The 250,300-nt window shown below is 37.7% G+C and overlaps 2 protein-coding genes and 1 long non-coding RNA gene across 5 annotated transcripts; 2 read left to right on the top strand and 1 right to left on the bottom strand.

Annotated features, from left to right (window-relative positions):
• Positions 1-14,975: 14,975 nt before the first annotated feature.
• On the top strand, positions 14,976-121,711 carry CERKL (ceramide kinase like). The gene is made up of 13 exons (XM_032479872.1): positions 14,976-15,213; positions 52,231-52,473; positions 89,070-89,201; positions 97,406-97,469; positions 103,223-103,365; positions 108,671-108,745; positions 109,515-109,692; positions 109,775-109,834; positions 110,419-110,444; positions 110,539-110,647; positions 113,311-113,407; positions 120,443-120,621; positions 121,457-121,711. The coding sequence occupies exons 1-13, from the start codon at positions 14,976-14,978 to the stop codon at positions 121,536-121,538; spliced, it is 1,626 nt and encodes a 541-aa protein (XP_032335763.1). The 3' UTR covers positions 121,539-121,711.
• Positions 121,712-122,877: 1,166 nt separating this feature from the next.
• ITGA4 (integrin subunit alpha 4) lies at positions 122,878-236,186 on the bottom strand. Of its 3 annotated transcripts, XM_006183035.3 has the most exons (29): positions 235,882-236,181; positions 196,747-198,234; positions 196,265-196,386; positions 179,494-179,600; positions 179,268-179,397; positions 176,897-176,964; positions 175,470-175,599; positions 174,037-174,122; positions 173,293-173,355; positions 173,065-173,202; positions 169,502-169,613; positions 162,769-162,863; positions 161,500-161,590; positions 160,838-160,883; positions 160,309-160,463; positions 157,081-157,235; positions 146,965-147,114; positions 144,923-144,999; positions 135,110-135,260; positions 134,830-134,925; positions 134,021-134,100; positions 133,540-133,629; positions 132,250-132,340; positions 129,752-129,859; positions 128,877-129,002; positions 128,116-128,235; positions 126,282-126,380; positions 125,801-125,920; positions 122,878-125,345 (listed from the first exon to the last, which is right to left on the bottom strand). In XM_006183035.3, the coding sequence occupies exons 2-29, from the start codon at positions 196,941-196,943 to the stop codon at positions 125,250-125,252; spliced, it is 3,099 nt and encodes a 1,032-aa protein (XP_006183097.1). In that variant the 5' UTR covers positions 196,944-198,234; positions 235,882-236,181; the 3' UTR covers positions 122,878-125,249. The 3 variants fall into 3 exon arrangements, 2 of the variants coding, with proteins under 2 accessions (XP_006183097.1, XP_032335753.1); XM_032479862.1 differs by lacking the exons at positions 196,747-198,234; positions 235,882-236,181 and having other exon boundaries at positions 179,494-179,653; positions 196,265-196,372; XR_004319971.1 differs by lacking the exons at positions 122,878-125,345; positions 125,801-125,920; positions 126,282-126,380; ... (12 more) ...; positions 160,838-160,883; positions 161,500-161,590 and having other exon boundaries at positions 173,301-173,355; positions 235,882-236,186.
• Positions 146,360-168,328, top strand: LOC116663691. The gene is made up of 3 exons (XR_004319972.1): positions 146,360-146,371; positions 149,635-149,640; positions 168,201-168,328. It is a non-coding gene; the product is annotated as an uncharacterized LOC116663691 (long non-coding RNA).
• Positions 236,187-250,300: the final 14,114 nt, after the last annotated feature.

Below are 250,300 nucleotides of genomic sequence, written 5' to 3'. Positions count from 1 at the left end.
CATTATTGTGCGATTTTCCCAGCTAACTTAGAGGTGGATTGATAGTGACAATAACCATCTTTTCCAATCCCCAGGTATGGAGAAATCCAGAAGGATGGATCTGTTTGGGAAATGACATCTGGAGATAACAGAATACGTTTCATCTCACATACATGAGGTAACTTGGTAACTGACTTTGCTGTTAACAAGATTAAAAGCTAACCCTGCTTTAGGTTTTAATGTCTTAAGGACAGACAGCCAGAAAGAGGGCTTCATACACTTACTAGGTCAGTGCTAAGTATTTTTCATTCATTCTTACATGCCATCATCAAAGCAGCCCCGTGCCTTATTTTACAGATAGAGAAACTGCAGAAAGCTGGGATACCTGGGTACTTCATTTCTGATTTCTTTTCTTCATTTAGATTCTAATTCAAATGTGACTTTCCTCAAAGAAACTTGTCCTGATTCCCATCTAAAGTAGTAATCACCTTCAACCCTCCTCCCCACCCAAATCACTATTATATCCCTCATCCTCCTTTTCAGAGCATTTATCTATCTGATGTTATCTTGCTTAATTATTTGTTAAGTTTCCTTTCTAAATTATCTACCTCCCTCGGTAGAATGTGGGTTTCACAAGAACAGGAACCTTGTCTTTTTTGTTTGTTGCTGTTTCTCCAGTACTTAGAAGACCTAGATCCTCAATAAATAGTAACATTCTAAAGGAATTAAGCCACACTCATCTGATGCCAAAGTCTGTTTCTTAACCACTATGCTACAAATCAAGTCAGTTGAGAATGGAGAGGGCCACAAATGAGCCTCAGCCCAGTGAAAGTTATAAGCATTAACTGTATAAAAAGAAAATAATTGAAATTAATTTCCTATGACACCCTGGCACCAAACTCCCCTCCCCTACTCCTTTTGAGGAGCAGTAATCATGAGTTATCAGCCATCTTTTCTTTTTATTGATATCAGTTGGTTAGATATAATTAGGAATTAGAATAAAAAGAAGAACTAAAACATTATGGGCTCTTTCAAGACCATGCCTTTTTTTTTTTTTAACACTTATTGATAACTTGAATGCATCCTACTTTTTCCCTTTCTGCTCATCATTCTTTCAGCAACTGTTCTCTTTTCATTGTTAGTGTTGTATAAAATCGTCTCAAACTTCCCTATTATCATTGGGAAGTTTAGATTACAGCAGATCAGAACTCATTATGACTATGTACTACAGCAATAAGTTTGAGAATTTGAGTAGCATTTGATAAATTAAAAAGTAAAAATAGACTACATATAGACAGATGATAGCACAGAAATAGAAATTCACAGTGTAAAACAGAGTACCTTATAGTCACAAGAATTGTTAAATGCATCTTCCTCCAAAGTACCAACTAGAGTAGAAAGGTTGTAAGTTTATGGGGAATATGATCTTCCTTGTCAATACAGCACAATTAAAGAAGAACGTAGAGATATTATTTTCAGCGACATCAGGTATTCCCCTTAGCACTACAAGTGAATTAAGAGGAGATCTGCTTAGGGAACAGAAGCATTGGGAGGATTAGTATTCTTGGAAACTGACTTAGAATAAAATTACTGAAAACTGAATAATAACTCATATCCTTTAAAATACTCGTATTTTTACACAGTATGTGTTATTGGTTGGGATAGATGTTGTTGAATTACCTAAACTATAATTTCTACTTTGGAATGTTCATTGTATAAATGTAGCAAATCAGTAAGATTTCTTTAGTGTTCTCTCTGGATGTCAGTTATGACATCAATGAAAGAGTATAATCATGATTATGAGAACAGTTAATTCCTTGCTGCTAGTATCACTAACAATTGTAGTGCATGTCTGCTCCTAGCGGGGCGTTATTAACTTCTAATGTGTGGTCTATTGCAAGTATAAGGCCAGGAAATGTTTATATCCAAGAATGAAGAGAAAAATATAGTAGGGTTCTACAAATGAGTCTTGGGATATTATCACTTGTTGCTATTTAACTGAATAATCTTTATTCCAGCCAATGATTAAATACACAAAAAACAGTAGTAAAAATGCTGTAAATTATAATTAGACTCTAAGTAGGAATAGCTATTAAAATATTGCTTTACTAAAAGAATTTCTTGGTTAACAGGGGCAAGGATACTTATTTAGATATTTTAAAATCCCAACATAGCATTTTGGATACAGCAACTCTGTTTCCTTGACTCTGACTAGCATATTAACAATGTTAAGAGATTTTTGCTTCTCAAGGTTTCATTTTTGTTTAACAATGCATTTATCATACTTAAAATATATTGTCAAGGAATATATATATATATATATATATATATATATATATATATATATATATCACTGGGTTGAATAGTACCCTCCCCCAATTCCCCAAAATTTATGTCCAGCCAGCACCTCAGAATGTGATTGCTTGGAATAGTGTCCAAATAATACATGTTAAGATGTAAAAAGTAAATTAATATGAGGTCATACTGGATTAGAATAGTCCTTATAAAAAGGGGACTGTTGTCCTAATAAGCAGAGGACAGAACATGCAGACACACAGACAACACAAAGGGAGCCTAAAGATACAGGCAGAGGTTAGAGTGACATGTCTATATGCCATGGGACTGTAAGAATTGCCAGCAACCACCAGAATCTATGAAAGGGGTATGGAACAGATTTTTCCCTCTGAGTCCCCAAGAAGGAACCAACTCTGCAGACACACTGATTTTGGACATCTGGTCTCTAGAACTGTGAGCAATACATTTCTGTTGTTTTCAGCCATCCAGTTTGTGATAATTTGTTATGGTGGTCCTAGGAAACTAACACATAGACTAAAGTATGCAATTAATTGAAATGTTAAATATACATAAATGTAGAAGAGTTCATTTAAATTCTTATAAAAATATTACCATGAAGCTTTAGTGACATAACATATAACTACCAGCATATCTTTGTTGGTACCATGTTTGATATTTAAACAAACTGACAAATAATAGCTATTTAATAAGCATCTAAATTATGTAAAAGTTTTATTGGTCTTTATTCGTGTGAATTAACTTAAACTGACATCTAGATTTAACGAAGTGTGAATAGGCACACCCGATAAACTAAGAGTGATTTTGTTTAAAAGCCTTATTGTAGAATTTATAAAGAGCATAGAATATAAAGTATTACTAATTCTTCATGTGAAAAAGGCTCTATTTATTCTATATGTGGAGCAGGATGTATACCAATGAGTAGACCTCTGAAAAAACAAATATACCATTTTCCCAGGTTACACAAACAACTCACTTCACATATAATTTTATGTTGTGTAAAATTACATAATTAAAAAAATTATTGTGGTCCAAGTGAATTTAAGTTCCATTATTTCTAAGTTATATACAGCCTTTAATTCTTTTTTCTGAGCTTAAAACCCAGAGGTTAAGACGCCATCCTTAGTTATATGGGGCAATATATATATCTCATTATTTGACTATTTCAATTGCTTAAAACCAGTTAGTGATTATTTCTCCTGAAGGTATTCAACTAATCCGAAGTTTTAGTTTATGTAGATCTGAGACTCTATCTTGTTTTTTTAATCTATTTCTTTTTCTTTTTGTTTTTGAACAGTTGGTACTTGTGTCTCTTACTCTCATTTTAATTTCCTGCTCACCCTTAGTCATGAAGACATGAGTAAGAAATAAACCTTTATTGTTTTAAACCACTAAGTTTTTTAAAACCACACCACAACTCTGCCTCTGCTGACTGATAAAGGTGTCAACTTATTAAGATAAAATGATATGCAAGAAGAGTTTACTGTGACTTTTGGAAAAGAGAAACATCCTTGGTTTATGTGGGAAGTATCAACAGAAATATGCGCTCCTCTTCTAACAAATGTGGTATGTGGATTAGAGGTCTGGAATGTAGCAGCCATTTGGCTACTTGGAAGAAAGAGAATGGAATAGAGGGACAGGCGTGGAGCAGAGAATGATACACTGCAGAAGGCAGGTTGAAGGAAGGGAGAGGACCTGATTCTTGCATTGTACCATTTGAGCCACTGGATCAGTTCTCTTCATAAGCTATCCCCACCTCTCAAATTAGGTTTAATTTTTTTATGCCAGTTTGAGATGGGTTTTCTGTCCCATAGGAGAATTGCTTAATTCAAAAAGAACTGTGCTTTTGCTGTTGCTTGGTCTTTTTTTATACATAAAGATGGAGAAAGCTGTCGATACAGTGAAGATGAAATTGAATAAGATGTAAGACGTGGGTGTATTTGATAGAGAAATTTGTTGGGCAGAGTGGAGGGTAGAATGTCTAGAACGTGGACAGTTCCTTTGGATAGGAGAGAGACTTCTTTCCACAGACAAGAGTCAGGGTAGAGGAAGGAAATTTCAAGAGTAAGAATTGGAGAGCAGTGAGGGTTTATTCTTACCAGGTTCTTTCATGTAAAGATGGAGGCATGATGACACTCTAGGTGAGAGGGAGTTGAAGGAGAAAACTGAAGATTTGGAAGAGCCTCTCCAGGAATAAGAATAGGCTCCATCAGGACTAATCAATACTAGCAGAGCAGGGCTTAGAGCCAAGTCAAGTTTGGAGACCACGATACTGTAGTAGTTTGTAGTAGCCTCAACCCATATGCTTCAGTGGAAATCTCTCAACAGCCCACACGCCAGAGTGGAAACAGAAGATAATCGAGGTTTTTATGGCATGGATAAAAGAGGTGAAGGTGCTAATTAGAGAGAAGCTGAAGTGATGTACCATAGAGCTCTGAAGAACAAAGAGTGAATCCAGCTGGTAGATGGGCAAAGATGGCCCTGACAACTCTGCTATGGCTTGGAAGATAGAAAGAGAACCAGATAAATTTGTGGATCTGGCAAAGGAGATTTTTGGCAGAATATTACAAGTGCTGATTGCCTTCTTTCAGGGTTTTACAAAAGAATAATAAGCAAACATAATTTAGAGGAAACAAAGGAGGCCCAGGACAGATATTCTGGCTAAAAAAAAAATACATATATATATATATATATATATATATATTCTAAAAGAAAAAAATAGCCTCAAAGCAAAGATGAAATGTAGGCTGCTTCCAGTTAAATGTGCTCTCAGGTCAAGCCCCAATCAAAAGTGTGGCTGGAAGAAACAGTTTACCTAGACAAAACTACTTATAAGAGCATTAGGAGCATTTTACACTAATACCCTGACTTTGAGTCCAAAGTAGAGAGGTGTCAATCTCAAAGAGATTTGTAGGAATGGCTTTTGTATAATATGACCTAATATGATTTTATATATATATATACACACACACACACAAATAATCACATATTGTATGTAGTATATATTTTATATTTATATATAATATATGTATATATATGAACTACATAAAGAAAGCTCACAACGTTTTCTTTGTGTAAAAGAAATACTTTGTGTCAAAATAACCAAAGGAGTTACATACATTTGGACTAAAAGAGAGAAACAGATAAAGATTAAAAGAAGACTCTGGACCCCCAACTATTTATGGATAGAAAAAAGGCTGAAAAACCACTCAGTTACCATCACGGGCTGTTTCCTGTTTAAAAGAAGAATGGTGTGGAGAGCAGAGCCAGAAGCCCAGAGGCTGGAGCTAAGAGCTGCCGAGAACAGCTCTCAGATGTGAGAACAGCAGAACTGGATGTGAGATAAGGAACATTCTCAGAGTGTGGGAACCAGTAACACACACCTGCTCGGACTTCAGAATTGCTCTGGGCCAGGGACTGCGATGTACTTTGCTCCCTGACCACCTCCCCCCAACTCCTTTTTGAATGGGAGCATCTATTGTGGTTATCCTCTGCCTGCCTCATCAATGTATGTTGATGCATGTAGGCAGATAACTTGTATTTTTAGTTCATAGTTTCCCAGAATAAGAGGAGCACAAACAAAGAACCTCATGAGATCCTGGACTTTGCATCTGATTTTATAATTAGATGAGATTTTGCAGGTCTTGAAAGGGAGTGAATGTATTTTACACGTAGGAGGGATGTTTACCATTGTGGCAAGAGGGAGGACTGGGTTGGACTGTCTGCTAAGGTGAACTCTGTTCCCATATACATACCCGTTTTCAGTGTGGCTGCTGCTTCTCCCATCAAATGGTGTATCTTGCTTCCCTTTCCCTTTGTGACTGGCTTTGACTGACAGCAAGTGGCAAAAGTGATGCTATGTCAGTTCCAGGTCTAGCCCTTAAAAGACCTGGAAGCTTCTTCTTTTGCTCTTTTGGGATTCAGCCTCATTTTAAAAAGCTTGTGCGACACAACTGAATGATGAGGAAACAAATATAAAGAGATGGACCCAGCTAGGCTCCAGCCATTCCAGCCATTCCAGCTGAGATGCCAGACAGGTAACTGAAGCCACCTTGGATGTTTCAGCCCAGCTGAGCTCCCAGCTAAATGTAGGAGTATCCAGTTGATACTCCATGGAGCAGAAGAACTACCCAGCTGAGTTCAGCCAACTCACAGAATCATAAGAAAAAACAATCATTGCTTTAAGACAGTGAGTTTGGAGCAGGGGGGGCTGTTTGCTATGCATAAATGATGTAGCCTGGAAGGAAAAGAAGACAGGATACTCTTAGTTGCCTGATCAACAGTCACCTGTGAATTCCTCCATGCTGAAAACACCTCCCCAGAGTCTCCTGGAAGCTAGAGCACAGGCACACTGCCCAATTCTAGTGAGTGGGACCTGAGAGGAAATCTGTTGGGTGGGCTGTTGGAAAACGTTTTCTTCTTTGGTAAAAATAGAAGTATGCAAATAGAAACTGCCCTTGCCACTTCTCTTCTTGCTCTTGGAAATTTAGGGGAGATAATATGATGCTTAGGGACCCTGAAGCCATCTGGGAGCCACCAGTGGGGTCCTCGTAGATACCTGGAGATAACGAAGTAAAAAGTTGAAAAGCCCCTGCTTTCTTAATGGGTAACCCAGAGCAGCCTGAATTTGGACCTCTGTTTATGTGAGAAGTAAAGTCATATTTTGAAAACACTTCTAGCTGGTTGTTCTATAACTTGTAAATGAGAGTCTTGTGGTAAAAGGGCAGGGGTAAAGAGCAGGACAGAGAGGAAAGATCTACTCACTGATTGTCACCAAAGTGCTGTCTATCTTGTCTAAAACACACAGAATCACCTGCTGTACCTGTTTAAAACACATTTCTAGGAATAGTTTAGTTACAGATTCAAAATCTCAGAGCATCCCTCAGAGTGGTAGGAACAGACTAGGAATTTTTCTTTAAAACAAACTAAAGCTTCTTAAGCACATCCAAGTTTGAAAAAAACAGGAAGCTGTGTTCAGAAAGCATGCTTTCTGAGTTTAAGCATTCAAGAAGTCTCCAAGGTCCACAGGAATGGGGGCCTGCAACAGAAGATAACATAGGTTGTTGGGATGGGTCTGTCATGGAAATTTGGGACTAGGGTGTTGTATAGGACACTGAAGTGCCCAAAATGGTAACAAAATGTGATGTAAAAGTCAAAGGCAGTGAACCCAGTCCCAAACTGTTTGATGGCCACAGGCAAGAGGCCTGACAGCCGTGGGCTATTTCCAGTATGGCCTCCTCTGTATGATGCCATTTTCACAGCTCTGATAGTATGAGCTCTAGAGAATGAGGACAGATTTCTGATTTAGTCTGTTTTGTGTATCTGGTTATATTAAATTTGAGACTGCACTACAACATTGCTAACAGATACTGTGAGAATGTTTCAAGCTCTCTTCTTGGTGGAAATACATTTCAAATTGTTTACACCAAGTTTTGTGAATATCAGTACCTACCTGTGAAGGGGCTTTAAAAACTTGAGGGAAAGGGAAGAAGGGCCTAATCTTCTTTCCTGTGTTACTTCTTGTCATTGTTTTTTGAGGAGATCGAGATCGCATGGTCTCTGTCATCCCACAGTCGTGTGAGTTTTGCTCTAGAACACAGCTGAGTGATTCATTTTAAACAGGTTTCAAAGTGAGTGCAAAAAACTGGCATGTGAAGAAAGTGTGATATTCTGACTTGCTGGGATTCTACATTTTTTTCTGTTTTCTCTGCAATTCTTGTAGGGACATGGAGCCCTCTACCTTTTAGAGCCTGGGTAGCAGGAACATTCTGACAAAATCCCCATTTAGCATGAGAGGGAAGCGGTGCCCTGAAACATTGACAATGTGCCCATCTAGCATCAGAAATGACTGAGAGATGGATACAACTAAAGCTCGCTTCACCCAAAATATATGTTGATGTGAAGAAATTGGTAAGTCATGAAGTTTTCTTTCTTTCTCACCCATGAGACATGATATGTTCGATAGTATCAGAAATTAATACTGGAACTCAATTAAAAAATTTAATTTATTCATTCATACACTCAACAAAGACATTTATTGAGCATCTATTACCCTAAAGGCTTTAGTATCCCATCTGATGGGTACCTTTCAATGAGGTACCCATCTGATGGGATAGGACAGACAGACAAGAAGTATGCAAATGAATCAATTACATAATTTTATTTAAAAAATTTTTATGATGGTTATAATTATTTCCATTGTTTCTTTTTTTGTATATATATATTTACTGAAGTACAGTCAGTTTGCAATGTTGTGTCAGTTTCTGGTGTACAGCATAATGCTTCAGTCATACATGAACATATATTTGTTTTCATATTCTTTTTCACTGTGAGTTACTACAAGTTATTGAATATAGTTCCTTCTGTTATGCAGTATGAACTTGTTGTTTATCTATTTTATATATATTAGTATCTACAAATCTCAAACTCCCAACCCCTTCCCACCTCCTACCCACCCGGTAACGATAAGTTTGTTTTCTATGTCTGTGAGTCTGTTTCTGTTTTGTAAATAAGTTCGTTTGTCTTTTTTTTTTTTTTTTGGATTCCACATATAAGTGATATCATATGGCATTTTTCTTTTTATTTCTGGCTTACTTCACTTAGAATGACAATCTCCAGGTCTATCCATGTTGCTGCAAATGACATTATTTTATTCTTTTTTATGGTGGAGTAGTATTCCATTGTATATATACCACAACTTCTTTATCTAGTCATCTGTCGATGGACATTTAGTTTGCTTCCATATTTTGGCTATTGTATATAGTGCTGCTATGAATGTTGGGATGCATGTTTCTTTTTGAATTAGAGTTCCCTCTGGATATATACCCAGAAGTGTAATTGCTGAATCATATGGTAAGTCTATTTTTAGTCTTTTGAGGAATCGCTATACTGTTTTGCATGATGGCTGCACCAAACTACATTCCTACCAACAGTGTAGGAGGGTTCCCTTTTCTCTACATCCTCTCCAGCATTTATTGCTTATGGACTTTTGAATGATGGCCACTCTGACTGGTGTGAAGTGATACGTCATTGTAGTTTTGGTTTGCATTTCTCTGATGACTAGTGATATTAAGCATTTTTTCGTGTGCCTATTGGCCATTTGTATATCTTTATTGGAGAACTGCTTATTTAGGTCTTCTGCCCATTTTTGGATTGGGTTATTTTTTTCTTATTAAGTTGTATGAGCTGTTTATATATTCTGGAAATTAAGCCTTTGTCAGTCACATCATTTGCAAATATTTTCTCCCATTCTGTAGGTTGTCTTTTTGTTTTGTTTATGGTTTCCTTTGCTGTGCAAAAGCTTTTAAGTTTAATTAGGTCCCATTTGTTTATTTTTGCTTTTATTTCTATTGCTGGGTTGATTGCCCTAGAGGAACATTGCTGAGATTTATGTCAGATAATGTTTTGCCTATGTTTTCTTCTAAGAGGTTTATAGTATCTTTTCTTATGTTTAAGTCTTTAAGCCATTTTGAGGGGTTTTTGTGTGTATGGTGTGAGGGAGTGTTCTAACTTCATTGATTTACATGCAGCTGTCCAGTTTTCCTAACACCATTTGCTGAAGAGACTGTCTTTAGTCCATTGTATATTCTTGTCTCCTGTGTCAAAGATTAATTGTCCAAAAATTTGTGGGTATATTTCTGGGATCTCTATTCTGTTCCATTGATCCACATGTCTGTTTTTGTACTAATATTGTGCTATTTTGATTATTATAGCTCTGTAGTATTGTCTGAAGTCTGGGAGGGTTATTCCTCCAGCTTCATTCTTTTTCTTCAGTATTGCTTTGGCAATTCTGGGTCTTATGTGATTCCATATAAATTTTAAGATTATTTGTTCTAGTTCTGTGAAAAATGTCCTGGGTAATTTGATAGGGATAGCATTAAATCTATAGATTGCTTTGAGTAGTATGGCCATTTTAATACTATTAACTCTTCTAATCCAAGAACATGGGATATCTTTCCATTTCTTTAAGTCATCTTTAAGTTCCTCAGTCAATGTTTTGTACTTTTCCATGTGTAATTCTTCAGTTACGTACTTTTAGATCATAGGAAGTGCAATGAAGAAAATAACACCGAGGAGGGGTCAACTTCTGATTGACAGACCAGGTAGGACCCTCTGAGATCAACATGAAATTGATCTGGGCACCACGCAAAGTTATGCCATGGTGAAAATTGTTCCAGGCAGAGTACACAATAACAGCAGAGGGCCTGAATGAGAAATGGACTTGGTTTCATTGAGAAATGGAAAGAAGGCCAGTCTGGTTAGACATAAGTATAGCAAGAATGGAAGAAAAATGATAGAAGCTAGGGTTTGAGCAGATGGGCAAGAGTTGTATCACATGGGGTCTCACAGGTCACGATAAGTGTTTGGATTTTATTCTACTTGCACTAAGCAGTCCTTACTAAAAATATTCTGTAAACTGGAGTTTGAAAAAGAACTGTTAACGGTAATTTGCTAACATGGGCACTTAATCATTTGTCACACAGACTTCAAACTTTGAAGCCAGCAGAGACTTCAGGAAATCAAAGGGAGTACATAGGATTATCCACTGGCCAAAGCTCAAGCATCAGACTTCCTTGTCCCCAGCCCTTGATGCAGTAGATCTGAATATATCTGTGACTGTAATTTCACCTGCCTCCAGTGTGGAGCTGAGAAGGGATCCCCGATTTCAGGACGCTGTTCCATCAGGCCTGCATCTCTGGGATTTGCCCAGATACTTAATGGCCTCCTGAAAACTATGTTAACAACAGCAGATGGTTTTTCAAGGTCTTCTGCTCAGACGTAAATTTCTAAAAAAAAAAAAAAAAAAATAGAGGTGGAGACTGTGTTTCTAGACAAATGCCTTCCAAACATAAAGCAACTATGTGCCTGTTAGGATTCTTTCTGTTCAGTGCTCTGAAAACAAATACTCAAGCTTTAGCCAAAGTAGGGAATGCATTGTTCTGGAAGCTCCCTGAACATTTCCAGAGAGCAATTTCCATGCATTAGTGTATTATTTATATGTATCATGGGATAATGGTTCCTCAGGATCTAGGGGGAAATACTATTGGAGTGCACTGGCATTATTGTTACAGATCATGTTACAGGAGTTCATTCTTTCAGATAGTTCTCGAGCACTTTCTGTGTGCTAGGCACTGTGCTACATAGTGAGAATTCAATGGGAAATGAGATAAATTTTCTATCATCACAGAACTTTTATTCTAACAACAATGATAACACTCATTGAGAGTTCCTTTTATTCCATCACTATTACTAAGTGCATTAACTCATTCCATGGGGAACATAGAGAACAAACAAATAAGGAGCTATAGAATAAGAGGTAATAATAAGGAATGTGAAGAAAATTCAGCTTATGGTAGAGAGATCAATGGTGGCCTGAAGATGTCTATGTCCTAATCCCTAGAACCTGTGACCATGTGACCTTACACAGCAAAGGGGACTGTGGGTGTAGTTAAGGATTATCCAGGCAGGCCCAATGTAGTCCCAAGGGTCTGTATAAGAGAGAAGAAAGAAGGATAAAGTCACAGAAGGTGAGAGGATGGAAGCAGAGAGAAGATGCTGTGCTGCTTTGAAGATGGAGGAAGGGACCACGAGCCAAGAAATATAAGCAACATCCAGAAGCTAGGAAAGGCAAGGACATGATTTCCCCCCTAGACCCTCCAGGAGGGATGCAGGCCTGCGGACACCTTGATTTCAGTCCAGAGGAACTGAGTTTGGACGTCTGACCTCCATGAATGTAAGATATTTGTGTTGTTTTAAGGCACTGTTTGTGGTGATCTATTACAGCAGCAATAGCAATAGGAAATGAACGCACAAGGTGACTGGATGGTGTGTGATGAAGACTGCTCAGAAACGGCCTCTTAAAGGAGGTGCTCTTCAAGCAGAAAAGTGAATGAAGGGAAGGAGGGAGCCATCTGGTTGCCTGGCTGGGAAAGCATCCCAACCAGAGGAAACAAGGCAAATGCTCTGAGAAGGGACTAGTCTCACTGTGTTTGAGGACTGATAAGAAAGCTTGTGTGAATGAGCAAGGGGAAAGGTGTTAGTAGGTGATGTTGGAGAGGTAGCCAGGGGCCAGGTTGCCTAGGGCCTCATGGCCTTGCTAAGCATTTCGAGTTTATTCCAAGAATGATGGGAAGTTGTAAGAAGGTTATGAGTGAGGAGTGATTTGATCTAGTTACTTCTACAAGGAGCAATGTAACTGCTGGGTGGAAAACAGACTCTGGGCTGGAGGCAGCAGAACAGGGGGAGGGGAAAGCAAAGAGATGCAGTGGGAGGCTTTTGAAGTTGTCCAGGTGAGAGGTGCGGACTAGCATGAGAACAGGCTGAAAGGAGTCTGTTTTGCAGGTGGAATTGACAGGATTTGCTAATGGATTGGATGTGAGGTATGAGACAAAGAGAGGAAACAGGGATGATGTCAAGGATTTTGATGATACCATTTGCTGAGATTTAGAACATTCTGGAAGGGACAGATTTCTGATAGCAAATCATGAGTTTAGTTTTAGATGTTATGTTTCAGATGGTTATTGGACAGCTGAGTAGCAATGTCAGGGAGGCAGCTGAACACAGTGTCTGAAGTTCAGGGGGGTGGTTGGGGCTGAACACATCACTTGACAAGCCCTGAATAGTATGTCAACCATGGCACTGATGCCTGTGTAGATGGATCCGGTGGCTAGAGCTCTGGGGCCTGCAACCTTTAGAGCACTGGAAGAGAGCAGCTCGTCAAAGGGAGAGAATGGAGCACAGCCATTACTTTCATCCTTGAAGGCAAGGCCAGTGTTTTTGGCTGTCTGGATGGACTGAAGCTTGAAAAATGGCAGCATGCCCCTTGCAAAGGTCCTAAGAAGTAGCCACAGCCTTGGCCTATTTGCCCTGGCTCTCAGTGAGCTTTTAAAATGCCAGTGAGCTCTAATTGTGTTGATTGCCTGGCAGCTGTGAATACAAGATACTGACTTCAGAACCACCACTCTTTCTACCCAGGGCACCAGCCTTCCCCACTAATGACTGCTGAACTGAGCCACCTGCATGGGGTTTAGCCGCAGCTTCACTTCTGCTTCAAGAAACTGCCCACTGCAGTCAGATTAAACCCAGGCTCTTCCCGCTTCGCCTGGAATTGGGTATTTGTTTTCAGAGCATTAAACAGTAAGAGTCCTCACTTAACTGGCACACGGGAGCTTTATGTCTGAAAGGGATTTGCCTGGACCTAAGGTCTCCATCCTAGGTTGTTTGAAACCCAAGTTTGAGCAGAGAACCTCGAGACACTCTTGCTCCCATCAACTCTTCTGTCTGACTTTGCCACGTGACCAGGGGCGAGGACAGCACATGAGGCGGCCGCCTGTCAGAAGCCATTAACACACTGGAACTAGATTTCCAACTCAATGAATTTCCTCTCCCTAACTTTTTCTCAATACAGTTATTCCAACCTTATATAAAATGAGGGCAGATTTTTAAAAAAAATAAAGTAAGAAAAAATAAGCCTGCTGATTTACTTCCCACTCTGCTCCTCTTCCCGAGAACTCACTTTCTTCCTTTCTCACCATCACAAGTGGTCAGCTCCCTGTTAATGCACTGCTTAAAGCAGTGATACTCAGCTCTGGCTGAACATTGCAATCACCTAGGGGAGCTTTAAAAATGCCTGAAGTCTGGTATCATCCCCAGAGATTCCAATTTAATTCTCTTCGAGTGTAGCCTGGGCATCTGGATTTTTAAAAACTCCCCAGGTAACTTTAATGGGCAATCATGATTGAGAACCACTGGTCTCCAGACTCTGTGCGTTCCAAATTAACAGCTAATTTCATGAATCTCAGCTATCAGGAGAAAACAAAGGATGAGTCCTCCTCCAGGGCTCTCTCCGTTTCCACGTAATGCTGCACTACAGCAGCAGCCTTCAGGAGAACAAGCCCTGATGCTTGTAATCTCGTTCCAGATCCAGGCAGAGACAAGACTGCAGAGGAGATATCTTGGGGGGAAAGTGGGGCCCTCAAAACTTACAGCTGGAGACAACTTCCTTTAATATTAAATTTGTTAAAACGAAAGTCTGTCTGTGTAAACTAGGGACTTTCCTTTGGCTTCCTCTCAGGGCTTTTGGAAATTGAGTTTTTCATTATCAGCTGCATAAGATCAACCAACTATTGAGGGCATGCAAACACGTTTATTAAGCACGACCTCCGCTCCCCAGGAGAGCTCTCTGGAAAGGTGGAAAAACATGCTTAGACCCTTGCAACTCAAAGTGTGTTCCAAGGACCATTGGCATCACCTGGGAGATCCCCAGAACTATAGGATTGGAGCCTCATCCAGACCTATCCAATTAGAATCTGCATTTTAACAAGATGCCCCGGGGGTGGGGGTGGAAGTCAAAGTTTGAGAAGAGCTGGCGTAAACATTGGCCGGTAACGCAGCGCGCAGAACCTCAAGGAACAGTAGCGACTAAGGCAGAGGGAGACTATTCCTCTTTCTGAACACGGGTGTTTTTGCGGTGAGTGGCGGAGACCGGAGGCGGGCGGGCCGGGGTGCCGGGCTAGAAGAGGGCGACCCCGCCCGCCCGCCCCGCCCCCCTCCTGGTTCCCTGTCCCGTGCGCGGTTGCTGTGGCAGCGCGGGACGCAGCTAGAGCCTTGGCTGCCGCAGCTTCTCGCTCCTCCTGCAAAGGTCTCTCCAGACCCCTGGCTGGGGCCCAGCCTGCGGCTCCGCCATGCCCCGGGGGAGGCGCGGCGGCCGAGTGAGCGCCCTGGAGGGCGGCTCAGAGGAAGAGGCGCCTTCGGCGGCGGACGCCGTGCCCTCTGTGCTGTGGGCGTCCCGGCGGCTACCAGGGACGGCGGCCGACCAGATTCTGCTCCGGGGCATCTTCGAGATTGGGAGGGACAGCTGCGACGTGGTGCTGAGCGAGCGGGCCCTGAGGTGGCGGCCCATCCAGCCCGAGAGCCCCACAGGTGAGTGGTCCCGGTGAGCCGGTCCTGCGCCTTCGCCTCCCGCGGCGTCTCCTCCCTCTCCCGGCCGCACACCTTCCTTCCCCGCGCCTTCCCTCCGCCCTCGGCGAGCTCCTCCTCTGCCCCAGGGCGTCCGGAAGCCGCCGCCCGCTCGCTCCCAACTGGGGAGAACTCGAGCCACCCCCCGGGGCCTCCCGCCACCTGCCGCTTTCCGCCCGGGATGTGACCCCGGGCCCAACGTCATACTCAGCTTCTGCTCTGCGACTCTGAAGGGAGAACTGAGCCCCAAAGGGGCTGTGTTTTCCAAACCCGGGAAAGTTACCTCCTCCTCCCCTCCAAGTTGAAGTTTTACTCCCTAAGCATCTGATGGTAACGCTGAATGTAAGCATTTTACATAAAATACCTACACGTGGGTTCTGAATCCAACTCTCATTTTGCTGACTTCTGAAAGTTTAACTCCAGTGCTTTGGAATCTCCGAACTTTTCCTTCCCTCACATTCCTTGCCGTTGTCTAAATCAAGTCTAACTCAGGCTCAGGCTAGAAACTTTGAATGTGTGTGTGATGTTGACTTTAGAATCATCATGCTGTTGATGTGCATTTGTCTTTTGACTTCAAATTTTATTTAGGAAGTGTTATAATTCTGTACCATAGAACTCTTTCCAGTCTTACTCTAGAGATGTTTTACGGGAAAACCTTGGGATGTGGTACACAGTCCCTTCTACATGCTAACTTATGAAATTAAACAAAAATGCCTTCCCCTGTTGGAAAACAAGAGGCAATGTGCTATTTTTATTAAAGAATAGAACAATGTCACTGTTTTAAGGTTTCTTATACAAAAATCTTAACAAAACTGATGAGTCAGGGGCCCAGCACTGGTGGTAAGTGGGAATTCGGCTTCTGCTGTGTGCTCCCAGCTCACTCACTCAACTTAGGCTACCTTTCATGAAAACCAAGGTGGAGTATTTTCTAGAAATTGAGTTAAAAGCTCGGGATGTGAACATAGAATTCTGTGTAATTTTTAAGTCAATTTGAATTTGGGGGACACAGAAGTTTACGATTAGAGTTTAAATTAGCCCACAGGGTCGATTTAACCTACAGTGAAGCTGAAATATTATAGCATTAAAATGAGACGTGCAGTGAGAGGTGTTTAAATCAGTGTTGCAGTCCTGGTACACAAAAAGTCAAATGCTGACAAAAAACAGAAAATGCTGTTTTGTATACTGAGTGGTGACTGGGGAAAAGTAGGCTTAATTAGCATTCCTGGCAGTAGAATTTTAAAAGACATTCTGACAGTTTATAATGCTAAAGGTTGCAAGTGTTGATCTTTGTTTAATTTTGCCCTGAAACCCTTTGGTTTTCTTCTCCTTCATCTAAGTGTACTGCTTTTTCTTTGTAAGAAACACCTGGTATGCAAACCACTTTGGGCCCTGAAAATTGGAGGTACAGAAGCCTAGCACCTCAGTAAGCACTTCTATTTTTAGAAGGAACCAAGAGATGTTTTACTTAGTAAAAAGAGTGGGAAAAGAAAAGGAGGTATTAAGAGATGATATGTTTAAATGAGAGAAATACTCTCTGATGTGGAGTTAGCTTAGATGTGAGTGGTGAAAGACAAATGAAATTGGCCCAGAAGATGGAGGAAAAGGTACACTAAGGTTACCATACCTGGGAGGACATGGTGTGTGAGGATGTAGTGGGGGGAGACCGTGTCTGTTGCGAGTTGGCCAGTGACTGGCTGTTCCAGGAATGGGTGGGGTTGGATCACAGGGCATTACTAGATCAAACATATGAGATGTTTATTTTTAGAGTGCTTTTAGGTTCACAGCAAAATAAAGCAGAAGGTACAGAGATTGCCCTCATACCTTCTGCCCCCACATAGGCATAGCCTTCCCCATTATCAACATTTCCTACCAAAGTGGTACCTTTGTTAAAACTAATGAACCTTACGTTGACAAATTATTATGACCCAGAGTCCATATTTACATTAGAGTTCACTCTTGGTGTTCTACATTCTATGGGTTTTGGCAAATTTATAGAGGAAACAACCTTGAAAAAAATGTACAATACACACACGTGTGTGTGAAGAGATTTCTTATGGGAATTGGAGATTATGGGAGTATGGAGGCTGAGATATGCCATCTGCAAACTGAAGAACTAGGAAAGTGGATGGTATAATTCAGACTAAATCTGGAGGCCTGAGCACCATGGGAATCGATGGTGTAGCTCCCAGAGATGGGATCTACGTAGGGAAAAGGGAAGATGGTCAGAACATCCATTTTGTTTGCTCTCAGCACCTTGAAGAGTGCCTGATATACAAACAATATTTGTTGCAGGAATGAATTTAACTGGTCTCATGAACTTTACAGTTTTGCCTGTTACATTGTAACCTGATGACTACACTGCTACTTAACAGTGACTTCTCATCACCTGTATGAGTATACCACTCCCCTTCTGTTAAAGCATTAGGACTCTTTAAAAAAAAAAAAAATTCTTAAGTTAATGTTGGCCCACTTCTCCATTGTGAGCATCATGGCCAGAAAGTTCCATCTTGCTCAGCTGCAGGATAGAAAAAGAAAGCTATCTGTGACCAGGGTATAGATTGACCGGGATGGTACCTCTGTAATGTAAATTGATACACAAAATGGCATCACCTGTTCAGAAAATATCTTCATTATTGCCTGCAGTGGTGCCTCATGATCTTTCTATTGGAATCTCAGATTACGGTCATTTTCCTTGTGGAATTAAACGAGTTTATTCATGTTAATTATCAAGTTAGCTGTCAGTGACCTAGGAAGGAGCAAAATCCTGAAGAAATGGGAGAGAAGTTAGGTGAATTTTTTAAGGCCAAATGAGAAAGATCAGGCAAGTCTGGGTCATTGGACCCTATCCAGGCAGAGCAGGTCTAGGGTGGTGGTGTTAGCTCCCAGGATGGTGGCAGGACTAGGGGCAAAGTATGAGAAATTGAGAAGAGAGCTCAGAAAGGGGACATGGGCAGATGCCATAGACCAATATGCATACTTTGTAATTGAGCCCTGAGCTTATCCTGTTACTGGATTATATATTTTCAGAGTTCAACATTTTCAAAATTATCACTGCTGGCCTGTTAGCATGGTTCTAAATCTAAACCAAGGACAAACTTCGAGGAACGTATGCTTACCAAGTAGAGAACTTCTTTTGGAAATGTTAGATAGGAGCAGAAGGTATGAGCATTTTTGTGCATCCCCAGAGCAGGATCTACTCACTGTACTGTGTGCCTGGGTTATGATATTTTCCCATAAGGGAAAAGCTTATGGGTAGGATTAGACTATATTAACCTCATATTTTAGTACATTTAAGAACGATAAATTTAGGGATCTCTGACAAGAATGCCAAATGCCTGCAAGTCTCTCTTTGCTATCTCACATTGGGCACTTTATCATTGACTAATGAACAGCACCTTTGAAGTATGGAAAGTACTGCAGGACCTTCTATAGCTTTTTACTCCAGCTGTCTGTAATCTCCCATCTGGTGTAGAAAAGCTTTCGGGAGTAGAGAGCACGGGACCTGACGTCTTGTTTCTGCAACTAATAGCAGTCTAACTGACTTAACCCCTCTGAGTTAGTTTTTTCTCCTGCAAAATGAGACATTTACATTATATGATCTCTAATAGTCATTAACTCTGAAGTTGCATCTTAAAGTACTGATTTTTGTAGGCTTCTGGTGTTAAGACATCTTAATAAGTAAGGTTTGAATAATCAATGGGGTCAACCTTAACAGTGTGCGTGGAGGAATTGTATTTTACAGCAGAAGCTTCACAGCCCTAGTGAATTAGTTCTAATTAGAACCATGTGGGAAATACAGGCCGAGTTCCTTGCTCCCCCTCCCCAGCTTCTACAGTATGAGAAGTGGCAGTCACCTCTGTATAAGTCTTGTCTTTGGAAAGGAAGAAACTGTTATCTGATAGAAAATTGTTGGTCAAGGCTAGTTGTAAGCAGAATTTTCATAATGGACAAAAGGACTAGCTTATCCTTTTTTCATTCTGCTTCCTCTACCCACTAACTGAATTTCAGGGCAAGGATTTTATGTTTGATTAGCATTAGAATATTGTTTTAATTATTAAAAATAAAGTGAGGATTTCAAGTCTTAATTATGGTTTACAGTTCTTTTATTTATAGACTTACTACCTGAAGTTACACAATTTCATGGTATGTTTTTTCCAAAAGGTTATTCTTACCACAACTTTGAGCTCAGCTGAATTAGAGCAGTAACCAAAAAATCTGGAAAAAACTGGACTTCCAAATAAGTTCTTGAAAATGTTTAAGAGAATGGTTTTCTTGTGCTTTAAGTTTACATAAACATTTATTTGCTGGAAACTTAAAAAGGTAATGTGGAAAAATGTGAAAATGAGAAAAAAACCAATCAATTTTAAAACAGGAGTTGTTGATTACGTGGGACTTAGCAGAGCTGGGGACATTCTAAGTATTAATCTGCCTAAGCTGTTTTGGAACAGATGTACGTGAAACAGATCCCACACTTCTGTTGTGTACATCCAAAGTGAGACATCTGTCGGTGGAGCGTATGGTTAGAAATAATGGAAGCAGGGGTTAACCCCCAAAATGACCTATTACTCATGTGAATTATTGAAGGACTAATTACTCAGTAGAACATTATGCTTTGATTCATCAATCTACATATTAAGAAGAAAATACTTCTTTAAAAAAATTAGTATGTTCCTAAGCTGTCACATTTGAAGGAATCTTTAAAAGATGGGTGTGAAAAATCAAGCTTACCAACTAACTGCATGTACTATTTATGAAGTTTGTAAATGCTTTGACAGGTCTGTTACCCTATTGTATAAATATTGCACAAAGCTCATATTATATAAATATTAGCTTTTTATTAAAGTGAATTGGTACACAGAAAAACAAATATATAATTGAATCTCTAAGCATGACTGGTTAAACCTTCTGTGAAGATGGAGTGCTCTGTATCCAAATTGTATGCTCTGTATCCAATATGGTTGCCACCAGCCACTTGTGGCTATTGAACACCTGAAATGCGGCTAGTGTGACCAAGGAACTGAATTTTTCATTTTATTTCATTGTGACTAATTTAATATGATAGCCACATGTGGCTAGGGGTGGTCACATTGAACAACATAGCTCTAAAACATGGATGGAAAGAGCTGAAAATATATATTCCCTTTATTCCCAGGCATTGATTTTCATCTTTATTTCTATGGGAAGGTACAGTTTTGGAGTAATCTAAACATAGGACTGATAAGAACATATAATCTGAGCTGCTGATTTAAAGATAAAACAACTGAGTCCAGAGATGCCAAAGGGGCAAAGCCCTTTAACATGTTTTCTGAGTAGAAAAAATGCTTTTGTTATTGTGAATTGGCTGATAGTAAATTGACGTCTCATCTGTAGAAATCATTCTTGTCCCTCATCATTATGATTTATTATTATTGAGACTGCAATTTGGCAAACAATCTATCTCTTACTATAGAAATAGTATATTCCAAATGATAACTGTCCTGGCCCGTGTATTCTGACCTCATGAAAGTCTGTATACTAGTGTTGTTATTAAATAACACCACGACCATGTGGCACCATCAAGTACTTTTTGAAATGAATCTACTTTTGTATCCCCTTCCTCTTGCTCCTCCTCTACATGGTGTGAGTATTTGGGGATGCAAATGGCACAGTAAGATCCTCCTAGAAGTGGGGCACAGTACTTGCATGGAAGCCAACGGGCATGCAAACTGAAAATCAGATGGGCTGGTAAGGTCAGGTTCAGTAAGCCAGAGAGGCTGGTCCAGATGCAACTGGTCAAAGCAGGAGGACCTGAAATGAACTGTGGAAGTCTGAACATTATGGAGCTAAAAGAACCAAAGCGCTACGGCAGTAGATGACGGGGGTCAACAGATAGGTTGGGTACACGGGATGCTATTGCCTACACTGTGCATTTTTGTATTTCTCTTTTTTAATTGAAGTCTAGTAGATTCACAACGTTGTGTTAATTTCTGGTGTACAGCACAGTGATTTGTTTATACACACGCACATTTATATATTCCTTTTCATATTCCTTTTCATTATAGGTCATTACAAGGTATTAAATATAGTTCCCTGTGCTATACAGTAGGACCTTGATGTTTATCTATATTTAGTAGTATCTACAAATCTCGAACTCCCAATTTATCCCTCACCATGCCCTTCCCCCGCTGGTTACCAAAAGTTTGTTTTCTATGTCTGTGAGTCTGTCTCTGTTTTGTAAATATGTTCATGCCTTTTTTTTTTTTTTTAAGACTGGACATTTTTGTGCCCTCTGTAATTTGGGACAGTGAACCATCCTTGTTTAAAGGGCCAGAGATATGGTAGATATAATTCATTGTGATCTCAGTACTAGAATACTTATTTTGTTTATTTTTTTGAAATATATTTTTATTGAAGTACAGTCAGTTTACAATGTGTCAGTTTCTCATGTACAGCACAATGCTTCAGTCACATAGGAACATACATACATATGTTCTCATATTCTTCTTCACCATAGGTTACTACAAGATATTGAATATGGTTTCCTGTACTATACCATATAAACTTGTTTGTCTGTTTTATATGTATATTAGTCAGTATCTGCAAATCTCAAGTCCCCAGTTTATCCCTTCTCACCCTCTTCCCTGCCTGGTAACCGTAAGTTTGTTTTCTATATCTGTGAGTCTGTTTCTGTTTTGTAAATAAGTTCATTTGTCTTTTTTTTTTTTTTTTTAGATTCCACATATAAGTGATATCATATGGTATATTTCTTTCTCTTTCTGGTTTACTTCACTTAGAATGACATTCTCCAGATTTATCCATGTGGCTGTAAATGGCATTATTTTATTATTTTTTTGGCTGGGTAGTATTCCATTGTATAAATATACTTCTCCTGGGCATATATCCAGAGGGAACCTTAATTCAAAAAGACATATGCACCCCAATGTTCATAGCAGCACTATTTACAATAGCCAAGACATGGAAACAACCTAAATGTCCATTGACAGATGACTGGATAGAATACTCCTTTTGAACCTTATTACTGATCCTGCCTAATCTCTTACTTGACTAGGTTATTAGATTACATTTCAAGTACTGACAGACCCACAAACATCAAAGTCCTCAACATAGGCCTCTCTAATTCTTCCATATGACTGTATCCCTGCCCAGGTTTTAGGAGTACCGTGCCAGTAATGGGGTAGTGTATGCTGAGTGAGTGAGTTCTAGTCGTGTGTGCAAATGGTGAGCAAAGGAAAGAAACTCTTAGTGGCCGTGGCTCTTTATATGTTCTTGGTTTTCCAAAATCAGTATGTGATGAAGTAAATGGGAAAGGAGGGAGGGAGATGGAGTTGGAAGGAAATGAAACTTTATGCTGACTTTTGGTGTGTGAACCAGAAGTCGAGGACCCTTAGTGTAATGGAAGACTGGATCCAGGGCAGGCAGCTGTGCATATGTAAGGAAACAGTTGGCATAGTGCTTTGGACTTTTGACAAGTCTACAGATAAGTCTAAAATAACATACTAGCAGGCATCAGGGAACTGCTGCGTACATTCCAAGATTTTCATCAGCAACAACCACCACTGCTGTTACATATCAGTGTCCAGTGTTTGAAAATAGAGAACGTTTATTGATGCTTACTCTGCTGCTGGGTCCTGTGCTAAGTATCTTATTTTGTTTAATCTTCCCAACAAGACTATGTAGTCCAGGTAGATTTTTCTTCCTGGGATCCAGAGATGTTAACTTCCCCAAGGCCATGCTAGTAATGGGCTTGTTGGGATTACAAGCCAAGTGGTCTGACTCCAGAGTCCACAGTGAACCCAGTAGGTCCTGCTGTTTCCTCTGTCAAATGAGGAAGAATTCCCCCAATGCCTCCAGGAGTCTGTCTGTCTGTAGTGTAGTATCATCGTCCAAACCATATATGGCTACAAAATCAAAACTACTAAATGAGCTATATTCTGGGAAGCATAACCTTTATTTGTGTCCCTTCTACCCCTTTCTTTTCTTCCTTTCATAGGTAAGTCTTCTAAATTTTTTTGGTTTATTCTTATATAAGCAAACATATACATACATTCTTCTCCTTACCCCACCCCTGCCACCTTTTTAAATGCATGGTACTATATACCACATATACTTTTTTCCACTTTGAGAACTTCATTGATGAACAGTATACCCAGTATATCATTCAATAGAGGTATGTATCGAGAGTCCTCTTTTCCATTTATATCTGCACAATAATCCATTGTGTACTATTGTTTATTGAACCACCTCTCTGTTGAAGGATTTGGATTGTTTCTAGTTATTTTTGCTATTGCAGAAAGTGGTATAATGAAAAACCTTATCATGTCTTTTTTTCCCTGGTGTGTTTTTGGGATAGATTCCTAGAATTGGGATTGTTGACTCAAAGAATAAATACCTATGTAATTTTTAAATAGACTTTTAGTGCAGTTTTAGATTGATAGCATAATTGAGTGAAAGGTACAGAGATTTCCCATCTATTTCCTGCATATAATTCTGCTAAATATTTCCAAATTCCCTCAAAAGGGTTGTGCTATTTTGTTTTTCTGTCATCGCTTTATGAGAACACGTGTTCCTGTGCAATTTCTCCAAAAGAGTATGTTGTCAGACTTTTTTTTTTTTAAACCAATCTGATAGATGAAAAATGGTATCTCAGCATACTTTTAATGTGTTTTTCTCATTAAATCATTCATATTTTTAGCTCATTTCTCCTAACATTAGGGGGCACCTGTTATGTGCTAGGGGACCTGATAGGTTCCAAGGATTCTACAATCAGTTTGACACAATTTCTGTTTCAAAGTATTCACAATCTGCAGGGAGACATACTAGCAAAATAACCAAGTGATCTATTTTATGTGCAGTTGAGGTATTACAGGGCACTATAAAGAACCATGGAAATGTAGCTAAAGGAGGAAATAATTTTGTTGGAGTCGGTAAAAGGAGAGGTCAGGGAAAGCTGCAGAGGATTGTGAGGGTAAACTTGAATGTGGGCCTTGAAGCATGATTAGGAGTTGGCAGTACAAAGGAATAGAGAAACCATTATAGGAAAATAGTATTTTGGAAAAAAACCTCAGGAAAGAATGCTTTGAGCTATGTGGACATTAAGATCATAGACTGTGGGGAGAGTGTATGTTTACACTGTAATCTTTACACAAAGATTACAGTGCTTTGTATACATCAGTAATTTGCATAGGGCCTTGAATATCATGCCAGGAAATTACCGTCTTAACCTGAGGGTTGAGTAAGGGGTAGCAAAGGCTGAGTGTCAGAGGATATCAAGTTTTTGTTTTTTAAAGTGAGTGAGTTTGGGTTTTAGAAAGACAGCCACGGGGGCAGGTTGGATTATAAATGGGCTCCACATTGAGGAGCCTTCAGCGGCTGGTGCACCAGAAGATCCAGGGGGCAGTGTGTATGTGGCAGGCAGAGTGAGGAGGTGAGGCTGGGTGCAGAGGAGTATTGTCAGAGTTAGAATCTGGAGGATGGGGGTTTGAGGGAAAAGGGAGGAAATAATGCTGCTGCTGAGATTTTTAGCTTGGACAATGGGATGGATGGTGGACATAGCTAAAATTGCTTATTTTGCTGATCTAAGAGTTATCTTACTTGAAATGTATTCTACCAAGCATCACATATGCCAGTGACTAGCAGAATATCCAAACAGAAGGGAAATTGAAAGCTTGAAAAATGCATAAGCTGGAGAAATTGCTTTGAAGGATTGTAAGTTGAACCCTCAAGTTTAAGATCTATGTTTTCCATGAGCCTCGGGCTCTCCTTCTGTGCCCTGTTTCTTATTAGGTTGGGGCTACTTTGGGTAAAAAAATAGTTGAAAGCTATTTTCAGAAAACATAGTTCATTAAATACTGGTAAAGTTAAAATCTTTGTACAACCATCATGTTTAGGTATTAATGAAATATTTTAAAAAATCAGTGAAAATAGTTTTAAATGGTAATTTTTATATGTAGAAAAATGATTTCTATATCATTTTAAACTCCAAAAACTCATATATTTATAAAATCTGTTTTTTGTCTAATGCAAATAATACATGTTCCAAATTAAACTTTTAACCTTCATCAATGTTATGAACACATAATTCAAAGTACTTTCTAGTGCTCATCTGTGCAGGAAGGATAAGATCAATGAAATTGAGCAACTGTTAGTGTATACTAGTTTCCTTATGCTTTAGGCATGTTTCCCTGTATTGAAAGTGTAAAGGCAAGATTGTATGTATGTTGTGATTTTCATTATACAGATGAAAACTTATCACAGTTAAAATCTTGGTGAATATAATGCATTTTTGAAGGCCCATTCATAGCCCACTTGTTTTAGATAATAAATACTTTAATGTGGATACGTTTTTGTCTTGAGATTTGATTTATAATATGCTCTTATTTTAAAAGTAGAATAAATTCTTTAAAAATATTTCCATTTCTTCTAATTAGCATTTTTAATATTTTATATTTCAGGGAAGAAATATCTTGATATTCTAGCTTCTGAATGAAAGACAGATCTGTCGTTCTCCAGGTTGTTTGAATGTTTTTACACTGGGAGAAAACCTGCTGTTATTGGGCTTCATGCCATGGAAACATCTTATGAGGAAGCCTAATTTTACTCAGATCTTCTCAGTACTTGAATTCTTTGTTAGGTACATGCCAGACTCACCTTGCATCCAGTTCATCTGCATGGGAAAATGTGTTCACTGAAATTCTAAGTGCTTTTTCAAATCTAACTCCTCAAGCACAGTATGAGTCCCAACAGCGCAAAGCTATGAAATGCCTTTTTGCTTTGACTTTTCAAACACGTTCATTCAGTAAAGTTTAATTAGCATTCATTGTGTACTTTGTATACTTTGGGGTGATGTGACTAGTAACAAAGGAATATTCTAGAAGATCTTAGACCTGTGAGGTTCAAGCTGATAATACACTTACTAAATTATGTGCTGCTTTACATTCAAATGATTCAGCAGTTATCTGTTGCTTTACTGAGTACACAACACCAGGTTGCAACCACTGATTTTGGAGTGGAGAATTCTTGGTCATAATCCTAAACTAACTAAATATTATCATTAGCTTTGAAAATAACAGCTATCTTCATTATTCTTGGGTAGATTGAAGAAAACCCATGCTGGAGTTCCCTATAAAAATTTTAGTGTTCTTATTTGGTTAATATTCTGCCTTTATAAAAGTCTCAATAAAATCAGTGAAATGCAAACTGAAAATTCAACATACTATCACGTCCAATTTACTGTTAAACAATATTATGCCCTGGATATAACCTTCTAATTTTATTTTTTCACCTTAATGAAAGCACTGGTCATTACTGCTGCCACTGATGCACTTTTGTCTGCACATACTGTTGCAACATAATGTGTTGTGCATGTGATACGGATATTACCATATTGCCATAAGGAGCTGCTATTATTTTAGACGCCAACTGATTCCATGATAGTGTCAGATTTCTTTAACATATGCTTATGTTTTTGTACAAATGACCCCAAGAAACATCTGCTAGTTTTGTGGTGGTATCTACTTTTTCTTTTTTTTTTTTTTTAGAATTTGACCTGGCAGTCCTTTTTTAATATGAATTTACAATATTTCACTAGAGAAGTCGCACTTTCTGGTTTTTATGCTATTGATATTAATTAGTAACATTTTGAGTCAGCTTTATGGCATAGTTCAGAAGGGAACTGTGCACATTATTTTTAAAATCTCTTTTCATTTTTAAAATCTCTTCATTATTGTGTCATTGATAACTTTGAAATAGGAAAGTGCCCTTTTAATGGATCCTTTGGGATCCAAAATTGTAGGTCCAAAACTGCTTTCTAATGGTTCTGAAATTACTCTTTTAATTTTAGCAGTTGTGCAGCAGTTGTGGTGTATCATTGGTCAGTTTGTATCTTTTGCCAATTGCTAATCTTCCATGGATGTGTAAGGACAGACAAAGGAAAAGGAAATGAAGTTTCAAAAAGTTGTTAAAAACTTGTAGGAAACATAAGCCATTGATTATATCATGGGTGGGATCCCTTGTTTTACTTGCTTTGTTATGAGTTTGAGGAAGAAGCAATGGTCACAGATTTCCATTGTCTGGCGTTTTCTTTCCTGTCTTCCTCTCTGTTTCCTCTAATTTCTTTCTTAAGAGGTAGCTACTTATTTCCTTGAATAGCAATATTTGTCCATGTTTTCCAGAGGAAAATATATAAATAGATCTTCCAACTCCTTTTATTACATCAGAGGACATTATCTCTAGAATTTTGCATATTACCTATGTACTTGATATCAACTCTAAACCGAATAAAGTAAAGATACATGAGGCATAGTCTTTAATCTCAGTATATACCTATGTTAAGATAATAACTAGAACAGCTTACTTTTGTTTTTTCTACTCATCTGCTCTCAGTGCATTAGCTGTTGGACTCCTTCAGACTCTAAGCGTGTCATCATTTATATCTCCATGCTTATTCAGTTCCCATTGCTGCTCTCAGCCTCTCTTTGTCCCTTGGGGGACTTATGTCATTAGGACAACCTTCTGTCCCCTGCTTGCCATCACTTGGCCGAAACTGAGCTGAGGCCTTTGCCAGGTACCTTACGTGCTGGACCTGCTGTGGTTCAGTTTGGGCCTCCATGATGTCTGTGTGCCTTCCATGCCAAAACTCAATTCTGTGAGGGTGACAGGATTACTGAAAGCTGTAGTTTTAGTGGTAAAACCCAAGTGAGGCTGTGTTGAGTAAATAGCTTTCTCTTAGGCCTGAAATAGGAGATCAGGGAGCCTCCATGTCCCTCGAGAAAGAGAGAGTTCCCTCAACCGTCTGGGCTCAACACTGAACCATTTAAGTGGGCTAGTGGGGCTGGACCCAAAGGGGTGTGTAATTTCCTCAAATTGTGGTTTAGTTTTCCTCTGTGTGTGATGGGAGTAGGACCAACTAAGGGAAGTCCCCAGTGAATTTACTTGCCTCTTGTAGGGCAGGCCATTTACTTTCAGTTGTGGCCTCCTACCCCTCTGAACCCCCTACCCTATCCAAGGCTTTGGAGTACGGTAGGGGCAGGAGAGGACATTCATGAAAAGGGTTTTCAGGTCCTGGGTACATGTGGAGTCATTTAAAGTATAAAGACTATTTAGCAGTTATTTTAATACTCACTACTGCATATACTCTTTGTTGGTGTTGGTTTTTAGTACAGGAAATTTTGTCTGTACTATTATGTTGGAGAGGAAGGGGGAATAAAATGAAATATATTTTCATCAACTTTGGTGTCTGGTATGATATCATGAACAGGTGGGCTCATAATTGTTTACTTGATGCTCTTTTTAAGAAGTCAGTTATATCATGGGAAATTGAAGAAAAGCAAAATTAATTTGTTGAAGCATTCTTTAGGAAATCTTGCATGCATGTTCACTAGAGAAAATGGGACTTCTCCCTTAAAGGACAAGGCTTTGTTTGTTTTTAATAAGACACACTCCTTATAATTAAAACAAAATCACAGTGTTAAGGGATTGCTGTTTTAAATAATTGGATTTCTTTCCTTTGTTTTCCTGATCCCTATATATGAGAATAAACCTAATGGTGTCTTAGGCTAATACATATTTCCAGATTAAATAGCTCTGTTAACCACTGAATTTTAATCATGCCTCTCAAAGTTTATGGATGATAATAGAGAAAATGATGTAATATCAGCAACTTATTTTAGATTTGGGAAAGGCAAAGATACAGAAACTGGTTAAGAACAGCAGGAGCTATGGACACCTACTTTTTAAATCATGTATTGAGCTTCACAATAATTCAAAAACATAAATGAGCTCGTTCTTTGCGTAATTTTCTTCAACATACTATATTTAGTGCTGTGTATTTTAAATTTAGGATAAATGCTTTCCTGAAATGTCATTTTAATGCCTGTAGATGGCTTAGCTTAAAAGGAGTTAGGGTTAAAATGATAGAGGAGAAAAGCAAAATGTAAATGTCTAGCACTATTGTGACTTTGAGAAAAATTCCCAGAATAAGCTCTGTTCTCCTTTCTCTCTCTTCTCTTTTTGGTCTCCGTACTCCAGAGCCCTTTTCTGAGACTCTTAAATCATGTGTGAGTCCAGGAGAGAACAAACATTAGGATGAGTGGTAAGAAGAGGGAACGTTTTGCTTGAGGCAAAATCTCCCTCCATATGGGACCTTCTTAAAACCCTCCCTTCAGCCCCTTAAATTAGAACTTGAGCTCCTAGGCAAAAGGGTGTGTTAGGAGCAGCGTTAGTAGGCGACGGGGTGATGGGGGAGTGATGTATAGAGGCCATTTTTCTAGTCACTTCTGGGCTTTGGGGAACCTTTTCAAACTGACCGGTTTCTCCACTTAATTCTGAGTCAGTCTTGACCCTTAACTTTTCAGGTGCAGCCATGCTGGGTCCTTCTGAATTTGGAAGCTCAAGGAGGCAGTGTTTCTAGTTCCAATGCAGACTTTTAAAGAACCAGTGGGAGCAAAAATATCAAGGACTTTTAAGAGATTTTCTGTTTGATCCTGCAGGAAGGCAACATGAAAAATACTGTAAATGGTACTTTCAAATCTTAAGTTCCTCAGTTACCTTCGTCTGTTGTTATTTCAGGGCTGGATTGCCTCCCTTACTATCCTGATGAATTCCCACCTAATAGTTCAGTGTGCTCCTAGTATGACTCGAGTATTCTAATTGATAATAAGATAAGCAATTCTTAAAGTTTTTTTCTCACTTTGGCGTTCAGTATTTTTCAGTGTTCACGTTTGGAAATACTGGAACAAAAGGGCAAAAAGGAAAATGATTAATTTCTCTGCCACATTTTGCTTGATGTGATAAGACAGCAGGTCACCTAGGGTAGAAAACTTAGAGATTCTAAAGGAGAAATGAAGCCGTAAGACAAGTTAAAGGAGGGTGGTGTCTTAGTCCGCTAGGGCTCCCGTAACAAACTACCACAGACAGGGCAGCTTAGACAAAAGTAATTGATTTGTTTCTGGAGTCACAGTTCTGGAGGCTAGAAGTCCAAGATTAAGGTGCTGTCAGAGTTTGTTTTCTTTTCTTTCTTAATTGAAATATAGTCAGTTTACAATATTGTGTCAATTTCTGGTATACAGCATAGTGATTCAGTTATACATATATATTCCTTTTCATGTTCTTTTTCATTATGGGCTATTACAAGATATTGAATATAGTTCTGTGCTTTACAGTAGGACCTCGTTATTTGCCTTATATAGAGTTGATTCCTGGTGAGGTCTCTCTGCCTCAGCCTGCAGAGGGCCACCTTTTCACTGTGCCCTCACATGGCCTTTCCTCTGTGCACGTGTAGAGAGAGAGCTCTCTGGTGTTTCCTCCTTTTTTTGTAAGGTCACCAGTCCTATCAGACTAGGGCACCACCCTTATAACCTAATTCAAAATTACTCCTTAAAGATCCAAATATAGTCACACTCAGGGAGTTAGAGCTTCAGCCTATGCATGTTGGGGAGACACAGTTTAGTCCAGAACAGGTGGATTTACTATAGTACTCCTTTAGCTACATCCTTTCCAATCCTGAAAGTGGGTTTTACCTCCTCCCCATCCAAACTGCTGTTAACAGTGAGGTGAGGTATTTTTGTTTGCTGCTTTTTGATTTTTAATATAGTTGTTAATATATGGTTGGTTATATATATAACACTAAGAAATAAGAATTGTTAGGAGAGTCAAGTGAGCTAGAACATTAAAATGATTTGGAAAGATTTTTAAAAAATGTTTTAAGTTGGTTTTCTCAACTCTAAATCTGTGTGAACTTGGAATATCTAATCAGTCTCAACGCAGCCCAGACAACAACCTTCGCTGCATAACAGCAGCAAGCACAGACCTCAAAGATGGTGAAATACATTTGAATACACCGATACTCATGAGTTTGCTTGTCCTAAAGTTTTCTGAAAATGTGATAAACTTATAACTTCATTTTTTTTTGTCTCTGACTACAAATGTTTGATGAGAGATGACCGTGTCTGATTTTTTTTTTTTTCACCCATTTACTAAGGGCTTATTTCAGGTTTCAATACTGACATCAGTGTTCACGTATCTTTGTGTCTTCCTGAAAAATATTATCAATAAATACCGCGCATATCTGGAAGTTCTTTAGGACTATCAAGTTGTTGGGCAACCTTAAAAGGCCTTGCAGAGAAGTGATTTGGGTTGATATTGCTCTGCTTTATTTAAGTCTGAACAAATCACTTTTGTGGTACAATCAAAATACTGACCTACATTTGAAAGTGCAATGCTTTTCTATCTGTTATCTAAATCCACTGTGCTGTAAAAGGGTGAAATACAGAAAAGAGGTCACCATTATTATCTTCTCTGTTGTCCTGGAGTATAGGTTTTTTCTTTTTTTGTTACATGATCTGCTTCTGAAAAATAAGTGAAGTAGAAACTTTGCTAAGATTCCTATATGAAATCATAGTAAACATAATCTCAGGATTATTGGGTAATATTGAAAAATGACATAATAACCATGTTAACATTTATCTAAATAAGGGCTAAAATGAGTTAATTCTATTTGAAATGTTTAAGTTAGAATTAACTTTTACTTTTGATAAATACTGCTTTAAAAATTTTTTTTTTACTGAGTCTTTACGCTTTTAATACTTCAACAAGTCTCCTAAAGTAGACATAGAAGCGTGTCCTTACCTTGCTTTGGTAAGCCTCTGAACATGCAAAGCAACAGATGTTATACCCAGTGTAATTATATGTATCCTGGAAACACATCTTTATAGAGTAGGATTGGTCCTTGGGAAAACAAAACTTTGGCAAACAAAGGGCATTAAATTGCTGATCTCAGCAGTAATTACCCACGATAGACTAGAATAATCTTGTATAGGTAGTAACTGCATGCATGTATTGAAAAAATAATGTAATTCTAAAATGCACTAAATGGAAAATGAACTTGTGTCAATTTTAGCTTATCCCCTTAAAGAGCAGAGAAATTCCTCAATTTTGTTTTTTAGGAAAGTTCTTTCAACAGCTTTTGTGAAAATGTTTCCAGGATTCCAAATCTGAAAATACTAAGGCTTTTGAGCTTGTCTCTATAGGTTACTACCTTTTTTTTTTTTTTTAATATAGTACCCACTGAAAATAGAGCGTTTTAAGCAAATGAACTGGTCCCTGATCTTCAAGCATCCTAGTAACTCACAGCATCCAGTTAATCTCAGAGAGAGCCACACTTAACTTGAACCAGCAGCTGCACTAAGCAGTGGTTTCTGTAATTTTGATCTCTTCATCCCAAGGGCATCTTAAAGCACCCTCTTCCCTCCTGCAATAGATCAAACAAAGCAGTTAATTAGGTTCGTATCATAGAAGGTCTAGAATTATCTTGAAGTCCCTTTGAGAACCACTGTATAAACTATTTCTTAAACAGGAAGCTATGAAGTTGTGGATCCTTTCAAAAATTTCTGAAGGTGATGGTGTTGGTTTTTGCAGTCAAAAGTTTTTAAAATGAGTCTGTTAATAGTCATGGTCTAAGCAGCAAGTTATCACCAAGATCATCTAAATGGAGAGTTGTTTACTTTTCCCCCCCACAAGAGGATTTTGAACACAAATGAAACCTTCAGGACAAGACATTCTAGTTTGAGAATATTCTGAAATGATTATACCATGGGTCTCATTTTATGTATCTTGGGTGATTAGCATGTGTTGTTGATGAGCTTACAGATATGCTATCACTTTGTCTCAAGTTCTTCGCAACTCCTTCACCTGTAAACTGTTGCTATGGCGTAGTTTTCATATCTGTTGAGAAGATAACCTGAAGATAATATATAGTTAAATGAGAGTTAGTGCCCAGCTCGGCAGGCACTTCAGCCTGATCTCTGCTCCCTGTGTTTGTATATACCATGCTATTTACAGTAAAAACTGGCTGCTTCCCTGCGTGGTGGGTGGCATGTTAAAGGAATATATGCATAGTAAGGTAATTTGGCAAATATGTTAAGAGAAGTTTTATTACTTAGTATTAGCTTTATACCTACTGGGAACTTGGAAAGTAACTGAGTTTCTGAATCCAATATTTCCTCTCTAGTCAATCATTCTTAGATGCTTAATAGAAGTTAGTGAAAGAAGGAAACAGTTGGAATAAAAAACTAGTTTCAGGCAGGGTAAAGACAACAGCTTTAAAATGTTGAGTTTCTTTCTGATTATACATAAGAAATATATTCATGGTAGGAATTCAGCTAATAGAAGTATGTAAAAGAAAACATAAACAAAAGCCCTTTTCGTAGAGGGAAATTCAGTTCTAATTTCGCCTTTTAATGCAGGACTATTTTTAAAAAGAGGGCTGTGGGACACATGAATGAATCTGAATCTCTGGAGAAGGTGTTCTGGGTGGAAACTAGAATGATGAAACAGACTGGGTGGTTGTTTCTTAAAATTTCCGATGGGTCCCTGTATCCTTCTGTGAAGCAATAATTTGGAGACAAGAAGCTAGTGATGTTCACATGATGGTGAGCTACCCAGTGTGCTTCCATTCCCCCGTATACCGAGAGCTGCAGGGAAAGGACCATATCTTATCATCCTTAAGTCTGCAATATTTAGGTCAGAAAACACCTAGCATATAGTATGCACTTAAATTTTGGAGCTAGATAGACTATTAATGAAAGATACAATTCTTGTCTCCACAATTTATAAAACAGTATGCTCTCCAAGCAATCTTCAGAATACACGGGGGGAAATGCCAGCTGTAAGAATGGTTCCTCGAAATGAAAAATCCAGTTATTCTAGTATCGCCATTTTATGTTGAAAGCTAGGGAAGATAAAATGGCTCCCAGCTCTGAGGGTCCTTATGCACCCGATCCTGGCTGGACATCCTTGATGCAAAGGGCGGAGCCAGATCCCAGCTTTGCTGAACATCAGAGGGTGACCTTAGTGGTACTGAGACTGAGCGACTCATCTCTGCCACCTTTGTCCTTCTCGGATTTCCTGGAAGGAGTTCACCTCTGAGCCCTCAAGGACTGCTTTCTTTTCTAACATGATTGTACCTGAAAGTATGAGACAGTAGCTGGAGCTCCTTTCTGAGGGGCATGTGTACTGTGTTAGGCTCATTAGGAGTGTCGATGCTCAGTAAGTTTGATAAATGGCCAGCATGTTTGAGAGATGGGAGAGGCCCCTCTGTAGAGCAGCCCTGTAGAAACCTGGCTGACCAGGCGTGTCCATGGTCCTGCACAGTCAGGCACGTGGCACCGGCTGGTTCCCGACCTGAGCCTGGATCTCAAGGGCTGTTGTTCTCTCCCTCATGTGCCTCCTCAAACCTCTTTTCTGTTCATGTGACTCCACTGCTTTGGTTTTCTTGATTTTTGTCTTTATATCACTATTCACTTCTACTTCTGCAGTTTCTCTTTCACTGTTTTTCTTACTCCTCACTGTTTCCCCATTTTGAACATTCAGAGATCCTTCAAGAAAAATAAAATAACAGGAGAGGAGAGTTAACCACCAGTAGAATGAGATATTATAATAGTAACTTCTTATTACTGAGAGTGGTTGAAGGATGGGTTTCTGGAGTCATACTATCTGTTAGAATTTGGGCTTTGCCACTTCCTACGTGACTGTGGGACAAGCAATTTAAGCTCTCAGCTTCTCTCTCCTTGCCCCCACTACCCGTCTGTAAAATGGGACATAGAAATTGTACCCAGTTGATAGTGCTATGAAGTTTTAGTGATGATATAAATCTCAACCTCTTTGCACTAGCCTAGAATGGAATTTTTGTCTATTACTAATATTTATTAAACAACTATTATATCATTTTAGAGTTGAAAGAAACTTTCAATTACATTGAATTGTCAGATACTATCATTTCTCACCTAGAGTATTATATAAATTTCTTACTAGTCTCTCTGTCTCTAACCATGTCCCCTGTCAGTCTGTTCTCTATGTATCAGATAGAATGTTACTTTATATGTCAGATCACATCTTTCTTATGCTCAGAAACTTCCAGTGATTTCAGGCTAAAATCTGAAGTCCTTTCTGTAGCTGATGTACCCCTTCATGGTCTACCTGCCTCCAGCCTTACTGTTCTCATGTCTTACCCTCCTCCTTTCTAACTCCAACCCCATCTTGCTGTTTCTTGAATACACCAATGATACTCTTGTCACAGGGCCTTTACTCTTACTGTTCCCTTTGTTCAGAAACGTTTGGAACCAGCTGTATGAAAATTCAGTTATTTACTGCTTTTAGAAAGCCAGTATGGGGCATGTGTTACATGCGCACGTTAACACCCACAACTAGCCTCAGGTAGCATCGCATGTTCCAACATTAATATTTCTGAATGAGACATGAGGAATATCCATGCTAAGTGTCATAAATAAAGACTTAAAATCTCATTGTCAGTTCAGGTCCAGTTTTGGGGGCAAAATGAGGTCAGCACAGGTTTTGCTGCCAAAAGATTTGAGAAAAAAATGTACAATTTTCAGGGTTTTGGGATTTTGAAATTGCCGATGAGGGATGCTGGATCTGTAACTACGTGGCTTGCTCCCTTATTCCTCCCCCCACCGCCCCAGTCTTCATTCAATGATCATTAGGGAGTCAGGGAGGAGCTCTATCTAAAAGGCTTTTCTCTCGTAGAGCAAGTCTGGTGTGTGGAAGGTGTCCAGTTAACAATTATTGAAAGAAGGAATGATGCTTAAATCATTTTTCACTCAGTTATGTGTTGTTTAGAAGACAGTGTGACCAGTTTAAGAATAGTTAACTATTATCAAAAACAAAGTACTATTTGATAAGTGATAATTGACTCAAACTCATATTAGTATTTGGAATATCAGAAGTACTTAGTGGATGAGTCATCTGCTGACACAGAACCCATTACCTACTTTAGTGCCTGGTAGCCTCATCAGTTGGACTCTGTTTCATTGATCTGTTATTGATTTGGCTTGTAACTTCAATTCAGTCTTTAGTATAATTTTGTCCTTTTTTGATCATCCTGTGTCTTAGAGTATTTGCACACAGTTGATCAAGGATATTGCCACTATTTAAATGTAAGTTAAATTTAAAATTTTAATACTTATATCCATTTTAAGTATCATGTATACAATGGAAAATAAAAGTGCAAAACTTCCATTAAAATCACCTGAAATTTTGACACTCATTTTTATCCCTTACATAAATGAACTTATTTCTCTCTAAAGAAAATGTGAGTAATGAAGTGCTGTAGTGATATTTGTCTTAAGTTTTGGTCGAGTATCCACAGTCGAGTTGGGCATAAGTAGGAATTATTGTGGTACCACTTTTCCCAGTGGTTCTCCAGCAAGAAAGATTTTCTCCTTTCAGAACTGAATCATTTTTCTCTTCTTTCGAGCTTTGCGACCATGATTTTATTTAAATTGCTAATCTGTTTTGAAGGATACATAATAAATTGCTTAACATTTGTACTCAAATTTGTAATTTGTAGAACAATTTCAGAACATTTGAAAAATTAAATTTAAGAAAATGGAAGTGTTACTAGAATTTTACCGTATTTTAACAAATTGGCTTCTGATCTACAGACTGAAATCCTTCTTCAGTCATGAATTTTTATTGCTTTTCTCTCATAGACTAGATAGAGCAGATGTGATTTTACTTTTTAATTCACATTATGGGGAGAGCGTTCTCTGGAGTTTTATGGAAAGGGTTTTATTTATTATGGTAGTAATAACTTCAGTTGCATGAGAAGATGCTCTTTTAAATAGAAATGGTTACTGACTTACACCCTTAAACTTAGCAAACATGCCTTTAAGTAGTCAGTATTTTTGAAGGTCTTTCTGTCTGATCACAGTGGCTTATATTCAACAGTTCTAGTAAATGAAATAAACATGGATGCCTCTTGTGCCGCAGAGGCACAGGTGGACATCTTGGTGGCAAGCCTCATGCGGTGTGACACATGGCACAGCCCAACATGGGGGCAGAGATCATGCAGCTTGAGCTAGGAGTCCTCTTATGGAGACTTCGCTGTAGATTTGTGTTTTTCTGTGGAACAGACATTATTCAAGACATTTGCATAGTGTGGCATTTGGTTTTCATTAAGCGTTTCTTATAATTTCTTTCAAATAGTTAAGACCTGATCAGTACAACTCATTTAGAAGCCAAAGTTCCTTCACTATCTATATAAATGATATTTTTGACTCTGTCCTTTATAATGTTGGCACCCTGTGCATATTAGATGTAATCAGGGCTGAAAGGAAACTTGAATCCATCTGGAAGCAATAAACTTTTCTGAAAGACTGCACAGTGTTATTTAATCCTGTGACTTCTTACTGTGAGTGAAATTAAGGTTTGATGCAGTTGTGTCACATCGTATTGATATCAAATTTATCTTTCTAAAAAAATAGTGACAGTAGTCTTACAGCACAGGGAGAAGATGGCTTGCTGTAATCCTGTAAGCTATTTTGCTTTGATTACATGTTGTATGGTGTAACTAAATATACAATATACTTGATCTAAAATGTTTAAATTTTCTCAACCTTTCACATCATCAGGTCATACTTTCCTACCTTTACCTTTAATTTTGGCCTCTTATCATAGCACTAATTATGTGGTAAAACTTATATTATGAAAGGCATGGAGAAGAGACTTATTTTAAAACTCCTTCTCATTGAGAACATGCTTGAATAAGTATCGTATATGTAGAACATCAAGGACAAATGTGGAGCTTATTTTCATGTCAGACTCTTTAAATCAGTTTAAGGCTTTTTAATAAAAAATTAACTTCTTCCAATTTCTACTCTAAAATGGCTTTTAAAATTTGCCAAATATGTAGGTAGAAGATCATATTTTGTAGGAATAGGAGCCTAAATGATATCAACTGACTAGCAGAATTTGTAGTTTTTGTATGTGTGTGTTTATTAAGATGTAATTTTTTTTTTTACATTTTTCCCAAGTCCAGCTGAAAATAAATTTTAAAGTTAGGATATTTGACTACATTTTATTGGTAACTTCAATTTAATATTTCTTTCTTAGTGAATCAATTCTCACTAGATTTACTTAGCTAGAGTTATTTAATGCCAAAAACAAAACAGAAACCAAATAGGTTTGTCAAGTATATGCTTTTAATGGTGGAATTGAAATAAAGGTCCATACCTCCCACGTGCCTAACATATTAAAAATAAACACAAACTTTGCTTTGAAAGTTTTTAAGTTGGATTTTTTAAATAAAACCATGGTCAGCTATATTAAAATTATTACTTTTCTTTTGTCTCCATTAAGTTCAGGCCTGCAAATCCTCATCAAATAAATAAATAGAGGTTTACAGGTATTTTTAGAGTATCTCAAATGTGCATTTTTAATTGAAGTGTAAGTGACATGTAACATGAGTTTTACATGTACAGCATAATTCAATATTTGTGTATATTGTAAAACAATCACCATAGTGACTCTAGTTAATATCCATCACTGTAAGTTACAAAGTCTTAATTTTTGCAATGAGAACTTGTAAGATCTATTCTCCTAGCAGCTTTCAAATATGTGGGATAAGATATTAACTATAGTCCCTGTTCTGTACATTATATCCCAGGACTTATTTTAAAACTCGAAGTTCTTACCTTTGGACCTTCCTCACCCAGTTTGCCCTCCCTACCCTATCCCTTGCCTCTGGCAACCACCAATCCATTCTCTGCCTATAAACTTTTATTTTATTTTTTCTAAAGATTCTACATACAAGTGCGATCATGTGGTAATTGTTTTTCTTTGTCTGACATTTCACTTAGCATAATGCCCTCAAGGTTCCATCCATGTTATCCCAAATTGCAAGATTCTTTTTTTGTGTGGCTGGATAATATTCCACTGTGTGTGTGTGAGTGAGACATTTTCTGTATCCATTCATCCATCGTTGGACACTTAGATTGTTTTCATATTTTGGCCATTGTGAACATATTTGTATTTGTTTTAAGGTTACTTTTGCATGCTCAGTATATGTTGCTTCTGGCAGTTCCTCTTTACTCTCCCCCACTGCTCCCTCCACACACACAAACATAGTGATTCCTTGACTACAGGTGTGCCATTTATGGCATCAGGAAGGTGGACTGATGATATGATATGTTCAGGTGTCCTGTAGGCTGAGTAGGTGAATTTCTTCTAGTCTATTTCTGGATGGTCAGGATTGTGGTATTCTGTTCTAGCTGTCTTAGCTCCTCAGATGAACTTTTTCCTTTCTGGTACTAAGATCTGTCTTCCTCAAGTAAAAATTAGTACTTCCTTTAGTCTTTCATGTCACAGTTCTGCGTCTTTCCAACAATATAGATCTGCATGTGCAAAGTTCAGATACCCTAGACTTAGAGTAGCTATTCTGAATATATTTTTTTTTTTTTTGGCTTCTTAGGAGCAAATAATGACAGTCTTCAAGGTAAAATTGAGTGGAGGTGGTAAAAAACTGAGCCTTTTAGTGTCTGCAGTAGCAGAACCCTTTAGATTACCTGGAGGGCTGTGTGATAACTTCACTGAGACAACTGCGAGGTGATGGGGGATGGGACCTGCATAGGTAGGGCATTGATTTCTAGTAATGGCGGAGGTGAAAGGAAAGTCATTGTGATTGTCCTTGAGGTCTGCAGAAGAAAAGAGCAGCATGGAGTAAACTTGGGCTGTGAGATACAGGGCCTGAGACATTGGCAATAGAAGCCAGCACCGTGGCTTACATCTAGTCCTGTTTCCAGTCCAGCAAGTTCCAGGCCATGAAAGATGAAGAGCTCCTTAAACTTGTTCTCATAGAAACAGTTGTTCATGGATATTGTTACATTAATATTAGCAATTTAATGTCCACAGGGAAGTGCCTGTGATGTTAGGTGTTCAAATGTGTTAAAAAAATAAACTTTGGGATTTACCCTAAACTATCTTATCTTTCTCTAATGTCTCCTCCATCACTGTTTTTTAATCCACCACTTAATTAGTGTGGGGAAAAATATATATGTAACTTAAGTTCTTAAAAGGCTTTAAGGACCTTTGGGCCTTCATCTCTGTTAAGTTAGGAACTTCTGACATGTGACTAAATTTCAACTGAATAGTACTGGACTGTAGGAGTTCAGAGGGACTGGAAAATAAAGGATGTTTCTTGGAGAGGCTAAATGTACTTTGACAGATGGTTAATGTTTGAAAAGACTAGAGTCAAGAAGGCCTTCCATTTGCTGGGAAATGAAGGAACAAAGGTTCAGAGGTTGAAATGCATACACTGATTTAGATATCATCTGGTTGATGGTAAATACAGGCAATTACAAACTTTTATTGGAAGCCTCGCCTGTGTTTGAAGCATCGAGCTAGGTGCTGGGATACAGAGATTACAGATGAGGACGACGAAGATACTATTGCAGTGAATTGCTGAGAAACCAGAAGAAGGAAGACCAGTAACCATACTTCTGAGGTTCATGGGGAATCTTCACAAAGGTCAGCTAGCAGGATATATATGAACTGTAGATCGTATATGAACTGATACACATAACTGAACTGATAATTCCAAAAAAGACTAGATTGAAAGATTAAGATGAATCAATTAAAGGTATATGTTCTGTTGGTGCCATTCTCAGGGACTCCCCATTTATAAATGTTTTCCCTGAGGAATAGAGATAGAGATGGACATATAAAATGACAGATGGAGGCAAATATATAAATAGATGGTAAAATCAAGGACTATATAGTGCTTTTGCTGAAGTGAAAATGACAAAACCTGATCAATTGCATGATAAAATCATGCTACAGAATATGAAATACAGAATATGAAGTTTTGAACTGTTTATTTCACTAGGTTTTAGATGTAATAGGGACTTGTTGCATAGACAGTCTAAAATTTCATGATAAAATCTTGGTTATTTGATACAAGTCATGAAAGATAAAATCCAGGAATCATGCCATCTTCAGGCTGCATTTTCTTAAGGTTAGGCCTGTCTTCACAACACTACAGATAAACCAGGGGTTCCTGAGCTTTTTGGTCTTGGGGACCCCTTTATAGTCTTCAGTTATTGAAAACCAGAAAGAGCTTTTGTTTATGTAAATTATACTTATTCATATTTATTGTATTGGACATTTAAAATATTTACCCTTTAAAAATAACAGTAATAAATCCATTGCACTTTAACATAAATAGTATTTGTACTAAAAGTAACTATTTTCCAAAGTGATAAAAATGTCACTTTCTTAAATATTTTACGTTTTGCAAGTCTCTTTTTAAAGGAAACGGCCTTCTTAAATAGAAGGCTTAACAAGAGACAGCTGAAACCTCAAGATGGCTTTTGCATTGTTTGTTGTGAATCTTATTTCGGTTAAAGTGATGAGGAAACTCCAGTTTCACACAGATGTGTATTTAGAAAAGGAAAAGCATTTTAACAATGTTTCCAGGTAATTGTGGGATATCCTTCTTTGATCCTGTGGTAAAACTTGGTAAGTGCTAATTTCTTAACTGTTAGTTACAATGAAGGATATGAAAACATATTGATTAACTTTTTGTAGTCCACTTATTGAAAATTTGTTGGTCTGTCTTGTATTTTGAATGAATCTTTCATTATGCATGATTTTATAACATCCTGCTTTGACTGTTTGGAAAATTTGGTCTCCTGAGTTATATAGAACTTCCAAATGTTGACACATTTTATTATATAATATTAAAAAATACACAAATTAACATCACTGTAAATCTCATCAGAAAATTCTGTAAGTATTGAGAAGCTGTCAAGCTCACTGTAGCAGATACAAGTTTTACAAAATTCTAATTTTTCTTTGAAAGCTGGAATTTTATCCTTGATAACATTCTCAGCTGTTTTTCTTGAATGACTGGCTCACTTTGCTCAATTCCAGGGAACACTGGCTAAATGCTCATGTCTGAATATCATAGTCTGTTAGTCCATCTTTCAAGCAAAAATGGTCTTCCACAAAAACCAGCCAGTCACAACACAAATGGTGTCAGTGCTTTTCCTGGAGGGAACCATCACTTTGATTTGTAGTGGAAATGCATTGTGTACATTCCTATTTCATCCCATAAAATATTAAAAAAATACACTAAAGGGTAGAGATTTTCTAAAAAATTGAAGTGTTATTGCTTTGTCAAGGACAGTTAAGTGAAACTATTTTTTTAAACTGTGAGTTTGAGGTGATGAAGAATGGAACAATTATTAGTGAAATTTGGTGTCACTGCCTTGATTCACGCCGACACCAGGGGTTTTAACCACTATTGCCTTTGCTCCATTTGTTCAAATGTCAGCATGGTGAAAAGAGACAACATCTTTAGCATTATTATAAAAATCATTTTTTCCTATATACCTTCTGAGACAACACATTGAGAACTGCTAAAGAAGGTGTTTTGGCTTAAATATCTAAATGAGTGAATTTGCCAATTTCTCCTCATTGTTTGATAAAACAACAGAATAAGTAGAGAGATACTTTTACTAATGGTAGAAATTCAGGGAAAAAACTGATTTCTTAAGAGTTTGCTAAGATATTTGAAACATGAATAAATTCTGTATTAAGAAAAAAACTTTAGAACAGAAGATAGTCTATGATCGGAAGTCAGCCTAAATTTTCAATTGCACTGTTATTTAAAATACTGATTTTATGTAGTGTTTATGATTAATTAAACATTAATTTAAAATTGTTGATATCACTTTGTGTCATAGGTCTTAAATATTGTTTTGAATAAAGGATTACATATTTATTATCTCTATTTCAAGTCATCAAGCCAAAGAGTAATATTTAATTTTTTTGACTGATTAGTTCATTTTGGACTTCATGCAAAAGTACCTTCAGTTGCTTAAGTTCTTAAGAAAAGTATCTAAGCTGTTTACATGTGCTAGAAATAACCAAGTGGGAAAAATTGCAGATAGAAATTGAACATTAATTTTTTATTTGGTGTGATAAAAATAAGACTTTTGGGTATTGAAGTGACAATTTATCTCTGCCTCTCTACATCTCTTTGTAAATGATAAGTTTAAAATTTCCTCTATAATTGTTTTACTAGATGAGAATTCTTTCTTGTCCTTCTTGATATGCATATGTATTTAGGAACTTCAACTTTTCTGCTAACAAATTTTAGGTCATAATTCTTAAGGATAGTAATGCATTGGGATGGTTTGTCAGTAAATTACTAGAGCAGCCCTATTTGTTTAAACCCTGGTTTAACCTGATTATTAACAATTAAATTGTGTTTTCTTCTTACAATTAAAGTGTATTCAAATTTATTGGTCCCTTGCTTCACAGATTTATCTCAGTATGTGGTGTATTCAAACAGAATTTTGTATTTTTAATGAGGGGATTAGATAAGTAATTCTGAAGAGCCAAAAAAAAAAATTGTTAGACATCACATTGCTTAACCATCTAATATACCGTAAGTGTGTGTCTACACTATGTTGTAGGAGCCATCTATCAGGCAGGCTTGTTTTTCAGACAGTATTTTAAAGGGTGGACATGTGCAGGAACTGTGAGCACAATTAGCGCCAAGCAGATAAATCCAGCTCTAATCCTGTTTACGGTCTGCATCAGACAGATGTGCCAAGATTGATTTAGACAAGCCCTGGGCTTACAGTAATATTTTTAAAAGTGCCATTCACTGTTCTATTTTTGTTAAACCTTTGCTAAATATTCTTAAGTGTTGTTGGTTTTACTCCCCTTGTTAACTGCTGTAACCTACTTTAAGCAGGTCCTGCTTTGCTCTCATGGTGATGGGGTAACCTGCCAGGAGAGGTTATCTTTATTCCCTGTAATTAAATTGACTTTTCCCCCCAAGAAAATACAACAATAGGAAGTGGGTGCTGAATTAAATAAATAGCATGATATCCAATAGATGTATGCTTAAATCCCGTGCTGGAACAGATGGTCCCCAGCATCTCTGTAAGTAATGTGAGAGGACAGTTAATGTTCTGAAACAACCAGCTATAACCAATATGATACTAATGAACCAATAGATTCCAAATAATAGACCACATGCCACAAAGAAAAATTATGTATCGTCTGTAAGGTTTTAATTCTTATAACCTGAGAAAAAGTATCTATAGATGATTTTCATCTTTTTATCTACTATGATCAGATGTTAATTTATGCATAAAGTTTTACTTCACATTTTTCACCAATAAAGGTATGTTTGAACATTAAATAAAATGAAAGTTATATTTAAAATACATGCCCCCAAAGTATGTTTTATTTTTTAACTCATCTTCTGCATACTGTTTGTTAGGTTGTGCATGGAAATGTGGCTTTTGCATATAATTTTGAAAACATGGGTTTATTCATGGCAGAAACTAGTTAAACTCTAACAGAGGTGGCTAGCTTGGGGATCAAAGTGGCTCTCTTGCAGATGAAAATTAAGCAGAGATGAAAAACCTAAATGTATTTTAGCATTTATAAATTTATAATAGTTTATAAAGCAAAAGCAGTATTCTTCTGATTCACAGAAAAGAGAGTCTGAATCATTCTTAAGGTACTACTTATAAAGGGGTGTTGATAAATGGTCAATTTTTATAGACTCCCCCAAATAATAGTCTGCTCTCTGAATGTGATTTATTTTCTTTTTGCCTCTTTAATCATGTTTCTCTTAAATATTTGTGTTCTGAGTGTCCTGAAGAGTGTTTTTTTGGTGTGGGAGTTGAGGAAGAAACAACGATCTCCTTAGATTTTCAGATAATCCTCTCAGATGATCTCCAGAAGCTTCAGCCTTCACTGGGAGTTAGCATGAGGGCTTTCCACCTAGAAACCTGAGGAACCTCTTTCGAGTATTGGAAACCAATGTCTTGCTGCCCCGCAGAGCCAGCTGGTCCCTGCTTGTATCTTAAGAACTTCAAAAACAAAACAAAGACATAGACAAGCACCATCAAATCTGTTGATGTATTAAACAATATTTAGACAGTTCCAAGCTATTAAATAAAAACATGTTAAATTCAAGTTCACAGAATTCTAACAAGTTTGATTCCTAAAGACCACATTCAGAATAAGAAAGCAGTGGTCTATAAAACTATCATAGAGACATCTTCACATACATTAGAAAGCAAGTGAATCCTGTGATGAGAGAACTGGGCAGATTTACTCATGTAATGTCAATGATCACCACTGCAGAAATGAATAAAAGACCAGAATTTCTATAAAGGAAATTGGCACCTGAGAGATTTATGTAGCTGCTAAGGAAAACAGAACTCAAGAACATTTGCATAGTGTTAGAAATTTGTAAAACAAACCAAAACTATCACAGATCAGTTATCTTTATTTTCATTTCCAATAAAAAACATGTTCTAAATCTGTAGTTCTTTCTCTTAGTTTCCTCTTGTCACACTGGCAAAGAGATCATTCATGGGAAAACCCCAAATTTGCATCTGTGGGCACATGTGGGAAAAGAGATTGGAGGCCTGGGCAGGGAAAGCAGGAAATAGCACTCATTTACAGGAATTTTCAGAATTTTCACTTCTGTCAGCTCTGGGTTGCTACAGTGTAACCTTCCATTTCCTTGAAGGTCACCTTGAAGTTTCGGATGAAATACAGTTGACCCGTGAACGACACAGATTTGAACTGTGTGGGTTCACATATTTTTTTCAATACTAAATAGTGGGTAGTTGGTTGCATCCTTGGATGTGGAACCATGAATACAGGGAACAGCAGAAATGGAGGGCCAACTTAAATTATATGCGGTTTTTTGACAGCACTGAGGATGCATCCCTAATCCCTGAGTTTAAGGATCTCAGTTAATCGGCACATTGGTTGTTTTGCTGTTTTCCTAGGGACTAGTTAGAGACGCAACAGTGGTTTGCCTACTGCTTTATGTTTGACTAGAATAAAAAACAGGTCCAGAAATTCAGATGAGAGTGTGTTTACTTGGAGAAGGTACTTCTGTGAATGTTAGTAAAACCAGCCAAAGTGCTTGGATTTGAATCTTGAATCTGACCCTACCAGATGTATGACCAAGGACAACTCACTGAAATTCTCTGGCCTGAATTCCTTCTCTTTTAGGAAGAAGCATCCATGTAGGGTCAGTGTGGGGATTAAATGAGATAATAAATATAAAGTGCTTAGGGCAATGTCTGGCATTTATAGCACGTGCTCATTAAATATTAGCTACCTTTACTTTTTAGGAAGTGGAATTTTTAAAGTTTAAATGAGTAATGTGATCAGGAACCATTTTAGGATGAGCAAAGGAAACAATCTTTTTCAATTAATTACAGAAATATTTCCATCATAGTAAAATTAGAAATGCATATACGCAAACTCACAGTCTCTCCTTCCAAGTTTTCATATGCATCTTCATACATATGTGCATGTGGAAATATGCTCCACATACATTATGTATTCAATAAATATGTACAAAACAGTAATGGAAATGTGGTGCACTGTTTTAGACACTTTTCTTGTCAGATTTCTACATTTTAATGGCTGAATGGCATTCTGGTATATGAATGTGCTTTATTTTCCAGAACCAATACTCTGTTATTACACATTTAGGTTTCCAAGTTGCACTCAAATAATGCTTGGGTAAGCATTCTTCTAGCTAAATTGTGCATATTATTTATTCCCTTAGGGTAGATTCCTGGAAGTAAATTGCTGGATCAAAAATATGCATATTTTAAAGTATTTTCCCTTCTCTACATTAAAAAAATATAAAATGTAATGCTGATTACAGGAAGGGAGGTTTATAAGAAACAATTAATTTTATTCTCCCTCGTATCTCTTTTTTAATAGGTAACACAAGTTTGTTGTGCATTTTCCACTTGAGGTTTTTTCTCCTTTTGATGAAAGTGAGATCAAATCCCTTAGATTACTTTTTAGCTTGTTTTTATTTAACTTATTCATACCTCTTAACATGAATGTCTTTCTAGATCAGAACACAGAGATCTAACTTGCTCATTTATGAGTTGCAAAAGATTATCATTAAAATATTCTCCTACTGCAGAACATGAATATTGCTTCAGATATTTTTGCTGTTATAAATACTGCTGCAATTAACATTTTGAAATCTTTTGATACATATTCCCAACTTGTTCGCCAGCAGTTACCATTTTTGCATTCCCGCCAGCGCTGGGATGGTTTCCTTTTCCTGCACCATCATTGAACGTTATTTTTGATCTTGTGCCAACCTAAAAGGCAAAAAATGGTATCTTGTTGTTTTAATTTGCATTTCTTTGATTACTAATTAGATTGAACTTTCTCATATGTTCATTGGTCAATTTGCATTTCTTCTTTTGTAAAATGCCTGCCTTGGGTCTTTTATGTACTTTTCCACTAAAGCGTTTCTTTTCTTGATTATTTAACTGTCATATGTTGCAGATATTTCTGCCCAGTTGGCCTTTGCTAGTGACATCTATTTATGGGTCTTTAGGACTTTATAGGCATTAAATAACTTTTAGGTTAAGAATCTCATTCTCTATATGTCTGCTTTACTGCCATGCTTATGGCTTTACTAATTTATGATTATATAAAGTTTTTTCTAATCTAGGAATATTGATGTATATTATGAAGTAGAGATCTAGTTTTTTCTTTCTAAAAGATGAACCAGTTCTAAATCACCTTTTACGGAACATTTCCCACTGAACTTGGATACCGCCATTATCACTTAAGTGACTTTTAAAATATGTACAAGTGTTTCTCTGGACCATTCATTTAGCTATCTCTAGATGTTTTAATTATTATAGTTTTACAAAATATTATTTTATCTGACTGGGTATGTACTCCCACTCATTACTGTACATTTAAAACATTTTCTTCATTAGTAGTTTTACTCCCAGAAAATTTGCAAATTATTTAATTAGGTTCCTTGCCCCTTACATCAAAGAAAATACCATTGAGATTTTGATTGGGACTGCATTATAAGTAGTTATTAATAATGAGAATACTGGCATAAAAATATGTAATCTTGGAACTTGATACACCTTCATGTATTCACTTCTTTGTCTCTCAGTTCATTTTGAATGGCCTTTTCCACCCAAACAAGTCCAGCATCATTCTGCTGAATTTGTTCCTCGATAATAATTTGCATGAGATCTTTGTCCCCATTATGCCTTTTCCCTAGGTATTGATACATTTGTAACCAGCTTTATTACTGGGTATTCTTACTAGTTCTGATGATTTTAAGTTGATTCTTTTGGATTCTGTAAATACATTATGATGCTATATCTATAGACAGTTACAGTGTCAGCTCCCCTTCTTACCCCTTCCAGCACCAGCTGTTTTTAAATTTCGTTTTCATGATGGATAACAGTGGCCAGAATGTCCAGTATAATTGGGAATAGTTAAAGTGATAATAGGTATTCTTGCCCTGTTTTCAGAAATTCTTCCAATTTTCGCTAAGTTGGATCTTTCCTACTTGTTTAGTGTCTTCAAAATTGCAATTTACAAGTGGTTCTAAGTAGGAATAACCATTCAATTGTTTACTGCCAAAGTAAAGCACACAAGGTAAAGAATGCACACTATAATACAAGACTTTGAGTGAAAAGAGTATATTTCATCCCTTTCAATTTTTTCCCCCCCAGTCATCCCCCCCTCCCTGCTTTGGAGCTCTTACTTGTTGTATGTTTGGCTACATAAATAATTAAATGATATGAGATATGAGGTCACAATGAATATTATAAATTATAAGATAACTTCCTAGAAGAAGTTATTTGTGACATATATCCTACATATATAATAACTACTTTTAAGAATATTTGAAGGACTCCTACTAATTAGTGAGAACTAGACAAGCAGTCAAATAGAAATAGGGAAACACATGGGTAGGGGAAACTTTTAAGAAATACCAATGAAAAATAAAAGATGTTCAACTTTTGCTGGACTAATTGATTTGGGGGAAGGTACTCACAGATATAATCAAGAATATACATTCCTTTGTGGCAGGTAAGTGACACGACTTAACTGTACACATTCAGCCGTATGAAGCAGACACCCAGCAGCACCCCGATAAGGAACTGCACCTTCTTTACAGTTTACGCGGCACCATTTACCATACAGGCGTTACCTACCACGGGGTGAGCCTGTTTCATTTCATTCTTGAAGGTGGAGGAAGGATGTAAGATCTCCCTGGCCCCTCTCAATTGTTTAGAGACTCTGGCCATATGCCTGCTTACTCAGAAGGTGCAAATAACGTGTAATAAGCTCACCAGGTACAGGTATCTTACCAATGACTTATTGTGAAAGAGCTTGGTTTCCCTTGTATATAATACCTACTGTCCAGCTTTTAGTTTCTAATACACTCTTCCCTAAAATGAACCAGGGCACTCCTGGAGGAATCCAGATGAGCTCGAAACACTATGCTGTGATTAGAAAGAAAGGTTATTTGGAAAGACATCTGCAGGTTGTAACAAAGGAGGCAGATTGGAAGGAACTCTCACCATTCAGTCTCTCTGTCAATTTGGAGTATTCAAATGGGAACAAGAATTTTAGTTAATTGAAAAGTTGAGTCATAAAAGATCATAACTGCATTCTCTGGTCAAAGGGAGCAAATAATCTAAAATATGCTTAAGCCGCATTTTCAAAGTGTGGTCTAGGACCCATTCAGGGAGTTAGTGAGGTCCAAGCTGTTTTTGTAATATTACTAAGAACTTATTTGCTATTTTCACTTTCATTCTCTCCCTGGGGTCCAGTGGAACTTTCCGGAGGCTGAGCCTTGATGGCTGATGAAGTGTGTGCTTTAAAAAAGTGTTTAAAAAAGTCTCAGTTTTAATGTCTAATATAGTAAATATCAATAGATATAACCTACATAAGCAAAAGTTATTTTAAAAAGCTTTAAAGCTTTAAGAATGTACATGAGTTCTGAGACCAAAGAGTTTGAGAGCCATTGGACTGGAGAAAAGTCCATCTTACCAACACAGGTTAATCCATTAGTACTTACAGAGACAAGGTGGGTTGACGCATTCTGTTCATGAAGGCATGTGGGACATTTTGGCTTATGATGATACAGTATTTTCACTCTGTTGATTAGTTTAAGTGATGATTGTGGGAACAGTGATGATTGTTTTGTTTTCTAGAACATGTAGATGTTTCCCTTTGAATTGATATTTTGGGGTTATTGATTCCTAGGTCAGTGGGTGACAACAGAAGTAGACACTACACAGATCTGAAGCCTGAGCTTTCTGAGTAAATGACAGGCATGGCAAATTGCCTTTGGGTTCATCCCTATCCCACCACTATAAACTATAAACACTGAAGAGAAGAAACTCTTTCTTCTTCAGTGGTGCATGTGCTTTGTGAGCTATGGGGCTGTCCTTTGAAAAATGTTTGGGAGAGGCCTAAAACCTCCATGAGAATGTTAAAAAGGAACTTCTTAAAGCACCTGAAAGTTTTTGCACCAATCTGAGAATAGCATTGTACCTGCTTAAGGGTAAAGGAAGCTGAGGGATAAATTAGGAGTTTGGGATTAACAGATAGACACTACTATATATAAAACAGATAAACAACAAGGACCAACTGTAAAGCACCAGGAACTATATTCAGTTTCTGTAATAAGCTATAATGGAAAAGAATCTGAAAATATATGTATATAGATATGTATGTACATGTATAACTGAACTGCTTTGCTGTACACCTGAAACTAACATTGTAAATCAACTACACTTCAGTACAAAATAAAATTTTAAAAAAAGAGTTAAGGGAGCTGAGAGAGGGCCTCTGCTTTCCGGGTCTGTTTTAACACTCATATCATTTCTGCCTCTGTTGATTTCTTTCTCTCCACTCATGGGTCATATTTTTCTGCCTTTTTAACGTGTGTAGTGATTTTTGATTGAATGAGAGAGACCCGGAATTTTACCATGTAGAGTTGCTGAATACTTCTGTATTCTTGTAAATATTCTTAAGGTCTGTTCTAGGATGTTGTTAAGCTCCTTGGAAACAGTTGAATTCTTTTGAGGTTTGCTTTTAAGCTTTGTTAGGTGGAATCAGAGCAGCCTTTGGTCTGCTCACTAATGAGACAATACTGTTCTAAGTACTCTCCCCAGTGCCCCATGAATTTCATTATTTTTCCACCTTGGCTGGTAGAAACACCTGTGTGATCACTGAGCATTGTTTTCTCTAACCCTTTGGGTAGTTCTTTCCCTGGCCTCACGCATACACTGATACAAACTCAACTGAAGATCCAGGGGCAAATCTATGGAGTCCTCTCTCTGTGCAGCTCCCTTTTCTATAGAATTTGCCCAGTGAACTATAGCTATCTTGGCTTTCCTGGACCCCTCAATCCTCCTCAACTCAGGGAGATAACCAGGCTCCACCGGGGTTCCCCTACCTGCTCTGTGGCCTGGGGACCCTCTCCAGGCAGTCAGCTGGTAGTCAGTCATACGGCTTCTATGACAGGGATCACTGTCCTGTGCTATCTGATGTCCCATGTCTGAAGACTGATGTTTCATCTCTCTGATGTCCCCATTTAGATGTTTCAGGTGAAAACCAGTCCTTGTTATTCCATGATGGCCAGAGTGGAAGTTTTGAAAGTACTTTTTTAAAAGTATAAAGCACTTCTACTTTGAGAGTCAGTTGAGATGGTCCTTTATCATAACAACAAATATTTTCTGACCTGTGGTTAGATAGAACCAGTAAAATATCATGCCATTATAAAATAAAAGTCTGACTATGGTAGGATTCAGGTGTATCTTTCTTTTTAGATTGGCAGGAATTCAAATTGTTTTCTATTAAGAGTAATCATACTCTATTTCCTTTTTGCACACATGTTACTTTACCTTGAACATACATTTTCTTTCCATTACTTGTTGCCTTCAACAGCTTGCCATAAACTCACTTCTGTTAGTGAATTCTATTCTATCACTTTACTCTGTCCCTATAATTACCAGGGAGCCTCTTGCGTGATACTGATTTATTATTACTGAAATATTGCTCTGTTCATGTTCTTGGAATTCTTCATACACTGAATATTCTCAGATTCTAAATGTCTGAGGGTTTGTGTGTCAGGGACTCTTCCATTTTTCTATTTTTTCATTTTTGGGAAAATAGACCTAATTTTTCTTTTTTCCCATCTCATACAGGGCTTGATCTAAAGCATAATCAGTTAAAAATACAAATGATAAATATTTTCTGGGTTTTTACTATTTATTATTCATTCATATAAGGTATAGACATAATGGTTTTTTATTGGAAATTTTAACTTTTCAGGTGATTCCAAGGATGGTTTTCTACATAAAGAAGAATGTCTTGAATTAAAGGACATATTCTCTGTCAAGCTGAAACGGCGTTATTCAGTTCAACAGCAGAGAAGTGGCACTTTATTAGGAATCACACTCTTCATATGTTTGAAAAAGGAACAAAATAAATTAAAGGATTCAACGCTCGATCTCATTAATTTAAGTGAAGACCACTGTGATGTATGGTTTAGACAATTCAAGAAAATTTTGGCAGGTAAGTACTCCTTATGGAAATTTTTAATGAGTCTGGTTTCCTTGATGTAGGTTATTAATTTGAATATGATATTGTATTTTTCAATATGGTAACCCTTGATTATATTGAAGTCATTTGCTTCCATTCGTAGATTGTTTTTATCATAAAAGGGTGTTGAATTTTGTCATGTGTTTTTTTTCCTACATCAATTGAAATAATCATATGATTTCCTCCCCTCTTCATTCTTTTAATTTGGTGTATTACATTGATTAATTTTCACATGTTGAACTATTCTTCCATTCCAGGGATAAATCCCACTTGGTCATGGTATATAGTTCTTTTAACATTTTATTAAATCTGGTTTGCTAGTGTTTTGTTGAGGATTTTAACATCAATGTTCATTAAGAGATATTTGTATGTAGTTTTCTTTCTCCACGTAGTGTCTTTGTCTGGCTTTGGTTATCAAGATAATGCTGGCCTCAGAATGGCTTAGAAAGTAACTGTTGAATGACCACTTCCGTAAAGAATCTTTGATAATCTGGATTGAAACAGTTCTTAAATAATTTCGTTCACTTGAGAGTGTTTTTGGAGGCATATTTATTTTTCTGTTAATGTTTCTTTTTAGCTTATCTTAGAATTTATTTTTCTTCCAGCTTCACATTGATGGCAAGTGCATATATGTACTGGGCAGCTTGAAAATAACAGTTTTTTGAAAATAATACTTAAGTTGTCTTTTTCAGAATTTTTTTCTCATAGATTTGTAGATCTTGCCTTTTTTTTTTTTTTTTTTTCTTTTTGGCCATTTCTTCCTGTTTGCCATATTGATCAGGGTAGAAACAGCTGGTGTAGCTGATGCACAGCTTGGAGTAAGATGACTCAGGAAAGATGGGTGCCAAGCAAAGAGCAGGCATGTGGTGATGTTAGAAATTTTCAGGCCAGGAATCATTGACCAAGAAGATTGAGGACCCAAGTTGGTCAAGGGCAGCCAGCTGATATGGTTATATGCACAGAAGATGAGCTTAAGTGACCTATTAAAACTAGGAGACCCTGTTACTAAATGGTGCCATTCTTCCCCATTATCCCCTTGGGGACCTTCAAGGAGACTTTATTCTTTCAAGAAAGCAGGAAACTATAGCAGACAGTTTGGTTCATATTTCCGGAAGCATAAGAGAATATATATATTTAACTAAAAGCATTCCACTTTAACAGTGGGTCTTTTTCCAGTGTTCTCATTTTTTTAAATTCATGTGAGAAGAGATAAAAGAAGTTAAAATAAAAAATGAAAAACTAATTGAATTGAATTTCCTTACGTGGACAGATGTTCATGGGACTTGCATGGTCTATAAAATAAGAATGAGTCATTTTATTAGGAGAGGCAAAGCTCTTCACTGAAGGTCTGAGGAAATCTCCCGCGGGGCTTATGAAGGGCTAGCTGGGTGATGTGAGGGACAACTTGTGCACTATATCTCACCCATAAAACCAACAGCAAGTCAGCAGGAGGCATCACAACAAAGCTTAATTTAGTAAAAGCAATTTTATAGGAGTAGAGGGACTTATCCAAACACACACAGACATGCACACACACATACCACAAAAATATTGTCCAAATATTTTTTAGTTTAATGAATGATGTTTGGTTTGATCCAAGATTAAATCTAGACAAATTACAGAGATGAATAAATTACATATTTTTTAGGCTATCATCCCCTGGGAATGTTACTTTTTGTATCTTTGTTTTTGGTAACAGTTAGAGGTAGTAAAATATGTGAGGTCATATTCTCCAGCATGGCCCTGGAGGACAGAGCCATTTTGCTGATGAAAAGCAAATAGATTGGCTTTTGAAATCAACCAGCGCAAACAAACAGGGTGGAAATCATCTAATGAAAATGAAGGAACCTAAACAAGATGGTCTGAATGAATGACTGCTTCATTTCTGCCCCCAAGTGGACTTGGACTCAACAGGTCCTATAGGAGGAGCCAACTCCTTGTCCCCTCCTGCCCCACAGAGACAGTTCTGGGTCAGTTTCATCAGACACAAATGCGTGCTCTTTGTAAGACACCAAAGCTCTCTACCAAATGCTATATTATGCTGACACTTCCTTTTTAAGGTTGCAGTCTTAGAACATTCTTTTTGATATTTCTTCTACTTTCAAATTCGTGTAATCTAGGTGTTCATTAAAGTGCTTGTCATCTGAGGGTCAAACATAATTGGCTTAAGGCTCTTTCTGTAAGTGGAGACGGCCTGTGTCTTCCCCAGTCTTTCTGGGGTGAGGGTGAGTGCTTCTTCTTCTTTGGTTCTGATTTCTACAGAGTTGGATGCATTTGTGGATTATCCTTCTGCCTCACATCCATTGTGCCTATTCTGTACTATATGTACTGCATTAGGTTTGGCAGATAGTGATTGCTGGTTTCCAAAGTTTTTTTAAAAAGTCCCTAACCAAGGAATTTGTGTTTGAAACAGATCTGATTTAATTAATTTCAGGAGTGATAGATAGCAGTTTATATCACAAAAATAGAAATAACTTACATTTCAATTTTAGACATCACTATTTTAAGTCCAAAGATCTTGCTTTTAACTGGTTCTGTGGCAAAACAGTGGATTTTTAAAAAATTTTTTTCATTGATTAAATTTGAATGTTGTCTTTAATCAGCAAATGGATTTTTTTCCTGCCAGCCTCTTACACCTTTTTTCTCCTTTATTCTTCTATTAAGACAAACATGAAGAAGATATTAAAAGCCTCAACTTGTTGGTCTTTTAGTCGAATTAGTCTAATAATTATAATTTTAGAATATTTGGATATTAAGTATCATTTTCAAATGTGCACACTTACATTTTAAATTGGAGCAATGAGTAAGATGTGATGAATTTTTGAGAAAAGAACAATTTGGCAGCACTGGAAGGAAGAAGATGCCAACTCTCAAAACTTAGTTTTAAGACATTGGCAAAGAGTGACCAGATTTAAAAGGGTTTATAAATGTAAAAAAGGAGTCCTAGAACTGTTTTTTTTTTTTTAATTTAAAAATAAGTCCTTTTACATTCCAATTTTTAATAACACAGTTGAACATAGTATCTTTTTTATTCTTAGTAATAGTAAAGTCAGCATAGCTTGATTGACTAGTGGGCAATATAAGTTAATTCATGTAACACATGTTTTGGATCAGGCACTGTGTTAAATGCTGGAAATACAAAATCGAATGCAATGTAATCCTGTATAGAACCCTCTTGCCCTGAGAGACAGACAAGAAAACTTATATTACAAGTGTGGTCACGGCCACAATGAAGAAATGAACAAATTAATAGGCATCAAAATCGTTGATCATGATTCAGAGATTTAAATCTTTAAAAATGTAATTGATTAAGGCTGAAATGTAGTCACTGATAATCCTAATAGGTAGTCATTGTGGTGACAGTCATTTAACAGTCTTTCCTGCTTTTTTTTTTTATACCTGTGATACAAACATAAACATGCATGACCTTTAAATATAGCATGGGTGTACGCTGGATACATTAATTTTTATTCAATTAAAGTATGATCTAGTTTCTGCATATTTGAGTTTCCTAGAAATGGTCAATTGCAAGCTTCTCTGGACCCTGAACCAACCTTTTATCTAGATGCTACAATCTCCACTTTAAAGCATATTCATAGGCTTTCTGACAGGTATGCCATTTGGAGAACAAAACAAAGTACCCTAAAGTGACTTAGGGCCACTTGAAACTGAAAGATTTTTGTGAGTTGAAATGGTTGGTCTTCAGTGGAGGACTTAGGAGAAGGGTGTGAAAGTGAAGATTTAAAAAAAAATCCGAAGCCTTATGCCCACGTAACTTGAAGAATGATGTCATAAAGAGAGTGAAATCAGGGCACTGGTTGATTTGAAGGAAAGATGTTCTGCTGTAGACACATTTGGCATATCTTACAACATCCTGTTGGAGATGTTCAGGAGGTTGGCATTTTAAGAGGCGTACGTGAAGAGGTGAAGAAGAGCTGATGTGATGGGAAAGACGAACGATTACAAGGAAGTAGTATAGAGTTAAAAAAAAAAAAAAGGCAGAGGGCTAAATAGAAAATCTTAATACTCATAGATTAAGATAGGCAGAGAAGACAAAATCCAGAACTACAAAATAGAAGGAATGATTAAAAAAAAAACAAAAAAAAAAACCTTTCTATCATAGGACCATTGAATTTTGTTGTTATATTTAGATTTTGCTCATTTATTTGTTATATTTAATAGTAACCCAGAGACAGTTGACAAAGGCATTTTTAGACCAATTGGGTTGAGTTACTTCTGATATTGTATTTTTCTACTTCATTTCTAAATGCTAATTTTATGAAGTAGGCAAATACAAGTGAACCACAGTTATTTAATGTTTTGTCCTTATAAAGTTGCCTGTTCTTAGCTTAGTGAAGTGAAACAGCCTTACTCAGTTTTCAGCTGAAAAATAAAAAAATAAAATAAAAAATTTACTTAAATATTTGGCTTTTATTCCAAAGAAGGGTACTTTTTCTTAGTTCCCCAAAGATGTCATATCTGTTTTTCCTGTGATGATAATGTTGGTTTTCATAGGATCCTTTCCTTAACAGTAAAAACTAGGGCTTATAAACCCAATGTTTAATATTTATGTTGTCTTTTATAAGAAAATCATGGTGAAATACATTTTGGGGTTTAAAAAAATCCAAGCTATATCATCGATCATATTATCATGAACCAGGTAGAATTTTTCTTAGCTGGAGAACAGAATGATGTGACATTTTGCTTGGATATGCTGCCAAATGATGTACTTATAAGGAAAAATAAACTAGAAATCAACATTAACATGGTTATCTTAGCAAGAGCATTTGTTATATGTCAAAAGTATGATAGCTTCAGACATTTCATTGTGCACTATTTCAATTGGCAACACTTGTCTCCTTGGGGACAAATTATTTTCTGCAAGGACATTATGTTTGAAGTATGGGTAGTTTTTCTTTTGAATCACAGAAAAAAAAGATTTAAGGTTTTGTTTTATGAGCAGTTGAGCGGGACAAAAATTATGCATGTCACATTTGAATATATTTTTACTATCTATATATTGAAATAATGTAGAAACTGATTAAATATCACCTCATTTACATATAAGTATCGAAGTCCAATCCCATGTGAAGTACTCTGTCCAACAAAGATTATGTGATGTGTGCCTTCTATAGTGGTTTTAAACTGGCCTTGTCGGTTGTCACCACCCCATCCCCAGGAGTTGACTCACTGGATGGACTCCATACCTGTCATTCACTCTTGAGGGAGTGTAGCCCCTAATTCATACATTTTATATTTAGTAGTACTGAGTAAAGCTTTGTTTGAAGAAAGCTTCCAGTATACACTCAGTATGGCAACCAAAAATTTTGAGTGTCCATATAATTTTATTCTTTTCCATAGAAGTTATTTATTAAATATTTAAATGTATTTTACTTTTGTAAAACTTCATAAAATATTGACTATAAGTCAATTTGCAAATAAGAAAAATATTTTATCAAATCAGATATTGAAATTGAGTCAAAAAATAAATTTAATTCAAAAATTTGGTTTTCTTTCCTCGAACTTTCTTTTGCTTTCTAAGCTGGGTAGTCAGAGGAAAACCATGAAATTAAACAAGTTTTTATTAAATTCTTAATGGCTATAATAGTGCTGCTTAGCTTTTCAAAGGATATTAACATTAAACTTTTTAAAGCCAAACCTCCAGTTTAATGAAATTTGTAGCTGAAAATATAAATGTATGGAAGCATCATTACTATGCAAAATTAATAAAAAGTAGGGAAAAAACACTATTTATCTTGAACCCAGAGAGTGCCAGTTTGACATTTTGAGCCACTTGCATTCCAGCAATTAACAGTGTGAAAAATAACCAGGAGTAAGAGTCTATGGGCATGACAAACTCTAGGAGAAGATCCCTGAGAACTGCACATAATAGAACAAGCAGAGAATATGAAATGTGTAAATTCAAAATGATTAAACAAGAGAAATTGAAAACATAGAAGAATAGGGTGCTACAAAAAAAAGAAAGATAGCATTTTTGTTATATGTGGGAATTTCATTAAAAAAAATGGAACCCTCTTTAGAACTTACTATTCCTGAGTGTGAAAATTCAGAGGTTTTGATTAAATGGGTCTGGATGGACCTGAGCATGAGCTTCCTTGAGAAGTCTCTTCGGTGATTTGAATGTGTTGCCAGGGCCAAAAACCACAAATGTCGAAGATTTGAGCAATATAGGTTTAATTTGGAACACATGTAAAACTCTGTACTCCACACTTACCGAAGTATCTCTGCAATGATTAATTCTGGCTATATTCTAGATTCTTGTTACATTAAATATTCTTAAAAGTTAGCTAATACCCTTTCTGAGTCGTGTAAGGTTATCACTTATTTTCCAAGAGCATTACCTTGGGCCTGGTTCACAAGAGCCTGGTGAAGACTAACCAAGGCATGCCAAGAGTTTGTCTTGTTCCTTCAAGTTTCTTTCGGACTAGCATCAACTCTACCTCAGAGCCATGACTCCTTCAGCTGAAGGCAAGGCTAGTTAAGAAAATATGCTGATTTTACTTGGGATGATTGACACAAGGCCAGCTTCCCAAGGGCTTCTCACAGTCCTCTGTAGCATTTTTGTCCTAAGGGAGGGACATATTTTGTATATAATTGATTATAATTATGTTTAAAAACAAGTAATTGATATAGAAGAATATTATATTTCTGCATCAGTCATTATAGACTACCCTGAGAAAAGAAATTAGGAGGTATACTTGGTATACTTATTCTCAAGTTATTTCCTATCTATTTCTAATTCTTTTGCTATGTAAAAGTCCTTTTGACTATGTCTTTCGTGTAACAAAATTTCTTCTTGGGAGAAAGAAAATTAGGTGTGCTTTGTCACGTTTTATCATGTTGATTATACTGAAAAGCTAAATAAGGCCTTCCCTAAATATCGTCAGTAAAATGCGGAATTAAGTTTTCGTGCTGTTAAATAAATTAGTTAATATTTCTCCCTTTACTGATTTATAGAGGTTATTATTTTAAAAGTTTAAATCTTAAGATAATAGCTGACATTTATTAAGCATTTATTATATACCACTCTTGTAAGCAATTTTAGTAATTATCTCATTAAATCCTCATAATAATAGCACCAAGAACTACAAATATATCCTCATGTGAAAGAGGGGAATGATATTACTTGTTTTATGACTTGTTGTGAGGTTTGAGGAATTGAAATAATGCATGACTTAGCGAGGAGTAGAATTAAGTAAATTATTTTTATTATTATACTTATCTTAGTTCATACATGAGAAAACAAAGGCTTAAATAGTTTAAAAGTTTGCTAGTCGAGGTTATACAGCTAGTATGTGATGGAGGAGTTGAGAACAAATCCATATCTACCTGAATCTGAAATGTGAAGGCTTAACTGATGTGGTATTGCCTATCAGGTCAGTGTTATGTATGCTCTGCAGTTCTTAAGTATGTTGTATTTACCGTACAGTTTAGACTCTATCCTGAAAAAAGGACTGCAAACACTTTTCTTGTTAGGAAGGAGCTACCTTGTCTTGTTTGAAGATTATCCCTTTCTAGACTTTTCTAAGCATGATGACTCAGAACTCTGGAGTGGCAATATTACGATGCATTTCTCAGTTCTTAGAAAATTTCCTCCTCATGACCTTCACCATTATTAATTGAGATTTCTTGAATGTCTTGGAATGGTTTGGGAATGCACTATGAAAAAGATGGCAAACAGTTCTTTTTATTAGCCTAAAGGACTTTTTAAAACACATATAAACACAGTGGTTTGTGACTGATTTCCAGGCTTTGTTTACCAGAGTGTCCTAAATAAATCACAAGTACTATAAGCCTACAGGAGAGATTAAAAGTTGCATCAATCATTAGCTGAGAGTGTAATGGATTGTCATTTAACAACTTTTTCACTGGGAAGAAATGAAGTAAAAAGTAATAAAGCAGCATTCTCACAGTATGCATAACTAGGAAAGACATAATATTGTGACAAATTATTATTAAGCCCCCTGGTATTCATTAGACTACCATTAATGGTAATGAAATTGTGTGGTATTTATATAGATATTATATGTAACTCCAGGAATTTTATTATAATCTTACATGAATATATTTGTTGCTTTTGGAGGCAGGTAGGTGGATATTTGCAGTGACTACATGCTGAAGCACTGAGATAATGTTTTTGAAATCAACCATTCTCTCTCTTTACTTATCATCATTAGAGAGGAAAAAAATCTATTTTTATTTTTATTCATTGTAAAAAAACCTTAAGTGGAACATTATGTATCTTGAAAAAGTGCAATTCTACTAGTTACACATTGTAGTTGTTTTTTTAATGCAAAGGGAGGAGGTGGGCCCAGATGAAGCTGCTTGTGTAGTCGGGTTCCTGGGCTCTGCGGCATCTAATGCTGGGCCGTGTTCTCTGGTCCCTCCATGCCTGCCCATGTGCCAAGTCAGTGGCACAGCTAGGAACTTCCATCTGTTTGGAGTGCGCCTCATCCCTTGTTTGCACAGTAAGGTCCATTTTGCAATTTCAAAGCCTGACGTAACCACCAAATCCTCTGCAAAGCTGAATGACCCAGCAAAATCAGGCACTTCCTCTTTGAGCACTTTTCCTACCTCTGTTAGAACTCACTGTCACTCCCATTCTGATTGTTGGCTTTTATAGATGATAGCTTGTTAGACTGTGAGTGCTCTTGAGCACAGAGATTTTTTAAAGTATGTAGAGTAGGGTTTTACATGTGGTCAGTACTCTGTTAATGTTTGTTGCTGTTTTTATCTCTAAACAGTGACTAGCTCAGTCAAGGTTGGTGAAGTGAACTGAATATATTGCTTATTTAGTATGTGTTAGGCATTGTCCTAGCTGCTTTTAACATAAACCAGCTCATTGAATCTTTATCACAACACTTTAGAAGTGGTCAAGATTTTTTTTTTAATTCCCACAAATAGCTAAGGAAATAGAACTCAGAGAGATGGATTGACTCCTGGGTCATGCAATTAATGGACAGTGGTGGAATGAGGTTCACACTCATGCTTTTCTGTTTTTTTAAACTAAGCCACACTGCCTCCCAATAGAAAGATTTGAAATATATATATATATATACACACACACACACACACACACACTTAATAAATATTTTAAAGAACAGTATTAGTTTCTTGAAAGGCAGCGTGTAACTATGTTATGTATTTGGACTAAATATGTTATAGTCGAGTGTATGTTTTTTTTTTTTTTTTTAAGTCTGTGGCAGCCCTGGGAAGGATAACATCAATGAGTCTTATGGCTTGAAGAACTTCTGGAAGATGAGAAGCTGATGTAGTCGGTTAGCCAGGAAAGCCAGGTTGTGCCAAAACCTTGGTATTAGCAAAGGAGAGGATCCCTTTCAAATCTTAGGGGACAGGGCTTTTCTGTTTCCCAGCTTTGGAGCAGCAAGTCTGGAAGGCTCAAATAGTCTGACAGGATACATGCCCAACTTTTATCAGTGATTTTCTTTCTAGAAGGAAAGGAAGTTGTCTTTCTTTAGAAACTTCTGATTTGTCTGAATACCCTATCAAAATTTAAAATTTCCATTTTGCAATACATAGTCAAAAGATTTTCAAGTTCAAACACCACAAATTATTGTTTTGAGACTTCCTAAACTGCTCACCACAGAGACTAGTAAATCTGTCAGAAATAAAGTGACCTAGTCCCAACCAACAAGTTGCGTGGAAAGGGTGGTCACCCTAGGATAGCATGGCTGGTTCTCTCTTTATTCTCTTTTTACTTAAATGAGTGGAAAATCGACCACTGCTGAATTTATAAATGAGTTATGACCCGTGGGATTTTTATTTGGATAATCTGGGTTTGGTTCCTAGTTTTGCTGCTAACTTAGATGTGTACCTTATCTTCATGTCTTCTCAGCTTTTGACTTTCTGTTAAATGAAATCAGTGATGCCAGTCTTGCTATAGTATTGTTATACTTAAATCTGTAACGTGTGTCAAACAGTGGGCACTCAATAAAGGGTAGCTCTTCTTACTGTCACATAGCTCTCCAAGTTATTGTTGCTCTTGTTTAGAATTCACAGTTCCAGACCCTTCAGCACCATGTTTAAGCATCATCTTTGCAGAGGGGAGAGGGGAACTGTCAGTTCCCTAATAGAATATATACTAATACACTAATAGAGTTCATCATTATCACCATCATCACCGTGATTTCTTGGTGCACCGAGGATTGTACCAAGTGTTTCACATATACCAGCTTATGTTAATTTTAACAACATACCTTAGACAGTAGTATTACCATTACCGTTTTTCAAATGGGGTAAAGGAGATGGGGTAGTAAATGTGCACAAGGTCACATACCTAACGTTGTGGAACTGGGATTCAGACTTGGGCAGTTTGGCTGTTTTGCCAGCCCATGTTCTCAGCCCACCATATTATCCTGGCACTCTAAAAGTTAGAAGGCATATTCCAAAGTCTGTAATGTTGCTTCAAAGGGAATCTGATTTTAACCTGGTGACATCTGTTAGCTGCTATTTTGGTATATTGGTCAGATCTGCTATCCTTATAACGCCTTTCCTGGCTGTGTATGTAATTGAGCATCAAATATATAAAAACTCAAAAGGTGGTGGATGCCAAAAAAATATTTATTTATGGTTAATACATATGGTATCTGTGTTCTGTATGGTTAAGGGATGGTTGGTTCTAAAATATCATCCAATATTTGGCTTTTAGTTAAAACAGTAAGCTCTGTTTATGTTAATGTTATATAATTGTTAACATATTTTTGTCGTTGACTGGTATATCTGTAAGTAATGCTTTAAATTGATCTGGCAATTTTAGATCTGTCAGGCCCAGGAGATGAGAAAAAAAATTTAGTTTTTGTCATGGTATCAGCTGAATTGTGGGCATGTGAGAGAGAGAGAGAAAAATACGACCCTATATGACCCCGATTTCTTGCATTGGTGGGTGTGAGTGCCTGAAACTGAAATAAAGGAGCAGGTTTAGGAAGAAAGATAATCAGTTTCCTTTTATGCAAATTGAGTTTCCTTTGAGATACAGCGGTGAAGACATTTTGAGGAGCCCCTTAAAGCTGGCTCCTATCTTCTTTCAACCTGCTTCCATCAATTTTGGAGTATTTCTTCACTTTTTGGCACAACAGGCTATACCAGGCTTTACTGTGCCCTCCTTACCCCAGCCCTGGAATGAGCCACTTCTCTGAGCAGTTGTGGTTCCTTTTGGTGGGGAATGGTACTGAGAAACCAAAATCTGGGTGCTAGGTGTGCACATTGCTCTTTAGGATGTCATAACAGCTAGGCTCTTGGAACAGACAGAGGTACGAAATATTGATTAGAAATCAGGACTTTATATTTATAACTCTAATTCTAATCCAATCCCATTGGCGAATTCCTTATTTCTCTCCTTTCCATATCCGTATCTCACTTCCATAGTAAGAATTCTGACTCCCAATGACAGCAGCACATTTTCCCATTACACAGTCGTATAATATACACGAAATAGTTTCAGAATAACTGCAATTATACCACTGTGAAAAGTAAACCTACCAAAATGAGTTCAAGATTTGTTGGCAGTTCCTTTTTTGGCCCCTAGATTGAAGGTATATATTTCAAGTACTGTGTTCAAAAGTAATATGGATTAGCTTTTCCCCCTTCATAATAGGTATGTTATTCATTGGAAATACTGTTGGCTTTTGTTTGCTTCTGTTTGTATTCAGTTTGGGTTTTTTTTTTCCCCTGCACCTTCATTGATTATATTTTAAATGTGTAGAATATAAACATGTTTCCAAAAGGAAAAAATGCTCCTTCAGGGTCCTTTTCACCTCCTTCATCTTTTTTGGGGGGTAATTAGGTTTATTTATTTATTTATTTGTTTATTTTTTTTTAACAGAGGTACTGGGGACTGAACCCAGGACCTTGTGCATGCCAGGCACACACTCTACCACTGAGCTAGATCATCCCCCAGACCTCCTTCACCTTATGGGTAACCAATTCCATTGATTTCTGGTTTATATTACTTACATTTCTTTTTGCAAAATTACCAGATGTATGTATCTTTTAAAATTTTCTTTTTTACACAAAAAGTAATATACAATATAAACTTTTCTGTACTTTGCTTTTTTCACTTTAACTACATATACTGAAAATCACTCCATATTACTTCATAGAGATCTTTATTTTCTTTAAACATGTATGAAACTCTATTGTGTGGTCTGTATTATATTTTTTTGTATGTATATTTTCACTGAAGTATAGTCAGTTTACAATGTGTCAATTTCTGGTGTATAGCATAATGTTTCAGTCATATATGAGCATACATATATTCATTTTCATATTCTTTTTTACCATAAGTTACAGGATATTGAATATAGTTCCCTGTACTATACAGTATGAACTTGTTTATCTATTATATATGTATTAGTTAGTATTTGCAAATCTTGAACTCCCAATTTATCCCTTCCCACCCTCTACCCCTGGTAATGACAAGTTTGTTTTCTATGTCTGTGAGTCTGTTTCTGTTTTGCAAATAAGTTCATTTGTCTTTTTTTTTTTTTTTTTTTTTAGATTCCACGTCTAAGTAATATCATATGGTATTTTTCTTTCTTTTTATGGCTTACTTCACTTAGAATGACACTCTCCAGATCTGTCCATGTTGCTGCAAATGACATTATTTTATTTTTTATGGCTGAGTAGTATTCCATTGTATAAATATACCACAACTTCTTTATCCAGCAATCTGTTGATGAACATTTAGGTTGTTCCCATGTCTTGGCTATTGTAAATAGTGCTGCAATGAACATTGGGGTGCATGTATCTTTTTGAATTATGTTCCCTCTGGATATATGCCCAGGAGTGGGATTGCTAGATCATATGATAAGTCTATTTCTTGTCTTTAGAGGAATCTCCATACTATTTTCCATAATGACTGCACCAAACTACATTCCTACCAACAGTATAGGAGGGTTCCCTTTTCTCTACACCCTCTCCAGCGTTTATTGTTTGTAGACTTTTGAATGATAGCCATTCTGACTGGTGTGAGGTGATACCTCATTGTAGTTTTGATTTACATTTCTCTGATAATTAGTGATGTTGAGCATTTTTTCATGTGCCTATTGGCCATTTGTATGTCTTCATTGGAGAATTGCTTGTTTAGGTCTTGTGCCCATTTTTGGATCGGATTTTTTTTTTTTTTGTTATTAAGTTGTATGAGCTGTTTATATATTCTGGAAATTAAGCCCTTGTCAGTCTCATCTTTTGCAAATATTTTCTCCCCTTCTGTAGGTTGTCTTTTTGTTTTGCTTGTGGTTTCCTTTGCTGTGCAAAAGCTTGTAAGTTTAATTAGGTCCCATTTGTTTATTTTTGCTTTTATTTCTGTTGCCTGGGTAGATTGCCCTAGAGGAACATTGCTGAGATTTATGTCAGAGAATGTTTTGCCTATGTTTTCTTCTAAGAGGTTTATAGTGTCTTATGTGTAAGTCTTCAAGCCATTTTGAGTTTATTTTTATGTATGGTGTAAAGGAGTATTCTAACTTCATTGATTTACGTGTGGCTGTCCAGTTTTTCCAACACCATTTGCTGAAGTCTCTTTACTGTCTTTACTCCATTGTATATTTTTGCCTCCTTTGTCAAAGATTAGTTGACTAAAAGTTTGTGGGTTCATATCTGGGCTCTCTATTCCGTTCCATAGATCCATATGTCTGTTGTTGTTTTTTTAAGCACTACCATGCTATTTTAATTACTGTAGCTCTGTAGTATAGTCTGTAGTCTGGGAGTGTTGTTCCTCCAGCTTCATTCTTTTTCTTCAGTAACACTTTGGCAATTCTGGGTCTTTTGTGATTCCATATAAATTTTAGGATTATTTGTTCTGTGAAAAATGTCCTGGATAATTTGATAGGGATAGCATTAAATCTGTAGATTGCTTTGGGTAGTATGGCCATTTTAACAATATTAATTATTCCAATCCAAGAACATGGGATATCTTTTCATTTCTTTAAGTCATCTTTAATTTCCTTAGTCAATGTCTTGTAGTTCTCTACATATAAGTCTTTCACTTCCTTGGTCAGATTTATTCCTAAGTATTTTAATTTTTTGGATGCAGTTTTAAAAGGGATTCTTTATTTACTTTCCTTTTCTGATATTTTGTTGTTAGTGTAAAGAAATGCCACTGATTTCTGTATGTTAATCTTGTATCCCTCTATCTTGCTGAATTCTTTTATCAGCTCTAGTAGTTTTTGTGTGGAGCTTTTAGGGTTTTCTATATATAGTATCATGTCATCTGCATATAATGACAATTTTACTCTTCTCTTCCAGTTTGGATCCCTTTTATTTCTTTCTCTTGCTTGATTGCTGTGAGTGGGACTTCCAATACTGTATTGAATAGAAGTGGTGAGAGTGGGCATCCTGTCTTGTTCATATTTTAGCAGGAAGGCTTTCAACTTCTCACCATTGAGTACTATGCTGGCTGTAGTTTTGTCATAAATAGCTGTTATTATGTTGAGATATGTTCCCTCTATACCCACTTTGGTTAGAGTTTTTATCATAATTGTGTGTTGAATTTTATCAAATGCTTTTCCTGCATCTATTGAAATGATCATGTGATTTTTGTCCTTTTCTCTTGTTGATGTGGTGTATCACATTGATTGATTTGTGTATGTTGAACCATCCTTGTGTCCCTGGGATGAACCCAACTTGATCATGGTGTATAATCTTTTTTAATGTGTTCTTGGATTCTGTTTACTAATATTTTGTTGAGTGTACTATATTTTATTCAATACCTTTGCATATTTAGGCATTTTGATTGTTTCTAATATTTATAATCACAAATAATACTTTATGTACAAAATTATGTATTGCAGCATCGAGAAGACTTCTGGATTGGTGGGTAGGTACATGTGTAGATTTGTTAGATATTGATAAGTTCCCTTCCATAGGATTTGTACATTTTTCATGTTTACCAGCAATGTTTGAAAGTGTGTTTCCACACAACTTCACTAACAAACTGTACTTCCATACTTTAGAAATTTTCCAGTGTGTTAGGTGAGTTGTTTTATGTCAGTATAGTTTTAATTGGCATTTTTAAAATTATGAGTAAAGTTGAGTACCTTATCATATGTCTAAGGGCCATTTTTTATATTTTGTGAATTGTCTTTATATCATTTGCCTATTTTTCTCCTATACTTTTGGTCTTTTTTTCCCCTCAATTTTTGAAAGTTCTTTATATATTAGGGGTATTAGCCCTTTTCTTGATATATATTGCAAATATTTTCCCCCTGATACACAGTTTTTCTCTTGACTTAAAAACTTTGAATCACAAAATCACTTTATTTTAAAATTTTTATGTACTTAAATTTGCCACTGTTTCTTTATGCATCTGGTATTTGGATCATAGTAGAAAGTATTTCTTTATACACAGGTTACAGAGGAAATCATCGATGTTTTCTTCTAATACTTGCATAGCTTAATTTTAGACCTCTAATCCATTTGGGGTTTATTTTGTGTGTAGTATACAATGGACCTTATCCTTTTTTTCCAAATAGTTTTTCAGTTGTCCCAACACCATTTACTTGGATCTATTTCTGGGCTTTCTGTTCCATTGGTCTATCTATTCACATGCCAATGTTTTATTTAAAGAGGCTTTATAGTATGTTTCAGTATTTGGTGGGATTAGTTCCTCTTTTTGATCTTTTTTTTTTTTCATTTTTCATACCCTTTTTTGCAGGTTAATTTTAGATATATATTTTAGTATCAACTTATTTAGACCTAGAAAAAATGATATTTTTATTGAGAGCACATTACATTTATCAGTAAACTTAAAAAGAATGCACATCTTGGATCAGAACTTGTATGGCAAAATTCAGTTTCAGGTAGCTGCCATGGTGTTCCAAAATGGTAATCCCAAAGCCGAATCAATTTTGATGGAGAGTTTCCCTCAGAATTCTTTCTCAGTTTTCTTAGACTGAACTGTTAAGCTTTTGAAAACATGTTGTTATTATCATTTATAATGCAGGACTAATTTTATATAAGTATGACGTTCCTGAATCTTTTCCTAAGCCCAAATGTGCACTTTCTTATAAAATCCATTTTTAGTAAGAACTCTGCTAAATCAGTTAATCTAGAATTCACCCACCCTCAATATCTGATCAGGTTTCTCATCTTCCTGATTATATCTAATCACCCTGTCCAGCCTTCAACAAAGAATTCTTTTAGGTGGATTTGGCCAGAATACTCTTTACCTCTGATGTTTCCTCTTAGTAATTTTGCACCCACTGACCACTATCTTGCTCCTTGGCTATAAATTCCCAGTTTCCCATGCTGTATTCGAAAATAAACCTGGTTTAATGCTGAGGTCTCTTTCCTACTATTATAATAGTTCTGAATAAAATCTGTTTTACCACTTCCACTACAGTTTAGGTCAGGTTTTTCTTTGACAACATATATAATAATACATGAAATTTTTCAAGAATCTTCATTTTACAGTGGGACATGTGTTATTGGAATGTAGATCTTCCTGGGTTTATGATTATGGTTATGTCCTGATAAATCCATTATAAGTTGAAAATATCATTAGGTCGAAAATGCATTTAATACTTGTAACCTACTGAACATCATAGCTTAGCTTAGCCTTCCTTAAACATGGTCAGAACACTTACATTAGCCTAGAGTTGGGCAAAATTATCTAACATAAGGCCTATTTTAAAATGAAGTGTTGACTATCTCATGTAATTCATTGAATACTGTATTGAAGGTAAAAAAACAGAATGGTTGTACAGGTACAGAATGGCTGTAAGTCTATCATTGTTCACCCTTATAATCATGTAGCTGACTGGGAAAGAGAGAGTTTTACCACATATTTGTAGTCTGGGAAAAGATAAAAATTCAAAATAGCTTCAACTGAATGTGTGTCACTTTCATAACATCATAAAGACAAAAATCGTAAGTTGAGCCATTGTAAGTCAGGCTGTGCTAAAGACGGTGATTTCTTTTTTGAAGCCCTGCAGATAACTAAAAAGTCTCTTAAAAGTCATGCCTATATTATATATGATCCAGAGATGATACTTTTAAAAAGCTTTCTAACTGATAAAATCCACTGAATTAAAAAATACTCACAACAAGGCAGTTCAAGATGGTAGCAAGGAAGATCTTAAACTCACCTCTTCCTCTAGACAAAAAATCTAAAACTCCATTTGGAATTATTTCCTCTGAAAAGACCTGAAAACTAGATTAATATCACCTCACAAAAAAGGGTAAAAGGGCTGCATCGATACAGGAGAGGCAGAGACAGTCTTGCCAAAACCCCAACCCAGATGCAGCAACCCACATTTGTCAGGGATCTCACAACTATGAAACTTGTCGCTGAGGACTGAGTGCTTGCACTCTACATCAGGCAGAGCACTGGAGAGATGAGCCACCAAAACATCTGGCCTTGGAAATCGATGGGGAAGATGTCCAGGAGAATCATAGAACAGTAGAGAATGGAGAACCTGCTCTTCAGGGGCTTGCAGGCAGACTCAGAGACTGATGCAAAAGCATCAGTTTGAAAATTGCCTAAACCACATGTGGAGAACAATCTTAAAGCATCTACTGGTGAGCGGAAGGCTCTTGGGACTCTTCCCACCAGAGCTGTTGGGCGCACACAGCTCACACAGGGGATGCCTCTTGAGCACCTGGCTCCCGTGGATGGGAGACTGAACTTCTGGGCCCCGTGGATTATCTCCTACACAAGGCCACTCCTTCAAGACTGGGAGAAGTAGCTGTTTTGCCTAAGGCAAAGAAACAAACACAGAGAGTCGGGCAGAATGAGGAGACAGAGGAGTATGTTCCAAAAGAAAGGACAGGACAAGACCTCAGAAAAAGATCTTAAAGAAACAGATATCAGGAATCTACCTGATAAAGAGTTCAAGGTCATGGCTATAAAGATACTCACCGAACTCTGGAGAAGAATAGATAAACACAGTGAGAACTTTAACAAAGAGGTAGAAAACATAAGAAAGTACCAAACAGAAATGACAGAGATAAAGAATACCATACCTGAACTGAAACCTACACTAGAGGTGTTCAACAGCAGACTGGGTGAAGCAGAAGAACAGAACAGAAAGCCGAAGCAATGGAACTCACCCAGAAAGAGCAAATCATATATCCAATAAGTGGTTAATGTCCAAAATATATAAGGAACTCACACTACTTAATAACAAAAAACAATCTGATTTAGAAATGGGTTGAATAAACTTTTTTTTTTTAAAAAGAAGACATATAGATGGCCAACAAGCAAAGAAAAATGCTCAACATCATTAATAATCAGAGAAATGCAAATCAAGTCAACAAGATACCACCTCATACCTGTAGGAATGGCTATTATCAAAGAGACAAATAACAAGTGTTGGCAAGTATGTGGAAAAAAGGGAACCCTCATCCACTGTTGATAGGAATGTAAATGATGCAACCACTATGGAAAACAGTGTGAAGATTCCTCAAAAAATTAAGAATAGAACTATTATATGATCCAGCAATTCCACTATTACATTGATTCAAAGAAAACAAAAATAGTAACTTGAAAACATGTATGTCTCCATATGTTCATTGCATCATTATTTACCATAGCCAAGACTTGGAAACAACCTAAGTGTCCATTGATGGATAAATGGCTAAAAATGTGGCTTATGTATACAATCAAATATTACTCAGTCATAAAAACAATGCAATCTAGCCCTTTGCAGCAACATAGATGGACCTTGAGGGCATTATGCTAAGTTAGTTGGCGTAAGAAATACTGCAGATTTACTTATGTGTGGAATCTAAAAAAATCATACAAAACAAACCAAAATCCAGAGAGGAAGGGTATGGGAGGTGAGGTGAAATGGGTATAGGTGATTGAGAGGTACAAACTTTCCATTATAAAATAAATAAGTTATGGCGATAAAATGTTCAGCATGGAGACTACGTTCGGTAATATTGTATTGACTCTGTATGCTGAGTATGGTAAGTAGACACTGCAGTGATCATTTTGCAATACATACAAATGTCAAATCACTTTGTATGCATAAAACTAATATAAAATTATATAGCAATTTGTATAAATTATATGTATGCACAATTCAATGGAAAAATAAAAAGTGTTTTCTAACATTTTCATAATGTCATAGTTTGTAAAGGATTAAATGTAGAATTATTTCATCAAATTGGATTTTCATAAAGTTAGTCATATTTAAAGGCTAATGATTTTAACGAACTCTGTGGTCAACATCTAAGCAGAGTAGGGAAAGTAATTTTTCCTGGAGCCAGTAACATGTATTTCTTTTCAGTGTGGGTTTTTAACCGGGGAAAGTGATAGGGTGACCAAAACAAATAAAAATTCATTTTACTAGGATTATTATAAAAAAAACTGGTAAAAATAAATGAATGGTATGTTTTGTTGAATTTTCTTTCTTTTTCTCTCTTTTGCTCTCCTTTCTGTTGGCTCACTCTGACTCTACATAGCCTTAACTCCTTCATTATTTAAATACTGAAATATTGAGGTGATTATTTCTGGAAGCAGGTGATTCTTTCTGCTAATTGCTGCTCAGTCCATCTCAACTGTTAGAGATGTCACTTTGGTGGGAGGCACGTGCCTTTAGAAGTTACTGAGCTTGTTTGTTACTTTGAGTAGACTGGAATGTTGAGGTTGTTTTCACTGATATGTGTAAAGATGCGTATCAGTAAGCTTTTCCTGATAAAGTGAAATTTATGCATTTTAATATAAATCACCTAATATAGAATATTTCCAACTCTGAGCACTGCTGGGTAGCTGTCAAATCTTATGTGTGGAAGGTTTTTACCATCACTGTTACACATTAACTGGGCATGGTTTAATATTAATAGCTCCTGAGAATTGTGGCTAACGGAGATCTTTATTTCCTATGTTTGGGTTTTTGACTTACAACAGTTTGGTTGCTTTTCTGTATAAAGTGGTTGTGAGTATACACAAGACTATGACAAGGTTCTGGGCTCTTAACTTTGATGAACACCGTGCCATTTCCATCATGCTGCACTCAAAACAGCACAGATGTGAATCTGGGTGTGGCGTCCCCACCGCTCTCATGAGCCTTTGTTTGGAGAACACCCTGATTAACCCCCACCCTTCATGGTTCATTGACTCACTGATAGATCAAGTTTAAACTAGTACATATTAGCACATTTGTTACTAACAGAAGAACAGTTGGCCATTCTGTTTTCCATTGCTGGTTCATTGCAAACTGGCGTGCTAAAAAGGTCTATACTCTAGAGTATACTCCAGAGCGTGCAGGGGGAGGTTACCAAAGGACTGAGAACCAAGTCAGTTGCATATTAATGTTGAATCAGATCTATATTTTATTCTTGGATTATCTTTTGGGGGGATGCTTTTACTATCATAAAGTTATGAATAAATGATAATGATCACTTTCAGATTCATTTTTTCCAAGGAGTTCAGGGGATTTTATGTGTCTTGATGCAGCTTCCAGCTGTCATATTAAACAGTTTGGATGAGAGAAGTGCAAGGTCGTGACTGCCCTTTGCTTTGCATCATCTTATTCTAAAAATGTTTTTCAGAGTTCTTTGTAGCCAGTAATTTAAATAAATTTTTACAATGAACAATATTTCTATATTACATGAAAATTTTATTTTTTGGACAAGAGATCTAGGATGCATGTCTATTTTCTCACAAAAATTACACTGTCTTCTTTTTCTTTAACTACTTGTCAATAAATAAATTAAATTTCATAAACTACAGAGAATGTCCTCCTCTTTCTTACCTTCCCAACCTAGTTTTCAAAGCCTCAAATTCCTTTCTTATGGTTATAGTCGTTTTCATGAAAGATAGGTTTCCTGACTCATTTTGTAGTCTCACCTGGCGAATTTTGTGTTGGCTTCATCTTTGCTTACTGGTGCCATCCCCATGGCTACCTGCTTCCTTGTATCATCCTTTCTCTTGTGAGATGATGGAGCATAAATGTCCTTATGGGTGGGGTTGAGGGACAGCTCTCCGAGTCCAGCGTAGGATGAGACAATTGGGTTTGCTTTTCAAGACCAGCTAGTGCTATGCAGATTCAAGGCAGTTTCTTCCAAGGCCTACTTTCTGACTGTACAATAACTGATGATTTGTTTCTGGAAGACAAACTGGTTTATTTTTAATTCTGAGCAAAAGGGTCGGTATTTATTTTCAGTGTTGCTATAAATTTAATTTAGAAAAGATTTTACCAGCTCTTAAATATAATTCTTTTACTGGTTTTAAATTTGTATATATAGGAAGTAAATAGGAGCTAGGGATTGAATTATTTTTGATTTTTAAAAGCTTAACTTCGCAGCAGTAAGAGGTTGTTAGCCTTTTCATGATAAATGTTTCTTTCAAAGGATTTAGATGTCTGTTGCAAAGCCTACTTTTGATCAATCTTTGGTTCTTTGAGAAGTGTTTGCCTTCACCTTTTTGTTTTATTTTAGGAATTAATATAAGTAGTTACATTTATGAATTTACATCACAGTAACTTAAAAAGGAAAGGTTTTTGCTTAAATGCTTGCTCTTTTGCAATGTTGATCTTTTGTTTAATGCAATTGAAATTATAGTTTTATATTTTTTCTTTAATTTTTGGCTTATTTTAAAAAAATATTAATTGTGTATATATATATAATGAATATATGTATATACATGCATACAATTGTGTGCCAGGTACTATTCTAGGGACTAGTAATATAGCAAAAGCAAAACCACAGAGTCTTTGACCTCAAGTAACTTATTCTAGTGGTAATAGGGTATCTTAGTCTGTTTGGGATGATATAACAAAGTACCATAGATAGGGTGGCTTATAAACAAGAGAAATTTCTTTCCCACAGACTAGGAGGCTTGAAGTCAGAGCTCAGGGTGCCATCATGGTCAGACCCTCTTGTGTCTTCACAAGGCAGAGAGAGAGCTAGAGAAGGGTAGAGCTATAGCTCAGTGGTAGAGCACATGCTTAGCATGCATGAGTTTCTGGGTTCAAGCCCTAGTACCTCCACTGAAAAAAAAAAAAATTAAAAAGAGCTAGAGAGCTCTCTGGGATCTCTTTTATACAAGTACTAATCCAGTTCATAAAGACTCCACCTCCATCACCTAATTACCTCCCAAAGGCCCCACGTCCTAATACCTCACATTGGGGACTAGGATGTCAACATGTAAATTTGGGAGGGGACACAGATATTTAATTCATAAGAAGAGGGAATTGAAAAAATCAAATAAATATATTTCTATGATGTCAAATGGGATGAAAGTACTTGCTGTTGTACACAGGTTGTCAAGGAAGACTTCATGGGCTGTGAAGTTTTAGAAGAGAGCTGTAAGTAACGGGGAGCCATGTGTATATGGAAGGGTAAGGTGTTCTAAGCAGAGGAAACAGTAAGTGCAAAAGGATGAGCAAGAAAGTCATGTGCAGAGTAGAGTCAGCAGGGAGCAAAGTAATTGGAAAGGAGGTCACAGAGGTGGCTGCAGGTAGAGCATGAAGGGTTGTACAAGTTTTGTATGATTTTTAACTTTTATTCTGAGAAAAATGGGGTGAGCATTTGGGAGTTTTAAGCAGAAGAGTGACATGATATGACTTACTTTCAGAATGGCTACTGTGGCTGCCAAGTAGAGAGCAGGTTATGTGGGTGGGTGAGAGGATTGCCGCAGGAGACCAATTAAGTGGAAATTGTCAAATCCAGGCAAGAGACAGTGGCTTCAGTCGGGGTAGGAGCAGCAGAGTGCTATGAAGTGGTCGGACTTTGGATTTGTTTTTGAAGATAAAGCTGGCTGGATTTATGACTTAGTAGATATGGGGGATATTGAAAGAAAAAGTCAAGGATGACACCAAGATATATTTTTACTCTATGATGAAAAAAATCAAACATATAGGTGGCCATTGTAATGTTTTTATATTTTCTCTATTTCTGTTACCTAGATTCTAGAGTTCTTAACATTTTCCAGAGTGGCTTCAAACATTTTATTCTGTCAGTGTATTTTAAAGTAAATAACAAACAAACATGATATTTTCCCCAGAAATAGTTCAATATACATCTCTAAAGACAGAAATTTTACAAATAACTGAATATCACTATTCTGCCAATGAATGAACCATAGTTGCTTATTATTATCTGATACCTGAAATTTCCCCCATTTTCCAAAATGTCTTTTACAGCTGATTTGTATCAACCAGTGTCCAATCAAGGGTCACTCACTGAATTATACAAATTTAAACTACAACACTATGACATTCCTCTCTTCATCTGTTTTTATTCTCCCTGACATTGAATTATGGAAGAGACTGGATTATTTGTCCTTCAGACATTTTAATATTCATGAGGAACCCTAAGCCCCTTTAAACATGGATTATTGGCCGCTGCTCTGATTGGCCTCTGCTTTAGATATTCTGATTCAGTGGATCTGGTGTGGGCTTTTCTCATGAGCTGCTGGGCGATGCTGGGCTGTCTGACACACACTTTGAGCAGTACTGCTATACTCCTATCTGTTTGCTTCTTGAGAGTATCATTTAACTTGTTCTTCTATTCCCTGTATTTCCCATAAACTGGATTTTCAATCTAAAGGCTTAATTAAATTCATATTGTAAATTCTGGGCAAGAATACTTCATAAGTGGTACTGTGCACTTTTATAATCTCAGGAGGTACATAATGTCTGATCCGCCACTATTAATGAGGCCTAGATGGCTTCTCCAAGGCTAAGATTAATCCCTGAGTCAAGGAGGTAAAAGCTTGATCCTTCCATTGTAATGTCTCTATGTGAAACTAGTAGATCATTTGTTGGGTGGTACTAAGGGACCAGGGGAATGTCTAGTCCTTGGTAAATATTTCATCTAATGGTTTTAATGCACATTGATTATCCTTGTCTGAACTTATTATTTAAATAGAAGGAGATCATGAGGGTTTTCCAATTCACTCATTCTTCCTAAATAAGTGATACTCTTTAAAAAAAAAAAAATGATGTTGCTTCTGCAAGTAGTACTGTTTGGTTACCCAGAAGTATAGTACATATGAGGAAGGCAGGATAAATGCTTAATTAGTTATTTTTAATGACCAGTTTTCAAAGTAAAGTGAAGTTTCTGACTGGAGCAAGTGGAAGGATAAAGTTTTCATTTAGTAAGATGGGGAAGTTGGTGGGTAGATAGACCAGGTTTGGTGAGGAAAATCAGAATTTCAGTTTTGAGTACTTATATTTGAGATGTCTGTTAAACATCTTTATTGATCAGAGATCAGTTGATACAAATCAGATTACATTAGCTATTTTAAATTGAAAGCTGTTTTATACAGATAATGCTATTAAAGGACTAGGGGAGAAAGTTCTAGTACATTGAATGTGCTGACGTCCTACCACTGTTGCTGCATTACTTTTTTTTTTTTTTATCTTCACCCAACATACATGGCCTCATGAGACGTTTTCTATGACCAGTAAACTAAGGGAAATAAATGGGGCCTATTTAGAGAGAGCTCTGCATGATACAGTAGAAATAAGCTCCTGAAGCATCACATCCCTACTTGAGTGTTTCTAAAAAACAGCAGGGAAGGGAGATCCTTCTGGTGGACAAACAGCTGATACTAGTTGTTAAGGATTGATAGCTGGAGGGATTGATGTATCTCAAAGCATGGGCAGTGAGTAAGAGCTTGGCCAAATAGCTGGAGGAAAAAGATGAAAATTGGTGACAAGGATGTATAAAGGAAAAGTATATGGGTGGCTTCCCCAGAATAAGAAAAGAAGATGAGATTTGTGTTTCAGGTAAATGTTCACCAAAAAGAATTTATTCTGCAAGAGGAAATCAGGTAGGCAAGATGTCCCATTCTGTAGATGTTAGCAACTTTTCAGAGCAACCCCAGGGCTTGTACAATGAACATATAAACAAAGTGGCCTTAAGGCAGGAATGAGAAAAATACAGGGGTTTACCTAGGCTGATTTGACCACCACCATTGCCAAGTACTCTACATGCAAACAGGTCACCCTTGAGCCCTGGATAAACCCCACATCCCAGAGCAACTAGTCAATCACTTGGTGGTAGGCTGATTACATTGGATCCGCTGCTTTGTGATAGGTCAGTGGCTTGGCTTTATTGCTATGAGCGCTTACTTTTTTTTTTTTTTTTTACCTTTTTCTATTGAATAATAGTTATTTTACAATGTTGTGTCAAATTCTAGTGTACAGCACAATTTTTCAGTCATACACGAACATATATATATTCATTGTCACATTTTTTTTCCCTATAGGCTACCACAAGATCTTGTATATTTTTACCTGTGCTATAAAGTATAATCTTGTTTATCTATTCTACATTTTGAAATCCCAGTGTGTCCCTTCCCACTCCCCGCCCCCTTGGCAACCACAAGTTTGTATTCTATGTCTATGAGTCTGTTTCTGTTTTGTATTTGTTTTTTTTGTTTGTTCACTGTTTTTTTAGATTCCTCATATAAGCGATCTCGTATGGTATTTTTCTTTCTCTTTCTGGCTTACTTCACTTAGAGTGACTTTCTCCAGGAGCATCCATGTTGCTGCAAATGGCGTTATGTTGTCAGTTTTTGTGGCTGAATAGTATTCCATTGTGTAAATATACCACATTTTCTTTATTCAGTCATCTGTGGGTGGACATCTAGGCTGCTTCCATGTCTTGGCTATTGTAAATAGTGCTGCTATGAACATTGGGGTGCAGGTGTCATTTTGAAGTAGGGTTCCTTCTGGATATATGCCCAGGAGTGGGATTCCTGGGTCATGGTAAGTCTATTCCTAGTCTTTTGAAGAATTTCCACACTGTTTTCCACAGTGGCTTTCCTTGCTTCCCTCTCCTACTCTTAATGATTTAGATGTCTTCTTTTACAATTTTGTGTTTATTCTTTTTGTAATTCATGGAAGTTATCTCCTTTCCAGTTATGAGTTTCTCATTTTTGTAGCATCCTGCTTCTTTTCTATTTAGAGTAGACCTGTCAATATTTCTTTTAGCATGGGTTTAGTGTTGCTAAACTCTTAGTTTTTGCTTGTCTGTGAAGTTCTTTATCTCTCCTTCTATTCTAAAGGATAGCCTTGCTGGATAGAGTATCCTAGGCTGCATCTTTTTTTCATTCAGGACTTTAAATATATCTTGCCACTCCCTTCTGGCCTGTGGTGTTTGTGTAGAGACATCAGCTGAGAGCCTTATGAGGGTTCCCTTGAAACTCACTCTTTGTTTTTCTCTTGCAGCTTTTAGAATCATTTCTTTATCCTTGACTCTGGCCATCTTGATTATAATATGTCTTGGTGTGGGTCTGTTTAGGTTCTTCCTGTTTGGGACCCTCTGAGCTTCCTGTACTTGGATATCTGATTCTTTCTTTAGGTTTTGGAATTTTTCAGTCATGATTTCTTCCAGTACCTTTTCAGTCCCCTTTGTTCTTTCTTCCCCTTCTGGAATCCCTACTATGCTTAGATTGGCATGCTTTATATTATCCCATAGGTCCCTTATATTGTTTTCATTGTTTTTTATTTGCTTTTCTCTCAGCTGTTCTGATTGGGTGCTTTCTGTTGTCCTGTCTTCTAGGTCACTTATTCATTCCTCTGCATTATCTAGCCTGCTTTGTACAGCCCTTAGGTTAGCTCTCATCTCAGCAAATGAGTTTGCTAATTCTATTTGGTTCTTCTTTATAGCTTCTGTTTCATTTTTGACATATTTTATATCTCTAAACACTATTTCTTTTAGTTCCTTCAGTACTTTGATCAGTCCTGTTTTGAAATCTTGATCTAGTAGGCCATCAATGTCTATTTCCATGATAGTGCTTTCAGGGGATTTCTCTTGATCTTTTAATTGGGAGTGGTTCCTCTGCTTCTTCATATTGCTCATATCTCTCTGGCACCGTGGCTTAAGGAATATCAGTTATCTAGTTCTCCTGGAGACGGCGTGCTCTTAATGATTTTATCGAGAGGTCTTTGTGTCTTCGCCCTGTTTCGTGAACTCAGCTTGCTGTTTTCAGAGGCCCTCTGTTGGTGCCCTCGTCTGTGCTGCTCCCAGTGGCTGTCAGCTAGCAGATTGTGCCCCCTCCTAACACTGGGTCAGGAGCTGAGCTCTTACCTGGTGGGTGGGTGGGTCACTCCCCCTCCCAATGCTGCAGTTAGATGCTGCGCTCTGGGGAGGCAGGTGGGCGGATTGTGCCCCCTCCCAGCACCGTGGTCAGGTGCTGCGTTCCTGCCAGGAAGGTGGGTGGCCGCTATGAACGCTTACTTCTGATACGGATTTGCACTTCCTGTCTGCCATGTTTCTGCCACCACTACCATTGGTGGCCCTGCTAAATGCCTTGTTCAATGAATTTACGTCCTATACAATACTGCTTTTGATCAAGGGACTCATTTACATACAAAAAAGTGAGACAATTGGCTGACAAGTATGGGATTTGCTAGTCTACCTTGTTTCCTATTGAATTTCATTGAATTCCACCTGGGAGACTGAGTCTTGTGATATTAAAGTAGTTTGTAGTTCATGAACAGAATACATGGATCTGTAGACCGATGAGTGGAGATAGAAATGTCATCTCTTACCTTCATCTCTTGTGACCCATTCATAATATTTCTTGCTTCTGGCCTCTATACCTTTGAACTCTGTTGATTTAGAGCTGTATTTAGTATAGGAGAAGAATACTTTCATATGGGAATGTGGCAATGGTTCAGTGGAATTGGACGTTGACAGCTACCCGGCCACATTATTGGTTCATGTGACTAGGAACCAACAAATGAAAAAATAATAATAATGAAATTGCTATGCTTGCAAAGGTGATTAATTCTGATTATCAGGGGGAAATAGTGCTATTGCTACTACTCAGTAGCAGGACAATGTCCAGAATCCAGCCTGCAACCTGGGCTGCCTCTTAGGAGCAGGATAAAATGGAGGAATATGTTGTTTAGGAAAATAAAAATGGCCAAACTGACTCCAGAAGACACAGAATATGTAAGCAGACTAATTACCGCCAAAGAAACAAATTTTTTTTTATTTCTGAAATAAGCTCCAACTCTGACATTTTCCAAAGGATATATACTGTATCTTTAAGGAACAGAAAACTTCCATACTATTTAAACAATTCTGGAGCCTAGGAAAAGAAGGAAAACTCCTAGATGTTATTTATAGAGTTGGCGTGAAATTAATACCAACATCTGATTATGAATTCCAAAAAAGGAAAAGTATAGATTGATTTTACTTATGAATGTCAAGAAACCTTTAATATTATAAGAATAGATGGCTGTGTTATCAACATGATTATTATATATGTCATTTTAAAGCCTACATGGAGAAACATGTGAGGGCGTCCCATTAATTCCTGAAACTGACAAGAGTTGTTAGCACTGTCAGTCACATTCTTCTGGTGGAACCCACCAGTGCAAGTAGACTAGAGAAGAAAATTTGTATGACAGTTGGAAAGGGGAAAGTGAAATTACCATTATTTGAAGATGAAATAATTATTAGCCTGGAAAATCCAAGAGGATAAAGGAAAAATCTCTGATGAACAATAAGAGAATTAAATGCTAGGTGTAGAAATCAATAGTTTTGATATATATAGTCAATAGCTCATTAAAAGGTAGAATCAGGAACTTTTGACACAGCAGATAAAAAAGATGAAAAACCTAGAACTGCCCAGCATTTATCTTAAAAATATTTAACATGGTACTGAGGGACACAGGAGACTTACTATGGAAAAGCATACCCTATTTCTATAAAGAAAGACTGAATCTCATAGAAGTGTTATTGCCCTTAAGATAATTTATATATAATGTAATCCCAATAAAATACCAGAAGAATTTTTTCACACTAGACAAACTGATTTTAAAGATTATGTATAAAAATAGACATGGAAACTCTTAAAAGTAATAAGGAAGGCAAGACAAACTCTACCAGCTATTAAGTCATAAAATAAAAGTAATATTTAAAACACTATGGTACTGATGTGAATAAATCAATAGACCTCAGAGAGAAGAAATCCAAACACATCCAGAAAGTTAGTATATCAAAAGGTGGCATTTGAAACCTGTGGGAGAAAGATGGATTATCCAGAGAATGCTGCTAGGACAGATAGCCATCTGGAAAAACGTAAACTCCCAATACCTTCTATCCATATAAATTTCAGGTAGGATTAAATAAAATAGGAACTTGAGACCATAAGATTATTAGAAAAATATAGGGTTTTGAGTCACAAAAGGGAACTTTAAATATGACATAAAACCCAGAAGCTGTAAAAGAAATGATGGATAAATTCAACTATAGGTACATAAAAGTGAAAACTTTTGGCATAGAGAAAACAGCATAAATAAAATCAAAGACTAATTGACACACTGTACTTGTAACTCACATAACATAGTACTTGTAACTCAAACAAATGTTGGTTTTCTTACTGTATGAAGCACTGCTACCATTAATGTACCATTAATGTGACAAAGGCAATATAAAGGAAGAATTGGCTAGTGATATAAACTGACAGTTCTTGGAAAAATAAAAGTAGCTCTTTTAACATTTGCAAAGTTTCTCAGCCTCTTTCATAATAAGAGAAATGTAAATTGAAAGTAGAATGTGCAATTTTCACCTCAGATTGTCAAAGATCAAAAAGTTTGAAAATATCCTGGGTTTACAAGGGTATAAGAAAACAGACATTCTAAGTTCCTGGTCGAGTGTAAATTGGTAGCAATAATAATAGGTAACTAATTGAGTGCTTACTATGTGCCATGCACTTTTCCAAGCACTGTATGTTTCCTTATTTAATCATCACAATTACCTTTGTGAGGACTCTTATCCCCATATCACAGATGAGGAAATTGAGGAACAGAGAAGTTAAGTAATAACCCAAAGTCACGCAGTTGGCAAATGGAGGAGCCAAGATTTAAGACCAATTACTTTTACTGTAGCATTTACCTTTTTTTTTTTTAATCACAACTCTAAATTGTTTATATGGCAAGTAATTTGGTCATATACACTCTCAAGGTGCATACCCTTTGATTCAGTGATTCTGCTTCTAGAAGTTTGTACTGCAGTTTTATGTAAATAGATGCAAAATGACATTCATTGCAGCATTATTTGTAGTAAAAGAAGATTGAAAACAACCTAAATACTCATCCCCAGGGAACTAATTAATTACATTTGAGTTTCATCTATACAAAGAAAACTAGGTAGCTTTAAATCAAGATGCCTGTTCTTGAGATGGTACTCTATGTAGGGATATGGAATCGTCTCCAAAACATTACAAAAGGAAAAGCAAGGTACAGAATAGTGGGTAGGGTTGCTGCTGTCTGTGTGAAAATCCATAGAACATATGCATACATGTTTATATATGCATAGAATAGAGTCTCAAAGTGATACCAGTGTTTGTCCCCCAGGAATGGAACTGGATATCAGGGAATGAGCTGAATAAGGAGATTTTGAATTCTGCACAATGGTGTATTTTAATCTGTACAGAATACAACTCTGTATGCGGTTCTCAGATGTAGAACGTTTGCACTGAGGTCACTTGGTGCAGAGTGTGACCTAGTGCCTTAGGCAGACCTAGTTTCAGACACCAACATTGGCTAGTTGACTCAGAGGGAAAGGGGCTTCATAGCAACTCTAGCTCTGGGCAACTTCGCTTCTTAATTTTGACATTGGCTTGAGGGAAGACAATCCATGGAGCTCCATGTGCTCGCCATAGATTTCACTCACCGCCGCCCTACCCTCAAACCCCGCCTCCTTCTGCACACAGTTCGTGTCTCTTGCACACCGTGTCACTGCCTCAGGTCCTTCATCACCTGGACTCCCATCCCTCTAACGCTCTTTCTGTACCTGACACCATCTCCCCTCCTCCTGAACTCCAGACACCATTTTATTTGGTCTTATAGAGTGAATGATTCATCATTAGCAAAAATCTGTATTTTCAACCACTTTTCCAAGTGTTCCTCTCACCTTTTGCTCTGGTAGGAAGACACAGCTCTTCAGGAGCTTTAGCTTCCCTCACAGTCCTCTTAAGTGGTAGTCGTTTCTTCTGCTGTGCATTTGCTGCAACTGGTCCTGGAGGTGTTGTCAGAGTCTTGATGTCTTCCTTGTATCTCACTGCTATTTGGGGACCATTTTCTCAGTGTACTCTCTGAAAAATTCTCAGCACTGTTCAGCTCAATCCACCAGACACCAGCAGCCAGCCCTACTTGCTGCATCCTTCTCCCAGTCCTTGAAGACTTTAGCTCCTGTCTCGTTGTCACTCCCTCCAACACTACTGCTGTCATACTTCTATGTGTTTTTTGTAGATTTCTGTTTTTTACCTCCTTCAGAGATCTTGACCTGTACTTCACTTTCCCCATAATCATAATTTTAGCATAGTGGTTCTCAAAGTGTGGTCACTGGACCAACGTTATCAGCATCACCTGGGAACTAGTTATAAATATGAATTCTGAGATCCCACCCACACTACTGAGTCCAGAACTCTGGGCCTGGGACCCAGAAATCTGTGTTTTAAGAAGCCCTTCCTGTGATTCTGACAAGTATGGAAGTTCATCAGATCTTGGTCATGTCGTTAATGATAACTCTCTGTTCCAGTTTCAAGCATCCTATCCTCCTTGTGGCTACTGCTTTCTGTCTTCCCAGATCACCAGATCAACTCTCCCAACTCCTAAAATCCTTCCATCCCACTAGGCCCACAGTTCACTGGTTTTGCCACTTTTTCACTAGTCCTTACCTCTGAGTCCTCACTTTCCCTTATTCAGCCACACGTATGACTCCACTTTGTTCTCTTTCACATACCATATCCAAAGAGTAAACAAATCCTGTCCATGCTTCCTTTAAACTATATCTAAATATATTCAAAATACATTTTAAAGTTGCTAAGAAAGTAGATCTTAAAAGTTCTCATCACAAGAGGAAAAAATTATGACCCTATGGTGAAAGATGGTACCTAGACTTTTTGGGGTGATCATTTCACAATGGATACCAATGTCAGTCATTATATTGTATACCTGAAACTGATACAATGGTGTATGTCAAGTATACTTCAATAAGGAGATCTAGAATCTGACTTTTCTCACAACGTCCACTGCAACCCGCCAGTCTAAGCACAGTGATTTCCCACCTACAATATTGCAGCCATTCTTGCTTTGCCGGCCCTTACCCTCCTGCCTTTACTTTCCATACAGCAGCTGCAGTGGTCCTTTGAACACCTAAGGTTATGTTGCTTCACTGCTGAAAATTCTCCATGTTGCTTATCTTGCTCATAACAAAAGCCAAAGTCCTTGTAGATGCTTGCTAGGCTCCCGGTGATCTGACCTTCTCTGGCCAGAAAGTCCCTTCTATCTTTGCCTTCCTTCTCTCTCGCTGCTGACCTTCATTTTTAGCTTTAGAACTTTTTAACCACTTAACATGCTCTGAATTCTCCTGTCTGTTTCTTCTCCTACCACGGGCATGGAGGCTTCATGAAGACAGAAGCTGTTCTTGTTCGTGGATAGAGCCTCAGCTTCTAGAACCTGCCAGCAGTTACTTGTGAATAAATGAGTGGATGTCATTGTTATCTGTATGGCCCAAAGCTAACCCTGCCCTCGTGCTCATTCATCAAAAGTTTGATCATCTGTTTCATGCCCTGCACTAAGGACAGAAGAAGAACCGAGAGTTTCCAGTCTAATATGGAAGAACAAATTATAAATAGATATAAAATTACAACAGGGTACAAATCAAGATTGGCAAGTGTATGGGCTTGTAAGAGCAAATGATAAGGGGGGAATGACCTAGCTGAAGTCACAAAGCCAAGAGGCCATGGTAGGCTTTCCCAAGAGAATGACGACTGAGGTGAGATCAAAACAAAGAGAAGAGGTTAATTGGGTAAAGTGGCAGAAAGTGTAGGTGGCAGACAAAGAGGAGAGCAGGTGCAAGGGCACTGTGGTAGAAGGAACATAGAAGTTCAAGAGACTGAATAGAATAGGAACTGGCTGAGGAGGGAGCATGGAAGGAGAGGAGGTTGGAGCCTTTTTAATTATATCTCTTCATTCCACCTAATTAAGAACATCAAAAAAAAAAAAAACCCTTCTTTATTCAAAAGAAATCCCCATTCTGATCTCTAAATTGGTATCAAATTACTACCTAATGTATATTTGCTTAGACTCTAGCTTTATAATCATCATATTAAGTGTATTTAAAAGCAAAAGGGAAATGAGAAAATGAATATGTGCTCTGGTAAAAAAAGAAAAATTAGCTTTGTTGACTTATGTTTAAAAAGTCCTTGATTTACCAGAATGTCTAAGGAATAGGAATTTCTGGTTCATTTAGCTTTCACTGCTATTATTAACTGAGGCTTAAAAATAAAATTATTTTGCTTAAATCATTTTAGAAAGTCTTCAAAAATAATTTGAGCCCTTTTCCTGCCTTATTAAGCAAATTGTGTCACAAAGTTGGATGGCACATGTAGCTGCACTTTCGTGCAGATACGTGTAAAATCTACAAGCCTTGAATTACAATGTGATTATCCTCACAACCCCCAAATGACTGTTTCTCATTTCCATAAACTCCTATTCCTCCACAGTCATCATATAGGAAGAGGGGGAAATAAAAGTTGGTTTTTTGATAACTTTTGGGGACTGCCATTTGGTTCCTAGACACCTTTCTTACTGGGTCTGTCCCTGCTGGAGAAATGCAGGTGGATATCCCACAAAATTTACCAGATGAGGTAAACTTAATTCAGATATTTAGCCTGACTCGTGGACTCTGGGGTTTAGAATGAGTTTATTGTCCTCCTCATGTTTCAATAAAAGTGAGCCCTAGATTTATCAGCTTCGTCCTTCCTGGTTAAAGGACAATAATACTGTCCTTCATCGCAGTTTTGTTCTGACCTGATCCAGAATCACAAACAGCATTTAGCTGTCATTCTTTAGTGGCCTCTAATCTAGAGCAGTTCCTCAGCTTTTCTTTGTCTTTCATAGCTTTGACATTTTTGAAAAGTTTAAGGCAGTTCTTTTAAGAATGCCCCTCGCTTGGGTTTGTCTGAGCGTTTCATCACGTTAGGTCCATGCTATGCACTCCGGGCACAGGATGTCATGTGTGTCCTCAGGGCTGTGTATCGTGTACACAGGTGTCCATTTGTATCCCCCAGGCTGGTGTTAACCTTGATGGCTTCACTGTGGAGGTGTCTGCCAGACTTCCCTACTGTAAATACTGTTTTTTTTTTTTACCTTCAGCAAATAGAGTAATAGGGAGGGACAGAGTTTAAGAATAAGTCAAAATTTTATTCCCCAAACTGACTGTCACCGATGGTTTTAGCATCCATGGCTGCCACTTGCCTGAATCCATCATATGATGATGGTTGAAAATAGTGATTTTCTAACTGTCTTTTCCCCCAATTTATTAGTTGCTATCCTACTGTAAAACAGTTTTTCCCTCTCCCCCTTTATTTACATGTGTATTTTGTGTCAGTGTGGCTCACAGAGTTGGGTTTTTTAAAAAGTCAGTGTGGCATGCGTGATGCGTTACTGTCTCGTCCATTCCGTGTTGTCGCACCTTGGCCTGTGGAAGTCCTGAGACACTGGGTCTTTTATCAGAGTTTTTTTGTGTCAATGATATGAAAAATGGATAATAGAGATACGTAGAGGAACATGGGAGCAGGAAGCCAGGGAGGGGAATTTGCTGGTGATTAGGAAAGGCTTCAGTGAGGGAGCAGCATTTGAAGTGAGCTTTGAAGAAGTGGTGGGATTTCCACAGGAAGGCCTGGCCGACCTGCTGTCTGGCCAGTCATGCAGCTGACCTGGACCTGCCGGGGAGGGTGAGATGGAGCAGAAGACCCTCTGCACTTAGTTCGCTTCGAGCGTTTGCTGGGCTGCTCTCACTGCTTAGAACTTCCTCCCTGGCCTTAGCTCTGCTGGTTTGCTAAGGGGAGGATGAAGTGTGAGGAAGAGGGAAGTCTAAGCAGTGAACACAGCATGAGCCCAAAGCCGCACTCACAAACTCCCTTCTCCATGAGCCCTTTCCGGATCCCTCATGAGAATTAACCGCCCTCCTCTTGTGCGTTCCTGTGGCACTTTGTGCCTCTGTGTTAACAAACCTGTTCTTTGTCTTGTGCTGTTTTTATTTGTGGCAACACCTTCCTGCTTTAAAGCCTGACCCACATGTTAATCACTTTTTCCCTCTTCCCAGTGCTCGGCACACATGCTCAATAAATATTTCTTGAGTATGAATGAGAGAGGAAGGAGAAAGGGTAGGTTGGAGTTGGTTGGGGTGGGGGGCTCTGGAGGTCATTTTCAGAGGTTCGGGTTTGCTCCGCGGGCAGTGATGAGCCCCGGGGCTGTGGACCAGTGCTGGGCTGATGGGAGCTGGGATGTCTGAGGATGCGTTCGAAGCAGGGCTGCAGGGTGCTTGTGGGTGGCCCTGGAGAACCCCAAGCCGGAGGGCAATAGTCAGGAAGCTAGTGGCTACTACCTCTTGAATCTGGGCACTCATTTGAATGTAAGGATTGGAAAAAAGGAAGGAGTTGATCATGGCTTTGAGGTTTCAAAACGGGGTGACTGGGAGACTGGCCGAGGCCTCTTACCAAAATGGGAGCCCAGGGCCAGTTACAGAAGAGGTGAGGAGTTCAGTGTCCTCCCATCTCTTCTTCAGCAAAACCTTTCCCTGAATTCAAAACAATCTGTGCTGTTGAAAAAAATTTTTTATTATATCAAATGCAGTAAGAAATCAAATATTGTCTCGAGGCATAAAGACTGACTTGGGTGTAATGGACATTTGTCTTTTGGCTTTAGTAACGGTTTCATTAAAAATGGATGTCAGTAACTGCTTTTTTAACCTTGAAGCGTGGCCCTGTGAGAGCAGCTTACCATGAAAGAAATGGTCGTCAGCTTCCTTCTGGCTCCTCCGTCCCTCCTGCCCCTTCCTAACAACGGAAAATTGGCTGTGCACCTGCTCCAGCTAAGCCCTAAGTGATAAGCATCTTGCAAGCCCAGAAAATTGTAGTATCAAATCTCAGCCCCAACTGTGAGGCAGCACTATCCCCGAATCCCCGCTGAGAGGCGTCACTTTCCCAATTCCCGAGGGAAGAGTTCTTTCTCCCTTGGCCCCTTTTCAGGCTTGAACTCCGACCTGAACCCTCTTTTTAGCTCCCGGCATGCATCATTCTGGGTGCTGGCCCTGACCCCACCCTGCACACTCTCCTCCGCCCTGGGCTCATCAGCAGGGCAGCCCTGGGTAGCACCGGGGTCACTAGAGTGCCCCATTCCAATAATGAGCATATTTATCCAAGGACAGGAAATGGACTTTTCTGTTTGTTACAGTCCATTGCTTTTTCTCCAGAAACAAATGCTACAGGAATATTTGATATATTATCAGTGGTTTGGTAAATAGACATAAACGTTGCCTAATATTCAGAGTTGCTTCCAGTCACACCTTCCTTCATAAATTAAATGCTTTGTTTTCACTTGTGACTTACTCTAAGAGGGATATTTCTATTTCACTGCTAGGAAATGTGAAATGTTTTAAAATAATGCCATATTCATGAGAGCTCTTACAAGAATTTCAAATAAAAATAGCAAATACTAATTAAATAAGTGTACACCATTCTCCTGGGACTTAGCGTCTGGTTTCAGAGGGAAAGAAAAAGGGCTGACAGAGACTTTATATATTTTGTCTTTATATTTTCCTCTTAGGCTTTTCAAACAGACCAAAGTCATTGAAAATACTCCTTAACCCCCAAAGCCACAAAAAAGAAGCTGCCCAGGTCTATTATGAGAAGGTTGAACCACTGTTAAAGATTTCAGGAATAAAGACCGATGTAACAAGTAAGTATTTTCAGAACATCATTTTGTCATTAAAAAGAATCATACTTAAGGAAGCAAAATAACCTTGAATTTGTTCTTAAGCCAAATTTAGGAAGCTACTTGTAATATCTAACGCTTGTTGATGTGATTCTATAACCCACTGCAACCAGCCGCAGGATTATAATTATTTTTTTCTTATTTAAATTGTGTTTTTATCAGCATATCAGTGTTTTCTCTTTGGACCTTCCCTCAGACTTAAAAAATCTTTAGGAACTATTTTTAAGGGGCCTGCACACTTTTTAATACCATCATTGAGATGTTTGCTATTTGTATGTTATCTCTGCAGTTCAGCAAGCAATTGATTTTTGCTCACTTGAATGTTTGATGTCTTTCCATGGACTCCTTCATTACGTGGTTTTTGTTCTGACTCTGACCCCTGCTGGTTCGGTCAAAACTAAGCACTTAACTGCTAATTTTAGATGAGTTTTGAGAAGCCGGAAGCTTAAATTATTCGTCTAAAATAAAGGAAGGTCCTTAGGTTTGTGCCCAGGAAAATAGAAATTTGCTAATGCTAAAGTTAACAGAAAGAGGATTAGTAAAATTCTTTTCAACTTTTAAAATTTGGTGACCAAATTCTTTTGTTTCCTTGAGACTTAATTTCCCCACGAGGGGTAGGGTGAGAAGGAGGGTTGGTTCTCTTGTGAATCAAACGCTCAGTTTTTCTGGTTTTGTTTCTGTGTAGCTTCACTAACCATGAAAATTTGCAGTAAATTTTAATTGATGAAGAACATTGCATAGTAAGTACTCAGGATGCAATGCCAGCGTGCACTTGGAATCTCCTAGTCCCAGTTACAAATTCCTGGGGAAGGGATTCAGAGTGACCTGGCTTTGCTCAGCTGTAACCAAGGGAGATGAGTTTCACAATGTAAATAAGGTTTGTAAACCTACATCTCAAGCCTTAATGGATGGGATAGAAGGAAGACTTTAAAAAAAAGAAAAAAAAAAAAAAAAAGAAAAAAAGCTTTGTGGAAAAGTCACCCACCCCAAAAGGCATCTACCACGATGGAGGTTCTAAAGAAACTACCACAAAAAACTCATGAGGAGTTTCTGAATTTAAAAAAAAAATGTGGTGAAGGAGGTAATCTTTCATCTTGGTAGCTTTTGGCTTACTTGGAGGTGATTTATAAGAAAAAGAAACAATTCAGAACTATTATTCCTTTCCACTGAAGATTTTCAAGGATTGGTAGAAGGAAAAGTTTGAAATTGATATTAGGGTGAGACAATTAAAAGTTGAGAAAACTTACTGGCCAACTCAATAATGCTTCCTTATTTTGTTTCATTGATTTAATATCCAGAACACTGTTATGTGGATATTACTGTATATCATTCAGTTCAAGAATCTCATGTTGAAATGCTTTGTGTTCAACACTCTGCAAGATGCTAGACAGATGAGCTCTACTACCTACTCTTGAGTGACCCTTAATTTATTGGGGATTAAGGTAGATATTTAAAGTAGATGTAATTGGGGTATACATAAAAGAATTATGGATATACATAAATGAATTATATATAAAAATATGATATTAATTTTGATCAGGAGACTGAAGAAAAGGATTTGAACTGGGCAGTTTTGGAGAGTCAGAGAGGGCAGACAGTGGTGTCCTGTGCATGAGTAGGAAAAGAAAAGAGGCAAGGAGGCAAGCTAGCAATGCATACAAGTGGGGTGTGTCTGTGTCCGCTGAGTCCACAGTATTTTGGTAGTTCTTTCAGAACGTTGACTTCATCTTAAAGTGGTCTTTCCTGTCATCATAAAATGGTTGCCAGTGAATTTGATTTTTCTTTATTCAAATCTAGTAGGAAAGGGAGAGGTGTGTGTATGTGAGAGATTCAACATGTTTTGATCCTGAACAAGCATTTACATTTCTTCCTTTCAGTTTGACTGTCCTAATAGAGCGTGTATGCCCCACCTAGAGCACTCAGTCTCTTAAGCATCAAGATCCTTCCTGTGGGCTGAGGGTGAGACCCCCTTCTCCCAAAGGCTGAGGATACTTGAGCCGAATTTGAGAAGGCTCCCAAAAACGTGCACAAGGGGAAGTCTGAGTGTCCAGATTAAGGATGGATGTTGATACTTCACTCAGGAGTTTACTCGTCACGCATTGATCCTGAGTTGCTGTATGTTTTTTATCATGGTGCTGTAATCTAGATTAGCAAAGATGATTATGTCATCAGAATAAAGATTAAAAAAGAAGAGGGAGAGACGGGAGAAAAGGAAACCCATTAGTGAGGCCCGAACTAAGGTAGAGGAACGACAGGAATGTGCTTTCTTCCTTAAAACAATTGTATTGGAGAGAAAAAATATTCTGTTCTAGGGCTTTTCTCCCCCTAAATTTTTAGTTGTTGTTAAATATTATATTTAGTTTAACATAAAGTAAAATTAGAATATTACATAAAAGCAAATTTAGAATTTATTTATATATTTGTGCAGAATGGCTAATTATTAGCTGCCTAACACTCCTCCTACAGGCAAAATTATAAAATTGCATCTTTTGCTTTTAAAACCATTTTAGTATGTGTATTGGCTAAATATTTATTTGATTTTATGTGAAGGACTGAATAAACATGTGGATACCTGAAAAGTTTTAGAATCTCTGCCTGTCTCACGGTGTAGTTTTGTAGTTTGAATAAGATAATATATTTAAAACTACTGTGTATTTTATAAAGTGCTACAGAAAGATGGTTGTAATGCTGTGCATTTCAGTTTCATAAATTATGTAATAATAAGATTCAATTCAAACTTTGAAAGAAAAGTATCTCTTATGAAAGAGTAAAGCAGAAAGAGTACATATTTTCTGCATGTCCTATATGGCCATTGTTTTAACAAACCTTGTGTGCATTGCTGAGCCCACATGGAATATGAATTATATAATAAATTTTGTATGTTGATGAATTATTTAAGAGATAGTGCTGTATAAATGAGGCATGATTTGAAATATTATAGCTATATGTATACATTATAAAGTAATTTTTCTATACATTTCTTTTAAAAATGAATAGCAACTCTTAATCTGGGGGAAGGTTATGGCTCTGGTGGTAGAGCACATGCTTAGCATACACCTTTATGTGATGTCCCTACTCCCTGTCAGTAGCTCCACTAGAGGCAGGCAGAGATGCTTCAGGCTCAAGCTCTTGAAGGAATATGAGCTCTTCTTTCATCAAAATACTATAGCAAGGTGAGTGTGTAGCTCAGTGGTAGAGCACAGGCTTAGCATGCACAAGGTCCTGGGTTCAATCCCCAGTACCTCCTCTAAAAATAAACAATTAAATAAATCTAGTTACCTCCTCCCCCCAAGTTAATTAATTAATTAATTAAACTCTAATCTGATTAAAAAATGGACAGAGAATCTGAGTAGACATTTTCCCAGATTAGACGTGCACATGGCCAATAGCTACAGGAAAGGTGCTCAACATTACTAACCATCAGAGAAATGCAAATCAGATCACAGTGAGCTATTACCTCACACCTGTTGGAATGGCTACTTTCAGAAAGGCAAGAAATAACAAGTGTTTCTAAGACTGAGAAGAGAGAGCCCTCCTGCCTTGTTGATGAGAATGTAAATTGGTGCAGCCACTGTGGAAAACAGTATTAGTTTCCCCTCCAAATTAAAAGTAGAATTACCATTTGATCTAGCAATTCCATTTCTGGGTGTTTATCCAAAGGAAACAAAAACACTAACTCAAAAAGATAACAGTACCCCTATGTTCACTGCAGCATTATTTACAATAGCCAAGACATGGAATCAACCTAAGTGACCATCAGTGGATGAATGGATAAAGAAGATGTAGTATGTATACACTACAGAATACTATTCAGCCATAAAAAGAAGGAAATCCTGCCATTTGGGAGAATATAAATGGACCTTGAGGACATTAGACTAAGTAAAATAAGTCAGAGAAAGATAAATGCCATATAATCTCACTTATATGTGAAATATTTTTAAAAATCCCCCCAAACAAGCCAAAAAAAAAAAAAAACCCACAGAACATGTGGATACAAAGAACAGATTTCCAAATGTGTGGGGGGATGGGGCGGTGAAATGACTGAAGGGTGTCAAAAGATACAAACTTCTAGTTTGAAAAAAAGAATCTCAGCACATGAATAAAAAGATACTTCTTTCATGTTGGTGAGTGGTCATTACTCTCAATGTAGTATCTCTTTTCTAGTAATGGTATCAGAAAAACTCTGGAAGAACCTAGAAAGAAGAGTTATTTTTTCCTAATAACTTGGTATGTGAATGGAAGAGCATGAATGGTAAGCCAATGCTGGCCTGTGATAGCATTTGCTTCTCTTCCTCCCAGAGCAAAGCAGGCTTGAGGAATTACACCATCAAAGGTGTGGGAGGAATTTTGAAACACCATGGATCCCCAGAATAATTCATAAAACAAAGTGAAAAAGTCAAGGCAGCAGAGAAATTAAACTGGAAAGAACTTGCCAGGCCATCTAGTTCAGTGTCCCTCATGTGGTGGAGAACATGCGTGTGGCACTCCCCCAGATGAACACCCAGCATCGGCTTGGGCACCCTGTGGTTGAGTCAGTGAGTGTCGATTCTGGACAATACTGATAGACATTCTTGACTTCAGTTGGGGGTCACAGGGCTCTTGTCCGTATTAAAAAAGGGCACTTCCTTGTGCTGACTTACAAAAAGGCGCCCTTTTTCCTGGGCTATTGCAGCTCAAGGTCACGTAGCATGTTGAATAGGAGTATTGGCTGGATTGCAAACCTACCTGCCCCTTTGGCCAAATGCCTTTGTGCAAGACATAAACTGCATAGAGAACTTGTAAGCTGATGTTTGCCTCCTTATGATTTTCAGAATTAATGTTATCTTTTATAGCGATACAAAATAAATGAAATAAATCTATTCCATCTTGTGTATAAGAGCATTGAAGTATTTGAAAATAGATCATCATTTCTGTCCTTGATCTCTCTTGTTCAAGACAGGTAATTCTCCTCCATCAGTCTTTGTAGTAACAAAGCTGCTAGACGTTATCATGTTCATTGTCACAGTCAAAGACACTTCTCTGAATGTAGCCTTGGTCTCTGCCAGCTCAAGGCCCATGAGAGTGCCTGGTCACCAGATAATTTTACCTCCTGTCGGACTCTGGGCAGTTGTCAAAGTGGGATTTGTTACCACTTTTTTTTTTTTTCATTCTTCTAGGATCATGTGTTTAACTTTTGATGCTTTTACCAAATCTGCTCCTTCAGTTCTTCGCCTTTGGCTCTTTATGTCTCTGCTTGAAGCTTTCCCTTCCATGAAGATGCCTCTTGTAGCTCTGATGTCACTCAGCAGAAAGCTAGGTGACTTGATAAAACTATATTAAGAAAGATGCTATTTGGCAGAGGCATTACTCCCTTTCAGTTTTACCTATTTTTTATATTGTTATTGTAATCTACATTTTAACAAAAATCTAGGTAGTAAATGTTCATGAATCATATGCAGCTGGAAAGAGAGAATTCTGGGTGAAAAGTTTTTTGTGTTGTCTCTTGAGTAACTATGGATTTTTATGACTAATGCCATTTCTAGTACTAAGATGTCAGTCAGGGAGTTGGAACTTTATCCTGGGGATGAAGAGTAGTTATCAGTGGTGTTTCTGTAGGGAGGTGATAAAATTAAATACATGCCTGAGGAAGGTTATTCCGTCTAGAGTGGGATAACGGTTTGGAAGGAGACTGGAGGAGAGACTGGTGTAGCTTCACATTAAGGATGGTGGAGACTAGATTTAGGGCATTGGCTTGAGGACTGTTGGGATGCTGCAGCATAATTAAAAGACAAAAACAAATGGCTTTGGGCATGGCATGGCTGTGGAGAGTAAAGGAAAGGGATACTCTGGGAAGAAGAAATTTTCCTGCCTTGGGTACTGGGGAGTGGATGATGCAACACAAAAAGAACAATATAACTGAGAAGCAATATATTGGAAGGTGGAAATGATGGATTCTATTTTGAACTTACTAAGTTTGAAGTACCCAAAGGACAGGAAAGAAAATGACATCTCAGTCTCTTATCCTGTTACAGAATTTTATCATGAGACCAAGAAATGTTTCCTTATGTCGAAATCAAAATTCATCGGATTTTACTCCAGCCTGTTTCCTTATCAATATTCAGTATCAATCTCAAGATATTACCCTCCTCCAGTATTGTCTTTCTAAGGAAGTAATATTTAAACTAAAGGTTGAGATGGGTGGGGGATCCCAGCAGTGAGAAATGTGTGTTCCCAGAGTTATAAACAATGAAAACTCCAAATTTCCTGTTTGAATGGGATGTCAATCTCATTGGGAAAGTGGGAAAGGAAAGTAGATGAAAGAAGAGGCTAGTAACTTTCTTCTGAAACTGCATCTGCCTAGCAGCCCAGTCTTGACGTTTATTTGAAGTGGGATGACTAGAATCTGGCTCTTTCTGCTCCTAATAACATCCTGTCTAAACACATATTTTGATTCCTTCTACTCCTTCTAAATAGTAGTTCAGATTACTCTCTGTCCTTTTCCCCTATGTTATTTTTCTTTACGATCACTTATTACTACTTTATATCGAGCATTGATTTTTTTAAAAATTAGTGTATATTTTCTGTTTCCAAGTGTAACCTCCCTGAGGCCAAGCCAAGGACTTCTATTCATTGTCCTGATATATTGTGGTCAGGTTTCTTTCATCTTTTCTCTTGTTCTACATCACTCATTTTATTGAACTTTTACAATGTCACATAAAAAAAAAAAGACTGTTCTTAGATAATTTGTATCAGCGTATAGTCACAGTCCACCAGCAGGATGAAATGAAAAATATTATTTCAAACTTTTCCTAAATAAAAATAGCATTCAGCTGCAACATACTTTTAAAGCTGATTTTGTTTGAGATTTGAAAAGCTTTACCAATGTAAGCATTGGTATAAAAGAAAGACTTGATAAACTGATTCTCAGCATAAATATTTCTCCCTAATAGCCTTAATTATTTTTAATGTGTGTTTGTCAGACATTTTATTATTGTGCTTTCTAAGGTTGCAACGACTTGCTGAAGTTAGAGATGAATGATCAACACACAATCATTTATGATAACTTAACCTTCTAAGTTTATTAATATTAATCTTTTATATTTCCTTTTCTTGTAGCTTTCTTCTGATTAGAATTTAATATAGAGAATTTTATTCATGTGAACGCTAACCATATTTGAATAAGCTGTGCGAAAATTACAATGTAGTACTGCTGGATACAGAATGATTCTTTTAGACACCAAGACTAATAATTTTTAACAATATCTAAAAACATTGTAGGAAAAGCCTGAACCATGCTGGCACCAAGGACAGACAGGCATGAAAGATTAATGTAATCTTGCATATCATGATGCACATTCTTACACAAAAAATCCATCTGCAGTGTCATGTCAGTCAGCAGAAATCTTTGATGGGTGGATACAGCTGGGCTGTCTCTTCTGGCAGAGCTGCCCTAGAAAATGCTAAATGTGGTTGGGAAGCTTGGTGCCATCTGCAGCGTGCCAGTTTATCCTGTCTTCACTGGCATTTGCAAGACTGCGTAGGGCATCATGACTGGGGAGATGACGATAGGGAGTGACAGATTCATTTCCTTGGAGAATCTGGGCTCTGGTGGACCAGTGTGCCACCCTCCTCCTTGACATTGGGTCTGTTATCATTGTTGTTGGCTTTGCTTCACATTTTCGTGTCCAACTCCTCTTTTTAGTCTAGCAGTTCCTGATACACATTCTTCTAGTATGTAAATCTTACACTAACCTTTCAGCTAATTTATTCATGTAAGGTTGCCAAAGCGATTTAACATTGACTATTTGATGCCAGCTAATATGCCTTATTTTCAAAATACTGCTGCTCCTCGGCTTCTGATTTAAAGGAAATGTGTCTTATTTCGGGGACACTAAACAGACAGGCACCAAGATAAATTTTCTAACTGCTCTATGTGGGATATCCCCAAATGACTTATGTAGTTGGAACAAATATATGACCCTCTTTTACATAAAGCGGTAAAACACATCAGGCAAGTAACACTTAATCCTCTTTCCCATGATTAAAATAAAAATATCCAAGAATAAATGTTGTTTTACGACCTGACCATATGTTTATCATATTATTTAGCCAAACTAAATTAAAAAGTGTAGATCATTTGTTTAAAACTTTCACCCTTTTCTGTTTTTTTTGTTTTTTTTTTTTAATAGTAACCGAATATGAAGGACATGCTCTGTCACTGCTAAAAGAATGTGAACTACAGGGATTTGATGGGTAGGTTCTGTTATTAATCTAGATTTGTCGTATAGCTTATGTTATTAAATGTTTTCATTAGTCTTTAGCCACATATTTGGGACCTATAATTTTTAAATATTTTCTTTCTTTCTTCCCTTTCTTTACTTTCTTTTCTTTCCTTTTTCTTTCCTTTTTCTTTCCTTTCTTTCTTTTTTCTTTTCTTTCTTTCTTTCTTTTCTTTCTTTCTCTTTTTGTATTATTTATTTTATTTTGGTTGGGGGTAGAGGTAATTAGGCTTATTTATTTTTAGAGGAGATACTGGGGATTGAACCCAGGACCCCATGCATGCTGAGCTTGCGCTCAACCACTTGAGCGAGCCCCTCCCCACTTTTAAAATATTTGTGGTGTATGTAATTAGGCTCTGTTTCATTCATATCTGTGTAATAACAATTATTGATAGTGATAATACATCATGGTTGTCTACCTACCTCTCAGGATTGGGCATAGGAGAGCAAAAGGAGGAATTTAAATATAAATACTGGGAAATCACAATGTATTATCTTATACTAACCTAATGTGCGTACATTTGCATCTGTAGTCCTTAATTCTTGGCTTTAACCATGTGAGTATCTAGAAAAGCATTGATGGAAGATATTATATTGGTCATATGGCATAACTATACTATGATTCTCTTCTGCAAATTTATTGATAGTGTTAGTAGCTACCCACTGGTTAATTTGGACATGACTGACTGAGGGTAAATGCGTTATAAAAACAAATATATTCAGAATGAATGAAAGATGCTAATTTTACTTATCTTCTATAACTTAGTGGCTACCAAATAAGTATTTATTCACAGTAGGCTTTAGAAACTGTTGTTTGCAATACATTGCTAGAGTGTGTAGAAATTGTTCACTGGTATGCAACATTAGAAACAAGGCAAGTGACATATACCTTAATTGACATTTTAAAAAATGAGGTGAATCAATTTGCTAAAGTGCCAGATTGATGTGCAAGACTAAAAGCATATTCTTTTAGGGAAGGTTTTTTGCAAGGGTGAATATTTCAGAATTTTAAAAGGTGGCAGGTATGTGAATTGTTTATGTCCCATGTGGATGGGCAGGGGTGTTGGGGGACAACAGACTCTCAGTATCAGGAAGGGTAGCTGGGTCTTTCAATTGAAGTGAAAGGCTTTACTCTTCCCAAAGAACTATTAGAATGTTTTAGCAAGGAAAGTGATGTGATCAAAATGGAGCATTAGCAGGGTTGTTTTTCAGAAATGCTTAATTTTTGGGGGGAGGGGGTGACAAAAAATTATTGGACAAAGAATAAAGTTTGATAAGTAAAACATAATTTTTGAAAAAGAAATGTAATTGAGAGGAGTAAATCTAGATGGAATGTTATATAAATATCGAGCATGAAGAACATGAGGTAGGAAATCACTTTAGAGTTTTATACTTAGAGCTGGACAGTTTGATTAATAGGCTACATTTAAGAGATTATCTTGTAAGCATACAGTTTAAGAAAAGTAATTGGGGGGATTATGCCTACCAGCTACTCACCTTAATATGCTGCATGGTCCTGAAACACAGTTTACGAGTATACAAGAGTCGTGGCATTGCAAGAAGTCCTTGCTTCAAAACATAATTATACAAAGAATAACAGATATTATAGGTGTTAGACCTGGTCTTGCACATGAGCATTATGAAGTATTCCAATAAAGGTGGTATCTGTAAGTGAGTTCTGTTGGTAATTATACTATGCAAAGATCAAGAAGAACTTTGCAGAATGAAGAAAGACTATTGTGTAAGTGCAGTAGAGTAATATTTTCCTCTTTACCTGAACATGCTCAGTTCTTGTTCCTGCCACACAGCAGGGATTGTTATGTTGCATTGTGGCACTACAAGATATATAGATCCTTTAGTTATCACCGACATTTTTTTTAACCAAAGAGTTTGTCCTAACCTTTATGTGAATTGGGTTCCTGTGATTTAACAGTTTCTAAACTCCATGGCATGCTGTTTTACTTAGGATTTATAATAATTTAAAACTTCTATTGAAAGTCATCTAAGATCCTTAAAATAGCGCATTTACTGTTTTGAGCCTGGTCTTTCCAGTAGGAGCCCAGTGGTGGTTGGGATAACTATCTTAATAAAATGGTCATTTTAAGTCACTCTACTTAGAATGACATAGAGAGGTGTATGAGTAGAACAATGGAAATATCGTTTCTGTAGGCACTTCCCAAGAGCAATTCTCTAACAAGCAGAATTGTTTGAAAATAGAAGGTGCTACATTCGCGACTGCCCTATTTCTGAACCTGTTCAAAGAGTGGCTATAGGAGCGTTCTTTGAGAAATAGATACAAAAGACTTACGGATGGGATAGGGTAACCCCAAGATGCTACAGCATTTTTTTTTAATGATAGTACTGGGGATTGAACCCAGGACCTTGTGCATGCTAAGCATGTTCTCTTCCACTAAGCTATACACCCTCCTCGCTGTAGTATTTTGATGAAGGAAGAGCTCATGTTCTTTCAAGAGCTTGAGCCTGAAGCGTCTCTGCCTGCCTCTAGTGGAGCTGCTGATAGGGAGTGGTAAGAACATCACTTAAAGGTTTCTAGACACAGACAAGAGGGGTTAAGATCCAAGAAAAATTCTATTGGTATTATTCAGTAATGCAAAATGATTTAATAAATAATGTTTAAGAAGTGTTATTTGCTAAGATTTTGGAGTCTTTTTAATGAGTTGCATATGTTTGTGTGAAGACACATTGGGACATATTCCCAACGCCAACAGGAACAGTGCATCAGCACTCACAACAGCTGGTGTGAAGCTCCAGTGTGTTCTAGCAGACACTCTCAGACGGGCTGCTGGAGCCTGAAGGAGCATCTATCTCCATACTGTCCCCTCTTTATACTGGGCCTGAGGAAGAAGTTTTGTAAAGGCAAAAGAAAGAGTAATATTGGGTGCATAGACGTGAAGCAGTAACAGTGGGATTTATAAGTGTGAAGATGATTAAGCTAATCTGTAGCTCTAATGCAATTATAAATTTATTAATATTTTCCCCTTTTGTTTCACAGTGTTTTTTATTTTAGTTTGAATTACAGTTTATTTCTTTTAATTTCATCGTTAGCTAGACCCATGAGAATCTAGACATTATTTGGCTTACACTGACGTTTTATCACCACTGTGATATCTGTATTACTAAAGTTAAAAAAAAAAAGTATCTCTTTTCAGAAAAGAAAAAATTTAAGTCAAAAATCCAGTAACACATTAAACATTTCGGTCATGATATTGGTTGATAGGCAGTTACACAAACACCCATTTAAAATGTTTTTTTATCACTTTTTATAAAGAGAAATAAGATAATTGTCCCCCAGTTGTACTTTTCTAGATAGAAAAGTTCTACTTGGCATCATTACAAGGAGTTTACTTATTCTCAAAACACAGGGTGTATCACATGCAAAAGTTTTATGTTTTAGGGTAACTCTTAAGTGTGATTAGATTGACTCATTATAAAAAGTTGTTTTTTTTTTTTTTTTGCCTTGTTATATCCAGGCTTTTATGATATGTTTTATTAAGTATATTCCCTAGGTTGAGTAACTGTACCTGGAGATGATCTGAATGATATAGTAGTTGTCAACATAAATAAATATGTTCCTAACTCATTTAATTCCACCGTGATTCTTCTGGTAAACTGATTTCCTAAATAAGAAAACTCTCAGAAGTCTGTTTTCATTAGGTTTATATATAGGAAAGGAGTATAATATATCAAATAGTAGTGTAATTTCTAAGGCCAAATTTTTTGTTTCGAAATCTCATTCTGTAACTTACTATGGGATGACCTTGGGAAAGTTGTTTAATCTTTTTATGTCTTAGTTTTCTAATCTGTAAATTGGGAGTAAAAGTGTTGCATAGTTATTGTTCAAATTAAATGTTAATACCTGGAGAGTGCTGAGAACAGTGTCTGGTGCATGGGAACCATTCTCTACATGTTACTTTACTGTTATGATCTTTTATAGTTTCAAAATATTTAACATAGGATGTGTCATGACAAAATTTCAAAGGTTTTGTAGCAGAACATGTTCATGAAAAGGCCATGTCTCCTGACTCTTGCATGAGTTACCAGGTACACAGTGCTACAACTGGGTGCAGGATGCCAGGGGTCAAATGTCACCATACTGTATGGTAGAGGCAAGTTCTTTGTGCTAAGTTAGATGCTATGTTTGATGACTTTATGTGCTCCTTTTAGGTCACACACACCTCAGCAGATAGAAGGCATGGGTCTGGGAGTTATAAATAAGTTCATAGACTGTTTGGAGATCTGCTCATAGAGGTCTTTGAAATCATAAAGATAGGGTTCGAATCAAACCTTGGCTTCTCCATTTTTAAGATGGGGCTAAGGCCTACTTCACAGAATTCTGGGGATTTAATGGAAAAGAGCCCATGTATCACCTGACGTGAAGTTGGTCCTCAGTGGATAGAATCACTTTGCTCTGCATCAGTGGCCATGTAGTTGGCCCCTGGAATCAGTTAGGACATGAAATAATACCCCTAGCCAAAAATGACCTGGGTCATAGCCCATACCCTGGAGTTTCTTCTAATGAGGAGGGGTCTGGATCACCCGGGCTACGTGCAGCCATTGGGCTGAAGCCCAGTGAGGGGCAGGGGCTGGAAGGCTGAGAGCAAGGTGGAGAGGGAACTGATGCGAAAAGTCTTCTCAGCCTCTGGATTCACCAACTTCTGGAGCTTCCTAAACTTAGGGAGCCAGTAACCCCTGCTGATTCTGGCCCATAGGCTGCTTTGTTTGGCACATAGAGTTTTTAAATATATTGAATGCTAGTTGCTAGTATTTATAAACTAGGAGACTTATCCCCAAACCAGGATCTGTGGCTTCTCTAGAAAAACCAGAAGCGGTGGTCCCCTAAGCCTGCCGCCTGGACACTGGGCATGGGTGGGGGCTGAGATGCTCCCTCCCTCAGATGGAGCAGATTCTTCCTTTCCTGCTGGGCCTTGGGGGTCTTGGGTTGTGACACCTGCTCTCAATACCACAAAATCTCTTCCTTTTGGTAAATTGATGAGATTTTGATACTTAAGATTATTTTGCATCGTTTAAATATGAATGATGATGAGAAAACATCTGGTATCTTGTATTACTTCCATGGCTTCCGACCACTCCTATAGTATACTTATCATGAGGTCTTAAGAAAATATTAGCAGTACTGACGAGGGTCAAAGGGTAGTAACGCTGCTCTTAAAATGCAGTATTGCAGTAACGTTCAGGAGATGAAAACCAGTTCAGGTGTGCAACGACCATTCATATACTCGTGATAATTAGCAGTTCCTTAAATTAAAGCTTCATATTTTACATGATTTTTATTGCTGTTCTTTCAGAGCTATATTGAAAATTAGCAGGATTTTATGACTTTGGCTTGTGTTAGTTAAATGAATTACAAGGACTATTATTAACATAAACAAAATGAGAATAATATGCTTTGGGATATTAACAGAGCAAAATTCAGGTCAGATGTGAATTAACGTGCTCAAGTGTTTTAATGCCTCCTAACCCACTTAAAAATACTGTGTCTCTGGGGTAGCATGTAGGTATTATATTTGTGAAGTAAACTTTATCAGTGCAGTGCTGGTATCTTCTCATCCATACTAAAATGTTTGAAGGTGTGTGTAATGACGCGCATAGAATATATAAGATTAATATTTTAAAGTCTAAATTTCACAAATTATTACCAATTTTGCTAATGTTTTGCATTGTTTCGCTCAATTTCTTCTTTTCCAGTGTTGTCTGTGTTGGTGGAGATGGGTTCACCAGTGAAGTAGCCCATGCCTTGCTTCTTAGAGCCCAGAAGAACGCTGGGGTGGAGACAGACAGCATCCTGACTCCTGTCCCAGCTCGACCTCCACTGGGTGTGATACCAGCAGGCAAGGAAGGGGCCACGGATTTGCTAAATGGACGCTCTCCCCAGTCTTTCCCTGTTTTTCTTTCAACCCTAGACAGTGTCACGCAGAGTTAAACACAGACTTTGAGTCAGGAAGACCCATTCTTGGCATCTCTGCTAAGCACATGTGAGTCTTTGGACAAGTTATTGAATTTCTTTGAGCCTTATTTTTCTAATCTGTAAAAGCGAGATAACACTCGCTTTTCATTACATTCACTTCATATGTTCACTTCATTACAAGGTTATTATAGTGTTGAATTAGGTAGTATATGTGCAGGGTTTAACACATAGTTGAGCAAACAATAAATGAGACTATTATTCTACCTTCCTATATAAAGGTCTAATGATCACACAGTCCCAGATAGGAGATTTCCAAACAGGGCCACTCCAGTCAAGCTGCTTATGACTTCATATGAGGTAGAGTGTGGTAAGTCAGCTCCCTTAATTGAAGTACAGACGGATGACTTGGAGAATGCAGCAAGGCTCCATTCTGACTGCTGTCTCCCCGGCAGCTAGAACAGGACCTGTCACAGTGAACACCCAGTAAAGCGGAATGAATAAATGCAAGGAAGACATTATGGAGTAAATACCACATGAAGTAGACTTAGAAATAGGTAGGATCCCCTGAAAGATGAGAATGAGTTCTTTTCTTGGCTGCAAAAATAATAAGGGCAAAAGGCAGGAATGTTGAGGAATTGAAAACAGGCCATCTGCTTGGTGATATTGGTGTCAAATAGGCCCAAGCTGCGGTGGCTCCTGGATGCCGCAGGAAGAGGTCTGAATAGCACTTGATAAATAGTAAAGGGAAACGGGCGGTTTCAAGCAAGGGAGCCACCTGCTGGGAGTCTGTGCAAGGAAGATTCCTGATTAGGGGAAGGAAGTAAGAGTGGAGGTCGGAGCCAGGGAGAGGAGCTGGAGCAACACTGGGATCCAGGAAAGATGACAGCATCTTTTGCACGTTTCTTATGTTACAAAGTCACTCCTCCCAAATTATTATTTAAACAAACAATAGTGGAGGAAAGTGATTATTTCTTTTCATTTTAAAACATCACACATTATTATCCCTATAAGAAAAACAGAAACAATTACAGTTGACCCTTTAACAGCATGGGGGTTAAATCCGCCTGCAATTTATAGTTGGCCCTCCGTTTTCCTCTGCATCCGTGAATTCCACCAACTGGGGACCATGAAGTGCTGTGGTATTTACAACTGGAAAATACCCATGTATAAGTGGACCCACTCAGTTTGAACCCGTGTGGTTCCAGGGTCAACTGTGTTCTTTCCTGTGAAAATAGAAAATGGTGGGCAAGGTTAAAAAGAAATCAACATTCTATCCATTTGATAACCACAGCTATTTAGGGTGGATTTCAGTGTGTTTAGTATTATTAATTGACAAAGAACAAAAGGTCTATTAGTGCCCTTTTAGAGTAAAAAGTCTTTCACAAAAGCAAGAACTTAAAAGTAGAGGGAGATTCGAATATGTCCTGATAATTGTATAACTTACTGAGAAAAATCTGCTAGAAAAACAAAATGCATCAAGTCAAAAAGATGCATTTGGGGCCACACTTCGACCTTTCAGTGTCATTTTAGTAGCGCTGTCTGTAATGGTGGAACTTTCTCAACATTTCCCTCCATGCAAAGTGGATGTGCTTGGGTCACTGTTTGTTTCCCTTAGTACTTACACCCCTGAGGTCACTCATCAACTGCAGTGCATCAGATGTGGAAAGATAGGTGTCCTCACAGGTGTGCATTTGATGTAACGTGAATAGTTAGCTATAATAATTGCTGGCTATGCTGACTTTTTAATATGTAGCTCAGATTTTATAAAGGAATAACACTGAGTTTTATTATCATTGTATTTTTTAAGCGTATATCTGATTTTGAAACTATTTTTTCTATGCAGAGGCTGTGTAGAAATGCCATTTGAATACATTTCATTGAGAAGATACAGCATGTTGCCAAAACTTTGGTGGTTGTACAGGAGTTCCAGCTTATGGATTTCATCTCATAGAGGGAGGAAGTCACATGCAGGATGTATTTCATGTGAGGACTCTGTGCCTGGTCAGGGCTTTGATGGAGAATGGGAACAAGAGCTAGGCAGGAAGTTTCTAAGCTGAGCACAGATGACAGTCTGCCTTTAAAACCATTTGCCTCCTGGAGAGAGACACCCAGAGGGAGAGTGTTTAGTAAATTACTCCACTGAGCCAACAGACCAAGCCGCTGAATTATGGTCAGACTCAAATGGATCAGATGTGGGGAAGCCTGTATTTGAACTGCTGGCCATTAGCAATAGCGTTTGTTGCTATGGGAACTGGTGCTAAGGAACTGTACAGAGACATTCCAGTTAGAGGGTTGGGGGGAGGATAGAGAAAAAAAGCTGAGAGGACATAAAAATAAAAAAACAATCCAGCTGTTGTAAAACAAGGCTCAAGCCACATACTGATGACTGGGAACCATATATTCCTATAGAATTCACATAAATAAATTCATGCTTTCCAATCAATTTGAGGAGAATAAAATATTGCCAAGGGACTGTTAATTTCTCTGATATTCCAGGCAAAGAACCAGAGTGTAGGTGCAGTTTTCATGAGCATTTTAGATATGCTTGAGTAGGAAGTCATTACATCACATTTATCTGTTTGGATGTGGGAGACATTAACAGCCTTATGAATATTCATGGTGTCTGGTTAATTAAGTTAATTGTTTTGCAGAAGTGCTTGCACTTCCAAGGACAATTTTTTTCCTTTTTTTTTTTTTGCCTCTAGTTTCTGTCCAGTTCTTCCATCCGTAATGCTTTACATGAACTGCTACTTCTGTCCTCACTCAATGGATGTGGCACATTTTAGCAGGTTTGGGGAGGGGGCGGTGAACAGAGTTTCTGGGACTGTTAAGAAAAATAACTTTTCAGGCTAATTAAAATGTTTACCTCGAGGTAGAACATTTATAGCTTTGGTGAGAATGCTAAAATTACAGTTTTTATTTATGTGAGCAGCACGTTCTTTTGGCATGTAAGTATCTTTTTGGATGAATCTTTTTTTTTTTGCAGGAAATTGTACTCTTTTAGATGAGTCAAATGAAAATATGGAGCAATCTCTAGTTTCATAATTTTGCATCTACTTTCCTTGTGAACGTTCCCTTTTTAAATCAGAGTATAAAAACGTTCTTCAGATGAAGGTAGAGGTTAAGCAGGGTAGAAGATAACTCAAATGATTTTCTGACTTCTGGTCATGCCTGTCGTCACTGCCCAGGTCAATGGAATGAAAGAAAAGTTGCAAAGCCTGAGAAGATGTAAAAATCAAAAAGCAGTCTCCAGCGTTCTAAGTGGATTTGTGCTTGGGCATACTTGGCATACGTCAAACTCACAGGGAACAAACAGTCTTTATTTTCTTGAGTCATGATATGTGTCATTCTCTATTGCACATGACAACATGATATTATGTTTTTTAATAACCTTTCTTGAGGTTTGCTTTTATGGTCTTCTCCTAATTACCCATAGTAATGGAGGCAGTGTATTTCATGGAGTGCTGTAATCCATCGATAATCCGAAATACCTCCCTCTAATTATGTGGCCTCCTTCAGAACCTCTACCATAAATCTGACTTGGAAGCAGAACAGATTGATTTGTTTTCTCTTGTTTTCCCCACCCTTTCCAGATTAATTAGCAGTGAGATGGCCAGAGGGCAGGCTGTAAAGGGTCAAAGGATGATTGGAAAGGCCTAGGTAATTGACTCCTCATAAAGACCCACTGAGGAACAGGTTTCTGGACCACTTGTTCTCAGACTTTAGGGTGCATACGAATCACTGGGAGAACTTGCTGAGATGTGGGAACCTGTGCCCTGCTCCCAGCCATTCCTTCTCTATAGGTTGGAGATGGAACCCCAAAATTTGCCTTTTTAACAATTTCCCAGGTAATGTTGACGCTGCTGATCCTTGAACGACATGTTCTGGAGGAGGGGCTCTCCAAGTTCCTGTGCATATGCATAATCTGAGGATCTTATAAAATGCAGACTGTGACTTGTTAGGTCTGGAGTGGGGCCTGAGAATCAACCATGTGATAAACACCGATGTGTGGTCATTGCTGCTAGACTGGGCGACATGCTCTGAGTAACGCGTCAGAGCATAACTACCTTCTGATAAATCACTTAAAACCAGTTTACCAGTTGATTAAGGTGGACATTTCTTTGCATCGATAACATTAGAGGTCTGGAAATCATTACTGCTGAGACAGGTACCTCATGATTATTATTGTTTTAATGACAGACAGCCTTGCTTGATAATGGCTGAGTTGCCTCAGCTTCTCCAGCTGAGCAACCCAAGCACACATCAGTTCAAAGTGACAGAAATCAAGGGGATCACTTACGACCACACAGGAACGTTCCTAATGTGCAAATCCAGGGGACTAGCCGTTGCCTTGATAGCTACAGTGCACAGTACGTCCCTGCTTTCACAGCCCTCGGCTGTCCCTGGACTTACATCAAGAAGGATTGTAGCTTCTTAATTTTAAATCCTTTTTACCTCCCGGGAATGGCATGGGCTAACTGCTACTTTCCCCTTGGAAAGCAGGCCTTTACCCCAGGATTTCAGACACACAAGTTAAAGGCGCCTGACTTGAGAGAGCTCTTTCTCTGTGTAATCTGGTGGGGAAGATCCACGTGGATCTTAGATTCTCCCAATGACTATGGAAATCAGAAATCTATAATGTCTCAATACAGATTCTCATACTGTGGCAAATACCATGGAATTAAATATTTTCTTCATCTAGGATATCCTTTTTCAGGTAATAGAGGAGATCTCCGTCTGGTTGAGAGCTTTAAAATGTATTTAAAGCATATCTTTTGAACTATATAGTGATTTTTTTTACTTTCTCCTTAGTTATTGGTTGGGTTTTTTTTTTTCTTCATATTTATGTATTTGTTTCTGCTCTCCAGAGCCATCCTTCTGCTGCTGGTGCTCATTTGGTAAAAAAAGTTAGAAGCCTATTCATCAGAGTTGGATGGAGCAGACTTTGATATAGCTAGCACTTTTTCAGGTAGACAATAGACATTCATGATGGAAGAAGCTGTGAGCAAGTAAATACTATAAATTGTTTCCCAATTTTTAAGCATATTTAAAGATTAAATAATAATTCAGTGGTCAATGAACATCCATCATGTGAACAAAAACTTATAAACTTCCATTTAATTTTTCATCTGAACATTACATGGTGACATCGCTATAAAGTAAGAGCAAATGGTTAATTTAAAACATTTGTTACACTGATCATACATGTTTTAAAATTGATTTGACAGGATCCACGAACGTATTGGCACATTCTCTTCACGGAATCCCTCATGTGGTAACTGCAACTTTGCACATTATAATGGGTAAGAATTCTTCTAAAGGAGTTCATGTTTTATAAGGGAGTTTCTGTTTATATAAGGACAGCTCTTTTATTTCTGTCAAACTTGTCTAAGACAGATTCTTTGTCTCTCAAAGCAGAGGAATATTTGACTAAAAACCAAAAGTCAATTAGACAAAGCTTCCGTCTCTGGACTGCTAATCTTTTCAGAATACAGGTGCCATAAAGAGTAGTAAATGGAATTTTACCGTAATCTTGATAGAAAAAAATAATGATTAAGATCACAATTTTACAACCAGATCAAGAACACCCATTTATACTGTTGAAATATATCAGACACTGTTGTTTGTACCAAAACTCTAGGGCTAGTTATTAAAAGAAAGAAAAAATGCACAAGAAAAAATTTTTCAGGCAGTGTACTTCCACTAGACCTTTTATTATCTCAGCTGATGTAGAGAATTTACATTCAAATAAATGCAATGAAAAACTACTGCTAAATCTAAGTGTACTTTACATATGTACTTCACTTCTTTAACTGTGTTTTGCATAAAATAGCAAGAAGCTGCAAAATTTACTGTTTTGTGTTTCTTCCCATAGTACCTGAAAAAGTTCCAAATTGCAAACGGAATAGTTGTCGGTAAAGAGAGTTGAAGAGAAAGCGGGTTACTTATTATAGTATAAAGTTGCTTGACATTTTCTTCTGTAAAGAAATAAACATGCTTTTCTATGTTTGCCATTTTGACAACTGGCCTACTGTGTTTTCTGGCTGACTCATATTCAATATACTATTCAAGGGCACATACAACAGGTCGATGTCTGCACGTTCAGCACCACTGGCAAGTTTCTTCGCTTTGGGTTCTCAGCCATGTTTGGGTTTGGTGGAAGAGCTCTGGCTCTGGCAGAAAAACATCGATGGATGCCCCCTAACCAACGGAAGGATTTTGCTATAATTAAGGCACTGGCAAAACTTAAGTAAGTCTTTTTCTTTTTTCCAACGAAAAATTTCATATCCCAGAGTCAATGACTGCTAGTAACAAATTTCATTACATTTTAGGCCGGAGGACTGTGAAATATCATTTTTACCATTTAACAGCTCTCAGGATTTAGAAGAAAGGTAAGTTAAAAGCTCAAAGTAATACAGGTGTCTATATCGTTTTTTTTTAAAGCATAAAAGTTTGATATAAACAATTTATTAGACTTGTGATCTTTTGTTGTTATTCTGTCATGTTAGTGAAGAATATAGAATCACAAAGACCTACAGATTCTATTAGTCCATGTAGTTTGGTGTCCGTCTTCAGAAGTAACTATTCACTCCCTCCCTTCCTCCCTCCCTCCATCCATCCACCCAATGTCTATTTACTGAGTGCCTGCTATATGCCAGGTACTTTTTGGATCCAAAGAGCCAAAATGCAAACAAATAAACAAAACTCATAATTTTTGCCCTCATGAGAATTTCTAGCGTGTAATAAAAATATTAAAGCCACACAAAGGAAGTGCTCTAGTCTTTATAAACAAAATTGAAAATCATTGTTACTGATGATGCTACCTTTCAATGAATCAATACGTGATAAAGTAACAGAATTGTTCACATAGTTTACTGTTTAATCTAATGTTGGGTTCTCTAATTTTCTCATATTTAGTGGATGCTGTTTTTTGTGTGATGTGTTTTGTGTCTTTGTTTTGTTTTCTTACTTTTAGGAGGGCACAGGGATTTCCCAAATCGGGTGAGTTTGAAATGACCTCCTTGAGAACTGAGCCAGGCTCTTGTGACACTTTGCTCTGGGGACGGAGAGTGACGACCACTTCCGTTGCCTTTAGGCTGTGATGCTCAGTGGCAAATGATCCAGGGTCAGTTCTTGAATGTCAGCATCATGGCAATTCCATGCCTGTGTTCAGTGGCACCTAGGGGCTTGGCACCTAACACCAGGTTAGTAAGTGTTTTTATTGAATCATTGATACTTTGCTATGAATCACGTTTATCTTTCAGAATACCCTGGCTAACTCTTGGCTAGTTAGAATATTATCAATTTTGACTATATAATATTAGACATTCTGAAGGATTTGTCATCAGAGTAGCCTGAGAAGAACTGTTAAGCTGGAAAAGTGATCAGTTGATTTTTTTTAATGTCATTGAGGCTAAAATAATATGCCTTGGGTTTTATTGACATCACTTAATTGTGGTACTTTCTCCCTCTTTGCTTGCTTTATTTATTTGTTTATTTACCAGTCATTGAGACCATTATCTTTAATTCTAGTATCTTAAATGAGTTTCTCTGCCTTCCAATTTTAGTACAGACATAAACAACCTTAGCATGAATGGCATGTATGTGTGTATATGTGATACCTTTAATCAAAAGAAATATTTTAGTTATATTTGCTGTGCATAGTCATACATATGAATCTACTACCCACGTTTTCATGAGGCTTTTTCTACATCATTTTGTCCACAAGAGGTAGATATTCCATCTTTTGCACATTTTTTTCAAGCAATTGTCCATTATTGGTCTGAAAATCTTTCTCCCTTTCCTGTGGAGCACAGAAGAAAGGGTCATGCATGTTGTGTAATACAGTCACATTTTCCCCAGAAGTGGAATAAAAGAATGACTTATGGACATACTTTGGCAATTTATAACATCATTTTAATGATTAGTTTCAACTTCCCTGCAAAATATTTAACCTGAAGGATTAACAGCTGGCAAAGGGATTGATTTAAAATATTCTCCCTGGCAATTGATAGGAAGGTAAGAAAGAGGAAAATATCCACGTTTAGACAAGAGGAGAAACTACAGACTTTGACATTAAAAATCCAGATGTCAGGGTCCTTGTTAATTATCTCTAGTGCTGAAGCTCGAAGGGAGTATTTTGAAGCTTGTGTGATTTAGAAATTGAGCATGATTGCTTCCTCCCTACACCCTCAGAAATCCTAGCTTGCTGTGTGCCTCCCCCATGTAGTCTCCCCCACGGAAAGTGAAGAGCTGGGAAGCCACTGAGAGCTGTGGTCCACAAGTCTGGGCACACTGCTGCTCTAGCCCTCCCCCATCGCTGACCCTCCCACTGGCTCAAGGACCTTCATGGGAGGTAGTCCCGCTCTTCTGGGAGCACTTGCTTCTTGCCTCCTTCAAAGCTGCTCCAGACATTTTTCAGCTGGCCTGGAATTCCCCTGCTGAAGCTCCAGGTTCAATCAGCCTTGATGAATTTTTCAGAGAAGGACGATTAGTTAGAGATTTCTTCTGTGGACTGTAATCACACATGCCATTTTTGCAAAGGCCTTTCTGTTGAGCGAACCCTGACCAAAGATACTCAGAGATTTATCATCTGAACAGTTCAGGAAAAGTGCACAGGAGTTTCAACTTTCTGCTTCATTTATTTTTTCATGATAAAGTATAATTTACTTCAGAATACCTCAGTGCAAGTTGCTGATAGGAGCTAATATGTTTATATTCTAATTTTTCTAAAATTAAATGCATTAATATGTGTAAAATATTTATAACAGTGCCAGTACGTAGGGTGTGTTTCAACTACTAAAAAGTATTGAAAAGTGGACATATGAAAATGCTTTTCATTACAAGTGAAAATTAAATAATTTTTTAAAAAATGAAGGACACACAACACACTAATGTTTTGATACTGTTTATTTCCAGTCAGGAAGAGGTGGCATAATGGGTAAAAGGACCACTGGACCTGGGATTCAGAGCTCTGGATCAGGGTCTGATCATTTTTTTCTCTGAACAAATCACTTCAACTCGGGGGCTGCTTTCCTTCTACAGACATTGAGTGAATGACTGGATAGTCTCCAAGGTCCCTTACAGCTCGAACCTGAGCTTCCCTAAGATTTAAAGAGCTCTTTTGTATGTCATTGTTGTTATTCTTGGAATAACTACCTTTGCACTGAAATTGAGCCTAGAAGTCATTTGCACATATTTCTGCAAACTGCCTTCTAAAGCTCGATGCATCTGTGAGTGGCTTTTTGGCACTAAATCACACCTCCAAATTTACAGTCTCTTACATTGAACCAAACAGGCAAGATTAAAATGTTCAGCCATTTAACTGGACATGTGTGGGAGCATTCCCTCCAGTTCATCCATCCGAGGACCACTTTGATTTGTCTGTTTTCCTGTGTCACTTAGCCCTGCCCATAAATAAATATGTAAATCATGCTTTAGATTTTAAAAAGTGTTGTTGAACTAGTTGTTATGCCATTTGTATTTATTACCTATTTTACAATATGTCTTAAAAAACATACATGATTTCCCATTTAGAATCCCTAAGCAAATACAGTGGGTTTCAAATTATGTCTTGATATGTGAATAGGATGCCTGATGATTCATTTTTTAAAAAGCCCTTGATGCCAGGGCTTGCTGAAAAGGAAGTCAATTGTTTAATAAAATGAATTCAAAAGGCTGTGCCATTTAAAAAAAATAACACAGCAAGATAGGATTTAAGAATTTTAGGTAAATTTAATGTGGTGATGATTTTATCTAACTTGCCTAAAACTTCTAGTAAACATTGTTTGTTAGAAAGAATAAGAGTAATTTCTGATGCAATCTCTTAATAAACTTCTTCATATCAAATGCAAATATTTACTTTCAGATTAAACAATGGAAGTATGGCTCTTATAATTGCCCGGAACACTTCTCGACCAGAATTTATAAAACACTTGAAAAGATACGCAAATGTCAAAAATCAGGTAGAGTAAATCATTTGTGTTACTTATGTGCAAATCTATTAGTCATGGGGAGAGAGATGCTCCCTGAGTTGACACAAGTCCTGCCTCAGAAGAAAGCTTTATTCTCTTCTGAATCTTTTAATTTTTTTTCCAATTTGTGTTTTCTTCAACTTTTGAACAATATCCACAACAAGTATTAATGTAGACTGGCCTTTTTTGAATTGTGGGTTGGTGGTAACATACATTTTGTATATGTGTTTGCACAAAGGGAAAATAGAAAACATAGGGTTATATTGAAATATGAAGGGAATTAAGGATAAAATTATGTATTTGGTTCTATTCAGAAAAAAGATGAATAAAATCTGAAATTTTTAGCCTCCTTGATTTTATGGCAACAGATTCTCTAAAGTTATGACCTTTGGATTTCCCTTTCATTTGAGATCTGTTTACTTACATTGATGGAAACAGCTTTGCTGATGATATATATTTTAAAATATACCACTTTTGTATAAACATCATTTATTTTATTCTAAACTAGAATTGTGGTGTTTGTGGAGATAGAGAAAATTGTATTTCCACTTAAGGGATTTGTTTTAAAGAGAAGCTATAGCCTTTATAAGCCATATGCTTTCAGCAGATATTTTGACCCAGTTATTAGGAAACTGATCCAGAAATATGTGACTTTCTGAAATTATATGAGTCTTGAAGTATGTAGTATGCTTGAAAAACCTTATCATCTCACACCTTCTGAAAGATATAAAATTGTGCCTGGATGTAGTTGGGAGAGAAGGGATGGGAGGAGGAGTGTAAATCCAGCCAGTGACCAGCAGCTGAGTCTTGCTTACACAGGGAGCCATTGCAAGGCTTCCATTTTGGCTTTTTTTTTTTTTTTTTTTTTAATCAGTTTATACTTTCTAAGGCAGTCCTCCTGCAGTGCCAGTTCTCTTCTGCCTACAACAGGATTTCATCAGTGTCTACTGAGCAACCAACTGAATGAAATGTTTAGGAAATTATATCATAAAAATGAGATCTAGTCCTATTTTCCTGAAATTTAAATCTCTAAGGAGACAAAGAGAAAAGTAAATATAATGTAGGTTGTGAGCCTAAGTAGTAACTTAATGTATGTGTATCTGGAGAAATACAGTGATTTATTGATTTTTTTAACTGAAGTATAGAGTTGAGTTACAATGTTAGGTTAATTTCTGGTGTACAGCATAGTGATTCAGTTTTGCATATGTGTTCATATATGCATACACACATTTTTTCACATATTCTTTTCCATTATAGGCCATTACAAGGTATTGACTATAGTTCCCTGTGCTATACAGTAGGACCTTGTTGTTTATTTTATATATAGTAGTTAGTATCTGCAAATCTCGAACTCCCAATTTATCCCTCCTCACCCCCTTCTCTCCCTGGTAACCATAAGTTTGTACTCTGTGTCTGTGAGTCTGTCTGTTTTGTAAATAAGTTCATTTGTTTCCCTTTTTTTAAGATTCCACATATAAATGATACCATATGACATTCTTCTTTCTCTTTCTGGCTCACTTCACTTCAGATGATGATCTCAAGGTCCATCCATGTTACTGCAATGGCATTATTTCATTCTTTTTTTATGGCTGAGTAATATTCTAGAGTGTGTGTATAAAAAACAACTTCTTTATCCAGTCATCTGTCAATGGACATTTAGGTTGTTTCCATGTCTTGGCTATTGTAAATAGTGCTGGTATGAACATTGGGGTACATACATGTGTCTTTTCCAATTAGAGTTTGGTCTGGATATATGCCCAGGAGTGGGATTGCTGGCTCATAAGGTAAATCTATTTCAGTTTTTTAAAGGAATCTCCATACTGTTTTCCATAATGGCTGCACCAAACTACATTCCCACCAATACTGTAGGAGGGTTCCCTTTTCTCCACACCTTCTCCAGCATTTATCATTTGTGGGTGTTTTAATGATGCCCATTCTGACTGGTGTGAGGTGATATTTCATTGTAGTTTTGTTTTGCATTTCCCTGATAATTAGCAATATTGAGCATTTTTTCATGTGCCTATTGGCCATTTATGTGTCTTCACTGAAGAAGTGTTTGTTTAGGTCTTCTGCCCATTTTTGGATTGGGTTGTTTGTTTTTTTGTTATTGACTTGTATGAGCTGTTTGTATGTTCTGAATATTAAACCCTTGTCAGTCGCATCATTTGCAAATATTTTCTCTCATTCTGTAGGTTGTCTTTCCATTTATTTATGGTTTCCTTTGGTGTGCAAATGCTTATAAGTTTAATTAGGTCCCATTTATTTATTTTTGCTTTTATTTCTGTTGCCTCAGTAGACTGCCCTAGGAGAATGTTGATACAATTTATGTCAGAGAATATTTTGCCTGTGTTCTTTTCCAGGAGGTTTGTAGTGTCTTGTCTTTAAGCCATTTTGAGTTTATTTTTTTATGATATGAGGGAGTGTTCTAATTTCATTGACTTAAACATGGCTGTCCAGCTTTCCCAAGACCACTTGTTGAAGAGACTGTCTTTTCTCCATTGTATATTCTTATCTCCTTTGTTGAAGATTAATTTACTGTAAGTGTGTAGGTTTATTTCTGGGCTCTCGATTCTGTTCCATGGATCCATATGTCTGTTTTTGTGCCAATACCATGTGGTTTTGATTACTGTAGCTTGGTAGTATTGTCTGAAGTCTGGGAGGGTTATTCCTCTAGCTTATTCTTTTTCTTCAGTATTGCTTTGGCAATTCTGGCTCTTTTGTGATTCCATATAAATTTTAGGATTACTTGTTCTAATTCTGTGAAAAATGTTCTGGGTAATTTGATAGGGATTGTGTTAAATCTGTAGATTGCTTTGGGTAGTATGGCCATTTTAACAATATTAATTCTTCCATCCAAGAGCATGGGATATCTTTCTATTTCTTTAGTGATTTATTGATTTTTTTAAAAGAATATATGCTTTTTCAGATGTTGATAATTTTGTTTGCAACTTTATTATTTTTCTTAATCCAAAAGCAATACATGTTTATTGTTTATTTCTAAGTCAGAAAATAGAAACAAAATAATGTAAAAAGCACTCAAAATTCTATACTCCAAGAGATAATGAGTGTCATTACCTTGGTATAAATGTTTCCCAATCTTTTTCAATTAAATAAATATGAGAACTTAAGGGAGTAAGAACCTTAAGCAACTTACCCTGAGAAGCTGTATATTTATTTTAGGGAGGAACCAGTTGCACAGATTACTTACAGAAGTACTCTTTTGGAATTGCCTAAGTGGCAAATGTCTTAGGTAATTTTTTTAGACATTCTTTTTTCAATATGAAAGTAGCTATCTTCTGATTTAAAAAGTAACAGATGCTTACAATGAAAATAAAGACAAAGACATAGTAGTGCACATAATTCTTTATCTATAGGAAAATAACTTTTTTCAAAAGGAGACCATGTTACGCATGATATAACATTCTTATTTACTCAACCAGTCATACCTTTTGATACAAAAACTATTGCCTCTGTGTGTTTGAGTGTATGTGTGTGTATGTGTAGGTCGTTAAACTTAACTGATTGACTTAGCTCTTTCCAAAAATTAAAATCCATGCTATTGCTCTATAATTTTTTTGCAAAGAAATTCTAAAATGTTTTCCATAATGGTATATATTAATAATAACTGGATTTTGGGGAGAGGGTATAGCTTAGTGGTAGAGCGTGTACTTAGCATGCATGAGGTCCTGGGGTCAATCCCCAGTACCTCCATTAAAATAAATAAACAAAGCTAATTACCTCCCCCCTAAAAAACATAAAATAAAAACAAAACAAAAAAATTAAAAAAAAGAATAATTGGATTGATTCTCAAGGTGACTGCTTTCAAGCAATGTTAATTTGATACATTTGTTTAAAAATTATAGACATACACATATACATATACATGTAGTCTCTCCTTCATGGTGACATTTTTCAAAAATGTAAATTGATATAAATGATACAATACTATAAAGACGGGATAAATGTAAGATCATATAATCTAGTGTCTATTAGTAGCAGTTCTGGTATCCAGGAAGGGAAATGCAACACTTCAACCTAAGGAGAGCAACAACCTAGGTCTCTGAACCATCTTTACCAGGCTGAACTGAATTGAATGTTCATGTATGTTAACAAACGTAGAACATCTTAAAAACCATCATTTGTAGGTGACTCATCTTGCCTTCCCCATCTCTGCAAAACATATAGAAGGTTAAAATTATTCTTCAAGTCCTTTCAACTCCATCCTGCAGCAGGCTTTTGTTTTCTGTTTATACATTTCTACGTTCACTTTGACCGTCATTTTTGGTAGGGAGTTTAAAACCCTGAAGTGTTCTTGCTTCCCAGAGATTTGTTTGCAGTCTTCTTGTCTTCTCATGATACCTTTTTGTGGGTGATTTCATTGCCTCCCACTGCTTGAAGTACTATCTGAACTTTGCACACTACCAGGGGTTCTGCATTCTCGTCTGATCTGCGGGACTGCTGTGCCTTCCTGTGTGCTGAGAAGGTTAAACTCACAGGCATCTTGAGTCCAGCATGTCCGTTGTTTCCCTGACTGCCTTTCCCCCTGATGGTGCTCCTTCCGTATCTCTCCACACTGGGCAGTGGCACTGCTCTCCACCCATCCTGGAGTTACTCAGGGTCCCTCTCACTCCCTCATTCTTCACAACCAGTCCAGCAGTTAATTCAACCTTAATCCTTTCTTGCTTACAACAGCCTCCTTTTGGTCCTGCTGTTCTCTGATCTTGTTTTCCACATTTCCTTCTAGAGGGGTTTTTCTGAAACACATATCTGCCATAACAAATATCACAGACTGGATGGCTTAAGCAGCAGAAATTTATTTTCTCACAGTTCTGACGGCCAGAAATCTGAGACAGTGTCGGTAGTTTTGGTTTCTCCTAAGGCCTCTCCGCCTTATGGCTATGTCCTCACTTGGTCTTTTCTCTGTCCATGAACGTCCCTGGGGTCTCTCTGTGTCCCAGTCTCCTCTTATGAGGACAGCAGTCATACTGGATTGGGCCCACGCTAAAAACCTCATTTAACTTATTCTTCTAAAGACCTTATCTCCAAATACAGTTACATTCTGAGGTACGGGGGTTAGGACTTCAACATATAAACTGGGGAGGGAGGACACAGTTCAGCCCATAATACCATATATTGTCTGTTTTTTAAAATCATGTATAGGCATTTATATATTCTGCAAAGCAAATGCCAGAATACCAGTCCTGCCATCAATACCACCCTATGTTGAATGTTCTATAGTTTCTTGATCATGTCTCTGTACTCTTGGTTTCCTCTCTCCAGAGCTTCCTCCCTTCTCCTCCTAATTCTTCTGTGTCCTTTAAGACTCAGCTCAAGGGGGCAGTTCACCCAGCATCCTGAGCCTGTTGGCCTTTTCTCATTTCTCTCATTTAACTCTGCACTTACACCACCATGGTCCTTACCTCTATCCCAGTTTTAACTGTTTACTGCTCTTCCTCGTGCCTCAAACACACCCTCACATGTGATACCAAGCTCTTGGCTTCCCTGAAGTCCCATCTCACAATGTCTGTGGCTTCATAGGAATATATTTGCATAGATGGATGGATGGAGCTACATTTTGTGAAGTGTGCACGTGAAAACTGGTGAGGTAAGACAGTAGATTTCCTGGGGAAGGCCATCACTCCCTGACATTCCTTGACTTCAGGTGCATCACTCTAGTCTCTGATGCTGCCATTACAAGACGTTCTCCCCGAGTGTCTGTCTTCCCGTAGCATTCTTCTCCCTTCCAAGGACACCAGTCCTGGTGGATTATAGCCCACCCTAATGATCTCATCTTCACTTGATTATATCTGCAAAGGCCCTGTTTCCAAATAAGGTGACATTCACATGCACTAAGAGTAAGGACTTCTAGAAATCTTTATGGGGGTCACAATTTAACCCATAATAGCCAATGATCATTGATTCATTTAAAATAGATTATTTTTACAATGAATGATGATGTAAAAATTTTTTATAAGTGCACAGTGTGACGGGCGGCCCCAAAGCCTCACACCTGAGATGGGACGTCTAATGCAGCAACTGTTATGCAGCTTTAGAGAGAGCTTTGCTGCTTCCACAGAGAGTTGCTTGGAGCCTCGCAACTCGGTATTTCATTCAGAACCGCTTATACGATGGCGTAACTCAGTATAATCCTCCATGTGCCCCGGTGCATTATAAATGGTAAAATCTGCTGGACCTTGGTTTCTATGTAAAATAAGGGGATTGGGGGAAATACTAGTTTTCTGTCAACTGTCAAGTAAAATTCTGCACTTCATTGAGGTTTATATGTGAAAGAAGGGGAAAAGCATGTAGATAACACATTTGGAATAAACCTCGTGACATTTATCTGAAAACTGAAATAGATGAGTGTTTGTGAACTTCTACTAACAAGTTATTTGACTGCCTTTTCTTAATCATTTCAGGGAACATGTATTTTTTCACTATAGTTTCTCCTTAGGCAAATAAGAAACACTGAAGAGGACTTGGCACCATTTTAGAGTGGTCAGTAAACAAATCCAGTTATCTTGTAACTTGTTCACCTTCCAAGTGAGGACGAGGCAGGCCAAGCACCTGTAAAAACCACATTGGATGGACTTTCTCTTTTCACCTTTATAAGTTTAGTTCTTTCTAATTAAATTCCAAACATGACTCTTACTCCAGAGTTTGCTTTACATCAGCTTAACTGGTTGACAGTAATAAAGTCAGTGGACTATATAAATGTTCTATATCAACAGACCAGTATTAAAGATTTTAGTCTTTAATTGGAAATGATTGTATGCAATCTCATAGAAATACACTATTTGCCATAAAACAAGTTTGCCAGCTGCTAGATCTAAATGAGCTGGGAAAGCTTCAGAAAATGGGCTCCTTCTTCCAAAGAAACTGGAACTAATTAGAGTTCCAAAGCTTAACAAACGTCAGCATGCATGTTGAGATTTACTTGCAAGAGAGAACACAGTGAACTTTCTTAGTTTGCACTGCAGTTAGGGATAAAGCAAATACCAGGATTATTTGCATTTATTTTTTTAGTTCAATTTTCCATTTGTTGAGACTTACACTGTTGAAGAAGTAAAAGTTTACCCCAAGAGTAATAGCAGTCGGCACAATCCAGAGGAAGAGGACGGACCACGTGGACGTGCCTCAGGAAACAGTTTTCCTTGGAATATAGATGGTGACTTAATGGAAGTTGCATCAGAGGTCCATGTTAGGTAAGTCTTAATTATTTCACCACCTTATATGCCTATCAGTAAACACAAAACTAAGAATATAATGGAAGCCACCTTGTAAATTTATCAGGCAGGGAGTTGGCTAATTTTTTAAAATTTGTAATTCAGGGAAGCATAAAAAGACACATGTACAATTTTAGTGAAGTATAACTTTGTATTTATTCACCCACTGTTACACAGAACCAAAGCATTTTCTTTGGATGTGACTCTCTGCATTGGCGTTGTGACTTACTTTTTCATAAACGATGCAGATAATGTATGTCTACAGTTTCCATTTTGAAATTTAAAACTGGATTAAAATCTTAAACCCTCTGAAGCTGTCTGCATAGCAGATGGTTACAATTTAATCCCCCTGTCTTTTAAATTTTCCTTTTAACCCTAGCAAATATTATAACACTTTGTGTTCAGCAGGTTGCTTTTATCAAGACTTTCCAAAGCATTCAACTTACTTCACATAAGAATAATTTTACATATTTATTAACAAGAGCAACTGGTAATAAACAGGCTTGGGAACAAGCAAGCTCATTGTTGGTTAAGCATTAGGACTCAGTGGGTAGAGGCAGAGTGTAGGGGGCTCTCTGGGTAGCCCACTAGATGTGAGCTTTCTACAGGCACAAATGACAGGACTTTACAGTAATTACTGCTGCTGATTTAGCAGACCTCACACTTTTCTAGATGGCGGCCCTGCCATGAATATATGTTTGTTGGCTATTATTAGATTTGCATTTGGTATTGTGCACCACACTTGATAGGTGTATGTGTGAAAAAAAATATAGGTTGATGAAATAATCATGCATATTATTTATATTCTTTATAGAGTACACCCAAGACTTATCAATCTTTATGGAGGAAGCATGGAAGAGATGAATGATTCCAAAGTAACATGTAATTGTTTATAAAGGTAATGTGCAAACTAGAATTTTAATATGAAGGGATAGTCATGTTTAAACATTTATGTATATATATTTGTATTGAAGTATAGTCAAGTTTACAACGTTGTGTCAAATTCCAGTGTAGAGCACAATTTTTCAGTTATACATGAACATACATATATTCCTTGTCACATTTTTTTTCACTGTGAGCTACCACAAGATCTTGTATATATTTCCCTGTGCTATGCAGTATAATCTTGTTTATCTATTCTACATTTTGAAATCCCAGTCTGTCCCTTCCTACCCCCAACCCCTTGGCAACCACAAGTTTGTATTCTATGTCTATGAGTCTGTTTCTGTTTTGTTTTGTCTTTTTTTTAAAGATTCTGCATATGAGCGATCTCATATGGTATTTTTCTTTTCTCTTTCTGGCTTACTTCACTTAGAATGACATTATCCAGGAAAATCCTTGTTGCTGCAAATGGCGTTATGTTGTCAGTTTTTATGGCTGAATAGTATTCCATTGTATAAATATACCCGTTCTTCTTTATCCAGTCACCTGTTGATGGACATTTAGGCTGTTTCCATGTCTTGCCTATTGTAAATAGTGCTGCTATGAACATTGGGGTGCAGGTGTCTTTCTGAAGTAGGGTTCCTTCTGGATATATGCCCAGGAGTGGGATTCCTGGGTCATATGGTAAGTCTATTCCTAGTCTTTTGAGGAATCTCCATGCTGTTTTCCACAGTGGCTGCACCAAACTGCATTCCCAGTAGCAGTGTAAGAGGGTTCCCTTTTCTCCAGTATTTGTCATTTGTGGACTTCTGAATGATGGCCATTCTGGCTGGTGTGAGGTGATACATCATCGTAGTTTTGACTTGCATTTTTCTGATAATTAGTGATGTTGAGCATTTCTTCATGTGCCTAAGTCATATGAGCTGCTTATATATTCTGGAGATCAGGCCTTTGTAAGTTTCATTAGGTCCCATTTGTTTGTTCTTGCTTTTATTTCTATTGCTTGGGTAGACAGCTTCTTTATCCAGTCAGTCATCTGTTGATGGACATTTAGGTTGTTTCCATGTCTTGGCTATTGTAAATAGTGCTGCTATGAACATTGGGGTGTAGGTGTCATTTTGAATTAAGGTTTCCTCTGGATATATGCCCAGGAGTGGGATTGCTGGATCATACGGTAAGTCTATTTTTACTCTTTTGAAGAATCTCCATACTAAACATATTTTAATAAGATAATTTTTCCTATTTTTAAAAGAAATTAAAATTGTTTCCTATTTTTAAAAGAAATTAAAATTGCTATTTTTGATGTTACTTAAAAATTAGCTTCTATGGCTTTTAAGAAAACAAGACATGAAATATACAAAAAAGAATTTTATTCTGGTTTTTGGAAGGTATTACTGGAATGGAAAGTAAATTTTAAGTATATTAATTCCAAAGTGAAATAATTTGGGTTGTTTTTCTGAATTTGAGTCCAATAATTCTGTGTTACATTTCCTGTAGCCTGCTGTACAGCCCAGAGTTCACATAAGAATGTCCTGGATTTCCTGATGAGGTGCCTAATCATGTGAGACTAAATTTCACAATGACACAGCTAAGAAATGACATAACCAGAAATAGAGAGTACTATTTTTTCAAAATCTATTAATTAGACTACTTGCCATAAACAAAAGAAAAAAGGTAGATTATTTTTAAGTTATTGGTACCAGTTGTGTGAATAGTCTGTGGATGTTGAAAACAGGGTTTTGAAATTCATAATACACATAAACTATGCAAAACATCTGACTGGTTAGAACCCGGCCCAATAGGGAGCTGTGTTCCTCTTGGTTCTAGAGGTCATGTCATCTGACCATTATAAAACACTGTTTTCAGTGGACTCAGTACCACCTGAAATACTGTCATTTCTCATAGGAAAGAAGCAAATTTAAATATCCTCGGGGATCATCTTGAAAGCAATTCTAAATTTCGATTTGATTTTCCACCAATGATCCCCGACATTTTCTTGAAAGAACTACTTGTTTTTCATAACAAAAAAAAGCATCCCTTAAATTGCAATTAATTTCTCTTGGTAGACACCTAGTTCAGGAGGTTTGCTGCTCAAACGTCTTCACAAGTTTCTGTGCATTTCTCTAGCCACCAGTTTGTGACTAGACAACTTAGCGGGATTAGGTGGTCTGGGGAAGACAGCTGTTGGCAGAGAACTCGTCTAACAAAATAAAATCCTTGACCACAGTAGTAAAGACTGCGCTCTAAGTTACCTATTTAATCACTTCCTATAACAGGTTTTGAAAATTTGACCACAACCATCTTCCAAAGACAAACAGGGACAAAACAGATGAAATTATATCCTGCAGTTATCAGCATTTAGTTCATATGTATGAATAAATATTACAAAAATGACTATTTGCAAATGAAAAGACATTTAACGACAAATTATTTTACATCCAGAAAGAAACAGCTACATCATAAAAAAAAATCTAAGATCAACAAAAAACTTAAATGTTTCACTTATCACTAAAACATGGAAATTCTGTCACATTTATCAGATACCAGATAAATCTGTATTTTCCAATTTAAATTTGTGAATTTTGCTTCTATTGCCATACAGAAGAGAATGCTCTTATAAACCTAGTAAAAAGATGTATCACACATTTGAGAAGAAAAGGGTTACACCCTGATAAGAATTTGTACATTTGCTTAATTTGACAGTATTTTAAACAGGATCTAATTTGTATGACATATTGGCCCTTCAATATCATCTTTGCAGAGCTTTGATTTTTAAACATCATTAGTGAGGTACAGTTTTCATATTTTACATATATCAGTGTATTTATATTTCAGATAGTGCAACATTTAAGCTGTTTTAGAATATAAATTTGACTAAAGATGGGTTTTTAAAGTTTAATCCTTGGTACCCTTCCCCTGATAATACAGAAGGACTAGTGGATTTATACCTATATAAACATATATTCTTTTAAAAATTTATGTATATATTTACAGAAAGAAAAAAAGCCATAGCTGTATAAACAATAATTATCCAGACATCACCCCATTAAGCTCAAACCAGTGTATAAGTTCAGTCTGAAGACTGCCCATAATGTTCATAAACAGCTGGATAAATATGGTTGTTGAGCAAAGCCCACAGGAAATTACAAATCAATGTCTGTAAGGCTAAACTCTGCTTTAAAATGATAACAGTCCTCTTCTATTCATCAGAAACTTTGGGAACAGTTCTTTGAAAAATTCTGCTAAATATTTCTAGAGACCCTAATCCAACAAGTCTCAAAAATGTATTACAAATGAAGCATTACCTATTCAGCGGAATTTACTTTAGCAAAGCAACAAGCATATATATATATGGTAAATGACACCTATTTCAAGATTTCTCCAGTGGAGTCGTTTACTTCCTCAACATGATTTTAATGCAGGTCCACTTTCATTTCAGGATCTCTTCAAGGGATTACTTATCTTTAATAAACTGTATGTGTTAGTGTCTTTCCATTTAAGAGCTGAACGATTAGATGTATTAAAATCTTACCTTTGCAGTTATTTTCTCTCCAAGAATAATTGCTTGGTTTTCCATTTGCATTTAGACATAATATGTCACAAGGTCATGAGTAAAAAATGTATGTAGAAGTCTGAGCAAAATTCATGGTTTCTTGTAAACAATGTCTACTAATTTCTTTACTCTAACCTGAGGCTTATTAATTCTCTCAGTTTGAAAGACGTCTTCAGTCATCTTTATCATTTTTACTGTTAATGTAACTCCAACTGTCTCTTCTGTTTTCTTGTAGGATGGATTTGTACTGTCTTTTAAAGAAGCCAGCCTGAAAATAGCATTGCATAGTCACTAATGTATAGTTAGGAACATATTATACATCAAAGTGTAGTCAGCAAAAATATAGAAAATACTGGGTTACAGAACATTTTTTTGTTACTGCAGGACTTCCCAGTGATATACACATACTTCAAAACTGACATTCAACAAAAATGCTGTTTTCCAAATTTTTAAGACAGAACATCTTTTAAAACTAGTGTTATAGTTTGACCATTGGTTGAAAATAAGTAGTATTTAAGTAGGCATATTTTTCTAGAGAGACTTTGGTACTGAAGTTGGGAGAAATAAGAGATCAGTACTATATATCCACAGAAGAATTTTAAAAATTAACATTAATAATACTGAAATGCTTAAGTCTAATAATGTAGGAGTCACAAATTGGCTCTGAGAAAATCAAGAATGGCCTTCTGAGTGGTTAAACAGTGGTAATTATTAAAGGCTTACCTTCCACATAACATACGAAATCAATAAAAGTAGAATAAGTCCAAGTATCAAGCTGCTTACAATAATCGCTATAGTGAAATGGCGTTTGGGTCTTTGATGATGCAGTCCTTCCAGCAGAACCTACATACACACATACATAAAGGGCCAGCACTTTAAAAACTTTGCTCCTATTTCTGTTGAGGCCCCTCCGTGATCCCCGATAGTACGAAGAAAACCCATCCCATTCTCTTGCTGGTCTAACACAACACTAGGAAACATTGGTAATTGTTTAGCAGAAACAGGGAGTGTAATGGGCTGTACCCATGGTTCTTCCTCAACCCGTCCTACCAAATTCACCTCCTGAAAAAGCTGTGTCCCTCCCTCCTTCCACTTGTGGAAAATGCCAATTCCCAGGGAAGTATTTCAGGCTCTCCATGATTTTCCTGACTTCCCCCCCGACACACACACAATTTTAGTGTTTCAGTTAAAAAGGTAATCTTACATGTGCAACATTCTCATCCTTGTTTAGTTTAATAACTCTTGGATTTGGCTCTGAAAAAGCTGTCGCTCTTATTTCAAACTTCAGTGCTCTGGTCTCATCCTGTTTAATAATAATAAAAAAAGGTCACTGTAGCCTGATTCATAGTTTTAGTTCATGAAGACATTATCTAAAGGTTTTCATCATTTATCTTTTCCAATTTATTTCACAATTTGTAGTTCATAATTTGTGATGCAATGCAAATGCTTCCTTTAGTTCCAAAGGCATGGCCTTGGTAGTCATTTATATGAAATCATATTGTTGCAATCCTTTTGTTAAACTTTGCAGAGAACTTGATTTACATATTTATAACACTTAGCATTTAAATATTTGATAGTTACCATGCATTTTTCTCTCAGATTGGGAATATTCCCAAAGGTTTTCTTCACCTGATACACATTTCTTCAAATTTATTTTATTTGGGCTTTCCAAATAGCATAATGAAAAAATCTGGTACAAACATTTATAGCACGCAAGTACAAAATCAGAGGAAGAACTCAGAACTTCACTGTCTAACACAGGGGTTCTTGTAACCCAGAATCCACAGAGCTTGGGCATCTGTGGATGGGCTGCACAGACTCAAAGGATGTTTGAATTGTAGTCAAAATTGAGATTTTTTTTTTTTTCATATGTGCATTCATGAGGTTAGATGAGAATATATTCTTTAGTCAAATTCTTAGAGGTTTATGACCCACAAAAGATAAAAACTACTGTATAAAAAGGTTATTTAACATATTGGAGACAGTATGTAGAACTTTAGGGCTGAAAACAAATGACGTACTTGATCTAGAGCAGTGCTTTTCAACAGGGATGATTCATGTCTGGGGACATTTTTGGCTGTCCAGACTTGGGAGGTGGTGCTACTAGCACCTGCGGGGTAGAGGCCAGCTATGCTGGTAAGTACCCTACGGTGCACGGGACAGCCCCTGACGACAGAGAGCTGTCTGGCCCACAGTGTTAATAGCGCCCCCTGTTAAGAAACCTAGACCTTGAGTATGAAGACAAACCACGTTAAGTTTAAATAACTGGAAACTAAAACGTCTGTCTCTTATGTCCCTGTCTGATGCATCTTCCTCTTGACCACCTTGTGGTAATTTCAACTAGTCCTCTTAAAACATAATAGCTGTCATTGCCTTTGGCTTAGTATGTGCCATGCGCTATTACTAAGTGCTTTATAAAAATCATCTAATCTGCAACAACCCTGTTAAAAGAGAGATTATCCATATTGATCAGATCAGGAAATTGAACAGAACTCCAGATAAAACCAATTTTACCTCAAAGTACTTCTCATAAATATGTGTACTCCTTTCTAGGAAGAAGTCCAACGTGTATTTAATTCTTTTAAAATTCAACCTTTCAAAGTTCTTAAAAGTGTGTTTTTGTTATTCTATGTTTGTTTTATTGTTGATGATGTTTGATTTTATGAAAGCCTTTAGTAAAAATGTATTAAGTATATATTAAAATAGATTTTTAAGCATAAAGTAATTCAGAAAAAATTTTAAGGATTTTTGATTTAATCAAGGTTCATAAATAGTTGGGCATACTTTCTCAAAAACTTAAGATTGTAAAATAAACTATAATTATGTTTAATTACTAAAGCCATGTCATTTAGATCATGTATTCTGAAGTGAGCAATGGAAACAGTTTTAGTGTTTTGCTCCAGATTTTACTCTCATTCATAACTTCTTAATTTGTTGAATACCTTCTTACAAACCCACTAACCTGTATAAGATGGTTGAGTTCCTAGATTTCTATGTGAAATCTCATCCACAAAGCTGTCACTGTATCTTAGACTTACCATTTCTAAAACGGATGGCCGGCCTTCCAACTGAATGTGGACACTGGCTTCTTTTCCACTTTCCATTTTCCCAAAATTGCATGAGAAATTTAAACAATGTGGATCAGCTTTTATGCAGTACTTGAAAAGAATACAAAAGAACTACATTAAAATTTCAACATTTTTTTAAAAAGATGGCTCAAACATTTTACGTGGAATTCAAGATGTGCTCCCCTTAACGACATTTGCAAAAATTATCGTGCCTTAAACAAATGCTTGTTTAGTAAATTATGACAAAAGCAAAGTGTCTGAACTGGATCAGGTGTTCTTATAATCTGCTGGGATAGAAAAAATAAAGACACCTATTCAGAGTCTTGCTAGGTTCCATGTTCTGTGTTCTTGTAAAACTTGGATCATTTAAAGGGTAAGACTGCTTCCTTGAGTTTCTTTTCTTCCATAAACTCATTAAAATGAAAAGAGTGAAAATAAATCTCATGCCACAAAGGCTTCTCAGCCTTAGACAACATCTTGGCCTCATAAAAGGTCTGGTTGGCATGAATTGGGCATTAGTTAGATAAATAGTGAAACTATATAGTAGATATTTAATGCTGGGTCTATCTCAACTTTCCAATCATGCCTGTTCCTCACTTACAAGAATATTACCCTGAACTTGTTTCTCTCCTACACTCAACTGACAGTTCTTACCCCTTGGTTCTTGGTTTTAAGTGTTTTAGTTCTGTATGTTGGAAAGCAAAAACTACAACCTGAAAACTGAAACTTACCAGTAGCCTCTTATCAGTCTTTGACAAAAATCTGAGTATGTCTTTCAGGGTCTCCAGTGTACCTTTTCGCTGCTCTAATGCACAGGTTCTTTGATAATTCTTAAAATGGCACTCTCCAGCAGTGGTCTGCAAGAAAAATCTTATTCAGTATTGGAAAGAGCAACAAAAGCTGCATGGCTTTAAAACTTACCTTTTCTAACATAGCTCAAGTACTTCAAAAATTGTGAAAATATTTTTTGACAGACTTATTTGGAAGAGAGTAAGTCTCCGTAGCAAAAACGCAAACAAAAAACCCAGCAAAATTTGGTCCTAAATTGATCAAATAAATGGCCTTAACCTTACAGAAATTAGGACCATGAGTGTGAAATTAAACATTCCTTAGGCTTTAGAGACACAACATGTTATGACATCTGGAATTCAAGCAAGATTTTTAAGGATTACATCTCAAATCTACTTAGTAGGTTTATTTGTTGATTGCTTGTCTTGAAACTGGGAAGGTAAAAAAACAATTCTGATAGAATCATTAACATAAGAATATTGATTCTTAAGTAGTGATTTCAATATTCTTTATTAATAAAAGGCTTGAAATACTGATTTTTCAGCAGTAACCTCAAGCTTTATGGAGAATTCTACCAATTAACTTACTTCCACAGATCCATTTCACAAAGAAAATATACCGAAGATGGTACAGCATAGTTCTGTTTTGTATAAGTCACACCAGACGTTCTACTGTAATCCTACAGTTCTAATGTAATATTCAAAGTGTACATAACACATGCATGGTGAATTCATAGCTTAGAGTAAGCTTGACTGAAATAACAGAAATCTTCATTTTAGAAATATTACTTAGAATAAAGGAAAGGACACGTTTTTACCTGGACATCCAAAATGTTGAACAGCTTATCCGTTCGGGGAATAAAAGAATTTGGTATCATAATTTCCACACTGACATTTGGAGCCATGCTTTGGCCAGTGTTGATGACCTGATAAGAAAAAAAAATTAAACCGTTAAAAATACTTTTATGAAAGTACAGATACCAATGAGCAACATTTATAGGGGTGGAGGTTTGCAGCTGGTGGCTGCACAGCAGAGGGGAACAGAATATCTACAGTCAGAACTTTAACAAGTTTGTTAATAATATAACTCAGTCATTATTCCTAGCCCTCTCCTTTGGGGGTGGATTAGATCAAAATGTCTACACTGATGGTTTATTGCAGAAATAGTTCAAAGAAAAAGATACCAACCATAAACAGTGGTCCCCTGAACAACAGAAGGGTTAGGGGTCACTGACCCTCTGTACAGTTGAAAATCTGAGCATAACTTAGTCAGCCCTCTGTATACACGATTGCTCTGTATTTACAGATTCAACCAACCATGATTTGTGGAGCACTGTAGTATTTACTATTAAAATAATCCACATACAAGTGGACTCTCCCAGTTCAAACCTGTGTTGTTCAAGGGCCACTTGACCATTGCTACAGCACATTATGTATCTCAAAAACCATGATTAATTGTCTTCATGACTATCCCATGAGGTAGGCTGACTTTATTTATTCGCCAGCTCAAGAAAAATGCTAAGAGGTGTTAATGTGGTACCCAAACTGAAAGTTCAAAAGTGATAAGAAATAGGACCAAGACCTGGGTATTCTAATTCTAAATTCTATATTGGTTTCACAGAATTGCTCTGTGCTGAGAGAATCAGCAGCAGCAGTAAGTGAATAAAAATATTTTTTAATTCAGGATAATTATAATGCTGATGCACTCAGAAAATCAGAAGAGGGGAGATTACTGGGTTTTAGAAAAAATAAAACAGGTTTTTAATAATAATGTATAAGAAGATGACATTTCATTGTTGGTGATAAACTAGGGGATTGCAGAACCCTGAAAGAGGAAGTTGGGCCAAAATAATTGCCTCCTGAGAGCTTAACTATAGAACCAATACAGTAAGTTGGAGAAGAAATATGCTATAAATAATCTAACTGAAATAGTGTGACTGATAGATTACAAGCATCTTTCAAATGCATACGATGTAGGTGAGGAGAATGTGTCTCTGGCTTTGGGACACATGGTAATTGCCAGACCTTGGAAACACAGGGCAGTTGCAAAAGGCAGTGTCAGCACCGGGGACTGCCCAGACCTTTGGACAAGGCCTTCCCGATGCCAGCAAATAACCAATCTCACCTACAATTTTCTTCTTCCACGTTTGCCTGGTAACATTCAACCTCCATCTTTATACACGGACAACTCACCAAGCCTACAGACTGAAAAGTATCTCCAGGCCCAGTCATTCCATTGTAATTTAACCAGAAAATATTTGTCAACTATTAATTGTAAATTAATAAATAGGCCTTTGAGCATCCAACATAATCTCTGTTTTACAGAACATAAACCCCCCATGAACTGAGACAGGAGCATTTCTTGGTCTTCAAAGCAGACAGCTACATTTTTCCAACACCAGTTTATACTAGGATAACCACCACTTGAGTATACACTCGATAGAATTTCAAGATCACTTATTCCCCGAATCTGGGGCAGTACCCAAGAATTTGCACTTTGGATGAAACATCTCAAGGGATTCTGACATATATTTGGGAAAGCACTGCTTTACAAAATATCATAATGTACCTAATCTAGACTCACTCACATTCTATAGACTGTTCTGTAGCTCTAAGAAGGTGTGAGTAGTGCTTTTGGTTCAAAAGGTATTTTTGTGAACATTATTTCCAGTTACTTACTCAACATCAGCATCCACGATGCACCCAAAATCTCAGTTTGAAAGTAAAAAAAATTATTTAATAATATTTAAGCTTTATATTAGTATATGAATGCTTCTGGATGATGATAGCACTCCTTTTAAGCAGATTATTTAATAAATGATGCATCACATGTCACAGGGCATACACCTGTGGCCTGAAAGGCTGTAAGCGGACCTTAATTGGAAAGGCAGATGGAAGCTTCCATTACTTGGTGAGGTTAGGGCTTGTGTAAAGCTCAAACCCAGAAGAGATTTCGCCGGTTTGCACCCCAAGATGCCTTTGCTTCACCTGTCCTGACTTCTGTATGCATCTCTTGCGGATTCACCTCCTCCCCTAATTGTGCCTGTTTCAGGCACTACCGCTGCTCCCGCTTGCTCGCTCCCATCTGCACAAGGAGAACGGGCTGCAGTTACAGGGACAAGACAGATAGGAAAGGAGGAGCAGGGGCCCGAGAGGCAAGGGTGTGAGTACCCTGCCACAGCTCCCTCCCTACCATTGGCCAGCTGTGGTCCTGCGAAGCCAGGGGACATCACACCTACATGATGTCCTCTGGAGCAAAGCATCAGTAACATTCTTTCAGTTTGTTACAAAAGTCAACACGATCAACTTTTCTTACGTGGAAAGTGAAGTTCATCTTTTCTGCCACACACATTTCAGGCTCGTCTTCCTCCTTTGGTCCATACACAAACGAAGGTGGGTTTACAAACCTGACAGAAACAAATTCAGATTTAATTTAACTGTCTTATTTGATGAGGTATTACAGGAAAGAAATCAGAAATATTCAAATGTTGTAGGTTTAGGCAGCTTAATAGTAGTAGAGCATTCCTTGCCCACAATAACAAGATGTAGACAATGGAAAAATAGGATGACACACTCATCACAACCAAATCAAGGAGGCAAGACGAGGTAAGTATTCCAAACCGGGAAACATGCAGTCGGCTCCGCACCCCTGCCCAAGTTTGGAGCAGAGAAAGCTTTACTGCAAGGGCCAAGCTGGTGAACAAAACCCCCCAACTGGCTTTTCTTTGCTCTCCAATACTCTCTCTGGAATGGCTCCCTTTTCTCCTGCTTGTTTTATCTCACAAACTTGTGAGACTCAGTTCCACTAGTTTCAGACACTTATTTTTATATAACTATATGCCATGTTTATGGGTGGTTAAAAATGATTGGGGATGCTTTATATTTAGAGCAACAAGAAAAGCTCATCTGTCTACTGGTTCTCCATCTCCTACCTTCTGTTGCTTTGAAAATGTGCTTTTCAACAAAGATGAATGGGCTCAATAATTTCCAGTAGAATCACAAAAGGTGCTCTTAATACTCTAATTTTTTTCTGTCACATCTCCTTCCTGGATCAGAGGAGAGTCCCCTCAAACAGTTGCTAAAATTGGCAGGAATCAGTGAATGCTGGCTCTGGGGCCGAGGGTAAGGAACTCTAATTCCTGGGTATAAAGAGTGGACAAGGGACACCTTGTAGCCTGCTTTCTAGTGTCTCAATTCATTTATCGCCTAAGTAGGCGCAGGTTCTGGAGAATGGTGATTTGGCCAAGCTGACACCTCTCTGAACTTCACGCTTGCCATGGCCACTGAGCATGACTACCAAACTGCTCCCCGTCACTCTGGGGCCCCGGTCTACACAGCTACCACTGACAGGCTGGGTCACCCGCTAGAGGTTATTCCAGAAAGGAATCACCTTCGGGGCATTCGTTTGAGGTGATCTCAGTGATGACTAACGAGTGGGTTAAAATAATGAGCAGCTAAGCACTGGACTACAACACTGGGGTAATTATCAAGAGACAGAAAATAAAGTCTCCCTAAAAATATTTAAATATGGTTTTGACCAATAATTTAAGAATTGACGGAATTTAGAATCAGCTCAGTTTTACAGGAGGCCTCCATATCTACTTACCCGTGAACAGTCAGCAGGACTTCATACTTGAGAGGGATTGTCAGAGTCGCTTTGTTACGCCTCAGGTTGCCTACCTCCCCTTCATTTTCGCTACAGAAGCAAACAAGAAACACTGCCTTAGAATCCAGCCAGCAAAAAATCATCTTCAAAGAACTAATTACACCCCATGTATATACCTTATATACTTGGAGGTTGGTGTACAGAACCCTTTTTAAGGAGCGGGGATAAAAGTAGAAGCTATAGCAAGAAATTTTTATGTCAGAGTTGGCAGAAATTTACTCTCATTATTTTACACAGATAATTGCTTCTATGTTGGTTAGAGGGTGTTTTGGTTTGTTTTAACAGATCACATAAGAGAATTTTTCTCCTGCAGACAGTGGAACACTGCTCCATGGTTTCCCTAAGGTCACCCCCCCGGGCCACCAAAAAAGTCAGGGGTTCATTTCCTTTGGCACAGTTATTTTTTCATAATGCAATATACCAGGCGGCGTGCACTGTGATGTTGAGATCCTCTTCTGCTCTGCTGAGTGAGCTGGCATCCAGGAGAAAGCTGAAATCTATCTGAAAAACACAGACAGAAGCACCCATTTTAAAAATAATCTAAAGCATGCAGAGACACATATATAAAGTACAAGATTTTTTTTATAATTTTAATTTTTCTTATTGTTTATGTTCTGTGAAGTGCAAATTTGAAATGATGTTCTAAACGAGTAGGCTACCCCTCACTCAGGTAGCTAGCTATGGGGAAGCTGGTGGGTTTGTAGCAATTTTAAAGCACCAGCATTTCCACAAGTGATATTCAGAGACAAAGCCTCCTCTGAATGTAAAGACAGGCAAATCTGGACTGACAAAATGGAGATGCTTTAACAACTTGAGTGAGGCCTCTTGCCAGAAACACCTTTTTGTACAGCAGAGGTAACATGCCCAGCAGACAGGACCACCTGGGGTGAGGTTCGGGGCCGGGGGAGGGGGAAGGGTGACACCGGGGAGCAGAATTCTGACACATTCATGTGCCTGCTTGACATAAACATGTGCCCATTTTTTTTTTTTTAAATAGTGAACACTGCCAAGAATGTAAACACAATCCCAAAGATCTCAAGCCCAGGTAGTTTTGGTTTTATTTCATCACTTAGCTACTTACCCTAAGTAAATAATAATAATAACAACAACAACAACAACAACAACAACAACAACAATAATAATGTAATAACAAATTATTTGTATGCAGCACAGAGGAAAAACATGAAGTATTTTATATTCATGTTAGTAACAAAAATGTGAAATGCTTACCTTTGATAGATGATCTACATATATATAACCCACCCTGCAGTCAAGTTTTACTATGCCAGAGCGGTCTGTTACTTCACAGTTTATTTGTTTCTCTTCCTAAAGGAAAAATGGAACAACTGGTCTAGTTGGAAGGAACAAGAAACTGGTCACATGTTTAAAGGATGGTTTGTGAAAAGAAAATCATCCCCAAAGAATTTATTTTCTTGGAAGACTCTTTTGTGTTCACTTCTGGGATAAACAAATAGGCATATAAATAAATTGCAGAGTTTTCTATGCTTACCAGATCTAAAATCTTAATGAAGTAGAGACCGGTGGGCAGTCGGATATGCAGAGTTGTCTCATATGCGTCATCTCCGGCATTAAACAAGGACACGTTCAGCATTAACGTCTTCATGCTTCCAACAGCGAGATAAGTTTTGTTTTCATGCGGCCTAAAAATTAAGTAATATTATTTAGTTTTTGTTTAGAAACTAAAAATCCCATTTCTTCATTTACTTATCCCAAACAAAAAATTAATTTGGAAACACAACCATGGGAGATGACCCCATGAAAGTAGATGTAAATCCATGTTAAAAAGAACTCAATTTCCCATTTTTTCAGATAAATTCACTTAGCCAAGAGAAGTTTGTGGGTTTTTTTTTTTTTTAGTTAGTTATGTTACCTAAAGATAAAGAAAAGACCCCAGTCCTTGTTTTACCTGAAAGACAAGATTACAGACGGGAGATGGAGTGCACTGTTGTAGCAAAAGATTTCAAAGGATTTATTTAGGAAAAGATAGGTACACCCTCCAGAGCGGGAGGCGGGCTGACCCAAGGGAGGAAAGGCGGAGGTTTCGGTCTCCCCTTTCTCCTATACTCTGGCTTAGAGGTGGTCTCTTGATTGGTTGATGGCTCTTGCCCCTGGAATGCTTAGTATGTTTGGCCCCTTCTGCACATGTTCTGACCCGTAGTGTACACCAAAAAACCCTTGGGGGGGGGTGTGCCTAAACCACAATGCTAATTATAACGCAATGAACATTGGGTCGTGTCTGGTTAAGTCCTTTCCACTACTGTGCCGTCATGGCTGTTGAGTTTTAACTGATTTCTTCCTGGCACTCACTTAGAAGAAGTAAAGTTCCTTTATGCTGGAGGCGGGCATAACACCATCTTCCAGACCATCCTCCCTCTCCTCCACCTGTCTGCCTGGTGCCCCCACTTACCTAACTGCCTAACTCTTACAATTAAACTAGTCTGCTTTCTGTTTGACTTTTCTGTTTAACTTCTTGCTTCTATCATTTTAACATATTTGCCTGATTATATCAAAGTATTTTTCTAAAAGAAGCCTTTTTCTCTTTTTTTTCTTTATCCTTGCATAGATATTGAACTAGCTGCTGCCCAAGCCAAAGAGGGATCTGGGGGAAACGGGGAGGAAAGGAGAATAGAGAGACAATTTCCACCAAAACAGAATGCTGGGGTGGAAGTGAGCACGGCATGGAAAAGGACTGCTGTGGCCAGCAAGTGGGTGCCACTAAAATATGCTGGACTAGAATTAGTTTCTTAAGGCAGGTTGGTCGCCTCTACTGATAACTAGACCACTTTAAAAACCAAACTGCAGAAAGGCTTCACCATCCTGTGAACTGGGAAGAGAACTGCTGCAGATGCAAACACGTAAGTGACTTCAAGTTCCAGCTCTGGCCCCAGTTCTTCTGGATGAGAGGTCGTTTAGCATTTTAAAGACAGTCAACCCATCTGTAATAATACCTACTATTCAGTGAATATTTGGCTCATGCACATTCTATGAAATCCTGAGCACCCTGGGATTTAAGGGATGTATTCAAGGTACAATTTCTAGAGTCTCAGGGCAAACGCCTGCACAAACAATTCTCTTGGCCACTTAGAGGGTTAAGAGAGCTCAAAGAAAACTTCAGTTACCGAATATTATGATTCTATGAGTTCTCAAAGACAGACTTAGATGTTAAAGAATGTAACATTTAGAAAAATTGGTTCAACCAGAGAAGAATGTGACCCGAAGCAAAATATCTGATGAGGATAATCATAATAATAAGAAAGGTAAACATTCACCTGGCAATTTAGAGTTTAGAAAGTTTCTTCAATGTTTATATTGTATCATTCTAATCAACATCTGTATCAAAGAACTGTGTTTAAGAAACTGTGTGTGTAAATGTAAAGCACATAGTAGGCGTTTAATAGTTATTTGTGAATTGATTTAAGACAGTGTTCAAGGATAGAGTTAAAGAACAAGTTTCAAAATTTATGCTTTTAAGCATTACTGGTTAAAGATGAAGAATGGCTGATTTTAACTGAAAGCTTCTGTGTAAGAAATCATTATGTCTACTACTCCCTGATACAAAAATAGCTTAAAAAATTCCCATCTTTGTTGAGCATATAAAGGACAGACTGATGAACAACTGCAAATATTAGAAATACATGCAAAGAGTTATGAACGAAAGGCTCTGGGAGACCAGGGCAGGGAACTTTCACCCGGGGTTAGCAAAGGCATTTTCTTGCTTTTCTACTATTCCGGTTATTTAGGTTGAAATGAATGAAGATTTACAACAATTTTTTAAATAAAGAAGATCTGAAAATTTCATGATTGAACCTGAGTTAACTTGGATTATACTCTTAATTGATTTCTCAGTCCTCCTCCAATTTTCACGCTGCCAGCCATGGGGGGAAGAGGGTGGGAGGTGTCACTTTCCCAAAAGCAAACTTGATAATGTCATATGCCTGCTTAATGTCCTCTAGTAACTTCAAGATAGAGTTCTGATTAGCATGGCAGATGCAGCCCGAGAGACAGTTCCTGCCTCACTTTCCACTGCATTCATTCCAACTCATTCCTTTGCCTTAGCCATGCTTAACTAAAGCCAGGGGTCCAAACACTGTGTTTTGTGCCTTACTTTAAGCTATCCCTCTGCCTTCCACATCTTTCCTATTCATGCATCTGGTTAACCCAGCTTATGTGCCAGTGTCAAGACTTCTTAGAAGTTCTCCCAGCTGACTCTCACTGCTAACCCCCTTCACCCAGCATTGTGCACCCCTAACAAAAGTGGCTTCTCTCTCTCCCACTGCCCTGCACGCTGGGCACCCCTGCAACGCAATATGTTCACACTGTCTGGTTTTTTTCACCACTAGAATAAGTTCTGGAGAGAAGATGTCTGGTGGTCACGATTATCATTGTTTTCTCAGAAGCTAGCAACACAATTAGTGTTCAAAATATATGTGTGGTATGTGAGTATATCAAACATTGAAAAGGGTTGGATGACACTAAAAAAAGTCTGAAAAACTGAGGAAATTACTGGATAAGTGACTTTTAAAGGTTTATGAACTCATTATGATGCTATGAAATTACAGCCATGCTTATCTGTTCTGTGATGGTATACCAGTTCCAAATGTTTCATTAAGATAAATTAAACATCCACTACTACCCGTCCTGTGACCTGCACTCCACCCACAACCTGATGTTTTGGTGGCCATCCAACTATTGAGTTAACCAATAAATTAACAGCAACATTGTTAATGAAAAGAGTAACAATTATGAACCTCAAGTTATTAATTATAATTTTAATTATAACTTAAATTATAATTTAAAATAATTATAAAAATTACTATGAGCACACAAAATGATAATTTTGGACACTTCACCCCACTTTTATACCTCTAATAACATAGATCTAAGAAACTGGACATTTCACTTAATGCCTAAAAGTTCTTTCATTCTTATCCTAATTTTTTTCCACTTGAAACTTACTTATCAAACTAGAATGTCCATACAGAAAAGTGCATACGTCCTAAGTGCTCAGCGAATTCTTATAAACTGAATACATGCATTAAACCATCACCGAGATCAAGAAAAACGTAAAATCTACTGCCAGCACCAAAGAAATACCCTGTGCCCCCTTCCAGTTACTGCCCCCACCTGATATCTTACATTTACTAGTATAGACTGGCTTTGCCCAGTTTTATATTTCATACAAATGGAATCACTGAATATGCAGTCTTTGAGTATCTGACATTCTTTACTCAAAATTTTGTAAGATTAATCTATATTGCTGCATGGAGTTGTAAATTATTCATTCTCACTGGTGTATATATTCAGTTTTGCCAATATACCACATTTTACTTATCCTTTCAACTACCATTGGGAATTTTAGCAATTCCAGTTGGAGCTTTTATAGTATTTCAGTAAATATATATATATATATATATATATATATATATATGTAATTCTGTTGTGTTAGTCTGTCTATCCTTCTATGAACAGAACTTATGATTTGTTATCCCAGGATTAATTCCTGAAAAATCTCTAAATCTGGCAACCAGCTAAAAATCTTACTAACAAATTATATTTAAAAAATAAAATGTACTGTAAGGAACTCTATTTAAATAATGAAAACTAAAAAAAGTCCTACAGGATTGTCATTTAAAAAGTAAGCGTACCATAGAGTAGGGGTTCAAAAACTTCTGCCTGAAGGCCAAATTTGGACCACTGCCTGCTCCTGTAAATAAAGGTTTATTGGAACACAGCCATGCTCATTCGTCTGTGGCCACTTCTGCACTGTGACAGCAGAGTTGAGCAGTTGAGACAGATTTCTGTCCCAGAAAGCCTAAAATATTTACTATCTGTCCCTTCATGTAAAAAGTTTGCTGGCTCTGCCTCTGAGCAATCTGACTGAGGAATCTAATTAGTTTCAAAATAAGCACGCAACATAATATTACTGTGTGTAAAATCTGTATTATTCTGACAGTAACAGAAGCTTCATTATTCAGACGGCATAGGATGAGAGGAGTACTCAAGACATCGAGGAGAAAGGAATGAAGACCATATCCCTGTGTAGCATTTCTAGCTTCTGATCCCTGCGTTTGAGAAGGTGGATATTTCTGGAAGATGCAGGATCATTAACAAGGCAGTAACTGTTCTAAACCATGGCTGTCATTTCAGGGTGGAAGACTGACTCAGTGATGGTGTGCTATTTCTCCCAACATTTCAGGGAATGGCTGTGATTTACTCATTCTTGCGTTGTAAACCTTTGTGTTACATAAGGGCGCACCTGCTTGGTGGCACTGTGTTAAACGGCAGAGGGGAAGCGCGCTGGAATACAGCGGCCCTACACTCCCCCTACTTTTCTATAACCACGTTACAACTAAAGGAACCAGAGTGGTTCCGAGAGTAAACTTCAGTTTGACATTAAAGTTTAATTAAGACTTGTAGAAGAGCTGCCTAGAAATAGACATTTATAAAATATTCTGGCTTGTAACCAAAGCATTAGTCACTGAACACCTTTGGGAAAGAAGTTGGCACTTAGACAAGCAACAGAAGGTGAAAGCACTGCATAAACAGCTAGGTTCCAAGACAACAGCAAATTAAAGAGAAGCACAATGTTCACGTTTCAGCAGTGAGGCTCCTGGTCTATTTTCCATTTTTAAGCTATTTTGCCATATTACCATAATTACAATTCTATTCTTCTCTTTGAATATACACACACACACACACACACACACACACACACACACACACACACCTTACTGTATGTGGATTCATTAATGAGGTGCCATCAGACAGATACCCACCAGCTTTGCATGTGAGACATAATAAAGGACCAGGTGCACATCTGGAAGTGCGACAAGGCTGAACCAGAGCTTTCCCCAGGAATCGCAGCTCATTCTTCATTAAAACATTCATAATGCAGGCTTGAAATTTACAAAGCAGCCTAGAATCCACGTAATTTAGACAAATCAAGGTACTGTGTACGTACAGAATCATAACTTAATAAGTGAAAGAGGAAAAATAGAAAAATTGATGCATTTCAGCACCAGGCTCTATGTTTTTCCTGACTGTATGACATTGTTTTGTTTTCGTGAGAAGTGCTCCCCAAGCCTTAGGATAATGAATGCACTTTGCCTCGACAAGATGAATGACTGCTTCATACAGAACATGTTTTTAATCAAGATGCTAGAATAAAATATAACAGAAACTGATACGTACCCATGTCAAGATACATGAGTCATTTACCTGACCAAAAGCTAGCCTGCAGCAGGTGGCCTACAGGCCCGAGCAAAATTCTGTCCTTTTTCTTTACTACTGACCTCAGGAAAAAAAATATTGGAAAATTCTCATCAACAGGAATATATCAGCCACCTGACATTTAAGGAGATTTTACTGAATAATGACAAACTCATTGAGACCCCCAAGGAGGACAGCAAAAGAACATGGATTAGAAGATTAAACTAGTCATTAGATTGTTTAGTGTATAAAGCATCTAATTCATCTTCCCAAAAGTCTGTTGACATCAGTGGGGCATATATTCTTACTATTTGCACTTTAAAAATAGTTTTTGTAGACTCACTCTTTTGGGGGTAACAGTACACTGGTAGATGTTACACACTGCTCGCCGCCTACTCAACAATGATTTCCCTTCTTAGCTGCGCGCAGAACCCTGCACTGTTCAGGCTATATAGGTGGTACTCCCTTGATACTGCTGAAGCAAAGCCCCTAGTTCAGCTTTAGGGAATGAATTATGATTGACCTGCTATAATCAGGATGACTCCACCCTCCTTCAGCCAGGATCGATTCCAGAGGGGAGCACGCAACACCGGTCTAGTTAATCAGAATAAGAAGCCTGCTCAGGCACTTCCTTTCCTGGAAAGACAGCCTCAAGAGGACACGGAATTTTGCCCTTGCCCCTTTCTGTTTATTGGGATCCTTGGTGCCACAACAGCCATGTGATGGTCATGAGGGAAAAGCCAAGAGAACGGGAAAGATAACCATGAACCATCAATGTCCAGATTTTGGTAGCTTCTCAGTAAACCTGCAACTATCTCCTCCAGACTGCTTACTATGCAAAGTAACTAAATGCCTTTATTTTTTAAGTTACCATCAGTCAGGTACTCTGATACTTGCAGTTAAAAGCATTCCTAGCTGATATGAGAGCACTTTTGTTCAGGAAAAGCCTCCATCACTTACACCCTGGAAGCACGACGGAGGCACGGAGGGGAGGAGTGTCACTGAGATCGGTCATCTGTATGAGAGAGTTGATTTTAAGGTGCCCATGTGATGGCTAATGCCTGCTACTCTATGATTTTGATAAAAGTCCTATTCGTTAATCTTTGTCTTGCAGTGTAAGCCCATCTGAACGTGGTTTACTGCCCTGAGGATTTACAGATTCAGGAGGCAGCCTCAACTTAGTGAGGACACGAGGCCGAGCGCATCAGCACGGTTTAGCTTGCTGCCGGCAGTCCTGTTTGCCGTCATCAGAAACTCATACTCTGTACTGAGTATATATACTTCCCTAAAGCAGGTCCGCAGCTCTGAGGCACAGAAATACTGTTAGTGCCAATGGAGTTCGAGCTGGGAGAAGGCATGGGACACACGGTCACAATGCGCCTACCCTGACTGATTAGGGGGAGAGGACGCCTAGGTGGGAAAGGTGCATTTTTGTCTGATATTGAGTATAATTGATTAAAAGGGCAAGTAGTTTGTCAGAATCCTTCACCGCAAGCCTAAAAATTAATTAGAAGAGTTTTCATTTGAAAATTCTTCAGGTAAGTTATTTACCTAGCAGAAGCAGCCTGTCGCTTTCCTAACTGATGCAAAAGATGAGGGGCTTACACTTTACCCTGGCATTCAGGCCGCTTCAGACCTCACACAACCGAAGACTACCGACTGTCTCGGGATACAAGGAAACAGTAAGCTCTGGATAAATAACCAAGACATGTGCAGAAAATGTTTAGAACTCATTGGCAATATTTCATCTTATGACCAAGATAAAACATTTTTTATCACGGCCTATAAATACGCCAACCACGTTACCAAAGGGAACAACTGTTATCGAATCTTCATGCATCCCCGACTTGGTGCCGTGCACCTGGCCTGCACCACTGCACCTGATTTTTAAGACAAACTTACACAAGAGGTACTATTTTACCTTCTTATCAATGAAGAAGGAAGTTTACAGAGGTTGAAAGGCTTCTCTAAAAAGGTCATTCAGGTAGTAAATGGTAGATAAACTTGAACCAGTTTGTTTGACTTCAAATCAAAATCACAACATTGGTTGCCAGATTTTAGTTTGAGAACTGCCACTTATAGCTCTATTAATAACACGTTTTGGGCCTGGTCCTTATAGATTCTGACTTGGATGGACAGAGGCCTAGGAACCTGCATTTCTATCAAGCATTCCAGGTGATTCCTGTGAAGGGGACTCAAGGACCACACTTGGACAAATACTGCCTGCCCTTCCACTGGCTGCCACTTAAAATCATAAAGAACTTGAGATTCAGACTATCAGAAACATTATCTTCAAATTAAAAATGCAAAGTAGATCATACAATTTCTTATTGTGAGAAATACGTCATGAAGAAAAACTAGTAAGTCAATTAAGCTAATGATTTTGTATCTTAATTCAGTAAGGTGTACTTTCGTTCTTCAGGAAAGAAGCATTTTCAGTAATATCTTCTGAGCCCAAATCAGTGACCTTCCCAACACAACTGCGAAGGAGGGACCACAGAAATAAAGGGAGAATGGGAGTAGGTGGCACCATGGAAGTTAAAGTAAAGGATGCTCAAAAAAGGAAGTGAACAGCCGTCAAATGCTTAAGACAAGAGTCTGAGTAAGGTCTGAAGAGTGTCCTCTACATTTAAGCAGATTTCTCTCTTCAATTTATTCTTTCCCAGGCCTTTGATCCTCACACTTGTTTATATTTTCCCACGATTAAATAAATAATACTTGATAAATACATACAAATTCACTTGAACCTACTTGTTCCTGGTATATCCCCCTTCCCGTAATCACGAACTGTGTCATTTAGCTATGACCGCACTGAAATTTCTGTTAAAATTTGCCAGTGACATTCTATTTCCCCCCACCAGTCACATTTTAAACGCCAACTTCCATGACCTTTCCTTAGTCACTATGCTGTCTGATCTCTATAAAATTACAATACTAAGTCCCGCTTTTTGTAGTCTCCATTGGCTACTTCACCGTGGACTTGGTTCTCCTCTGAGTTCTATGAAGATACATTTTCAGTCTCCAAGGGTGACACCCTACTCTTTTTAAGCTCTTTAAATAAAATTTAACCCCTTCCTACCAGATTTGATCCTTAGTTCTTTTCTCTGTCAAATTCACATTTCCACCCCCAGGCATTCTTCTAAGTCACTGATGTCAAGAGGACCCCCAAATAGAAAGAATCCTGAACTAGATTTTCCAGTGGAGAGCTACATACAGAAATCTCACCAAATTCAACACACTACAATTCAAACCTGCTCCTTTATATCCTGACCTCCCCAGAACAGTCTCCCATTTTCCTGCCCTGCCACTGGTGCCTCCTCCTCTGCCTCCTTCACCTTCCACATACAACCAGCTCTTAGCCTGAAGTGTGGGTTCTCTCTCTCCAGTCCTCATTTGCACATCTTCCCTCTGACATGCCGAACAATTTCTATACAGGGGATCTAGACATGATACAAAACTACAATGGTTTATTTCTCATCATAAAGTAACAACAGCCATCAACATTTATCTGGTTTTCACTGTGTGAACTGTTCTAAGCACATTACATGTATTTTCTTTTTCCTGTTTCCTGTCTATGGATTTATAAGAACAAGATGGTTTATTCCTTTTCAAATGTGTCATATTTTTATTTAGGGATTTCTTTGTTTTGTCCATCAGTCTGAATTATGTAACCAGTTTTTGGACAATAAAATACTAAGAATTATATGGTAAAGGTTAGCTCATTTTGCCACCAAAACTCTATTAAACAGGCACTTAACAAATGTCTAAACTATAACTACAAATACAATAACAATAACCCAAAGCATAGTTAAATCCTGAAATATCTTCTGAGTTATCAATAAAAGATCAAAACATGCTTGAAAAAACTATGGTGCTCACATACTCTCATTCTTTCAAAAAATGATTGTCTTTGGGTGTGTAATTATGTGAATGATGTATAGATCACTTAATCTCTGTCAGCAGAATGCTGTTCTTTGCCAGGTCTGTAAATGCTAACCCCAAAGGACTAGTTATTAGTCCCTTTCTCTTTAGAACCCACATGCACACACCAGTTACCCATCTTGATTAAGAACAGAGAATAAACTACACTTACTTCAAAAATCCAATTTTTGCAGAAACCTGTAAATCAGCAGAACAATTTTCGTGGGCACAAAATCTTGCAAAGTTTATCTGGAAATTAAATATGACAGTATTGTTTATTTCAGTTCAATCAGTGGGTGTATTTCTATGTTTTTTAAAGAATAAAACAGCTACAATACATGAGAAAAAATAAAATTAATATGTCAAATTGATAATTATTTTATCCCTTTTGAAGAGAATTCATCAGTAGATTCAAATGACAAACAATTCCAGGGCTAAAAAAAACCAAGTTTCCCAAATGAGTATATTTAAAGCCTAAGTTTGTTAAGTGAAAAAAATTTTTTTCTTTCATAATAGTTGTGTAACAAAAGTTTAATCCAACTATGGTAGTAACCAATGTAGTGTTTAAACCCTGTGCTGCTAAGAGTTTCTTCATTGAGTTCCTCTCAATTTGCTGCAGTTTGAGCCCACTTAATATGCGTAAGCATGACACTGAATTTTCAGATGGTAGAACAGTGATTTTATATTTGCTGAAAATAATAAAATATAAAAATCTAGAAATTTTACTTTAAGGAGACGGTGGACAAAATTACATGACAGTCTATCAAGAGGTTCCAGAATTTACTGAATTCTGACCATTTTAATAGGACCCAGAGATACTACAAGGTAGCTAGGAAGCCCTGAGGTGTAATAAGCTGGACAAAGAGAAAAACAGGGAGAGATTCAAAGAGAGGAAGCTGAGAGGAACAGGTGAAAGAGGGAGAGATGTGGAAAAGAAACCTAGAAAGTCAGAAAAGGAGCCAGGCTCCTAAAACTGGGAGTGAGGAGAGTGCTGTCAAACGGCACATCAGACCAGAGACTGTCTACACCCGGGGGGAGCACAGGGAACGTGCAAGTCATTCTCTAGCTGATTAAGGACACAATTTTTTCTACTATTCTTATTTGTAAAGTAGGTTGTTCTATGAGTCAAAATGTAGATTATTCTCATATAACTCAAATTGCTGAGGTTTTGACTTGTGTACTTAAAATACTGAGACGTTCATTAGTAAAGACACTTAAAAGTAGTTGACGCTGAAAACTGAAGTTCAACAGAAGAGTAAAAAAACCCGACTTCCATTAGTACTTTCACACAAGGGTACAGAGGGTATTTGATCTTAAGTTATTATCTTCATTTGATCTAGTACCATAGACCAGACAGTGGTGATTGTAAGCTCAAATATCTTAAAGTGACTCGGGCAATTTTGTCTGGACAGGATATGAAGTAGACCTTGAAATGTCCCTTTCATCTTTTGCAGTCTGTGTGCCATTAGTGAATGGTTTAATGAATGCTTTTACCATGCCCCCAAACATCCTGTTGGCTGTCTTTGTGTTGTTGGACAGTGAAAGTCTGAACAACTGGACTCCCAGGAATAAAAACACCATCAGTGAAACTGATACATTTTGGGATAAATTTTAAAAAGCAGTTCACTGGTTAGAATGCAGGATCTGTCTCAAAATCCAACTGGATCCTGGGATGTGGCTGAATAGCATACAGCTAAGTTTAAAAAGAGAAATTGTTGTGTAACATAAATACACATGTTTATAAATGAGTAAAATCTGACTAACAGGACATGAGTGTATCTGTGGGTAGGGTGAGTGAGAGGGAGACAAAATGAGAAAGAGACAAAATGAGAAAGAAAAATAAGCTGCACACACATGGCGACAGTGAATAACTAACTCATGAATGCAACTCACTTCCATTATGAGAGCTCTCTAGAAATGTATTTTCTTCACTGGCGAGGCATGGAGGAGAGAAAATAAACATTTTATGTATATGGGAAAACACTGCTATGACTAAATGCATATTTAAAAGTATTCAGCTCAATATCCCACAGAGAATATAAAAAACAAAGAAAAATGGAAAACAAGACATATAAATCTTCTTTTAAAACAAATTCATAAAAAATTTAAAAGGATTCAGAGAGAGAGTTCATTTCCCCAGAACTATGCAATATTTTTTTTTAATTCTTTAGTTATATGTCACATAATTTTTCAAATAAAGTAAAATATTCCTACTGTTTTTTCAATCATGTCCTTTTCTTTCTTCTGCTGAAGAATTGGCTGAAGTGGTGGGAATTCCTCTGTACTTTGTTTACTGAGAACATGATGCCCCAGGTGGTAAGCAGCTTCAATCTGAATTGGGGTGAGGATGTCCCGCACGTCTTTCTAAGGAAATTTAAAATCGTATGAATTAATAACAAAAAAAAGCATGTAAATAAAATACATATATATAAATCCACTCCTTTCCTACATAAGGCCAAACACAACATATGGAAGTCAAAGAAAACCCTTACCTTTTAATCCAAATTGTTAAAAAATTGAACTGTATATTTTTGCACAATACAAAAGTATTCATGTTTATTAGAAAAAAACAAAAAATGTATTAAAAATGAAAAACTATAACCATCCAATAATAGTTATAAAAGTCTACATTTGGGCATATTTTCTGTTGTTATTTTCTATGCATACTCTTCATAACTTGACATTCTAACATAAGTGTTTTCCGTTATAACTCTTTGTAAGTCATTTCAAAGTGCTAATCATTTTATCCTATTTAACATTTCCCTGTAGTAGACTTGAAGAAATCCGACAGCTCTCTCAACTTATTCAAGTTCTCTTTTTATATTTCTTAGTAACGATTTGATTTGATTTGATTCATTTCATGTTTATTATGAAACATATCTTTTTTTTTGCTTTTCATTATGGACCTTTCACAGTTATATTTTCTAACAGGTTATGAATCGCATATAAGAAAATTATTTGTTTTGTATGCTTAATCTTTTATCCTACTGAATTTTTACTGAAATTTCTTATTAGTTCTTACAGTTTTTCTACGTTTATTGTGCTTTTACACTTTACAAACAAAGAGTTCTTGGATTTATTTATCAATTACACAGAATTATAACCTATCTGGATTCCATTCTGCTCTGTGTGACATTCTTTTAAGTTTAATATCTTACTAATTTTTACCCAGCATTTATCAATCTTAATCTTATTTATATGTAATCAAAAAGTCTTTGAGTGATGAGATTTCTAAAATTTATTGTCCTCTGCCCCAAAAGAAACAATCTTTGAGTTTATTACACTGATTGTCAATTCATATATTTTCATCTTTATTTCTACATGCAGGCATAACTTTTCTCTTTTAAAAACATTTTCCCATGAATTTAAAATTTATTTCACCATTTCATTTGATTATTCAACAGCGTCTCATTAAAAGGGAATATACTATATTCCTATTATAATTATTTTCTAAGACACATATGTTCAAACAGTAAAACAACTGACAAAAAAGTAACTTTGAGAGAGTTTGCCATTCAGTTGAAGAAGCATGACACTAAATAAAGGTTTCCAGAATCCCAAGTCTCTGTAAAAAAGTATGGAAGTCAGGTAAGATAAAAAACATAGCATCTCTTAGAAAGCACTTCTCGTAACCCTGACTAGACAGGAAGGAGACTTTCAAAGTATACTGAACAAAACAGACTCATTTTTCTCCTTATCTAAGAGGGCAGGCAAATAAGATTTTACTATAAAGTAATCCATGAGGATTTATAACAGAATTCAGTTGACAATTTAAATTGCGTGACATGTTGATGGCAAATCTATAAAACAAGTATCTTAAGCACAAAAGCACTTAAAAGTAGAAATAATCTCAGGATTTGAGAGGGCATTTCTCAGTCAGCAGATACAGTCCACCTACACAGGAACTATGCAGTTTTTCTTTTTCTCGGTATTAGAATTGTTACTATACTGAGAAGATATTTGAAGAATCAGTCACGCACTTTGTCTTCCATACTAACAATTTAAATGTAAAGCTTGGTTTGACTCGACTTCACATGCCCGTTTCAATCTACGGTTCTTCTCGTCTTAAAAAACAGATTTAGCAAAGTGCCTCTTGACCACTAAAGAAAGAAACTCAAGGGTTTTCATTGGGACTAGACATATTAATTTTAACCATAATTGAGTTTTATATTTATGAGGTTTATATTTATGCTTGGCAAATTCCTGAGCAGATCCATGACATTGTAATTGACAGACTTCTTAGTGTCTGTCATTGGGTTTCTATTTATCTTAGACATTTCAGAATTGGAATATGGCCTAAACATTTCTGCCTAAAAGCAGATTTCCCAAGCTCATAAATTAATAATCACTAATGAATAGAAGAAAAAAATGCCGATCACACAGATTACTGCTATGCTACTTACATCCATAGTAACTTTTGATAAAAATTAAAGTAAGTTAATAAAGATGACATACCACATAAAAGACTACACCTATTCTTTGTCTTTATGTAATTATTTTAAAAAAGGATGTAATTTTTTCTTCCCATCATTTACAATATTATTAATGTACATGTATAATGGTTAAAAGCAAGTGGTCTGAAGGCAAAGTACTGGAGTTCAAATGTCAGGTCCATCACCTGTTATCTGGGTAACCTTTGGGAAATTACTTACTCTGTCTATGGACCAATTACCTCATCTGAAAATGGTAATAATAGTAAAGATGATGATGATGACATCTACATCTTATTATTATGAGGAATTAATGGCATAATGTATGTAAAACGGTTAGCACAATGCCTGGTAAGTGTTACGGTCTTTGTAGATGTTAAATATTATAATTGCTATGTGTATAGTATTTCAAAATGTAGCTATATAAGCCAACCAAGGAATTACAGAATTTCAGTTTCTTGTAAGTTCTGGTGACTATCTGGAAGGAGTAAAAAAAAAAAGGAAAATTAGATTATTGCCAACCAATGGAGACTAAACAGAAAGTGAGCTCCATTTTCTACTAATACAAGTGTTAGACTTGTATTAATTAAGTGGTACCTGGAAGATGGGGAGTATGAGTCAGAGTATTCAAGATCTCTCATGGCTTTTCCATCCTCACACATGGAGATGTTTTTATTAGATTACTTGATAAGTGATCATCTCAACCCGAAACCTTGACCATATAGGAATGCTGCAAATCAGGACCCAAATCCCAAGTTATCAACTTGTGAAAACGGAACAGCTTGAAGCCCTGAGTATTACAATAGCAAATTTGATTAAATTATTCCCTAGGTGTAGGAGCTAGACAGCTACCGATTGTCCCTCCACATGTCCACTGTTTTAATTCTTCTCAACAAGCTTGCTTTGACCAAATCACATGTTATCTAATTCATACTAATTTTCCACAAGGTCTTCTCTACATCTGGTGTATATTACTTTCATTATCCTAATTAGCTATTAATTACGCTTTTCTCACAATGTATAAAATGTACGTGCACTCTTGCAAAAACTGAATTTGACAGACATTTGCACTTATTTAACTTTAACAGCTCCACCTGAGGACAAAAGCTGTGATGTCAAAACTGTCTCGAAGTGACTAATATTTAGGAGGGAAAAGGTAGATTTGCTTAAGATTTTTGATTTGGATTGGCATGGGCTCTCTATATGAAAAATAATGAAGATTCCATGCCACATTTTAATGGACGATTACATGAAACAGGGCACCCACAAGCATGCAAATTAGCACAAGCCTGAAATAACAAAGCCTGCCTTCTTGTTTGACTTTCAGAGAAATCTGTATTGTGGCCAGCTTGAGAACTGAGCGGCAGGCCCAGCCCTCCTCCTGTATCTATGTAGTGAAGGGATTTATTTCAACGATGGAGCCAGAAATATTTATAATATACTACTGAGTGAAAAATGATGTTGAGGTATAAAGAAACATTTGAAGATATCTATTCATGGGTCTCTCTGTAGAAGGCAGGATGTGGGGATACAAAGCTGAAAGTCAGTTCCTCCGTCAGAGTCTATAACCCATAAATCCACACATCTGGTTGGGGGGTGAGGATTCTGATACACACATATACAAGTACAGAAGAGGGGGACACCTCATCTACACTTGAAAGGGGATGGGAAGGTTCTTACGTAGAAGAATTTTAAGCAAGGAATATGATGAGATTTGGGTTTTGGAAATGCCCCTCTGGTGTCGCTGTGGAGAATGGGTTAGGGCGGGAGAAGGGAAAAACTGAGGCACAGACTGGAATCCAAGCCAGCAAGGCCACGTGAAATTGTAACGCTTTTATCTAGTAAGCTTGGTTCAGAGGTGAGCTGTCCAACATCTGGCACTATAACTTCTGAGAAAAGACAACACCTCAAAAACAGGTGCCCTAACCATTATGCCAATAGAATATTCTCTGATTTTCCCTCACAGAATTCTTTAAGTGGCACTGAGATGACATCATCTATAAATTTATTAAATACTGATTGACTGGGGGCCCTATATAATGAGTTGTGTTAGCTCTAAGAAGAATACAAACATTGAAAAGATAATATCCTCCTGTCTTCAAGGACCTTGCCATTCCAACAAAGAATTAACATATGTTGGAATAATCCATCTATTTCTAGGATACCATAATAGCAGTACAGTTATACAGTTTGTTTGTACTTAGATTTTCAGCAGAAATGTATGCATTCATGGATCAGCCCATAGTGTGCTGTGGTTGAAATGTAACTACTTTGGAGTAAATGGCACTTCATTAAACTACATGCTTAAACAGCTTAAAATATAAGCAAACTGAATATAAATAGATGTATTTACTAATCAAATGCACAATCATTTTTGCAGTTATTACTAAAAAGATGGGTTTTAGAAGTGACAAAATAAAATTTCTTTTTTTCAGAAATCCAAAATCCATAAATCAGAGAAATCGAGGGAAAGAAAGAATAAACCAATCTACTAAATACAGGCAGGCTGATTTCATGATTTTATACAACATGCTAAGGCCACTGAACTCACTGGATCTCAAGATACCAACAGGGACAGGCATTCCTGGTCTGATAACTAAGCTAAGTATGTCTAGCTTTTACTGGAAATGCTATGGACAGGAAGGGAATCCTGTTACTTCATTTATTATCCCAATGTAGCATCCCTGTTCTCTTCTCAAACATGAGTGAGTATTTTGATGCAGAGCCTCCATCCAGATCAATCAAGAAATACCTTCTCTCAAATCCTTAAGGGAAGTCTCACTACCGTGGCTGCTCCAACAGTTCTAAAAACTGCTGCCAATTATTGATTGGGTTTCTCTAAATCAAAAGAGCCTCAATATTATCCCCTGTCCTAAAATCTTGTCCTAAGAAATCTCTAAGATCTAATCAAACCATACACCTGAAGATAATAAAGACAAAGATTTATTTTAATATGCTTACATGGATGCGGAGACATTTTCATAAAAGGAAAAGTGATGTCTAATAGAACGGAATTTCAGCAGATAAAACACTACAAAGCACGAAAAAATTAACCCTCTCCCTTATATCATCAAAACCTTTTATGAACTCCCACCTCTAAATTCTAGATTCTTCTTTCGTAACATCTAATAATTTTACGGCTCTAATAGCAAAAATTGAAGCTTGGCATAATTATAAACAACTGAAAAATGGAGTTTTATAAGGAAAAAATAATTTCTCCCTTCCTACTTTCTAAGGAACAAATTTTGACCATTCACATAAAACAATCTTGTGTGAGACCTATTTTAACCATGAGTAAATTAAGTAAACTTGCAAAAACTGATGTGCTTACCAACCAGATAAATGACCATATAGTCTCAGAAAAAATAACATACCAGCAAATGTATATCCTAGTGACATGATACTTATTAGATTGTTAAAAATGTCTCCTCTATTCCAAGAAGATCCAATACATGAAACTAGAGAATGTGTGATTAAAAGAGAAAGACTTAATAGACGCTCCAGTTCTAAGATAAGACTTGGATTTTTTTTTCAATAGCCAAATTCTCTACCATCAAAGAATGTGATAGGTTTTTAAAATATAAGTAGGTTGAAAGACTTGCATTTATGTGAGGTCGTTAAGGGATTACGAGCGAAAATAAAAACAAAATTCAGTTTTTTCTTGACCTTCGGGTCCTCAACGGCTTTTACTTGATGTAATATTGATGAGATCTTTCTGGATCATTCTCTTTAATACTCAATTCCAACAATTTGTTGATCCCTCTGGAACCTCCAATTCAACCGTCACCTGTCCCTCAGCCTCCATCTTGATGTCCTCTCTCCTCTCCTTACCCCGCTCAGTCTTAATGGCGAGCAATATAACCTTTCCCTTGCACACTCCTCAGCTCTCTTGTTCCTCCTTTGCTTCATTCCCTTGGCAAACCACAGCCCTGGTGGGCGGTAACTTCAACCACTCCCACCTGTAAGGTTGAGTGTGACCGGAAAACACCACAACCATTCGGACTCCTCTCACTTCACAAAGCAAGTTAGAGCCTAATGCTTCTCACAGCCAGACTGCACTTCCTTACTCTCCCGCTCTCCCAGAAGACTATTTCACATCTCCTTCCTAAACTCCAAACATCACGTCTCCCACTCCCACTGAAGCTAACCACGCTGTGTCTTACTTCACTGAGAATATTAAAGCGATCCGAAGAGAACTTCCAGTCCTCCTGACCACGTCTGCCCAGTATTTGCAAACACACAAACAAATGAGCCACCCATGTGCCTATCTAGAATCAACCCTTCCATTTGTCTGATTAACCCCACCCCTCTTGCCTCCTCAAAAACTCTGTTCTAACTATTCTTTCCTCTCATCTATTTCATAAATGTTTCACTCTATTGGAGCACAGCCATCAGCACAAAAACATGCTATTCCTCCTACCTTAAAAAAAATGATCACTCCACTTCTATTATCAACTACTGACAGCCAACCCCTTTACTTTGGCCCTCTTCAGAGTAAAAATTTGTGAAAGAATGACCTACACTCTGTCTCCAATTCCTCTTCCCACTGCTATTACTCCAAAATGCTGTTGTCACAATCACCAGCAGCTTCCATATTGCTAAACCCACTGGTCAGTTCTCAGCCCTCACTGTGTTTGACCAAGCAGCAGCACTGAAACACTGCCATGCCCTTCTCCTTGCCCTGCTTTACTCACTTCACTTCCAGAATGCCAGAAGCTCTCAGTCCTCCTCCTTGCTGATTAGTCCTTCTCACCTCCTCTGTAAGCCTTCTCTTCTCTTCTCTCCAGTCTCTTCATGGTGTGGTGCCAAGAGTACAGACCTCGGCTCTTTTCTCCTCTTGTGGTGAGCTCAGCCATCTCATAAGGCTTTTGAAACATCAATGTGCCAAAGAGGCATCAAGTTATATTTCCAGTCCTATGTCTCTCCCCGACTCCAGATGGGTGTATACAAATGCTTGCTTGCTATTTACATTTGAAAGTAAAACAGGTGTCTCCAGCTCAGTAGGCGCACAACTGACATCCAACATTCTCCATCCAAAAGTTGCTTCCCTTGTACTATTGATGGAAACTATATTCTTCTAGTTGCTTGGGCTAGCGACCCTGGAGTCATCTTGGAAGCTTTCTCCAATGCTAGACATCCAATCTGTCAGCAAATTGTGCAGGATCTGTCTTCAACCATTTCTTACCATATCCACTGCCACCAGATTCATTGGAGCCATCATCTCTCACCTGGCTCACTGCAGTATCTTCTCCCCGTGTCAACATGTGGTCATCTACCATCTAGTCTCAACATTGTAGGCAGAGTATTCCTTTTTATTACTCAGTCACATCATGCCAATTCTTTGCTCAAAAGTCTACAGCAGACCCTCATTTCACTTGGAGAAAAAGTCACAGGTCTTATGTGATCTGACTCTTTTGCTACTACATTCCCCCTTGCTCACTTTTCCAGCCATCCTTGCCCTCCACCCACACTGTTCCCTAAAACAACCAGGCACATTCTTGTCTCGAGGCTTCTTTACCTAGCTCTTCTTTCTGTTATGTTCCTCTCCCGCACCAGGGGTTCTCAAAGTACAGCTCTCAAGCCCATGACATCAGCATCACCTGGGAACTTTACAAAAATGCAAATTCTCTAGCCACACTGGAGACCTACTGAATGAAGAACTCCAGGCGGGGCCAAGCCATCTGTGCTTTAAACACGCCCTAGAGGTGATGCTGCTGCTTGCTGAAGTTGAGAACCGCTGCCCCCGATATCCACACAGTTAACTTCTTCACTTCCTTCAAGACTTTGCTCAGATGTCACCTTCTGAATGAGGCCTACTCTGACCACCCTACTTAAAATTGTGCTCTTCATTCCTTCCCCAGTGCTCCATAATTTCCTGTACTCTGCCTTCCTTTCCTTTTTCTATCACCCATATCTTCTTCTAAGATAACATAAAATGTACATTTTGTTACATTATTTTTACTCTCACCACACTAGACTATAAGCTCTAGGAGGATGGTAATCTTTTTATGCCTCAGTCGCTGATCTATACTAATGTCTTAAATGGAACCTGACACAATGAAGATATTCAGTATCTATGACACTACTTGAGTGGATGGAGAAGTGGAGCCTGTGGGCCTGAGCACTTAACTAACAAGGGTCACCTTATTTCAGTGTAAGGGGTGCTGAGACAGAATACACACGCATATTAACACTCCTGACATTGGACACATTTTACAAAACAAAGGAACAATCCAGCTCAATTTTGTTTCTGAATGCCTCGGGTACCATGCTGGTGGGGGTGGAAAATGCACTCATTACATTTTCATATCCTCCTAAGTAACAGAGTTCGCTGACAGAACTCAAGGCTGGGTAGCTGCTTCCATGGTTCTTACACTCACCTTGGGTTTGCTGCAGGGGCAGATGTTGCCTTTTGACTTACTATTTGTGATTTAAAAATGTTCCAAACCAAAGCAAGGTAATTTAGGAAGGAAAAAATATATATTGGAAGAAACAATCACTTTTTCCCAAAGTCCCTGCTATGTACCAATCCCAGAGCTAAGTGCTTTTGTACGACAGTGACTATATGGCCCCAAGTCATGGTTGTAACCTGCTGTCGTCGCTACCATGGTAACGCAACACGTACACATGCAACTAATGCAGAAACCTCTGCTAAAATGTCACTCCTAGTACAAATTCATTCTGATGCAAGTGTACAATTTTGATGAACCCTTAATCATAGGAACAATGCCAAGAAACAGGACTAAATAAATCAGATCAATTTGCTGCCATTTAAACAAATTCAACAAAACGTGTTTCTTTGTGAATGTCTAATATTGGTCCTTTTATTGCCTTTAAAATGGCTTTAATGTTAGTCTCTAAAATTGATTAATCTAAGTAAAATCAAGTATGCAGACTTAAAAAAAAAAGCTCTTTAATCCCTGCCATATCAAAGATGGTTACACTAATATCATTCTATACTTTGGCTCTCAACCATCTAATAGCTTTACTCTAGCACAACAATAAAAACTGCTAAGGGAAATGAGGAAACAGCATAGGGATTATTGCTCTTAGCATTTAATAGCCCTGATGCTTGTTTGCATTTGCTTGCAATAAGTATCTAAGGGAAAATTAAGGTCTAAGCTGAGGCTGCTATTTGAAATCCCAGAAAGGGCTCCCGGGAAGAGTTTGGCTTTTCTGTGACAATAGATTTTCCGATGAAGTACACCATTCCCTAATGAGAAAGACCTGGCACTGCTTCAGATGATAAAATGTGACCAATGCAAGGAACGTGATGATCAGTTTGGGAGTGAGTGTTTTAATAAAAGAAACGTGAAATTGACTGTGCTTTGGCAGGATATACCCCAAACCATCACGAGAGCCATCGTCCTGGCCCACAGATGAACCCCTGTGTTACAACTGGGCAAGTTCCCACTGACATCACTGACAATGCTGGCACGGAGACAAAGACACAATCCAAAAGCAGTCATGTTGGATTCTGCTTCTTAAAGTCACATGAAAAACAAAGCAACTTCCCTGCCTCGCCTCCCCCGGCCCTCCACCAGAGTCTACCAGGAACAGATCTGGGGCTCAGCAGAGCTACTGGATAGGTACATTTCTAGGCCAGCATATAAACAGGGATGGGATAGCAGTTGTGGAAAGGAAAAGGCAAACCTCTAAAAAGAGGGGTGCAGTAAAACGCGGTAAATGTGAAATAAAGAAGGAGCAAAAAGCAGAGTTTCAATTATCCAGGTCACAGGACTGTCTCACATTGTGTCTCCAGAATAGGTCAGCTAGTTCAGGACAGGATAACACTTGCTTTTAACTATGTTTTATAGAAAGATATCAATGTAATATGTTTTTAAGTGTACTGACAATATCAAAGTTCACATATTTGTTAATAGAAATGAATTTACATTACCCGCATGAATGCTTGATGTGTTCTACAGTTTGCCACTCTGCTTGTTATTTTTATGCTGCTTGTAATGACATCAGAAGTTCCATTGGAAGAAAAGTAAAATCTTGATGGAGTCTCTGCCTTTCGGTTCACATCCAGACTCATGTTATAAAACAGAACTGCAAAAATGTAGAGAGAATTGCAATTAATATAATCATCTAAAGGCATTTATTTTATTATTTTTGCAGTGCTAGTAGTCAAAGTCATATAAAATGCTGGAAATAGATTAAATGCTCTTCAGGAATTAGCTCTCTAAAAACTAACCTGAAATATGAAAGAGGGAAACTTTAAGTTGAATTTATAAATATAAATTGAATTTTATATATGTAATTATATTAAAATATATTTATAATTATATAAAATACACTCAACTTATATTAAATCTGTTATAAATATAAATTTCAAAAATTATTTTTATAAATTAAAAAAATTATAAATTTTCTTCAGGTTTCTATTTTTTAAATTAACAGCCTTAATTATTTATGTAATCCTCCTATACAGAATTATTTCAAAATTAAAATACAAAATTGTTACTACTAATGAAAGTCCTGAGTCAAGTTTCAGATTTCCTTGAGCCTTTTTGTCCTTAGAACATCTGATTGAGGAATTACAGGCAGAGTACGCACTCAAATGTCACCTGAATAATTCTATCTTGTATGGTCACAGAATTAATTTCATATACTGTTAGTTTCATTTATTTCCATTTGTTTCTAATTTGAGGGGATGCTACTTTTCTTTTGATTTTTTTTTAATGTAGAGCAAACACATGGCTTAAAAGGCAAACCTATATAAAGAGTTGACTGACAGTCATCTCCTTTCCAGCCCTAGACCCTAATGGTTTCTTCTTGTGTTTATTGGTTTCTGGTTTGATCTTCCAATGTTGTTTTAGGCAAAAACAAACAAATATAGGTAGACACTCCCTTAATAAATATTCTGGCAGTTTGGCAAGAACTTACTTCAAATCTGACAGAGTAAATAATCACCTGCTAAAGAAGATCTTCAATAAGCAAAAAATTAAGGAAAATTTACAACAACCAAAAAATTCCAAGCCAGATCTTACCAAGAAAGAAAGAGCTACTTCTTGAATCCAAAAGGGTTCTTTGATTATCAGAGTGGTGACTGTCAGAGCCAGAGGTAGGAGTGGGCGAAGGAGACCAAAACATACAAAGTGCCAGTAATAAAATAAATAAGTCATCGGATGTACAGCATGGTGTCTATAGTTAATTATACTGTACTGAGTATTTTCAAGCTACCAGAAGAACTTGTACCATGAGAAAAAGTTCTTACCACAAGAAAAACCTTTTACAACTATGCATGGTGACAGATGTTAACTAGATTTACTTTGGTGATTATTTCACAATATACACAAATAATCAAATCATGTTGTACACCTGAAACTAATATGCCGTATGTCAATCATCTCTCAAAAAAATTGAAAAATAAAAGGATTCTTTGCAAAACAAGATACATCTAAAAATCTGCTGAGGTGTCATTCATTACATAGGAGCAGTAATTCATAGGTGATATTTAAAATAATTCATATAATTCCTCAAGTTGTCATTTACATCTTAGGAGTAACTTACTCTTCCTTGGAAGGATTTTATCTACTTATTTCAAGGAAACATAAGAATAAAACCTACATCACTCCTACAAACTGCAAATAAATCTTTCAACTTTCCTTTTATTTAGAAAATAAAGCCCCAAATCAATTGGCTTCAAAATTACAATAACTGAGATTCAGTGCCTCAGAGACAGAGTTGAGGTGGAAACAGTCATCTACAAATTCATCACCCTTAGTTCAGACAAAGAATAAACCAAAGAAGGGTAAATAAAAATCTGCTTGCAGTAAGAGGTAAAATGCCCTGGTTTTATTAAATATGCTTACCATGTGAATTGTTATTTCTCCCAAGGAGTCCTTTTATGACAACTATAAAGCATGTTTCTGTAACAATTCTATGATTACTTGATTCTCGTATATTTGTTTTCAAGCATTTAAAGAAATATTTGGTCACTCTGGAATTGGTGGTACAAGCACTGATTTTCCATAAAGGGACATAGTCCTATCTCTTTAACGTGTATCTTTCAGGCTAATCCATTCATTCATCTGTGTTACTGTGTTACTAGGGTCACTCTCTCAAGCTGCCACTTCTCCAATTGATAACTGGATGCAGGTTTTGCCCACTGTCCTATCGCTGCATCTTTCATCAGGACTTTTGCAGAACGCCACTAAAAATGGGTCTGATCTAAAGCAGAGACACCAGGCTTATTCTGTACTTATTACAGGCTAATTCAGACTGAGGCCTCTGTCACATATCCACAGTTTGGATCAGTAGGTATTTGGTACCCTTCATGATGACTGGATGACAGCCTGGAGGGTCATGGGTACAAACACTCTTGATAGGTCTTGTGGGGCTTGTAAAATTTATGAATTATTAAAGTTCAAATGGTAAACTCAGGTATGCTTCTCTCCTACTAGGGGCTAGTTTCATTAGCAGTTATTCTAATATTAGCTTAAATATAACATAATTGGGGACATTAACCTGCTAGAAAAAAATTTAATGCTTTTAAAGTCACATACATGTGACTGGAGATTAACTGCAATGTTGAAGACCTGTATCAACGCTACCTTCTCCAGAGCAGATAACCGAGCTGCTTATGTAGAGGGAAATGGGCATGACCCTTAGGAGCTGAGAGTCACAGTAAATCCGTAAGATACGTGTGTTCTTTATGGGAATTACAGCCAGGGTCTAGACTCTAGATAAGCTTCTTTAGTGACTCAAACAGCATGGAATATGAAGAAAAGGACTTTCCTCCTTTCAGGACTTCCAACTTAAGCCAGGTCAAGGCTGAACGGAGCCCAACAGAACAGAGGAGGAGCTGTGATGTTTTTTCTCTTCTAAAGAGATCTTACAGATTAATAAGTTCAGTTACTTCACCATAAATAATACAGCAAGTGATACTCTTGCTTTGCTTCTTGCCATAACGTCTAAATGACAGCCCTGATGTGACCCCCTCCTTGGTTAGAATAAGCCGGGAATCTAGAAGATGAAGAAGCAAGGTTTTCAGGTGGCTGCTCTCTCCTGACTTAAAAACCTCCATGGTGACATAGAGCGAGGGCTTGAAACATGACCATGAGATTTATGAGTGAGATGCACATTCTGTCAGGCATTAATTCTCCAAGGGCACCCTTACCGATATAATCAGGAAGCTCTTTGCCCTTATATGAGAAACAGAGTGTTAGATCCATGCACACAGAAGGCATTCCGTTTTCAATACAGTCAAAATTTGTTCTATTTACTGACTCAGGATGGTTTAAAGAAGCTTCAACAATCACAACAGGTCTCGTCCTAAAAAGGAAATAAAATTATCCCTATTAAAGCAGAATTATTTTTCCCTAAGACAATTATATCTGTTTTGTCAGTTTCCACTGATCAAGTAATTTCATGAAACTGCTTTATTAACAGTATGTGTATATATATTCAATTATATGTCCAGTATGAATCAAAAGAAATTTTCACTTAAATTTCTGAAAATATTGACTTTGATGATTTAAGTATATATCTATGTAAGGTGAGGCAAGTATCCTAAAGTTCAATAATTAAATTTCAGAGTACCAAAAAGAGTGTTATGAGGTCACCACCACTGCTGACTTTAAAAACAGCCTCCCATCATTTACAATTAGGCCCAATTGTCATTAAGCAGTGAAATGTATCAACTTTACCTTAGCAACACAGCAGAATCTGACCGAAAAGCACCAACTGCTATATCTGGAGGATAAAAAAACAACACAGATTAATGATTATCATTAGTCAAAGAGAATTACTTTCAGCCATAAATACTTAACTACGTATCACCTTTTGACTATATCAAAACACTATTTACAGAAAATTAATTAGAAAAGATACGTTTACATCTTAAGATTCATTTCACATTTGTCTGAATCTGCTCATTTACAATGACATTCACCCCTTTATAATATAATAAGAACATAAACATTATGATATAAACTTATAAAGATAGCCTTACTAAAACAAAATTCAATTTTTGGACTATAAACATTCACCCAGAAATCTCCTTTCAAAGTACAAAAAAAAAAAAATCTTTCTTTTCATCACTGTATGTTTGATTTATTTTTATGAATGTTTTTAATTTTTTTCAAGAACAAGGAATAAAATGTTCAGTAACAAAAAGTGTAAAGCTCAGGAATTACTTGATTATGACTGATCCATCCTTGAATTCAAAAGAGCTTTAAGAGTGAAGGGAAAAAAAAAGCTCAGTAGTAAATTGGAACTTCTCTATACCAGAATCAGGTACCTCACAATAAAGCAGCATCCACAGTAGAGCTTACTTCAATTTATAAAATACAGTAAATCTTATACTCACCAACATATCCATTATTATCTGCATCAATTTGTCCAGATATAGACTGTCCAAACATACTTAGTGATTTGCTGATCTGAAGTCCTTCAATTCTCTGAAAAATAGCCAAGTTGAGTGGGAAGCAGGGTTTGAACAGCTAATATCCCAGAGAAGCAGTAAGTCAGTTAAATAATGAGCCCTGGCACATGACCAACCACTGCACTGTCGTTAAGTCAAACCCACACGTCTAAGAGAAGGAGCCATTTCCAGCTTGAAGTGGGAGGCTGACATCTATTCTGTGACAAGAAAAAATGTGCTTTCTTTACTTTGTAAGCAAAGGGAAAATGACGTAGTACAGATCTCCCAGAATAGTGCTGACACTCTCTCCCCAGTCTTTTTTCAGGCACTGAGTTTACTTCCCTGAGTAACATGAATGACCAAACAACCACTCAGCAGTGCCTACGGCTCAGGTTTATGATGAAAACCACCTTTTTTAGCCAGGCTGCTTCCTGGCATCTGACAAGGGCAACTGAAGGCAGATACTTGCTTCCTGTTCCACGTGCCTAGCTTCATGTCCAGATCCCGATTTACAAGTCTCGGGTGTTACCCACTCTAAGAGAATCAGTATTCTTTACTAGGTAAGTGTGTATCTTTCATGTTATGCAGAGAACCATTTGCCTATTTTTGCCTCATCAAAAATAACAGTATTAGCTAATGTTTCCATAAGACTATCTTTGGAAAAACTTCTCTGCATGTGTATATGGGTTTTTTCCTACACACTGAAATGCCCTGATTTTTTTCAAAATATGAAAGTCAAGTCAGAGTTAGATGGGAGAACTTTATTAAAGTGCTCCTCTCTTACTGTCTGGTGCTGAAAGGAACACAGAGCAATCACAGGAGCTCAAGCTCTCCCTGGGAAATCTCCGTAAACCACGGGGCTTCAGCCATAGGCAAGACAGTTAATCAAATCCAAGCGGGCTTATTTGGGATAGTCTGGATACATAAAACCTCAGAACATAAAACTGATGAAATGCAGAGAGAAATCCTCAATAGGTTAAAGACAAACTCGAATGGAAGTGAACCAGAATTCTTATTTATGAAAAAAAAAAAGGTTTCAAAGAGTTATTTAATGACCTTAAAAATGAGACCATCTATTGTTATTATAAAGAAATGGTGAAACAGTATTAAGTATTTGAAAGAGAAAATTAAGAAAAATAAGTCCACATTAATCCTGGAAGTTTTAAGAAAGATTTTATTACCAATGCTTCTTTTGAAATTAGAACAGGACCCTACCTGTGAGAAAGCTGGTGCAATCCCTTCTGCTCGTCCATTGTAAATATAAATAGCGCCTCGCAAGTCGTCTTCCTGGGGGGCTCCTACAGCAACATCTACGCAAGAATGTAAATGGCAGAAAAGACATTCTTAACACAAAGAATGCAGCCCTCAAAACTAACATTCATGCTCCTTAATTTGTATCACATAAGTAAACTCCTTATCAACTCACAGACATAGAAAACAAACTTATGGTTACCAGGGAGGAAAAGCAGTGGGGAGGGATAAACTGGGAGTTTGGGATTAGCTGACACAAACCACTACATACAGAATAGATAAACAACAAGGCACTACTGTATAGCACAGGGAACTACATTCAGTAGTTGGTAGTGGCCTGCATCTAAATCACCATGTTGTATACCAGAAACTAACACAACATCGTAAACCAACTGTTATTTCAATTAAAAAATGTTTAAAACATAAAAAAACAACAAAAATTGTTAATACTCCCACAATAAAAGAAGAAAACGTCTTATCTAAAGACACTTCTGGCTGGACAGGAAAAAATGATAAAATAATGTCACTGTCATAACAGGATGCACATCAAGAATTGTACAAGTCTGTGTATGGAAGAAGCCTGGAGTGCCAGGGTCTGAGAGGCAAGCTGAGAATGGCTAAGGACACAGGTTCCACTGCCGGAGCGCCAGGGCCTGACTGCAGCGCTGCCCATGTGGCAAGCTGAGCTGCACTGGGCCCACTTCCTAACCTCTCAGCATCTCGGTTCCCTCCCCTACAGCCCAGGGTCAAAGAGAGCTCACCCTCATGGTAAGAGAAGGACATAACTCATGTAAAGGGCTTAGAGCAGCAATTCATAAGCTATTATCATCTATAAATCTTATAACCATGAGAATCTTTATTTTGAGCTCTAGGTTTTACTTCATTTGCAAAATGACTTCTAGATTAATCCCTGTTCCAATGAAAGTGATTAAGGTATTCGTTAAGGATATGTTTTCACACAGGAAAACCAAGAGAATATAGAAACTATGACTTGGTCACTTAAGTGCTATAAATACATGGCACATGGGGGAAAAATAATGTTCTACATTTGCAAGAGCATTTCATTATTTTTACCAAATATTATGTCTGTTTATTTGGGTATATTCTTATGTTTATTTATATGCAATGTTTTCTTATTTCTTTAATAGAAACCTAAAATACAGAAAGTTTGCTTTCATGATATTCATTACTTATCACTGATCATCAGATCTAAAAGCTTTTTAACAACTACAGTGGTCATTTTTTACTGCTATTTCAATGGGAATAAAAATATCTTTGATACATAACTCTATGCCAAATGCTGTACAATTTTAAAAATGGGAAAGCTTTTCTGTTTTCATATAAAATTAAATCGTAGACCCATCTTATACCTATTTTGCTTAGACATACCAAGGTTAGCCTCTTTGGACTTGTGCAAACTATTTTAAATTTTCATAAACAAATACACCCAATCATTTACTCATTCAGTGGGAAACTACTGAGCACTTACTGCATACCAGACATTTTCCAGGAGCTAGCACTACAGGGCAGTACCACAAAGAGAAACTGATGGTCTAGTGGGGAAGACAGCAAGGAAAAGTAACAATGCAGCATGTGAGGAGAAGGTGGTGAAAATCAGGAAGGCTTCTCATAGGTGATGACCAAACTGAGATGGAAGTATTGATAGGTCAGAGGCAGGTGAAGAAAAGGAAAGAGGCAGTTCAGACAGAGGACGCAGCCTGTGCAACAGCAGGGAAGCAGGAGGCAGCAGGGCGCATGAGAAGACTGACAGTTTGGAATAGCTGGAGCTGTTTATGTGTAGATTGAATACATCCAGCAACATGGGGGGGGGGGAGTGGGGAGGAAGAGCATGAAGGGGAGACACAGGGAGGGAAAGGGAAGGAGTGAGGGAAGAGGTGTCCTGTAGCCACTGAAGACAAGACCAGCGGCAGCTTCATGACTCAGGGGTGGTTTATACTTCAATCACCATGGCTGCTCTTGAGTAACTAGAATTCTGCGCCTTGACTCTTGATGGTAACATATGAAAAGATCACAAGTCGGGTTATGACGGGGAGGGTACAACTCAGTGGCAGAGCACATGCCTAGCATGCATGAGGTCCTGGGTTCATTCCCCAGAACCTCCATTAAAGTGAATAAATAAACCTACTTACCTCCCCTCCATCAAAACAAACGAACAAAAAATAATTTTTTTTAAGAAGTCAGGCTATGAAGTTGTTGATACTGCAAGAATGCCTGTTTATCAGTTACTAGCACTCATGATTTACATTAAGCAAATATCTTAAAAAAATACAGATGAGCCTTTTCAGCTAAAACATTAAGAAGGCTCAGATCAATTTAATTCCAAGCAGAAAACATTTAAGTGTATTCAGGCTTTGACTGTTTCATACATAGATCTAAACTCTTCCTTCCTAGAATGACCCGTGGATCTATTACAGAATGTACCAAAGTCCTAGCTATCATTATAGAAATAAAGAGAATACACATTATTAATAATAAAATGTTTTCCTGTGCCTATGCAATTCAATTAGGACAAAACACAGAGAATAAACCCCAACAGACTTGACAACTGTTTTTACTTTTCATTTGAATGTTTGTTTCACTCTGCTGGTATAAATCATAACAATAATCATTAGTACAATGATAGTAATCTTAACATCAGCTAGCACTTCTATCATGCTGACCATGCAGGTACTTTGCATATGTAATTCATGTAATTCTTACATAACCCACGGGTAACCCAAGTAACTCTTACAAAAGCTCTATCAAACAAATAAACAGTGGGGATTTAAACCCTGCAGTCCAGCTCCAAAGCCTGTGCCCTCCATCACCACGCTCTATAAAATCATTATCAATAGAGTAATGGACAGTGCTCTCCCCTCCGAGTACCTGTTTCTCTTTTGTGTGAAAGAAGTGTTCAATAAATGATTTGATAATATATAAGTACTTCAAGAGCACATAAAATAATAATACAGCATATAGCTTATTACAACTATAGAACTCTATTATGGTTCTGCTCAAAAAAAGAATTCAAACACATAGTCTAAAAGTCAGATGATAAGGCTTAATGTAAAAAACCTAAACAAACCAAATCTATTTTATGGATGAAATATGAAATGCTATCATCTGTTTATCTGGTCACACTGGTTGAGCAGATCTCTCTATTACCCAGTGTGTAACTTTCTCATACTTTTGATGAAATTGTTATGCTGGACTTTTGCCAAATTAATTGGTTATCTTAGCAAATGGCTTGTTTTAGGACATAGGAAATATATTCTAATTTTTTTCTTTTGAAGAACAATGAAAAATTGATTCACGAATGCCAAAATAACTGAGGTCTATTATGCAAAACACCACAAAACCGCGCATGGTAATAGGACACTAAGTCTGATTTGCATCTAAGATTAAAGATGGAGGGACAAAGAACAGGTGGGGTTTTCATCTCTTTTCTATACAACCCCACACACTCTGCCATGAATATGAACTAACCTCATCCACATCTCAGAAAATTGGAAAGATGGGGGAAAAGAACAGGGACTCACATAAGGAAAAATAAAACACTGGTGCCCTGCTGTCTCATCCAGGCAGATATGGTACAATGAGTTAAAGACCTCAGTGAAGAGTTAGAACACACTGAGCCTACTCCCAAGTCAGCACAGTCTTGGCTAACATCTAAAATGTAGACAACACACACCTGTGGGCAAAGCAGAAATGCTGCTGAGCCGTAACAAAGAAGGAAATCCTGTCACTTGCAACAACATGAATGGACCTTGAGAGTATTATGCTAAGTGATAAGCCAGAAAGCCAAGGACAAATACTGTGTAATCTCACTTATATATGGAATTAAAAAACCTAACTCATAAAAATAGAGATCAGACTGTTGGTTGTCAGAGATGGTGGTGGGGGCAGGGTGGAGAGTAGGGGAACTGTGTGAAAGGGGTCAAAAACCACAAACTTCCAGTTACACGATCAGTAAGTCCTGGGGATGCAATGTACAGCATGGTGACTACAGTTAACAACACTATATTGCATATTTGCAAGTTGCTAAGAGTAGATCTTAAAAGCTCTCATCACAAGAGAAAAAAATTTGCAACTATGTGAGGTGATGGATGGTACTAAACTTATTGTGGTAATCATTTTGCAATATATACATATCATTATGTTGTATACCTTCAACTTAGTCAATGTTACATGTCAATTATATCTCAATAAAACTGAAAGGAAAAATGGAACAAATTAGAAAAAGACATATGGTATGATAAACGTTTCATTGAAGTGAATCAGAATTAATGTAACCACTGGATATAAATATGTTGTGAATTATAAATGAAATTATGCATAGCACAAAAGTACACTGAAATATTGAAAACATTCATTTGAGTAACAGTCTTCAAATAAAGACAGTATCTTCAGGAGATGAGTGCTGAGGACGCCAAGACACAAAGTGCTATATATGAAAGCCAGGTCCTCATACACACTCTGAAATACCCCATTGTGCTCTGAAGGTTTCTCTAAATTTCTCCTTTCTAAGTCTCATGGACAGAACACCTTCTGTGTGTCCTTCACTTCACTGGAAAATTGTCCCAGATCTTCCCAAGCACTGGAGTGACTCTAAGGGAGCCTGCCTCTGTCCATGACATTTTCATAACTCAATCTGATTATAAGAATAACTCAGGTGTGTCACTGACATTTAGATGCCACAAAAATGATTTCTTGTGTGCACGTATTTTAGTACATTCAAATATTTTAGTACATTCAAAACACCAAATATTCTTCTTTGGATGTGTCAATTAAAACAGGATATAGAAGGAATTGTAAATAAACAAAATGAGTATTTTACTAAAGACGGCTTTGTTTTTAAAAGAAAAATTTTCATTATTTTGTATATAGGAAATATCAAGGTGCAAGAAACAAGGAGGTTTTTGGTAGATATTTATTAGGGTCTTTATATTCTCCACTTAAATAATGTTTATTTTTTCATGCTCTAATCCTATAGTCCATTTACTTGTAAAACTCTAAAAAAAGAGTGCCACTATTTCCTTTATATACATTCATTCACGCACATACTCTACACCTGGCATGCTACAACTGACAAAAATAAGAACTCAGTAAAGATCACAGAATTGCCAATTACTTGTGAAATGTAACATCCACCATAACATTTTATATATATTTTAACGTAAAATTTTATGTGTAATCATAACCATAAAAATTCTACATCTATTTTTTAAAATCTCCTTTTGTTTTAAAAACGATAAAACAAACCCTGAAATGGTACTATTTGTATACGAAATTATATTACCTTACATTTAATAGGGCTCCCTGGAAGCATATATTTATAACCAACTAGCTTTCTCCTTGGAGAGTAACATATTTCATAGATTTAAAGTAGAGTGAAGCATTTGACTGTCTTTTATGAATGGATTACTGCATTCTGTTGATTTTTATTTTGTGGTTGGCTTGATTCCTTTGATAACTATGTAAGTTTAAAAAGCTAAAGCTCTAAACAGTTCTTAGAAACAATGAACGGTACATATATGTATATTTTAAAATGGTTTTATCTCTCGATGAGTTGTTCCTCCTAGAATAAACTTTGCTTACCCAAGGAAAATAAAATATGTATCAAAGTCATGAGAAAAAAAAATAAGCAAATTTCTCAACAAAATCTATCCTAGAAAATAAAGGCATTGCTATATAAAGAGATATATATGTATATATACAGAGACATATATATAGTAGAATGAAGCATTGAGGCGTAAGAGGAAATGAAGAAAGTGCGAAGTTACAGGACTCTCTTATTTCTAGCATCCAAGTCAGTTTTTACCTAATTCTACCATATATCAATTGCCAATGATCACATCAAGTAGATGACTCTGAGCCCTGGAAATATCAAATATTCATTTGCTGAACCCTAGGAATTATACTCTCTCCTTTGATATCGTTCATCATTTTAGGCACAGTTTTAATAGAGCTAGTTACTGCTCAGAATCAGATTGGAAAAAGCGTTTTTAGAGGGAAGCTGACAGAGACAGGTACTTCCGCAGCAGGACTGATACCTGGGCAACAGTCATGGTTACGATGGTCCCATCTAGTCCATTACTGAAATGCATACATATGGGTTGGTAAATAACCGCTGACTCTAGATCTGCCAGGTGCCCCCTTACCACTGCTCAGAACCCCAAGTTCCCCGACAATGCAGCAGCTGAGCACGAAAAGCCGGGCACGGCAGGGGGTTTTCAGACCCCTGCTCCAGCTCTGCCCCGCCGCTGCTGGGTTTGGGCAGTGTCTTTAATGCACTGATAGTTAAATACTACGAACCAGTGAGTCTAGAATACACATTTCCACCCACACTGCCACATTCTTTAAGTCCTTCTTAAAATAGAAAAATAGCAAGCCACAGTTTAAGAGGCACCATTTTTTTTAGGGGCACATAAAACAATGATGCAACTTATAATCAAATGGTGCCTTAGAATCAATGAAATAAGGCACTTTGAATATTATTCTTTATTAACAGTGGTAAGAATCAACCACTGACAAGTGAGAAGAAATCAGATATAATAACAAAGCAAAAAGCACTTACCATACCCATCTAGCTCCATTTTCTACAGAAAGGCAAACAACATAAAACTCCAATTATATTCTCTTCCATGTGCCATTTTAGAAGTGGAAATCAAGTACCAAATTAGATACTTTTAATTACCTTCAAAGCCATCATTATCAATGTCACCAAGACTGACTATAGATTCCCCAAATCTTGCAGCATATTTGTCACTTCCAATGAGCTCTGTTTCCATTTCATTCATTACTGCTCCCTAGAAAGAAAGAGGGAGAAAGGTGTCACTATAACATTCCATGATAACTTTACACATGATTTACTGTTGTAACTGGATATGGGTTTTTTTCTAATGCTTCAAATAAGTTGGACAAACTACAGATAGAGTTTTAGTACACACATCTCAGTTCAATTCAATAAATATTTATCAAGTATGTCAACACATATAATAGTACAGTTAGAGCTCAGAGGACATAAATTGTCAAACTCACGATCTCTAGCTTTAAAAATCCAATAAATTATTTTGATAATTCAATTTAGCAAATACTTAATGAGTTCCTAGAAAAGGCAATGCACGGTGCAGAGTGAACAGGTGAAAGGGGCCATGGCAGTGTGTGTAAGACACCCCATTTCCTGAAGAAGCCCCCAGTTACAGGGAAGGCTTAGCACAAGTATGTAAATGACTTCAAGGTGCAGACTGCTGTGCAGGATCAAGAAGCAAGGAGAGCGTATCTAACTGTGAGAGTCAGCAGGGATTTCATAAAGGAGGTGGTAATCAAGGTGGCTATTGAAGGATGGGCACAGTTTTGATATATGGAGAAAATAATCAGTAAAACACAAATCCCAAAGTATCTGGCTATAATGAACAGTTTATATAATCAATGAAACAAAAAAGTCATACTGGAGTCTTATGGTGTAGGACTCTAAATATTGGGAGAAATGTACTCTTAATTTAGAAAACAAGATTAGCAGATACAAACTACTATATATAAAACACATAAACAACAAGGTCCTACTGTATAGCACAGGGAACTACATTCAATAGCTTGTAATAAGCTATAATGAAACAGAGTACATATATGTGCCACTGAATCACCATGCTGTCCACCAGAAACCAACACAACATTGTAAATCAACTATACTTCAGTTAAAAAAACAAAACAAAAAAACCCAATACAGAGCCTCTTCTGAGTTGAAGAGTCACAAGACTGAATCTGGCCTTTGGAATCTTTCTCCAGCAGCAATGGAGCATGGATTGGTCAACTGCTGTCTCTGAAGTTGGAAGATGAGTTATTACAATTTGATTCAATAATGTTTCAATAGGAGCTGTTGCAGTAACAGCAGCCAGACCTCTTTCTCAACTCTGATCATGTCACTCCCCTGTATTAAAGAAATCCCATACAATTCTATGCCCGACTCATCACAGATCCTTTCCTCTCCTCAAACAAGTCTGTTCATCATTCCCATAGTACACACGTGGTCTTCCCCTTCCTGACGTGATGCACCCTTCATCTTTTATTTTCCAACCAAAAAATTCCTCTACTTGTTTTGCTCCTAGAGAAATGCCTAATTTAAAGAGCAGAAGACAGAAGGGACCCCACAAGGATGAGAAGGTGCAGACCAAAAACAATGCAATGGCACTGAAGTTCGGGGGGAGAGAGTCAAGAAGTGATCATTCCTCTTCAAGTATTCTCTAGTCACAGAACGGCAACCGAGGGTTTGCTGGGGACCCCTGAGAGCTATTCTAGTAGCAGGAGTGGAAGCCAAATTCACTCAAGTATCAGTCTTTCTTGAGTTCATTCAAACACAATTATTGAGCCCCTCCTTGTCCAGGGCTCTTTCAAGCCCTGGGGTAACAGCAGTAAATGAGACAGACAACTCTTCTCCACATGGTGTCTGCACTCCAACAGGAGAACAGACAATAGCAAGTCAAACCGATATATAATGTAACATTAAATCAAAATGATATATAATGTAACATTAAACCAAAACAATAAATATATACTGTAACGTTAGGTAGCAGTTAGTGTCTTTTTAGAGTTAAGAAACTGGAAGCTGAAAAGGAAACAAAGGAAGAATAACTTATGCCAGAGGTCTTAAAAGCTGAAATCAATGATAAATTTAACCTCAGTATTCAATAGTGGTATCTCAGAGTCAAAGTGAGGATGGACAAGGAGGTAGGCTAATGGGCAGAACTCCTCCCTTGCTCTTAAAGCAAAGGAGCTCCACCTTGATCTGTTTTTCATATTGAGATTGCTTAAGATTTCAGTGGGAATAAACAGTCCTATATTGCCTTATTTTAGGTATATATGCTACTTTTAAAACTGTCCTTAAAAAGTTTAGTTGTAAAGAGAAAGAAAACAAATTTCTTCTGTATAGCACAGGGAGCTATATTCAATATCCTGTAATAACCTTTAATGAAAAAGAGTATGAAAACAAATATATGTGTATATATATTCATGACTGAGACATTATGCTGTACATCAGAAATTGACACATTGTAACTGACTATACTTCAGTTTAAAAAAAAGAATCTGAAAGACAAAGAAAATTATGCAGAATAAGGATGTAGGACAACCACTGATGGACAAGGAAATGTGAAATCTACATAAGAAAAAGCAATGCCTGATTTCACTATTAATGAGATACAATGACCATTTTGTAGGTGATACACCTTTTCTATTAAATTTAGGTTTAAACAGTCTAGGAAATCCCAATGCCTAAATAACTTTCCTGCTCTATATTTGAAACTTTGAAAATCTCTCAGCTTTGTACAACTGGGTATTCTCTCTTAAACTGTAAAGAGTTTAGTCTGGTGCTTATTATAAGAATCTATTAAATGCTCTGAAACCACTGATTAAATAAGATACTTTCTTGAAACAGGTTTTACTTTGTTAAATCCTAATTGAAAATGCTGTGACTTAGGAACCAACTTTCTCAAAAATCTATTCTTGCTCTTAAATCAAAGAAACAGGCCAAGAACACCTCATTGAGGCCCTATCAATTCTTTTGATTTGATGCCAAGAAGATAGACTGAAAAGATCAGGCCAGCAGAGATCTTTAAATTGAATTGTCAAGTGGTCAGTTTCGCTCTAAAATATCCCCCATCACTTAAAACTTAACCAGAAGCAAGTAAACACCTATTTCAACAACTACTATATCTACTTGGCATAAATGTCAGTTTTACATTCTTATCAAGAATATAATCTATATGAATTGTACAGATTAACATTTTATTAAAACACAGCTTTGTTTCCAATTGTTTTCAAATCAAGCAATTAACAACATTTCTTACTTTAGCTTCTACTTCTAGTAATGCTTCATAATTATCAAATTATATAACGACAGTCACTGCTGAACCAAAGGAAATCCGCATTTTTAGGGTTGTATATAAATCAATCTTTCCAATTAGATTTGATCATAATAAAAGTGGAAGAAATGTCAACTACTGCCGTGAACATATACAAAATATGAATAGAGAAACTCCACACAAATGACCTTCTACTTCTGAGATACCACAAAGAGACAGAGACCCATTCATCATCAGGCTCCATTTCATTTTTAGAACATCAGTATAACACCAGTATTTTTACTTTCATCAGTAAAATAAGCCTAAAAATCTGTAAGTCTCAGAACTCTGGAATAAGAAGAGCATCACTTTCCATCCCAATTCCAGACGTGGCTTCCAGTCTGCAGACAGGGGGACTTACCGAGCCGGAGTTGATGTACACGAATACTCTCCCTTCCTCCCGGATGGTGCTCTGCATGGGCGCTCCCACGAGGAGGTCTGAGAAGCCATCTGCGTTGAGGTCCACGGCACAGACAGAAGCTCCAAAATAAGACCCAAGCTGCTCCAAGGCAAACCACATCCAGTCATTGAGAAAAAACAGAGTTACTCACCAAAGCCCTCTGTGATACCAAAGGGAGAGACATATTACCTGTTTACCTTTCATTTCATGTAAGATATTTAGCTCTTTTGCATCGATGCTGAATATGTACGCCTGCAATGAGGAGAAGAAATTAGGGAACGTTTGGACTCCTATCATGGTAAAGTTTTTGCATTTGATCAAAACATCAATTCTCATAACTTGTAATTGCTCAAATATATATTTTTTAAAAATCCCTTTCAGACTGATACAAAAGATTTAAGGAATCATGTTCACATTAACGTGTTCTTTGTAAAACTACCTTCTCATGAACAATCTTTCTGGTCCCTTAAAGAGAGCACAGAAAATATTTGTTTGCCTTAATTTTCAAAGAAAGGCTCAGACAAATTTAGTAACGTTTACACAACAATGCAATAAAAACTAGAGCGAGAAATAACATTTTATTCTCTCTAGTCTTACCGCAAACAGAGCTGTCTAGCAGTCCCTTCGGCCACAAGCTTGTTACCAGTGAATGTAATCTCTGACATCTTGAGATAATTCTATCTCAGAAACAATTACTCACAAGAAAGAAGAGCCTCATTTGACTTACATAATTTTCCTTAAAACTCTTCTGCTCAATTTTACCTAAAAGCCGTACCATTTTCACCAATTTTACCATTAAACACAGCACACCGCTCACCATTTCTAGCCTCACTGCTCAGAATTTTTGCCATTCTTCCTTTACTATCTTATTGTCCCATACAATCTACTTGAACCTTTTGGAAGAAATAAACGTAAAAACAATGTCATTCTTACTTTACCAATCTGTTCATGCTGAGGGGCTCCTCCAACTACTTCAGTAGTATGCAGACTGCGAAAATGACCGGCTGTGACTGAGTAGCCTTCAAAAAAAAAAAAAAAAAAAAAAATGGAGAAAAGTATGAGAATTGTCATTTGCAATGGGTAAAACAGATGATCTTAAATCCATTCACAGAATTCATCATCAATCCACTCAGAACTGAATGAGAAGGAATTTAAAATGACTATGCTAAACAGTTTTAAGAATTTTTAGCAGCAATACTCAACATTGGTCATTTCTTACATGCTTTAAGCAATTATTAATATGTGTGTTATAAAACTGGTCATGTGGCTTATATTTTTAAGCCTTAAAAATTAAAGATAGCACCTTCACATTTGATTTGTTAGTCTCTACAGTATCAGGACATGCTAGCTTCTAGGATTACAACAGAAATATTTTACCATATATAAAACATAACATTTTGAACTTTAATTAAAAGAAAAAGTCCTAAACTTCAACTTTTCTTGCCCTGAAATCTTCCTATTGTGATAAAGCTGTATGATGACATGAAAAGTAAAATAATCTTATTTTATTCTGTGATAAAAGGCATAACACTAAATTACATTTCTTGCAATGCTTCAGGGTAGCCTTCAACCATACATAAGTAAATGTTGAATTGTTAATGAGGTCCCTGTGTTTGCAAATGAATTCCTTCAGTTTGAATGGGAGAAAAATACTGCTTTTTTCACAATTATTTCTAAGTACAGGCTGTTTATATTTGAAGCACACATGATTTAAACAAATCTGTATTTTCTAAGAAACTATAGGAAAAGCATTCCTTTTTACTACAAGGGCATTAATGCCAGAAAAATATCCTGTGTTTCTGAACAAATATAAAGTATCCTACTGCTGAGTTATTAAAGAAGGAGAAAGATAAAAATAGTGAAGCTCTGGGAAATATTCTAAGAATTTATGAGGCAAAGGTCAATGAGCTGTTTTTAGACCCATATGCTTCATAATGTAACCCATTGTCTAGAATGTTGTCCGCAGTCCCACTGACTTAGTTAGTCCTTGAAAAAACTCTACTTACTCACTCATTCATGATTAAATGAGTTAATTCTTGTAGACTGCTTACAAAAGTTCCAAGGAGGTGACAGGCACTCAAATAGATGCTACCTTTATAATCATACGTTGACTGCATAAAGATACAAGCTTATATGTGACTTACTACAAAGAGTAAACTAAACCAGGAGTTCTAATCAAAGAATTATGTGTCGATAATAGTTACATATGTTAAATATTGAGTTAACTAAAGTTTCATAGACTAGATCCTTAAAGAGGCAGTTTCTGAAATGGCCATTTTGCTCTTTTGAAGGTACAATTTCCCTTATTTATAATTATTAGTATATGTCAGGCAAAGATAATTCAACTTTGTCAATTTTCATCGTACCTAAATAACTTCCGATTTTTACTTGGTCTTCTCTGTCTAAAAAAGCCTTGTACTTATTTGTAGTCATATTGTAGACAAAAAGAGAGCCAGTCCAGTAAGATGACCCTGGGGCCCCCATTACAATTAAATCCTGTAAGAAAAAAAGAAAATCATCATTTCAAAGTTGAATCTCACTACCCAAAACTTCCTCCAAATATACACTTTAAGTAAATAGTGACAAAAATACATTTTTATAGATTTCTGAAATATGAGCCTTTTATGCGTTTAAAAAACCTGTCAAAAAAAAAAAAAAAAAAAAAAAGGCCAGAAAAGCCAGCTAATGGATTTTCACCTAAAAGTAGAATTTCAGAGGAGAAACTCTGAAACTCTCACTTCACACTATCAGTGGACTTTAAAATCAAAGGTAGAATCACTGAACACTAGAGCAAGCTTTGGGAAAAAAAAAGGCAATGTGGTTTCCATTAAAGTAAATCATATCTGAGTAATTCATTAGTGCTCATTCCAGAGATGATCATGTGTTGACTGAGAGTTAAAAATGGACTTAATTTACTTCAATTTGCAAAAAGGCAATGACTAGTTTCCTTAATAATGTTAACTTAGAAAAAACTAAGTCAAATGGATTGGGACATATTTGATGACAAATGTAGGAATTTAGAAAAAAGAAAGAGGGAAAGTTGGAATGAGCAAACGCTTACTTCTCTGGTGAAATATGAAACCTTTCAGCGATTAGACCTATTCAACATTTCTGTATTTCCCAAACAATCCAAACTTAAAAAAAAAAAAGGTCCTTTCAAATATAAAGTAAGAAAGAGGCATTATTATTATTTTTTTAACACAGTAGGTACTATTTATGGAAATTGTTAAGTCAAGGCTTGATACAGACTGTCTACATAGATTTAGAAAACATTCATACATTCATAATGGGTTTCTAAGAGAAACTGGGAGATGTGGGAGTTGAGGACAACTGTACATGCAGTTGTGTTGGAGAATAAGAGTTTGGGAATTATCTGATTTAACAGGGTAATATTAAGTTCTTAAATCTCCCAATTGTCATACTTTCTAATGAAAAATGTGGACTCACATGCTTTCTTTGCCCCTCAACTAGTCATTTAAAATAATATAATATTTTCAATGCCTAAATTAACCTACAGCTACTTTTCATTTCTACTAAATTCTTAATGAAAGGAACATTCTTTCATTTAGACAGTTGGTTCTGGGAGTCACAGTCATCTAAATATTAATATTTCCCCAATATATGTGTGGAATACTGAGTGATGAAAATTAAGTTGTAATACAGTCAAATTTAAGAGATGTATTATTCAGGTATTACATAATTTTTACTTCAAGCTTAATATCAATCTTCTGAGTTTTCAGTAGAATTAAAACTATCTGTAAACATTCATAGCAGCTATTTTTTGGACTATTACCTCTGTGTAAAAACTAGATATCCCAGCTTGACATGATCCATAATTTTCTCCAAATTTTTTTACATAATCTAAAAAAAAGTAGAAAAAATAATTCAAGATTTTATTTAAAAATAAAGACAAAATCTGTATCATTTTGTTTCTTATAAATCCTTATAAATTTACCTTTAAAGGTCTACATTTTGGAGTAACATTTTAAAAAATAGTAATTGATAAAATTTAAGATCACAAATCTCTTCTATATTAACCCTCAAACCATGTCTATGAAATAGCAATAAAAATATCTACTCTGCCTCTTTTTCATAGGAAGCAGCTTACACTCAAAAAACTGTCAGGTGAGTATCAAGACAGAGGTAAGATTTGTGGCTTCTGGTCCAGGTTTCCATTTAAAATAGGCTTCCTAGATTTTGCCCAGCTGAAAATAACAGACTGAGTCAAGATGGGCAGGGAGATGGAGGGTGTCTTATCACAAAGTCCCCATGCACAGATGCTCTGTGAAACTTACTATGGGCACAAAGCTTGCTTTTCCTGAGGAACTGACATAAGTAAACCTCTAAGAAAAGAACAATCAGGACCATATCTTTGTTTTGGCTTTGGTAACCAGAAAAGTTAAATAAATTGCTACATCATTTATAATTACCACTCCCTGTCATGATTTTCACTCCTTTTTATATCTTCTCTGGATATATATATACACACACACACACACACACATACATACATACTTTGTTTAAAAAAATTTACCATAATTTTAGGTATCTTAGGTTTCTGCCATCATGATTTTTTTTTCTAGAATGTGGTTAGGTTTATATACATACACACACACACACATATATTTTATATATATATATATAAAATTTTTGGAGTTCGAGGATGAGTGCACATTGTTATCCATGGACATTATCAGCCCTTGGATAGAGTCACCCAGAGAACACATGAGAAAATGTAGAGGACTGAAATCTACATCCAGGTAGGCACCAGTATTTAGTGAAGGAACTGGCCAGTGGCAAGACAAAAGCTGCTGAGCATTAAGTGGTCAAGCGCATCATCTCACACCATTAGAACTTCAGAAGTCGCCTGGTGGGTCAATTAAAAGCCCCGGGCCAGGGCCAGCTAGGTGGGGAGGGGCATGCAGTTGAGGTATCTTTAACTTGCATCTCTACTAGATTGTGCTTTGACAGCTTCCCTCCAGCCTATACAGCTAATTCCTATCACTGCACACTTGATTTTAAAGGAAACCAGGTTCATGAGGGGAAAGTCCTCATCTGGACCAGAGATTATGACTCAGGGTGGTCAGGTCTGCATTAGGGAGAGACTGCAAGACCTCAAATGATCATGCGGGCATCTACCACCAGCCAGGGAGAGATCCCTCTACTGTGAAATATTTTAAAGTGTAAACTATAAACTACTGCAAAAAAGAGAAGAGTAGCTGGACTAAGTTTCAACCACAATCGAGAAGTTAAAATTCACCTTTTAACTTCTTGGCATTCAAAGGCAAATTAGGAATATAGGTGACATAATCTTTTCTATTATATCACATTCCAAGGAGGAAAGACCCCAATTAATTACTAATTGAATCAATAACTCAATGTGCATACTTGGTCCAAGTTTTGTCCAGTAATAGAAATTTTCATTGGACATTGGGGTATTCATTTTGGTTAGGAAAACTAGAAATTGGCATTCACATATATTTTATTCTTTCGAAAGGCACATTCTTAGAATTTTAGTTCTGTTGCAGGTGTTTTTTTTTTTATTTCTCTGCTGACATTCACCTCTAACTTTGTTCATTTCAGTTTATGTCCTAGCTCTATATGCACTAATGCTACCTATGATCTAAAATATTTATGGAAAGACCTTTCAAACTTAAGATACCAACCCCTTACTGTTTCAAGGAAAACATGTGAATTTGAAAAAAAAAAAAAGACTGAGAAAGATATGCTTATATTTATACTTTGAGTCTGACTATTGTTGGAAACTAAAGGTAAAGGAAGAAACTTAAACAGCTTTCTTCCTTCTGATCAGATTTTTCAATCTAATTTTGTGATTTTAAGTGTCCTACATTTGCTGGGCATCAGGCTCACTTATACTGAATTAAAAATATACTTAATGCTAAAGTGGGAAATTATCAACTAGATGCTAGAGTTATTCAAATTAAAACTGTAGAATTCCTAGTCCAAAAAACCCACAGGACATTTTTGAAAATTAATACTACAACTGGGTTAACAAAGGAAAGGAAATAATACTTTAAGCAGTTAAAAAGAACACAGAAATTTTAAAGATCCCCCACCCCTGACAGACCATCCAAAACTGAAAATTGGAAAAACATTTTTAAAGCCATTCACTTGTTTCTCCTGATCCACTCAGTATGCCTTACCTTGATAGCACGGAGCTATTCTTCTACTCAATTCTGTCCGTAAATTGGAGGGCATGCCATAGCAAACACCTGTGGGGAGCTTATTTTCATTCTTCATGTAAAATATATTTTTCCATCTATGCCCACAAGTCTGAATAAAACATAAAAGGAGACCAAATTATGTGGAGGTCACCCCCAGAATATGTGATTTCATGATGTTATCAGTGGACTGAATCCAACAACCTACCACGATGGATCCATTCTCTCCCGGCTGTCTGGAAAGCGTGACCCCCAACCACTGATTGTCTCTTTCTTCCAAACAAGTCTTTCCACAGGGGTCTCCAAGAGGGCTACCTACAGCATTTGAAAACCATTTGATCATCAGTCATCTCGAAAACAATGTTATCCTACAAGAGCAGAGAAAAACAAACACGAGGGCTTAGCCCCAACGTTTCTTCCCTCAGCCATCTGTGGAATGCCCTCTTTCCCTGCTTCCCAATCAGCATAAGTGGGGGAAACTGTGAGCTGCCCTGCGATTACGCGATACTTGTTCTCTCGCAGGTGATTCTCGTCTGTGGAAATGCCCTCTGATTGGTAACACCAGGAGGGGATGACCCCATACAGGAGGTAGCTAGCCAACAGAACTAGGAGAGGGGAGGATCACTTCAATCCAGCATCGGCCATGCGAGTACCACCACATTGTGAAATGCTGGCCAAACAATGTGCACCTCTGTTTGGATCATTTATCTAGCAACTTTATGTAAGCAACTTTACCAGAGCACGTTTTTTACAAATGTTTCCTGTATTGAGACTTCAAGAATAAAAGGACTATGGTCCTCAGCACTTAAGTCACAGTTTATTGAAGCTGGAAGGTGATGACTAAGCAGGTGGAAAGTGGCCTGTGTAATTGACATACTAATAATGCCTAGCGTTTAAAACAAACCGCCCTGTGTAAATGTAAACCACTTAGTGGACTGTGATGTTTTCAACAAAGAAAAGAAAAAAAAAAAGACTTGAAAAACTGGATTATTTCAGTAAACGAAAAACCTCAATAGGCACTTTGACAAAGGCATGCATAGCCAGAAAGCCAAAACTATTACACACGGGCAATACAGTACTTCTAAACTGTACAAGAAAACATGATCTTCCCAGTGACTTTTTTTTTTATTGTGTTAAAGTGACTTCTTTGCTTTGTAGCTGGGATCCTATATTAAGCGTGATTTCAATTAAGTGATTTTGGGGGAGAATGAGATGCGGTATATTACTATTCCTTTTGCTATCTATTTCCACCCTCTTCAATTGCCCTGTGACAGTTCCAATCTACCTGAGCATAATTCCAAAGGCAGGTAAATATATTTGCACCAATTTGATTGGATAAGAACATAGAACTTGGGTATGTTTACTTAATTTTGGTACCAAGTTTTCATACATTTATAGGGACTATCCCTCAAAATCATTAAGAGCTTGGTCACCTCCTGTAACTGTGACCCCTACACAAAGCTCCCTCGGCAAACTCAGAATACCTACATCCATGAGGTTAGTATGAAAGTGAATTATTTGCAGTAAGTCTCCCAGGTAAGAGAGCTTTTGTTTAAGGAATGTGGAAAGATGTTTGTGTATACATTTTATACATTTAGTTGTTCTCTAAAATGTTGTTCAGGACAAACACTTCAACACAGCAGAACTGAAGAAAGTTTCCTCACCCCTTCTCTGAGTGTTGATTTAGCAGGTCCAAGTGAGGCCCTGACTACCCCAAGTGACTCTCACAATCTGCAACACTGTTACCATGGCATGTGGATAATCTTTTCTTGGCCAGCTTTTTTTGCAGAATAATAATGTCAACTCCCATCTATTGGTAGTGCCTGCTTAGGGCTTGAGACTGAGAGGAAGGTGACTAAGGATGGGTCTGGAAAAAGCATGTTGGGGTTGAAAAGCAATGCTTACGTGGAATGGGAAAGGAATCTTGCTGCAGCCCAAATTTTAATCAAAGATGGTCCAGGTGGAAGTGTAAGGTCTCTGTATTAAAGTTAATTTAAAAAAAAAAGGAAGGGATAATAAGGGAGAGGTAAGGAGAGAGAAAAAGACACTTGTATTGTAGGATGGAGTGGTTTAGATCTAACACAGAAAGTTGTTATTGCGGATACATGATGCCAACATAATTTAAAGAAGGTGAAAGAATGAGACAGAAATTTAAAATTTCCATTGTGATGCAAATTTCAGTTTGAGTTTTTACTAAAATTGCCAGTTGCTTTTTTTTTTTAAACTAACGTCAAAAACAGATGATAAGTGGATTTGTCTACCTGCACTGGAAGTTATTATTATTTATCCCAAAAGACACTTCAATAAAGAATCTTCTCTGGAAATACTTTCTAAAATTACAGTCAACCCTCAAGCAATTGTGCAGGAAGAAAATTAAGGACAGGAGAGAACAGAGGTCACAAGTTACACGTTATCTCTGCTAAAATGTGGTATAGTTAATGGACACTCATTAAGATTACAGCCAATATTCAGAAACAAATGTACTGTTCTAGAGATGCCACCTTGATGTTTAAAAATATACAATAGTTCAGAACCACCAAATACCACGTAAACTGATGAAAATGGCCCAAAAGTTCTTATGCACACACAAAAAATAGTGAACTGTTGTCTGTTTCTTAGCTGAGCTCTCTTATTTGTAAATTTTAAAATGAACACTAGAGAAACTCTTATGTTATTAAACTGGTCTCTGGGTCCACAGATTATGCCCCATTGCATCCTTTGTTTCAGTTTTAGCTCCACCACGTGACACCCTAATGCCATCACTGCTCAGTCTCACACTTAGGGTCACACACATCGATAAATCTAATAAGTGAACAGACACACAGACTCCCACTTGTACAGGTTTCTTCTTTCCACTTCTCTTAACTCTGCTTCTGCCACCGAGCAGTACCCAACAGCACCAAAAAGGTACTTTCCAGCACCGATTACAGGAGAGCATCAGTTCGCAGAACAGACTATAAATCCCCACTACTGATGTGGGTCTTTTCTTAATTGCTTGCAACTTTCCCCCTTCCTTCTGTAGTGCTTACTGAACCTTGACTGAAAGGTCAGACCTCCACATCACTCACCCACGGGGCCTCTCCAGAGCTACCCCTTAACTTCCTTGCTCTTGAGCCCACCCCTTATCACGTGATTCTCAGCCTTGACTGGACATTAGGATCACCTGGGGGGAGTTTTGAGCAAATACTGACACCTGACCTCCATTCCCAGCGGCTCAGATTTGATGTGTCTGGGTTGAGACTCATATCAGAATTTTTTAAAAAGCTCCCCAGGTATTGGTAGCATGCAGCTGGGCTTGTGAGCAGCTGCTCTACAACGTCCATGGTTATGGCATTTCCTAGATTATACCATATTTGAACAGAAACTACTCTGTTTAGAAAATAATAGTAATACTTTTTTTGCCCTTCTTGGTTTCAGCTAAAGATTGAAATAGGGTATCAAATATCAAGCTGATTTTCCTCATGTGGAAATACAGTATGTCTAATTTGGTCAAAAATGATGATTATTACAACTGTCATGAGCAAGCTAATTCTCATGAACTTCCCTGAAAGAACATCATAAATAAACTCAGATTATCTTTATATTTTATCCAAATGTCATGCTGAAATGGTCTGTAATCTGGTTTTCAATTCAGCTCATACATTACTAACCTAAACTCTTAGTAAATCAAATCAACTTCACAGTTGAAAAAAAGTATTTACATGGTTTAACATAGAAGAGGTCAGTGGAAATTACTGTGGTAATTTTCCATGTTTCATACAACTAGAATGACTAATTTGTAGCACAGTTGAATGCACTTTCCTAGTAGACATTAAAAATACAAAGCCACATAAAAACATACCCCTTATTCTAAAAATTAAGCCCATCTTTCTCTTTCCTTTTTTTTTCTCTTTCGGTTTTCATTTGTGAAAGAAAATATAAAGTTGTATGCTTACTATTCAGTTTTTTATTTCTACTTACTGATTTTGTGTCAGTATATACATGTGTGTGTGTATGTAAATGTGAATAAGCAGTCATTTTAATAAGTGGATACAAAGGACGCTAGTACAAAGCCAATGAGGTACATTCTTTACCACCTCTGTTTTTTTGTTTTGCCAGAGACTATGGAAGACTAGATATTCACTCTGAACTGTCACCTCCATGAGGACAGACTGACTATTCTGTTGACTGTGGCATTCCCACAGCACAGGACAGGGCCTTAAATGCAGCAAGCAGGAACAAAATCTCTGCTGAAGGAGGGAATTCTGAAACCCACTAGACCACCACAAAACCCTTCCCTAGCAGGTACTATGGCCAAATTTTCACCAAACTCTCAGATCTAAGCTTGGAGGAGGTCAGTCTTCCATCACTACCATTCTCCCCTACTTCTCTTCCAGAACATTAGTTCCTTACGTTTTAAGATAGTAACAGATGGTCTGCAGGAAGACAGTGTTTGCAGGTTTCAGATCTTTACAAAGTGTGATACGTGAGGAGGAGGATTTAACACTGAGAACTAGCTGGGCCTACAGGAGGTGCCTGTCTCAGAGGGGCTCTGCAAGGACTGTGGGGCGTAAAGGAGGTACGTGTGAAGTGCTTGGGCCAGAGCCTGGCAGAGAAACAGGCAAACATTAGTTGATGTTAACATTATTATCTTAGGGATTAAGTTAAAGATATGATTAAGCTGCTCACATGTCATGGCATGTACCCTCCTCCACAAAATGCCCTACCACACAGTGACTCATTTAATTCTCACAGGAGCAGCAGGGAACTGTGTTATCAATTCCATTTTACAGGTGAGAAAACAGAATCTTAAAGAAGTAAAATAATTTGCCCAAACCCATGGGACTGGCAAATGGAAAAGCTTAGAATGAAAAATAAAAATCTCTTAGAAATCAAAGATCGAAAAGTAGTTACTTCCTACTAGTCTGGAATCTCTACAACATTACTCTACAAATATTTCAGATGTACAAAATAACTGAATCAATTTTACTATCTAATTTTTTTTCAGCTGCAAATGTGTAAAGTATCACAAATCTGCCCACAGAAAACACAGTCAACCTTCTAGTGTTCAAGACAAAGGTCACTTCCTTAGTCCCTATCTTCCCGTGACCTTTTACTCAATTAAATCTCAATATTTTGGCATTTCCATTGAGGAAGGACCAAGGGGAAAGACCAAACTGAAAGGTCTTTCTGTAACTTTTTGACAGGCTTGAGCAGAGCACTTTGTGGGTAGGGGAACCTGGGACTTCTGGGTGCATTGACAAGTTTGGCTTGTCTGCCTGTGTCACTGTGCTGTGGCTTCCCCGTTGGTTCAGATATTTGACTGGGGCTCTCAGTCTGGCATTCTGGCTACTACGACACCACATACACACACACCCACACACACACACATTTATCTGATCTTTCAAAACATGTGACATAATTTTCAAGATTCGGAAAAATAGTAGAAGACCTTACTTCCACCAATTATTTTTTTTTTAAACGTGCAGTTCCATTCCACTGAAACATGAGTCCCATATACTTCAAACACTTGCACTCTAAATTTTTCTGAAATAATCCTGAAAAATAAATGAATCTTGTTCTAGTCTATGTTCTATAGTCACTCATTCAAGATATCTTTATTTGTAGAAGCAATAATTACTGAATGAAAACAATTATACAATTCCTTCATTTAACTAAATTCAGAATATAGAAAAAAATATGGGATTAAAAGCAAACAAACCAACTCAAATAAGACAAGATTATAAGACCTGCTACTGCAGGGGTATCATGATTACAGAAAACTTATGCCTGTGCAAACAAGACTGCCTGGCACATAGTAGGTGTTCATTAAATGGTAAATGCGTCTGCTCCCCAGTGTACCCACATTGCGCTGATGCATCTCACCAGCAGAGGGAGCTCACAGTGCTGTGAGGTTGGATTCAGCTGTTTAAGCCAACAGCCCCTTGTTTTCGTTTCTTATCAAACCCAAATTACCATTAAATCCATTATACTGTGTTTATTATATTAAACTGTGTACTTCTCCCATACATCTAATAAAATGTGATGGTGATGTTTCTAAAAGATAACAGTGGTGTTCATGAATTTAACAGTAATGACAATAACGCCGAGCAATGAAAAGGAAAACACCCAGGTTTTAGAGGAGATATGGAACATGAAAGCGCTAAACTTCTAAGCCCACTTCCTCCAGCTCCTCTAGCAGCAAACAAGAGGCAAAAGAGCACACTCAACATCAAAATTAGAAGTCATTCTCAAAGTTGTTTTTGTTTTTTCCTGAAAAACATGTTTTTAAATGTCATGTTCTCAGACTTCCTAATCAAAATCTGATAATGGCAAATAATAATGCTCAATTTATGTGAGAAACAGCTCCTATAATCACAGGCCTGAAAAAGCCAGCTATTTCAGTCCTCTATTTTAATTTTTTATTTTATAATTTATTTTATTTTGTTGTATTTAGGAAGAGAGTTCAACACAGAGGTGAGCGTCTTCAGGGAGTAGAGCCAAGCTTGAGGGTTGCAATTTTATAACTCTGGGCTGATTTTGAGTCATCACTAGACTTCAGAACTCTAGAAAACCAGCCTGTTTGCCAGCTTGAAACTAAGATTAGGGTTTTTTTTTCCAGGGACCTTAGACCTTAGGCCCAAAGTTCTTCAAATTCCTGCAGAAAACCTACATAAGTTTTGTTTTGTTTTTTACTAAATACAGCAGAAAAATATACAGCAACTGATATGTCTGCTGAGCATAATTTAAGGAAAGAATGCTGTCTCACAAAAATTTATATATTTATACAATAAATGATTATATTTGTTTTATGCTTTCTGTGTACCAAGCACACTCTTAATACATACAAATATATATATATTAACTCATTTAATTTTCATTATATCCCTATGATGTAGGTCTTACTATCATCATTATCCCAATTTTACAGATGGAGAAGCTGAAACAAAGGTTAAGCACCTTGCCGTAAGTCATACTCCCTTACAAGTGGGGGAATGAAGAATTTAAACCCATACTGTCATCCACCACCTACACTATGTTACAATGATTTGCTATTAGTACTTTTCCCTATTAATCAGGGAATGAATCCAAGTATCAACATTATTAATAATCCTAGACTAATTCTATTTCTGTAACAACTTACTATAACATTAACTTCTAACATTAGAAAATAAGGAAAGAAAATCCTCTACTTTCATGGTTTTCAACTAATTACTATGAATTAAGGAGCCTCTTGAAAAAGGATCACTAATACATAGATACCATTTGAACTGTCTCTGAAACGAGCAATAAAAATGTAAACAGAAAAAAAAAACTCCAGGGAAACCTGCTCTCACTTAATGCTCGGTGGTCAAAACTGGAGTCCTGAGCTTGGTTTTGGAAATCACAGGATAGGATGGAGGAGAAGATTAGGATGATAGTTTTTAAAATATGTAAGAGAAGTAAAAATCTGTCAGGGGGTCCAAGGCATTGTCCTGTACCAGTCAATGCAGGATCAGTCTGAGATGAGGGGTCATGGATAACAGAGGTCATCTCTCAGTTCGAAGTTGAAAGGGTGAGATAGGATGTTGCAGAGACAATGATTTGCAGACAAAATGATGATATTCTAATGAATACTAGAAAATGGTCATAAGAAAACAGAATAGCATTGGGGTGAGGTAGACCTAGAAAGATTTTGCTCAGGGTAGATATTGACAAGTCTTCTACACTGGGTATAACTGAAAAAGGACACAACTAATCTACTTCACAAAATATCTCTTGTAAAAGAGATTTCACAACTAAGTCCATACTCTTACTATTTCTTAACATATTCATTATGAATTACAATATTTCATATAAATTACATGAAAAAGTTTTCCTGCCATTTAAAAAAAAAAATTCTTGAGGATAAACTGAGAGCATCAGAGCTCAGTCCTGTCACTTGTAAGTCTGCTTCCATAGTCTAACTTGGTGTTTCCAGCTATTCCTAAAATTGAAAGCCCTTGTTTTTAAAGATGGCCAGTTCTAAGCTCCCTATTTCAGGAGTGTGTATTGTTTAGCTTGCCTGGTGTGACCAGGCAGAGCCTGGAACCCAGTGCTGGCACAGACCTCTTTGGAATGAGGCTGAAATATACAGAAAATCCCAGAGGGGCCCACCCAAATCTGAGAAATGTATCCATCCACTTCACATGCATTGAGAGGTCACTACATGCTCATCAAAACTGGTCAGAACTGGCTCCATTACTCAAGTGCCCACTCTTTCCAGGAAACGTTCTCTCATCATCCAAACAATTTCTCCTCCCCACTGTATATGTCCCTATTGTTACACTTAGTAAACTTTTCTCATAAGTAATCACCTGTTTACTTGTCTCCCCTGTCACTGAGTTCTTTGAGGGCTTTTGCCATCTCAGTCAACATTCTATGCTTAGTACTAGCATAAGTAATTGATAAAATTTATTTAATAAATAAAGAACCCAGTTAAAAGAGTTGCCATCCGCTACCAATATATTCTCACTTTTCACCCCCTGGCAATGTGGCTTCACCACTAAAACTGGTCTTACCAAGGTTAGTAATGAACCGATTCTCTCTAAATCCAAAGAAACCTCCTAAGTTCTCACCTAGCTTGACATCTTGGCAAATTTTGATACTGCCAACCACTCACTTCTCAAAATCTCTCATCCTTTCACTTCCATAATGCCCGATTACCTGATTTCCTAGCTACCTCTTCGGCTTTTCCTTCTCCATCTATTTTTCAGGCTCTTCTTAGAAGTCTTCTCCAATAGTTCTCAACCATGGATGAATACTGGAATCACCTGGGTGCCTTTGGAAACCCCTGATGCCCTACTGAGAGTTCTGCACCCAATTTCAATGTGTATATATGTGTGCGAAGTTTTTCCACATCAGCAGCAAGAAATTCTCTGATACCAGGTGGGTGTCCTACAATTCAACTCAATTGTTAACACTATCTCCCTGGAGATACTGTCAGATCCCATGGGTTAAGGGTTCAGTCCTACAAGCTCCTTGACATAGGTCTTAGTGATGATTTTTCAAATCTGACACCAAAAGCAAAAGCAACAAAAGCAAAAATAAATAAGTGAGACTGTAGCAAACTAAAAAGCTTCTGCACAGAAAAGGAAACCATCAACAAAATTAAAAAGGCAACCTATGAATTGGAGAAAATATTTCCAAATTATATCTGATAAGGGGCTAATATCCAAAATATATAAAGAACTGATATAAATAGCAAAACAAGTAAACGATCTGAGTAGTAGACCTGAACAGACATGTTTCCAAAGAAGACATACAGATGGACAAGAGGTATACAAAAAGATGCTCAACATCATTAATCATCAGGAAAATGCAAATCAAAAACACAATGAGCTATCACCTCACATTTATTAGAATGGCTATTATCAAAAAGAAAAGAAATAACAAAGGCTGGCAAGGATGTGGGAAAAAGGATGTGCACTGTTGGTGGGAATGTAGATTGGTACAATCACTATGGAAACAATATGGAGGTTCCTCAAAAAATTGAAACTAGAACTACCATATGATCCAGCAGTCCCACTTCTGGGTATTTATCTGAAGAAAATGAAAATGCTAACTCAAAAAAATATTATGTTCACGTTCAATGCAGCATTATTTACAATAGCCAACACATGGAAACAACCTAAGTGTCCATTGATGGATGAGTGGATGAAGAAACTGTGGTATACATAGGCAACGGAATATTATTCAGCTATAAAAAAGAATATAATCTTGCCATTTGCAACAACATAAATGAACCTCAATGACACTATGCTAAGTGAAATAAGTCAGACAGGGAAAGACAAATATTGTATGGTCTCTTATATGTGGAATTGAAGAAAACAAGCTTATAGATACAGAGAACAGGATGTATGGTTATGGTCGCTAGGCGTTGGGGGTGGGGAGAGAGAAATGGGTGAAGGGAGTCCAAAGATAAAGAGAGAAAAACAAATTCAGTACATTACTGAACTACACCAAAAAACAGCTTACTATTATCTAGTAATGTGTGACTATCTCCTATGGTGTTAGGAAACTTAGGCAACTTTAATAAATTAACACAAAACTTCCTAAATGGGTAACAGAACTTGCAGAAGAAACCTGAAAGGTAAAAATGCCCAGGGAGTATCTGTTCAGCTGATTGTAATAGATGAAAAATAAAAAAAAAAGACTGCTCCCCACCTCCCAGTACAACCTCCACTGCCCCAAACACACACACCCTCACACACTTTAGATACCAATCTCAAGTCCAGATTACCACTGGCTATTGAAGTTTCCAACGATTTTCTCCCTTTGTTTGATTAATTTGCTAGAGTGGGTCACAGAACTCAGAGAAGTTTACTTACTAAATCACTTTTTTTTATAAAAGGGTATAACTCAGGAACAGCCAGATGGAAGAGACGCACAGTGTGAGGCATGGGGAATGTGCGGGGAGCTTCCACGCCCTCTCTAAGAGCACCATTCGTCCTAACCTCCAGGTGTTCACCAACCCTAACCTTTTGGGTTTTTATAGAGGCCTCGTCACACAGGCATGACTGATTGAATCACTGGCCACTGGTAATTGGTTCAACCTCCAGCCCCTCTTCTCTCCCTGGAGGTCAGGGGGATGGGAATGAAAGTTCCAACCCTCTAATCATAAGGTTGGCTCCACCTGGAAACCAGCCTCATCCTCAGGTCCTAAAGTCATCTCATTAACATAACAAAAGACATATTTATCACTCTAGTAATTTAGAAAACTCCAAGGGTTTTAGGAGCTCTATGCCAGAAATGGGGATGAGGACCAAATACACATTCTTATTATAAATCACAGTATCACAATTAGATAGACCCACTTCCAGGGATTTTCTTAGTTTGGGAGGAGGCCACCAGCACTGGTACTCTTAAAGCTCTGCAGGAGAATCTAGGTTGCAGCCAGAGTCAAGCAGAACTGCTCTAGCTGCTTCTCAAACTGTAGGAGTCCGGTGGGATTTCTCCTGGGCCCTATGACCTATTCAGCCTCGAGAGTTCCCAGGTTAAACTCATTAACCTCCACGGCTTTGATTACCAGCTCTACACCAATTACCTTCAATTCTTAAGTGCCCACCAGACCTGTACACCCATCTGATCACTAGACATTTACTTATATATCTCACAGGACATAGCACCAGCATCCATCCAAGAGCCCAGGTCAGAACCTCGGGTAACATCTTTGAAACCTTCTAATCTTTTCTCTCTTTCTCATTTAATAATTACAAAGTCCAGGTCACAGAGACCTGCTCTGCAGAGAAACAGCAGATTTCACCACTGATGAAGCCAAAGGTCAGTGCAGCCACTGTGGACCCTGTGCAGATTTTGCCAGCTTTCGCCCCATAGGTACTTGTGTTCATTGATGCCTGGGACTCCTTTCCCCCCTGCCCCTCAGGAGCCCAGGAACCACACCAGCAGCCATCCCAGGTCTCTGTGGCTTCCCTAGTGTGAAGTCAGCCACTTTAGTCCCACCCTGTACCCGCCAGAGCCCAGTGCTCAGGCCTCTGTGGCTATGCAAGGGCAAGACACCAGCCTAGACCCTGGTGGCTGACAGCACCACCGTGCCCAGGCTTAGGGTTCGCCCCTCCAGCTGTGCATCTATGTGCCACTGGCCTGATGGCTGTCATCAGTTTTCACCGCAGTGCACACACCCAGGGGGCAGTGTGCAGCCCTGGGGGAGAACACAGACAGTCAGGGCCCTGCGGGTTCTTATGCACCTGGATCAGACCCCGCCTGCTGTCACTGCTCAGCACCACCACACCCACCTGTAGCTCACAGCTCCCAACTGTGCCTCTGCTCCCCCCAGCCCAACATCTGCCACCAGCCTCCCCAGCATTGTGCACACCCCCAGGAAGAGGGTCAACCACACAAGAGCGTGCTGACGGCTAGGGCTTCTGCAGCTGCTGGAGAGCCTACAAAGATGTAACAAAGATAATCCCCACCTACCTCTCTAACCTGCCAGCCATTGACACGCCACAGTTCAACTGAATGCATTTTTCTTTCCATCCAAAGATGCCACCCTTTCATAGACCTCAGGGTCTTCGTGCACACTGCTCGCTCTGGCACCTCTTTCCCATAACCTCCTCTCTAAGTCCTGATTTTTTTCAGGTTTCCACTAGAACATCAATTCCTTAGCAAGACATCACCTTAGTCTAACTAGATCTTCTCACCACAGTTTCCTATAATAACCTGACCTATAGACTGTAAACCCCTAGGGGCAAGGGCCATGGTTCTTTTCTACATCCAGGTTCTGGAACTTTCACATCCCTTGATAAATGACTGAATGAATAAATGACCCATATGTACCATGGATTACCGTACCTGGTCCAAGAACTGTTGCCAAAGGGAGATCTTTTACAGTCATTAGAAATATCACTCAGTGGTAAGTACACTTCAGGCAAAAAAGAAAATGCATTTTAGAAAACCTCATTTCCCAAATTAGGTGGAAACTATTCTTTTAGAGATGGAGTTTGGGTAATTGCTAGAAATCAGGAGACTCAATTCTTTTAATATGTTAGTGTATTAATCTGTCTTAATTTTGTGCATAGTTAGCATAACAACCTATGCTCACAGATGATTTTTCAAAATGACCAGTCTGTATCCACATCAGCTTCATAAGCTAAAATTGAAGTATCACAAATGAAAAAGAAAAGGAAAATTATCAAGAACATATCTGAGTTTCAACAATGAGAGGTTTGCCTTTTAATGTTAAGCTAATAATTCCTACAAACGAGGCAGAAGTGAGAGTGAGGTAATCAATAGTTTAATGATACAATGCTAATTAACTCAACCTCTTCCAAATAGGTTATGTACTATGAACCAGGAGGCTGGCTGAGGTAATATAATTTCCAGAAAGAAATCTGAAGGGGAATAATGATGACTAACTTGTGATAAACCATCATTCCTTCCAGTAAGAAAAAGAGGTACAAGCAGGGAGCTTCAAGTTCTAGTAACTCCACAGCACTGGTCTAGGAAAGAAAAGTGAAAATCCTATTCATTTCGTGCATAGACGCTAAGAAAGCCCCTGCTACAGAAGTTATTTTACCCAGGGAAGTTATCTTTCTCTAGAGCAGTCATGTCCAATAGAAACAGAATACAAGCTATGTATGAAATATTTTATAGTAGTCACATTAAAAAGTAAAAATAAGTAAAATTAATCTAATAATATATTAATAATATATTTTCTTTAACCTAATACACCCAAAATATTCTCATTACAATATGAAATCAATATTAATTTTAAAATACTGATTTGAACATGTGATCAGTATCTCCAAAGAGATTTTGTATATACTTATATATATATATATATTTTTTTTTAGTACTAAGTCTTTGAAATCCAGGATGTAATTTGCATTACAGTACCTCTCACTACAAACTAGCCACATTTCAAGTGCTCAATGACCACATGTGGCTGCTGGCTACCATACTGGGCTGTGTAACTGAGTAACTTTAGCTTCTATTACCCAAATAAGTATAAGTGTGCATGTCTGCACGTGCATGTACACATGTGTAATGCTATTAGTGGCAACTCCAAAGTAATGAAAGATTTGGTAAGTCTTTTGAATAACCAAATAAAGACAATATTTTTAGTGTAAGTTCATAGTCATTTATTATGTATTTTATTATGTTCTAATTCTTTGACTATTGGTAATCCATGGATGGACCATGATTAAATGTATTAATGAAGTCATTATTTGTGATGCCTTAATTTAGCAACCATCTGTGATCAAAGTTTCCTTTAAAAAAAAACAAAACAAACAAACAAAAAAAAAACCTCAGCAAGGATGCAAAGTGCCTGAGTGGAACAGCAACTAAACATTATGGCCTCCCCAGACATGGAGCCTTCATGAACAAGTTTGGATTCAGACCCTCCTCACGGGGAGGACCATCTTCCTTTGGTTCAGAGGGAAGCACCAGGGAAGTGAGGGGAGGGACACTTCTTAGGCAGGCAGAGGAGTGGAAGAAGCCTGTTTGCATGCAGGAAGAAAAGCACCTCTCCCACAGTCAATTCACTTCACTAACAGGGGTACCTTACTCTCAACACTTTATACTCTGCTGAACATTCTAGATAAATGGGCATTTGCTGTTCACTTTCAGTTATCACTACAGTGAATATTCCACAGTATGGGGAACATTATCCATGGTGGGGGAGGGGGAATAGAGGGGCTGGAGGGAGGGAGGAGGGGCATTCATCTCCTCTTTTGCGGGAAGGAGTCTATCTGAATCAAACTTTGATCTGAAATTCTAACTGAGACCTAAAGACTAGCCCATGTGGAGAGCACTTTGAATTGTGTAGGAGATGGGCACCGTTTTAAGATCTTTCAACTTCATCTCCTTGCTAGCAAGTGAAGCCCTGAATGGAAGAAAACATGGCAATCATAGATCAATCTTTAGTTATTATAAGACTTTTTGGTTGGGCCAATAAAAAACATTTTCACTGTGTTTCCACTGTTACCTTTTCACTTGTACCTTTAACTTTCTGTTTCATCTATTAATTGTCCACATATATAACTTCAACCTGCCTATAACAGATAACATGCAGACATAGACTTAAGTGGAAAATATATATTAAAAAGTAAACTAATATTTTTGAATGTCAGTTATATGCCAGGTACTGAGCTACATACATTATAGTCACCCACATTTGAGACAGGACAACTGAAGCTATGTTACATAGATGATTATGTGTGTGTATATATATATCTTTCCCTGAAAATTCTTCATGAAGAATATTACATAGTCCACCAATCTGAGAATCCTTCACTGTCTTTAGTTACTGATTTACTGCTTTCAGTGTTTCCTTTCTAGACATTATCCTCAATCCCCTATTTTAAAGCTTCAAGTTACTGCTGAGTTTGTTCTAGAAACATACAATTTCTTTACATGAGAAAGAGATGGTATACTGCTTAAAATGCTATATAAGAAGTAACTCCAGTCAACTCTTTTGCAAAAGCTCAAAGCCATTACTACAGCCATTAGTGCTGCAATCAGTTGACTGACTAGAAATCTTGTCTTCCTTTTTGCCTTTCATCTCACTGGGTAAATGTCTTTTTTTATTGATCAAGAATTTGAAAGTTAAAAACAGCTCTTTGGCTTGTCATTTCTAATTAATTTTTTTAGCCACCAATGGTTGATGGCAATTACACTTTCACTTTGCTATTAATTTATTTATCTATCCAACATAATTTCATTTAATTCATGTTTGCTGCCCATCTACCACGTGGATATTTCTCTGAGGATATTTCTGTAATCAATCCCTATGCTCCACATGCCCAAAGAATTCAGGTCTTCTTTCCATTTTGACAAGCATTATTATCTTCAGTTTTATATACTATTATGACAGGATCTTTCCAGTTAAATACAGACATCTGGAAATAGACTCAGTGCCCTTCTAGACAGGAAGTAAGTGCTAAATACCAGTAGTTATTATGTCACAAATCAGGAAACTATGACAGGACAACAAAAATAAAAAATTTCCCTCCTGAGACCTTGTCAAGATCCTCTGGCAGATCAAGGTTGTCTGTTCCACTCCCTAATTCTTCATCCCACATCTCTCTCATGCAATGAAAAATATGCTGTGCAGAATTATTCCAAATGGATAGGTCTGTGAATGTGTTATGCTTTCCAAGTCTGTCTTTTTGGATGGAAGATGTTTAATGAGAGGCTGGGGCTTATTCTACACACTGCAGACAACTCCTAGGCTCTTATGGAGGCTCTCTGAGTTAAAAATAAAATTCTGTTATGTGTATATACTAATTTGAATTCATTCTCAGTGAAGGGAAGCACCTTCCCAGTTTGAGAAAAAGCAAAGACTACTACAAAAAAAAAAACCCCAAAAAACAAATTAGAGGATGTTAAAGATGCAGTAACTAGCTTATCCCAAAAGTCTATTGATAGGAAAGATAAATGGGAAAAATTCACAAATAACTCACCAGCTCAGCAGACAACATATTGGACTCTTCATTGAGGCTATTTTATTTGCCTTGAAGATGCATACATGGAAGGAAAGGGCTTGGACTTTGGACCCCCATCTTCCACTCACTAGCTGAGTAACTTCAGAAAAAGTCCTTGCAACTCTCTGAGTCACAGAGTTCTCACATATGAAGCCAGAACAGTGCCCACCATGACCCAGTGCTGCTTTGCGGGAAATAAACAACATATATAGCAGTTCCTAACAGTGTCTGGAACAAGATAGGGTCTGAATTAATATTAGTTCCCCTTTCTTCCCCCATGTGTCTGTGCAAAGCAAATTTGCTTTTGGCTTTGAAACATGAACTTTCTCCCCTCCCACACAAGAACACATTTTTTCAAGTATCACAAAATTAAGATGAGACATTAAGAAATGACTTCAAATAAAGGTATCCACTTAACATCGGAGTTTTTGGAGAGAAAATTTAATATCTCTACATTAAGCCCCATTTTAATTATATTAACAATGAAGATGCCAATTTTTCCTTGTGCTCTTCTTTCACATTTCATATTCTAAGTAAAACGATATCCTTTTCTTTCTTAGAAAGCCCTTAGGCTATATGACAGGGTATGGGATCAATTCCAATTGCTATTCCTGATCTGCCCCTTAGCCTGTTCCTTAACAAGGCTGATAGGTCAAAGATGGAAATAAAATTCTCCAGTCTTGCCTTAGCTGGATCCTGTCCTGAATGTGCTGAGAGACTTTAAAATGTGTTTTACACTTGGAGGGGAGGTGAGTGGGAGGAGAGGTGAAGAGAAGGTTTTCTAAGAAACTTTGCTCCATATAGTTTTGACAGAGTACTGCAATCATGGTCGACCGTAAGCAAAAGGGAGAAAAATACTGACAGAAAGAAGGAGACCGCTTTTATGTTAAGGGACGATGATGTGGAGTTACGAGTGAAAACCATTTGCTTTAAACTAGAAGTAAAAGGCAACATGAATTTTTCCAGGACGTGTGCTACTGTAGGATCCACAAGCGTGTGTGGAGTCACTAGCTCCTGGTCCCAGACCCAACTCACCCAGCTGGAGCTGTTCGCACGTCTGCTCTGGATTCCCTCCGATCTTGCATCTGTAAATCGCGCCAGGATTGACCACCGAAGCGTTGGCGAGCCAGTTGGCCGTGGGCGCCCCGACTACAAGCCTGAAGCGAGAAATGTGCACGTGCGCGCAGACGTGAGCTGTGCTACCCACTGAACTCCGGGTCCCCGCAGACGTGCAGCTGCCAGCGCAGCTGCTCCCCACCCCGCCTCCTCCGCCCACCACCCCGCGCACCCAACACGCCACCCCAAACTCCACGGCCCGGTGCCAGAACGCACCCCAGTGCTGCCACCCTCAAGATAAGTTAAGTTTCCCGAGCACACCCTTAGCGAGCTGGCTGTCGCAGCGTTCCCCCCCTGCCTCCTCCAGAGGAAGGAAAGTTTGAACCCGGCAGGGAATCCCTGAGGCACCTTTTGCTCGCCTGTCTGAAATGCCGAGGGCGCCCGAGCCAGACCCCACTCACCATCGGTTTGCCCCGTGGCTGTGCAGCACCACCGAGTAGCCAAATAGAGTGTTGGGGGGACCCTTGTAGAGTAGCGCGTTCTCTGTGTCCACGTTGTAGGGGCGCCCAGTCCGGACTCCCAAGCACAACAGTAGCATCACCGCCTCCAGGACGGCAGCTCCTCGGGTACCCGGCCCGCGCCTCGACTGCTCAGCCATGCGCTCTCGGAGGGGAACATTCAAGACCAAACGGCCACCGTCCGTCCCAGAGTTGCTCGGGATGCGACGGTCGGTCAAAGGGAAGAGCGCCCCAAGAGAAGAGGCTTAGCTTGTCCGGCGCTGGCTGGCGGGCAGGCGGGAGGGAAGGAGGGAGGGAGCAACAGAGGAAGGGAGGGGAAGTGGGGCCGCGGCGGGCGGAGCGATCAGAAGTAGTAGGGGATGCTGCGCGCCCGCCGGACGCACGCCCAGTTTGCAGCCGCGAGGTGCGGTGCTCCTGAGGTCCTGGGCTGCGGGCCGCTGGGTGGGGTTCCGGGCGTGGTGCGGAGGCGCAGGGCCCGGCTCCGTCTCCCCGGGCACGTGGCTGTAGGGGGCGCTAGGGGACCTTGGCTGAGCAGGGCGCGCGTCCGGGCTGGGGTCTCCTAGCCCCGGAGGAGCTTGGGACGTCTCCGGGCTGCCGGGGCTTTACAAGAGTGGAGCAGGAAGGGGTCCGGGTTTCGCCTTTCAACCGTGCCTGGGTCCTAGAAGCGTGGCGGCGTGTCCTCAACCCAATCCGCGCGCGCCCCACTATGAGCGCAGAGGCTCCCGGCCTGCCCGGCATGACCTAAAGGCTGGCCAAACCCGGACACCGGGAGGGACCGCGGGGGGAACCGTCCTGATCCTTCGTTGATTAAAAGCGCTGTATCTGATTCTGGGGGCATAAGCAACCACTACAGAAGTTAACCAGGGAGTCACAAATTACAGAAACAGAAAGCACTCCCTGAAGGCGCCTGAGAAACGTTTTGGTGACAAAGATATTAGGACATTGACTTTAAGACTCAGAGCCCTGTACCCTTCTATGCCCACTTCCTTCCTCCGCACACTTCCTCTCTAGTCCGGGCTGCTTGCTTGAGGAGCAGTGGCTCAGTCTGAACAGCAGGCAGGAGCGGGCGGTTCAGGCGGCTGCTGAGCCCCCAGAGCGAAGCCGGGCTGAGGAAGCTCTGTGACTTGCCTCACTTCAACGGATTCCTCCTTCCGGGTCTCGAGGCGCCCGCGCTCTCCACGCATCCACTCAGTTGCTACCGGATACACCTGCCATCATGGCTGTAGACCCAGTTGAGGTCAAGAGACAGACACCATAATGAACCTCTGAAAATGCTCCGGGAACCCACAGCCCAGCACACCTGAACTGGGTTGAAGTCTCATCCTAATTAATCCAGGTGTGCCTCAGGTTTCTTTCTAGAACAACCCAGAGACAGCCATGGGTGATTAGGCGGGTATCTGCAGGAGGTGCGGGTCCAGCTATTAATTATTACTATATGAAAAAACAAAAGAAAGAAAAAGTATTCATCAAATAGTGTGTACATGTGTGCATTAAAACCATACCCAAAGGATACATCTAAAGTTGTAAAAGCGGACACATAATTAAAATACATGTTAATTTCTTCAGCATATTCACCGAGCAGGCACCTGGCTAGGGATGCCATGGTGAGTAAGGCAGGATAAGCCTTCAGGAAAAATTTCAGCTAAGTGGTAGACAGACAAACTTTTACAAACTAGAGAATGTTCTGAATGCTTTAGGGACACTTAAAGAGTTGACAAGGAGGGTGGAGTTAGGCTAAGCAGTTTGAGAGGAGGGATGCGGGCCAGGGTCAGCAGGGCGAGGCAGAAACCGGAAGGGGAAGAGATGGCCTTGGCTGGAGCAGTTAGCTGCCCACACACAGGAGAGTAGGATATGAGGCTGACTAGGGAAGCAGGGACCCAGTGTGAACCTCCTAAGCCAGGCTAGGAATTTTTAACTCTACGCGGGGGCTAAGAGGAGGCTATCGGAGGCTTGTCATGGTCAGCTGTGGGCTTCAGAAGTGTTAAGAAAAAACTGAAGACAGAAGACCTAAGTTTGCAGGGAACCTGCAGAAATCAGTAGTGAGATGATGGTGGCCTGAACCTGGAAGAAGCAGGAGGGATAGAGGGAAAAACAGATTCAAGAGCTATCTGAGAGACAGAACCCAACGGACCTTGGTGAGAGTACTGGTAAATATAAATGTGCAGCTGAGATGAAGGAGTCAGGGTGATGTCCGAGTTTCAAGTCTGGGATCTGGGAATACGTTGTAGATTCACAGAGAAACCCATAGGAGGAATGAGGTTATGCCTGTGTACATATGTGTAGACGGAGGGCACCGATGAACTCAGATTTAGACAGCTGGAGTCTGAGGTGTTTGTAGAATGTTAGGATACCATAGCCAAGCCCAATTAAATTATTTTTACTCTTTGGTCAAGAGACAAAACAAGAGGAATAGTCATCCTCTCTTACTATTTTCAACAAAGTAAAAGGCAAATAATGGTGAGTGATAAATCTTGTAAACATGGAATGAAACGGCTTCCAGAAAAGTAGCTGTCAGAGCCCTGGTGAATGGTCCTGCTCTAGTTTTCCACTCAGGGCGTATTTCTTCCTGGGTAGGTCTACATCCTACAACTGGCTCACACTGTCATTATTCTGATGTAAGCAATCCCCCTAGTTTGCAGCCACAAAATTTCCAGTGGAGTCCTGGGAAGCAGGCATATTAAAGGTCCCTGATCTGAACAACTACCTCTTTCTTTCCCTGCTTTCACAAAACATTATACAATGAAATCCACTCAACATAATTCTTTCACAGCATAATTAAGATGAGTAGCGAGCAGCAGAGCGCTTGATGGGGCAGGACCCAACTTCTCTGATGGTGGTTATGGTTATGGTCATGATTTCACTACGTTTTCAGCAACAGCCACCCTTTATGATCTCATGCGCTATGTTAGCCCTGAGTTTCCTTCCTCCCAGGTTTAGAGAACAGTTCACTTTCCCTAAGTCAGGAGGAATAAAGGGTGTTTCACTTGCTATGAGAGAGCCTGAAGATACTGCTCTCTCTCTAATCAATGCTTTTGCAGGCAAGTGTGAGCATCAGGTGGGGGGTGGGGAGAAGAGACGGATGGTTTTAAATGACTTGTGCCTATTGCGCTCCCTCAACTGAACTGAAATTTTCAATCATTCAGTTAATATGTCATTTGATTAATCTGTTTCAAGTGCCCACTGTATGCTAGGACCTGCAAATATGAGTAAAAGACAAAACACAGGTGATTTCTCTCGTTTGTAAAAAGTCCTCCCCAGTTGAGAGGATTCTAATGTGGGCTCACCCAATTTCTCAGCTGTTATCAAGAGTGAGCATTTCTCCTTCTTGAAAGCCTCTCTTCTCATGATACTAACTTGTCTGAGCTCTTCCCTCCTCTCCATCTGGCCATTCTGAGTTTCCTTTGCTGGCTTCTTTCCCTCCATTAAGAGTGTCGGAAAGCCCTGGGGCTCCATTCTGAGCCCTCTTTCCTTCTTTTTTCTTTCTGCTACTTCAAGAGCTCTAACCCATTTCCTGGATCTTTAAATACCAGCTAAATAATACCACTAAATACCACTATGAGTCTCCAGCCTGGACTGCTCTTCTCAGCTCCTGGTTCATGTTTTACTGCCTACCTTCTCTCTCTACTTGGATGTGTCCTGGGTCTCGTGTACATAACACATATAACACTGAGTTCTTGCTCCCAGGCCCATATCTAAACTATTCCTACATTCAGTCTCTTTCTTTCCCCAAAACAGCATTCCTTCTGTCCAGCTGTTCAGACTAGAAATTTGGAAAAGAATTCTTGAGTCCTCTCTCTCTCGCTCTAGTCCCCAGATCCTTTTTCCCTCTATTTAAAATTTTGTTTATTTTTGCATTTATTTTTTAATTGAAGTATAGTTAATTTACAATGCTGTGTTAGTTTCGGGTGTACAGCAAAGTAATTCATATATATATGTGTGTGTGTATATATATACATACACAAACATGCACACTTACATATATATATGTATATACTCATGCACATATACACATTTTTTTCCATATTCTTTTCCATTATTCTATTCCCCACATCTAATCCACCTTTAAGTTCTATTAATTTGACCTTCAGGATATATCAAACTCATCTGTTCATGAGCTTCCTCTACCCTGCTACTAACTTCTTCCAAGCATGGTAATCTCACCTGGGCTGTTCAGTAATCTGAGAACTGGTCTCCCTATTTGTCCCTGCCCCACACTATCAATTTTCTACATAGAAGCTAAAGGGAATTTAAAAAATTCTCCAACTGTACATGCGACTCCCTTGCTGCAACCCTTTAAATGGTCCCCCATGCTCTTCTGGTTCAAACCACACTTAACATGGCCAACAAGGACCCTGTGATCTGGCCTCTGACTATTTTGCCAGCTCACCATTGGCCACTTCCCCCAGGATCACTTTGCTTTACCACATTGGCCGTCCTTAATGTCCTTAAGTGCATCAAGGTTTTTTCACCTTCGGGGCCTTTGCCCATCTTGTTCCCTCTGCCTGGACACACAACCTCTGACTTCCCACGATTCCTCTCTTTCTTCAGTCTCAGCTGAAAGGACTCCTCCTCACAGACGACTTTCCTGCCTGTTCACTTAAAACAGGTCACCATATTGCAGACCATCCTGTTCATTCTCTTAAGAGTTCTTTAATTTATAATCACATACATATTTACCTCTTCATTTTGTCTTCTTCTCGAGATACAAGAGAACACAAATGTTGTGCTGTTACTGTTGCTTAGCACCCTCTATCCAGAACCTGATATGCTGCGTAATGCACAGCAGGTGCACAGTAAGTTTTTTTTTAATTGAAGTGTAGTCAGTTTACAACGTTGTGTTAGTTTCTAGCGTACAGCACAGTGATTCAGTTACACATATATGTATGTTCCTTTTCATATTCTTTTTCATTATAGGCTATTACAAGCTATAGAATATAGTTTCCTGTGCTATACAGTAGGACTCTGTTTATCTATTTTATATATAGTGGTTAGTATCTGCAAATCCCCAACTCCCAATTTGTCCCTCTCTTCCCCCACTGGTAACCATGAGTTTGTTTTCTATGTCTGTGAGTCTGTTTCTATTTTGTAAATAAGTTCATTTGTGGTTTTTTTTTTTTTTTTTGGTTCCACATATACATGGTATCACATGGTATTTTTCTTTCTTTCTCTTTCTGGCTTACTTCACTTAGAATGAGATTCTCCAGGTCCATACATGTTGCTACAAATGGCATTATTTTATTCTTTTTTATGACTGTGTAGTATTCCATTTTACACACACACACACACACACACACACACACACACACACACACACACACACACACTACAATCTCTTTATCCAGTCATCTGTTGATAGACACTTAGGTTGCTTCCATATCTTGACTGTTATAAATAGTGCTTCTATCAACACTGGGTGCATGTATCTTTTTGAATTAGAGTTTCCTCCAGATATATGCCCCGGGAGTGGATGGCTGGATCATATGGTAAGTCTATTTTTAGTTTTTTAAGGAATCTCCATACTGTTTTCCATAATGGCTGCACCAAATTACATTCCCACCAAACGGTGTAGGAGGATTCCCTTTTCTCCACACCCTCTCCAGCATTTCAAATAAATATTTTTTAAATGGCCCTCACATAATTTGACTTTTTACATCATTAATGTCATAAACTGAGAGAAATCTGGATATTTATAAGTTTATGTTTTATTATCTTCAAAACAATGTGTTTTAGGTCCTTTGGCAGATTCAAAGATGTGCTATAAAACGTAAGTCCTACTCTCAAACAGTTTATAATTTACAAGGAGAGATGTGATATACTTTAGAGAAACAGGGAATATAGTCAAATGTGAATGTCATATACCTTGGGGAGAGGAGGGACAGTGGTTGCTGACATATGGTGAGGCAGATAGGACAGTTTGGGACCTAAGTTTGGGTAGAGTATAGGGCAGGAAAAATGAAAGAACTGATATGACACACCAAGAAAAAACTGACATGAATTGTCAGGTACAGGTAATCAGAAGTGAAATATAGCTGGCATTTTCGGCTGGAAAACTGTAGTATCATAAAAAAAGAGAACCAAAAGCAACCAGAAAAAAGAGGGGGAATAGGGAGGGAAAGGAGAATGTGTTTGGATAATGCTGGCTGGGTTCTAGAGGTGACTGAGATGTTGGTGGAACATTCATAAGATTGTCTCACAAGTAGTTAAAAAAATTTTTTTAAATCCTTTTCTTTAATAGATATTTTTAAATAACTAAAGTAAAGCATATAACATGCAAAACAATTAGTGATGCATAAAGAAAATGTCTGTGATCTCTTCCTGCCTCCTTCTAAGCCAACTTTCTGAGGCACTCCCTTCCCCTCAATAAACTGACTGTTCCCAAGTGCTTGTCTCGAGGTCTGCTCTTGGGGGATCCAAACTAAAACAACAGGAGATTGTTTTTTTTCACAGTAATAAAAGTTCCCAACACGAACAAAATCCTCTTTCGTCCTGATATGTAATATTAGGTCAAATTTCCTGATGCTTGAATATAAATATCAATGACTAGGTTGCTTAAAAAAAAAAAAAACCACATGAAGTAATGCTTGTCCTCATTATAAGAGTTCTGAAAAGTGTTGAGAAACTGTGTGAAACATGCCTCAGAATTCCCACCCCCGGAAAATCGGGAGACATTTATCCAAGGACTCATCCTCTACCAGTAGAGGCTTACAAATTGCACCTGTTTCCAGGCAAGCATGTTCCCAGGTGCCAGAGGAGTCCTTAAGGGGAGATGAGGGACACTGGCACTGGAGCAGGGATGTTGCCAACCTGCAGAAATCGTCTACAGAGGCTGAGAGCTCAGCTAGCCCAAGGGGCCAGGCATCAACAGGGTTGGCCACAACTGCTAATCAAAACCTTACACAGTTTGTCAGTGTTACTCAAATTTGGTTTTTAATCTCTTAGTTAAGTTTCCTCTGGTTGGCTGGGGAAAAGGAGTGAATGTAGATAAAGCACTTTAATGCAGCATTTAGCACATAATACTAAATAAATAGTAGCCCTTTCTCCTTCATCCTTTTTGTCTATCATTATCATCATCATCAACAATGTAATTTGTATAGGAATAAACTACCTACAGAAATAAACTATGGATAGAAATCTGAGCTCAGTGCCAATGACTCATGTGGAAGGTTGTCTAAGTTAATAAGAGGCACCTTCTGTCTCTATTTGCTTCTATTTATTTTTTCAGTCATTCAACAAATATTTATTGAACACCTATTATGTGTAATTGAGAGATGCTATGCATAACATGGCAAACAGATTTGGGATCCTTATCCTCTTGATACTTTTATTCCCTGTCACTTTTCAGTAAATTGACATAAGCAGATGATTGGGGCGGGTGGTAATTGCATTTATTTATATATTTATTTTTAGAGAAGGTACTGGAGATTGAACCCAGGACCTTGTGAATGCTAAGCATGCACTTTACCACTGAGCTATATCCTCCCCCAAACAGATGATTTTTTTTTCTATAGCTGTGAATATTTCGTTTCTCTCTCAAAGACTCCTACTAGCTCCTCCCTCAGCTCAACCCAACTAAATTATAATTTCTTGCCTGAGGCTTAATACCCTCCATGCTTGGCCTCTAACTTTCTTTTAGCCCATCCCAAACAGAGCCTATTTTTCTTCCCTCTGGAAATGTTCCCTTTAGTTTGGGAAATTAACAGATCAAGAAATAAGTCCTTAAGCCAGTACTCACCAAATACCATACAAAATGGGACCTAATGAGAAATTCAACAGGTAAGTTTCTTCTGGGTGGGGTGATTGAGACAATTTTTCTGGAGTAGAAGTACAATTTTTAGAAATTTCACTTTTTACCAGTCTTTTTACAACTCCTGAAACTACTGATGCTTTACAACTTCTTAAACTAAGTCTATTTCATGCTTCAATTCAGAAGAAGAAACAATTGCTTCTCTTGTTACAATGTAAAAAGGACCTGGCATAAAACCATTCTCCCCTTAGAACACATAGTTATTATGTGACAACATTCTATCTCATAAGTAATCTGATCTGGAAGATTGGATTTGTGCACTGGAATGATTTTACAACTGGTCCATCCAAGATCTTAAAGGTTCACAAGACACAGATAGTTTACAGCATCACTCTCTTGTATTATCAGAGGTTAGAGTCCACATAAAAGTACTACAAAACAGTGTCGTATCTGAAGCCTCTCATACGCATGAGCTCATCTTGAAAAGGTAAGTTCCTAGGCATTTTGGAAAGGGACATGGTAGATAAACAGTGTAAAACTGGTTAATCACGGGTAAAGTTTTATCACACAACAAATATTTATGTACATATGTCCCCAAGCACTTTGCAGACACAAAAGAAAGATGTGCTCTGATTCTTGAATATCTGGCAATCCAATGAGACAGACAAAACATACAAACTGCAAACCAGAAAACAATTTAAAAGCAACTTACAAAATATGTTGTGATCATAGCACAAATTATATAATGTAATAGCAATGCTTTCAGAGTAGCAAAATGTTCTGTTTGGGAGACTAAAGGAAATAAACTCAATTTAATCTTACATTTATCTAACTTTATTTTCTTTTGTTTTCTTTCTTTCTTTTTTTAAATCAGAGCAAACTGGGGAACACAGAGATCAGGCTTTGTAGACTAGATAAAAGAGGTATGAGAACTTCAGAAACCAAAATATCATCTGTAAACAGGAGGAATGTAAACAATGGAAAGAGGCTACACCACCTTGCAAGGACAGTAGTGTGAAATAAGAGAAATAATTTAATGCATGAAAGTTTCCTAAATTGTTTAACATCTCAAAGAAACTTTAGGAAAATAATTCTAATTTAGATTAGTAAAATATAATAAATAATACTACAAATACAAAAATAATTTCAGCTCTGTCTCACATCTATGCATTGGAAGGCCAGCAGACAGCTTGGCTATTCTATTTTCGGTGCACACTGAAAAGCTTTGTTTATAACAGTTGCACAGTATATTGACCCAGTAAAGTAAATTTCCTCTGTTTACAGAAACTTGAAAAACTATTTTGGTTTTAAAACCACATGCTGTTCATAAGGAACTCATTAGAATTGTGGATAAAAGTGAAAAAAAATCAACCTCAGACCCATCTTTTGTATTACTGTCCAAAAGGATGGTTATACTAATTCAATACAATAATTATATACACCTTTTTAGGTGGATTATAGAGCCACTTATTACTCTTTTCATTGCTTCACATAAAAATCAGTAGGCTTTTTAAAAACCAGTTTTAGAAACCATACAGGGTTTTAGGAGACATGAAATGTAATAATGCACTTGCCCTTATATATATATGTATTTTTTTTTACAGCTTTTTTGTAATGGAAGCGTTTGATTTGATTGTCACTGAAGTTATTTCATTCCCCAAATGCTATTGTTTTAAGTTACCATACACAACCAGAGAATCTCGTTCTTTCAGAGCCTGCAATAGGAATCAGAAAACCACACATAGACAGATAGGCAGGTGAAGGTCATTCAATTCAGTTGATAACTCTATTCAAGGAGGCGAGATGATGCAAATACAAGGAGAAAAACAGGAATCTTGAATAAATGTCAACATCCACTTGTTTATATGCCAGTATCTATAACTGGCTATCTGTCATTTATTGTATCATATGCTGCCTTAGTTAAGTATATGCAGAACAGAAACTTTTAACTTTTCTTTCCAGAGATGTGGGATAACACTCTTTTCTAGTTGTGATACTATGATATAAGACAGATTTTTTGGTCTTCATCTCCAACTCCCAGCCAGAGCTCCTAAGCCCTTGTAATCTCCTAAGTGATAAAGGTTGAAAAGAGCATTTTTGTTATAATATTTGGCTTTTGTCCCAGTTTCTAAAATAGGTCTGGAGGGACAGAGCTGACTTTTGGAAAGGCCCTGAGAATGGGCGGACTGGTTGCCAAGGGAACCAACCATGTGATTAGAGGGTTGGAACATTCAGTCCCATCCCCCAACCTCTAAGGAGAGAGGAGGGGAGCTAGAAACTGAGTTCAAACACCAATGGCCAGTGATTTAATCAACTATGCCTAAATAATGAAACCTCCACCAAATTCTAAATGATGGGAGTGGAGAGCTTCTGGCTTGGTGAAGCTTCAAGGTGCTGGGAGGGTGGTGAGCCCAGAGAGGGTGTGGAAGCTCTGCAATCTCCCTGCCCCCATCCCTTGCCCTATGCATCTCTTCCATCTGGCTACTCCTGAGCTGTATCCTTTATAATAAACCAGTAAACATAAGTAATGGTGGCCATTTGAACAAACTGCTGAACCTGAGGAGGGGTCATGGGAACCCCCAATTTTTTTAGTTGCTCAGAAGTACTGGGGGCCTCAACTATGACCGGCATCTTTTTTTTGTGGGACTGAGCCCTTAACCTGTGGGGTCTGTTTATTCTGGGTAGTGTCAGAATTGAATTAAGTCACAGGACACCCAGCTGGTGTCTACGGAGAACAGGAGAACTACTTGGTAAGAAACCCACACATCTGGTGTCAGAAGAGATTATCATAGAGAAAAGAAACAGGTTTTTCCTCTACTATTGTTTCAGTTCTGCAGTCCTCAGGATTCATTTCCCTTTGTTCTATATGTGGCCTTCTGATAAATGACCATAAAGTAAATCACACTTCTATGGATCTTTATAAATTAAAAAGTACATTTTCCAAAATGCACTAAAGTAGATGTGAAGTAATTACCAATAAAGCTTGAGACCCCAGGGTGCCCTGTATGATGCAAAAGGAAATAATACAAAATGCAACATAGTAGCCATGACTACATTTTTTTAATTAAAAAAAAAAAAACCCAAAAAACAAACCCCATGGGGACATGATTTTTCATCAGAGATTTAATCTGAAATTTATTCTTCTCATCCATAAATGAACAAGATCAGGACTGCAAAATTCAGAGACAAAATGTCAAAAGACATCTAGACAGATCTCAGGGCCAGGGAGAAGCGCAGAGACAGAACATTCCTGGAGCAGCACAGACCTGATTAAAATGATTCTGCAGTGTGACTGGAGAACACTGGACCCTCTATTAATAAAGACTGAGCTTTGAGTGAGAACTAACAAGCCTCTGCATTTAGGATTAACTGTCTTAATAAAAGGAAGTGCCACCCCAGGTCCCACTAATGTGATACAAGTACAAACTGGGGCATGGAGGAAAAGGATGTACAGGAACCAGGTCAAGAGAATAGATAAGAAACAGCATTGACCATGCTAGCAACAATTTTCTTGGCCACAACTAGGTAAAGATTATTACTGATACTTGAGGGAGGGGAGATTGAGAATTAATATCCAAAGTCTAAACTAGCTGATTTTTTAAAGTTAGTAGTATTGTAAACTACATGTAGCTCACATTCCTCTGTGAGTTTAGTCAACCCTAGTTGATGTTTTATTACTAGGGCAAAGTACTGAGATACCAGTTTTTTTAATGTATTTTTTTATTGAATTATAGTTGATGTACAATATGTTATAGCTGTATAAATATAGTGATTCACAATTTTTAAAGGTTATACTTCATTTATAATTATTATAAAATACTGACTATATTTCCTGTGTATAAGCTATATGCTTGTAGTTTATTTTATCTCCAATAGTCTGAGATTATTTCTAAAGCATCTCAATTAAAAATTGTAGTCAATACTCTGCTACCTAGAATGCTTACAGATTAGGTAGGCGGTAATGCTGTCTTACCAAGGCTTATTCTTCGCTACTTAAGTACACTTTATGTTACAGGTTTACATACTCTAACTTTATTGATCTTTAGGAAAAAATACTGTTAGGTAGAGTGACTTACTTGACTTTAGAGATGAGGCAATGGCTTCCAAAGTGTTAAGTTGCCTCCTCAAGGTGAACCACTACATTACTGACCCTTTCACATTCCCTTACAAGGAGACTGGATTGGCTTATCTAGAAAGACAGCCACCAGAATGGGTGTCAGGGCTTGGGTCTCTGGGAACCGAATTGAGCAAAAATAGAAAGACCTTCTTAAAGTTTGAGTTCGAGAAATCAAAATTAATCCATTCAACCAAAGAACAGAAGTGGGGGAAAAGGAAAGCAAAGCTAAGGTTCAGGAAACAGGCAGAAACTGACAAAACAGGAGTGGGTCCAAATGGTCCTGGGCAATTGCTATGAACAGAGCCAGCATCTAGGGCTTGTCTAGACTGGCTTTAATGTCTTAAAGATGCAGAGATTGCCTGGGGAGGATGTTACGGTATTAAGTGACTGAGACAGAGTTCAAGGGCTGAGCTGCTACTCAAATGTACTATTTTTTTTTAAAGTATTTATCTCCAGCACACCCCAGTGCCTATGCTATCTGTAATTACAGGAAAGAAGCTTAGTATCTGAAGACATCAGAAAATGAGTCTACTCTGAGTAAGCATCCCTGATTCTGCCAAAAAATGTTGCCTTGAAATGCTGGCAGCACCTATTTGTTTAATTCCTTGCTTAGTTGATTTCAGATTCACAACTTTCCCCTTGTGTTCTTTGAAAATTAAGGAAGCCTTAGGAAAGCAGACTCTGTACCACTCAATCAAGGCAGTTTCCAGAAGCCATTCTGCCTAGCCTGGTGGTTTTCATGTGTAATAAGAGTCAGGTATTGGAAATGAGGCTGAAGGAATGAAATTAAACAGAATGACTTTCTGGATCCATGTAAGTCAGATCTTAATATTGAGACTTTATTAAAAATAATTCCTGGAGCACCTGACCTACCTATATTCAGGTACAAATGTAAAAATAAAATTTATTTCAACTCTTATTCAGAATAATTTTCAGGTTACTGGCACTTGAGACATAATGACCCCTTGCAATAATCACTGCCAATAATTAGAGGTGGGTTATGCTAACATCTAATTGAACTCCTGTAAGTTAATAGCACAAAGACTGCACACTGAAGCTTCCATAATTCCTGTAGGTCAGCAGACACAGACTAGCAGCAGAGCCCCGGGCCATGCAGCAGACAGAGCAAGGTCTGGGTGGAAAAGATCCAAATCTCATCCCCCTGCTCTTTTACAATTGCCACTTTCACAGGCCTCGCGTTCTATTCAGACATGGAAAAAGTTACTCTATGGCTTTCAGCTGTTAAGTGATTTTGGAAGTGTTCATAAATCTTTATGAAATCCAATTCCATTTCCAACTAGTAACAGTTTAGGGAATGGGCAAGAACACTTTCAGAGCTCCACTGAAAAAATTTTCATTGAGTCAAATGAAATTTTAGAGGCTTGACTGAAATGAATCCTTGTTTTGGGATCCATGTCCATATTGACAGCAGTTACCGCCAATGGACATTTTAGCAACTTTGAGTCCCTTAAGCTGTTTATAAAATAAAAACCATAGAGTAGAATGAGGGCGGGGCAGGGCAAACCTTTTCCACTGCTCTCATCACAGACTCTCATTCTAAACCACACTGTCAGTAGCATCAGACTATTTGTTTTTAAGCCAGAACTATCTTTTTAAAAATTCCAGATTTCATAACTTCATTAGATAATCTTTCACAGATAGGTTTTTCAAATGTCTTTTCACTCCAATTTAGGGGAATTTCTTGTTTTTCACGAGAGACAGGAGATACACACAGACTGGGGATATTGTTTGAAGTAAGATGATAGTTTGACTTGTAAACAACATCAAAAGGTCTCCTGGACGGGAACTGAAGTGAAGAGAGAAACATTTGCGAGAGTAAGCCCTCTTGTTCTGTTATGCCCCTCTGTATTTGTAACTCAGACGTCTGTTCACAGATAAAATCTGCCCTCTTCTTTCGGAAACCACCCTGACCACTTGTCAGTGCCCGTATCTTAGGAGATCTGCCTCCTCTCAGGTTCCCTTCCACAACGATGACTCTGCTATCATTCCTTTAGTCCATGTTCTGAGGGCTGTCCAGTCTACCAGAGGCATCTCACTGTAAACCTGGCTTGGTCGTGATATACTTTAGGCATCAGCAAGTCAACTTCAGAGAAGCTCCCTGTTTTTCCTTGAACTCATTCCATGCCTCATTCTCTCAGTGAGTATTTACTGACACCTACCCTATTCCAGGCACTGTGCTTGGAGCTACAAACACACACATAAACAAGACAGGACCCCACACACTCGAGGAAATTACAGTATATCCACATGAAATTAACATGAAACAAATAAAGTACTATGCTTTTGAAGGTGCAATATTCCATGCGGGAACAAAGAAAGGAGTGGTCAGTTCTGGCAGCCAAAGATGACCACTGCCTACGAACAACTTCACGGCCCCAAACTCCAGCTACCTCAGCCTCTTCAACTTCAGGGTGAGTTGGTTCTTTGAAGGGGATAACAGGTATATAATAAATCTCAGCGCTTGCAAACCTCATGTGGGGAGCACAGGTGGAATGAGGAGTACTGGAACAGGAGGGGAAGCAAGAGGGTCTACACGGGAAGGCCGAGTCTTGGGCTCAGCAGGGGAAGAATGCAGGCGGCTAAGGACAGGGTTGTACTTCAGTGTACGGTGACACGCCGACCCTGCTGACAGATGCCAAAACTTCCCGGCAGCACTGCCTTTACAGCATGGTGCGGGCCGAGCAGGCAGCATGCAACTGTGTTGTTGCATAGAGCAGGTAGGGTTCTGAGAAGATCATAAGGGATACACCGGGAGTTCGAGATCTGCAGATACTAACTACTATATGTGCAATAGATAAACAACAAGTTTCAACCATGCAACACAGGCAACTATATTCAATACCTCGTAGTAACCTATAATGAAAAACAATATGAAAACGAATGTATGTATATGTATGAAACAGTACACTGTACACCAGAAACTGACATACTGTAAACTGACTATACTTCAATAAAGTAAAAAATAATCATAAGTTCTTGAAATTTGAAGTGAGCTGAAGCCACCCAGGTAGTTTGGTGATGTGTCCGAGAGTGGGCTGAGTTTTGAATAAACTTGGGGATTTTAGAGAAACCTGGTTCAGAAATTTGGTTCAGAATCTAGGGTGGAAAGATTTCAACAAGGCCATTTACTTCCAATAAAGTGGGGGTTTTGTTCTGGTGAATTGAGGGGCTAAAGACTTGCCTGTTTGCATTTTTGCTAATCAGTGAATTTGAGGCCCAGGCACCCACCCACCCCACTTCTGTCTGTCTGTCTGTCTCTCTTTCAGTCTCTCTGTCTCTCACACAGACACACAAAGCTTAGTAAACGTGTGCCCTAATAAAGTAAGACAGGATGAATACGATGTGAATTGTCTATACAACATGTCAGACCTGCACAAAGTGTGGCATGTACCTTGCACCCCAAACATTCTCAGTCTACTGTCACTCACACATTTGAGGTGGGTGCATAGGGAAGGGGCTGAGCTGTAACCCCGGTGCCAGGTTCATAGGAAAACCTGCTGATCACCCCAGGTGGCGGCCCAATAATCTTTAATGATAGTAAAACACCTGGAGAACGTCTTCTCAGACAGAGCTTCTCAAACTTAAACGTGCCTCTGAATCACCTGAAAGTCTTGTTATAATGCAAATTCTGATTTAGCAGGTCTGGGGTGAGGCTTCCAACAGGTTCCCCGGTGATGCCAAAGCTGCTAGGCTCTGAATCACACGTTAAGTGGTAGGGTTTTAAGAGTAGATTGTTGGTTGGGTTTCACTACACAGTTAGACCAGTAAAGCAGAAAATTTACTGTCAGAAATGCCAGCAAAGAAAATCTGAATGAGCTGCTAAGTGTAAATCGCTCTTTCCTGTCAACATCTTGCGGCTGAAAAATTAAATTAGACTATGTAATGAAAATCTATTCTGACATTTAGTGATAAGCCATATTAATCCTTTTTTATGATGAGATAAAATTTTGAAGCCTGCTGTCTTTTACTAACCAATTCATTGAATTATAGTTAGAAATCCCATGTCTGTCTGTAAATTGTCATGCTAAAATTTCTAGTGTAGTCAGATTCTTTATTTAAATTAAATGCTTCTTCCATACTAACAGAATGAATGATTTGTAAAGAAGAATGTTAGCTCTTTCCTTCCTTTCTTCCTTCTTCTTTCTCCCTCCCTGGCTCCCTAAAAGGAGCTTCCATAATAACTTAAGTTCATAATGAGTCTACTTAATAAAGGTGAAAAATCCAGGAAACAATTTTCTAACTATATATTTACTGAAACTGTAATTTGAATGAGTCTTCTAATTCTTGAGAATGAATAATCAGATTTCTAAGAATCCAAATCTTAATATCCAACATCTACTTTGGTAGATTCCCCCAAGTAGCTGATCTATTTTTGTTTCAAAAGACATGAACACTCAAATCTTTACATGTTTGCAGCCTGCTGTTGGTTCTCTGAGCACATCAATAACATTCCATGATTCTGAAGATTTGATTCTAAAAATTCACTCCTTTGTCCGATATTACCATAAGGATGTTCTGAAAAAGATGAATCTGTCAACCAAAGGAGAATTCTGTGGTTCCATAAATTTGGCAAAATCTGGGTTCTTCAGCTCTGTCTTAGACACCCACAAAGCACATACATATTTGAAAATGTCTGAAAATAAACCTATTGTTATCTATCACAGTGATTCTCAAATTTATTTGCCCATAGAGGGCACTTTGGGAAATGTTTCCCTTTTCCATTTTCAATCTTTTTCCATATTGATTAAATTTTTGGTTTGAGGGAGAGCTGGACAGAATGCCTTTCCTTCCTTCATCAATAAAAAGAAAGTCTTCACAGAAAGTCTGATGTCTTTTTGGATATCCAGGACATTCTGAGCTCTGTTGGGCAAGGGAATGTCTCACGAGGGAGGATGGAACGGACCAGTCACGATTCATCACCTGTCTGGCACAGCAGATTAATGTCAGAGTGCTGTTAGCAAGGGATGAAAGTGAGGACAGCTTCTGGGAAGACAACAAACACGGCCCAGAGAAGATTTTCAGGGAAATGTGTTTACCACCTCCACCCTTTTCAACCTGGTTCAAGTCACCATCTTTTCTCATTTCCGTAAAAGCCTTTTTACTTCCATTCTTGTCCCCCTACCATCAATTCTCCACACAGTTGCCGGAGTAATCATTTAAAAACATAAATCAAGTCACTTCCCTGCTCGAGCCCTTCCAATGGGTTTCCATTTCATTTAGCATAATGAAATGCAGCCCCGTGGCCACGGCTAATAGGCCTCGAGAACTTCAGCAACCTCACACTTTGTTCAGCTCATTCTAGTCCTGGCCTTTTTGCTGTTCCTCTGAAATGCTAGACTATTTTTTTTTAAACTTGTGCCCTTGGTACTTTCTATCTTCTTCCGATAAATTTGTTTCTTTGGATTTTCACATGGCATTCTCCCTTATTCCCTGCACATGTGTCACCTCCTCAGGGAGAACCTCCTTGGTCAGGCTCTCCAAGACACCTGTTTTATTTCTCTGATATATATATTTTTGTCATCTACTTTTATATTTATCTATTTTCTGCTACCTCCACAAGGAGGATGAGTTGATACTGTCTATCTCTGCATGCTCAGCACTTAGAAGAGTGCATCAAAGAGTGGCTTGAAAATACTTGTGGAATACATGAATAAAATCCATAAAATTAAAAGAGAAAACCATCATGGCCAGAAAAAAGAGAAGATGAAGGGTTGTTTGTAAAGAACATTACAGAGTAATAGAAATGGACTTTAAAATGAAAACTATAAATAGCGAAGTCCTTGTTGCCATTTTGATCTCTTTAAACCCAGGGATGAGGCTAAATTCACTGAATGTTAGCAAGGCTAAAAAAAAATTGCATTTGCAAAGCTGGATTTTGAAGTTCTTTGTTTTTGATTCCATTTGAACCCCATCTAGCTTTCTGCTGACCCCTCTTGCACCTACAAGACAATCGTGTTGATGCTGGAACCAGAGATTTTTTTCTTGTCAGTATAAGGGAGAGCTGCCTATAAGGATTTAGAATTGGTCATTGATTCTTAGAGGATATCACATACTGACATGGACAAAAGGATCACCTCTGAATTAGACAAAGCCTAAGTTGTCTTCTACATGCTGGGTTTTGAATTCCAGTTTTACACTTGCCAAAACAAATCCTTCCCTTACATTCAAATTCTATTTGAAAGACCCTTCCTTAAAAAATATCTTCTAAGCCATTAAAATTCAGGTCTGCATTATTCATAAATTTAACAATTTTATCTGGACTATGCATTGTTTTACATACCAAGAACACAAATTAATTTTCCTTATATGCAAGAATATTTTGAGTATGGACAGATGATTCTGTCAGACCTGAACATTTAGTCTGCTTTCTGTTCAAACCAGTATTTTTAAAGCTTATGGCCTATTCTATCATATCCTGCTTCTTACAGTATACATTAAATTCAAGGAGCAAGATTTATATTAGAAGTTAGCTTGGAAATCTGGATCTGATTAAAGACATTCACTTTTAACTTATGGCCGTAGTCCCAGAAATTTTATATTAGCAATGTAAAGCATTCCAAGCTAATAGAAAAACTGGATTAAAATTAATATGAGATTATTTTTCAAAAGGCTTTGTAGTTATGTCAATGATCTGATGATAAACATCAAGTAAAATTTGTACCATTAAGAATGCTTCATATGTAGTAATAGCATTCTGGGCACACCAGTCTGCTTTAGGACAGTAGACACAGAAACGTACGGTAAGTCGGGGCTAAGAGGTAGATAGCCAGGACTGCTGGCTGTTCATCCAAGTTCATTCTCCCCTTAAGTAATACAGTTCAGCTAGAGATCTGACCACCAGGCCAGTGACTGTATTTTCTGGCAGTGCCACTCCTTCCCCAATCCTTGCAGCTAAATGTGGATCAGTGACTTCATCCTCAACAGCAGAAAGTTGATGCAAGTGATGGAAGTGCTGCGTGCCTCTTCCAGTCCCGGGACTCAAAACAGGGCGCACGTGACCCTTCCGACATTTTCTCCCTCAAAAAGCTGGAACCAATTCTATTTAAAGGAACCTTCCTTACAAAGCATTCTTTATGGGATGAGAGAGAAAGAAGATGGAAGAAGTCTGGGTTCCTGACTGTGCAGAGCCCAGCAGTCTGCTTGCTTGCCACAGATGAATACATAGGGAAGAACAAAAGTCATTTTTGAAAGGTTTCTATTGTCTTAACTCACCTGGATGGCATCAGAGCAGCTTAGCCATTTACACTAAATAGCACAGGGCTTAACACCATCTTTGGTGCCCTTTCCCCTCTCACGTTCTGCTCTGTCTTCATGGTGCCCTGTCATTCACCAAGGACCACCAAGGAGCACACAAGTAGCTCTGTTCTGGGCTCTTTCATTCATGCTCTCTGGTTTGTGTGGTGTCTAAGACCCGAGTCTTGTTGCATTTATTTTTATCCGTCTGACACTTTCAAAAAACTCCAATAAATTCAGTCAATATTTAGAAGCTTATAGGCCATTACTTATCCCAGAGGTACTTATCTTTCCTGAGAGTTGTGACTTGATCCAAATTAATGGATTCTTCCTTGGCAGAAGTTCAAGCAGAAGCTACAGACCATTCCAGGGTCTGTCCAGTTAAATCCTATAATGCTAGACTCACGTATGAAAAGGAAAGAAACTTTGCCTCTCACATTCTCAGGCTGTAGCCGGGCTCAGCCTCCGTCTCAAGACGGGAAGAGCCAAATGGGAGGCTAGACTCCTAATGTCAACCCTTTGCCACTGTTTCTCTAGGTGACTAGAACTAAGTGATAGTCCCAGGTTTTAATCTGAGAAACAAACAGGCTTGATTAATAATGTCAAATGGTCATGAACTGCAGCAACGTCAATTACCACCTGCTATCTGGAAGCAGGTTTAACTGATGAGATTGTGTGACTCAACTTAGGTTTCCATCTATGTGTCTCAGTGAATTAGACGTTCTAAGTTTCTGAGTACCACCTTGATTTTCCAACTTAATCAGTCTTTGTGAGGCTGAAAGTGAAAGAATTTGTAGTTAACACTGATCGAAGGAAATTCATGTTCCCTTGGGCACCTTTACCTGGAAATGGGACAATCACATGTGCTCACCTCACATGTCACTCTTTATAACACACTTCACAGTGCTTTTCAAAGGCTGGGTGCTACTCTTCAGTGGGACATGATATAACTTGTTGGGTCATGATCAACATACCAACAAATAGGGTGAATAGAATAGAACAGTGAAATAGTGCTTTGGCTATAATTCCAGTAAGTATTGTTTTGTGAAATTTAGTTTCAACTGTATATAAATGTGAGGGAATGTGTGCAGGTGTGTATTAGTATGTACTGTGTTGCGATGCAAAACTGTATTTCTTACTCCTATAAACAAAGTTTTGAAAGGCTTAGTTTAGCGCATCAGCTCATTTTGGAGACAGGACGTCTGCTCTTCATGGGTGCCTGCCTACTGCCTCAGTGTCATTGAATAGAGTCTCTGTTTTTTATTTACTTATATATTTGTTTGTTATTGAAGTATAGTTGACTTACAATGTTGTGTTAGTTTCAGGTGTACAACAAAGTGATTCAGTTACACACACACACATTTATATTTTTTCAGATTCTTCCCATTATAGGTTATTACAAGATATTGAATGTAGTTCCCTGAGCTATACAGTAGGACCTTGTTGTTTATCTGTTTTATATATAGTAGTCTGTATCTGCTAATCCCAAACTCCTAATTTATCCCCCACCCCCTTTCCTCTTTGGTAACTATAAGTTTGTTTTCTATGTTTGTTGAGTCTATTTGTTTTATAAATAAATTCACTTGTATCTTTTTTTAGATTCCACATTTAAGTGATATCATATGATATTTGTCTTTCTCTGACTTCACTTAGTATACTAATCTCCAGGTTCACCCATGTTACAGCAAATGGAATTATTTCATTCTTTTTTATGACTGAGTAATATTCCACTGTGTATATATACCACATCTTTATCGTGAATGGAGTCTCTTGACATGGTTTTGAAAGTGCTTCAGTGCCATGTAATTATAAACTACATATTTATGGAACAGCCCCATGGCTATCCTTTTGCAAAATTATTTAATTTTCTCTGATTCTGTAAAAATCAATCTCCAGATCCCAACAATGTTCCAGTTTACTAAGATCATGTCAGAAAAGAAAAAGATCCCACAATATATATTCATCTATGGTTACTAACTGAATAAAACATGAAATAAACATATGGCCTCTAATTTTCAATTTCCTTAATCATGGACAATCTCATGTTGTATGTTCTCAAAGAAACATGTGGTTCTTTACCAAGAAGCACCAATGTACAACTGAACAATGTAGATAATGGATTATTTATTGCAATAAAAGGAATCTGGTCAGCTTTATGCTCAAATTCTGATAGATTCTGCTACAGATTATCTTTTTGAGGGAATAATTTTAGGGAAAATTTTTTATTCTAATTGCAAAAAAAAATATGTATAACTTGGTAGAACCCAAGTATCTTAGTACAAATTGTGACTACACTTAGATTTTTGATTTTTATAGAACTGTTTGTATTCCAGATGAAATTACTGGTAGTTAGATGCATTTGCTTCCTTACTGTACATATTATAATGTATAAAATATTTGCCAACACACTCAAAAACATAAATCAAGGGAAAGGAGAAATTCCTGACTGATTGCCTTAGTTAGAAATACTGACACACTAGTTTACCTTATGAATGATCATATCCAGTAGCTTAACTAATAACCTGCACCACTGTCTAGTCTTCAGAGAAAAGAAAATTTCAGCCCAAATTTGACTGAACAATGAGCAGATGAAAATGTTTATACTGTTTCGAAAAAAATGGTGTAACTTTTTAACTCTAAAGTATTCTGCTTTTCAGAAATCAGTCTGCTGAGAATAAATTGGAAGCTCATTAACCTGCTCAAAAGTACCAACTTGAGAAATGAAAAAAAAAGATAAAATATCAAAACTCTTGTCTTAAGGAGAATAGGTTATAATAAGTTTTAAGATCATGCTCTTAATACTTCAATCAAGAGCTCACTGTCGTATATTTGAAAGCTTTATGACACCCACTGCTCCCCCTTTTCCCTGTATAAGACTATTGAAAAAAGGTATTCAAATAATCTATAGGCTTTACGTCTTCACTAAAATGTCACCATAAAATAAATCAGCTGGGGCTCAGACATGCAGTTTCTGTGAGCAGAGAAATATATGAAAATCGGCAATAAATAAAAAGGGCAAAAAAATGAAGAGTATTTCTTAGGCTTCTCTAATATGAAATGTGTGATTATTCAGCTTTGGTTGGAGGTGCAGTTTATTTCTGCAACATCTTTTGAGGAGAGGCAGAGAGGGAGGAAAGAGAGCAGCTTGTTAAGCAAATGCAGAACGCTATCTTGGCGCTGGTCTGAAGCACTTGAGAAATAGGCAGACACTGTAACTGGCAAGCGAAGGCCACCAGCTCAGCTCAGCCTGACCTTTGATATGGAAACTACACATCCCTTCTTCTAATGAAGCAGCGTCTCTCCACAGCAGCACCTGAGCACTGCTGGCTTACGGAGTTAACGTACCTCCACTTGTTCAGGGGACACTTTTCTTCCTAGTGAATTTGGACCACAGATGTTTTGGCCCTTTGTCTCGGGCCTCCTTTGCAATGCACCAAGGAGGTTCAGTGTGTTGGCCTCCCAACCCAGTGAAACATTCCCAAATAGGTGTGGGTTAGATGGGCGGATACATGGAGGGACCAAAACTGTAGATTTTTTTTTTTTTTCTGTTTCTAAGAAAAGAAAAAAATCCCTTCAGCTGCTCTTGCACTCTGAAAGATAACTTTCGGATTAGTGTTTTCTTGTTATTTGTATGACGTGAACACCAGCAGTGCTGTATTCATGAGCTGTAAGCTTAGCTGTACATAATAACTTTGTGGGAAATATTTGGTGGCCTCCTAAATAGGTCCACATAAAGTCAATTTACCCTCCAGGAAATGCTGTCTTTAACAATCTGACACTGGACTGATGCCCAAGTATTCAAAGACCCAAGAAACTCCGATGACCAGCCCAAGAAGGAATCTGGCAAACAGAAATTTTCTTTCCCCTGCACTGGCCAATCTCCTCCATGCACATGTCTGTTATAAAGATTAAGAACTTTCCAAAGGGCACATGAATCCCTCTAAGGTCATAGGTCAAGGTTGAAATGAGGTTTTTAGAGGTCAGGTCTTTTCTCAGATCATGTGGATCCTCCTGCCCATACAAAAACTTAAAAAAAAAAAAAAAAACTAAAAGAGAAATTTGTAGTCTTTCTCTATTCTTTCAATACCTGAATAATTTTGTGGAACATATTTCATGTTTATTGGAATAAACATCCTCCCTCATCTGTTCTCTAGTTTTTCCTACAAAACATGTATGCAAATATTTGGAAATGAAATCAAATGACTTGTTTCTTTCTCTTGTAATTATGCTCCATGGACGTGGAGAATAGTTTATTTTCCCCTCTGAAGTGCGCTATGGGTCTGAACAGTGGTTTCTTTGAAAACATGCACTCGTCTAAGCAGCTGGATGAGGGAACACGTCCCATGCTCCTGAGCTCTGTCTGTCATCCTGCTGGTTGTAGTTTCATGGGATTCATGGAGGCCACACAAAGACTTTCACACATGTCCCCTGGAACTGTGGGAGCACGGTGGACTGTGGTCATGTCTGAAAGCCTCATGAGAACAGGTGTCCCCCTGAAGTGACCCATGGTGATGGAGGAGAGCACTGCCCTTGGAAGTAACCACGTGGCCCACAGACAGAAGCTAAGATGGGGGCTACATACAAGGGCTGTCTAGGTGTTTTCAGGTTCTTCCCAACAAGGCTGTGGGAGGTCAAGGAGGCCTCATCAGATAGAGTCTGGAAGTGACTTGGTACCTAGCCAGGACCTGAAGGAGAAATGGCAGGGGAGCAGCTGGAGAAGCTGAGGCATGTAAACAAAGCACCCCTAGTGCTGCTGAGGGATCTCAGAAAAGCCCAAGAAGATACCCGTAAGACAAAAGAGTCACCTTAGACACCTGCCAAATGCAGAGAACTGGAAAGTCATGGACATTTCAAGGAGGAGGGAAAAAGTGAGGTCCACAAAGCAGCTTTGAATGGCTGAGGGAGAAAAGAATAAAGTTGTTCTATGATTTGTAAATATAAGTTCTACTTTGTTTACAAAAGTGACTCAAATATCCTGACAAGCGGTGGGGCATTTCTCCATCAGGTGCTTACTGCATTCTTCTCATGTGGAGAAAGCCTGTGGAAGAAGGTCACAGGCAAAACCCTGTGTCACATGTGTCAGACCCCCATCCACAGACTCCCAACACGTGAACACTCAATAACACATCTTTGTGAATTTTAAGCCTCCTCTCTATTAAATCCTAAGCATCTGTTAAAGGCAATGTGCAGAAAACTACTGCAGTAATTGGAAATCTGTGTTTCAGCCAGGTGGTGATTTACAACCAAAACAGCAAGGATTTGGAAATTTCTCAACTGCTCTTCAACGATGCCTCTGATCAGAAAGGGGACACACACACATAATGCAGTTTATACCTCTGTCCCCTGTCCACCATTATTAATAGTCTTTTCTAGGACTCAGAATTTAGGCAACAGCTCACACGAATAAACAACAACAAAACCCCCCAAAACAACCAAACAAAAAACCTCAGACACCCCTAGAGTAAGAGTGCTTCTCTTAGTGCCAGCAGACATTTTCTGGGGTCAGAAAAGGGTGTTCCCCCTTGAGAAACCACAAAGCCATTTTAGTCCCATCCTATAAACCCACTTCTTAGAACATTTCTACTTAGATGTTATGACCTCATTACAGCCTCTAATTCTTTTTGTATGTCTCCCTCAAATAAATTCCCCTTTCCAACTTCCCTACTCTGGTAAATGTCAGCACTATTTCCTTTAGTTACCAGGATCAAAATCAAGTCATGTTTTACTTCTTCTTCTTCTTAGCCCTTAATGTCCAAGCATTGCTCTTTACATTTTCCAAAAAGCTCCCACAGCTGTATCTTTCTTTGCAGTCTTATAAAGCATCACCTATTGCTTGAATTGGTTCAGTCTTCAAATTGTTTTCCACCTTCCAGGTTCTCCCATCTTCTGGTTTATTTCACACACAGCAGGAAAATTACTCCAAGACACAACTTCTGCCCATCACTTTGTTGTTTAAGAATATTCTGTGACTTACAACTGACCTCAAAATACACATAAAATTTGGGGCAGAACTAGAACACCATCTATGAGGTAGCCTCTCTTCATCTTATCAATTACACACTTTACTCTTGTAAAATGTCTTCAGGTCCTTAAAGTCAATTTAATTCAGTCATTTAAAAAATGCTTGCAACTTTGCTAGGTTCTGGGGATGCAACCATGGAAGAAAAAAAAAAAAAGACCTAGTCCCTGAGCACACATCCCTGGGAACCTAGAGGGACACGCACACAAGTAAAACAAGCTTCATGTTGAGAAGTACAATATACTATAGGACAGGAGAAGTGCATAATATCCAGGCTTGGATTATCAGAGAACGCTTCTCAAAGGAAATGACGTTTACACCGTGGCCTGAAGGCAGAGCAGGAATTATGCAGGTAGAGAGTGGGCAGGTGGTGCACCAAGAAATAGGCAAGGGATGTGTGAAGGGCCAGAGGTGAGATTGAGCATGGTCTGTTTCAGTAACTGAAAGAAATTCTGCTCTGTTGGAATTAACTATAACAGTGCCTGAGCAAGGCGAGGATAAATCCTGAAAGCCAAGATGAAACATTTGGTCTCTATTCTAAGAAAAACACGGAGCTATTGGAAGTTCTTAAAGAAGGAAAATACGAGCAGATTTCTCATAGAAATTACACTCTGGCTGAAGATGTGGAATAAGCCAAGAAGAGATGCAGGGGGCCAGGAAAGAGGCTGCTTCTGGAACCCAGATGTGAGTTTATGGTGGCAGTGAGGATGAATGTAAATCAGTGAAACTGGGGAGTGCTTGCGATAAAAATGACAGGGATTCTAATTGGTTGTAAATGTGGTAAGTCAAGATTGAATCCCAAGTTTCTTTTTTGGGCAATTGCAAGAATGATGGTCTCAATTACTAAAATAGGAAACATCAATGGAATGGGTTTGAGGTTAGAGATGTTGGTTTGATTTCTGACATGTTGATCTTGAGGTGTCTACGAGACTTCTAAGTGAAGCAGTACTTTATAGATGGACGAGGAAGGGGGCGGGAAGCTCAGGAGAAAGATTTGTGCCCAAAATATAGCCCTGAGAACCAGGAAGACGGTGACAGAGGCAACCGGAACAGAAGAGGCTACTGAGTCAGTGAGAGGAAAGGCTATGTTTGAGAGCCACTGCCCTGAAGAGCACCAGCATTTAAAAGAAGAAACAGGATAGAGACATTGCAAAGGAAGGTGAGGAAGAAGGCAAACAGATTGTAGTGGTATGGGAAGGTCACAAAAAGGAGAGTTTCCAGAAGAAGCCAACACTGTTAAGTGCTACTGAGAGTCTAAGGAAGACAAAGACACGAATAGATTTAGCACTAAGGTTGGGTGAACAGAAGGTAACTGTTTGTCCCCATCCCTCTTCACCTTGCTCCATGCCCAGGGGTAAGACCAGGGTGGATGGCCTCAATGAACTCTACTGCATTGCATCTCCTGTTTGAGTTAGAGCAATGGTGAGCACTGGCAGAAGATAAGAAGGAGGGAGTAGGGAGGAGAGGATATTTTCCCCTCGGCTTCTTTGTGGATTTGCTTCCTTGACTTAAGGTCACAGTTCCTGTCGTGCACTTGTCTCTGCTCACCTGTCTTGGGCTAGTATTGCAAAGAGCTCCCTACACTTCTTAGCTCTGGAGTAAGACGCTCTTCCCTGAGGGTTCCCTGTACTTCATCAATGGCCTTTAATTGGCTCTTTATTATATTCTCTTCAAATTATCCCAACTCGAATGCCTCACCTCTTGTCTGCTGGAATCTTGATCAGCATGATGGCCATTTGAGACTTTGGGGAGAGTCCTTTCAGTGCTGTGGCGGGGGCAGAAACCAGATTACAGGTGGGTCAGAGAGTAAAAGGGAGGTGAGGAAAAGGAAACGGCAAGGAAGGTATTCTTTCAGAATGGTTAGTTATTAAGAGGTGCAGAGAGAAGGGCTGGGGCCACAGAGAAACATCCAGAGAGGTTTTATGTATTGAAAAAAATACGTGACTTGATCATTTCATTATCTGTGAGATTAAGTCAGTATAGGAAGCGATTTTGAGGATATAGTGAAAAAAGAAAAAAACAAGCTAATAATGGGAGCATGGTCCCCTAAGGAGGTTGGAAGAAATAGGGTCCCTCTGACAGAAGAGTGAGTCTTACACAGAAGACACCCTGCTGCACAGTCGCAGCAGGGAAGGAGGAACGCGCGGCTGGCATGCGGGGCAGTCTGTACTCTGAATGGGAGACAAGTTATGGTGCTTTGATGGCTTCCCCTTCCCTTGTGAAGCTAAAGGCAAGGCACCTGATGAAAGTGAGAGCGCACGAGGGGCTGCAGGTTTGAAAAGAGAAGTTCTAAATATTTTGAAAAAATGGGACCGTCAGAACTCTTTGAGAACCTAGTCGAGTCTGAAAATCGTGCATCTCGACTGTACCAATCTGCAAGTTTGTTTGAAATTTCTCCTGAGACTCTGAGCAGTGTGGGTACTTGTTCAGAAAAGGTGAAAAATTAGATTGGGCCAAGGCTGGGCTTTTCCGCATACCCAGACTGAAGGGAAACAGAAGAGGGCTGAGGAATTAGGAAGCAAGTATTTGAAATAATGGAGCATAGAATTTCATTTGGATCAGGAAGAGAGTGAAAGAGAATGGAAGAGTCAAGAGACTAAATGCCCCTGAAAGACTGAAGACAGACGTGGTGGGGCTAACAGAATGGAATCAGTGGTCAGAGAGCTGAAGGCTTGAACTGAATATTTCAGTAGAGCTCTCTTGAATACTGACAAAGGCCTAGGTGAAGCCTGGGTGAAGGATGACGTGGAGAAAAAACAAAGGACTCTGGACGTGAGTCTTGATGGGTGTTCATGGGATGGATAGCTGCCATTCCTGACTTCTTTGAATAACCTGAGCTTGATTCTTTTTCAGTGTATATTATTTTTAATTGATTAAAAATAATATACCATTTATCAAATGCCATTTATCAAATCACTGTATATCACAAATACACATGGTAATATCTAAATCCGAGAGGGTTATTCTTTATTCAACAATTCAATTCCAGTTTTGAGTCACTTAAATCCTTAACTTAAATATATTAACTTCAAAAATATCTTTTTAAGAAGAGAAAACAGGTGGGTTTCTCAAACCAGGCTGCCCAGAAAAGTTCCTCATTTGGTTTTCTAATTATAAAGCACAGAAGGAAGGTTTGGTTTGAAGTTTTAATTTACCCGAGCCATACAGGATTAGTTTTTCTACATGCAATCCAGTATTTGACAGTTGTTAAATATTTGCTTTAACCATGAAATTATTTTGAGTACAACACAATTGCACCTACTATCTCTGCACGACTCTTTCAGGAATTGGCATACACTCATAATATTTAACTAGAACAATGAATGGTTTAAAAATAGAAAATGCACAAATTACTGTACTCCCTTGGAAGCACATAAGCTCTGACAGAAAATGGAATAAAGTGGTTGTATAAAGAGCTTCAACATAACTTTTTTCAAAAAACCTCTTATTTTTATGAGCTTTAAATATATTGAGCTCCTCAGTGGGATGTCTTTGGAACACACACACAAAATCCAATAATGCGTATCAGGCCTATGATAATGGGCTTTCACTTTTTTCCCTTTGAAATTATAACAAGTTATTACATCATAATGATATATATTATCATTATATCACATATTTTAAATTTACAGAGCTACACATATTCATATATATGCACTGTATATATGTATGTCTATATACATATGTGTGTCTCTCTTTCAGTTTAGCTCTAGATCTATCCATCTATCCATATATACTTATCCTGATCTTGGTATAAGAAGGTGACACTACTACATTTGTCAAAAAGTTGTGATGGATCATATTAAACTGGAAGCATCCTCTGACCCCCACAGTTTCTTCTGTGACCAATGAGTAACTTGGGTGATGGAGTAAGGACACAGTGGGTTTCTGGCTGGAAATAAAGATACAGTGTATCTTGGTGTCAAGAAAACAGATATGTTCAACTGAATGAACATGAACTTGGTCTCATTAACTTCAATGATATAAATCAACTGCGACAACCATTCAGTCACTCATGAAACATTTACTGAAGGTCCACTCTGTGTTAATCCCTGAAGATAAAGTAAGATATAGGATTTGTCCAGTATAGATTGGGTTTGTAACTGATCTAGTCACATTTAATGTTTTGTATATTACCTGTGGAAATGATATATATTCATACTTTTTTTTATAAACCAATGTATGCCGAGAATTTTTTAAAGTTTTAGTTTTTAGTTATAAACTGTAATGATTATCATACATCACTCTTTTTTACCTTCTGAAAAGTGTATCTTCCTAGTTGTCCTTTATATGACCCAGAGTATATACTAATATGTATTTATTTGTATTTGCTTCAAAGTTTTATAGATTATTGTACTTTATAGCATCTCTTTTGATTCTAAGAAAAAAGGAATATTTGCAATCACCAACAAATACTAAAAAATAAATGTAAAAACTCTCCATGTCCATGTATATGAGCTGAATTTTAGAAGAATTAGAAGAAAAATGCTGTTATTCCAACTATGAGGTTTTTGCCTTGATTCATATATTTTTTCCTCTCAAACATTACAGGTCACAGATGCTGTAGATGTGACCAAACACGGAGGGTTGCCTCCAACTAAAACTATCTGAGCATGACTATTGCATTGCTACCTTTCACAGCCTGTAACAATCATCTACTCAACAATAAGCTTATGTAATGACAGGTTTTTCTGATCAGTCCTAAGTACATTATAGGAGCCAGAATATGATATTCATATATTAATGAAAATTATTTTTAAAAAACACTAGCTTAAATTAGTTCATTTAGTGAATATTTGAAATATATAAGGACTGCCAATAATGTTATGTATTACGCTAATTAGTTAAATACCTGATTTTTTTTAAAAAGCTAATCGCATTGATTTTAAATACTAAAGATTTGGTTATTCATTTACATACTTATTTAAAACACTGTACAAGGGTCCTCAGAAATTAAGTAACATCCCTAGTACTTCAATACCAGTCACTGGGTAGATAGTGAAAATTAAAAGAGATTCCAGGGGCTCATGGGGCTTCTGGTCTGAGGCTGTTACTGAGCCCCAGGTGCTTGTCAGAAGTGCAGGTGTCTGGGCCTTAGTTCAGAAGATACAGCATACGGACGAGGAAACTGCATTTTAAAGAAATCACCCCAGGGGATTTTGAAGTACATTCTCAAGTCTCATTTTGATGGATAGTCTTTTTGAACAGATCTTTTGAAAGGTTTATCAGATCATCATTCTTCTACTTAAAACCACCCAACAGGCACCTGTTGAATTTAAAGCCTTCCATACTCCTTGGCATAGCTCCTGCCCTCCTCTGTAACCTCTTTTGGCCAAGCTTTCCCTGCTTGGTAAAGCTGTGATTTTCCTGGCTTGCTCTGCTTCTGAAAGCCAGCAACCTTATACTGTGCTCAGGGCCTTTGCAACTGTGTTAGCTTGGTGGACATTCACAGTGCTAGAAACTACATATCACTGGGGGAAGGGGCCGGAAGTTACATGTTCCCAGTCTTCACCTATTTCAGCCAATCAATCCACATTATTAATTATTCATTCACAAATACATCAGCTATATGGCAAGTACTGTTCTAGCCAAGCATGAAAAGACAGAAAAGGTCCCTACTCTTGAGTTAATATTCAGTCGTAGGAGACGGGCAGTAGAGAAGTTAGGAAATGAACAGACTAACTGAAAATCCAATAGTGATGGAACCACGAGACTGACTGACTGAATGAATGAATTCTGTTGCTTTACTCATGATGTAGGTGATTGGTATTCCTCCATGTGGCCACTTAAATGTTCTGCCTCAGTTACTAAGAATCTGCAAGTCCAACTCCTCTTAGGATTGCTTTCCCTTATACACAGCCCTCTCTGGTAGGATGTAAAAGGGCTCTAGGCTAGAACTTTCTCCTGTGCCCATTATCCACGTGGTCCAGAGGAAGCACTTGTGTATTCTTTGTCATAATAAATTCTGGGGGTCCAGATTGTTCTCGACTCAGCCTCTTCTTCCTGCTTGTCTGTTAGAGCAGCTGGTCTTTTGCCTTTAGACATCTCTAGGTATGAGTCTGTGTCCTACTATTTGAGGGGACAAAGGTCAGGATTCCTGCATAGTTTTATCCAAGTCTCTGCAGCAGTCAAAAGAGAGGGGGATATGCCGCCCTCCTTCCCTCTTTACTATATATATTTTGGGAGAGCAACTCATAGCACACCAGCAATTCTCTCTGAAAAAATAATTTCTAATCTCCACTATCTCTTTTGACTCCTCCAAACAATTTTATAGACTGTAGGTTGGTGGTTAACCAAGAGTTGCAAAAGCAAGTTGTCCACCTCCTTGGAAAGTCTGGTGTAGGTGGCCTAGTGCCTCCCTTCAGAATATTGGGGGGTTCTTCACCTCTCATTTTTGAACTCCGCTAAAACTTAGGTCAAGAGTCCCCGTTTAAGGTCTTGTAACTATAATTAGTGCAGTGCAGAAAATTAAAATAAAGCAATGCACCAGAATCAGTGGCCAGCTCCTTCAGAGTGGATGGTTCAGGAAGGCTTCTACTGACAGGAAAGGATGGGCCGTGGTGGGCTCAGGGGAAAGGTCACATTTTGAACACAGAGAAAAGAACAAGTGAGGAAGTCCTAAGGCAGGAAAAAATGACTTAAGAGTGGTCACGAAACAGAAGTAAATAAAAAGAGGAATCAAAGCTCAGTCCTCAATATCACCAACTGAGTCCAGGCTAGTCACTATAAAGACAAAGGAAAAGCAGAAAAGTGGGGTCCTGTCTCTTTACGAGGAGTCCCGTAGCTTGACATCAGGCCAAGACTTTTCAGCTCATTCCAGCAAATTCTGGCACAACATATGGCTACTGGATTATCAGGTTCAAATGCTCACTTCTTGAAACTTAAACATTTTATTCAGTCATTTAAAGTGTTTAAATTCAGGCCATTTCCTGTGCTTCTTCCTTTGCCACCGGAACAGCTGTTTTGGTTAAGAGTCTGACTTTATTATGTGCTTGAATTTCAGCCTTGATCGATAAGGTAAGGGATTACACAGAGTCCTCTGTGCTTTAAAATGGCCTAAAATTGTGTAATGGTCAACAAATGACTCAAAGAGGAAAGTGAAGAATTTCATTTTAGACTCTCAAGAGTGGGGAGCTCAGATGGGGCTGTGAGCAATCCCGGAGGAGCCTGTGCTCTCTCTGAAGCTGCGCCTCCTGCAGGGAACGTCACTAAGAATACACATGTCTATCTGTATTCAGTCAGGTGAGTCAGAGGCAAGGCTAGGGAGGAAAGCCATAGAGATAAAGAAATTGAGTTCAATGTGCACAAAGTGTGATGAGTAAAGAGGAAGTCCTAAGATTTCATGAGTTCAAGAGAGCATCTTTATTTTCTCCTAGTTTGTCAGAATGTGGCCAAATGAGGAACCCAGGAAGTTCATGGGACCTGGAGAAAGGATGGAAAGAAATATTAGATGTTGAAACACTGCACTGGGGCACAGTGGTTAAGGGCACAGGCTCTGGAGCTAAACTGCCTGGGTTAAGCCTGGTTTCTCTCTGACAAGCTGTGCAACCACCGAGTCATTTATCCCTCTGTGCCTCAATTTCTTATCCTGTGAATGGGAATGATAATGCTGCAGATTTCCTAGTGTTGGAAGCCAGGAAAATGAGTGCATATGTAGGGAGCATCTAGAACAGGGTGTGCACTGCGTAAGCAGGATTAAACCTAGGTATTAGGGGCCCTTGGGATCATACTGAGGTGGCTTCCCCAAGTACACGTGCAAAAGTGAGACTAGTGGACAGGGTCCTTTGACAGTTGTTATCTATATAGGTGATCTATACAGGTGATCTGTTTAGATGATCTGTATAGAACCAGCATTTCTGAGATGGAATTCAATCAGAAACGAGGCTCACACGTGGTAGTGGATGATAAAATGAAAGGCTCAAATAGGATTATGTTAACAGGGACAAACAGAAGAGAGGGGACTGCAAAAAAAAGTCTTGGATGAAAGCAAGCAGGAGAGGAGCCACAAGGCTGAAAGGAAGAGTCGAATGGACAGGTTCAGGGTTAGTAGAGGACAAAGGGTATGAAATTATTCAAGATGCAGATGCTAAGACAGTGACTATATTAAATAAATAAATAGATAAGTGGGTGGGTAGACAGAAAAGATCTAATTCTTTTGAGTGCTGCTGGTAAGTGAAATGAATCAGCTTTGATTACAGATGTAAATATGGGAGGAAAAAAGAATTGGTGTGTTGAAACTGACAGACTGATTGTTTCAAAAAGATGAAATGTGTTATAGTATCACCCACTGAGAGAGCAGCCACACCCTGGGGAAGTAAGTGCTATCTGTTCTCAAAAAATTCATGGAGATTTGAAGGGTTAATGTAGAAAAGGGTGTTATCGGTGACAGGAGGCTCTGGTATTCTTCCTAATAACCAAGGCACAGACCAAACATGCTGCTCCAAGCATAAGGCTAAGATGGTAAATTTGAAAGAAATGGCTAAGTTGTGTCTGCCGCATCTTTATGTGCTCAGTTTAAACTGAGTCAAGTGAAAAATCCTGGCTGCTCAGCTTTCACAGCTGCTGGCTTTGCCATGGGGAGCAGCTGCTGCTGGTGCCAAGTGAAACACTCACACAGGATGCCAACAGGCGGGGTGTAACTCAGGGCAGGGTACAGACTTCAGATGCAGAGGGCAGGCAGTGGTATGCATAGCAGGAGATGGTATGTCAGGTTTCTGAATTGGTATCTTTCTAATTTAATTTAATTGTATTATGTATTTTTCAAATTAAGGTACAACTGACGTACGTCAGTGTCAGTGTGCAACATGATTCAATATTTGTATATATTGCAAGAAGTCAAGTTAACACTGTCACTAGATATACGTACAGGATTTTTTCTTCTTGTGCTGAGAACTTTTTAAGATTTACTCTTTCAGCAACTTTCAAATATGCAATACAGTATTATTAACTATAGTTGCCACACTGTACATTACACCATCATGACTTATTTTGTAACTGAAAATTTGTGCCTTTTGACTCCCTTCACCCACTTTGACCACCCTTTACCCCCCACCCCCACCTCTGGCAACCATCTATCTGTTCTCTCTATCTATAAGAGCTTGTTTTTTAAGGTTCCATATAGAAGAGAGATCATATAGTATTTATCTTTCTCTGTCTGGTTTACTTCACTTAGCATAATACCTTCAAGGTTGGAATGAGTACTCTTTTTAACGGTCAAGACTAATATATATAACTGAATCGCTTTTCTGTACACCTGAAACTAACATTGTAAATCAACTACACATCAAAAAAATTTTTTTAAATACATAAATTAAAAGTAAAATTCCAGATTCCTAAAAAGTGGGGAAAGAGAAGTTAAGAGCAGAGAAGCAGAGATGATGGAAGTATTCTGTCAAGCGCTCTGTCAACAAGTAACAAGACACATCAGGCTTGCCTAACTCTCTGCTTGCTTCCTTTGGGACATGAGTTTTCAGGATTCTTTAAGTTCTAGCATGTGGTCAGATGTAAGCAAAGTCACGTCATTAATACAACTACATTAGCAAAAAAAGACTCGCAACTTAACCAAGGACAAGAGAGAATGACAGAAGGAGCCAGAGAAATGCTGGCCACCGCTGAAATTATTCACTGTGAGGCTCTCGGTTTTACCATCAAAATGGCTGATCATTTCAAGATATGTGGATTTCCTTCCTGGGAACTTGTAGCCAGAACTGGGTTTAGGAGTGGAGATGAACTTAAAAGAAGAGGGGGAACTGGGTGGTAGTGGAGCTGGAACTAGCTACTGTGTGTTTAGGGAGGCTGAACATTCAATGAGGACAGGAAGAGAGATAAGGGAAGATCCAAGCATGATATCTAAGCAGCAGGTGGAGGGAAAAGCCTAGGATCAGAAGTGATGGATCTGTCACTGGGAGAAGAGCAGAGGCAGGAGACTGGGAGGGCTGGCGAGGGGTGGCCTGGTGGATTAGGGAGACTAGAAATGTCTTCAGGGCTGGGGTAGGTGGAGAGAGCATTCTGGAACAGCTATAGCTAAACCCTCGGCTGGAGAAAGTTTGCTAAGGGTCTATCATGGTTTGGAATGTGTCTTGAGCAAAGTCAGGCTGGAAAGACATTCAGGAAAGAGCCATCAAGGATTCCTAAGATAGCAAGATCAAGAGGCAAAGATAAGGCGAAAAATCAAGAAGCCATCTCATTCTTTTCAAAATTATATCCCTGGATTTAAATGCATACTTACAGAAGCACAAAGAATTTTAAAAGTTATCAAAGCCTTCAGAACTTCTAGTGGGTATAATCTAAATTTTCTCTACCTCCCCACAAATAATTATATAAGGTGTAATTTTAAATACACATTTAGGAGAGATTTGGATATCAATGTATTACAAGAAGCAATTTGGTTAGCAGGAAACTGATTTTCTCTTTATCAGAGCATCTTCAGCTTTATAAAATGCTCTAATTTCTTAAAAAAAAAAAAAGCCCTGGAGAAAATACAGGCTACTTTGCAAGATGAGTCAAGATAATCTGAGTTTGAAAAGTAGGAGGAAAGAGATTGACATGGAGCATGCATCCCAGAGGACAGTAACCCAGGGCTTGTCCACGTTTCCAATTTCAGTTCACATAGGACCTGAGCACCTTGGGGCCAGATCTGCCTACCAGGGAGAGGCAAGCAAAGTGCAATGAAATATAAGAAAGTTGAAATCACATTATAAATGAGTCCAAAAATCCTCCTGTTTTGCTTGGCTTGATGCAATGTCAAGAACTCTGCCTCCTCAGCACTGAGAACTGTTTCTGGGCAATCCTACCCGATTAGGCACAACACAAAACCTGACATCTAATCCAATCCCTACCCTCTGATCTTGTGATCTAAATAATGCACCCCAGATTCCTCATATCAAAATCTGCAACATGATTCATGCAAATTAAATTTTAAGACACTGGCAAGTATTACTTCTATAGTCTCAGAAATCTGCAGAACATTTTTTTCAAATCCCTATGAAATGTATTATCTTGGTAGTCTAGAAAATCCAGATGCTCTGACAATAAAAACCACATACTGTTTACTCAAAATATCATCCTAACCCAGGTTAAGAAGACTTTCCATAAAGTCAGTGTCAAACTGGCACAAAAAAAAAAAAAAAAAGCAAAGGAGTACCAAAGCTCAGCTGTACTTTAAAGACACTGACTTAGTGACCTCCTGAAGGAATTTTCATAGAGAAGACTTACAGATGACTGAAGAATTACTGTTAATGTTAATTAAATGGGTGCATAGATATTTTCTTCAACAAACGCAACACTCAAATTAATTTAACAATAGGAGAGAATGTTATTTTCTATAGAATTCCAGAATGTAAGCTTACTTACTAGAGAGAGGAGATTGCATAGAAGATTGTTAAGGACGCACAAAATATTTCAGAAAGACTTTGAGCAAAACGAATACTATGAGTCAGAGCTGTCACATTTCAGATGCTTTTTTTTCTCACTATCACTCACTCTATTGGTCTTTTATACCAACTTTTGTTGATATTTTATTTTACTCTCGATAAGTAATGGTATCAGCATGGTGGAGGTACATACCACTCGTAGCTTTGTGTAATTCCCCCATTTTATGAAACAGAATGGTGAAGAAAATCTAATTAACAATGTAATGGTTATTCACATAAAAATACAGAATTAAAGTAAAAGGCATTATTTTCTTCTCAAATGAACTGAAAATGTAAACCTGACAAGTATATGATAAAATCACAGAATCCTGACCCTGCAAATGGTCACAGGCTTTGCAGGAGATGCTCTGTGTACTCAGCCTAGAGATTCTTTCTATCAGCCACACTGTTACATTGCCAGTATCGTCACCTTTGGCAATCGTCCAATTCAGCACCCTCAGGAAAGCATAATCAAGGTTCATGGACATCCCGTCAAGAGAAGAGATAAAGTCACCAGAATGGGACAGAACAGGCTCTAGGTTTCAGAACATTGCATTTTATGATGAGAAAGGGCTAGTAGCTAATAAAACGCAGTGATTATGACATGATTTCCCCAACCATACTTAAGGTAATACCAAGGTTACCCAAACCAAATATTTTAACGATTTCACAAAGACCAGAAGGCACTGCTAGATTCCCCAGCTGTAAGAGTTCTAAAATGTAACTATTACATTCAGCTCAACAGGACAGTAAAGCAAAAACGCTTATTGCTGGTGACATTCCAGGGAACAGTTAAAATTGCTTTATGGCCTCTGGTAATGAGAGTGGACAGCAGTGTAACAATACATAATAAGGTGAGTTTAGTTTTATGTCCTGAGAACAATCTGCTTTACCCTTATGGTTCAATTCTTTAAACTGTTTCTGTTTTAAGTAATTACAAAAGATAGCTGCCAAGTGACAGTTATAACCACTGGAGCAAATGGACTATGTTGTCGTGTTGTAGTCCACCCCTGAGCACGATTATCTTAGGCTTCTAGGGAATTTAGTGTAAGTGAAGATGTCACATGAAACAAATGCCTCCTGACTTAACACCAGGCTTACAAGAATCTCCTTCAAGCAAGACCAGCTCAATTTGGTGGCTAGCGGTGTTTTCCAAAGGGTGGTACACATAACACTGGTGATGTCTGAGTTGCTATCAGGATACACATGAAAAATTAGATTTTGTTTTAATAGTTGTATTTTTATTTGGAGATTAGTACATTAAAATAAATCTAAAGACCACATGAAATCCATGATTTCATGGCTACTGTTGCTTATGATGGGTTTGTTAAAAAAAGTTCACATAAAAATGTTAAATAGATAATAGTATATGTGGTATGTGGTGGAAAAGGCAAAAACTTTTCAGGTTTGGTGTGTAAATGACTGTGATAGGGAGTTTCCAAGATGGCTCCATGGGCCTCAACTCCTGGCATTCAGGCCCTTGTATAATCCACCCCCACACACACTGAATAGGGCTGATGTGTAACCAATAGGCTACTGTGGAAATGAAGGAGTGTGACTTCCAAGGCTAAGGCAAAAGTCAACAAGGTTTCATTTTGACCTTTGATTATTTATTCTGAGGGGAGTCAACTGCCATGTTATGAAAAGCAGCCCTGTGGAGAGTTCCCTGTGCTGAACCACTGAGGCCTCCTGCTAACAGCCAGCAAGGAAATAAGTCTTCTTGTCTACAGCCATGTGAGTGCACTGACATCTTGACAGTCACCTCATAAGGTACCACCTCAGAGCCAGAACCACTGCATCCAAGCCACTTTGCAATTTCTGAACCACAGAAACTATGTGAGATAATATACGCTTATTGTTGTTTCAAGATGCTAAATATGGGGGCACTTTGTTACACAGCAATTGATAACTAATAATGGATAAAGAATACCATGACCAAGGTATCCTTGGTAAGGAATCCCATTTACCATTGCTCAGATACTGTTTTGCTTTCTCTCCTCTTGTCTGAAACTTCTGTGTCACAGAGCTGAACTAAGATCTAACAAAAAGTGTACGTCTTCCTTATGCTTTTTGCTAAGCCCACACATGGTACCTCCTATCTCACAAAGTGCTTACTATCCCACTCACTCCTGACAATGAGAGGGTTACAGGCCTTTAACAAAAGCAGACAGTGGATCCAAGAAGAATTTAGTGCCTTCCAATAGCTGGCTGGTTTGAGAAGATGTGATCTGAAGTTCTGAATTCCATATGTTAAATGACCTGCTGTTTCTCTTCTTCCCCCCGTTTCTAAAGGGGTCTCAAAGCAGCTGCCATCTCTAAGCTCTGCCTTCACGTGAGATTTTATAGTTTTCCTGGGTTCCTAACTGGGTCCATGGTAAATTTAGAGTTATTGTTATAGTTGTTATTTATTGCTTTTTTCCTAAATTCAAAAATAAAATGTAGGCATTTTTTCTTATTAATTAACTTTCTCCTCATGTCAGCAGAAGCAGGTTGCTTTAAAAAAGTTCCTTAACACATTAATCCAGTTTCTTACCTTCACTCAGAGGACTTGCTGGGAAGATTCCCATGATGTTGTTATTCCCGCAGATTAGAGAGCAAAGAGCTAGTGGAAAGAGAAGAGGCAGGAAGAAGAATTCAGTTCATTTTCTGTATTTCCTCACATACTCTTTTTTTATTGAAGCATAGTCAGTTACAATGTAACAATCTCTGATGTATAGCACAACATCCCAGTCATACATATACATATAATTTTCATATTCTTTTTCATCAAAGGTTACTATAAGATACTGAATATAGTTCCCTGTGCTACACAGAAATTTGTTTTTAATCTATTTTTTATATATAGTAGTTAATATTTGCAAATCTCAAACTTCCAAATTTATCCCTTCCCACCTCCTTTCCCCCCGGTAACCATAATATTATTTACTGTGTCTGTGAGTCTGTTTCTCTTTTGTAGATGAGTTCATGAGTGTCTTTTCCTATTTTTTTTTAAATTTCTCAATTTTTTCTGATCATCAATGGAAGTTTCTTATTAGGTCCTGAGTATGCATGTTGAAAATTAATTTGATTTCTACTGTGTTCTGCTAGGTCAGCATTTCCATAATTATATCCCACCATTGGCTGTCTCCCAGATGACTGCTAAAATTATATGTCATGGGATTTAACTACAGACCAGACCATGGTGTTTTTTAATCTTCACTAGAATTCCTTCCAAATAACTGAAGAACTAATCATCCTAGCTCTTTTTTCTTTTCTTTTCTTTTCTTTTTTTTTTTCAGTTTCTAGTTTGGGCCTTTTCAAATACCTCTCTTGAACAAAACAGAAGTTCCTTTATCTTTACAATTTTCAAGCCATTTTTAGTTCATGGTTTTGGGGAAAAGGAACAGGGCTTGTGTTTCTCCATAACCCCATCAGAAGATGATATACATGAGCCAGTCTCACTAATAATTTGCAGGATATTCTGACCCACAGACACATGATTTACCATACAATAAATGTACTGAATACCTAATTTTATGAATACCTAAATCCCACACTCTCACTTCTTGATTCTAGCTCAGGAATCACTAAAAAGTACCCACATCACAAGTAACCCAGACGAAAGCAAATCTTGCTAGAGATGTAAAAACTAAATTTACCAGGAAGGCTTCTATTTCTGGTTCTCTACTTCCAACCGTGACATGGGCGAGTCTCATCACCCTTCAGGCGCCAGTCCCTCACTCCGTCTGGAAGACAGAAGGGTTGAACAAATGACCAAAGATTACTCCCAGCTCCACAGGTCTAGCGCCTCGGTGTCAGTGATGGCAGCTCAAGACGCCCACACTTGCTGTGGGCACATGTTCTTCCAGCCACTGTCTCCAGGTCCCTGCTCGCTGATGGTCCACGACTGCCATTAGTCATGCCTATTCCTTTTCTTTGCTCTGTCCTCCACTATTATTATTATTATTTTTTTTGGTTCTATTTTGCTTTGGATTCCTCATCCTTTATTTCTCCCTTTAAAGCCTCACCAAGTGAAAGATAGCATGAGAGAGATTTGCTACCTCTTGATAGGAATTATGCTCTTCTGAATTCCTTAGAAAACAGACTGGAAAAAGGCCTTTCAGGAAAGCTGTCCCCCAGTTATTCTTTATGTGCATACCAGTTCTCTCCGGAATGTTCTTTTTTAAAATTATGTGGATGTTTGTTGATTTCAAGTCTCCCCCACCAGGATGTACTCTCCATCTGGGTGCCACATCCCCTGCTTCAGCCCCAGCACTGAGGCCACTGGCAGACAAAACAATAATTGTGGTTGTCTGTATCAACATATATGCTAAATTAATGAGTTGAACCAGAATCTCTTTCAAGGAAATCTGGCTTTTGAGGGAAGTATGCCCCAAAGACATCAGAACTATTTAGAAATAGCAGCGCGGTTCAGACAACAATGTTGTCACATTAAATAGTCCCCAGTGTGATATGATGCAGAAATTGAAAAGAAAGAAAAAGTTCCTAGACAGAAGAGTGTCTAGTAAACCTTCTTTAAATAGTTCGCAGCTGTGTGGCATGTGGTATGCCTGGGAAAACAAACTTAACAAGCACATTTGGGTTGGAGAATCCTGGCTATAATTGTGCTTAGTGTCTCTTTCTGTGGTCAGACACAAGGTAAAAATCTTTGGAGTGCTATTCTTAATGACTGTGCCATCTTAGGTTATAGAAATTCCTCATTAATTTGAATTCTATAAATATAGGCCTTATGAATCTAAATCTTTGTTTTCTGAGGAGGAGCTGTCTCTAAGAAGAAATATTAAATGAAAGAGAAGGAATATAAATGAAATTTCATGACTTAAGGACTTGTTCTACTTTGTAATTTGGTTTAAAAGAAAGAATGAACCCTTCAATTTCAGTAATTAAATTATGTCTGTGTATTTGACTGGTGTTTTGAAACTGCACTGCTTATTTGTTAATTAAAAAGTCCTTGAGACCATTATACAAGAGGATACAAATGTAAAAGATTAAAAGGGTTGATAAAAGCTCAATTATTTGTATTCCTTTTATGTAAGCCTAACATGTAATGATATGACTCACTGAAAAATTACATTTCAGAGAATTCTGCTTTTCCATAAAAAGAAAAAGAATTATCCTAAAGTGCTTCTTGTTTTCTTTGAATATTACTGTTTGTGAAACTTGTTGCTGTACGTGACTCTCTATTTTTACCAAATAATGAAAGGGTGGGCACCAGATGCAAAATTATTATCTATCACCAAACAATAATGTATACAATTATATCATTTGTTTCATGTGTGTTTTTTTGTTTTCCTCAACATCATCTGATATTGTTCTACTGATTTTATATGATTCTTAGAGTTGCTATATTTTAAACTATTAATCTAACAATAGTGAAAAGGGAACTTACTCTTGTTTTAATGTATGATTTTTAATGTTAACTTTTACTTCTTATTGAAGTCTATAATTCTTCTCTACTTGGTATGTTCTTCAGCACTATTTTGATCCTTCACTTTTTCAGATTACAAATTTAATTATTTAAAACATACACGAAAAGACAAGTATTTAAAAATGCTCTAGAAATGTAAAAGTGTAAAACTACTCCTTGCTTGTGAGCAAACTCATCAACACTATTCAGCCCTCAGAAAACAGCAAGAAAGCACAATAGCCTTAAGAAAGAGGCTGAAGACCCCATCTTCCCTTCTATAAGCACAAAAATAAACTCCTAAAATGCTCTGCAGGACCAAGGGTCCTTGATTCACCTTTCTAGTACCCCATGTTCCCCTGATAAGTCAGGTACAAATTTTGACACTCTAGATTCAATGTAGATTTAACTTGTCCCCCAAATGTCACATTTCTTATTTTAATGGGTATGTTAGAAGAATTCAATCATTTCTATGCTGATAAAATGACTGATGATTGGCTACCACAATATTAAATCTGCCTTTCATGATATATCACCCGAGTAGCTGGTGGAATGCTATTGATAGGGATGGAGAAGACTAGGGGAAGAGATGATCTGGAGAAAAAAAAAAAAAATTCAAGGATTTGGTTCTGACCTGTTGAAACAAAAGTGCCTGTACAGTTTCCTAGGGAGTTACTGGATTTGGAGTTCACAGAAGAGGTCTGGACTGGAGATATGAAAAGGGGGGCTGTCATTATGGAAAGTGCTTCAAGTCATGAGCCTGAATAAGATTACCAGGGAGGAAGCAGAGTGAGAGACTGAGCACTGAACATCTCTCCATGGATTACAGTGAAAGAGAGAGAGATTTCCAGATATTAAAATGTATCTTTTAAACTGTAATGATTAAAGCAACATGACAGTGAATTACAATAGAGATCAGTGACATAAAGCCCAGAGACTCAAGGATACGTGGGACATAGTACATGATGAATGTAACATCCATCTATAGAGCAGGCATAGGTTATTCAACAGAACATAATCAGCGTGGGATTTCATCTCCATTTTCTCTGGATATCACTATTTTTAAAAACATGTTGCTTTTTTGACTATTTCAACAAACAAAAATGAATAGCTAAAAACCTGGGGAAAATGTTATAGATCCTATCATTAATCTACATGGAATTTAATTTGATGGAATTTATAAACAAATATTAGCATACACATAAAATGTTCTTGTAATTCTAGGGTAAGGAAGGTATATCTAAGCATGGCAAGTAAGACAGAAAGCATATTTAAAAGTTTATATAGAATGAATAATGCAATAAAACAGAAAAAAATGACACACTAGGAAAAATATGTTCAACAAAACTGACAAAGGGTTACTTTCTTAATATAGTATATGAAGATGTTTTATAAATTGTTATTAAACAAATGAATACATCCATAGAAGCAGAAAGGTTATGTTAATGACACAAAAATTAAGAAAAATATAAATAATAAATACCTTATATAATAATGTTTGGTATATTTAATCATAAAAACATACTAAAATGACAGTGAAATACTATTTTTCATATCATTGGATAGGCAAAGATATCACTCAAAATATATACATCAGAAGTCCTAATACCATTGAGGGCAGATAGTGTTTTCCAAAGAGCGCAGTAGCAATGTATAACCCTGGTGACCTTTGTAACTGCTTCAACCAAGAGAAATGTGGCAGAAGTGATATGACACTGCGTGGTTTCCAAGACTAGGTCATAAAATGCACTATGGTTTTACCTAGCTCTCTCTCCCTCTTTCTCTATATGCTTTCTCCTGAAACCCAGCCACCAACATGTGAACAAAGTAGGTGCTCAGCCAGTGCCTAGCATTAACCACCAGACAACTAGAAATGTGAGTGAATGACCAAGTCTTCTATGTGACTGTAGCCCCTAGACTTCCAGTCTTCCAGCTGACATCCAGATATCATAGCATACAGGTTTTCTCACCAATGGAAACCATAGGAGATAATAAAGGATCATTGTTATTCAAGCCAGTAAGTTTTGGGGTGATTTTTTTAAAGATGCAATAACAGGTAACTAATACTCTAGCTTTTGGCACCACACGTCAAAAGTTGAATACAGGGCATATCTGCTGACTAATTTATCTTGAGGAAGCACTCAGACAAGTGAACGACTATTTAAGTACAGGGAAGTCGATTACAGCTTCCAATTTTTCACTGTTATAAGCAAGATAATGTCAAAAAATTTGGAATTGCTTAAATAAATTGTAATACAGTCATATAATGGAATACTAGTCAACCATTCAAAATATGTAGTAAATCGGTATTTGACACAGGAGTTCAACTGACATTAGGTAAAAAATTAGATTTCAGAATATTTCCCATATACAATCTCATTCTTTGGGGAAATCTTTCTTTTAGCACAGAAAAGTCTAGAAAAATATGCATCAAAATTATAACGGCAGACGTCCTTTATAATCAAAAAACAAGCTATTTCTATTTTAGAAATTATAAAGAAAAAAACTCAAAGCACTTGTGACAGTATCTCTGATAATGCTCACAGGTGCTGAGAGACAGGCATTGTTAGCACTTTTGTTTTTAAAGAGATGAACTCCACATGTCATATTTTGAAAAACTGCAAAACGCTGCCCTCGTCCTTCCACTCCTCCATCTCCCTTCTGACTTCTGATCAAACTGGCAAGTGCCCTTCTTGCTCTTAACGTCGAGGGAGATGAGAAAAATAATTTACTTCAATGAATGTGCATAGATAGTACCCTGAAAATAAATATTATTTTATTACACATTGAAAAGACCCTGGAAAATCATGCTTATTTTTACAAATGGGGAAAAAGTCTCAGAAACTCTAACTGGCTTGTCCATTATCAGCCAGAAATTATCTGAAAAGAAACTAGATAAGCCAACCCCAAAATTTATGACCTTTTCATGGTACTAGGAAGCACTTCAAAGTGCTTCAGATTTCTACTGTACTAAACTAGGTATTATGCAAAGTGGACTACACAGTCATATTGCCCGACACATTACAGTTCATGTAAATTAACACCCATTTACCTTATTTAAACAGACCGATGGAGGTAAAAAAATGATAATATGACACGTTGAATTTCGCAAAAAGATTATTATTGAAATAATATAGTAAAAAAAAGAAGCTAAAAGTTAAAGTGTTCATTTTAAACCTGTTTTAATTATGCACCAAGAGAATCTACTTGCTTAGAGAACTATATCTATACTGTTCATTAAATACATTCCACCTACTTTCCATAGTCTAAAATATTTACAAGATGGGGCTTATTTCAAACCTTAATAATATAAGACTGGTCCAAGGCATAACTGTGAAATCAGTAAAATTTATCTTCAGAATTCATTCATATTTCCATTATCCTTCAGATTTCATTACCTAGACATATGGACATATGTGTATTTTCCCCGCAGGAAAGTTCTGCCATAAAAAGTACATTGTCCGGCAATTCTCTATCATTGGCCCAGCAGTAATTAAAAATTTTGACAGCTACAGTTTGAAATTATGTTATTCTGCCTTATAGTGTTTGACTTTTCATCATGTTGCTGCAGGATGCAGCACAGAAATAAGCCACTGAGACTTTCCATACATACCTTGGTCATATTTTGCAAGATATTCCTACCTTTAACATAACTTACGCAGAAGTGTGCCATTGATTAGGGAAATGTCAAAGAAATTATCAACTATAGCTCTCATGCTATATTGAGGAGGAAACTGATGCTCAGAGTATCATTACCTAAGGATCAACTAAATCAAGAGAAATCCAGTTTCCCAAATCTTAGCCTACTTCTTTCTCTCCATGGCTCCGTTTCTACTCGATGGCAACCCCGCATCTGCCTAGTTGGACCAGAGAGTGAGTGACTACCTTTAGTCCTCCAGGGTAGGTTGTCTGCTGTCTGGGATACTCAGAACACAGTGGTTGCCGGATTCTGTCTAATTAACAAGACAGTTCTAAATGTGTACTAAGGATGTGCCTCATGCTATAGGTTGCATCCAAAGCGATTGTTTAATTGAGTGGTTATGGCAATCTTCCTAAATCATTGCAAATTATTAAGCAGCATGTGGTACAAGTGGGACCAGGAAGGCTCAGGTGTAATAAATGCCTGTCCTTTAGAGAGTCATTTCTTCATAATACAGAAGTAATTCATCAGGGAGATAAAAGAAACTTCGACCATAGCAATTAAGCATATTGAAAAATCTTTTATACACAAAATCCTTTGTTTCTTGTCTGAATTAAAGCAGAAACCAATAATCCAATTCCCCAAAAGTTATCGAAACCATGCAAATCCACTTAGAATTGTTCTTTGACTCATTTATCTTGTGGCATAAAAACAGCCATTACTTTCCACAAAGAATTTTAAATTTCCATTTGAAGTGTATATATTTAATTCAGATTTTTATGCTTAAATACAACACACAAAAAAGCAAATTAAAAAACTCAGGAAAATTTACAAAATATGGTATTATTGGTGTTTAGAGAAGTAAGATATAAAATAAAATGTTGAAAATTCAGGTAATTCATAAGACAGAGGGATTTAAAAAATAAATTGGTATAAGGTACAAGTCTGCAGTTACTGCATCAAGGTAATAAACCAAGGAAAAAAGCCAAGGACTTGAATATCCAGAATGTAAGTCTACCTTGCTATCAGTTAACCTGCAAGCCTCATGGCTTTAATAAAACTGATGACAGCCTCTCTTTCCTTTCTTTTCAATCCACATACATCATGTCTGTCATCTTTCATTTTGCATATACAATTTTCGAAGCATGTTTGCCCTTTTTTTGCTACATATTGACTTGTTTTTTGAAACTTTTTGTGGGTAATACTTATAAACGAATATCCAAAAACTCAAGCTGCTATTCTATCAGTATCAGCATTTTTCAGTATTAGTGAATGCATTTTATCCAAAAGCATTTTTGTTAACATTTGTTGGGTAAAAAGTGGCTTGAGGATATAGAACAATTTAAGGGGATCTCAAAATGGATGATAACTTAAATCTGCAAAAGCAGACAGACCAAATGTTCACATACTACATGACCACACTTTTTAAAAAAGTCTAACATTTAACATCTGGGGGTTATGATTAGGCATTCAATGAAAGCAAATGAATGTCAAGAATTTCACGTGGATTCTATTAATCAGATTGCTATTACATCATTTGAACCAGAGTGCTTTATTTCTCCACTTCATAAATAATCTCCCTTCAAGGACCTGTCTGTGAGTGAAAATAGGACATAGAATTTACATTACTCTGAAGAAACAGATGCAGAAAGGGGCATATGCCTGCAAGGTTCTCTGCTCATCAACCATACTTAATGCATTGGGCTATGAGAAAGTAGGTTGTTTTGAAATGTAAAAGTCTCATATTTTTAATTTAAATATGGATTTTTTTATAAAAAATATTTTGGAGTTAAAAATTATGAGACAGGTCTTGGGAAGATTTCTGAAAACTGGGCGGCTCAGGTTAACACTTAATGTAAAACTGTGAAATGTAAAATGAAATAACATGCCTCGTACATAAATATAGAATAAGAGCATGTCTAATATTAATTCAAATCACTAATAAGAAAACCAGCAGGATGATAACATTAATTCAAAGAGTATTTGAGGACCTGCGTATTTACAGAAAATGAGGAAAGAAAGCCAGAATAAAGATTGGTAGGTACCAAGGCAATAAAAATAAAAGCAAAAATAAACAAATGGTAACTAATTAAACTTATAAGCTTTTGCACAGTAAAAGGAACTATAAACAAAACAAGAAGACAGCCAACAGAATGGGAGAAAGTACTTGTAATTGATGCAACTGACAAGGGATTAATCTCCAGAATATACAAACAGCTCATACAATCTAATAACAAACAACTCAACCCCAAAATGGGCAGAAGACCTAAACAAGCAATTCTCCAATGAAGACATACAAATGGCCAATAGACACATGAAAAAATGCTCAATATCACTAATTATCAGGGAAATGAAAACCAGAACTATAATGAGGTATCAACTCACACCAGTCAGAATGGCTGTCATTCAAAAGTCCACAAATGATAAATGCTGGAGAGGGTGTGGAGAGGGAACCTTCCTACACTGTTGGTGCAGCTGTTATGGAAAACAGTATGGAGATTCCCTAAAAAACTAAAAATAAACTTACATTATGATGCAGCAATCCCACTTCTGGGCATATATCTGGAGGAACCTAATTCGAAAAGATTCATGCACCCTTATGTTCATATAGCAGCAATATTTATGATAGCCAAGTCATGGCAGCAACCTAAATGTTCACTGACAGATGACTGGATAAAGATGTGGTGTACACACACACACACACACACACACACACTGGAATACTACTCAGCCATAAAAAAGAATAAAATAGTGCCATTTGCTGCAACATGGATGGACCTGGAGACTGTCATTCTAAGTGAAGTAAGCCAGGAAGAGAAATAAAAATACCACATGGTACCACTTATATGTGGAATCTAAAAAATGAGACAAATGAACTTATTTACAAGACAGAAACAGACACTCAGACATAGAGAACAAGTTTACGGCCACCAGCGGGGAAAGATGGGGTAGAGGGAAAACTTGGGAGTTTGGGATTTGCAGATACTAACTACTATATATAAAATAGACAACAAGGTCCTACTGTATAGCACAGGGAGCTATATTCAATACCCTGTAATAGCTTAAAGTGAAAAATATGAAAAGGAATATATATATATGAACAACTACGCTATATACCAGAAATTAACACAACATTGTAAACTGACTATACTTCAATAAAAAAGAGTTTTTTAAAGATTGCTGTGTTAGATACAAAATAACATAATATTCTGTGGTCAGTTAAACTGTAACATCTGTGGTTAACTTTTTTATCAAGAAGAATTCATTTGTATCTCTACCAAATAAAAATCTATAAATTAACATGCAACACAGAGTCTGGGCCTTAACCAGTAATTAAGAGTCAAATAAACAAAGCTCCATTCCCCTAGACAGACAATGCTCCAGTATAACACTGAAAGAACATACAGTCCTACTTTGTCTTATTCCTAAATTTTAGGTAATTTTTCTTAACACAGCTAATATTTAGGATGATAGTATCTTATGTGTAACAGATCACATTTATCAAAGGAAACAGACCTATAATTCATTGATTGAGTTATAGATAGTAACTACTGAGCCATTAATTTGTGTTTTTTAAGAAAACTATAAAATCATTCTAAGGCAAGTCAACCAAAGATATCCTACTTCCCAGTCTGAAGTAAAAGTATGCTTAAGCTTTGTGACTCATGAAAACTCTTATTATAAGAAAACAGTGAATGATTCACTGTGACTAGAGTTTAGAGAGGGCATACATGATTCTGGGAAGTTGGGTTAGCATTCTAGCAGCCTTGCAGGTCATAATAAAGAATGCGGACACTTTCCTGAAGGTAATAGGGAGTCTGCGGGCTTCACAAAGCAGGAGTGATATTATCAGCCTAGTTTTAGGGAAGATTCTGATCACTTCTTTTCACATACAACGTATTTTATTGCCCTTTTAAACTGAGTTTCTCTCCAGCTTACCTGCAGTGTTAATAATGGTTTTTGCTGTATAAAATGGTGATGTGTGGAGGACTCAGAGAGGATGGAATAGGATCACTGCACATGGGCTAACTAAAAGCTTAACATGGGCGAAGAGGAAGTCAAAAATTTCCTTCCCTTGTCAGTATGAATCTGACCACATAGAACCATCCTTCACCACTATGACTATATATAATTATTAGGGTGGGGTAGGTGGATGGAGGTCATGAGTGAATATGTTTTGTTAAGATCTAATTTACATGACAGAATATACTATTTTTAAAGTGTACCATTCAGCTTATATTTTTCATATATTTACAAGATTGCACACCCATCATCACTATCTAATCCTAAAACATTTTCATCAGCCCCAGAGCAACCTCAAACCCAACAGCAGTCATCTTCCATTTCCCCCTCTAGCCCTTGGCAACCACTAATTGATTTTCTGCCTCTATAGATTTGCCTATTCTGAATATTTCATATAAATGAATTCATGTAACATGTGGCCTTTTGTGTCTGGTTTCTTTCTCTTGGCACAATGTTTTCAAGGTTCATTCTTGTTGTAGCACGAGTCAGTACTTCATTCATTTTTATGGCTGAAGAATATTCCACTGTGTAGATGTATCACATTTTGCTTATGAAATCAGCAGTGATGATCATTTGGGTTGTTTCTACTCTCTGGCTGTTATAAATAAAGTTGCTACGAACATTTGTGTACAAGTTTTTCTGTAGATACGTATTCTCAATTCTCTTGGGTATATCCCTAGGAATGGAATTGCTGTATCAGATGATAACTTTATACTTAATATAACTGCCAAACTGTTTTCCAAACTGGCTGCATCATTTTACATTCACACCAGCAATGCATGAGGGTTCCAATTTCCCCATATCCTTGCCATCACATTTTATTGTCCAGCTTTTTGATTACTGCCATGCTGGTGGGTGTTAAGTGTCATCTTATTTTAGTTTTGATTTGCATTTCCCTGATGCTTATTGATGTCAGACATATTTCCGTATGCTTCTTGTATATCTTCTTTGGAGAAATGTCTATAAAAATCCTTTCCCCTTTTATCATTGTGTAGCTTTTAAAAAATACTTGAGTAGTGACAGTTTCATACTTGGAATACTAGATTCTTATCAGATAGATGCTTTGCAAATATTTTCATATATATATATATGAATGACTGCTTTTTAAGAGCAGTTTTAGGTTCACAGCAAGATTGAGAAGAAGGTAAAGATTTTTCTTTTATGCTCCTTGACCCCAAACATGCATAGACTCCCCCCCACTATCAACATCCTCCACAGAGTGGTACATTTGTTACAAGTGATGAACCTACACTGATACATCATAATCAGCCAAAGTCTACAGTTCACTTTAGGTTTCACTCTTGATGTTGTATATTCAGTAGGTTTGGACAGATGCATAATGACATGTATCAACCATGTAATATCAAGCAGAAGCATTTCATTGCCCTAAGAATGGTCTGTGCTCTGCCCACTCATTCCTCCCTTCCCCTAATACCTGGCAACTACTAATGTTTTTCCTGTCCTCATAATTTTGCCTTTTCATATAATTTGCATGATTAAGTTCTTTTCAGATTGACTTCTTTCACTTACTAATAGGCATGTAAGGTTCCCCATGGCTTTTCATGGCTTCACAGCACAGTTCTTTTTAGTGTTGAATAATATTCTATTGTCTGACGTACCACAGTCTATTTATTCATTCACTTACTAAAGGACATCTCGGTTGCTTCTAAGTTATGACAATCATGGACAAAGCTGATATAAACATCTGTATTCAGGCTTTTGTGTGGACACAATTTTTCAACTCCTTTGGCTAAATGAGCACAACTACTTGATCATATAAGAGTATATTTAGGTTTATAAGAAGTCACCAAACTGTTTTCCAAAGTGGATGTATTATTTTGCATTTTTAGTAGCAATGAACAAGGGTTCCTGTTGCTCCACATCCTCACCAGCATTTGGTGCTGTCAGTGTTCCAGATTCTGGACATTTTAATAGGTGTGTAGTAGTGGTATCTCATTGATGTTTTAATTTGCATTTCCCTGACAACATATAATGTGGAACATCTTTGCATATGCTTATTTGCCATCTGTTTATCTTCTTTGGTGAGGTATCTGTTAAGGTCTTTGGCTCATTTTCTAATTGGATTTCATGTTTTCTTATTATGGAATCTTAAGAGTTCCTTTTATATTTTGGATAATAGTCCTTGATCAAATATTTTATCTTTTGTAAATATTTTCTCCCAGTCTGTGGTTTGCCTTTTTATTCTACTAACATTGTCTTTCACAGAACAGAAACTTTCAATTTTAAGGAAGTTCATATTATCAATTATTTCTTTCATATTTTGTACCTTTTGTGTTGTTTCTAATTAATAACTGCCATACCCAATGTCTGTATTGTCTTTTCAATTTCTTGATGTCCTGTGAAGCAGAAACATTCTATGTATTCTCTGGTTGCTAGTATGTGCTTTTCAGGTTGAAGAAATTTTATGTTTAGTTTGTTGAGTATTTTTATCAAAAAAGGATATTGGATTTTGTCAATGCTTTTTCTGTGTCTATTGAGATGGTCATATGTTTTTGCCTTTTATTATATTACACCAACTGAATTTCATGTGTTAAACTAACCTTAAATCCCCTTTGACAGGGCATTTCATACTTTTTATATGTTACTTGATTCAGTTTGATATTATTTTGTTAATAATTTGGGGGATCTATACTTATAAAGAGTATTCATTTATAGTTTTTTGTGTTATCTTTGTTTAGCTTTGGTATCATGGCAATATTGGCCTCATACAATGAGTTTTGATGTATTCTTTCCTCTTTGTTTTTTGGAAGAATTTGCAATTTGTTGGTATTAATTCTCTTTAATGGTTTAGTAGCTTTCATCAGTGAAGTAATCTGGTCTTAGGCTTTACTTTGTGAGATTTTTTTGATTAATTCAGGATCTTTACTTGTTTTAGATATATTCACATTTTCTACATGTTTTCTCTAAGTAGAGAATACCAATATAGAGATAGAAATTATTTTTTTTAAAAAGAATATATATATTCCAGCATAAGAAAGAACAATAACAAAAAGGAAAAACTCACTAAAAGCGCTCAATAATAGAATTGAGCAGGCAGAAGAGTGAGTGAACTTGAAGACAGGTCAATTGAGATTATCCAGTCTGAAGAATATCCCAGGCTCTGTAAAATGTCATGAAGCATATTAACATAAACCTAAAGGAAATCACAGCAGGAGAGGAGAGAAAGAGGCAGAAAAAATACTTAAAAATAGACTCAAACCTACACACATCTAATGAAAAACATAAATCTACACATCTAAGGAGCTCAGCAAACTCCAAGTAGGATAAAATTAAGGACAACATCTCAACCCACCACATTTTTTGAAAGGCAAAAGCAAATTGGGATTCTTTAAGACAGCAAGGGAGATGCAACTCATCTCAGACAAGGAATCCTCGATATACTTAACAGCTGATTTCTACCAGAAATCATGAAAGCCAGAAAGCTGAGGGATGACACATTCAAAATGCTAAAAAGAAAAAGAATGCCAGCTAAGAATCCTATATCCAGTAAAACTATCCTTCGGAATGAGACATCATTCCCATACTTTTGTTCTTTAAACATGGTTTCTTTTTGTTCTTGGAACATAGTTAAAATAGATGATTTGAAGTCTTTGTTTAATTTTAGTCCAATATCTGAGCTTCCTAAGGAAAATTTTCTATTGATTGCTCTTTTCATCTTATAAGCCACATTTCTTATTTCTTTGCATGTTTCATAGATTTTTGTTGAAAAAATGACATATTAAATAATATAATGTGGCAACTATGGAAATCAGAATCTCCCCTTCCCCGAAGTTCATTGCTAATGCTGTTTGTTGTTATTTGGTGACTTTTCTGACCTAACTCTGTAAAGTCTGCTTTCTTTGTCTTTTTTGGCCACTGAAATCT

This window comes from Camelus ferus, chromosome 5, assembly GCF_009834535.1.
Source record: "Camelus ferus isolate YT-003-E chromosome 5, BCGSAC_Cfer_1.0, whole genome shotgun sequence".
Classification (NCBI taxonomy): Eukaryota; Metazoa; Chordata; class Mammalia; order Artiodactyla; family Camelidae; genus Camelus; species Camelus ferus.
Note: the sequence above shows the minus strand (reverse complement) of the source record. Positions and strands in the feature narration are given on the sequence as shown.

Coding starts and splice junctions, on each gene's coding strand:
- CERKL (XM_032479872.1), top strand. CDS start 14,976: ATGCCCCGGGGGAGGCGCGGCGGCCGAGTGAGCGCCCTGGAGGGCGGC. Junction 103,366..108,670: donor ACTGGGTGTGATACCAGCAG/GCAAGGAAGGGG, acceptor TTGATTTGACAG/GATCCACGAACGTATTGGCA. Junction 113,408..120,442: donor ACGCAAATGTCAAAAATCAG/GTAGAGTAAATC, acceptor TTATTTTTTTAG/TTCAATTTTCCATTTGTTGA.
- ITGA4 (XM_006183035.3), bottom strand. CDS start 196,943: ATGGCTGAGCAGTCGAGGCGCGGGCCGGGTACCCGAGGAGCTGCCGTC. Junction 196,387..196,746: donor AGCCACGGGGCAAACCGATG/GTGAGTGGGGTC, acceptor TTCTCGCTTCAG/GCTTGTAGTCGGGGCGCCCA. Junction 160,464..160,837: donor GATTCTGCTGTGTTGCTAAG/GTAAAGTTGATA, acceptor TTTCCTTTTTAG/GACGAGACCTGTTGTGATTG.